Raw genomic sequence first — 288,358 nt, forward strand, 5'->3', positions numbered from 1 at the left:
TTAAAAGCAGCAAGAAAAAAGGAGACAGTTACCTAGAAAGGAGTTCCCATAAGAATATCAGCAGATTTCTCAAAAGAAACCTTGCAGGCAAGAAGGGGCTAGAAAGAGGTATTCAAGGTTATGAAAAGCAAGGACCTACATCTAAGACTACTCTATCCAGCAAAGTTATCATTTAGAATGGAAGATCAGATAAAGTGGTTCCCACCTAAAGTCAAGTTGAAGGAGTTCATCATCACCAAACCCTTATATGAAATGTTAAAGTGACTTATCTAAGAAAAAGAAGATAAAAATATGAGCAGTAAAATGATAACAACTATCAACAACTGAACCTCAAAGAAACAAAAACAAAAACAAACTAAGCAAACCACTAGAACAGGAACAGAACCACAGAAATGGAGATCACATGAAGGGTTGTGAGTGGGGAGGAGGGGAAAGGTACAGGGAATTAAAAGCATAAATGGCTGGCACAAAATAAACAGGGGGAGGTTAAGAATAGTATGGAAAGTGGAGAAGCCAAAGAAGTTAAATGTATGACCCATGGACATGAACTAGGTGGGGTTGGGGGTGCTAGAGGGTACAGGGTGGAGAGGGATAAAGGGGAGACAAAAATGAAACAACTATAATAGCATAGTCAATATAATACACTTAAAGATAAGAAAAATAAATGGTATATATATATATATAAAATGGAATATTAGTCATAAAAATGAATGAAATCTTGCCATTTGTGAAAACATGGATGGACCCAGAAGGTATTATTCTAAGTAAGGTAAGTCAGACAGAGAAAGACAAATAGCATATGAAGAAACAAAACAGAATCAAACTCACAGAAGCAGAGAACATATTGATGGTTGCCAAATGGGAAGGGATTAGGGAGTGGCTGAAAAAGGGGAAGGAATTAAGATATATAAAATGCCAGTTATAAAAACAGTCATAGAGATGTAAAGTACAGCATAAGGGATATGGTGAAATATTGTAATAACTACAATGTCCTATATTCAGCCTCAGATGCATGCTCTAGGACAGCAAAAGGTAAAGGAAATAGTGAGAGGAACCTGGAGCTGTGTACAGTAAGAAAGCAAATATTGCCTGAAACCTTTCACAAACTTTCTTTTACATCTAATTCATCATGAAATACATCACATGGTTATCCCTAACTTCAAGGAACATTGGAAAACATTGATATTTATCTTGGAACATTGTTATGTGGACAAAACTGAATTTCTTTAGTAAAGAAGATGGGAAGAATATATATTACACTAACAGGACTTGTTACATCAGGTACTATATTAATATAGTTTAAAAAATATAAAACCAAGCAGTCACTCACTTGTTATCTTGCTCAGACAAAATACAAAAGCACTATAGACCAAAATGTTAGCAATGTTTACATTTTAGGGGTAGGATTCAGGTGTCTTAATCTTATTTATAATATTCTGTATTCTCCAAGTTCTTTTTACAATGAAAATATACTACTCTCATGACTTGATAAGTAGCATTTTTTAAAGAAAAGTATACAGATATTTCATTTCTGCTGTGGTTATAACAGAAAGCATTGGAAAACAACCTATATCTTCATCAATAGAGAACTGATTTAATAAGATATGGTATATTCATACAATGTGACATTATAAGTGCTTTTAGAAATGAAATACATCTAAATGTACTGTCATAGGTAATGTTTAAGTTATATAAAGTGAAAAAAGTTTCAGAATAGTATGATCCCATTTATTATTTTAAAATGTAGACAATTTTGAACGTAGATATCTTTACATACATTGAAGGTGGTAGGCAAGATTATTCCCTAAGTGTTAACAGTTTTCTTGGGGGAGCAGTATTGAAGGAAGGAGAATGTATTCTTTATTTTTTAAAAAATGAATGCAGTTATTATTTGAACTGTTTTTACAACAAGAATACAATGTTTATCATTCAATGTAAAGATATTAAAATAAACAAAACTCAAATTAGTTCAATAAAGGGTTGTGGACTTTAAGGCTTTAAAGTTCTGGTTTGAAGACAGTAACTTTTGTTCTTTTTGAGTACAGTGGAGCGTTTGCAAGGTATGGTGAACTATGGGATCTTGCACTCTACAATTTCAGAAATGTGCTGTTAAATAAATGAACTGACATAGCACGTGGATATCAGTGAGGAAAGGGACCAGAGACTAACAGAATAGGGAGGGTGATTGCAGACCAAAAGGTGGATTGCATTCAAAAAGGCAATTCCAAGCTTTAAACACCATAAAGACTACACTTCAGGAGTTAACAGTCAAATCCTTTTCCATGCTGGTCTTGGTGGATATCACCTGAATATTTGCTTTAACTCTTGAATGCCAAAAAAAACTCCTATTGTGCTTCTGCAAGCTATCTGCAACCTTTCACAGGCTCTTTCTTTCCTGGGAGATAGAGACAGATGATATGATGGAAGAAAATGCACATGGTTCCTGTTCTCTTTCTGCAATCAGAAGGGCCAAGATTAGCCCTCAGAAATAACTGCAGTGTTAATGTACATGGCATAGAAAAAAGGCTCCTGACAAGAGGAAATGGGACCATGATTTCAAAATGATTTTCCCCATTTCTCTGTTTTAAATATGCCTAAGATGCTGAAGAGTGTTAGACAACATTTTGTGCATAAAACCTACTGTTGGGGTGGTCCTGGAAAAATATTTCAATTAAAAACACTGAACTTTTAGCATTTTTGCCAAAGCAGCCTTAATTGTGTGTGTGTGTGTGTGTGTGTGTGCGCCTTTTGCCTTTTGTAAGGCAACAAAATAAAACAAGCAGCTTCTACACCCAAGACTGCACATTCTTTTTTTTTTTGGCAACTCTATTTACTTATTTGATTTATATGGTTTGTTTAATTGAAAGTATGAAGAACTTTCCTTTTCAAATTCTTTCTCACATTCTGATTCCTGATATCCAGGCCTCAAAGTTTTTTTTCATCTGCTTCTTTTAATCTCCCAGAGAAATCTGGAAAAGGCTCCCTTAACTTCTTTCCCTCTAATGTTAGCCCACAATGGGAATGGCAAGTCTATTATTTCAGTTTCTGTTTTCTTCTCTTGCCACTTCAGAATCAGGTATGAAAATTAATGAATGTGTGTGCAAAGTGCTTGGGAAGTCATTAAAGATAGGGGAAATGAAATGTAAATTCTTATTATATCTGTACATATTCTTTTGGGAATCATCTTGGGCATTCTAAGGCTCTAGTTAATATTAAAATGGCTTCCCTTTGGAATCACTAGTAGGAACAAAAAAATTGACAACTTGACATGGAAATGCCAGCAACAGTCAATGCTTCTCATTCCCTTTTGCAGGGTGTGCAGTAGGACCCACTGTTCTTATATCCCCACCTCAGACAGGTCAGTGGGGTCCTCTGAGTGGAGCTTCTGTAGTATCATTATTAGCACACAGCCACAAATTCTGTTCTCCAGGCCACCATCCAGACTCAGCATGCCCACTTTCTGGAAGAAAAGGCCCTACCACCCTTTTCTTCTTGGGCAACCTTCACCATCTGCAACTTGGCCAAGCCTGTGTGGCTGCTGGCCTGGAAACCACCCACTGGGGCAAGGTTGCAGCATTTTTCGACATTGATGAGAACAATATTTAGAATGGCATCTACTGTTAGGGGACTCCCAGAAAAGGCCCATGCCTGGGGTTCTGATCCTGCACTTCTGAGCTACCCACTTGCACTTTGTCATTTCGTCATCTTTGTCATCTTTGTGAAGCTGAATCTTTGGGGGTGGGGGGATAGCCATCAAAGGGAACCTGAGGCTCCTGCATCTACAAGAGGGTGAGGACTTCATTCACTTCCTCTGGGAGAGGCTCACAGCAGTTTCTTCCAAGCCAGGATTCAGACACTGCTCTGCAGTGTGACCACTTCACCGCCTTGCTGTCTCAATAGGAACTTCTTTGAACTCCCCTTGTGATGTGTCCCTCCACAACATACACCTTTTGAAGAAAGTGCTCCCTGGACCTGGCAGATAAGACAGTGTAATTCTTGCATGTGCAGCCCCTCAGGAGAGGAGCCTTTTTCACCAGGGTGGCTGTGGAGGTTAGAGGTGTCACTATAGGCCCAGGCCAGGCCCAAGGCCCAGACATTGGCTGCATGACTGACTAGTCAAGGGGACTCTGTGCCACTTTTTCACCTAGAATTTTAAACTGCTCATTTATTTCAGTAGGGAGGAAGTTTTAAGGCTTGAATGAAATAAAAATTAATCTACAAAATTTTTAAGAACTAAAAAATACTAATGTATTTAGTAAAGTTTGCTTCTCAACATATTTTTGTTAAATATATTTTGTGCAACTTTTCCTCCCTTGAAAATCAGCAATCTCCTTTTATGTTTCCTGAAAGAACAGCTCTATGAATGTTTTCATGGGTTGTCAAACAAATACAATGAGATCAGTCTATGGCAGCATTCAGGAAACAGGGCAGCCAAGCCATGAAATTGTATCCTGTGACATTTGTTGGTGTGCCTTACTTGCTGAACCAAGCTGCACAAATGTTTTGCTAAGCTCTCTACTGTATTGGCTTTCGCATAACCATTCCCCTCCATGTTCCATGTTGATTTGTGATGTCTTTAAATAATTATCATTTTCAGAGTTTTGGACAAAGGGGAATAATGCTTTGGTTCCAATATCAGTTCTCTTTATAGCACCAAAGATGTAATCACAACTAAAATCTTGTTTTTTTTCTTTTCTCCCTAAGGACATAAGTATTGAAAAGAGCATTGACTCAATCTCATTGGTCTTATCTATCTGATACATGGTTGGTAATATGATATGATTAATAAGACAGTTTGGCTATGATGTTGTGGCAGTATGGCCACAGAATATTGATTTAATCCACAGGCCTTTTTCCTCTTCTATTATTTTCCCCACTCAGGCCCATTTTTCTTTAGTTTATAGTTATATGGCACTACCACATTAACAACTTTGGTTCAATTTTAATTTTTGACTGTCATAAAGTCCAATCTTAAATGCACTGATATGAATAATTTCAAGTTGCTTTCCCCCATACAACAACATAACAGCCAAATCTACAAGCTCCCAGTCTGGTTATTAATGTAATTCAACGAGCCAGACAGAGATCCAGTGCATTGTTCAGCCATAAATTGCAACAAAAAGCTAAATTGGTCAGTTATAGCAATTTTGTCTAAAGGTTTATAATTTGAGTAATGCTCTTTTAAAAGACTAGTTTTTGCAGTGTGCATTTGGAAAGTGTGTCTGGAAAATGGAGATACTATGGAAAATAGAGAAATAAAAGTAGAGAAAAATGATATCATCTTTAGATGCATTCACCATGTTTGCCTCCAGTTCTGTTTTTTAGCATTTGACTGCACACTCTGTTCAAACCCAGATAAATTATTGCTTCCCACAGGTCATCATCATTCTTTCCACTCATCTCAAAGCCATTCATCATCATCTACAAAATGTGTTTTAACTTATGCTAAACTTTGAAAGGGTACACCCAAAGTTGGGGTTGAAATGTTATGAGACACTAGACACAAAAATTAAATGTTTGCCTTTGTTCAGGGAGGCTCCCCAAATTCAATTATGTACATTCATGCTTCTGCCACATGCCATTCTGTTCTTTTCGTATGAAACACCCCTTGATTTTCTTGAAATAGTTAATTCTTCGAAGTCCTTTGAGATTCAAATTGTCACTGCTTTTAAAATATCTTCCTTGACTTCTTCCCATCGGTAATAATTCAACAGTAGCTTTCCATTAGACAGACAATATACTTTGTTAAAGTCATTATCTTTCATGTCTATCCCTAAATCATTATTTAATCCTCACAACTACATTATGAGGTAGATAATAATCCAATCAACCACAGAAGAAACTGCTCCTTACAGAGATTAAGTAACTTTCTTAAGGCTACATAGCTAGTACATGGCAGAGGCAAGATTTGAACCCAAGTTCATGGCCTATATACTAGGCTCCTATAGCATTGTTTCCCAAAAACTGGCACATAAACCACTGCTGCTATGAGAGATGAATTCGAATAATACATGAACATCTTTACATGAATTATTTTCTATCTATTCATTTTTGTGAAATATACAGAGAATAAGGTAACAAATCAGTAATCAGCATTTTGCCAAATTTGCTTCATATTTTTATTTTGAAGGAATAAAACATTATACATAGTTTCAGATCTCTTTGCTGTTCTTCCAGATCTCACTCCTCTCCAACCCTCCTCAGAAGTAATCACAGTCCTAAATTTAGCAATTATCATTTCTTGTAAGTTTAAACTGCTGCAATGTATGCATTTATCAACGTACAAACATTGTTTTGCTTCTCTTCAAACTTTTCATAAATAGGACACCATATATGTTATTTTGTAGCTTGTTTTTATGCTTCATTTTATTATTAATGCCTATTTATTTGATACACATGGCCTTTGTTCCAGCATTTCAGGTGCTACAAATCATTCAATTGCATCCATAAATCAGATTTATTTATACATTCTCTTTACAGACATAAATTACTTCCAATGTTTGATATTACAAATAATGCTGCACTTAGCATTCCTGTGCATGTCTCCTTGTGTACATGTGTTATATTTTTCTCTAGGATACAAACCACAAAGCAGAATGACTAGGATAGAGGTTTTACAAGGTCTGTCTGGAAAGTATCTAGATATATACTATGAAAAATAGAGACATTTATTGAAGAAGATACAAAATACAAGAAACATTGTACATAGAACAATGACAACTCAGTCTCCTTCAAAGTAGGCATGTTGAGACTTCACACAGTTCTCCCAATTTCCATCAGCTATCCCATAATATTTTCCTAAATTTCCATTGACAGTCCAAAATATCTTCCCTTTCAAAGGTGATATTAGGTGGGGGAAACCAGAAGTCACAGAGTGCCAAATCTGGGATTTGGAGGGGCTGAGTCACTTGGGTGATTTGACGTCTTGCAAAAAAACTCTGTAAAAGACCTGATGCATGAGTGGGAACATTGTTGTGAGAAAGCTCCCAATCACCAGTTGCCCATAGCTGTGACCTTCTTAATCATCTGAATAGTTTCCACTGGAAATGGAATATTCAAGTTTAAGGCAAAATTTTTTGTGTGTATTTAAATTATTTGATTGTTGTTCAATTACAGTTGTCTACATTTTTTCCCACCACTCCCCACCCACCACAGCCAAACCCACCTCCCTCCCTTGATTCTTCTCTCCCCCTTGGTTTTGTCCATGTGTTCTTTAAGATAGTTCCTGAAAACTCTTCTGACTGTCCCCTCCCCCCTCCCTTCTGGCTATTGTTAGATTGTTCCTAATTTCTTTTTTTTCTTTTAATTAAGTCAGATTTTTAATGTCATTGTACACAAAAGAGTCCTGAGCTTCACAAAAAAGCCCTGATTTTGAGGGGTCTGGACACCTGGGATGTTTGAGACCTGCCATGGTGGCCTTGTCAAATGTGGAGAAGTCACAGTCCAGTGCTGCGATTGTCTGTGGCCTCCCTTCCTTCTCTGCCCCACCAGATGCTCAGTCCCTGAACCTACACAGTCTTTCAGCTTGGGATTCACGTGGAGGAGAACTGCCAGAACCCAAATGCCCTCTACTTGGGAGGACATGCCAAGCCTTGATATAGCTCTCATCAACTAAAAATAAAAAATGTGAAGCCTATGAAAACTTCTTATGAGATTGTTCCTAATTTCAATGTCTCTGCTTATATTTTGTTTGCTTATTTATTTTGTTGATTAGGTTCCAGTAAAGGTGAAATCATATGGTATTTTTCCCTCACTGCCTGGCTTATTTCACTTAGCATAATGCTCTCTAGTTCTATCCATGTTGTCCCAAAGAGTAGGAGGTCCTTCTTTCTCTCTGCTGCAAAGAATTCCATTGTGTAAATGCACCATAGTTTTTTTGACCCACTCATTTACTGATGGGCAGTTAGGTTGCTTCCAGGACTTGGCTATTGTAAATTTTGCCGCTATGAACATTGGGGTGCATAGGTTCTTTTGTATTGTTGTCTCAAGGTTCTTAGGGTATAATCCCGCAGTGGAATTGCTGGGTTTAAAGGCAGTTCCATTTTTACTTTTCTGAAGAAATTCCATACTGTTTTCCATAGTGACTGAACCAGTCTGCATTTCCACCAACAGTGTGCTAGGGTTTCCTTTTCTCTGAATCCTCTCCAGCACTTGTTGTTTGTTGATTTGTTTATGATGGCCATTCTGACCCATGTGAAATGGTATCTCATTGTGGTTTTAATTTGCATCTCTCTGATGGCTAGTGATGCTGAGCATCTTTGCATATGTCTCTGGGTCCTCTGTATGTTCTCCTTGGAAAAGTGTCTGTTCAATTCCTTTGCTCATTTTTTAATTGAGTTGTTTGTCTTCCTAGAGTGGAATTGTGTGGGTTCTTTATCTATTTTTGGAGATCAAACCCTTGTCTGAGGTGTCATTGGCAAATCTGTTTTCCCATACAGTTGGTTCTTTTTTCATTTTAATGCTGTTTTCTTTAGCCGTGCAGAAGCTTTTTAATTTGATGAGATCCCATTTGTTTATTCTGTCCTTCATGTCCCTTGCTTTAGAGGACATATCAGTGAAGATGTTGCTGCATGGAAAGTCTGAGATTTTCCTTCCTATGTTTTTGTCTAGGACTTTTATCATATAGTGATTTATATCTAAGTCTTTTATTCCCCTTGAATTTATTTTTGTGTATGGTGTAAGTTGGTGATCAAGTTTCATTTTTTTTCAATGTAGCTGTCCAGATCTCCCAACAGTGTTTGTTGAAGAGGATATTTTTACTCCATTTTATGCTTCTTCCCTCTTTGTCAAATACTAGTTGGCTATAGAGACTTGGGTTTATTTCTGGGCTCTCTGTTCTGTTCCATTCATCTATGTGTCTCTTCTTATGCCAGTACCAGGCTATTTTGATTACAGTGGCCTTTTAATACAGCTTGATATCAGGTATTGTGATTCCTCTTGCTTTGTTCTTCTTTCTCAATTTGCTGCAGTTATTTGGGGTTGTTTATGGTTTCATATAAATTTTTGAAGTATTTGTTCTATGTCTTTGAAATATGCCATTGGTACTTTAATAAGCATTGCATTGAATCTGTAAATTGCTTTGGACAGTATGGCCATTTTGAAGATGTTAATTCTTCCAACACTTGAGCATGGTGATGCTTCCATTTGTATCTTCCTTAATTTCTTTCTTCAGTGTTGTATAGTTTTGTGAGTACAGGTCTTTTACCTCCTTGGTTAGGTTTATTCCAAGGTACATTATTTTTCTTGTTGCTATATAAAATGGGATCTTTTCCTGATTTCTATTTCTGATATTTCCTTGTTGGCATACAAAAATGCATGGATTTTTGAGTGTTGACTTTGTATCCCACTGTTTTGCCAAATTCATTTATTAGGTCAAGTAGTTTTTTGGTGGAGTCTGTAGGATTTTCTATGTACACTATCATGTCATCTGCAAACAATGACAGTTTTACTTCCTCCTTTCCAATTGGAATGCCTTTTATTTCTTTTTCTTGTCTGATTGCTGTAGCTAGGACTTCCAGTACTATATTGAATAGGAATGGTGAGAGTGGGCATCCTTGTCTTGTTCCTGATGTTAGTGAAAAATCTCTAAGTTTTTTTCACATTGAGTATGATGTTGGCTGTAGGTCTGTCATATATGGCCTTTATTATGTTCAGGAATGTTCCCTCTATTCCCACTTTGCTAAGTGTTTTTATCATAAATGAGGCTGTACCTTATTAAATGCTTTTTCTACATCTACTGATATGATCATATAATTTTTCTTTGCTTTTGTTAATGTGATGTATTAGATTTATAGATTTGTGAATATTGTACCATCTTTGCATCCCTGGGATGAATCCCACTTGATCTTGGTGCATGATCTTTTTAACATATCACTGGATACAGTTTGCCAATATTTTGTTGAGCATTTTAGCATCTATGTTCATCAGTGATACAGGCCTGAACTTTTCTTTCTTTGTTATGTCTTTATCTGGTTTTGGGATTAGGATGATGCTGGCTTCATAAAAAGAGTTTGGGAGTCTTCCATCTTCTGGAATTTTTTGGAATAATCTGTGCAGGATGGGGGTTAGCTCTTCCTTAAATGCTTTGTAAAATTATCCTGTGCAACCATCTGGTCCAGGGTTTTTGTGTGTTGGAAGCTTTTCCATTACTGTTTCAATTTCATCAGCTGTTTTTGGTCTGTTCAGGCTTTCTGCTTCTTCATTGAGTTTTGGAATATTATTTTTTTTCTAGAAATTTGTCCACTTCACCTAGGTTATCAAATTTCTTGGCATATAGCTCTTCATAGAATTGTATTCTTTGGACCATAAGATGCACCTAGGTTTCAGAGAAGGAAAACATGAAAAAAAATTTAAAGCAAAAAATGTGGTACAATATTTAATAACATAAATAACATAACATTTCACCAACTTAAATGTAAATAGAACTCAACAGCAGCATTAACAACCATTATTCCTCCCATATTTGGGGGGAGGGAAGTGCATTTTATAATCTGAAAAATACAGTAATTCCTTACAACCCTTTGTATTTCGGTGGTATCAGTTGTAACCTCTCCTCTTTCATTTCAGATTGTGTTTATTTGGGTCTGCCCTCTTTTGATGAGCCTGCTTAAAGCCTTGTCAATTTTCTTTATCTTTTCAAAGAACCAGCTCCTAGATTTATCGATCCTTAGAATTGTGCTTTTAGTCTCCATGACATTTAATTCTGCTGTGATCTTGGTTATTTCCTTCCTTCTACTTGCTCTGGGATGTCTTTGTTGTTGTTCTTCCAGTTCTTGTAGGTGTAGGGTTAGGTTGTTTATTTTAAATGTTTCTATCTTTTTTAGGTGGGCCTGTATCACTATGAACTTCCCTCTCAGGACTGCATTTGCTGTGTCCCATAAGTTTTGGATTATTGTGAGTTCATTTTATTTGTCTCCAGAAACTTTTTTATTTCTTCCTCAATCTCATCCTTGGCCCATTCATTGTTTAATAGCATGATATTTTACCTCCTGACTTAGAGTGTTTTTGGCTTTTTTTCCTTGAGATTGGCTTGTAGTTCCAGTCCCTTGTGGTCAGAGAAAATGCTTGATGTGATTTCAGTTTTCTTGAATTTGTTGAGGCTTATTTTGTGTCCTATCATGTAGTCTATCTCTGAAAATGTTCCATATGCATTTGAAAAGAATATGGATTTTGCTTCTTAAGGATGAGAGGCTCTCTATATATATCAGTTAAGTCCATATCATCTATGGCACTGTTCAGTGCCACAGTATCTCTGTTGTGATTTTGTTTGGACTATCTATCCATTTTTGAAAGTGGGAATTTGAAATCCCCTACTATAGTAATGATGCTGTCTATATCTTTCTTTAAGCCCTCCCAGATTTTCCTTATGTATCTGGGTGCTCCTATATTGGTTTCATATATGTTTCTAATGTTTGTGTGTTCTTGATGGATTCTTTTTTTGAGTATTATGAAGTGACCTTCTGGGTCTCTTTTTATGGCATTTCTTTTGAAGTGTTTTGTCTGATAGGAGTATCCCTACCCCAGCTTTTCTTTCCTGTACATTTGCTTGGAATATTTGTTTCCAGGCCTTCACTTTCAGTCTGCGTAGGTCTTTTGTTCTGAGCTTGGTCTCTTGTAGGGAGCATATGTGTGGGTCATGTTTTCCTATTCATTCACCTATTTTGTGTCTTTTGATTGGGACATTTATTCCATTTACATTTAAGGTTATTATTTATAGGTACTTTCATTGCCATTTTTCATACCTGTTTTCCTCTCTCTTTTACTGTTTTTCTTCCTGTTCTTAAAGCAGACTCTTTAGCATCTCTTGCAGAGCTGGTTTGGAGGAGGCATCTTCTTTGAGGCTTCTTTTTTCTGGGAAGCTCCTTATTTTGCCTTCCATTTCAATTAAGAGCCTTGCTGGATAGAGTAGTCTTGGTTACAGGCCTCTAATTCTTATTACTTAAAATATTTCTTGTCATTCTCTTCTGGCTTGGAGCGTTTCCATTGAGAAGTCAGTTGCTAGTCTTATTGGGGTTCCCTTGTATGTTACTTCATGTTTTTCCCTTGCTGCCTTTAAGATCCTCTCTTTGTTTTGGGATTTTGCCATTTTAATTATGATATGTCTTGAAGTGGGCCTGTTTGGGTTCCTCTTCATTGGGACTCTCTGTGTTTCCTGGATTTGTGTGACTTTTTCTCTCATCCAATTAGGGAAGTTTTCTATCATTACTTTTTCAAACAAGTTTTCTATCCCTTGCTCTTCTTCTTCTTCCTCTGGTATCCTTATTATATGAATATTATTACATTTCATATTGTTCTGCATTTCCCTTAACCCCTCTTCATTCTTTCTTAGCTTCTATTCCTTTTCTTGCTCATACTGGGTGTTGTTTTCTACCTTGTCCTCCACAAGCTTAAGGCAAAATTTGATGCAGAATAATTGCTGTACTCAGTCATTTTGAAGGCATTGGCCACATGGTACACATGCTCATTCAGTGGGATCTACTGCCCCACTGACTAATACAGTGAAATCATCATTGTTCACACATACACATTCCAGTCCAACTCTCCTTTATAGCCAGGTCACATCGATGTCACGCAAACCATTCTTGTTATATTAACAATGGCTGGACCTTTTCTGGATAGACTTGCTGTGTATCTTCAACTTACAAAATATTGTGAAGTTGCTCTCCAATTTACATACTCATTAGCAGTTTATAAAAATTTTCCTTTCTCAAAATCCTCAACAAACTTAGTTTTTGCTAACCTTGTGAGTGGAAAATGTTATTTCAGAGGATATTTTTTATTTGCATTTTCTGATATTAGTGAAGTTGAAAATCTTTTCATAAGTTTATTAACCATTAGATATCTTCTTTTGTGAATTGCTCATTTTGTCTTTTGCAAATTATTTATTTTTAAAACTTGCATCCAACCAAATTCAATTTTTGATTAGAGTTTTATGAGTTTTGACAAATGCATAGAGTTGCATAATCACCACCACAAGAACGATATAGGGCTTGATGATCCCATGTCATCAACCCCTCTCAATATTTATGACCCCTGGAAACAAATTTATTTTCCATGCCAATAGTGTCTTAACCTAAATGTCATATAAATGGAACTATACAGGATGTAGGTTTTTGATGTCTGGCTTCTTTCATTTAGTATGTTTTTAAAATTCAACCATGCCATATTTTTCAATAGTTTGTTCTTTTTTGATGCCAAATAGCATTCCATTGTATGAATGTGCTGCAGTGTGTTTATCCACTTACCAGTTGAAACATTGCTTTCTAAATGTTGGCAATTATAAATAAAGCTGCTATAAAAATTAACATATAGGTTTTGGTGAAGTGTATGTCTCATTTCCATTGGGTAAGTAAATAGGAGTGGGATTGCTGGGTCATTTAGTTGGTATATATTTGACTTTATAGGAAATTGCCAAACAGTTTTCCAAAGTGGCTGTTCCATTTTGCATTCCTACCAGCAATGTATATGAGTTGAAATTGTTCAACATCTTCGCTAGTATTATCATGGATTTCATGCTATTGAGTACTCCAATCCATGAACATAAAATATCTCTCCATTTATTTAGAATTGTTTTTATGTCTTTAACCAGTGTTTTGTAGATATCAGTATATATATTCTGCACATATTTTGTTAGGTTTATATCTCACCATTTAATGTTCTTGCTGTTATGCAAATGATACTATTTTTTAAAAAAATTTAAACCCAATTATTCATTGCTGGTATATAGAAAAAATTGTATATTGACCCTATATACTGCAAGTATACCTAATTTCCTTCTTAATTGTAGGAACTTTTTGTAGATTCCTTGGAATTTTCTATGTAACACAATCATGTTTTCTGCGAATTGAGATAATTTTAGTTATTTCTTTCTAATCTGTGTGCTTTTTTCTTACCTCACTGCACTGACTAGGACTATCAGTTTGATGTTAAATCAAATTGGTAAAAGCAGATACTCATTAGTTTTTCCCCAATGTTAGGAGGATATTTTTCACCATTAAGTGTCATGAAAGCTGTAGGTTTTATAAAAAAAATAAATTTCCTTTATCAGATTAATGAAATTCACTTTGAGGTTCTCTATTTTTTAAATTATAAATGTTAGTTGGGTTTTTTCAAATGGATTTTCTTCATCTATTGCAATGATCACATGGTTTTTCTTCTATACTTTATTGATCTGATAAGTTACATTAATTTTTCTCCAAATGTTGAGCCAGCCTTTCATTCCTGAGGTAAACCCCCTTGATCATAATGTGCTATTCACCTGATATGTGGCTGGATTAGATCTGATAATATTTTGTTGAGGATTTAAGTGTCTATGTTTATCAGGGATTTTGGTCTGCATTTTTTTCTTGTGATGTGTTTGGTTTTGGTACTAGGGAAATGCTAGTCTCGTAAAATGAGTTAGGAAGTGTTCCTTTCAATTCTATTTTTTATAAGAGATTTTATAAAATTTCTGGCATTATGTTTCATTAAACCTTTGTTAGAATTTATCATTGATACCATCTAGGCCTGGAGTTTTCATGTCATATTCTTGCTAACTTTTTTAGTTTATTTCATGAATGCCTGTTCTTATTATTTATCCATTTTTCTATTAAGTTCACTGTCTTTATCTTTTTGACTTCCAGATGCTCTTGCGTATTATATATATTAATTTCTTGTTTGTCAGTGTGGTGATAACCAGAGGGAAATGAAAGTGGAGGTTGGTAAAGGTGACCAAAAGGAGGGGAATGGGGATGGAAACAGATTTTGCTTGGGGTGATTGTCACGTGACTATGTGCAGATGATACTTTCTTGAGTTGTACACTTGAAACCTGTATGATTTATTGGGGGTGACCAGTGTCACCCCCAATAAATTCAATAAGAAAGAATTATAATATAATTGTTTTCTAAAAATAGCACATATTAGCAGATGTTACTGCAACAAGTATTTTTACTTATGTGAACAGATTTAATGTATGATTTAGTGTTTCTCAAATGAAAATAAAATGATTAAATTTTAAAAACCTCTTGTTTGTTATTGCAATTTTAAAAATATTTTCACCTTCCATAATTCCACTATTTGGAATTAATCATTTTTCCAGTGATGTCCCTATTTGAACAGAACTTATTAGTTTTTATATTATCAAATTAATCAATGTTTTTTCTTTATCATTTGTGCTTTTCAAGATTTTTGAGAATTGCTTCCCTATTGTGAGGTCACAAAGATATTCTTGTATATTTCTTATTAACATTGTTGTTTTACTGTTCATGTTTAGATCTTAAGTCCACCTAGTATGTCTTTGTGTGTGGGATTAGATAGTATCCCAATCATATTTTTCTTCACATAGTGAGATGATTTCCCCAACACCAGGTATTAAATAATTTATTTTTCCTCCATTGATCTATTTTGTTGTTCTACTCTATTACTCTATTATTCTTGAGGCAACCATTACCATTTCTTTTATAAAGTTGACTTAGCTATTCATAGGCATTTATTTGTCAATATGAGTTGTAGACCAAATTTATTATTTCTCAAATAATTCAATGGAAATTTTGATTGGTATTGCAGAAACTGGAACTTTCATAATTAAGTTGTCCCATACAGAAGTATGGTCTACTTCTCCATGTATTTAAATACTGTTGTATTCTTCTTTGTCTTTTATTGGAGATTTTCTTCATAAAGGTATTAGTAACTTTTATCTTTAAATTACTTATAATTTTTTGCTATTGTGACTAGTCTCACATTTGATTGTCTTTTCTAGCTGGTTATTTCTGCTGTAAAAATAGAAATAATTTTTGTAGGTTGATATTTTTATCTGGCAGCCTTGCTGAATTCTCTTATTAATTCTAATACTTCATTTTGTCTATTGACTGTTGCTTTTTAAAGGTAGATTATCATATTCTCTGGAAATAATGACAATTCAAACTTTTTTCTATCTCATTCTTACATTTTAAATTAATGTTTAAACCATTGATCAGTACTGCAATGATATATTAATGATAGCAGTAATAGATGGAAATTATGATCTTTTTCTGATTTTAATGAATCTAAAGTTACTTTATTAGTTATAATATTTGGTACAGGTTTTAAAATATATATAACCTTTAACGTGTTAAGAGATTTTCCTTCTATTTTTAGTTTGCTAAAGAGTTTCTTTTTTTCTTTCCTTCCTTCTTTCTTTTCTTCCTCACCTTCTTTTATGAAAGACAGAAAGGTTAATAATATCTATCTTTTATTGTGCACTTATACTGCAGGAGCTATGCTATGCACTTTACATGCATTGTTCCTTTTTATTCTCACAGCCACCCCTAAAAAACAAATACTATGGTTAATGTTCATTTTGTCTATGAGGAGACAGAGCCTTGGCAAAGTTAAATTGTAATACATTATCCAAAGAATAATGTAAGTCCTATATTCAAACCTTGGTCAGGCTGACTTCAAAAGCAGAATTTTAATGAAATGCCAACACAAGGCATTATTAAGTGTCTTTTAAATTAAGCTTTAATTATTTGCAGTTACCTCTTCAGGTCTTTATTTGCTTCTTTTTATTAACACTCTATATCTTCAAACTTGAGTATCCTCTCAGGGATGACCATTACTTCTGGTGTACTTAATCAGCTTTATTTCTACTGTCCACTGACCTGTCTTTTCACTCTTCAAATTTCCCATCATTAAGGAATCTCTAACTACCTGCACATTAATTGGCAAGATAGCATGAAATCACCTTCTGAAGAGCAGTTGAGATTTGCTCCCAGGCATTGTTGTCAGTTTGGTTCAAATAAACTCATAAAAATTCTCAAAAAAAATAAAAAAGAAAAAAAATTACCTTATGAGTTAAACTTTCCTCATACTGGGCAGGATCCAGCTTTTTGAGATTACAACCAAAGGATGTCCACAAGTCAGAATTTCTTTTGCTTAAAAAATCTCTCTATTTTAATATTTTCCAGCTTTTTAAATTTTGGAATAATGATACTTTGTGGCAGAAAGTTGTAAAAAGATGTAAAGGGAAGTCCTGTGTGCTTTTCCCCAGTTGCTCCCAGACGTATAATTCTATATAACCATAATATACTATCAAACCAAGAAATTGATCATGATACAATCCACAGAGATTATTGATTTCACCTGTTTTTCATACACTCTTTGGTGTATGCATGTGCATGTATACATGTGTGTAGTCCTATGCAGCTTTATCACATATGCACATTTTCACGACCACCACCACAGTTAAGATACAAAATTTTTGCCAGAGCCCCTTCATGATACCACTTTATAGCCACATCCATCCTCCTTCATTCCTACGCTTACCCCTAGCAATCACTAATTTATTCTCCATTTCTAATTCTGTTAACTCAATAATATTATTTAAATAAAATCATACCATATGTGACTTTTGGACTGACTTTTTCATTCAACATAATTCCCTGGAGATTTATCCAAGTTGTTGCATGTGTTAATATTCATTACTTTTTATTGCTGAGTGACATATCATTGTATGGATGTACAACACTCACCTGCTGAAGGACATCTTGGATTGTTTCCAGTTTTTAACAATTACGAAGAACACTTCTATAAATATTAGTGCACAGGTTTTGTGTGAACATAAATTTTCATTTCTCTTGGAAAAATGATGAGTTCAATTAGGTATGTTTTTATACATAAATATTGAAATTCAGCAAATATTTTTCTGAAATGCTTCAAACAAACACAATTTTTCTCCTTTAGTCTATTAATATAGAGAAATACATTCATATATTTTCTGTTTTCAAAGTATACCAGAAAGATATGTTGCATTCATAATGTGTCATTCAGTAATGAATTTGTGCTTACTTTACAAAACAAGATGAGGCAATAAAAGATTTATTTTAAAAATAATATTTTATATAAATTTTTATATAAATTAATCTGGCCAAAGTGTGTAGGATGGATTGAAGTGGGGAAAGCCAGGTGGAAAAAGGGATAATCATTTTATAGTGAAAAGATTGGGTGTGTGAGAATAAGGAGACTCCTATTCTAATCCTACATTTGTCACTAACCAGTTGTAGATCAACATTCAGCAAGTCATTTAAATTTTCTAGACTTCAGTTACCTCATCCATACAGTGAACTATTTGGTGTGGACCTATACAACCATTATTGCTTTCATATGTGCAATTCTATAATTCTAAACAATGAAGGAATGGTTAGGTTTTTTCCAGTGGGAAGAAAAAATAGGAAATGGATCTGATAAGCACCTTGAAGGTAAGAATCTATTTGGTTAAGCCATTGATTGAACATAGAGCACAAGAAGAGTTATCAAGAAGACTTACAAATTTCAAAGCTGAACTCATCAAGATAAGCTCATTTTGATGGAAGGACTTGGTAAGTTTAATTTTGACTATTTTATTTGTGGACAAGGTAGCTATACTGTATAACCCCAAGAGGCAATATTTACATGGTACTCTATCATACAGTCTTAATAGGTATATGCAAAAGTCTTGATTCTGGGAATCCAGATGGAAATGTCCAAAAGAAAAGTTGATATGAATCTGGTATTTTGGAAGGGGGATATCTGAGAAATGTTAGTTTAGAGTTACAGTGGTTAGAGGTGGATACTATATAGAACTGTACATTGAGAAAAAAATGCATGGTGTGGATAAAACCAAACACTCAGCTGTAATCAAATGTGTGATTTAGTTGGATTTTCAATATACCTATATTCAAACATTACAAATGTTTGTTTTGTAGTAGTTAGGCTATCTGCTATCTCATTATATGCATAATGTTGCTTAAAAATCATTGGTACTGAATCTTTTATAGTTTAACTACAGATTCCTCACTTATCTAACAAATGGTTCTCAAATTAACAAGAAGTAATGTGTCCACAGATCAAGCATTTGGTTAAAAATGAAAAAAGAAATTTATTGCTCAATAAATCCTTTCAAAAGTTTTACTCTTAAAAAAGAGATTAGATTATAAAAATGGGTGAAGATTCACAAGTTCTTGTCTTCTTCAGATAAAATGAGGACCTCCTCCTAAATTGTATTTACTATGTATTCATTCTGCACATTGGGCTCTTAAATCCTTCTGGTTGATGGTTAGCCTGTTTTCTTAGCTTTATCTCTAGGGAGAATGACAGACTGAGACTGAATTATGAGACATAAAATTGAAATTTACTATCAAGAGGGCCAGCTGTGTTTCTTTAGAGTTAATACAGTAGATCTTTGTGAACTTTTGTTAGCAGATATATGGTGTGAATGAGTAACTCAACAATATGAACAAAACATATTTCTCAATCTATAATCTCCAGTTAGTATTGACCTTCAAAGTCAAGGTGTGATTCTCTTGGAAGATTTGTTTACCTATCTACTCATTAATTCATGAAATATTTAGGTATTGATCAAGTGTATGAACCAGGCGGGGAAATAAACTTGTTATATTATAAACATAACTTATTTCTGCTCAAATTGTTTTACCTAGCTTAACCACATTTAAAACCCTAAAATTACTTTCCCTAGTTTCCAAAAATTAATCCATCCTCAAAGAAGTAAAATTTACTACCACTGAGAAGAATCAAAACAATGATCCACAGGCTGTGAAGACATTCTTGAAGTCAAGGCCCATAAAATTTTGTAACAATAAGAATACATGGTTGACCAAAATGTACCTACTGGAGAATTGTTGGTTTCATAAACAAAGTCACATTATTTGATTATGATAGTCTCATGATTTTGTGGAAAGAACATAGAATTTGTATCAGACAGACCTGATTCCAATGATTGATTTTACCTCTTGAACAGATGTATGACCATGGACCACTTGTTTATTTTCTTTCTTTCCCAAAGTTTTAATGTGATAAAATACACATAACATAAAATTTACTAGCTTAATCATTTAAAAATAGTATTGAGTACATTCATATTGTTATGTAACCATCACCACTATCCATCCCCAGAGTTCTTTTAATCTTGCAAAATTGAAATTCTGTACCCATTAAACAATAACTCCTCATGACTCCCTCCCCTAAACTTCTGAACCTCTGGCAACCACTATTTTACATTCTGTTTTTATGTGTCCTGTTTTATTTTTTATTATTTGCAGCAGAATGCCCAACATAGAACATATTAGGCTATGCAAAAGAAGATAGTTCTTAGTACAAACAGGAGACATGATTTCCTTTAAACAAATACACACAGGCTGGTCTTACAGGCACCCAGGCTTCAGGTCTGCATTAGGGGAGCTGCTCTGCCCATGGAACCACGAAGATGTCAAGATTTCCCCTCCCCACCATAATGGATGCATGGAATCAGGGAGCCAGTGGTTGTGATGACAACGAACCCTGTTCTAGAGCCTTCCCCACCCCTTCACACATGATCTGGCTAGACAAGGGCATTGGAATTTCTGAAAGATCAATGGTCCATAATAGTGAAGAATTCTATGTGATTCTGCTGGTCCCTGTTCCTAGGTGGGGTGACGAGCTTAGATAACTTTTCTTCAGGTCATTGAACAGGACTGGCATGAAAGCACCACCCATGCCCCTGAGGACACTGGACCAGGTGACCTTGAAGAAGGCCTTTCCCCTCTCATCCTTGAAGATCTTCTGCCAGTAGTTGATGTTCCTCTTGTACATGCTCAGGCTCCTTTGCACTCTGACTGCATCATTATTTTCTTTCTCATGGAGTCAAAGGGGTAGGAGATCATGCTGGCCACAGCTGTCACCACCTGGGCAATCATCCAGCTCACCATATGTGGACATTCATTGGGACACGGAGCATGCCTTTGGCCTGTGTGGCACACATTGAAACAGGGATTCTGGTAGAGGATGGTGCCCTGCACTGAGACATTGAAACACTGTACAGGCCTCAGGTGTTGTCCGATTTGGTGATCTTCATCAGATAACCTCCCAGGCTTTTGAACTCCTGCTGGGTGCCCATTTTCCCCACATTAGGAGCCAGATGAGTTCTAGCAAAACCCATGGGGTAGACAAAGCAAAGGGAAGAAGGGCGATGGCTCCAGCTGCACTGCCAGAGGCCAGGTTGCTGGCAAAATACCTCCAGAACTGCATGTGCTTGTCCGTGCCCTACAGGAATTCCTGCTTGTACTTATCCTTGATAGAAACTTGAAGGCTTGTGTGGGGAAGTAGCAGATGACACTGACCAGGCTGCTTCTCCAGAAGGACATCATGCCCTGCTCCTTGGGGATACCTACAATGCAACCCACATGACCTTGTACTGCGAAATTTTCAGCGGCAATTTGCTTGCTGGTGTGTTGTACCTGCAGCAGCTGCTTGACCTGTGAGATAGAGGCCACAGCTGTCTTAGAGATGGGAGCAGTAATGCCTCTGGCCAGGAAGTCCTTGGTGAAGGAGATGGCCTGTTGCTACGTTGGTGCAGCCTGAGCAGAACAGAGTGAAAGCAGAGAACTGGAGCTGGGCGCAGCTGGCTAAGCACCACTGCAGGACCGAAAGTTCATTCCACTTTCTTTCTAGTTCCATACCAGTATGGCCAGAGAAGATGCTTGTTATGATTTCAATCCTCTTAAATTTATCCAGATTTGTTTTGTGTCCTTACATGGAGTCTATTCTATAAAATCTCCCATATGCACTTGAAAAGAGTGTATATTCTACTTTGGGGTAAAATGCTCTGAGAATATCAATTAAATACATCTGATCTAGTGTGTCATGTAGGGCTACGATTTCCTTGTGGATTTTCTGTATGAAAGATCTACCCATTGATGGCAATGGGGTGTTAAAATCCCTGACTATAACTGTATTTCTGTTGATCTCTCCTTTTGTATCCATCAAGATTTGCTTTACATATTTAGTTGCTCCTATGTTGGGCGCATGAATGTTTACAAGGGTTACATCTTCTTGTTTCCCTTTATTATTGCATAGTGTCCTTTGTCTCTTACTATAGCCTTGGTTTTAAAGTTTATTTTTGTCTGATGTAAGCATTGCTACCCAACCTTTTTCCCTTTTTATTTGCATGAAATATCTTTTCTCATCTGTTTAGTCTGTGTTTGTCTCTTTTTCTGAAATGGGTCTTTTCTAGACAACATATATATGGGTCTTGTTTTCTTATGCATTCAGCTGCCTTATGTCTTTTGATTGGAACATTTAAGCCATTTATATTTAAAGTGATTATTGATAGGTACATATTTATTGCCATTTTATTCTTTTACCTATGTTCCTCTGTCTTCTTTTTCTTTCCTGCTTTTAGCTTCATTATCAAAATCCTTATCAAATATCCAATACCAACAATGTTGGTACCTTATCTAGAACTCTACAGAGCTCAATCTGGTTCTCCAGAGTTTGCTACAGTCATGATACTGTACATGAGCAGCCAGGTATAGGCCTTGGTCCACTGTGTTCAATCGGGGACTAACTAAACTTGTTTTATTACTATATTAAGCCATAAAAAAATGAAGTCTCTTTCCATTAAAAAATAAATCCTGAAGGCCTAATGCATAGTATAGTGTATATAAACTATAATATTGTATTATATTCATCAAATTTGCTGAGACTACATCATAATTATTCCCACCATGAAAAGGAATGCTAATTATGTGATGTGATAGAGGTGTTAACTATTGTTACAATGACAATCATATTACAATATATAAATATATCAAACCAACATGTATACCTTAAATTTACACAATGTTATATATAAAATATATTTCAATAAAAATAGTATCTTCTGGGTTAATTCAGTCCCTTTGGATAATTCTCAGTGTTTTGAGTTTCAATTCCCCACCTCTACATCCTTCCTCCTCAAGATGGCAAGAGAGAAGGAGCAGCCAGTTGACATGGGTGTCCTTGTGTGGTTCTTCATTGCTCACTAAAGTAATGTTGTTAGCAACTCTTCTCCCCCAACACTGAACACATTGCTGACATCTAATGATGAAATACAGGGCTTGTAAAATGAAGGATCTATGCATTCAGCCCATCTAGGTCCAGGGCTCTTCACCACTCTGCTGACTTGGCCCCACATCTCCCCCTGCCTGCCTTTTAGATCTTCTGAATCTTAGCTACATTCTTTATTCCAGTTCCTGGATGAAGCTGCCATCCTGCAATCTCTGCCATAGAGTTCTCCTTATGGAAGTTGACTCATGACAGGCCTGGTGGCTGTTAACATTCAGCTATTTTCCATGTAATCCACTGGAAACATGAGGAAACTTCCTGGTTAGTCCATTCCAGGTAAGAGCTGAGGGAGATTTAAGTTTCTTTGTCTGCCTCGATATGCCTTGTATTGATTTTTCTTATAATCATTCCTTGTTAGTGAGGGGGCACTGAGAAATGTGGTGTCTGAGAGTTCCAAAGATGAAACTGAGCATAATTCCACACTGTTTTCAATTTTCCCCCTAACCCTGATTGGGAAATGGAAAATGTTTGTCAAATCTTCACTCTCCCCTATAGGTTTCTCCCTTATGATGGTGGAGTGGGCGAACACTGGTATCTGGGGTGGCTTCTTCTTCTTTCTTCTGTCTTCTATCTTCTTCTCTCTTTCTCTCTCTCATTCTCTCAATCTAGTAAAGCTCTATAATGCCAGTCAGCCAGGCCTACTTTTTTTTAAAAAAAAACAGCTTCATTGAGGTATGATATACATACCATAAAACTTATAGACTTTATTTAGTTAAATGTAAAGTTTGATGGTTTTTTAAATTTATGGAATTGTGTAACTATCATTTTCTTTTTAGTTTTAGAACACTTTCAGGATCCCATTTACAGTTTAATCTGCTTTCCCATCCCCAGCTCCAGGCAACTACTACTCTGCTTTCTGTCTCTATAAATTTGCCTATTATGGACATTTCATGTAAATGGACATTTCATGTAAATAGATGAATCATATATATGTAGCATTTTGTGCCTGGTTGCTTTTACTTAGAATATTGTTTTGGAGGTTCACCCACATTGTATGATGAATAAGTAGTTCATCCCTTTTTAAGCCATTGTATGGATAAGCCATATTTTTTCCATTCATCTGTTGATGGAAATTTAGATTGTTTCTAAGCCTGATCCCACCTCAGGGAGTGTTCACTTGTTGTTCTCTCCACCTGAAGCTATCTACCATGGGGTAGTATGTGACTTGTGCGCTCACTTCCTTCATTTTTTCTTTAAATGTCAGCTTTTCATTGTTTCCTTAATCGCCTTATTTAAAGTAGTCTCAAATACTCCTTATTCTGCTTTCTTGCTGGTGTTATTTTCTCCATATCACTTTTTTACAATCTAACATACTGTCAAATGTCAGGCCCATGAGAGCAGAGTTTTTACCTTTATTGTTCAGTTCTATATCCTCAATGTTCAAAACAGTACCTTACATACTGTAAGTGCCTAAAAATATTTCTTAAAAGAATAACTAATTTTATTCAATGTCAGTGAAGTCGAATGCCTAAGATCAATGGTAGGAAGAGAAATGAATATGAAGGGAGGAAGGAGGCAAAGCCTCCCACAGAGCACCTTCCTCTATGTATTATCCTGAATACCAGCTGATAAGGTCCACAGATCAGTAAAAATATGAAAAGGAAAATTGATTTCCAGTTACATGAGGCAAAATCATGGAATCTGGTTCACATTAAAGTTCACTTTTACTTAGGCTTACTCTCAAAGTAGATCAGCAGACCAAAGAATACAAATGAGATACAGACACCAGAGTTAACTTGGCTGTCCATTGCCTCCCGTGGATCTCTAAGAAGCATGACCTAATTCTGTAGACTAGGCATGCCACATGGAGAAAAATACCCACCCAGGTTTGGGGAGGTGTGAATTTGAGCTTGTTATATTTCATACTTTTTCTGCCTTCACATTTGGCACCTAGAGACAGACATCTTATACTGCTATAGAAGGCAAAAAAAAGTCCTCTATTCAGGAAGTCATATAACCCAGCCCCAATTTGTGTGCTAGGGCCTTAAAGTTCTTGATGTGCCAGCACTGGGGCAACATTTGCTTTTTTCCTGCCCATTATTATATGATCTAGGAGTTTTCCTTTTTGGTACACCCTGGGGCCTCTTTTGGTCGTGTCCAGCCATGGCCAGTAACAGCAGTCACATCTGATGTGTGATATTATATTGACAAAAGCAACAGAAGAAAGGCAGTATGAACTCAAAGTATATAAAGAGTAGGCTTAAGGAACAGCAGCCAACATTGCTGAAATGAAGCATAAAGCTATAGCCATGGTGGTTCAAGTGAGTGTCCTTGTGTGAGATAAGAAGGTAGAAGAACAGCCAGTCAGAGTTCTTGACTATTGTTTGTGGGGGGAAATGATGGTAAAAGACTCTGGTTCATGGGGATAAAAACATCAGAAAATGAAAGGACCATCTGGAGTTTGGGGATTTGTTCGCCAAGATATTATAGGACTGATCAAGAAAGTTGTGGTGCCAGTTCCCTGTTCATTACATGGTTCCCTTCACAGTGTTAGGCCTGCCTGTAGGGACCCTGGGCATGACCCTCAAGAATTACAGTCAGAAGTCAGGTTGCCAGCAGAGAAAGGAAGGTTGGACATGATCAGTACAGAATTACTTGACACTTGAGTGTTAGTGTTTCAAGTTTAAGAAAGTAGAAGAGAGTCCACGTAGCAACACAGGCTCAGAAAATACTCCATAAGAATGTTTAAGTCAATGTTATGAGAGAAAATAATAAAGAACAAGTTAATGGCCAAAAGTAGTTTATGGGGTCCTATTACAATGGAGTGAAGTTATCAGGGTCAAAAACAATAAAAAAAACACAATTTGAGGGGTGAAAAGAGATTAGTACACAAATAGGCAACTCACATCTTAGAAAATTGGTAGATGAAGTAGTCAAATGATAACAATGAGTTCTGCAGAGTACTGACTTAATAAATAATTTATAAATACTCCCTATGGGCTTATTATTGGGTTTTCTCATGGAAAATTTATAAATATAAATGTATATAATGAAGAAAAAGACTGTGTGTTTTTCAGTCATAGTTCCAAACAGTGAACAGGAACCAGAGAAATGATTTTAAGCCACTGTTCCAATGAAAGCACTATCAAAGTTGGGAGGTGAAGCTGGTTAAATTAACATTATCCTTTGTTTCCTCCATATCTACTTATGAGTTAGTGGTGCCAAAAGGGATATAAGGGAGCAGTGAGCACAGCAGAACTCCTCCAGACACTTGAACAGGGAATATCTTGTACCTTAGATTAATTTCATATGCAGAACCATTTCCAAATCAGTTAGAAAGTACTAAAGTGTAGAGAAAATTCTTAAATTCTTAAATTCAAGAATAAAAAAAAATCAGAGTTTTTTTTTAAAATACACTGTTCTTAATAACAACAATACGGTGTGCAGAAATATTGGCCTAGGAATCCAAGCCAGTTCTATTCCTAAGTCTGTATAGCAGACAACTAACATATGATGCTCCTCCATGAGCCTATATGGTGATGACAAAATAAAGTTAAGGGAAAACATACAGTCTTATAGAATTCAGGGAAGGGACCAATGCAAACAACAAAGACTGTTTATGACTCTTGCACCCCCATCCTACTTGTTGCTTAGTGATATTATGAATGAAGTGTCCCTATTCCCATTTTATTAGGAATCTTACACTATTATATTTTCTCTCTTTTATCTTTAATTTTCTGTGATCTTCTGGATCATTCCCATCATCATTTAAATAGACTCCAGTTTCTCCCATCTTAATAAACACTGCTGGGACACTATGGGTCTCTTCCATATCACTGGAAAGTTTATTATGGGAGAAAGAAGGTACAGATGTAAGATATATCTAAGACAAATGAGATTAAGGAAAAATCTCATAGCTCTAAGTCTGAATGTTAGAAGGAAAAGTTCTCATTACACAAACGGAAAAACTGAAGAAAAGAAAGACTTTTGGCTCTCCGGGGAGCTGCCCCATGGAGGGGATACAGCTTCACCACAAGGGCTTCAATAGTGGCTTCCTGTCTGCTCCCACACAGGCAGCCTCTCCAAGCAGCAGCCCAGAAGATCTTGGACAGTGCAAACTAGATCTTGCTTCTTTCCATCTCCAAGCTTTCCAAGGTTTTTCATCATCTTTTGAAAAAACTTCTACTTCCGGCAAGATGGAGGAATAGGTGGATACACCGTATCTCCTCGTACAACCAAGATTAGAACAACAATAATTTACAACAATAATTTACAGACAGAATAACACCCAGAACCGATAGAGGATTTATCTGAATGGAAGTCGGACAGCCAAGAAGTTGAAGTAGACCCGTACATCCGGACTGGTAGGAGAAGACGAGCCAGGCGGGTGCGGGGCTGGCGCGGGTCAGCAACACACGGAGGTCGGGGAAAGTTTGGTGCGAAATCAGTGGGACAGCCATCCGGGGCGCTAGAATGCAGCGGTGATCCCTGAGTATGCAAGCTGCGGCTGGCAGACCCAGAGGGGCAGCGATTGTGGACCAGGGCAGAGCTCGCAGCCCAGGAGCCCAGAGAAGGGTCTGAGCCCAGGAGAACGGAACTGCCGCCATTGTTCCCTCCCATCCCTGCTCCCGCCCCCGCCCCCACATATAATGTCACAATCTAGCGACTGGGGTGCCCAGCCCCGGTGAACACTTAAGGCTCCGCCCCCCACCGTAACAAGAGCGACCAGACAGGGGAAAAAAAAAAGGAGAGATAGGGAAAAATATGTTTTCAACAGAGCAGATCAGTCCCCCAGGACTCATCCTTTTGAGCGACCAAAAAATAGCCAATCTATCAGATGTGCAGTTCAAAACACTGGTGATCAGAAAGCTCACAGAATTGGTGATTTTGGGCGCAATTTAGATGAAAGGATGCAGGTTACCATAAAAGAGATGCAGGAAGATACGCGGAGGAGAGCCAATAGTGAAAGGAAGGAATCTGAGTCTCCAAACAATACAGTGGACCAGAAGGAAGATAGAATCAACCAAGTAGGAAAGCATGATGAAATAAGAATTCAAAAAATCGAGGAAAAGCTTAAGAGCATCCAGGACACCTTTAAACGTTCCAATATCCGAATTATAGGGGTACCAGAATGGGAAGGGGAAAAGCAACGAATTGAGCACGTATTTGAACAAATAATAAAGGAGAACTTCCCCAATCTGGCAAAGGGAACAGCCTTCCAAGAAATCCAAGAAGCTCAGAGAGCCCCAACGAAGTTGGACCCAAGAAGAAACACACCAAGGCACATCATAATTACATTAGCCAAGGTAAAAATGAAGGAGAGAATCCTAGAAGCAGCAAGAGATAAGGGGACAGTCACCTACAAAGGAGTTCCCATCAGACTGTCAGCTAATTTCTCAAAAGAGACCTTACAGGCAAGAAGGGGCTGGAAAGAAATATTCCAAGTCATGAAAGACAAGGACCTACATCCCAGATTGCTCTATCCAGCAAAGCTCTCATTTAGAATGGGAGGGCAGATGAAGTGCTTCTCAGATAAGGTCAAGTTAAAGGAGTTCATCATCACCAAGCCCTTATTTTATGAAATGCTAAAGGGACTTATCTAAGAAAAGAAGATAAAGAAATGTATAGTAAAAGGACAGCAAACTCACAAATATTAACAACCACACCTAAAGCAAAACCAAAAGAAACTAAGTAAACAATTAGAACAGGAACAGAACCACAGAAATGGAGGGCACATGGAGGGTTAGCAGCAGGGGGCTGGGAGGAGGAGAGAGGGGGAAAAGGTATAGAGAATAAGTAGCATAGAATGTAGGTTGAAAATAGATAGGGGGAGGGCAAGAATAGTACAGGAAATGTAGAAGCTAAGGAACTCATAAGTATGACACATGGATATGAACTAAAGGGGGAAAACGTGGGTGGGAGGGGGGTACAGGGTGGAGGGGAGAGAAGGGGGGAAATGGGACAACTGTAATAGCATAATCAATAAAATATATTTTAAAAATAAAAGAAAAAAAACAGACTTTTTATTTCTCCCTGGCTTGTGTGGCCCAGCTTGTTGGGCATAGCCCTGCAGAGTAAAGTTCACCTGTTCAATTTCTGATTAGGGCACATGCCTAGGTTGCGGGTTTGGTCCCCAGTCTCTTTCACACTGATGTCTCTCTCATTCCCTTTCACCCTCTCTTCCCCTCTCTCTAAAAAAAAATTTAAAAAAGACTTATTTTTATGTATTTTTTATTTTTCTGAGGTGGAATGGACTCTTGCTAATCATCAGGTATCTTCACCCATGAGGTTATTTCTGGAACATTTTCCAGCTCCTGCCAGTCTTTATGGTGAATTTCTTTGAAAAAAAAATCACTGAAATTCTATAAAATTATTTTAACATTCTAAATTTTCTCCCAGTATTTTCTTGACACCTCCCTCCCTATTTTTCAGGTATGTGGAATCTTTTTTAGGCCATTTTCTATTTTAAAGGGATTTTTCTTTGCAATAATTTTTGGTTGAAGCTGTTTTTTTCTTTTTTGTATATTTGTTTTTTGTTTTTCTCTTTGGTTTAGTTTTCTGTTCCTTCTACTTTTCTATATTTTGCCCATCAAGGTAGAAGATATCTGGTTTTATTTATATATTTTTAAAAGTTTGTCTTTTGGGGCCATGAATACCTGCTGGGTACCCTTTTCCTCCAAACCTCTGGCCCATCAGGGCAATGGATACCTGGTATTTAAAAAAAAAGTTTTTGGCTCACTGGGACCTTGGATACCTGCCTTAATTTTTTTCCTTACCCATTGGGACCATAGATACCTGCTTAGATGTTTTTAATTTCTCAAAAAGTGGTTGTTTTCTGTGATTTTTAAATACTGTCTGGAATGTCTAGAGGTTTTTGCTGCTAATCGTTTGGTGGTATGTGAGTGCACCTATGGCTTTGGCTGGGAGATGCTTCTGCAGTTAGGCCAAGGGGCTAGTTAGGCTGGGACTGCTTTAGGATTGCTGTGTGGCTTGGCTGATGGTTTGTTGGTTGTGCTTAGTATAAACTAGGGAGGCAATATGGAGACTGGGACAGACAGAGGCAGTTATATGTATTGCATGAGCTAAATACTTTGAATGAGCTGATCTGAGGCTTTTTTGGAGCTTAGCGTGAATTGTCTTATATTGAGAAAGAAGACTACGGTTGTCCCTTGTCACATTAGAAGGGGGTAGTTAAAAATGAGAGGAGGAAGACTTAAGGGCAAGGTTTAAAATGGTGACTCGACTTTGCAGTATTGTTCAGCAATGGCTGCCTGCTTTATTAGCATCCAAAATGGCATGTTCAATTTTGCCGCAGTGTTCAACTGGTGGAAAGTCCACATCATGGTGGTGTCTTTGTTCTAGTGCACAGCATGGCATTAGAAATTCTGTGTTACATGTTGTAAAATGGTGGCGCAAATACTTGCTGCAGTGTAAAACATGGCAGGACTTGAGTGTTGCTGCATGCATCTCCTGACAGGTTTTGCCATAGGGACAATACAGCAGTCCTTGTTATGCAGATATAATGGAAGTTTGTCATGTGGATGTCCTGGTGGTTTTTTTTTTTTTTTTTGATGTGTGTGTGTGTGGTACATTCTTGTTGGGCTTTGCTCCAGGTGGGCCTGCAGCATTGTTAAAAATGTTAAAGAAAAGATGGAACATTTCTGTGTTTGCTGCAAAGAGTAAAAGCGAGATGGTCAGTGTTGGATTGTCACATGACCCACCCAATCAGATAGGGTGGTACAATTGGGTACAGCCAATGAATGGAAAAATAGAATTAGACCAATTTAGCATGTCTCCTCAAGGGCCGTCTTTATTCAGCCAATCAGGAGGTAGAAGCAGAGGTGCTACTTTCTTAAGTCTGCTCCCATTAAGTGGTGCCCCAGGTCTTTCCAAGGACATTTGGCTTTCCAGCTCCCTCCCTTCTTACCAGCTCCCTCCCCTCTAGCACTGCCACTTATCATGCTGGATAAATAGTTGCACTGGCTGAACCTAGCCCCATTCCTTTGCATTGGTACTATGGCCTAAGGCTAGTCTACTTCCCCTTGGCCTCTGCTCTTTACACTGCGGCCAGGGGAAGTGCTCCATGCCTGCCACATGTGAACTTGGTGATGAGTCATAGCAAGGACCAAAATGGATCTCAGATGATCATTGGCCAACAGATGGCAGAAAAGGAATTCCTGCTTTCTTCAAGAGGAACACCTACCTCTTGGCTAATGCTGGGATTGGACTTTAATTTCTACTCATTTTTGGATGTCAGTCATAAATAGTTTGATTATGTGGTTTGCTAGGGTTAGATTTAAGCCTCAAATAACTATTGTGGTCTTCTTTATTTGTAGAATTTATTTCAATCACATTTAATGAAAACTTATCTGTTCCTCATCCATTAGACTGTGATGCTCTACCTGCCTTCAGCATTGCCAGTCTTCAGTGCTGACTATCTGAGTCATTATTTTCAATTACTGTAAAGAATCCAATTTGCCCATTGTCCCATGTGAGAACAAGGAGTTTATGCACCATTATGGTAGACAATGTTAATTAATCAAGAGTTTCATATCAGAGAATTGTCCTTAATTCTAGTTACTATTCATCCTCCTAATCCCCTGAACTTTAAGACAGGAGAAACCATTCCTCTGTCATTGCTGCAGTAGTCATAGTACTAATTTTCTTGACAGTGTTCATATACTGTGCTGACCACCTAAACTCTTTACACTGAGTGAAAATCTAATTATCCATAACCCTGCCTATCAGATTATATTCCAGCTCAAAACACTTTTGCATACTACAGTGGATGTAGAAAACCCAAGTCTTTCGTTCAACAGTTAACGTGCTCAGTCCCAATTGCTATAGCCTTGTCTGAAGGCACCCTACCTACCATCTTTGCTCTGCTTCTGGGGAGTCCTGCTGTTCTGAGACAATTAAAGAACCAAACTATAATTCTACATTGTCTAACCTGTAATCAGTGATCCTCCATATCTTTTGCATTGCTACTAAGCAATACTATCTGAGATCATGTTCCATGAATAAGTAATGAGTAGAATTCCAATTGACCATGTCCCTGTTCATTACACATATCCTTTGTAACTTCAGACTATTGCAGAGATGTTAATGCTCAAAGCCCTTTACTTTGGAATATTAATGGACACAATTGTTTATGGCCCTGCCAAACAGGTAAGACTCACTCATGCTCTTTTCATCACTTACAGGCTTTGAGAATATGTAAAATCCTCATTGCTCATAGTCCCTCCCACCCATTAGTCTAGGATACCCCTTATCTCTGTAGCATTGTACCTTCTCTTAAATAGTTTATATGCATAATTACATATGTTCATACTCCTGTGCAATAAAAAATGGAATCCTCCCCCATCATACCATCTAAGATATTGCTAAGGAGGGATTTACTCAAGAAATTAGCTCTTGGACAGTGAATTTGTACAGTTATAGTTGTCCAGAGTACTTTTCATTTGAAAGGCTCACTGTATCCTATTTGGTAGCTATAATGTGGGCCCAACACTCAAGGATCTTTCTCTTAAATTAATAATATTCATCATTGCTTTTGTCCATGTCTGTGAACTAGCCACAGCCACTCCTTTAGAATTCCAGCAGGGGACTTTTAGTACTCAAGAAAAATGCACTAGGACAGTTTACATGCACAATTCTAATTGATTAGTAGTGATGATTGTATCAGGAATGAAGCACCAACTTTACATTTGAAAAGTAATAATTACTTAAGGCACTTATCACAAATTGATTATGTGCAAAATTTCAGTCCCCACTGTCTCCTGTTAACCTGGATCCTCTGCATACCTAACTCTCTTACATTACCACAGACAGTACTTGGGACTGTTAATGTGCTAAAAGGGGCTACTGTCCCTTTGTTAGTCTGGGACCACATTCTCTCCTAACTTTGCTTTAAAACAGAGTGTCTTTGGGATAGTTAATGTGCTCAATTGCCACTACTATACTTAATGTTACTAAAGAACCCACCCATGATGACTTTGTATTAAAACAGAGGGTCCTTGGGGAAGTTAATGTGTATAAATGCCATCGCTGTTCTTTTGTTACTTAGAACTCTAATCCTCATTTTTCATTAAAACCAAGTCCTTGGAACAATAAATGTGCTTAAATGAAAAAAAAAGGCTTATTTCTTTGTTAGATTTCCAAGATCAAGTAGTGAATATAGGAGCATGGATATGGTTTGAAACCAGTGAAAGTAGTATCAAAGTTGGGAGGTGAAGTTAGTTAGATTAGCAGTATTCTTGCTTTCCTTTGTATTCTTCCATGTTTCTTTTGTGGCAGAAGGTATCTTTTTTTTTTTTTTTGGCTCTGCAATTCAGGATTGTGTGGTTCACAGGAACATAAAATTATGATACCCATTTTCCCAATTTGTAAGTATAGTCACTAAGGCATTTACACATTTAGCTTTGAAGTAATATTTGTACTGCAACAACATCAAGAAGAAAAAAACTGGAGTGATTCCCAAAATAGCAATCTGTCAGTCTGTGCCAAATAAGATACCTCAATAAACATAACCAAAGTAATCAAGAAAAGGCAATTTGGAAACCTAAAGTTTCCATACATAAACTACTAGAATTAATAAATAACAGTAAAGTAGCAGGATACAAAATTAATATTCAGGAATCGGTTGCATTTTTATACACCAATGATGAACTATCATAAAAGGAAACTAAGAAAACAATCTTATTTACAATTACATCAAAAACAATAAAATACATAGGAATAAATTTAACCAAGTAGGTAAAAGACCTATACTTAGAAAACTCTAAGTGTAATAAGCCAGTTAGAGAAAGACAAACCCCATTTTATTTCACTCATAGGTGGAATCTAATGAACAAACTGAACTAACAAGCAAAACAGAGACAGACTCATACATGGACAGCAGATGATAGGTAGTGGTGTGGAGCAGGGTAGGGCATGGGGGGATTGAGCAAAAAGTAAAAAGGACTCATGGACACTGACAATAGTGTGGTGATTGTTGGAGGGAGGGAAGTATAAGGGGACTAAATGGTAATGGAAAAATGCAACAAAGATTAAATCAAAAAAGAAAAAATCTTAAGAAGAAAAAGAAATAAAAAAGAAAACTCTAAGATACTGAAGGAAGAAATTGAAAAAAAGTACAAATAAATGGAAATACATATCATGTTCATGGATAGGAAAAATTGACATCATTAAAATGTCTACACTACCTGAAGCAATCTATAGATTTAACTATCATATTACTATCAAAATATGAATAGAATATTTTACAGAACTAGAACAAATAATCCTAAAATTTATACGGAACCACAGAAAACCCTGAATAGACACAGCAATCTTGAGAAAGAAGAACAAATTTGAAAGAATCATGCTATCTGATATCAAACTATACTACAAGACCACAGTAATCAAAACAGCATGGTATTGGCATAAAAACAGACATATAGATCAATGGAACAGAATAAAGAGCCCACAAATAAACTCATGCTGATATGGATAATTAATATTTGATGGAGGCAAAAACATACATTGAGGTAAAAAGAGTCTATTCAATAAATGGTTCTGGGAAAATTGAACAGATGCATGCAAAAAAACTTGAAACTAGACCCCCTTCTTACACCATATATAAGAATAAACTCAAAATGGGTTAAAGACTTAAATGTAAGACTAAAAACTATCAAATGCCTAGAAGAAAACATAGGCAATAAACTCTCTGGCATTTCTCTTAGCAATGTTTTTTTTTCTAATATATGTCCTCAGGCAGGGGAAAAAAAAGAAAAAAAATAAACAAATGGGGCTACAACAAAGGAAAGGAAACCATCAACATTTTTTTTCTTTTAGTGTTGAGCAGCAATTATGGCCCAAAGAAACTCAGTTCTCAACAATTGTACTTCCTAAAGGATAGAACAAGACAAGGAGATTGCACCATCTTGATTTTGAGTTAAAATGAAAGCTATTTGAAGACAGCACAGCAAAGGAAACCATCAACAAAATGAAAAGACAACTTACTGAACTGAACAAGATATTCCCCAATGGTACATCTGATAAGGGCTTAATATCTAAAATGTATAAAGAACTCACACAATTTAGCACCAAAAATCATGCAATCCAATTGAGAAATAAGCAGAGGACCTGAATAGACACTTCTCCAAAGAGGACATACAGGTGGCCAATAGATATATGAAAAGATGCTCAATGTCACTAATCACCAGAGAAATGCAAATTAAAATCACAATGAGATAGCACCTCACACCTGTCAAAATGGCTGTATCATCAATAAATCAAGAAACAAGTGTTGGTGAGGATATGGAGAAAAGGGAACCCTTGTGCACTGTCGGTGGGAATGCAGATTGTTGTAGCAATATGGAGTTACCTCAGAAAATTAAAAATGAAACTGTCTTATGTCTTAGTGATTCTACTTCTGGGAATATATCTGAAGAAACCCAAAACACTAATTCAAAAGGATATGTACACCCCTATGTTTTTGCAGCATTATTTACAATAGCCAAGATATGGAAGCAAAGTGTCTATGAATAAATAAGTGGATAAAAGAAGCTGTGGGATATATATATATATATATATATATATATATATATATATATATAATGGACTATTACTCCACCATAAAAATAATGAAGTCTTACCATTTGCAAGAATATACATGGATCTGGAGGGTATTATGTTAAGTGAAAGAAATCAGAAAAAGATAAATACCATGTGATTTCACTTATATGTGAAATCTAAAGAACAAAATACATGAATAAACAAAATTGAAACACATTCATAGATACAGAGAACAGACTGATAGTTGCCAGAGGGGAGGGAAGTTGGGGGACTGAGTGAAAAGGTGCAGGGATGAAGAAGCACAAATTGGTAGTTACAAAAGATTCACAGGAATATAAAGTGCAGCATAGCGAGTATACTCAATAATACTGTAATAACTATGTGTAGTGTCGGGTGAATATTTGAAATATTCTGGGGATTACCTCGAAAGTATATGATTGCCCAACTATTCTGCTGTACACCTGAAAGTAAAACAAAATAATATTGAATGTAAACTACAATTGAAAAATAAAATAAAATAAAAAACAGAGTCAGTTTCATGGCAGCATATAGGCATTTCCTGTTTTTCGAGAAAGCAAGTGACTGTAAATCCATACTTGGAGGCTTGAACAGTGTGGTTCAGTTGGTTGGACATCATACCACAACGCGAAGGGTGTATGGTTTGATCCTGGTCAGGGCACATTCCTGGGCTGCAGTTTTGGTCCCCAGTAGGGGCATGTATAAAGGACAACCAATCAATGTTTCTCTCTCACATCATTGTTGCTCTCCCTCTCTTGCTCTTTCCCTTCCCTTCTCTCTAAAAATAAACTAATAAATAAAATCTTTTTTAAAACTCCATACTTGGAAATCAAAAGTATGGGCTATGTCTAGATATTTATTTTATTATATCCAAGTTAGTTCTTTAATTTATCAGCAAACACTCTAAATCCTTATGTCATGCTCTCTCCACTCTCCACTCATGTTCATTGTCACTTAATTGCACTAACAAAAGTGCAATGCATATTTTTTCCTAATTAACCACATTTTAAAATCTTGGTATAGCCCTGGCTGGTGTGGTTCAATTCATTGAGTGCTGACCTGCAAACCAAATGGTCACCAGGCCAATTCCCAGTCAGGGCACATGCCAGGGTTGTGGGCCAGGTCCCCAAAATAAATAAATAAATAAAAATTTAAAAAATCTTGGTACAAAGCAGATGAGCTATTTTTTTTCTTGATGAAAGATCAACTTAGGTCATAAATACACATTCTCAGATTTCATCCCAGAAAATACATTAACTCAAAATGGGGAGACATAAATATTTTTTTCAATTGCCTTTGCAAAGGATGTGTAATTTTTGATGAAATGTTGAAATGTAAATCATCCATATTATAATATATAGTTCCATTGTGAAGAAGTAATTCATAGATTCACAAATAAGGATAGCTATCTATCATAGTATAGAATTCAGTATGTGTGAATGAGAATTATTAAAAATACTAAAACTATGTGACTGAATCACTTTGCATACTTCATAAAATTCTGGAACAGTTTTGATTAATCAAAAATGAGCCAAAACCATAAAAAAAAACCCTCAGACACTTGAAACTTAGAATTGTAAAGTCCAAAATGAAACACATTCTTTTGTGCCTTGATGCAGTTACTAAGAATTTTACCTGTACATATTTTTTCCTTTAGTGTTCAGCAGCAATTGTGGCAGAAAGAAACTCAGTTCTTAACACTTGTGCCTCCTAAAGGATAGAACAAGACATAGAGATTGCACCATCTTGGTTTTGAGTTATCATGAAAACTGTTTAAAGATAGTCTTTGAATGTTTATTTTTTTCTATCTTCTTTGCTTGCATGCCTCTCTGTTCATATGATACTAACTCAGTCAGGCTTGGTGAGATTGGCCAAATTAGCAAGGCCTAAGACTAGATCAACCTCAGGAGGATGATTCAGGCAGATAGAGGGTCAAAATCAGGAAGATTACAGAAACTCAGCCAGTCACTAAGGTTAATTAATATGCAACACTCCCTTCCCCAGGAGCACTTTAGTCATGGTAAGACTCTAGTTCTGGAGGAACTGGGTGCCAATCAGAAATTCAGACATAGAAGAAAGTATGTTTGTAGGAATTGTAATGCAATCAAGCAGCTTTATCAATAGCAACTACAGGAGAGTTTATCACCAGAACAAAATGTAAAACTACAGCAGGACCATCAAACAGATTGGTTGTATGAGTGGATAATAGATGAGTTTCTTATATTATCCTTTGTCTGTGGCCTGAATTTCACCAGACCTTGGAGCAATGTTAATTGTATAAGCAGGATACTGTGGCCTGGACTGTGGCGTTGGAGTACTGCTAGGCAAAATTAGGTAGATTGTTGCTCACTAAATAAACCATCTCTTTTAATCCAACAGTTGCAAACTATGGCCTACTGCCTGTCTTTTGTATGGCCAACAAGCTGAGAATGATTTGTCCATTTTTAAATTGAAAAAAAAAATCAAAGGAAGAATAATATTTTGGTGATGCATAAATTCAAATTCCAAGGTCCATAAATGAAAATTTATTGGAGCAAAGCTATACATATTTGTCTACATATTGTTTATGACTGCTTTCATGCTACAATGACAATGTTGAGTACTCATGATAGATACTCTATAGCCTGCAAAGCCTCAAATATTTACTGTCTGGACTTTTACAGAAAGTTTGCCAGAGTTTAGTGTATAAACCCCACTGATATACAGAAATCTCTAGCCCAATTATTAGTGCCTGATCATGTTTAATTCCTTAAGAAGTTGCACTCTGTTCTGGTAGAAGTAAAAGTCATAGAATAGAAAAGTTAGCAGTCAAGGAGTATGATGCTTTTGTGACTATTTAAGCATTGGCAAAAATTGGAGTTGAATGAAACACAGTACATAAAGTGGATGGACTCTCTTAATTCCTGCCTTTCTTTACCCTGGTCTGATAGAAGCTCTTACATCTAGTGAGCCAAATCCTGCCTAAGAAAGCAGGTTATTAGGCATTCCATCCTGTTGTAGGAGTAATATAATAGATATTGTCGGCCCAGGCCCTCTATGTCAAGTGAGTACTTGTAACCAAGCAAAGCAGGGCCCATGCACATGGCACCTTGATGAATGATGCAACAATTAATGTTGGAGGAAACAGGTTTTTATTTACAGGGGTGAGATCTTAGGGGAACCAGGAGCACTTTTGCTCAGAACCCTGTTCTCCCATGAGACCCAGCACTTGCCTTGCTCCCCACCAGGCTATATGCCAAAAACAAGCCAAATACTTCCCTATATCCTTATCTGTTCTTAAGGTGGCTGCACAAACAGTTCTCCATCCTCTCTGGAAAGTACACTGGTGGGTTTCCAAGTCACCACCCTCTCACAGCAACTCTTTCCTTCAGGATTAGGGATACATTGTCCTCAGCCTCCATGTAATAGTCCAGGAGAGCATGTGCTTTGTTGCACAGAATGGTGATGAAGTCTAGGAAGACACAAGTCACAAGAGAGTGGTCTCTTTGTCCTTCAAAGAAGCAAAAGTCTATAGTCTCAGTGTTCTTGGCCATAGTTCAGCATTCCAGTCATCTCCCACTAATCCATGCTTGGTTCATCAGGTTCCCATAATTCCCAGCTCTATAAGCTTTCCTGGCATCTTCTTCAAGCAGGCTTACCAGTGGGTCTCCACTTTCCCACTCCAGCTCCTATGCACTAAAGACTGGCATGCCTGCTTCCTACAGTACAGCCCACATGGCTGCATCTCCTCATAGCTGCCTCTTCCTCACTACACTTGGCTGCATGGAAGAAACATGACTACAAACTGCATATATGCTTGATGCTTTCTCTCTCTGACCTCATGGCCAATCCTTCATGGCTCCTGCCTCATGGCTGCCCATTCAGAGGAGCAGATGTAGCTCCTCCCTCACTATAGGCAGCATGGCTGAAACTCTCTGAAATGGCTGCCCTCTTCACTGCAGACCAACACTGCTGATACCTACTCTCTCAGCCCTCTTTGTAGACTGGTCTCTTTCTCTCTCTGCCTACCCTTAGTTTTAATTCTGACACTGAGCTTCCTACGTGACCTCCTCATCTCCGGCCCCTCCTACAATGAGCTACATTTGCCAGTTTCCCATATTGTTTACATTCTCTTGGCCATATTTAGCCAGGGCAAGAGTCCCTGTGACACAGGCACTTCTTGGGAGGGCATTCATCTCCCTTGGCTATGTTAGGAGCCCCTGAATTCTCTCAGAGTCACATAGACACCTTCCCCCCAGCCCCGGGTGGTAGAACACCTATTAGCTTGCCCTTTGTTATGTAAAATGTCTTAAGCTGTACCATTCACTTCCCCAATATCCCAACCCCTAACCATGGGTTGTGGGGAACTTGAGTAGGGACCCTCACTCTGCATCCCACTTCATGTTCATTGAACTGCTTCCTCTTCCCTGAAGCAAAAGTTTTGGGCTAATGTCAGGAGCATGTGTTCATGATATAGTCTTTCCTGTAAGTCAACTGGGCAACTGCTCCACTAGCTGCCTGCTGATGAACACCAAGGAATAGATAAGAGTCACACATATTCATTCAACTTTTATTGAATGCAGGTTCATTCAAAGTAGAACATCAACATACATTAATATCCTACTCACACTCTAACAATCTAGGAGAAATATAACATACACACAGAGAAATTGATCGGGAATAACAAACATGAGTCTCAGAGTTTCAGTCTGCAGGTCCAGGACACAGCTCCATGGACAAGGGAGTTGTCAGCATCTTGCAAAGAAGGATCTCCAGAGCCAGGAGTTCAGCAGGGCAGACAAAGTCCTCAGTCCAGTGGGGCAGAGCCTCCAGTGGCTGATGTCAAGGGAGGTCAGTGTGGCATGGAGCAGTGCTCTGGTGTGTGGAGCTCAGCTGTCTCAGCAGTGGTCTGAGCAGCCTGCTTCAGTCATACCTTGAAAGTGGTGTACTCCACCCTTCTGGGTCTTTTTGATATATGTCTTGGCACTCCTGATTGCAAGTGAGGACTTTACCCAGGAGCCTATGGGTGGTACATAGCTGTTTTTGCTTGGCACCCATGATGGCAAGTGTAGAATTTTCTCAGGAGCCTATCCATGGATGGTCCTGCTCTGCAGACAGGGCAATTATGATCACATGTGCAGGTATCTTAGGTGTTTCTCCTCGACAAATGTATCTGCTCTGACTTAGTAGCTTCCCTCTTGAACAAAAGTGTCATGGCTGACTAACAGCCATCTTGGTTGACATGAGTGACTCCACTTTGTTTAATGTACTTTATGCTATATTGATCAGACCAATGTCATTTTATTGGTCCTGCTCTCCACAGCTAAATTCTGTGATTGGCTTTTTGTGTTGGTTTTCTGATTAGGGCTATAATTCTCACCTTGATACTAGACCATCCTCAGAGTTCCAAACTGATTAGCTAGAGCCCCGATTCTCTAAAAAATCTTTTTTCCTGCCCTTGTCCCTTGGAGTGGGATCCTGCTCTGTATGGCTTCTTCTTTTTGTTGGCATCCTGCTCTAATTCCAATAGACTATACTGCACCAGATCTTACCATCAAATATTTGGTTTTCAGCTTTCCTCTATCCCAGCTTCAGGACCAGATAAGGACTTGGATAAAGCCCAAGTTTACCTCCTTTGAATTCTGATTTGATGTCCTAACCACAACCTAGAAAGGATAGTTCTACAACTGAATCAGTCCATAAAATTTCAGCCAGGGCCTTTCCAACATTCTTTCCTACCTCTTTCATCTTCTTCAGTCTACTGAGGTCCCAACATGCATCACAGTCCAGTCTATATTAATTATAATAGCCAATATATCATAGTCAATTAGAGCTAAGAGGAATCTTACAAGTTACTTACATATGAGAAGACTGACTAGGCGGCCCACAAAAAGGAATATACATATCAATGAAGTCTAAGAACTAAGCAATAAGTAGTCACATATTCTCAAAGAAGTGCCTTGGAAATAAAAACTGAAATGTAATACACTGTTTTTAAGGAGCCAATTCTGAATTTATATTTTTGGTCATCATAAAAATGTCAAATGAATAAAGGTGAGGAGGAATGACTGTAATAGGACTGTCCAAAAGAAAAAAGGAGAAAGAGGAAGAATAATTTGAGGTCATATGGATATAGAATTAGTTTTGCTATGATGTCCCATGACCTACAACTTCAGTTCCTTTTTTTATTGTTTCATACACTAAATGACTGCCTTTATCCCCAAATCTTTCTAAGGAAAACCTCCAAATAAAATCTCAAATTGTACTTGCTTAGTTACATTCCAATTTAATGACCAGAACAGCAAGGTACTGACAAAATCAGAAAGGATTCCTGATTGTTATCAGTCCTGCTTTTATGTACAGAGTCTAACTGAAAGGAGAACTGAGGCGCTTACAATTGCCCATGGAAAGAAAGGCCAAAACTTCCTGCTATCATAGGCAAGTGGTAGTAGAGATTGAACGGGAGTGGATATTTCTATAGAATCGACCTCCCCTGGCTAATCAGAGCTATTCCCTGTAGGAGTACAGTTCATATCTTGTGTGTGACTGCTGAACCAGACCATAACATAGCTGATCCAATCAGTTAAGCAATCTGAAGGAGCAACCAATGGATGCATTTTCTCTCTGGGTTTATGTTGCTGTGAATGGTCACAAGATCATGAAAAAATGGCTAAATTGATTTGATTAATCACAACTGAAGATTCAGTGTAGCTACCACACATTGATATATACGAGGTCTGTCCAGATGGTATCCAGCCATCTAACACAAAAAATAAAGACATTTATTGAAGGAGGTACAAGATACAAGAAACTTTCATTATATGAAGGAAAATGACACCTCAGTCCCCTTCAAGATAGGCACCTTGGGACCTCACACACTTCTTGCAGTCACCATCAGCTCCCTGTTGTATTTTCCTGAGTCTCATACAGTCTGAAATCTCCTTCCTTTCAAAGGTGATTTTAGTTTTGGGAAAAGCCAGAAGTCTCACAGCACCAAATCTGGGCTGTCAGGGGCTGAGTTACCTGGGTGATTTAATGTTTTGAACAAAACAAAAAACAAAAACACTGTGCACCAGACATGATGCATGAGCAGGCACATTGTTGTGATGAAGCTACCAATCAGCACTTGCCCATAGCTACAACCTTGTGAATCATGGAATAGTTTCTGTGGAGTTATGTTCAAGCTTAATGCAAAATTTGATGCCGGTTACTTGCTCTAAAGAAGAATCTAAAACACCAGATGAATGGGTAACAATATCTATTTGTGGTTCTCTTCTTCCTTCTTTTCAGTACTGAGTTTCCTTGTCCAAAGGCCTATTGCATTTCTGCAACCCCGCCCACCATCTCTGTACCAGTCTTCCACACTTCAATCTGAACATAAGTAAATGAATAAGTGGATTGAGTACAGTATATGAGTTTGGGGTCCCATATCACAATAACTCAACACTGACTCTTTCAAAAATTAGATTATACCATCTGGCTGGGCTCAGTAGAGATGATGCCTTCTTCCCCAACTCGATCCCCTGCTTTGCACAGTCTGTTCTATCGATCAATGCTTCTCAAATGGATACTCCCAGGATACATGAAGACTTTATAGAAATATGTCGGCAGGTTTTGTTTATGTGGCTGTTTTTCACCAACTTCTAGATGTTTAATTTCCATGAGAGTGTATTACTTTAATCATGAGACAGCAAATTGTTTTGTAAAGGAAAGTAGTTCTTAATGCCTTGCTTTCAACAAAATCAGAGCAGGGCCTTACAAGGTGGTCATTTGATGAATCACTACATATGATTTTGATGACAGATCATTATGTAATTTCTTGAGATACTATTCAGGAAGTGCTTGATTGAATGATACTGTTTCAACTAAACTTTGTTCATTCCCACCTACGTATATAAATAGTCCCAAAGGCTTAGAGTCTTACAGTCACAGGAAATAAGCAGTTTTAAAGTATAAGTTTATACATATTTTTGTGGCAGAGATTAGGATATAATGATAAAAGACTTTCAAGCATAAAACATATTTCAATAGATACAATTCTGTGGGGTGACTAGAATGAAAACAAGAGTTGATTTCACGTCTAACTATTAAAAGGAGTTTGTTCGTGTATCTTTCAACTGAATAATGTTGGGTGTCAAACTGTCATGGTATTTGGTTCCACTTAATACATTTAAAAGAGGGAAGCAACAATTTTATTTTTAAATATCAGCATTTGCAACATGCCAGAAGTTACATTATTTGCAATATGTAAACTTTCATAAATTGTTCCAGAACAAGTTGTTAGGTGTCACTTTTAAGCTATGTTATGAGGTATGTGGTTTTAGAGGTTATGCAAGAAAAAAAATGCCTGAAAACTACTGTCATGGGTGGAGAATTAAGTAGGAGCTATTTAAACCTACTTGCAGCTCAGAGGTTCTAATTCCCTAGAGTTGCCAAGGATGGAGCAAATTGGAGCCAAGACTAATGTGTTCCCTTTGAGCCAAGAAGAGGGACTCTTCCCAGGCCAGACATGGGACCATCTTTCCCAGTCACTTTCCCAGTGTCTCTTCCTTGAACCTCCTCTTCCCCACCTACACTTTCACTCCTGTTCAGCCCCCTTTTAGCTACCCCTCCCTCCCCTCTACTAACTGAAACTTCCATTAGGGCTTCTCACCTCCCATTGCCTGAATACAAATACTCCCACAATTAAGGAGAGGATAAACTCAAAAGAGCTATAAATTGATTTGTTCAGAAGAAATAAGGGAGAGGTTTTAATACAAGCAGCTGCTATGAGTGTCATGTGCTGAGGGCTCACAGCTAACCCTAACCCCTCTTCTCTGGAGAATTGCCTTGGGCTGTTAGGCGCTGCCCACCAAGAAGGTTACACCCTAGTCTGGAAGCAGCCCCTGACCAGAGATTGAGTGATAAGAGCTTCAAAAGGCTGGTCCTTTGCCTTAATAGGAAGGAACAATGCAGCGTGGTTTATGCTCAAGAACCTTCCACCAGAGATCAAGTCAGTGTGGGGCTGTCCTTCCCAGCTCTAAAACCAAGCACAGGCAGCTGCTCCTTGTTCTGCTCTATCAGGCATCTTTTTCCCCAAACAGACCAGGTTTAGTACACTGGAAATCTGTTGAATTTCTCCTCCCAACACCAGCCAATTTTTCTTCCCAACGCCAGCCCCTACGATCTCAGATAGTAGCTGATGGCCTGTAGCACTCTGTAGTGACTGTTAACCCTCCACCACCTGATCCCACTTTCATGTAAGTGTACATTCAAAAGGCCTTGAACTCAGGGAACCTAGAGCATAAAGGAAAGGCCATTGCTTGTGAAACAATCATTCACCTATTTATTCATCCAAAGATATGTATTGAGGACTCACTGTATGTCAGATACTGTTCTGGGCTCTTAGGGTAGAGACACCAGTTAACAAAATGAAGATCCTTGCTGTCACGAATCTTTCCCCACTCCTGGATTCTATCAGGGGAGCTCCAAGGTTGGGAGGTGGAAGCAAGGGGCTGCGGTATTAAAATGTGGCCATCAGACTAAATTAGTGCAAAAGAGTAAAAGAGAAAAACATTCCATTCACAACCATTTTGCCAGACTTAGCTTTTGGGCTTTTAGCAAACTTCCATAACTAGACTTTCCTAAGTTAGTATTACACCAAATAAGCACATGACACTGAGGCTACACCCTCAGTTATACATTCAAGAGTTTTCTATTTCCTCAGATGAGTTGCATCTCCTCTCTCTGATTATTGTAGATTGCAAAGGCATGAAGCTTTGCATATCTGAAATCATTTGCTCTTTATTATTCACAATTGTTTGTACCGGAGAAAAACATCCCATCACATACTGGTCATTTTTCACCAATTTCCTTTATTTTTTATTCTCCACACTTATTTTCATTGTGAATATACTGATCTTGTGACACTTGCAGCACTTTCTGTACATTTGCACTCAGTGATGGTATAGGATTAGAGTTGCCGGACTTAGCAAATAGTCTGGGCTGGTGTGGCTCAGTGGATTGAGTGCTGGCTTTGGGAAACAAAGGTTCACTGGTTTGATCCCCAGTCAGGGCACATTCCTGGGATGCAGGCCAGATCCCCAGTTGGGGGCGCATGAGAGGAAACCACACATTGCTGTTTCTCTCCCTCTCTTACTCTTTCCCTTCCCCTCTCTCTAAAAATAAATGAATAAAATCTTTAAGGAAAAAAAAAAAGACTTGCCAGACTTAGCAAATACACTTAAATTTAACTGGGAATTTCACAGAAATTTGTATAAGTATGTCCTATGTGGTATTGAGGACACAGTTGTACTTTGTATTTATATTATATTTATATTGCATATAAACACATATTTATATATAGAATAGTTATACTGTATTTACACTTAAAATGACTTGTTGTTTATGTAAAATTCAAATGTAACTGGCCATCCTATATTTTATCTGGCAATTCTGTGCAAGACTCATTTAAAGCCATCAAGGTTCATTGGCTGTCCATCACGAGCAGTTCTCAAAGTGTGGTCCTGAGCCCGGTCACATCAGTGTTACCTGGGAACTTGTTATGAATGCAAATTCTTAGGTTCACGTCAGACAAACCGAATAAATCAGAAACACTGGACTTGGAGCCAAGCAACCTGTTTCAACAAGTCCACCACGTATACCGACCTTTGGAAACCACTGACACACACAGACCTGCCGGTGTCCAGCCCAGGCCTTGCCAGTTCACCCATGGTGCAGCTCCTACAAAGTTGGCTGCTGCAGCCTCACAGTTGTCCCCATTTCTCTGGGGAATTGCCCTCTGCTGTCAAAGCTGCTTTTCCTGGGCAGTTGTGTCCCAGTTTGTGGGGAGCCCCAAAAGTCTGAACCACTAATAGAGGTACAAAAGGCAGACTTCACGATGAAAATGGGGACAGCACTGCAGTGTGGTTCTGCTCTAGAGCCCTAATTTTATGGATCAGACCAATACTAGACTTTATCTGTGACGTCTTTTCCTGGTTCTTTTTCCTTCTCTGTCCCATTCCTCTCCCTCACTTGCAGGTGTTTCTTAAAGAACATTCCCTTTACACCTCACTTGCAATCAATTCCTGCACCTGCAAACTCCAACACAAGATGGATGGAATTAATAATGTTTGTAAAGTATTCTAAACACAGACAATTCAGCAAGCTGATGGCAGAACAAGACTAAAATGGAACATGTAACCACTGATGCTCTTTGAAGACAAGGAAAATTGGTTGCAATCTTTTAAATATTAGATGTTTTATAACTGTTCAATTACAGTTGTCTCCATTTCCCCCCATTATTCTCTCCTGACCTACCCACACCACCTCCGACATTCAATCCTCCTCCCTACTCCCCATCGTCTTTTTCCATGGGTCCTTTATACATGTTCCTTGACTTGACACTTCCCCTTCTTTCACCCGTTAATACACTCCCCACTTCCCTCTGGTTACTGTCAATTTCTTCTTAATTTCAAGGTCTCGGGTTATATTTTGCTTGCTTGTTTGTTTTGTTGATTAGTTTAACAATAATCAACATTTAACTCTGAAAAGTGAGATCATATGGTATTTGTCCCTCACTGCCTGACTTATTTCACTTAGCATAATGCTCTCCAGTTTCATCCATGCTGTCGCCAAGGTTAGGAGCTCCTTTTTTTCTTTCTGCCATGTAGTATTCCATTGTGTAAATGTACCAAATTTTTTGATCCATTCATTTACTGACAGGCACTTAGGTTGCTTCTAACACTTAGCTATTGGAAATTCTGCTGCTATGAATGTTGGGGTTCATAAGTTCTTTAGAATTGGTGTTTCAGGACTTTTCAGGTATGCTCCCAGCAGTGGAATCACTGGATCAAAATGCACTTTCTTTTTTAGTTTTGTGAGGAAGTTCCATACTGTTTTCCACAATGGCTGCACCAGTCTGCATTCCCACCAACAGTGCACTAGGGTTCCCTTTTCTCCACAACTTGCCAGCACTTATTTTTTGATTTATTGATGATAGCCATTCTGACAGGTGTGTTTAATGTGTGTTTAATAATGGTTTTAATTTGCATTTCTATGCTCAAACTCACCATTAGAAAGGATTTGGTACCCTGGCTGTGGTGGCTTAGTAGACTGAGTGTCAGCCTATGAACCAAAGTATCACCAGTTCAATTCCTGGTCAGGGCAGATGCCTTGGTTGTGGGCCAGGTTCCCAGTTGGGGACATGCGAGAGACACCCACACATCAATGCTTCTCTCCCTCTCTTTCTCCCTCCTTTTCCTTCTCTCTAAAAATAAATTCTTTTCAAAAGTTGGATTATTACTTGGCCATAAAAAATGAAGTCTTACCATTTGCAACAACATGGATGAACGTAGAGGGTATTATGCTGTGTGAAATAAGTCAGTCATAGAAGGACAATTACCATATGATTTTATCATATGATGTGGAATCTGAAGAACAACATAAAAGAACAAACAAAACAGAAACAAACTCCTATATACAAAGAATAGACTGATAGTTACTAGTGGGAGAGGGATTGGAGGACAGGGTGAAAAATAAAAAAAGGATGAAAAAGTACACACTGGTAGTTACAAAACTGTCATGGGAAAGTAAAGTACAGCATGGGAAATATAGTCAACAATATTGTAATAATTATGTACGGTGCCAGGTGAGTACTGGTAATATTGGGGAGAGCACTTTGTAAAGTACATGATTATCTACTCACTATGCTGTATACCTGAAACTAATACAAAATAATATTGAATGTAAATTTTAATTAAAAAATATTTTTTAAAAAGGAGAACTGGCCATGAAGAAAATTAAAATAATATAGGCATAAAAAGGCAATTAAGAAGACAAACTTAGTCTTGGCTCCAGGCTTATCTAGGCAACTATCATTTTCCTGGGTAGGTTTGGAACTTGGGATTTTGTTTGAAGATTTTATGTATTTATTTTAAACAGAGAGGAAAGGTGGGAGAAAAAGAGGGAGAAAAACATCAATGTGTGGGTGACTCTCATGTGCCACCTACTGGGGATCTGACCCACAACCTACGTATGTGCTATAGAGTGGGAATTGAACCAGTGATCCTTTGGTTCACAGGCCGGCACTCAATCCACTGAACCACACCAGCCAGGGCATGGAAGCTGGGGTTTTTCAGTGTTGCTGTCCATGCATTCTTCATGGTGAAGTGTAAAGGTCAGTTCTGATAAGAGTTATTGACGACCAGAAGAAGAGGATCTTTACCTTCTGAGGAATAGTGGTAAGAAACTGATGATAGAAAATGGGGAATATTCTGTCACTTGAATTGTCCTGACATTTTTGGAAAAAGAAAGTGCATTTAAATATAAGTCTCACTCTTCTAGTGAACATCTTCTAACTCTCTGCTCTTCAAAACTGTGATCTCAAGTAGTGTGAAGGGAATAAAAAAAGGATTAAAATAAATTTACTATGCAAAGAAGAGTTTCTTGAAGTAGTCAACGTTCACCCTTAAGAACAACATTTTTTTCCGTTCTTATGTTAGCCACTAATAGCCAATGATACATTATTTTGTCTCAAATGATGTTTTTAAGTGAACCTCAGAGAAATTAGCAAGTATAGCCAATTACTGTTAACAAGCTCAAGGGGACAAAAAGACTGTGTTACTATGGCATACAAAGGAACATTAGTGAAAAACTCAGCCAAACATATTTATTCATCAAGTTATTTTGTGTGTGCTCAAATCCATATTCTATTGTTGTATTGAATATTTCTTGCTTGTTATATATTCATGTTCTCTACTAGCACAATTGTTCATAAGGGAAGACAGTAGATACAATAGTTATGATTATAAACTTTGAAGTTCAGGGTGCAAATCTGGTTTCTGTCACTTTCTGGTTGTGTAATATTGGGCAAGTCTCTGAAAGTCTCTGAATCTCCATGTTCACATAGCACACATTGCTCAGGGTTATAGTGAGAGAGGAATAAGGTCATGCTGTACATGGATTAGCAGGGTGCTGTAGTAAGTGTGCTCCAAATGGCATATGCTGTGATACTGCTATTATTTCACTCTTCTCATTAGTAAGTGATGGAATCAAATAAAAAATATCACTTGTTAAAGCCCTTCAAAGAGCACCATTACTCCCAAGAATACTCTGACACCTGAGCAAGCTAGAGAAAGATTCCCCTAGTATAGCATACTTGTGCCTGAGTCCAGGAAAATACACCTTAGAAGAAAATTAGGCTAAAATTGAACCTTTGGATAAACCAAAGACATGAGAAGGAGCCTTTAGGGAGTAATACCACACAATAATAGGTACCACTGGGAGAAAAAAATCCACATCCAAAGGCCAGAAGATTATGAAATTCAGTATCTTCAGGAAGAGTAAATATTACTGTATTGTAGATGGCTTTCCATGATCATGCTGGCTTTGTGTGAAAGGGAAGAATCACAAGTCAGTGTTTTTCTGGTTCACTCCCATTCACTTTCTAGGAACTTCACTCTCCACCTCAGACCCACAAGTTCCTATATGTTCTCTCCCCTGCCACACCCCTACTCCCTGCTGCAAAGAGGAAAAGTAACCCTGGAAAACCAAGAAGATACCTTACAAGTTCTCTGGGACCTGGGGCTCATGGTCACCACATGTCTCCCATTCCCCTTCTTTTTGGGTAGGGCTTCCCATGGTCAATGGCCATTAGAAGCATGATGTCTACCAGTACTGCCAAGGGTCTGACTGGGGGCCAGAATTACCCATGCACAGGTCATCAGTGGTCAGCAAGAAGGTTCTGTCTTCCAATGCTATTGAAGCCATGGGTGTGATCTCCCAGGGTGCTGCCAAAGCTGTTGGCACTGAGGTTTCTGGCATATTACAGTCAAGTTCTTTTTGTTTTTACTTGTTCTTTTTATTAAAGATCCCCTGTTATAAGGTTCATACATGGGTTAATTTGGGGCCTGGGCTAGATGATATGTATGGCAGACACTGCTGGGCTCATAATCCAGCCAACTGCTTACAATGGCCCAACTATCCTTGAATCAAGTTCTGTGCCACACTTTTAACTTTGGATGGTTTATCTCAGAAGCCTTCTTGATGCCTATGCCTCATCATATCTCCTGAGGTGCTCAGCCCATTGTGCCTGGCTTTTAGTGTAAACAGCACCTAAGTTGATGATGGGGTTCTTTATTGTGATGAGATGGTCAGAAGAAAGGAACAGGGACAGGGAAGTAAGATTCACTGTAGTTCAGTTTATGAGGACTTACTGAATACCCACTGTATGCTCCATAACAATCTTGCATGACTGCCATTAGTATACTCAGTTTACTAGTATTACACTCTATTTTCTTCATACCCAGTTAATTAAAGCAACAGGATCAAGGTAACACAGACAATAAATGACAGAGCCAATGTCTGTCGTTAAAATTTGGAGCCAAGTCTTCCAATTGTCCCTACCTGCAGTACTATTCTGTGATTTTATCATGAAGAGGAGAGGTGTAGAAGAGTATACAAGCCACATATTGGATTCTGTAGTGTTCTATTTTACAACAGACTGTGGCCACTCTCTAATCTGGAGGTCAGCAAACTGTCATCTTGTGGCCCAAACCTGGTTTTGGAAACAAAGTTTTATAGAAACAGAGCCATGCTCTCACTTACATATGCTCTACAACTGCAGACATTAGTAGTTGTCCCTGAAGCCATATATCTGAAAGCCAAAAATATTTATTTTCTGACCCTTTAAGAAGAAGTTTGGCAACTCCTGCTAACCTATGAAAGTGTCCCATTGGCTTCAGGAGATGCCTCTGTTACCAAATTATATTCCCCACCACTACCCCTTCTAGACCCTTAAGGATCCTGAAGAAAATCTAATCCTGTGTTGGGGGGCAAGTTATCAACCAAAAGGAGCTTCAGAGCCCTAGGTCATAAAGAATAGCACCACAGTGCATGGACTGGTACGCATTTGCATAAGTTTCTTTTTCTTAGGTGAAGACTCATAATTTTTATTATATCAAACATAACTAGGAATCACTGATTTCATTACTGTCAGGCAGACATAGGTATAAGTCGCATTCAGGCAATGACCAGCCCTGTGATTTTATCCAATTAGTTCAAGTCTGGGAGATTCTGTTTTCTTATGTGTAAAATGATATACAAGGTCTGTCCAGAAAGTATCCAGTCACGCGCTATGAAAAATGGACATGTTTATTTCTTCTTTTTTTTTGGAATTTCTAAAAATATATTTTATTGATTTAGACTTCCTGGAAGTCTATTTCCTTTGCCAGACTGAGAAAGTTGTCCTTCATTATTTGTTCAAAGAAGTTTTCAATTTCTCATTCTTCCTCTTCTCCTTCTGGCACCCCTAGGATTCAGATGTTGGGATGTGTGAAGTTGTCCCAGAGGTTCCTGAGACTCTTCTCATTTTTTTGAATTCTCATTTCTTTATTCTGTTCTGGCTGAATGTTTATTTCTTCCTTCTGCTCCAAACTGTTGATCTGAGTCCTGGTCTCCTTCCCTTCATTGTTGGTTCCCTTTACTTCACATTCATAGCCTTCAGTTTTTCCTCTCTTTTGTGACCATACTAAACCATTTCTGTGAACATCCTTATTAACAGTGTTTTGAACTCTGCATCTGATAGGTTGGCTATCATTTTATCGCTTAGTTGTATTTTCTCTGGAGCCTTGATCTCTTCTTTCATGGGCCATGTTTTTTGTCTTGGCATGCTTGTGATGTAGTAAAGGGCAGAGCCTTAGGTATTTGCCAGGGTGGGGCAACCCACATGACTGTGTTGTGGTGCTGTATGAGGGGTGGGGGTCTGAGAGGGAACAATGCTGCTTGCTCAGCTCTTGGCTGGCTTTCAGTCACTTCCTCCACTATCCACAAGCAAACTGGGCCCTTCTGGTGCTGATTCCTGGGTGGGTGGTTTTGTGTACATTCTACAATCTTGTGGGTTTCTCCAGTGAACTCTCCTGTGAGGCTGGGAGTTTCTCCCACCACCTCAATCCCCACAGGTTTTTTTAGACAGAGGTTTGAGGCTTTATTTTCCTGCACTGGAACTGTAACAGGGTGCAGACAAGGCGGGTGGTGTCCCAAATAGGGGTTTGCAGTGGAGTCCAGAACTCAGGGTGTTCAGGAAATATTAGAGAAAAATTTATATATGATGTCCTCACCCCCACCAGTCTGAGCTGGGAGGGGTGGGACATATGGAGCAGGGCCATCAAGAGCTGTTTTGTACAGCAACAGCTTTGAGCCAGGGGGGATGGGAGTGACTTCAACCCAGGATATAACTGGGAAGCAACTCCTCCTGGTTACAGTGCCTGTGTGACAACTTGAAGATGGTTGGCTCCACGCCATGGGGCCATGCCTGCCAAAACTTACTATGGCAGCCCAGTAAAGCTGGAAGGATACAGGAATGCTGACAGGTGTAACTGATTGTGGAAGGAGTCAGAAATGGGGCTGCAGAGGAAGATCGGTGTGGGGATTAAAACCCAGGCAGGGCAGCCCTACCAGGTCAAGACCACGAGGCTTTGGAGGAGTTTGGACCATGAGGCTGTGGCAGGAGAGGGAATCACCACACGGTTTGGGCAGAAGTTGGGACCACGTGGCTCTGGGGTGCTCCCTTTTGCCACGTGGCTTAGGCATCAGGAGAGACTTTGACTAGAAGAAAAGGGGTGAAAGAACTCTTGCTGGTGAGCCATGAGAAGGTGCCACATGGCTTTGGATTAACTGGAGATCACAGTGGCACCACAGCTGATGGTGCCAGGAGCCCAAATCATGGACTTCTACTTCTTTTCCTGAGATATGGTACCCCGGACTAGGGAAAGGGGAGAAGGAAGAACTGTATGCATTTGTGGGTATTCTAAAGAAATTTAGTATCTTAATGAAGGCATTAAGTCATTACTTTAAGCCTGTATAACTTTTAAGTAAATAATTCCTTTCCTTTTCACCAGTCTCTGGCATTGAGAGACGTCTTTCCTCTGGTGGCGAGCAAAGTGAACCTAGTATGGTGGGGGAACCCCCAGACAAAACAAAGGAGGGTCCTTTTGGTAATAATATATCATTCACTCCCCCAGGTCTGTTCTGTAACAGAACCCTAGGTTGCGTGGTCTGTCTCACTCCCCAGTTGTTCCTCCCAGTTTATCTGCACACAAATGTGGGACCGCCTGCTGCTACTTGGCCCACCCCAGTCCTCCAGCTGCCACCTCACTGTGTGTCCTCTCTGTCCGGCTGCCTATCTCAGTCCCTCTTACCTGTCTGGATGAATGTTTCTTCTTTACCTTCTTGGTTGTCATACTTCTATACAGTTCAATTTTCTGGTAGTTCTGGTTATTTTTTATTTTTAAATTTGTTGTCCTTCTTTTGGTTGTGTGAGGAGGCAAAGTGTATGTACCTATGCCTCCATCTTGGCCAGAAGTAAAAAAAATTGAGACATTTATTGAAGATACAAGAAACATTGTACATAGGACAATGACACCTCAGTCCCCTTCAAAGTAGGCACCTTGGGACCTCACACAGTTCTCCCAATCACCATCAGCTGTCCTCTCGTAGTTTCCTGAATTTCATCACCAATCTGAAATCTCTTCTGTTTCATAGGTAATTTTAATTTTGGAAAAAGCCAGAAGTCACAGGGCACCAAATCTGGGTTCTAGGGGGGCTGAGTCACCTGGGTGATTTGATGTTTCACCAAAACTCTTCATGAGACATGATGCATGAGCAGGCACATTGTTGTGATGAAGCTGCCAATCACCAGTTGCCCATAGCTGCAGCCTTCTGAATCATCCAAATAGTTAATGCAGAGGAATGTTCAAACTTAACATAAAATTTGATGCAGATTCATTGCTCTACTTGCTCAGTCATTTTGAATGTGATGGTCACAGAGTACACATGCTCACTCAATGGTGTCAGCTGCCCCCACTGACTAGTCCAGTGAAGTCATCATTGATCACACATGTGCATTCCAGTCCACTCTCTTCGGCTGCCAGGTTACACCAATGTCATGCAAACAGTTCTTGTTATACTAACAATGGCTGAACTTTTTCTGGACAGATCTCATATATGGACCATTTGCTAGGATCACGCCATCCTGCAAACAAGTGAGTCAACTTGTAACTTCCAATTACTGACAGATTCCTAGCCTCTCTTTTCTTCCTCTTCTCTTAAACTTAATGTGAGCACTACTCATATTCTTAAACTGCATTTGTGTCTGGACCAGAGGGTCCTGCTCTCATCAGCAGATGAAACAAGCCATTATACATCCATACAATGAAATACTGCTCAACAATAAAAAGGAACTATTTATCTGTGTAACATTGTGGATATATCTCAAAGGCATTCAGCTGAGTAAAAAGAAAGCCAGGTTCAAAGACTAGAAGATTACAAACTGTATGATTCTTTTTACATGACAGTCTGGAAAAAACAAGACTGTAGGGACAAAATTCAACTCAGAAGTTCCCAGAAGCTAGAATGGAGTGAAAGAATTTATACAAAAGTTTTGGGAAGCACAGTGTTGACCCCTATGACCTCAATCTTGGTCTTATGCCCATGAATATGTTATATTATAACCGAAACGAGTCTGCTGATGTAATGAAGGTTATTGATCAGTTAACCTAAATCTAACTAGATATACCTGGATTATCTAAGTAGGTCCAATATAATCAGGGGAGCCCTTAAAAGCAAAAGAGGGAGGCAGAGAGTTTTGAAGTACAAGAAGGATCCAACTTGCTGTCACTGGCTTGAAGATGGGGGTGAGGCCAAGTGTCAAAAAAAGGGAGACCTCGGTACTAGAACTGCACAGATTGAACTATGTCAACTGCCTAAATAGCTTGAAAATAGGTTTTAGGTTTTTTAAAAAATTTATTGTTGTTCAGTTACAGTTGTCCTGCCTTTTACACCATTGCTTACCCCAACCCCATTCCCCACCACTCCCATATTCAATCACCCCCATTGTCCATGCCCATGAGTCATCTATTTGTGTTTTTTTTTGTTTGTCACTTCCCTTCCTTCCCCCTCCCCTCTTGTCACTGTCAGTGTGTTCCATGTTTCCATGCCTCTAGTTCAATTTTGTTTGTTAGTTAATGTTGTTCATTAGATTCCACTTATAGGTGAGATAGTATGGTATTTGTCTTTTACCACCTGGCTTATTTCACTCAGCATAATATTCTCCAGTTCCATCCATGCTGTTGCAAAAGGCAGAAGCTTCTTCTTTCTTTCTGCTGTGTAAGATTCCATTGGGTAAATGTACCATTTTTTTGGTCCACTCATTTACTAATGGGAACTTAGGCTGTTTCCAGCACTTGGTTATTGTAAGTAATGTGGCTATGAACATTGGGGTGCATAGGTTCTTTTGAACTGGTGATTCAGGACTCTTAGGGTATAGTCCCAGCAGTGGGATCACTGGATCAAAAGACAGTTACATCTTTAGTTTTTTGAGGATATCCCATACTGTTTTCCACAGAGGCTGCAGCAGTCTTCATCCCCAACAGTGTACTAGGGTTCCCTTTCCTCCACAACCTCTCCACCACTTATTGTCTGTTGACTTGTTTATGATGGCCATTCTGACTGGTATAAAATGGTTATCTCATTGTGGTTTAAATTTGCATCTCTCTAATGGCTAGTGATGTTGAGCACTTTTCAAAAGTCTATGGGCCCTCTATATGTCCACCTTGGAGAAGTGTCTGTTCAGACTCTTTGCCCATTTTTTAATTGGATTGTTTGTCTTCCTGGTGTAGAGTTGTGTGAGTTCTTTATATATTTTGGAGATCAAACCCTTGTCTGAGTTATCAGTGGCAAATATGTTTTGCCGTATGGATGGTTCCTCTTCCATTTCGTTGGTGGTTTCTTTGGCCATGCAGAAGCTTTTTAGTTTGATGTTGTCCCATTTGTTTATTCTTTACTTTATATCACTTGCCCTGGGGACATATCAGTGAAAATATTGCTGCTTGGGATATCTGAAATTTTCCTGCCTATGTTTTCCTCTAGGATTTTTATGGTACATGCCTGATATTTAAATCTTTTATCTATCTTGAGTTTATTGGATTATCTAAGTGTATGGTGTAAGTTGGTGGTCTAATTTCATATTTTTGCATGTATTTGTCCAGATATTCAAACACCATTAATTGAAGAGGGTATTTTTACTCCATTTTATGTTCCTGCCCCCTTTGTCAAATATTAACTGATGGTATTGACATGGGTTTATTTCTGGGTTCTCTGTTATGTTCCATTGGTCTATGTTTCTATTCTTATGCCAGTGCCAGACTGTTTTGATTACAGTGGCCTTGTGATATAGTTTGATATCAGGTATTGTGATCCCTCCTACTTTGTTCTTTTTTCTCAATATTGCTGAGGCTATTTGTGGTCATTTATGGTTCCACATAAATTTTTGAAATGTTTGTTCTATATGTGTGAAATAAGTCATTGGTGTTTTGATAGGGACTGCATTGAATCTGTAGATTGCTTTTAATACTATGGATATTTTGATGACATTAATTCTTCCAATCCATGAACATGGTATATGCTTTCATTTATTTGTGTCTTCCTTAATTTTTTTCTTCAGTGTTGTGTAGTTTCCAGAGTACAGGTCTTTTACCTCCTTGGTTAAGTTTATTACTAAGTATTTTCTTTTTCTTGTTGCTATAGTAAATGGGATTTTTTCCCTAATTTCTGTTTCTGATATTTCATTGTTTGTGCACAAAAATGCCTTCAATTTCTGACTGTTGACTTTGTATCTTGCCATTTTGCCAAATTCATTTATTAGGTCAAGTAATTGAAAACAGGTTTTTATTGAGACCTTCAAATAGGTATCTGATCTGGGCAACATTTTGATTTCAGCCTTGTGAGACCTTGAGCAAAGAGCCCAGCCATACCCTCCTGGACTTCTGACATACAGAAGTGTGAGATAATTAATGGATGTTGTTTTAAACCAGCAAGTCTGTGTTAATTTGTTTTGGCAGCAATAGAAAAGTAATACAAAAGGGCAATAAGGAACTCTTTGGGTAGAGGAAATATGCTATCTTTTTAAAGACATTTTATTTTTCCAGTTTTATTCAGATATAATTGGCATAAAACATCATGTAAGTTTAAGCTGTGCAATGTGATGATTTGATATATGTATAGGTTACAAAATGATTATCATATTACCTGATGATTAGTGCTATGGAGAAAAATTAAAGCAAGGAAGGAAAATAAGAAATGTGGGTGGGAAAAGCTTAAAATAGAGTATTCAGGGAATATCTCAGTGAGAAAGTGACATTTCAGCAGAGACCTTTAATAGGTGAGCAAGAAAGCCATGCTTTCTATCTGGTATGAAAGTATTCCAATACAGAAAACATCTGTGCAAAAGCCTAGTTTTGTCTAGGAAAATCAAGGAACTCAATGTTGCTGAAGCTCAGTGGGTCTAGTAGGAGAGGAAGTAATGGAGAGGGAGAGGCAAATCCTTCCTATGAGGCCTAATGTGGTAATGTAAGGTCTTTATCTTTTATTACGAGTGCTAGTCATAAAAGTTTCTTTAGTAAAAGAATGACTTTTTAAAAGGGTCACTCTAGCTGCCATGTAGAAGATAGAATGTAAGGGAGCAAGGACAGAAATAACATGAACAGTTTTAAGGCCAAATAAAGAGACTGATGTTTCCTTCTTTGAATTATGGCTAACAGTGGTGAAAATGAGTTTTAACTAAACAGTAAAATGACCATGAGATGCTATGGTCATTTTCTTTCCCCTCCCCTCCCCTGCCCTCCCCTCCCCTCCCTTCCCCTCCCCTCCCCTTCCCTTTCCTTCCTTTCTTCCCTTCCCTTCCCTTCCTTTCCCTTCCCTTCCCTTTCCTTCTTTTCTTTCACTGAAGCAGGAAATAGTTTTGTATAGCAGAGTCCTCATGAGACAGCTAGATGCTAAAGAAGTACGATAATTGCATTGTGTCACAAGGGTATTAAAGCTAATAGTCTATAGATTATATAACTTGTCTAGGCACACATTTTACATTAACCTCTGCCTATCCCAATCCTCCTGCTTCTTTAGAACAGGCTAGAAGTATCTAGTCCTTAGAAAATTCCTGTCACACCTAGTGCCATTCTCCCAACCAAGGCAAATTATCCCTACTTACAATATATTGAATATTTTATCTATTGAGCCTGAATATACCCTCAGATTGCTTTTCAACACCATGCTCTTTTGACAGCCACTACTGATTCATTAGAAAGAACAGTAGAAATTAAACATGTTTAGCATCATTAGTCTCCCAACTGCCACATTACTCACTGAACCAGGGCATCTGCATAAGAGAATGAAATGGGGCTGATATCCAACCCATGTTCTGCTCTTCATGGGGTGTGTCTATGTTCTAAGAATGCCTTTTTCTAAATTAAATGAAAACACTGTATAGACTGGCAGCATCTCTGTCCTAGGGGAATAAGCAGGAGGCTGGTTGGAGTACTGATGCGAGGAGAGGGGGAAGAGAGAGGGAGGAGGGAGGGGGAGAGAGAGAGAGATGGGTGAATGGAAGTGTTCATCTTTGAAGAATAGCTAGGATTTTATGTATGTCTTCCTATTTTAAATAGGAAATGATTGGTAATATGACAAAGTTAGTGTAAAAATGGTCTACCCAAGCTAGATGTTGTAAGTACAAAGCTGTAGAAACAGGATTATAAAGAATTAGGTTTGGTTTTGCCTAATGGAGATGTTTATGTAAAGTGGTTATTTGCCTCTGCCTCTCGGCAACTAACTAAAGCCAACCTTGATTACTGATCAGGTTCAACATTTCATGCCTTTCTGTTTGATAAATTTAAATGTAACATAAAACCAAGAGCAATTCTCTATTTACTGATGCATTTACTTTGTTTAGTTATATTCTGTATTAAAGAAACACACATATAACATTCTGATATTACACAATAGATAATAAGTACTGAATGATTCATAGTGCCACAGTTTCTTGGGTGATTCTGATGTACACAACTTGGTTAGGCATATGGAGCCTAAAAAGTAAGCCAACTGGCCTGGAGAGGGAAACCAAACCAGAACTATCATGAACTGGATTCCAAGTTCAATAAATAAGACTATTCAACTGCCCCTCGCCAGTGTATAAGGACATACCAGAATTTCCCATACTGTAATGAGAAGCTCCCAATAAATGAGGATACGTAGAAGTACAGAAGTTTCAGATGAATGTAAAGAAAATGGAAGGGTAATATTTTAGCTCCAAAGTTGAGGCCATTCAGAGGAGAAACTTTAGCATGCATGCTCTGGCAACATGCCAGTAACAAAGGCTGCCAGTTACAAAGCTCTCTGATGAGGCTTACTCTTAGCCAGTTTCATTTAAAAAGATTTTTGTTTGATGTATAGTCTCATCCCCTGCAACCTGACTTGCTTTCTATAATCCCTTTCATTTGAGTTGTGTTTCTCTACATGTTCTCTAACTCTATTATTCTTGTCTTGTACTGGGACCAGAAAAACAATAACACAGCCCAGGTGAAGACACCTGAAGGATTTATGGAAAAGTAGGATGATCTCTTACTGATTTTTTCTCCTATGTTTAAAATATTAAAGATTTTCCTGAATATTTTAGCCAAAGCAGCACTTGGCCAGATGTCTTCAGGGAACAATCTATAAGGACTTTTGGCTACCTTTCCTAGGATAAAACAGCTCAGAACACATAATTTTAAAACATATTTGAAGAAGTGAGAAAATTGAAGAGGTGGAAATATAGATGTGATTTGAAAAACAAATTTGAATAAAGACAAGTTGTTGAGAACATTCATTTGGGTGGCTATGTGAAGAAAACACTTCATATATACATAATGCTTTATGGTTTAACAGGCTCTTTCATGTATATTTACACTTAACCTCTACAATAATCCTGATGAGAAAGGTGAGTGGACTTTTCCAATACTACACAGTAATTATGTGATAAAGGGGGTATTATAATAGAAGTTGGGATCCTTATTTCATGCTAGACAACTTTATTATTTGTTAGGATCCCCTGGGAAATCTTAACATACTAAAACAAATTGTACAATTTAGAAAAGGTTTTATTTGAAAGAAAAATATATAAATGTATGGGGGGCTCTGCCCCCAGGTCCCCCCCCCCCAGCACCCCCGGCTGCCAAGGATTAGAATAAGTCTACTAAGACACAGTCTGCTTGGGGAGGAAAGGTGGCTGATCTCTCAAAGGAGAAGGGCCAGGAACCTGTTCCTCAATGGGCTTTTATTGGGTTTAATTTGCATAGGAATACAGGGTGTATATGTAAAGCTTATCAATCATTGTCAGGCAGTAATGATCAAACAATAGATAACATTCAAAGAACTCTGAGGGCTTATTTTGAGTCAGGGTCAGATAGCTAAGAGATGTAAAACTTTGGGGAACAAACTCATTTCAACTTGGATCCTTATCATTTAAATTGAGGATATTAGCAAAGTAGGTTTCATAGGATTTTATGCATTCTTTCTTAGGCCTGATAGCCCCAGGGAACCCACCCTTTCCAGCACAGGGCAGCACCCACCTCCAGCATTGTTTCAGGCTTAAGACAGGCAGGGGAAGTAAGGCAGCCAAGAGATTAGGAGACTTCTGCAGATAGAATGAGGACTCAGGCTATGTTAAAGATGAGGGGTGAGGGTCCATCACCCCCTTTTTCTATAGCCCCCTAAGTCCTTCCCTGATGCCCCTTGTGGCCATGCCTGTCTTAGGTCATCCCCCCCCTCGAAGACTCTTACCTGTCATTAGCTAACTGGTCATGCACTGGGGGCCAGGCAGGGTGAAGTAAAGTGGACAGAGGTGGTGCTGCTGCCAGGGAGATAAGCTTTGTCTCCTTAGTGGCTTAGGGTCTCAAGATCTTTCACTCAGCCTTAGCCATGGTGGGTTACAGTTTCTGACACCAGGCAGGGTGGTTCCCAACATCTAAAACTTTGAATGGTAAATTTATAAAAACTTTTATGAGACTTCAGGCAACCAATAGAGTAGGCATGATAAATACCCATCTACTCAAATCTGAGGAAATATAGGACTCTCTTTGTGACTGCCCATATTGTGAGTTTAATCATTTCAGGCTCTAGAACCTTAGTGGTCAAAAATACTACAAGGGGCCAAAGAGGAATTTTATTTCATTAAGCTCTGCAACTGTCAAAAGCAGATACAAATGGAGTAGTTTTATAATTTTACTTCATCTGTGGTGAAAGATATTTTCATTTCATGATGGTACCTGTTCTATCTCCATCAATCAGATTACTTTATGAGCCATTTGCTTTGCAAGTAGGTATTTTTTCTCTTTTAATGGAATGAAATAGTACAAGGTTAAGGCTCATCAAACTGGAATGCAGAAACACTAGTCCATAATTTAAATTTGTCACTGTAGAAACTGTAAAGCAGAAATATATATAATATATAAATATATGTTATACATTTTTAGAAGTTTATTGCCCACTGAAAAACTCTGAAAAGACAATGACTCGTTCAAGGCTATCAATTTTTTAAAAGTATATTTTATTGATTATGTTATTACAGTTGTCCTATTTTTTCTTCCCTTTATCTCCCTTCATCCTGTACCCCTCTTCCCACCAGCATTTCCCCCTCCCCTTTTTCATGTCCATGGGTCGTACATATACATTCTTTGGCTTTTACATTTCCTATGCTATTCTTAACCTCCCCCTGTCTATTTTGTGCCTAACATTTATGCTTCTTATTCCCTGTGTCTTTCCCCGATCTTCCTCCCACCCCTCCCTGCTGATAACCCAGCATGTGATCTCCATTTCTTGATTCTGTTCCTGTTCTAGTTGTTTGCTTAGTTTTTGAAGTTTTTCTTTTTTTTTTTTTTTAGGATCAGTTGTTCATAGTTGTGACCTTGTTGTCATTTTACTGTTCATAGTTTTGATCTTCTTTATCTTAGATAAGTCCCTTTAACATTTCATATAATAAGGGCTTGGTGATGATGAACTCCTTTAACTTGACATTATCTGGGAAGCACTTTATCTGCCCTTCCATTCTAAATGATAGCCCTTCTAGATAGAGTAATCTTGGATGCAGGTTCTTGACTTTCATGACTTGGAATACTTCTTTCCAGCCCCTTCTTGACTGCAAGGTTTCTTTTGAGAAATCAACTGACAGTCTTATGGGAACTCCATTGTAGGTAACTGTCTCCTCTCCTCTTGCTGCTTTTAAGATTCTATCCTTATCTTTAATCTTGGGTAAAATTTTGATGTGCCTTGGTGTGTTCTCCCTTGGGTCCAATTCTTTGGGACTCTCTGAGCTTTCTGGACTTCCTGGAAATCTATTTCCTTCACCAGATTGGGGAAGTTTTCCTTCATTATTTTTTCAAATCAGTTATCAATTTCTCGCTCTTCCTATTCTCCTTCTGGTATCTCTATGATTCAGCTGTTGGAATACATAAAGTTGTCCCAGAGGTTTCTGACACTCTTCTCAGTTTTTTGTTTGTTTGTTTGTTTTTAGTCCTTGTTTCTTCATTCTGTTCTGGATGAATATTTATTTCTTCCTTTTGTTCCAAATTGTTGATTTGAGTCCCACTTTCCTTTTCTTCACTGTTGGTCCCCTGTATATTTTTCTTTATTTCACTTTGCATAGCCTTCACTTCTTCCTCTATTTTGTAACCATACTCAATAATTTCGGTGAGCATCCTGGTTATCAGCGTTTTGAACTGTTCATCTGATAGGTTGGCTATCTCATCACTTAGTTCTTTTTCTGAACTTTTGATCTGCTCTTCCATTGGGGCCATATTTCTTTGTCTCAGCACACCTGTTATGTTGTAAGGAGTGGAGCCTTAGATATTCTCCAGGGTAGGGCCGCCCATATCACTGGGTTGTGGTGTTGTATGTGAGGAAACAGTGCCACTTGCTAGACTCTCACAACTCTTGCCCCACTTTCAGTCACCTGCCCCACTTTCTACAAGCAAATTGGGCCCTTCTGGTACTGATTCCTAGGTGGGTGGTTTTGTGTACATTCTATGACCCTGTAGTTCTTTCCAACAAATTCTCCTGTGAGCCTGGGAGTTTATTCTGCTGTCTCAACCCCCACAGGTTTTTATAGCCAGAGGTTTTGATACTTTAGTTTCCCACTCTGGAACCAAGGTTTGCATAGCCTATCTTGCTCCCCAGTTGTTCCTCCCACTTTATCTGCTCATGAATGTGGGACCTGGTCCTCCAGTCAGCATCTCGTCCACCTGGTCCACCATTTTGCCAGGTCCTATCCCACCTCATTGTCCATTTCTGCCCCTCCTACCAGTCTCGATGAATGTTTCTTATTTAACTCCTTGGTTGTTGGATTTCCATACAGTTTAATTTTCTGGCATTTCTGGTTGTATTTTTTTTTATTTTTAAATTTGTTGTTGTCCTTCTTTTGGTTGTGCAAGGAGGAAAATTGTATCTACTTATGCCTGAATCTTGGCCAGAAGTCTCAAGGCTATTAACTTTAATGACATATTCTAATTCACATGCAAATGAAATAAAGCATTAAAAACATATAAATGAAGTATTTCATACTTCATAGTTCTTGAAATTTTAACTCTCCAAAATGTTTTGAATTCTCAGAATATACATGTAACAATCTATAGATATTTATGAATATGAAATAACTTAAGTAATTTAGCAAACTAACTACATATAAACAAAACTTTATTACTACATATGAGTAAGTGAATAGAACAAATAGACTCATATGAATGAGTGGGAAAAGAGACTTGTGGTAAAGAAAGGAAAGAAGAACAATTCTAATGTTTTTGTTCTGTTTAGAACAGTGCATACTATATCACTTTTTGCTCTTTTGTAAAATATAAAGAAAAAGTAAAAGATGAATGATTTTAGACCATAACATCTGAATATACTAGAGAAACCATGTAGGGTGATAAAAATAACTGTTGGTAAGGCATGTAAACTGACAACTCAGCTACATACTTGGCTTAGTATGAAGGTGTATGTATCCTTAAAACAGGGCCCAAATATTTAGCATAAGAATAAAACTATGAGGACTTTATAAAAATTGCTACTTTAAAAATCTTTGTGGTTATTTTTTGTCGTCTGCCATGTGAAAGTCTAAATCTAAGGACCATAAAAACTTGTTCTTTGATTACTCTTAATCAACTGCTTTGTGAAAATACAAAATTCTGAGGACTTTTTTTTGTATTACTAACAAGTCATGGATAGATCTATAATGCCAATTGATAGCTAATGCAATTATCTGAAATAATTCAGACAAAAAGCTCACACTTGCCTGTATTTATGAAATATTTTACTTTGTTTTCTAATGCTCAAATTGCAGCAGTAATAATAATAAATTTGATGTTAAAGTCTTATATAATAAGTATTAGAAGTGGAACAGTTGTGAGCATCTATTAACCACCTAATTTCATAAGTAAGGAACTTAAGCCCAGAGAGGTGAAATGATTTGCCTGATATTGCAAAACTAAATACTGGCACAATTGGAATACGACTAAGTCTCCAGTTTTTTAGTCTAGTGTACTTTTGACTTAAAGAGACTGTCTCAAGTTTTAATTGGTTAGTGCCCAAAGTATATGACTTCTGTTTTATAAAAATTTCTGACTTTAAAGTGAGTGCCTTAAATTATTTGGGAGAATCGATGTCATGGCAATATTGAATCTTCCAACCAATGAATAAAATATATCTTTCCACTTATTGTTTTGGACAATATTTGGCTTCTTCTGCCAGGTAAGAAAAATCAATTCTCTCTGATTATACTTTTTTTCTTGGCCTCAAGTTATTGCAGTTTTGCAGAACAGTTGCCAGGCCATTCTGCTCTCATTTTTTAAAAAGATTAAATGATAATCAGTAAAATTCAGGGAAAGTACAATGTGTTAATTTAGGGGAGGTCTTTATTCAGCTTCAAACTAACATAAAAATGCCAACCAGACAATTACATCACATTCACTATTAAAACTTTTCAAGAAAAATATAGTAAGCTGATATTTCATTTTTAACAGCTTTATTAGAATATAATTTGATATCCAATAAACTGAGTCATTTAAGTTGCATAATTTGATATGTTTTGATATATGGATAATATCATGACCACAATCAACATAGTGAACCATATTCACTAACACCCAAAAGATTTCCCAGTGCCCCTCTGTAGTTCTTTCCTCAAGTTCAATCCCTGCCTACCACATTCATAGAGAAACACTGATCTGCTTTCAGTCACTATATATTAGTTTTCATGTGCTAATATTTTATATAAAAAGGAATCACACAGTCTGAACTCTTTTGGCTAACTTATGTCACTCAGCATAATTATTTTAAGATACATCCAAATTTTTACATGTAACAATAATTCATTTTTCAGTAGTGAGTAGTATTCCATTATATAGATATATCAGAATTTGTTTATAATTTCATCTGTTGATGAATATTTAGGATGTTTCTTGTTTGGGGATGTTTTACAAATAAAGATGCTATGAACATTTGTCTACAAGTATTTGTATGAACATATGCTTTAATTTTCTTGAATAATTGCTTAGGAGTTGAATGAGTATATCATATGCTATGTGTGTGTTTAACATGTTAAGAAGCTGCCAAACTGGTTTACAAAGTGGTTGTATAATTTTCCATTCCCACAAGCAATATATGAATGTTCCAGTCCCTTCACATTCTTGTCAACACTTGGTATAGGCAATCATTTTCATTTTTCAATTCTAATAGATAATTGAAGTTTTATCTTTCATTTATTCAATGGCTAATGATGAGCATTTTTTCCATGTATCTATTTGCCATTCATATATTTTCTTTAGTGAAGTCTATTCAAATCTTGCCCATATTAAATTGGGTTGTTTTCTTATAATTCAGTTTTGAGATTTCTTTAGGTAATCTGTATGCAAATCTTTATCATATATATGCAAAGTTTATCTCAGTCAGTGGTTTGTCTTCACATTCTTTTAACAATGTCTTTTGAAGAGCAGAATTTTAAAATTTTGATGGTCTATTTTATCAATGTTTGATTTTATGGATTATACTTTTGGTGTCATGTCTAAGAAATCTTCGCTAACCCAGGGATGCAAAAATTTTCTCCTATATTATCTTTTAGAAATGTTACATATTCAAGGTATACATTTAGGTCTATGATCCATTTTGAGTTAATCTTCACATATGATATAAGGTGCAGACCCCTGATCCATTGTTGAAAATCAGCTGTGCAAATATTTGTTGGCTTATTTCTGAACTCTCTGTTCTGTTCCACTGATCTATATGTTTATAAACATAAACACGTGTGAAGAAAATAGTACTATAAAGTTTTGATTAGTGTAGTCTTATGAGATCATATAATGAGTTTTGAAAACAGATAATCCTCCAATTTTGTACTTTTTTCAAAGTTGTTTTAGCTATTCTAGATCCTTTGTATTTCCATATGGATTTGAATAAATATGGATCTATACATCAATTTGGAGGCATTTGACAAAATGACAAAAATGACTCTTCTGATCTATGAATACCATGTATCTCTCTATAATTTCTTTAACTTCTTTCAGTAGTATTTTGTAGTTTTCAGTATACTTCTCTTGAGCATCTGTTAAATTAACACCTACCCATTTCATGTTTTTTATGCTATTGTCAATGGTATTGTTTAACTTAAATATAATTTCCAATTGTTAGTTGCTAGTATATAGAAAGAACTTGGGTAATTCTATTTTTATCTTGTATCCTACAACCGTATTAAACTCACTTGTGTCTAGTAGTTTTCATAGATTTAAGATCTTCTATATAGCCCTGACTGGTGTGGCTCAGTGGGTTGGGCATTGCCAGGCAAACTGAAAGGTTGCCAGTTCAATTCCTGGTCAGTGCACATAATTGGGTTGCAGGTCAGATCCCCAGTTGGGGGCTTGTGAAAGGCAACCAGTCAGTGTTTCTTTCCCTCTCTTTCTCCCTTCCTTCCCCTCTCTCTAAAAAATAAATAAATAAAATCTTAAAAATTTTTTTAAAGACCTACATAGGTAATCACATCATTAATGAATAAAAACAATCTTATTTCTTTCATTTCAATCTGAATGCCTTTAATTTCTTGCCTTAATAAACTTACTAGAACTTCCTGTACAATATTGAATAGAAGTGGAGAGAACAGACCTTCTTATCTTGGTTTCTGATCTTAAGAGCAAAGCATTCAGTTGTTTTCCATTGTGTGATACTATCTACAGCACAGGAGGCAAGCACAAGGCCCGAGGGCTGAATCCAGCCCTCTGCCCTGTTTTATCCAGTCAGCACCTTGTTTCTACCTGGTGGTAGCACTGAACTCCTTGCCCCTAGTTAAGGAATTACATTTATACAGTCCTAAAATTACATTTGGCCCTCTGAAGGCAACCTTGAAGCTGATGTGGCCCATGGTGAAAATGAGTTTGACACCTCTGATCTACAGGAATTTGTAGGTGCCTTTTGTCAAATTGAGAGGGTTTCTTTACAGCAGGGACTTCAATAGCTTAGCTGGCAGAGTAGAAGACTGTGGTGGATGAGAAAATTTCTTACTATTTATAGTATTCTGAGAGATTTACAATGAATGAAACTTTTTGTTGAATCATAAGAGTTCTAAAAATTTCCTTTTTGGAGTGTTCATTGCTAGTGTATAGAAATACAATTAATTTTGGCATGTTGATCTTGTATCCTATAAATTTGCTGAATTCATTTACTAACTTTTTATGGATTTAGGATTTTCTACAGATATACTCTAATAAGCATATACAGAGAGTTTTACCATACCCCTTTCCCTCTGGCTGTCACCACACTATTGTTTGTCTGTTTTATATATATAAACATATATGTATATGTTTTTAATCCCTTCACCTTCTTTTATCCAGCACCCCAACCTCCCTCCCCTCTGACAGCTCTGCTGTCATAGAAGGTTAAAAAAAGAAGAGGACTAATCTTTTGTGATAAGAAGTAATCAATCCTAGAAGCAAACATCAAGGTATTCAAATGTGAAAATGAAGTTTCCTGGCAAAACTGGTAAAGAACTAAATGCAGAATCATCAACTTTTCAGACATTTTTTAACACTCTGATGAAAATATAAATTGAATGTTCACTGAAATGATAAGAAAAGGCAAAGTGTATGAGTTATATTTGGGGAGGTGAGATTCTTTAATTAAAGGAAATTCCCATATGAAGTCTACATTTTGGATCACTATATATTAATTTTGGGTGCTCTCCAAATTCCCATTTTAAATACTTCTACTTTTTGGACTCAGTTCTTAGAGTCCCCCCACTCCCACCCCACCCAACCTCATTTTTGCTGAGGCTTCATGACAAGAACAGTAGAGGGTTGAGGCATTTTATAGTTGAGATACTTGTTTGAATGACTCAAACCAGATCAGCAAGTGAAAAGCAATTGGGACAGGACAAAAAGGGACTAAAAGGAGACTTTTTGTTCATTTCCTTTTTTGCAGAAGGGTGCTGGTATTTAAAATAATTCATTTATGAAATGAATTGTCTTCACAGATCTTTGCTTTCGTTCAAAGAAATCTTGTATACTGAGGAGACATATAGAAATGGAGAAAGATGAAAAACCAGGAACTAAAAGCAAACCTGCCTCCTAAAATTTAACCAGCCGAATGGAAATTATATAATCAAGCAATGCTCTCTAAGGTTAGGTTACAGATGTTGCATGGGTGGTACTTGCACTAAAGAATTATTTGTTATTTACAAATTTGAATCTTGAATTCAAATTCAACTAGGCATCCTATAATTTAATTTGCTATATCTGGCAAGCCTATTAAGGTGTTACTCCATCACATCTGTTCTATTTAAAATTCAGAGCCAGGTTTTATAATTTAACATTCTTTAAAGAACAGTCAGAATTTTTTTACTGCTCTGTGGAGAAAAACATAACTTTCTTCTCAACTGTGAAAAAATTGAAATCTAACTGTTGCATTACTTTTCAAAAGGTTTAGGATGGCAATAATTTCATTAGCAGAATGTGAGTCTAAGTTCCTATTCAGTATCAATACCAATGTAAGAGTAAGTTAAAGGTTGATAAGTTTGGATTCTCTGCCTTCTCAATCAGAGTTCTATGCCTATTACTACCACACTTTCTGTTTCAGTGATCTTGGGGGGAAGGAGTAAATTCAGAAAACACCCCCTTGCTAGTAGTCCTGAAAGTGAGCACAGCATAGGCTCTGTGTCTGCTTCACACTTGCTAAGTGATGGAGGGTTAAAATCTTTTTAAATGTTGCCACTCAAATTGCTGTTTACCATGTAAAGTACAAGGTACAGAGGAAGGAGAAAGGCCACAGGGTCATTATGCCTTACTGGCAAAAGGCCTATCATTATTTTCATTATATTCAATGCCAGCAGACTGTTTGTTAAAGGACAAAATTGGAAATTCTCCACTTCGCTCCTTTTGAGGATTGTTTTATTTATTTCCACAACCTGAGGAAAAGAAAGAAAGCTTTACAGATGGAGCACTGCAATTGACAGGGTCTTTTGGTACCCATAGGCTACCCCTATCCAATGACACTATTCTCATTGGTGAGGCAATTGAATTTCATGTTTTCCTTATATTGAGGTAAAATTTTGAAAAAACACTGTTGCTGAAGCTTGCTTCACAAGACTGACATATAATTTGGTCAGTCACTGAGGGAAACTAATCACATGAGATTTTTTGGCCTGAGGAATCTCCCTTCTCTGAAGATACATTCTTTTACTTGTAACACTCACATGACATTTATCCCTTTATGCTGTGTGTTATATTTGTTTGTGGCTTATCTCCCTTATTCAATGATAAACCCTGTGAGATCTCAGCAGGGTCCCTGTTTATTCATCTTAATCCCCTCATCCATAACTTTACATAGTTTACATACTTCTTGATAACTACTTGTTAAATAAATGAGTATGTGAGCTGTTTTCATTCTGTACTAACTGTAGCACCATATTACCCAGATGTGTGAGGCTTCCAAGCAAATATCTCAGAAAGGAGTTTGTTCCCTTTTGTTAACTCTAAATAAAACACTTTGCAGTTCTGTTATCCAGAACTACTTGAATGCAGAAAGAAAGAAGAGAAAGATATTGCCATTTCCCCATTGTCATAGTCCAAAAAGTAAGTAATGCAGCAAATAGAATAACTTCTTGAGCCCTTTGGGTAAAAAGAGAGGTTTAGCTTAAGTGAGTATTGACTATAAATGCAATATATTGTAGAGTCTTAAAAGAACTCTTTTGTTATACTCTCGAAGCCAGATGCTGAACTACAGCTTGGTTGAGACATTATTAGCTGGATTTTAGGTCAGTATGTTTTTGATTATCTGTGGGGAGACCTGAATGTGACCACAGGAAGATGACAAACACTAAAGAGCAAGACAAGTTATTTTGAAATAAGGGGAGGGAATTTCTTTTAAAAAAAACTTTATACAATAGCAGGATAAATTATGCAAAATAAAGTGTTAAAAGTGGCCACAAACAAGTGGGAGACAAGTTGAAAGAGTTTCATTCCTCTGAGTAGACCAAGAGAATACACTCAGTATTCAAGAAGCTAAGGACAAAAATAATTTATCTAGAGGGAATTGGTCCTAGATTCCAGAACAAAGGAACCTCATTTCCTTAGAAATACAGGTGAGAGGGAGGGAGAAAACATGAAAGAGAAAGAGAACCACAGAGATAGGTCAAGCAAAAAATGTTAAAACTAAGGGAGGAAGAAATATAGATCCCATAAGATCAGAGCTAAAGTAATGAGCTTAGGCACAATATCAGAAAATCAGCTAAGAACAATCGAAATTTGACTGATCAATTTAAAAAGGATACCAAGCACATACTATGTACCAGTCATTGTACCAGGTTTTTTTTACTATTATATCTCACTTAATCCTCAACTAAAAATTATTATCTCCACCTTCCAGATTTAAAAAATGGTGGGTCATACATATCAGGTTTAAGATCACACAGATAGTAATTGAAAAGTAATTCTAACTCAGGAATAATTCAGGTGGTTCTTGACAGACTGAAGTCCATGCTCTTTCCACTATACTTAATAAATAAAGTTGGCATTAGACTGGTTCAAATAACTATGTATATTTATATTTGCTTCTAAGAAGTCTATTTCGTATCCTCTACTATTTAATAACACTGTGATGTATTAACTTTGCAATAAATAAAAGCAACTGAAATTCTATAGAAGGGAGAAGTCAAAGGGAAATTAGATGACTCAGAAGGCATATTTCCCATTTCCTAAGGTTGTGACAACAAAAAAGTATATACTTGGAGTCCTATACCCCTTCAACCCCCATAGCTTTCAGTCCTCTAATTTGATGAGCCAGTTTATAGGTATGAACCTCTTACAGGTATGCCCTTACCTCATACCCTGACCCAACCCTGATTCTAAATAGGGTGGGGGGTGGTAAAAAGCCTCATGAAGGAACTTGGTGGTTGTTATTCACATACTTCAGTAAGGCCAAGGCCATTAAAAGAGCCTTACAACTCTGTTCCTTCTGCCATAGGTCTTCTAATAACTTGTAGTCTTTCTACTATAGCCCTTCAGTTGATGTCCTGCCTTCTCCCTTCCCTTACCCCCAACCTTCTTCAAGTCCAATGACTGGATTGATTTCTAAAAATTTTATTTAATTATTTTTAGAGAGAGGAGAAGGGAGGGAGAAAGAAAGGGAGAGAAACATCAATGTGAGAGAGAAACATTTATTGGTTGCCCCTTGCATGTGCCCCAACTAGGGACAAAATCTGCAACCCAGGCATGTACTCTGACTGGGAATTGAATCGATGACCCTTTGCTTTTTGGGGACGATGCCCAGCCAACTGAGTCATACCAGTCAGGGCCCAAGGACTGGATTTCCTAACCCTAAACTCTAACACTTGTCAACACTCAGTCACTGGTACCCAGTGCCACATTGTCCAGATGCTGACCAGAATTGGCACTTCCTTTGATTCTATTATTGATGATAAAATCTATGAACTTTACAAAGCACCATTGCATTTGTTATTTCATCTGGTCCTCGCAATCCTGTATGTGGTCATGCATCACATAATGACATTTGAGTCAACAACAGACAGCATATATGATGGTGGTCTCATAAGGTTATAATCAAGCTGAGCTTCCAGTAAAAATGGAAGTATATGTAGTTTTGGGGCCATTTTCTTTTCTCTACTGAGAGCAATATCTGTGGGACTTTGAAATATTGACAGATTCCCTCTCACTCACAGCACCTCAGTTGTGAGTGCACAGATCACATCCCCATCAGTCAGCCACAGACCTGTTTCAGCACAAAGGAGCCTGTCCCCCCATCACTACATATTCAGAGGACACTACCACCCTCCCAGATCTAGCTTCATAGTCTTCAATGTACATTGTTGTAAATTCTTTATTGAGGACCTAAGGTGCTACATGCTCATCCACAGGCACTAACTGGATAAGCGTTAAGTGCCACTGACACGTTAGTAAAAACTTTCTATTTTAATGTGGAGCCACCCTGTCCCTGAACTTTGGAAATACTTTCAGATTGTAATGATATAAAACTAAGATAAGTTTTATTACTTCTATCAATTTAATGTGACAGAAAGCCCTTTGTGCCAGATAAGGTCAATGTAACCAGAAACAAGTTTCCAAAGTCAAACTATTAAGTTTTCAGTTCTATATCCTCTCCATGTTAAACACTCTCTTTTGAATGAATACCAAAAAGTTTCTTTTTAAAAAATATTTCTTTCTTTATTTACTTTTAGACAGAGGGGAAGGGAGGGAGAAAGAGAGGGAGAGAAATATCAATGTGTGGTTGTCTCTTGTGTGCCCTCCACTGGGGACCTGGCCTACCTAAGCATGTGTCCTGACTGGAAAATGGAACTGGCAACCCTTTGGTCCACAGGTTGGCACTCAATCCACTGAGCCACACCAACCAGGGCACAATGTTTCTTAATCTGACCATTGTTCCAACATGCAATAGACAAAACCACATTGGCATGAGAACTCCCTATGTTCTCTTATCTATCTTGTTTCTTTCTACTGATCCTCAAGTCACCTTCACTCTCCTCTGACAGTCTGTGTTTGCCTTTGGATCTGAAGTGAGTCTCTTGTAGACAGCATACATAGAGGTCTTCTTTCGTTATCCATTCAGCCACTGCATATCTTTCAATCGAATCATTTAATCCATTTGCATTCAAAATAATTGTTGATACATATGTATTTATTACCATTTATTATTCACATTTTTATCTTTTTCTTCTTCTTTGTAAAGAAGACCCTTTAACATTTCTTATAATAATGGTTTAGTGGTAGTGAACTACTTTAGTTTTTCTTGTCCAGAAAGCTCTTTATCTGTCCTTTGATTCTAAATGATAGCTTTGATGAATAGAATAATCTTGGTTAGGTCCTTGAATAGAGTAGGTCCTTGCTTTTTATCATTTTGAATATTTCTTGCCAATCCCTTTTGACCTCCACAGTTTCCATGGAGAAATCAGCTGACAATCTTATGGAAGCTTCTTGTATGTAAATAACAGCTTTTCTCTTGCTGCTTTTAAGATTCTCTCTTCATCTTTAACTTTCAACATTTTAAAATTGGCCTTGTATAGGTCTCATTGGCTTCACCTTTTTGGTTCTCTCTGCCTTTCCTGGACATGTATGTCTACTTCCTTCACCCGATTAGGAATTTTTTATCATTATTTTTTTACATACATTTACAATGCCTTGCTGTCTCCATCTTCTCCCTCTGGTATGCCCAAAATGCAAATGTTGGTAGGCTTGAAGTTGTCCCTTAGACTCTTTATAATATCATCATTTTTAAAATTCTGTTTGCTTTTTTAAATTTTATCATTGTTCAAGTACAGCTGTCTGCATTTTCCTCCCACCACTTCCCCCATCCAAGCCATCCCCAACTCCCTCCACTGACCCAACCCAGCCTTGGTCCTGTCCATATGTCCTTTACAATTGTCCCTGAAAATCTTTCACCCTTTTCCCCCCATTAGCCCTTCCCAACTCCCCTCTGGTTACTGTGAGTTTGATCTTAATTTCAATGTCTCTAATTATATTCTGCTTGCTTGTTTGTTTTCCCGATTAGGTTCCACTTAAAGGTGAGATCATATGGTGTTTGTGTTTCAGCGCCTGGCTTATTTCACTTAGCATAATGCTCTCCAGTTCCATCCATGCGTTTACAAAGGATAAGAGCTCCTTCTTTCTTTCTGTGTACCATTCCATTGTGTAAATGTACCATAGATTTTTGATCCATTCATATCCTAATGGACACTTAGATTGCTTCCAGCACTTGGCTATTGTAAATTGTGCTGCTATGAACATTGGGGTACATAGGTTATTTTACATTGGTGTTTCAGTGTTTTTAGGATATAAGAAAAGCAGGGGAATTGCTGGTTCAAAGGCAGTTTCATTTTTAGTTTGCTGAGGAAATTCCATACAGGTTTTCACAGGGGTTAGACAGTCTGCATTCCCACCAACAGTGCAATAGGGTTCCCTTTTCTCCACATCCAATCTAACATTTGTTTGTTGATTTGTTTATGATGGCCATTCTCACCAGTATGTAGTGGTATCCCATTGTGGTCTTAATTTGCATCTCTCCAATGGCTAATGACGCTGAGCACCTTTTCATATGGCTCAGGATCCTCTGTATGTACTCCTTGGAGAAGTGTCTGTTCAGGTCTTTTGCCCATTTTTTTCATTGGATTTTTTTTTTCTTGGAGTGGATTCTTGTGAGTTCTTTATATATTTTGGAGATCAAATCCTTGCCTGAGGTATCATTTGCAAATCTATTTTCCCATACAGGTGGTTCCCTTTTCATATTAATGTCATTTTTGTTAGCCTTGCAGAAGCTTTTCATTTTCATGAGATTCCTTTCATTCTTTCCTTTATGTCCCTTGCTCTAGGGGACATATCGTTGAAAGTATTGCTTCAGGGAATATCTGAGATTTCTCTGCTTATGTTTTCCTCTAGGACTTTTATGGTATCATGACCATATTTAAGTTTTTATCCACCTTGAATTTATTTTTGTGTATGGTATAAATTGGTAATCAAGGTTTTTTGTTTGTTTGCATTTAGCTGTCCAGATCTCCCAACACCATTTGTTGAAGAGGCTATTTTTCTCCATTTTATGCTTCTGCCCTCTTTGTCAAATATTAACTGACCATAGAGACTTGGGTTTATTTCTGGGTTGTCTGTTCTGTTTCATTGGTCTATGTGTCTGTTCTTATGCTAGTACCAGGTTGTTTTGATTACAGTAGCCTGTAATACAGTTGATATCAGGTATTGTGATCCCTCATACTTTGTTCTTCTTTCTCAATTTTGTTGCAGCTATTCAGGGTAGTTTATGGTTCCAAATAAATATTTGAAATGTTTGTTCTATATCTGTGAAATATGTCATTGGTCCTTTAATAAGGATTGTGTTGAATATATAAATTGGCTTGGTAGTAGTATGGTCATTTTCATGATGTTAATTCTTCCAATCCATAAACATGGTACATGCTTCCATTTATTTGTGTCTTCCTTCATTTCTTTCATCAATGTTGTATAGATTTCTGAGTACAGGTCTTTTACACCCTTTGTTAGGTTTATTCCTAGGTACTTTATTTTTCTTGTTGCTATATCAAATACGAATTTTTCCTGATTTCTGTTTTGGATATTTCCTTGTTGGTGTACAAAAATGCCTTTGATTTCTGAACACTGACTTTGTATCCCTCTGTTTTGCCAAATTCACTTCTTAGGTCCAGCAGTTTTTTGGTAGAGTCTATAGGATTTTCTAAGTACAGTGTTATGTCATCTGCAAACAATGATAGTTTTGCTTCCTCCTTTCCCATTTAGATACCTTTTATTTCTTTTTCTTGTATGATTGCTGTGGCTAGGACTTCCAATACTGTGTTGACTATGGGTGGTGAAAGTGGGCATCATTATCTTGTACCTGATCTTAGTAAGAAAGCTCTAATTTTTTGCCCATTGAGTATGATGTTGGCTGTAGGACTCTCAGATATGGCCTTTGTTAAGTTGAGGAATGTTCCTTGTATTCCCACTTTGCTGAGTGTTTTTATTACAAATGGGTACTGTACCTTATCAAGTGCTTTTTCTGCATCTATTGATATGACCATGTGATTTTTTTCCTTCATTTTGTTTATGTAAAGTATTAAGTTTATTGATTTGCAAACATTATTCCATTCTTGCATTCCTTGGATGAATCCCACTTGATCATGGTATATGATCTTTCAACGTATTGCTGGATGTGGTATGCCAATATTTTGTTGAGGATTTTAGTATCTATGTTCATCAGCTATATTGGCCTCCAGTTTTCTTTCTTTCTTGTGTCTTTATCTGGTTTTGGGATTAGGATGATGCTGGTTTCATAAAAAGACTTTCAGAGTCTACTGTCTTCTTGGATTCTTTGGAATAGTCTTTGAAGGATAGGGGTTATCTGTTCTTTAAATGCTTTGTAAAATCATCCTGTGAAACTGTCTGGTCCAGGTCTTCTGTGTGTTGGGAGTTTTTTGACTACTGCTTCAATTTCATCAGGTGTTGTTGGTCTGTGCAGGCTTTCTTCTTCTGCATTCAGTTTTGGGTGATTATATTTTTCTAGAAATTTGTCCATTCACCTAAGTTTTCCAATTTCTTGGCATAAGTTCTTTGTAGTAATTTCTTACAATCCTTTGTATTTATGTGGTATCACTTGTGATCTCTTCTCTTTCATTACTGATTGTGGTTATGTGGGTCCTCCATCTTTTTTTCTTGATGAGTCTGCTTAAAGGCTTGTCAATTTTGTTTATCTTTATGAAGAACAAGCTCCTGGTTTTACTGATCCTTAGAATTGTGCTATTAGTCTCTGTGTCATTTAATTCTGCTCTGGTCTTGGTTATTTCCTTCTTTCTACTTGCTCTGGGCTGTCTTTGCTCTTGCTCCTCCAGTTCTTGTAGGTATAGGGTTAGGTTGTTTATTTGACATGCTTCTATCTTTTTTTAGGTAGGCCTATATCACTATGAACTTCCCTCACAGGACTGCCTTCACTGTGTCCCATAAGTTTTGGATTGTTGTGAGTTCACTTTCATTTGTTTCCAGAAACTTTCTGATTTCTTCCCTAATCTCATTCTTGACCCATTCATTGTTTAATAGCATGATATTTTACCTCCATGACTTTGAGTGTTTTGAGGTTTTTTCCTTGGGGTTGGTTTCTAGTTTCAGTCCCTTATGGTCAGACAAAATGCTTGACATAATTTCAATTTTCTTGAATTTGTTGAGGCTTGTTTTGTGTCCTATCATGTGTTCTATCTTTGACAATGTTCCATGTGCATTTAAAAAGAATGTGTAGTTTTCTTCTTTGGGATGAAAGACTCTATATATATCACTTAAGTCCGTTTGATCTAGGACATTGTTCAAGGACACAATATCTTTGTTGATAGTTTGTATAGAAGATATATCCATTTTTGACAGTGGAGTGTTAAAATCCCCTACTATAATTGTGTTGCTGTCAACATCTTTCTTGAAGTCCTCCAAGATTTGCTTCATGTATTTGGGTTCTCCTATGTTAAGTGCATATATATTTACAATATTTATGTCTTCTTGATGGATTCTTCCTTTGAGTATTATGAAAGGACCTTCTGGGTCTCTTTTTATGACTCTTTTTTTGAAGCCTATTTTGTCTGATATGAGTATTGCTACCCCAGCTTTGTTTTTTCCTGTCCAGTTTCTTGGAATATTTGTTTCAACCCTTCACTTTCAGTCTGTGTAGGTCTTTATTTTGAGATTGGTCTCTTATAGGCTGCATATATGTGGGTCATGATTTCTTATCCATTTAGCTATTCTATGTCTTTTGATTGGGGCATTTGATCCATTTTCATTTAAGGTTATTATTGATAGGTATTAATTCATTGCCATTTTTTCGTACCTGTGTTCCTCTCTCTGTCTCACTGTTTTCCTTCCTATTCTTAAGGCAGAGCCTTTAGCATCTCTTGCAGAGCTGGTTTGGAGGAGGTATATTCTTTGAGGCTTCTTTTGTCCGGGAAGCTTCTTATTTGGCCTTCTATTTCAATTGAGAGCCTTGCTGGATACACTAGTCTCGATTGCAGGCCCTTGGTTTTCACTACTTGGAATATTTCTTGCCATTCCCTCCTGGCTTGTGGTATTTACATTGAGAAGTCAGCTGCTAGCCTTATCGGGGCTCCCTTGTGTGTTATTTCCTGTCTCTCCCTTGCTGCTGTTAAGATTCTCTCTTTGCTTGGAATTTTGCCATTTTAATGATGATGTGTCTTGAGGTGGGCCTGTTTGGGTTCCTCTTCAATGGCACTCTCTGTGTTTCCTTCATTTGTGTGACTTTTCTTTCATCAAATTAGGGAAGTTTTCCATCATGACTTTTTGAAACAGGTTTTCTATCCCCTGCTCTTCTTCTCCTTCTGGTATCCTATTATATGGATATTACTATGTTTCATGTTGTCCTGCAGTTCCGTTAACACCTCTTTGTTCTTCCTGAGTCTTTTTTTCCTTTTCTTGCTCTTTCTGTGAGTTTTTTCCTACCTTGTCCTCCAGCTCACTGATCTAATCCTCTACACCATCTATCCTGCTTTTGACTCTTTCTACTGTGTTCTTCAATTCAGAAATTGTGTTCTTCATCTCCTCATGGCTTTTGTTGATAGTTTCTTTTTCCTTTTTCATGTTGGTATAGTCCGCAGTGAGTTCATTGTAGTTTCCCTATAGTTTTTGGTAATTCACAGTGAGCTCATTGAGCTTCCTGATAACCACTGCTTTGAACTCAATATGTGATAGTTGACTTGCCTCTATTTCATTTAGCATTCTTTCTGAGACTTCATCCTTTCCTCTCATTTGGGGTTTGTTTCTTTGTCTTCCCATTGTTTGTGAGACTCTTCTTTTTTAAAATATTTTATTTATTTATTTTTAGAGAGGAAAGGGAGGGAGAAAGAGAGAGAGAGAAACATCAATGTGTGGTTTCTGGGGGTCATGTCCTGCAACACAGGCATGTACCCTGACTAGGAATTGAACCTGCGGCACTTTGGTTCGCAGCCTGCACTCAATCCACTGAGCTACGCCAGCCAGGGCGAGAATCTTCTTGTTAGTCTCTGCTTCTTAAATTGATCTGTTCTAACTCCCTGTGTTTGTGGTGTGAACTTCTATGGTAGGAGACCTGCGATATTTAGTGGTGCAGTCTCCTTGATCTCCTGAACTTGCTGCTCTTGGGCTATTGTTTATGTTGGCTCTCTGGATGTATTTGTGTTTTGATTGTTGTTGGGTGTTCTTTTGGTGGGTCCTTCCCTCCAGCTGCTGGACTGAGGGCCACTCCACCCACCACATCTCATATGCTGTTGTTCAGGTGCGGACAAGTTGTGTCAAAGCTGGTTCTTCGGTCTGTTCGAGATTATCAGACTTCTATCTAGCTATTGTTCTGGATAATTTCTCTACCATTTAGTTGTAATTTCAGATTGATCCTGAGTTGAGGTTATTGTGGCTTTCACACATTCCTCCACTGTCTTCCTTTTTTATCTGTTGGTGGTTCCTTTATTGGTGGGTTCTCTCTTCCAGCAGGTATATTGGTGTTCACAGCTCCCACTGACTGTTTTTCATTGTCTTGTACAATTTTGGCCTCCAACCTTCATATAGCTTGGATTTCATTGGCTGTTCAATCTGTTCCTCAGAAGATCAACTCTAAATTCTCTCTTCTGTTTGGTGATTTCATTGGGTGTTTTCTGCTACCTTGTCTTCCAAATCACTGATTGGATCCTCTGATTTATCTAATTTGCTGTTAATTCCTTCTGGTGTATTGTCTCTCTTTTTTTTTTTTTTTGGATGTTGTATTTTTCATTTTTAACTAGTTCTTTTCTATGGTTTGTATGTCTTTTTTATGCTTACTATCTCTCTGTTTAAGTTGTCATTGAGTTTCTACATTCTTCTCCTATCTCCCTTTAGCCTCCGCATTACCACTGTTTTGAACTCTGTAATGTCATAGACTGCCTCATTCCCTTATTTCTTTTTCTGGGGGTTTCTCCTGTTCTTTCATTTGGGATATTTTGTCTATTCCTTTTGGCTTCCTGTCTTGGTTTGTTTCTGTGTATTAGGTACATTTTTTTATTTGTCTCTGTCTTGGTAGAGTAGCCTTATGTAGTAGGTGTCCTGTGGGGCCCAGTGGTGCAGTCTCCCTGATCACCTGAGCTGGGTAGTCCAGGAATGTCCCTGTTATGAGACCCCTACTGACACAGTTGAATCGTGATTGTTTTTGGCCTGTCTGTGGGTCATGGTGACCCTCAGTATTAATGACTGTTGACTTTGTCAACAGTATATGAGCTCTTATGGGGGGACTGACTTCACAAAGAGTTTTTAGTTCCAGTGGGTTCTGTTGCCTACCAAGATCTCCTTTTTGGTGTGTTGCTTGTGGAGGTAATTGCATAGTGCTCTGATGTGGTCTGAATCCTGCCACTGGGTCTGTTGGTTCTGGGGCCTCTTGGGGGAGGGGGACTCCAGTGCCTATCAATGTCAGACACTGTCTGTGCCTGGTCCTGGGCTACCTGTTTGGAGTTACAGAGTGATTCATGGTTGGTGGGTACCTCTGTTGGGCCTGGGTGTACATGGGGATGTCCAAGCTGTGTACCAAGACTGGCTTCTACCAGCAACAAGCCAGGACCAGGTCAGCAAAAGACCCAAAGAACTCTGACATCCACCTTTGCCTACAAATTTCCTATAGTTCTCAGTCTCCGCAAGATCCTCTTTGGTATGCCAGTTGCATGAGGTAGGTTTGCAGTGAGTCACCAGGTAGGGGTGAATGGTGTTCACCAAGTTGGTACAGATTCAAACTTGACAACAATGCTGGGTCTGAGGTCACTCATCAAGAATCTCAGGGTATACCAAGGCCAGGTGTCACCTCCCTGGGGTCTGCAGACCTTCCTATTGGGGAAATGTCTCAAGGAGTCATCAGAGTGAGGCCATAGAATTCATCTGGCTAAAAGAGATTAAAAGTTGGCAGTGTGGAGAGAGGGCTTTCCACATGAATGTTGGCACTGGTTGGGTCTTGTGGGAAAAATGGCCCTTGCCCTAGAGCCACAAAATTCAGTCTTTCTTTGTATATCACAGACACCCCTTCAGTCTGCCCAGTTCTCCTTGAGGTCCTTGGCAGCTGAGACACTCCTCTGGATTTTCGACTGCTGCACGTGGATGTAGGGCCAGCCCTATTCACATCTCCATCATTCCTACCAGTCTCAGGATGGCTTCTTCTGTACATATTTGGTTGTAAGACTTTTGTTCCACTAATCTTTAGTTAGTTATTCAGGTTGATTGCTCTATTATTAGTTGTAATTCTGATTTACTCCTGGGAGGAGGTAAGTGTAACTTCTATTTACTCCACCACACTTTTTATCCTCATTTTAAGGTTCAGTGGCCTGAGGAATTGTGACTTGCCCTAGGATACAGGATATTAAGTAGAAGAGCCCCTTGTTCTAATTAATATACCAGTGCTCTTCCACATATACCCTGTTGCATTATGACTGCTCCTTCTGCCTATTGGCTGATGCACTATTTTCAGATCTTTCTTTGACAGCAAGTTCTCACATGGTTGTTTATATTGTTTGCCCCCACGGGTCCTCTTCTTAAACTGATGTTCCTTCCTAGCCCAGAGATTCTCAAATGTTAGAATGCAACAGAATCACCTGTGATGCTTATTCAAATAAGGATTCTGAGAACTCAACTCCACACAATTTAATTGATTATGTTTGGGTGGGTGGATGCAGGGATCTCCATTTTATCAAGTAATCTAAGTCATTATGATGTAAGAGGTCCAAAGACCACCCTTTGAGAAATGCTGTTAAACTATTCTGAAATAAAGCTATGATCAGACAACCCTCAAAGTGAAAATTTCTGGGGGATTTTTCAGTACGAGTGTTGTGTTGTCTTGAATTACTGAGCTCTCACACAATGTAATTTGAATAAGGTGGAACATTCAATCAACACAATTGTTCACTGCAATAAAACATCAATATTTCAAGTCTTTTTTCAAAATACTTCTTTTTTTTTAAATTCTGCATAGAGAACTTGTATTTTTTTAATATTTTATTTATTTATTTTTTAGAGAGGGAAGGGAGGGAGATAGAGAGAGAGAGAGAGAGAGAGAGAGAGAGAAACATCAATGTGCGGTTGCTGGGGGTTATGGCCTGCAACCCAGGAGTGTACCCTAGCTGGGAATCGAGCCTGGGACACTTTGGTTCCCAGCCCACGCTCAATCCACTGAGCTACACCAGCCAGGTCAAAATACTTCTTAAGAATCATATATCCACACACGATCACATTTAAAAGACATTATAGCTGCTTCTACTTTCATCACTTATACTTTCAAGTCTGTCTATAAATGGACAAAGTGCAGCTATAGCTGTATTTGTAGTTGTGTAGAACAAATCCATTGCCTTCAAAATTATAAGACTGTGTCAAAAATAAAAAATAATAAGATTGTAAAAACATTATAAGCTTAATTTAAAACTAGCAAAACTCTAGTAAATAAGAACGGATTTTTAAGCATATAAGCAATGGAAGGAATTAAAAGTCAGTGCATTTGGACTACAAAACTTTTTAAATGAAACTTAAAAGCCATTACTAAATAAGAAAACTTAAAAGAAGATACAAACTGGGAAAAAATGCTTGCAGTGAACATTAAAAAAGGTGATAGATTTTAAATATTAAAAAGCTTATAAAAACTTGCCCTGGCTGGTGTGGCTCAGTGGATTTAGTGCTGGCCTGTGAACAGAAAAGTCAGTGGTTTGATTCCCAGTTAGAGCACATGCCTGGGTTGCAGGCCAGGTCCCCATTTGGGGGCATGCAAGAAGCAACCAGTGAATGTATCTCTCATACATCCTTGTTTCTCTCCCTCTTTTTCTCCTTTCTTTCCCCTCTCTCTAAATATAAGTAAACTATTTGTTAAAAGGCTCATAAAAATCTAAAAGGAAAATAAAGAACAAGAATAGACACGAATACACATGAGATAATTTCAAGAACACAATGAATATATTTTTATATGTTCAATATCTTAAAATAACAGTGATACACACTATTTTGTCATTCAAATTAAACACATTTAAGTGATTATCTGGGAGATGGTTCAGTGAAATGGACAGGCACACTCAAACACTGATGGTGGGTGGATAAATTGGTACAAACTTTATGTTTCTCTAAAGATTTTATTTATTTTTAGAGAAAGGGGAAGGGAGGGAGAAAGAGAGGGAGAGAATCATTGATGTGCAAGAGAAGCATTGACTGGGTTGCCTCTTGCATGCCCCAACCTGGGGACCTGGCCCACAACCCAGGCATGTGTCCTGACCAGGAATCAAACTGGTGATCTTGAGTGCAGGATGATGCCCAACCCACTGAGCCACACCACTCAGGGCAGTACAAACTTTAAAAAAAATAATTTAAAAGTTAATATGATAAATTTTTTTTAAAAGATTTTATTCATTTATTTTTAGAGAGGGAAGGGAGGGAGACAGAGAGAAACATCAATGTGCGGCTGCTGGGGGTCCTGGCCCGCAACCCAGGAATGTACCCTGGCTGGGAATCGAACCTGGGACACTTTGGTTCCCAGCCCGCACTCAATCCACTGAGCTACGCCAGCCAGGGCGATAATTTTTTTTAAAAAATCACACACTTAGACACAATTCCTTTGTGGATTGTAGTGTAATGAAATAAGCCAGGAGGTAAGGGACAATACCATATGATTTCACCTTTAACTGGAACATAATCAACAAAAGAAGAAAGCAAACAAAATATAACCAGAGTCATTGATATTAGGAACAATCTTAACAATAGCCAGAGGGGAGGGGGGAGGGGACAGCAGGGAGAAGGGTTTTCAGGAACTACTAGGAAGGACACATGGACAAAACCAAAGGCGGGGGGCGGGGGGTGGAAGCAAGGGAGGTAGGTGGGTTTGGAGGGGGTGAGGGAAGGGTAGGGAGAAAATACACACAACTGTAATTGAAGAACAATAAAATAATTTAAATTAAAAAAAATTAAAAATTTTTTAAAAATCCAAAGATATCTCTGGATTAGGTAGGGGCTTACTTTCCTCTATAAGACTGATTCACCATTAACTGCAGAGAAGCATCTACATATCAACATTTTCTTATTTTATGTAATTATTTTACTTTAACTTAATTAAATTTAACTTAATTTTCACTCTAAAAAACCCAGAAATTCAGACAAAGTTTATGTACAAATTATTTTTAAGATGGAAAAATTGGAATTAAAGTGAATTTCCAACATTAAAAGCATACTATTTTTAATAAACAACCCATGGTATAGTCATATCACAAAATGTTATACAACACTTTAAAATCATGTTTTCAAATACTTAATGGTACCTGAAAATGTTTCAGATGCAAGGGCACTTTGAAAAGCTAAGATCTAGCATGTTATATATAATATCTCAATTTTAAAAATATATTATATGCACATTAAAATCTGTAAATAAATACATCAAAATGCTAGCAGCCATTGTTTTTAAGTGTTGAAAATTTTATTCTTCTGTTAATACATTCCTGTACTATCAATTCTCTATAATGACCATATGTTACTTGTATAATCAAAAAATGTAACAAATCATATTTTCAGAAGTCCCTCTGAATGCATAACATAAAGAAGAATAACTTAATTAATTTATAGTTTGCAAGTGACAGAGAACACTCACCACTTGTTTCTGTAGCAGCCACTGAAATCCATTTGTGGAATGCCAGTGAATTTGTATTCTCAAAACAACTACTTATCTGTCTCCCTAATTGAAGAAGAGGAATATGGAGTAAACACAAGAGTCTCTGAGAACAGATGTCTGAAGGGAGATAGAACAAGTATCAGGATAAAGTAAAATAAACATTTTACCAGCATTCCTTAGTCTAACTATATTCTAATTTAGGATTCTTTGACTATAACGTTTCTCCTTATACAACCCAATACACCAACTGATCAACATAACACCAATATTTTTTTAATGTTTTCTTAACAGAAAAGACTTTCCTTCAAGAATTTTAAATTGTAATCATAAGAGAAATGCCTTTTCCTTTTTGACCATTGTTGGATGGTTGGGAAGGAGTTAATTTTGGTAATTAAAAGGCTGTAAAGAAAGAAGACACATGTTGGGATATTTCATTCACACTATCAAAGACCAACTTGGCTTGAAAAAATACCAAAAATATTAGGCATTCATATTAATTTTACATTGATCATGCCTGATAGACTGATGAGACAGAGATAATTCTAGTACACTGCCTGCTAGTGAAATACACACCTAGAACCCAAATTTCTTCATATTAAAATCAGCATGGAAAATGGTCCCTTCTTGCTAGGTAAATGAAAATAAAGTGGGAGTCACTTCAAGTAATCTGGGAGGGAGGTAGAGCCAGGACTTTTTTTCCAGCTTCGAAGGAGGTCATTACTTGAGCATTCCAAAACTCAAAGGGGTTTAGACTTGGTGAGTTTAATTCTCTGTATTTAAAAGGACAGGTTCAAAACTGAGGGATTTCACAGGTTGATGAGCTGAATCTAACTTGTCATACCAACTAACATACTGGGTGGCCACTGTATACAATATAATTTAAAAGATATTTTAAGGATTATACATCCAAATCGCCCCCCCACTCCTCTCACACAGGCTGTCATGACACCTGATAGACCAATATTTGCCAAGACATTTATAATATTAAGAGGGATAGCAAGGAATTAGTAAATAACCAACTAGCAAAGATGAGTTTATCTTATTCAAACCTATGCTTTGGTACTTAGCAAAAGAAAACAGAGACTGAGAGTGAACATGGGAAAGCAGATATTTTAATGCTTCTTTGAAGTGGGAAGGAGTGTTACTCAAATAAAGGAAAAGAATGGGCAAAAGAGTCCTAAAGACAGATTTTTGCCTACATGAATTCAACAGACATTTATTGATCTAGGCACTGCACTGGCACTGAAAATAGGAGGGAAAGGGACTTCCCTTAAAGATTTCGTAGTCAAATCCTACATTCTAGTAAAAACTGTGGCAGACAGTCTCTTCTTCCTCTTTCATCAAACATTAATTTACTCTATTATACCTATTTCTAACTAAGTACCTGGGATTTAGTTAGAAAAATAGGGAAACAATATCCTGTAAGCTGGAATCGCTGCCCTTATGGAGCTTCCCGTATCTAGTTGGGGAAATTAACTTTTGTCATTGATTTGTCCATTTCCCCAACTAGATATAAGAAGCTTCTTAAGGGCAGTGATTTGACCTTAAACAGTGCTTTGAAAGCTAGGTGTGAAATATTATTAGGGGCTGGAGAAGTGATCTCCAAAGACCTGTCATTTGATATGGGACTTGAAGGATAATTAGGGATTTGTTGGGTTAGAAAGGAACATGAAAGCAGACCTCAGAGAGGAACAAAGGATAAATGATAAGTATTATATATCAATACTATTATATATGCTATATTTAATCCTTTATTCAATCACACTTAATTTACTACATGCTTTATACCTAGCCTATGCTGAAGTGAGAATTCTCTGAATTTTCTAATGAGGATACCAATGCACACAGAGACTTTCCCAAAGCCACACGGATAGTAAGACACACATTCAAACCAAGTCCTGACTCTCTACTAAATACACATATTTTCCATTCCGCCATCCAAACTGGATTATATAGGTATATAGGCATATTTGAGAAATGATGAAATATCTGGTTTGGCTACAATATAATGGAATGTGGGAGGGGGTGAAAAGTGGCAGTAGAAAATCTGTGGAATGTTTCATTAATTTGCATGTTAAGGTTTACATATCTGATTATTTGCATTCAATTTTAAGAAAGGAGAAATGACTTCTATTCTGTGCCATTCCAAGAAGGTATTGGAACAAATACAACAATAACTTTCTAAAGTTTTTAGAAACTTATGACTCCACAACATTGAGGAGGAAAAAAAGAAATTAAAATTAATTCTCAGTGCAACCATTTTTACTTGTAATTACTGCAAATCATGAACATGTATCAACCAGTTTTCCAGATCATAGCCAGAACCCAAGAAATAATAAGAGAACAGTTGCTTGAAGCAAATATGGAGAAGAGTACCAAATAAAACTGACAATCTTCATGCTGCATCTTAAAAATATTGTGTTTATGTTAATTTCTCCGTTTCTTATTCCAAAATACATTGCCCAATCTACATATACCATGAAAATGTATTTCTTATCAAATTAAATCTCATGAAATAATCTAAAAATATGTTTAGTTGTGCTATAAAAATAAAGGGTTTTGCAATAAAGATTGAGTTCTTGAGTAGTGCAAACCAATAGTCATTTTATGAGATTTTTATTAAGCCTTCAGGGCAGTAATTGAAATGAACTATCTTAGTGGTGAGGAAAAAGAATTATAACCTATACTGAGATTTAAGCTATTGGCTTTAAGTTTGTAGATGTTCACGTTTAAGCAAATATTTAGTTTCCATGGAGGACCAAAGCATTATAATTAATTTAATGGCTTTTATACTAAAACTAAAAACAGAAATTAGCTCTGAGCATGGTACTTTCATTTTATATATTTAAAATAATTGAAGAAAACTACTAATGCTTATGCATTTCTTGAATTTGTATAATGCTTTATCCTTTCATATATGTTGTTATAAATTATGAATTCACTTCACTTTTAGAAACTGAATTGTACTTCTAATTATTTATAAAACACTGTGAGACATTTGGAGAACATTGTAGTACTGCTGATACACATTTAATTAGCCCCATTTTCTTACCTGCCTTTTAGAGGATGAGCTGTTCCAAATCTTCAGAAGACTTTCTTTCCACCACAAAAAATTTTGGGTCAATATAAATACTAATGAAGGTACTAATTTATTGTTTTATTTTTTCAAAATATTTTAACAAAACAGAAATGAAAGGAAAATTCCCTAACTTGACAAAGTAGATTAATCTAAGTTCAAAAGTAAATCATGTACCTAGTGTGGAAAGGGTATCTACTAACTCTACTATTTTTAGAATTTTTTTACTGAATTTACTAGGGTGATATTGGTTAATAAAATTATATAGGTTTCAAGAATGCAATTCTATATTACATTTATTCATTTTTGAAAAATTTATATTTAACTCAAAATGGAAAATAAGGTGTAGAAAAGACCTTAATATTCTGAATCATTTCTGGTAAAAAAATGCTACATCTTACAATTTTAAATGTTTCAAAACAAATTTTAAAGAAGGAAGGCTGGACAACTGGTTCTAGTTTTGCACCTTCTGTGCAGCTGGGGAGCTCCAACACATAATCATATGTTGCTGGGAAGTAGGAGAGGCTGGTACTCATATTTGGATTTAAAATAAGTACAGCCAATACTTTGAAATCTGTTATCTATGCCTCTCTCCTTGGTGCATTTTCTGCTCTACTAAAGTTATATAACTTACACTGATACAGAATTATTATGCCATTTTAATGAGCAGTACCTGCTTCAATCAAGATTTTTAAAATTGGAAGGATAAATAAAGCTAGAATTTTTCTCAGACTTGAAGAGAGAGGGCTTAATGAACCTTTAACAGAAAATAAAGAATTTTGTAGACTCAATAATAAGGCAAGGAAGAAAGGAGAATCAAGGAAGCAAACTAGATAAATTCTTTCCATTGTGTGGCAGAATGATCTGACAAGTGACCTCTTTGCAGACACTGAATTGTTACTAATGATGTGAATAATTTACTTCAGCTTTCCAAGGAATAAGTAGTGGCTTTTAAGCTTCTTAGAATCTGAGTAAATGATTAGAGGACAGACTCAAAGAGAAGTCTGAATAAGGGCTCTTTGACTGGTGTTGTTACAGAACACACAAGGGGGGGCTGGGATGATATATTATTATTGAAAGAAGGCCCCGGGTCCGTTATGTCCGCTGCCAGGGGAAAGACATCTCTCAATGCCAGAGATTCGTGAAAAGGAAAGGAAACATTTATTTAATGCTATATTAACTTAAAGTAGTGACCTAATGTCTTTACCAAAATCCCAAAGTCCCTTAAAACACCCACAAACAGACACAGTCTTTCCTTCCTTCCCCCTTTGCCCAGTCCAGAGTACCGTATCTCAGGAAAGGAAATAGAAGTCCATGGCTTAGGCAGTCCTCTGGTTCTTCCCAGTTAGAACTCCATCTCGACTGGGGTTCCCGGCACCCTCCGCTGAGTCACCAGGATCTCTGCTAAAACCAGGTGGTGGTTCCCCCTTCTAAAGCTGTGGGGGTGCCCACTCTGCCAGGCTTGTGGTCCTCTCTCTCTCAGGGCTGCAGGAACGGGGAGTCCCCACTCTGCCCAAACTGCATGGTTCTCTCCTCCAAGGCTGCCGCGTGGTTCTCCCTCTCTCAGGGCTGCGCATAGCTCTCCTCCTCTGGGCTGCGCATGGCTCTCCTTCCTAAAGCAGCACGGTTCTCCTTCTCTCAGGGCTGTGCATAGCTCTCCTCCTCTGGGCTGCACATGGCTCTCCTTCCTAAAGCAGCACGGTTCTCCTTCTCTCAGGGCTGTGCATAGCTCTCCTCCTCTGGGCTGCACATGGCTCTTCTTCTTAAAGCAGCCTGGTTCTCCTCCTCAATGGCTGTACATGGCTCTCTACTCCATCGAGTCTGTGTGGTTCTTCCCGCAATGGCCGCCAAATCTGGGTTTTAAATCCCCGCGGCCAATCTTCCTCTGCAGCCCCATTTCCGACTCCTCCCACACTCGGCTTCACATGCCAGAACTCTTCTTCTTCTAGCTTTACTGGGCTGCCATCATGAGTCTGGGCAGGCGTGGCCCCATGTCCTGGAGCCAATCTTCTCTGAGCTCCCACGCAGGCGCTATAACTCAGGGGACCTGCCCTCCCCAGTCTGGGTGGGGAAGTTACTTCTGTTCCCCTGGCTTAGAGCTGATCACGGCTACTTAACATATCCATGCAACCAGCCAAAGGCCATAGATATGCTAAATGACCAACCCAGAGGTTAGCTGCAAGGCTCTTGCTATGCAAAACAGCTCTCAATGGCCCTGCTCCATTTGTCCCTTCCCCCAACCCACATCCTGGGGTGGGGGATGGAGACATCTTAAAATCTCCTGGACACCTTAAGTTCTGGACCCCATTTCAAATGCCTATTTGGGGCCCCCCTCTTGGCTGCACCCTGTAACAGTGTGATCTGCTGGGAGGCACTGTTTCAAAACTAGCAAATCATCACTCTGCTGAATTTCCGGTTTCCCTTGCCTTCCTTTGTCTCCTTGTCAAGCCCTCATCTTGAATCAAGTCCTAAAAGCTTGGACTTTCCATTTCATTTGGTTGGCCAAGTTCCTGATCTTGGTCAGTCCTGGCCTTACTTTTGCTATACAGATGTGAGACTTTGGAAACTCATTACACCCTACTTGCCATTTGAACTCAGCCAGTACCCTTTTGTTGACTTCCCTTGTCCAGGAAACTGACAGCTGGAAGGGACTCCACCCTACTATATGGCACAAGTTATGGCAATATTGTTACAAGGTGCAGCCAAGAGGGGGGACCCCAAATGGGCATTTAAAATGGGGTCCAGAACTCAAGGTGTCCAGGGGATTTTTGGATGTCCTCACTTCCACTCCCCAGGTGTGGGTTGGGGGAAGGGACAAGTGGAGCAGGGCCATTGAGAGCTGTTTTGCATAGCAACAGCCTTGCAGCTAACCTCTGGTGTGGTCATTTAACATATCTATAGCCTTTGGCTGGTCGCTTAGATATGTTAAATAGCTGTGGCCATTGCTCTGAGCCAGGGGAATGGAAGTAACATCCCCACCAAGATGTGACTGGGGGCAGGTCCCCTGAGTTACAGCACCTGCGTGGGAGCTTGGAGAAGATTGGCTCCAGGACATGGGGCCACACCTGCCCAGACTCATGATGGCAGCCCAGTAAAGCTGGAAGGATATGAGTTCTGGCATGTGAAGCTGAGTGTGGGAAGAGTCGGAAATGGGGCTGCAGAGGAAGATTGGCGTGGGGATTTAAAACCCAGATGCAGCAGCCATTGGAGAGAGAACCATGCGCAGCCCTGAGAGAGATAACCACGCGGCTCTGGAAGTGCAAAGAAGATCACAGCTATTGAGAGAACCACACAGCTTTAGCAGAGTGAAGACTCCCATGGCCCTGAGGGAGAGAACCACGTGGCCTTGACAGAGTGGAGACTCCCGCAGCCCTGAGAGGGAGAACCACGCAGCTCTGGCAGAGTGGGGACTCCCATGGCCCGGGGAGAGAGGACCATGTGCCTTTGCCAGAGTGGGGACCCCCGCAGCTTTAGGAGATACAGTACTCTGGACCGGGCAAAGGGGGAAGGAAGGAAGGACTGTGTCTGTTTGTGGGTGTTTTAAGGGACTTTAGGATTTTTGATAAGGACATTAGGTCACTACTTTAAGTCTGTATAGCATTAAATAAACATTTCCTTTCTTTTTCACAAATCTCTGGCATTGAGAGACCTCTTTCCTCTGGCAGCAGACATAATGGACCTGGGGGCTTTTTTTTCAATAATAGTATATCATCCCAGCCCCCCCTCCTTGTTTGTTCTGTAACAATGTCACTGGAGCATTGTCTAACTTATTTGCAAATCCACACTTAAAATTGAATTACAGCTCTGCCTGGTGTGGCTCAGTGGATTGAGCACTGGCCTGGGAACCAAAGGGGCACTGGTTCATTTCCCAGTCAGGGTTCATGCCTGGGTTTCAAGCCAGGTCCCTGGTAGGGAGCACTTGAGAGGCAACCACACATTGATGTTTCTCTTCCTCTCTTTTTCCCGCCCTTCCCTTCTCTCTAAAAATCAATAAATAAAATAGTTTTTTAAAAATTGAATTACATAGACAGAACATTATAATCCTCCAAATGCCAGGTGATAAAATAAATTTATAGAAGGATTTTAAAAGAACCAAGCATTAGGACAAGTCATTTTACTCCTGCAGGCCTCAGTTTTACTTATCTGTAATGTGAGGGAGATGGTCTATAATGTCCCTTTTAACACAAATCAAATTATTTTAGTTTTAAATTTTATGCTTCAGGAGACTTTATTATTATAAAAAATTAAAATTTCAGCCGTATGTTATGGGTGTTTTTGTTATCAACACATTTATTTTATAATGCATTTGTTTTGCTTAAAACTATCTCCACATAATGATTTATGTGACCCATAATTCAGAGTTCATAGGTAGGACAATTTGTGTTGCATTTTCTGAAAATTTTATAAATTATGTCTCTGTTTACTATGTATATCCTGACAAGAGGATAAACTGAAAATCTGTTGTTTTATATTTGTAACAAATAACTGGTTTGATTAAAATTTTCACTGAAATTATTCTATAATTTAATATCCTATAGAATGAAGCCTGGAGATAAAACACCACATGATTCCAGTCTTCACAGTGCTGAAATAACTATGTTTTTACTCCTGAACATCACTTAAAAATATTACTAAAAATGATAATTATATTCTTCCTGTTGCTATTGGCATGAATTGCTATTGCGTGGATCCATTGACTTACCCTATAGAATTGATAGTGCCATTTGGTTGAAAGAAAACACCATGTGTAAACTTATTGAAATAAATGCATGCTATTATACATAGCTAACATTAAGTTAGGAATGAGTATCATAAACATGCCTGCTTATCTGTGAGATTTATCACCAGTAGGGCTAAGCAATTTTTCATGGAAGTCAGAAATGTGAAATCATCAGCAGTTTTTCCCATTCTTTATTTCTTGGAATAAAATTAGAGTGAACACTTCTTGTAAGATCCTCTGGTTCTAACACCAGGCTGTACAGTCAGACATGAGATGGAATTATCTCCTCTCCAGCTCCCATGTTACAAGCCAAATGACATCGGGCAAAAATTACTTATACCTTAAGCCTTAGTTTTCTCATCTGAAAATGGGGATAATAATGCCACCATCATTGGAATAGTTATTAGCATTAAATGGGATATGGTTTTAAATTATATTTTATTACAGTTGTCCCAAATTTTCCCCCATTGCCACCCTCCACACAGCAATCCCCACTCTCTCAGGCCACTACCACGCCATTGTTCATGTCCATGGGTCATGTGTATAAATCCTTTGGCTACTCCATTTCCCATACTGTACTTTACATCCCCATGGTTTTTCTGCAACCACCTATTTCTACGTCTTAATCCCCTCACCTCTTCACCCATTCCCTCACACCCCTTCTATATGGCAACCATCAAAACACTCTCCATATCCATGATTCTGTGTCTGTTCTGCTTGCTTGCTTGCTTGTTTAGTTTGTTTGTTTTTTTTTTTATTAAATTGTTGATAGATATGTATTTACCTCCATTTTATTGTTCATAGTTTTGATATCCCTCCTTTTCTTAAATAAGCCCCTTTAACATTTCATATTATAATGGTTTGATGATGACGAACTCCTTTAGTTTTCTCTTGTCTGGGAAGCTCTTTACCTACCCTTCCATTCTAAATGATACCTATGCTGGCTAGAGCAATCTTGGCTGCAGGTCCCTGCTTTTCATGACTTTGAATATTTCTTGCTAATCCCTTCTTGCCTGAAAAGTTTCTTTTGAGAAATCAGCTGACAATCTTATGGGAATTCCCTGTAGGCAAGTAACTGCTTTTCTCTTACTGCTTTTAAGATTTTCTCTTTATCTTCAAACTTTGGCACTTTAATTATGATGTATCTTTGAGTGGGCCTCTTTACATCCATCTTGTTTTGTACTCTCTTTCTATTTCCTTCACCAAATTAGGGAAGTTTTCTTTCACTATTTTTTCAAGTAGATTTCCAATTTCTTGCTTTTCCTCTTCTCCTCCTGACACCACTATGATGCAACTGTTGGTAAGCTTGAAGTTGTCCCAGAGGCTCCCTTACAGTATCCTCATTTTTTAAATTCTTTTTTCTTTTTGCTGTTGATTGGTTGCTTTTTGATTCTTTATGTTCCAAATCATTGATTTGATTCTCAGCTTCATCAGTTGTATTGTTGATTCCATCTTTACTGTTCTTTATTTCAATTAGTGTATCCTTCATTTCTGACAATATTTTTTATACTGTTGAGGTCCTCACTAAGTCCCTTGAGCATCCATATACCAGGGTTTTGAACTCTGCATTTGATAGATTGCTTATCTCCATTTTGTTTAGTTCTTTTCTTGGAGTTTTTATCTGTTCTTTCACTTGGGTCATGTTTCTTTGTCTCTTAATTTTGGCAGCTTCCCTGTGTTTGTCTATGTATCAGGTAGAGCTTCTATGACTCCCTGTCTTGGTAGCATGGCTTAATGTAGTAGGTGTCTTGTAGGGTCCATTGGCACAGCCTCCTCTATCACCCAAGCTGGGTACACGAGGTGTGCCCTTAATTGGGCTGAGTACACACTTCTCTTGTAGTTGAGCCTTGATTGCCATTGGCAGGTCAATGGGAGGGATTTAGCCACACCAGTCAGCTGCAAGGACTGGCTGTGACCACTGACCAGCAACCTCTGCCCTCTACGGAGGATCAGCTGTGCAAGGACCCAGTCCACAGAGGAGTGAGAGAAAAGCAGTTAGTTACCTATAGGAAATTCCCATAAGATTGTCAGCTGATTTCTCAAAAGAAGCTCTTCAGGCAAGAAGGGATTGGCAAGAAATATTCAAAGTCATGAAAAGCAGGGACCTGCAGCCAAGATTGCTCTAGCCGGCATAGGTATCATTTAGAATGGAAGGGTAGGTAAAGAGCTTCCCAGACAAGAGAAAACTAAAGGAGTTCGTCATCATCAAACCATTATAATATGAAATGTTAAAGGGGCTTATTTAAGAAAAGGAGGGATATCAAAACTATGAACAATAAAATGGAGGTAAATACATATCTATCAACAATTTAATAAAAAAAAACAAACTAACTAAACAAGCAAGCAAGCAAGCAGAACAGACACAGAATCATGGATATGGAGAGTGTTTTGATGGTTGCCATATAGAAGGGGTGTGAGGGAATGGGTGAAGAGGTGAGGGGATTAAGACGTAGAAATAGATGGTTATGGAAAAACTATGGGGATGTAAAGTACAGTAGAGGAAATGGAGTAGCCATTTCCTAATGGAACATAATGAAGAAACAAGAATTCAAAAATGTAAGAAAGACTTACAAACCTCTGCGACAATCTGAAACATTCCAATATCCAAATTATAGGGCTGCTAGAAGGAGAAGAACAACAGCAAGAAATTGAAAACTTACTTGAACAAATAATGAAAGAAAACTTCCCCAATCTGGCAAAGGAAATAGACTTCCAGCAAGTCCAGGAAGAACAGAGAGTCCCAAAGAAGTTGGACCCAAAGAGAAACACACCAAGGCACATCATCATTAAGTTACCAAAGATTAAAGATCAAGAGAGAATCCTAAAAGAAGCAAGAGGAAAGGAGAGAGTTACCTACAAAGGAGTGCCCATAAGACTATCACCTGATTTCTCAAAAGAAGCCTTACAGGCAAGAAGGGGCTGGAAAGAAGTACTTGAAGTCATGAAAGGCAAGGACCTACATCCAAGATTACTCTATCCAGCAAAGCTTTCATTTAGAATGGAAGGGAAGATAAAGTGCTTCCCAGATAAGGTCAAGTTAAAGGAGTTAATCATCACCTAGCCATTATTATAGAAAATGTTAAAGGGACTTATCTAAAAAAAGAAAGATAAAAAATATGAACAGTAAAATGACAACAAACTCACAACCATCAACAAATGAACCTAAAACAAAAGAAAAATAATGAAAACAAAAACTAACCAAACAACTGGAACAGGAACAGAATCAGAGAAATGGACATCACATGGGGGAAGTTCAGTGGGGATGGGGAAGGGAGGAATAGTGGGGGGAAGGTACAGGGAAGAAGAAGCATAATTAGTAGGCATAAAACAGATGGGGAGAGGTAAAAAGTGGTATTGGAAACAGAGGACTCAAAGAACTTATATGTACAGCCCATGCACATGAATTAAGGGGGGGATGCTGGAGGGTTGGGGGGGCAGGGCAGAGGGGAGATGAAGGGGGGGAAAATGGGAAAACTGTAATAGCATAATCAGTAAAAATACTTAAAAGTAAATAAATAAAGGTAAATTAAAAAAGAAATAGAAAATCTAAACAGACAGATTACTACACCTGGACTTGAAGTGACAATGGAAAAAAACTCCTTGAAAACACAAGTCCTACACCAGGTGGCTACACAGGTAAATTTTACCAAATATTAAAAAAAAATAACATTTATCCTTCTTAAAATATTCCACAAAACTCTAGTGTAGGGAATACTCCCAAGCTCATTTTATGAGGCTAACATTACCCTGATTCCAAAAACAGTATGAAGAAAAAATTTTTAGGACAATATCCATAATGAACATAGATGCAAAAATCCTCAACAAAATATAAGCAAGCAGAATCCAGCAGTACAATAAAAAGACCATATGCCATGATAAAATGGTGTATGATTTATTCCTGGGATGCAAGAAGGCTGGTACAATATCTGCAAATCAACCAATGTGATATATCACATAAACAAAATGAAGGTAAAAACCATATGGTCAGCCCTGACTGGCTTGGATCAGTGGGTTGAGTGTTTTCTCTCAAACTGAAATGTTGTCAGTTTGATTCCTGGTCAGGGCATATGCCTGGGTTGCAGGCTAGATCACTGGTTGGGGGTTGTGTGAGAGGCAATTGATCAATATTTCTCTTGCATATCCATGTTTCTTTCCCTCTTTTTCTCCCTCCCTACCCCTCTCTCTAAAAGTAAATAAATGCAATCTTTTTTTAAAAAAAACATATGATCATGTCACTAGATGCAGAAAAAGCATTTGACAAAATCCAGTACCAATTTATGACAAAAAAAAAAATAAAAACCTCTCAGCAAAGTGGGAATAAAGGCACCATATCTCAACATAATAAAGGCTATACATGACAACCCCACAACTAACATCAGACTGAATGGGGAAAACTAAAAGCATTTCCTTTAGCTTCAGGAACAAAACAGGGCTGTCCACTTTCACTATTCATAGTAAACATAGTTCTGTAAGTACAAACCACAGCAATCAGATAAGAAAAAGAAATAAAAAGCACCCAAAGTGGAAAGGAAGTAGTTAAACTGTCAATCTTTTTAGATTATATGACACTGTATATAAAGAACCATAAAGATTCCACCAAAAATTAACAGAAATTATTAATTAGGCTTAGTAACATAGCTGGATACACAATAAATATCCAGAGAGTGGTTGCATTTTTATTTATACATAATGAATTATCAGAAATGAAAACTAAGAAAACAGTCTCATTTACAATTGCATGAAAAAAATCTAGGAATAGATTTAAACAAGGAGGTAAAAGACCTGTTCTTGGAAAATTAAAAGACACTGAAGAAAGAAACTGAAGAAGATACAAATAAACGTAAGCATATACAATGCTCATGGATAAGAAGAATTAACACTGCTAAAATGTCCATACTACCAAAAACAAGCTTTAGATTCAATGCAATTAATGCAATTCCTATAAAAATTCCAATGGTGTATTTCACAGAACTAAAACAAATAATCCAAAATTTATATGGAACTACAGAAAATGTCAAATAGCTGCAGCAATCTTGAGAAAGAGAGCAAAGTTGGAGATATCATACTACCTGACATCAAATTATACTGTGAAGCTATAGTAATCAAAACAGCGTGGTACTAGCATAAAAACAGACATGGACCAATGTCATGGAACAGAATAGGAGCCTACAAACAAACCCATACCACTAAGGTCATTTAATATTTGTCAAAGGACGCATTAAAATACAGTGGAGTAGAGACAGTCTATTCAATAAATGGTGTTGGGAAATTGGACACATACATGCAAAAAAATGAAACTATACAAACTGCTTATACCATATACAAGAAAAATTTCAAAATACATTAAAGACTTAAAAGTAAGACCCAAAATCATAAAACTCCTAGAAGAAAATGTAGGCAGTAAGTTCTCAGACATTTCTCTTAGTAATATTTTTTCTGGCATATCTCTTCAGGCAAGGGAAACAGAAATAAATATATAAACAAATGGAATTACATCTAACTAAAAAGTTTTGCACAATAGAAAAAAGATTAATAAAACATAAAGACAATCCTCTGAATGGAAGAAGATATTCGCCAATGATACATCTTAAGAAGTGTTAATATCCAAAATTTATAAAGAATTCAGACAAGTCAACAGCAAAAAACAAACAACCCAATTGAAAAATAGGTAGAGGACCTGAACAGACACTTCTCCAAAGAGGACATGCAGATGACCAATACACATATGAAAGGAGGCTCAACATCACTAATCATCAGAGAAATGCAAATTAAAACCACAATGAGTATCACCTCACACCTGTCAGAATGGCTATCATCAATGAATCAATAAACAACAAGTGTTGATGAGAATGTGGAGAAAATGGAAACCTTTTGCACTGTTAATGGGAATGCAGATTGGTGTAGTCATTGTCGGAAATTGTATGGAGGGTCTTCCAAAAATTAAAAATGGAACTGCCTATGACTCAGCAATTCCACTTTCATGTTTATATCTGGAGAAACTCAATTCAAAAGAATTGGGTTTTGAAAAAATTAGAACACTAATTCTAAAGAATATATACTCTCCTATGTTCATTGAAGCACTATTTACAATATACAAGTTATGGAATCAACCTTAGGGCCTATTAATAAATGAGTGGATAAAAAATGTGTTGTACATATATCGAATGGAATATTATTTGGCCACAAACCAAGAATAAAAGCTTTCCATTCGCAACAGCATGAGTGTACTTAGAGGACATTATGCTGCATGAAATAAGGCACAGAAAGACAGTTATCATATGATTTTACTTATATGTATAATCTCATGAACAATATAAATAAACAAACAAAACAGAAGGAGATTCACAGACCCAGAGAACAGACTGACAGTTGCTGGGGGGGAGGGGGTTTAGGAGACTAATTGAAAAAGGTGAAGGGGTTTAGAAGTAGAGATTGGTAATTAGCAAATAATCATGGGGATGTAGAGCATAGCATAGGGAATATAGTCAGTAATATTGTGATAACTATGTGTGGTATCAGATGGAAATAATGGGAAGGGGGAACAGTGTAAATATAATTGTCTAACCACGATGCCGTACACCTGAAACTAATACAACATAATACTGAATGTAAACTGTAATTAAAAAAATAAAAAATGAATAATATTGAAATGATACTCTACAAGCAAAAATATGAATATTTAAATAAAATTGCATTTTAGAGGCGCTGCAAGAAAAAAAAAGACATAGTTGCCACCACTGGGGCATCCTGCAGCTTTGAGACTATGGACCAGCTCAGTTCCTTTAAAGTGACATTTCTTGACACACACACAAAAAACTTGTCGAATTCTGACATCCTCATTGTTAGTGATGAGCAAAGACTTTTGTTTAAGTTTTTATGTAAGCTTGTTTAATAATGAACAAAAAAGCATAAATAGCGTATGCATAGGCTTGTTAATGGTTTGACTTATTCTAAATTCTACAAATTAAAAAATAAACTCAGTAGAATATTTAGTTAAATAATTGAGACAAGTATATTGAAAACTTTACTTACAAAGCTCCTTCATGATAAGTCAGTAAATTTAAATTTAAAAGCAGGTGGAAGCTCTTCCGTGGTGACTTACAAACACCATAAAAGGGTAGAAAACTGAAGTCTCATATTTAGTGTATCTAGAAATGTGTAAAGAATTACAGAAACCATACCATGGGCCAATTATTGAAAACCAGTAATCTCATTTGGGGACCAATTGTAAACGTTCATGGCAATGCACTGCTTAGTTAACCTAACACAATTAGGTTGAAAGTGGTATTGTTGAAATTGTTATTTTTGTGCTGACCCAAATCTGACCCAGCGTAAAATCTGTCACAACAGAAATGTAATGTTTTTGAAAGCATGATTGCCTTCTCATTTATTTTTCACCTTCCTGTGCCTTTCATAAGGTTTTCCAGTTGGTTAATCATTAATTAATATTTAACAATGTTTTTTTCCCCAGTGCCAAGCCCTTCTCTACTTGTCTAGCCTTTAGGCCTTACATGAGCTGCCCCACTCCTCATTTAAGAAGCCCTGGCAGGGACTACGGGTTAATTTATTTTAAGAAATTAGTAACAGTAGGTGAAGCGGGGGTGGGGGGGGGTTACTTTACAAGAGCATTCAATTTTGCAGGCCATTCTTGATTTAACATTTTTCCTATACCACATGTAAAATGAGATGTAATTGAACTAATTTTAAATTCTTTTTTAAAAATTTGAAGCACACATTTTCTGAACAAAATGGTTACTACTCGAAAAGGAAGGTTTTGTTTACGCACTGTCTTCTACAGCTGTCCCACAAGACAATGTCTTGAACTGACCCTGGAGAGTCCCTCTGGCCTTCTGGCCCTGCAGTGAGTCAAGAGATGGGAATGCAGATAAGGGGACACCTCCACATGTTTTAATGAGAGAAGCCAGCTACGAGTTGGAGGCAATCTCATGGGCAAAGAAGAAGAAAAAGTACTCGGGGAACAGGAGCCTGTCTCCAAGTTTTCTGTGGTGAAGGGAGACTGATGAGAATTGATGTCCATTCAATTTCACCTCAGTTTCACCATCCCTGCCGCCTCCACCTTTTTCTGCATGGAATATATACCCGACACGCTATTTTCGTCAACAGTTTACTTGGCATAAAGCCAAAGACTTGAGATTTCCCCATCCTGTCCATAGCCTACTTTCCAGACCTCCTAAGGAAATGGAGGATTGCTGACGTTTTCCCTCTGCGCTGCTCCGCACCAGCGGCTGATTGGAGCTAATGAAACTACTACAGTCCTTTCCATACCAAGATTCACTTCGAGATTTTAGCGAGAAACTGTGTCTTCCATAGATTTAAATAGGGGCCTGGTGGCATTCAAACCATCGTTCCCGACATTCCCATCTTTTCACTTATTCCACAAGATTTTTTTCAACATGTACTCGGAGCCGGGCACTGTGGACTTTTCTAATCTCATCTCAACCAGAAAGAGGGAGAAGCAGGATCTGGGGACTGGTCTCAGATCCTAGCCCCACCGTTCCAGCCCGGGTGCCCATCCCGGTGATTATTCTCCCAACTCCCCACCTAGCTGAAAAAGACAGGCTCGGGACCCAATCCGCTTCCCGGTTCCCAAGCCGCCAGCAAGCAACACTCGAACCAATGGTGGTGGAGGAGGGGCGGAGGGGCGGAGGGGCGGGGAGGAGCAGGGAGGCGGGGAGGAGCAGAGGGGCTTGCGGGAGGGGAGGGAGTACTGGCTTTAGAACTGCAGCCTCAAAGATTCCGAGAGTCAGAAGTTGTTTGAACGTGTGGGTCGAAGGCATTCGGGCCAGATCCGGCAGTCTGTGAGTTTAGGTGAGTGTTTTGTTGGCACGGGAGGACACTAAGGTAGGGGGTGTACCTGGGCGTTGGCTGGAGTGGGTCCTAGAGACAGCATCTCCCTGAACCTCAGTAGAAACGTGCCTCGCTGGGGGTTGGTGGCAGGGACAGCGGGATGGGAATCGGGGCAGGAAAAATCTCTGTCTTAGTCCTTGGGCGCCAAAGCGATCTTTACCATCAGAGATGGGTGGGACTGACAGTGTTCGCCATGAACAGCACCCGCCGAAAGTACGTTTTCTGCTCTTCACTACAGATGATGCTTTCCCAGTAGTTGCTTTTTACTTGTTGCCAACCTTGAGCTGGGTTCCCTTACGCCAACCCTTGCCTTTCCTCCCTTTTGTGGCTCCGGCCCCGAGCGCCTAACTTCCCTTGGTAGTCCTTTTCCAGCTACTGCCACCCCCACCCCCACACCACCCCCTCCCTGGTCGGGATTCAGGAAATCGCGAATCCCGCAGCCTGCGACGCCTCCAGCCCCTGCTCACCCGCCTCAGGTGACCTCTCAGGTCCGCGCCGCCCGGGGGGCTCTGGGGAGTCCCGTATCCCTGGGAGGGAACGAGGCTCGAGTGGCACGCCATCCGCCGCCTCCTCTCGCCCTTAGCTAGAGCGTCCCGTTCGCACCAAGTCTCCTATGAGTAAGCACTTTTTTTCCTTTCAGTAGCCGAACATTTCCCAGGCCAATGGGGCAGTACCTTTCTGTTCTCCTCCCTGACTCCCGCCGGCTTTCCGCTCCCTTCGCAGCTCCTCTGGCTCTGTAGCCCCGAGCGCGCGGCCAGGACCGAGAGAACCTGGGACCTCTCGGGTCGCCCCGGGCAGCCAAGCCCCAGGAGCGGTGGGAGTGGGGGTACAATCCCCATCCCCCCACACAGCTGCACTTGCCGGCATTTACTTTTCTCCACCCGCAGTCCTTCAAGGGCTCTAATGAGAGGCTAAGGGGACGCCGACCACCCCTGCCCTGGCTTCTCGCCAGTCATGAAGTTGGTCCCCGTCGCTTCTGTTGCTGCTCCTCTGGTGTGCAGGCGGCTCCCGATTGCCTCTTCCAGGGCAGGAGATATCCCAGCCTGGAAGGTGAAGTGAGGTTAATGCCGTACTTGCTGCTTCTTGCACCTCACCTGATGTGTACCACATCCCTACTCGTGCAGAAAGTTGAGCTTACAACTAACTAGGTTGCAGAGCGAGGCCACTTAGGATCAGATAAACGGGATGCTTGGGGTGCCTTGCCTACTATGAGGGGTGCAGGACAGAGAAGAGAGCCAGGCTGGCTACACAGTAGGTAGTAGGTGAAGTTAAAATTACTGAGAGGTAAGAACTACTACACTTAACTGGATGTCACAGTGTAATTGGGAGCCTAGGTCTGATCCTGGAGGTGCAATTTACAGTGAATTCCAACGAAGTGGCCGGAGTCGTATACTTGCCTTTGGGTATCATGTGCCTCAAGTCTCTGGCACGCCTAGGGTAATGGTCACATGACTTCTTTTGACTTTAAAATGCCGGAAGCCCCATTTCCAAAAACTACTCCAGCAAAAAAGGGGAGGAGAGTGTGAACTAGTCTTTATTCAAGGGGGTTCTACTTGGATTGGATGAGAGGAACAGAGAAGGAATTTAGTAGTCAGATTTTATAAAAAATAAAAACAGGAATAGTTTTTTAAGGTATATTTTATTGATTATACAGTTTTCCCAATTTTCCCCCTTTATCCTCCCACTGCCCTACACCCTCCTACCCTCCAGCCTCCCCTCCCCCTCGTTCGTGTCCATGGAATTCACATATAAGTTCTTTGACTTCTTTAAAACAGGCATTGTTTTTAAAATAAGAACTTGAAGTATGTTTGTGCTGGGACATATGTCTCCCCTATGGACCTTCAATCTAGTGATGGCTTTTCTAAATCTTAAAATATCGTATTAATTATTTATTAATTATAATTAATAAATAATTATTTTAGGAAAAATATTTCAATTAATTATTAATTTTTTAGGAAAATTGTACTTTTATTCACACCTTATCTCATCCCTAAATGATAGATTTGAAGTGATATCCCTTAAGACAGTGTTAAAAAAATAAGGCTCTGTCCATACTCCTGGGCCTGGCCTATATTCTAATTGTAGTGTTCTCTATATTAGGCATCTGTTTGAAGGTGGTGGATCATCATCTCTTGACTAAAATTAACCATCAGTTGGTTGCCAGAGGGAGAGGTATGAGGAACTGGGTGGAAAAGGCAAAGGGATTGAAAAGTACAGATTGGTAGGTACAAAATTGTCATGTGGACAACATAGGGAATATACACAATAATATTGTAATAACTATGTGTGGTACCAGGTGGGTACTGGAAATAGCAGGGGGGGACACTTTGTAAAGTATATGATTATGTAACCACTATGCTGTACACCTGAAGTTAATACAAAATAATATTGAATGTCAGATGTAATTGCAAAATAAAAAGACAATAAAATAAAATAAGTAATCAGTTATGTGTGGTTTGGAATTAATTGGATCAGAAATCAGGTACAAAAACTGGACACAAAATTTGACAAATTGAGTTGGTTGGGACTTTGCCTGTCAAAAGTTCAGTAGAATAATGACAGGACACTGAAACAACTCCCATCCTGACCAATACCCGCCCTTGTGGCCCAAGTTATGGTTGCTGTAGGAAAAACGTGGCAGTTTTTCTATTCAGATTATATATTGCTGAGTATAGAAATGGGCAGAGGAATATCTGAGGCCATGAGTTCAAAAGTTTTACTTACTCACAAAAATGGATGTAGTTGATACATAAATTCAGCCATCTAGGGTAGCTAAAATTGAAAACTGGGAACATGAAGAGATTTTGGCTTTGTATGCCTTAGCCAGAAACCCTTTGTCTACTGCAGCAACCTCTGACTGATTGCAGCACTCCATTTTCCTGCTGTGCATGGGTTTCTGAGCCTAAAAACTAAAACTACTTGAGAGCACAGTAGTTGTGATCCCAAGGCTAGCCTTGGGGCACACATTAGCTGGAAGTAGAGCTTAAACTGCACCTGAGTTATTAGTTAACTACACTGGTAGATATACCCCCTAGTGGAAATGAGGTGATAATATAATTTCAGATTGAACTTGTAATAAATATTTAACCTCAAAAAAAAAGGAGAGTACAACTATTCAACTAACTTAAAATGGTAGGAAGATAAGCTCTCTAAAATATTATTAACTCATGTCAAAACAGGATCATCACTACACTTTTAGTCCATGGTATTTTATTGTCTTGAGATGGCTACTCATTTAAAACCACTAACTACATAGCTGACTTCATTCTTTAGTGATCTGATCTAATGAACCCAAACTTATGATTAAAATTAGGGGTTTGTTAATCTAATTCCTAATTTCTGTTGTTAGATCTATCAAGTTATCAACCTCTTTCTTTACTTGGGGTGGGAAGCCAAATAAATTATGCTCTGCCTTAACGCAATCAACATTGAAGCCCATGGTATCTAGTCTGATGCCATCATTGAGATTCAGTTGCTAAAACTGTAGGCTTATGGCATTTTGGGTAGAAGGGTTAATTATAACTATGAATATTATTTGTTTGATATTAAGCCTCTTCTACAAATGGTTATGTGCATATTAGATTTGATCATGATTATTTATACTGGCAGAATGTCAGCATCAAGGGCGCTATCAGAAACCAAATAAAATTTTGCTCCTAGGCAAACAGCGTAACTTTTGCTGGAAATAAGAATGTAGTTAGGCCACAGTGCTTGAACCCCAAAGTAATTATTTTTGGTGAAACAGACAAGAAAAGAAGAAAGTTCACTTGCCATCGATTATTCCATATTCTGTTTTAAGCCTTTCTAAGAAACTTACCGACAAATTTACTTTCTACTTGCCTTTCCAAGAAATTTACTGACATAATATTCTTAGCACATATGATAAATTCATGAAGTTGCTATTGTGTTTGATATAGTGTAATCTAGATGGAATATGTATGCCAAACTGTTTTGCTATTTAGTACAGATTCCAAACAGAGCTGGTATAAAATTGCAAACAAACATTTATCTGTACATGACAACTTGGTTATCTGTTTTTAGAATCATTTTGTGCTTGCTCATATGGTAATTTTTCTTTTGGTGGAAAGTAATCCAGAGGGGGAAAACTTTGATCTATGATAATAATACAACTCATTTTAGGAGAAAACAGCTAGATCATGTAAGTCTGTATAAATTATTGTAAAGAGTGATGTAACATGTAACGTATATTAAATTTGTTGGAAGTTTCCAAATCTTTTTAGATACATTACACTATTGGAAGCTCTTTTAGATACCAATGGTCATGATTAACTGTTTTTAGTTATGGGACAGCTTTGGTTAAAGTTATGGCTTAGACATACAAAAAACTGTCTAATCATGAAATGTCAGCTTTAGGAAAAGATCTGATAATACCTGGGCCAACTTGTAGGTAATGGAGGCGAGGCAGTTTCAAAAAATTCAACTGTTTAATATTGAATTTACCTTATTTTTAGTATTTGAAAGATAAATATTAGTGAGAATAAACTGTTTTAATGGTGAAAAGGCATTGTTGGTTAAATGAAAATTAAAATACTAAGGGCAAGTATGTTGGAATTGGCTTCAAAAGAACTAGAGTCTAAACATGGCTCTGCCACTGAATCATAGTTTGACCTTGAGAAAGCCACTTAAAAATTATTTTATTGGTAACTAACACTGAATACATATAGGTGCCAGACACCATGAATTTCCTAATTTGTAAAATGAGGCCTTGGATCAAGGCTTTTGATTTCCTGGGAATTTTATTTTCAAGGAGTTATAGTCTGGCTTATTTCAGTTATATTTATCAGCTGATTTTTCAATTTTTGATGCAACTATATTGAACCAAGCTAAATACCTTGTGGGCAAATTTATGATAACCACTGGCATATTCCAAGACTAATGTTAGTTTAATATACAGATACTGTTTATATCATTCTCTAACAAAGACTTTTGGTGCATTAGACCTACTGATTTTATATTATGAGAAATTAATTTTTCTGACCAGTCTAGAAATTTGTTTGATGGTAAGGAGGTAGTGTTGTTTATTAGAAAAGGCATTGAGTGTGGAGTCCAAGGCCTTTTAGTTCTCTACAGTTTGGATGGATAAGCCATCTTAAGTAAATCATGGAAGTTACTGTTCATATGGATTTCACTTTATTTGTTAGCCATCTGTTTCCAATCTATGTATTTCACAGGCATGCAGAAAGGATAAGTGAGCTATGTAAGCTTTGGATTTTCAGCAGACAGGTGCTGTATAAATTCAAAGTACTGTAGTAGTATATTATAGAAACACTAGAGCTTTAACAAGAGTTTATAAAAATGACAGAGTTCTCATCATTTAAGTCTTGCCACATATTTACTTGTCTATAAATGTTCTCCAACCATCCAATTTCACAAGCAAAGGAAAAATAAAACCAGATATAATATTATGAGAAAATAAGAGAAATGGTCGATAACATGAGAATAAAAACCCATACGTAATACTTTCTTTTATATATATATATGTGTATATACTTTTTATTTATTTTATCTGCTCAACTATGCCAAGTAGCCTGTGAAAGCCATTAATGTGGTGATGGGTTGGGTTGTTTTTTTACCGTTCTCAAGTAACTACTGACCAGTGTGTTGATATTCATTATTAATCATAACAGAATCTGATGGCTTATCATACTTCATTCTTAGTTTTGTGATTATCTGTAATAAGAGGTTTTGTGTAAAATTACTCATGAAAAATCAAGTGTTTCTTTTTATAATTGCACTCTAAGGGGGCAAGCACAAGTGCATAATGAAGGAGATAATCTGTTTATTTAAGTTGCATGCCATCATTAACACAGAAAAGGTGAGAAGTTAATATAAATCTTCAGTTGAAAAACAGTGTTGGGCTATGGGTCACTTTTTAAATTTTTTATTTTTCTAAATTTTACTATTGTTCAAGTACAGTTGTCTGATATTCCATGCAGCAATATTTTCTCCGATACGTCCCCTAGAGCAAGGGACATAAAGGAAAGAATAAGCAAATGGGATCTCATCAAAATAAAAAGCTTCTGCAGGGCTAAAGAAAACAGCATTAAAATGAAAAGAGAACCAACTGCATGGGAAAATATATTTGCCAATGATACCTCTGACAAGGGTTTGATTTCCAAAATATATCAAGAACTCACATTTTTTTCTTTTTTTAGATGGATCATTTTCACACCCCACCCTTAAATCTATTAATTTGGAATTATTTTTTAATGTTTATTTTCATCTTGCCAATTATATGCTGGTTCTTTAACTGTGGTTCTTTTGAATTATGCATTTTTTCCAATTGGTTAAACTTCTGTTTGATGACATTTGTTAAAATATCATTTGTAAAGTGATAGTAGTTAATTAAAATGAGATGATCAGAAAGCCCTGGGTTAAAGGACTTTTAAATAAAATAACCTGGTATCATAGGACTAGTTCTGAAGAGTGGGTTCTTTTTGCTAACAGAAATCTTTTTCTTTTGTAAATTCTGAGTTCTTATCTTTACTATCTCTGGTTTAAAAGACTAATAGCAGGTTATTTTTTGTTATCTTATATATCATTCACTGAAAATATAACTATTCTCTTAAACTGTTTTTTAAATATTTATTTAAAGTTTTTACTTTTATAAAATAAAATTTGTGAGGGTAGTAGCATCATAGCTTTGAATATTGGTATTATTGTCTTTTATATTATATGCTCTGATTACATAGTGTGCACTTAGAATTGACCTGCTGTTGACATTGAGTGATGTCATAGATGAGTAAAATTTTTAAGCTTTTTTCCCTGTATTTCTTAATTTGCTTGTGTATTCCCATTTTGCCATTTCTTATGGTCCTTTTTGGTATTTTGGTGTTTGTATTTCAGGTCAGGGAGAATTACCATCATTGACTGCAAAGTGTTTTCTCAGAGGTGAAAATAACAGGAAATGGTGCCTCGAGTGTATCCTGTTGCTATAAAAGTCCATATGTATGATTTAGTAATCTAAAGGTTACTCCAGTAATCTAAGACACTGGAAAACTGTCTTAAGTAGGACATACTCCAGATGCTTTTAATCACTTTACTTTGGATTAAAGAAATACAAGATCATTCTAAAAATCTTAAAGGAAAATATAAATAGGTTTATGAGAAAGAAAATTAAAATTACTTAAAAGTGTATCACCTACCACTTCTTTCCATGTTTTATCTATTTCCTATATCAAGAGAAAAATAGTTTTATAATTGGGATTAAGCCTGGTTATACAATTTGTATCCCATTCTTTTCATTTGTTACATTCTGAACATGTTTTTATATGATCAGATATTTTTGAAAATGTTCAAAATCACTGTATGATAGTCTGTGTGATGGATATTTCATAATCTATTTTACTGATTCCAGGTTGTTGGAAGTTTATCTTATTTTCATATCATATAGAAAGTGCTTCAGAGAACTTCCTTAGGCAAGAACCCTTTTGTTACTGATTATTTTGTTGAGATGAATACGTAGAAAAAAAGTCAAGGAGTTTTGTTTTTAAAGGTCATTTCCTTTGAAAATTTCTGAAAGTTATACATTGCCAAAAATGAGCCTTGACTGCTCTATATGTAGTGTGTCATATGTGACTAAACTGGAGCTGGTTTAGGTAAAGTATATGTCTTGGAAATATTTTGGTTGCCTCTGATCTAGTTAACAGGTACAAAGCAAGGTGAAGTAGAATCCTGTGCAGTGTACAATCATAGGAAGTTCTATTTTTGAAACTGAACCCTTAGTGGAGGAAAGGAGACAGGTTTGTTTTTAAGTAGCCTGTAAATTTCATGGTGCTATAAAACTCAGTTTAAGTATAGAGAACTTACTTGTGATCATAAACTTTCAGTATCCTATAGAAAGTTTTAATCCTGGAGTTGGTTAAATGGGTGTTTGTTGATAGGTTTGTTTAATCCCAGGCTATTGCTCTCTTAAAGTACCTTGATATCACTCAATAAACTCATTTTTTTTATTTCATTCAGGTTGCTTAAATAATATTACTAATCAGAGATTCAATTGTGGTAAAAAAAATCTGATGCTTCCACTTGCTTTGTGCCTAATATCAGTATATGGTGACTCCCCAAATTACAAACACTTGACTTAAATGTTTTGTATATTTGAATGGCTCCTTGTACACTGCATATGCCTCTCTAAACTTATCTCGTGCTGCTTCACAGACCCTTCCCTGATGTTTTTCTCCTCCCCTCAGTTCACCAGTCTCACTAAGGCCCATGTTGGAAGGTTTATTTGACCTGATATCACCTTTTTTCTTTTCTTCTCAGAAGGATGGTATACATGCTATGTTTCAGAGTCAGAATAGATTTTAGCATAAAATGGCTTTGTCATTTTATATCTTTGTGACATTGGGGAAGTTCTTTTTAAGTCCTCAACCTCATTTTCTCCATCTATAAAATGTGATAATATCCCTTATTTGCATTGTTGGCCTTAGAATTAAATGAGAACATTTGTAAAGAAACTAGCATATGCCCTGACTGGTGTGGCTCAGCTGGTTGGGCTTGTTTCCCAAAGCAAGCGTTCACCTGTTTGATTCCAGTCTGGGCACAGCCTGGGTTGTGGGTTTGGTGCTGGTCAGGGTGTGTGTGAGAGGCAGCCCATCTATGTTTCTCTCTTGCATCGATGTTTTTCTCCCTTCTCCATCCCTTCCCTTCTCCCTAAAATAAATAAATAAATGAAATATTTTTTAAAAAGGAAAAGAAACTAGTGTATAATGGGTACTTAATAAATGTTGCCATTTACAAGTCAGTTACTGTTGCCTCAGATGGTCTTTGTCAGGTATGTACATCTATCTATCTCTTCTTCATTTTTCTCTAATTCAAACCAGTTTTCCTTAAGTATCACCACTCAAGATAAATAGGATCACTTATTTTTGTTTTATTTAATGGCATTATGAAAATATTGCCTTCGATTGCTTTTTATTTTGTGAGGGATTTTTAACAAAGTTCCAGGTTCACTTACCTACTGAAATGTATTTACCATTTAACTTATCCTTTTGTGAGAATATGCCATCTAAGAGTCTAAAGAATTAGCCCTCAAAAAAAACTGGAAATATGGCTCTTTTAATACATTATAGACATTATTATAAATTCATTGCTACTAACAAATAGAGCTTAGATCACGATGAAAGGTAATAAGTGTTGTTGATGCCTGATTTTGGTTGGGAGGAAAAAAGGCTTCAGGTTCTTCAGTGTTTCTACAATAGTAGAAGTAGTAGACATGTGAATGTTGGAAGGTTTATCTTTGAAAAATAGGAGAAAAGAAAAAATAAATAATGAAAACATAAAATGCTGGGGATGGCAGAAGGTTATAAATTAAATTACCATCTTTCTAAGGTGACATGTAGTCTTTAGTAATGGGTGAGTCCAACACATTAATCTTAAATTTATGATGCCTGTTTTTCTTCCAGTGGAAGTTTTCAAAAGGAAAAGCCAGGAAATGATAAAAAACATTGACACATTCAACAAATATTTTGAGCAGTTTGTGGGTCTCCAGTTTAAAGCTACAGTTGAATGATTTTTGCAAGTGCTTATGAATAATTAAATTTTTATATTTTGTCTTATGATAATTAAAAAACAAATGTCAAATTGTCATTAAAAGTAGATCACAAAAAAGTAATAGTGACAGATTTACATATTTCAAAATATAAGCTGATCCATGTATTTGGTGTCTTACCCTAAATCCAAGTGTCCCAGCATTAGTTGGACCTCTGAGAAAAAACAAACTAGAATATATTCACAGGGGCTAGCAGAAGGGGGAAACTTCAACCATAGAAAATTTCTGTAAAGCTAAGGAGAAGATTGATATGTCAAGTCAAGTACCTTGAAATATGTTAAGTATTATGTAAAAGAAGGTTTGTAAGCCATTTAAAAATAGATGTAAAACTCAGGAAAACTTTAAAATGTTCCCAAAGTTCTCAGGTATATATTGAGAACAGTACAAACTACAAAATGGAATAACAGCCAAGGATATTAACAGGGGCAATACCTTAATTAGTCTGTTTTTGAAATGGTTCATCATTCATTCAACTAAAAAAAACATTTAATGAAGATGGTTAAGTGCTAGAGCTACAAAGATGAGTAAGATACTCCTGTGGTCTAGTAAAAGAGAAAAACACAATAGTACTATTTGATTTCATGAAACCTAAACATATTCTCATATGTAGAAAATGGAATTACGTATGGTCTTTTTTCTTAACATAAAGTAATTTCTAAATTTAAACCTTGTGCCAACAAAGATATTCATTTTTAACCCAATATAATCAAATCTAAATTAAGGACAAATCAAATTTAAACATTGTTATGTCTTCACAATTGTTATTGCATCCTAAAAAAGTGCCTGCAATGAGTTAATTTTACTTAAATAGAACATTGCTCAGCCTATAAATGAAGGTCAGCAGACACCAGTGCCTTGGAACAAAATAGCCTTTTGGCAAGAAAATGAGCCACACCCCATTTAGTTTTTACAAAAATAAAATTCTTTCCAGCTTTACTAAATTGTAGATGTTGTGCTCAGCATGTACTTCTGCAGTAGTTGGTTCTGCAGCTGTGGAACTATCCATGTATGCAGAAGCCCTAAAAAACATTGATTCACTTTTAACTTGTACACACAGCTCTCATACTTTCTGTAGTTCAGTATTCTGTTAAGTTTTATCTAACTCAAGGATAGTAGTAAGTAACTATAGGTATAGCTGACTCCTTAATTTCTTGTCTTAAATTTCTTGAATTTCACAGACTTTAAAATGAGCATAAAAACCCAGGATTGCAAATCTGATCATTGTTTCATTTTGGTGGGACAGAATCGAATGAATGTACTATGTCTGCTGTATTGTATGCTTTTCTTCAAAGACAGTAGTGCTATATTCCTTCCATGTACTATAGAGAGAACTGTACTTCTAGGGAAAAAGGAAAATAAATCCTGACAGGGAGGCCCCCTTTTCATAGTTCCTTGCAGTGCACTTGACACACAGCAGGTTTCCATGTATACGTTTAAAAAAGTGAAAAATAAATGGCCAAGAATAGTACTTGCTGAATAATAAGCTTCATTACTTTCTATGGATGAATAATATTTCATTTAATAAAGATTAAATTGTGAAATCCTAATCATAAAATAAGTAATCTATGAGTCATCTTGAATACAATACAAAACAATGCAAACCTATAAGAAAACTAAGCAAGTGGCTTCCTTGGTTTTCTTTCTTTTTTAGTTATTTTAGAAGAATGGTCATGAGTAAATGTTATGGATTGCACTTTCACTATGAGAACTGTTTGACTTTAGAGTTAAAGATGAAATTGGGACATATTAATATTTTTTCACTGAAAATTCTTTTAATTTTTATTTTTCATTTTTTTCTCAATTATAGTGGACAGTCAATATTGCATTAGTGTCAACTGTACAATATGGTAGTTAGACATTTATATAACTTACAAAGTAATTCTATACATCTTGTACCCACCTGATACCATGTATAGTTGGTGCAATATTATTTACTATATTCCCTAAACTGTATTTTACATCCCCATAACTATTTTGTAACTGCCAATTTGTATTTCTTAATCTCTTCACCTTTTTCTTCCAAGCTACCCATCCCCCTTCCTCTCTGGCAACCATCAGCTTTTTCTCTGCATCTATGAGTTTGCTTCTGTCTTGCTTCTTTGTTTAGTTTGTTTTGTAGAATGCACATACAAATGAAATCATATGGTATGTGTCTTTCTCTAATTTCATTTAGTATAATACCCTCTAGGCCCATTTGTACTGTCTGCCACAAATGGTAAGATTCCATTCTTTTTTATGGCCAAGTAATATTCCATTTTATATATGTATCATTTTATCCATTTGTCTTTCAATTGGAGCATTTTAATCCATTTACACTTAAAGTAATTATTGATAGGCATGTAATTATTGCCATTGTTTTCTGTTTTCTGATTGTTTTTGTCGTTCTCTGTTCCTTTACTATTCTCTTACTCTACTCTTATATGTTGTTTGATTCGCTGTAGTGTTGTTTGGACTCCTTTCTCTTTATTTCTTGTATCATCTCTTGTATATTTTTGGTTTGTGGTTACCATGAGCTTCATATATACCAAGCTATGTTTTTAGCAGTCTATTTTAAGTTGATGGTTGGTTAAGTTTGAACACATTCTATAATCACTACTATTTTTACTCAATTCCTCATATTTTTGTCATTATTTGTTTACTTCTTTTGTGGGTATTTGTATGTATCCCTTAATTTCCTGTTGTAATTACACATTATCATCCTACTTTTGCCTTTTAACCTTTGTACTAGCTTTAGTGTTGGTTGATCCACTACTTTTATTATGTATTTGCCTTTGTCATTGAGAATATTTTTCTTTGAGATACTGTATTTTTTAGACTATAAGATGCACTATTTCCCCCCAAATTTGGGAGGGAAATGGGGGTGTGTCTTATAGTCCGAATGTAGTTTACCTGGCTTGCTGTGGCGGGGGGTGGGGCAGCAGTGGAGCGGGGTCACAGTTTATTAAATATTTTACTACATTTTTTGCTTCAAAATTGTTTTCCTAATTTCCTCCTCGAAACCTAGGTGCATCTTATGGTCTGGTGCGTCTTATAGTCCTAAAAATATGGTATTTTCTTATTCATAATTTTTCCTTCTTAAAGAAGTCCCTTTAACATTTCTTGTAATACTGGTTTGGTGCTGATGACCTCCTTTATTTTTTTCTTCTCTGGGAAGCTCTTTATTTCTCCTTTGATTCTAAATGAGAGCCTTACTGGGTAAAGTAATCTTGGTTGTATATCCTTGCTTTTCATCACTGAGTATTTCATGCCAATCCCTTCTGGTGTGCAGTGTTTCTGTTGAGAAATCAGCTGATATCCTTAAGGGAGTTCCCTTATAGATAACTAACTGTTTTTCTCTTGCTGTTTTTAAGATTATCTGCTATTTTAATGTTGATGTGTCTTGGTGTGGGCTTCTTTGTGTTCATCTTTTTGGGGACTCTCTGTGCTTCCTGTGCTTCTATGTCTATTTCCTTCACCAGGTTAGGGAAGTTTTTCAGTCATTATTTCTTTAAGTAGGTTTTCAGTTCTTTGCTGTCTTCTATACTTTGGACACCCCATGATGCAAATGGTGTTATGCTTGATGTTTTCCTGGAGGTCTCTTAAGCTATTCTCATTAAAAAATTTTTTTGTGTTCCAATTGGGTGTTTTCTTCTACCGTATCTTTCAAATCACTGATTTGATCCTCTCCGTCCTCTAATCTGATGATAGTTCTGTCTAATATATTCTTCATGTCTGAATGGTTCTTTTTTATGGTTTCTATTTTCCTTTTTAAATGTTTCCTATCTCTTTGTTTAAGTTCTTACTGAGACAATTCATTCTTCCCCTAAGTTCATTACACATCTTTATAACCAGTGTTTTGAACTCTGCATCTGGTAGATTGCCTGCCTCCATTTTGTTTAGTTTTTTTCTGGAGTTTTGCCCTGTTCTTTAATTTAGGACATATTTTTTGTTCTCTTATTTTGGCAGTGCCCCTGTGTTTTTTTTCCCATGTATTATGTAGATCTTGGCAGAGTAGCCTTATATAGTAGGTGTCCTGTGGGGCCCAGAGGCACAGTCTCTCTGGCTACCTGAGCCTAGTGCTCCAGGGGTGTCCATTGTATGGGTTGTGTATGCCCTCCTATTGTAGTTTAGCCTTGATTGCTGTTAGCATGTCAGGGGGTCGGATTGATCTTCAGTCTGAGTGGCTGTGAGGGCTGGTCATAAGTTCAGCAGAAAAGCTGTTTTGTGGGTCTACTCCACAGAATGGAATTTGCTTTAGGGGGTGCTCAGGTGCTTGCCTAGGTGACCATTTGAGTGTCTTTTGTGGTGCTAATCAGGTAGTACTCTTGTTGTCTGAAGCCAGCCACCTGGTGTGTTGGTTCTGGGACTTCTTGGGAGAGACTTTGGTGCAGACCAAGATCAGCTGCTGCCTGTGTCCAGCCAGGGCCACCTGATAGAAGCTAGAAAGTGATCTTTGGTTGGTGGCTGCCTGTACAGGGTTCAGAGGCATCTGAGAGTGGTTATGCTGTGAACCAAGGCCAAATGCCACTAGTGCCATGCTTGGGACCTCTTAGCAAGAGGTACAGTGCATGCTTCAGCCAGCTGATGTTTGTTTGGGGTTTGTGGACCTTTGATAGATTTTTAGGAATGTCCGCAGCATGGGCCCAGGCTGGCCCCTTGTGTGGTTTAGCCTTCAAAAGAGGTCCTGGCCACTTGCATAATTGGGTGGGCCTGGGTCTCAGAGATCGCTAAGGCAGGGCAACAGCTGTGTTTATCTGGTTAGTGGAGACAGATTTGGCACCAGCCTGCCCCTATAGGATGTGACAATTCAGTTCCCCCCTGTATGTCCCTGGTGCCCTTAGCTGGAGCTTAGGGCCCGTGTTTGTGAGCAAGTGAGTCTGTGCATGGGCCTTTTAAGAGAATGCGTGGGTCTGTGGCAGCCTTCTGTCTCACCCAGACTGAGTCCCTGATCATTCTCACAGTCAGCTATGGTAGGGATTCCTCTTCCCCAATTGGTGGTCTGAGCTTGGGAACCCAGTGTGGGGCTGGACCCCCTTGCTCTTCAGTGGGGACCTCTGGAGCTGAAATATTTCTCCCAATTCTTAACTGTGACATGTGGGCCAGTGACATGTGGACCAATTCAGAACTGTGATGTTGGACCAGCCCATTTCATTTATCTGCCCCTTCTATAGACTTGATGTGGCTTTGCTTCTTCTTTATATCCTTATTTATAAGGTTCTATTCAAGTGGTTCTCAAGAGTGGTTGTTCTTCACTTTAGTTGTAATTTTGGTGTAGACATGGGGTAAGGTGAGCACAGCATTTACCTACTTTTCCATCTTGACTAGAAGCCTCATTTTTCACCTTTTGAAGCAGTTTTATTGAGATATAATCCACATTCCATACCACCCATGTGAAGTATACAGTTCAGTATATTCCCAGACAGGGGAAGCTATCTCCACAATTGTCAAACATTTTCATCACCTCAGAAAGAAATCCCATACTCTTGAGCTATAACCCTTTCCAGCAGCCCTCCACCTTGTCGGCTCAAAATAACCCCTAATCTACTTTGTCTCTATAGATTTCACAAGTCTGAAGTTTCATATGAATGTACCATATAGTATGTGGTCTGTTGTGTTTGGCTTCTTTCACTTAGCATAATGTTTCAAGGTTCATTCATATTAGAGCATGTATCAGTATTTTATTTCTTTTTATGGTGGAATAATATTCCATTATATGGATATACCATGTTTTCTTATCCATTCACCTGTCGATAGACATTTGGGTTGTTTCTATTTTTTGGCTACTATGGATAATGAAACATGTTAATATTAAATAACTAATCACAAGTCAGCTAATGACTTAGAGGTGGAAGTAACAAGATAACATTTCATTTATCACTACTCTGCTATTAAGGTAAATTTTTGGTTTGACTGACTCAAAGCAATACTGATTTCTGCATCAAAGAATAGCTATTTTTTCTTGTTTCCTGATGCTTATTATCTTCAACTTGTTCCCACTACCTTTGTCCTTACTATTATTGTTACTTGAAAATGGAGAGCCTGTAAAAATTGTATAATCACCTTTTTAAAACTTATTGTATAGTAGATGTTTACAAACTTTCTTGTTTAAACACATTTACTGAACACCAACTCTAAGAAGCAAAGGTAAGCAGTATTAAAGTGCAGAAGTAAATGATAAATACTTTTAAACACAATGGTTTTAGTTTATCTAAAGCAGGGGTGTCCAACCTTTTGGCATCTCTGGGCCACACTGGAAGAAGAGTTGTCTTGGGCCACACATTATCTACACAAACACTAATGAAAACTGATGAGCAAAAAAAAAGTTTTGAGTAAATTTATGATTTTGTGTTGGGCTGCTTTCATAGCCATCCTGGGCCACCTACAGCACGCAGGCCATGGGTTGGGCACCCCTGAAACATTAATGACCACATCTAAAATAGTCATTTTTAAATTTTACTTTTGAAATATGAAGTATACTGGAATATATGAAAAAATTGAAAAGATATAAATGAACATAAAAAAGGACAATAAGCCTCCTGCCCTTGACCCCAGTGCTCCATTTCCCTTCCCAGGAGGTGACCATTAGTACTAGTTTCTTATGTATCCATTCAGAAATGATAGTGAGTACATTTAACACTTGACGTTTTCAGAAGAGTTTAGTGTTTGACATTTAGAACTTGTGGCATTAAGTTTGAAGGAACATTTACTTTTTGAATATAAGAGTGAGGAATTATCAAAGGATGGTGAAAAGAATCACCACACTTTCAAACCACAGCTTTTCTCTCAAGTGGCCTTGGCCCTAGATTCACCTGCATAGCATTAGGTCACATCACTAAGATAAATGAAATAATGTCTAATCTAGCCATTAATGCTTTACAGATGCTGCAACAGAGGTCTAATTGATTTTGAGTTGCCTCAGCACATAGTGGCAGAAGACAGTGCTATAGGACAGGGTCTCCTGATGCCTGATCCATCACTCTTCTCAGCATAAATTTAAACACCACATCCAGGGTTCAACTTTGTTCAACTTTGTTTAATGTCTCTCCTTCCCAGAATTATTTTGTATTAACTGGTGTTTTCTTTCAGATGTTAACAAAATGACAGATGACATGTGATTAAAGTTGACATGAACTATAAAATTCACTTCACCTGTAACTTAAGCAGCTTCCAGCTCTTCTGTAGCTAATGCAAATTCATTAGCATTAGCTTTGCAGTGGTCAGTTATTTTTCTAGGTCATATCTTTAATCCAAAGGACTCCTTATGCTAACAAAGCTACAGTCCTAATTATCAATCTTAAAGTTTCTTATATTGTAATACATCCACAAGATTTTGAAAGCTCTTAATTCTAGTACAGTATATTGAGTATACCTTACATGGTTTGTCACTTTCAATTATTTCTAAACTGGATTTTATCTACCTCATGGAGCCAGTATTTGTATTACTTATCACCAAGAGAAACATCCTTCCCATTTCATTCATTTATTCATTCATTTATTCAAATATTTACTGAGTGCCTACTATAGGCCAGGTACTACTCCAGGCAGTCAGAATTACACCTGTGACTAAAAAAACACAAAAATTATCACCTTATGAAGTTTACATATGACTAGGGGGAAATAGAAAGTAAACAGTGATATAATGTATTGGATGGTAATGGTTGTGGAGAAAATTAAAAACAGGATTGAAGGAATAGGGAGTGAAAAGGAGAGCATTGCCATTTCAAATCATGTGGTCCCAGAAGGTTTCACTGACAGGGAGTTATTTGTGTCAAGATATGAAGGAGATCAGGAAGGGAGCCATGTGAATAACTAAGGAGAAGTATCACTTGAACACGTAAAATCTATTTCTAGTAACAAATACTTAAATTGGATTGCATTGATGGGTTTTAGTCCTGAGATTCTTCATTATATTAGCCTTTTATTTTTGTATTGAACAAGAAGAAATATGTTTTACCCAGATTAAATACTATACTGGAGTCATGGAATGATTGTATAGGCTAAGGATGTTATGTCAGGAGTTATGTCTATAATGTTTGGGAGAGATTAATGGAAGTAATGTTTAAAACAGAATATGGAGTTAATGCAAGTAGATTTTATTCCCTTTTACCTATTAATTTACTTGTAGTATATTCTGTATTTAATTCCAAATTGGATTTTTAATTTAAAGTTTTTACTTTGCAATAATCATAGAGATATTACTTATAAGAAATGACACAGAGATCCTGTGTACTTTTTACCCAGTTTCCCCCAATGGTAACTTTGCAAAATAGTAGTATAATATCAATGTCAAGATATTGATAATATTGATACAGTCAAGATGCAGAAGAGTTCCATCACCACTAGAATCCTTTTTGTTACCCTTTTATAACAACAAACAACTGCTTCCTCCCCCTCCCCATCTTTATATCTGGCAACCACTGGTCTGTTCACCATTTGTATAATTCTGTAAGTTCAAAAATGTTATATAAATGGAGTGATAGAATGTGTAACTTTTTCAGATATTTTTTTTTTTTTTACTCAGCATAAATCTTTGGAGATTCATGTAAGTGGCATATATTAATACCTTGTTCCTTTTTTTAAAGATTTTATTTTTAGAGAAAGGGGAAGGGATGGAGAAAGAGGGAGAGAAATATCAATGTGTGGTTGCCTCTCATGTGGCCCCCCTGGGGACCTGACCTGCAACCCAGGCATGTGCCCTGACTGGGAATTGAACTGGCAACTGTTTGGTTCGAAGCCCGTGCTCAATCCACTGAGTTACACCAGCCAGGGTGCCTTGTTCCTTTTTATTGCTGAGTAATATTCCATGCTATAAATATATCATAGTTTATTTAACCATTTATCCATTGAAGGGTATCTAGGCCATTTCCAGTTTTAGCTATTAAGAATAAAGCTACTATAAACATTTGTATACAGGTGTTTGTGCGAATGTGAGTTTTCATTTCTCTAGGATTAATGCCTGAAGAGTATGATTGCTGGGTTGTATGCAAGTTTCATGTTTAGTTTTCTAAGAAACTGCCCAAATGCTTTTCCACAGTGACTGTACCATTTAATCTCCCGCTAGCAAGGTAGGAGTGGTCCAGTTTTTCCACACTCTTGTCAGCATTTGGTATTCATTCTTTTTTCTTTTACTCATTCTGGTGGGTGTGTATGATATCCCATTTTGGTTTCATTTTGCATATCCAATGCTTAATGATGTTGAATATCTTTTCATATGTTTAATTCCCATCTCTTTATCCTCTTCAGTGAAATGTGTTTTTTTAATATTTTGTCTATTTTCTACTTATTTTTATTGGTTTTAGAGAAAGAGAGGAAGGGGGAGAGAAAGAGACAGAGAGAGAGAGAGATCAATTCGTTGTTCCACTTATTTATGCATTCCTCTGTTGCTTCCTGTATGTGCCCTGACTGCTCGGATTGAACCTGCAACCTTGGAGTATCAAGACAACACTGTAACCAAATGAGCTTCCTGGCCAGGGCTATTTGGCCTATTTTCTAATTGGTTTGTTTATTTTTAATGTTGAATTTTGAGAGGTATTTATATATTCTAGATAATAATCCTTTGTCAGATATGAGGTATACAGCTATTTCCTCCTACTCTGAAGCTTGTCTTTCAGTCCTCTGAACAAGGTCTTTTATAGAGCAAAAATTTGTTTTGATGAGGCCAAAGTAGTATTTCCTTTTATGGATTGTCTTTTTTGGTGTCATATCAAAGACTTCTTCACAAAACCTGGTTCCTGAAGAATTTCTCAAACATTTTTCTAGCCCTAGCGGGGTAGCTCAGTTGGCTACAGCATTGTCCCTGTATGCCAAAGTTGTGGGATTCAGTCCCTCCCTGGTCAGGGCACATACAAGAATCAACCAGTGAATGCATGAATAAGTGGAACAACAAATTGATGTTTCTCTCTCTGTCTCTCTCAAATCAATAAAAAGTGAACAATAAAAAAATAACAAAATTTTCTAAAGTTGTATGGTGTTATGTTTCACATTTAGGTACGTGACCTAATTTTGAGTTTATTTGTATGTAAAGGTATGAGGTTTAGGTCAGAGTTAATTTTTTTCTTAATGGTTGTCCAATTACTCCAGCACCATTCCTCCATTAATGTGCTTTCACATCCTTGTCTAAAAGCAGTTGAGCATATTTGTGTAGGTCTACTTCTGGCTTCTGTGATCTGTTCCATTGTTCTGTGCCTATTGCTCTGCCAATACCACATTGTCTTGATTGCTGTAGTTACAAGTGAGGGATTCCACTCGCTTTATTTTTCAATATATTTTACCTGTTCGAGGACCTGTTGTTTTCCACATAAAATTTTTGGAATAAACTGGTCTATGATTAGAAAAAACTGTGCTGGGATGTTGATAGGAATTGTATTATTAAATTAGAATTTTAAGATTGTATATATAATATTAAGTTAAAATGGTAAATTCCATTAAGGGAGACACTTTAATTTCTTCTATAATTTCATGGTAGGTCTTATTTTCTAAAGTCTTGCCTAAATCATAAATATATGATTTTTAAATCACTGAATAAGTATCAAGTGGTTGTTTCTCGTCAGATATAACTTGGATGTCTTCTTTTAATGGCCAAAATGGAAGCATTTCCCTCCAAAGGATGGCACATTCTTGATTTAGGTATATAACTTTCAACTTCTAAATTATTGATCTGTTTCTGAATTTAAAAAATTTTAAAGGGTTATATCTAACAAATTTTTAAGACCACCCATTAGATCTCTATTTACAAGATTCCTAAACTTATTGTTGTGCCTTAATGACAGTATGGTTTATTTCTTCTGTTGCCTCAAACAGATGCATTTCCTCAAATAGCAAAATATAACATGCCACTAGCATTGGGATTTAGGGTATTGGAGTTTGAGATGCAGTTGTTGTTGATGAATAGTAAATAAAAGTTTTAACATTAAAAATGTTTATTCTCATGCTTTGATTATACAAAATAACATTTTTAAATTACAAACATCTTAATTTAAAACAGACTCTTGGAAACTAACTATAAGTGTAAAAAAAATGAAAAAGTAAAAAGAACTATTTAATAACTGTTAAGGCACCCCCCAAAAAAAACCCTTTGGGGTTTTTCCTATTGTTTTTATTATAAATTGGCTTTTATTACTTTAATAAAGTACAAAGTGCAGCAAAAGTAGATTTACAGTTGTTCATATGGAAAATAATATAATTAGTAAATAATACAAGAATAAATTGTTTTGCACACTCACAACTGTCAACCTACTTTTGTCGCACCCTGTATATCAGTGGCAGCCTATAACATGAATATGGTATTAAGTATCTAGACTTAGAAAGCAGGAATTTAAAAAAAATCACAGTCCAGTTATACTACATTAAATACAGTTTGCAGAATTACTTCCCAATAATGAAAACTTATAACCTGTGGTTCATAGTTCAAGTGTAATAATTACAGTGAAATCAACTGTCACTAATATCAGCGATTTGTTATTCTGAAAATGATTTAAAAAATAAACATCCCTGCCTGGTGTTGAGCATGGACCTGCAAACCAAAGGGTCGTGCCACAAACAAGGCATGTGCCCTGACTGGGTTCAGTTCCCAGTCAGGGCACATGCCTGGGTTCTGGGCCAGATCTCCAGTAGAGGACATGCAAGAGGCAACCACACATTGCTGTTTCTCTCTCTCTCTTCCTCTCTTCCCCCTCTCTAAAAATAAATAAATAAAATCTGTAAAAAATAAACAAACAAAAAACAACAAACAAAATATCAGGGATTTGTTTCTTCTCCAGCTACTCCTAACTTTGTTTAGGTAATAGTCACAGCTACAGAAAATGTACAGCTATATATCCTGTGATTGAAAACAGTGTAACTTAAGGGAGAAAGCAGTACAGGGGTTAGTAAAGTAGGTTTACAGTTGTTCATGTGGAAAATAATACAATAATAAATAATAATACAAGAATAAAAGCCCTGGCTGGCGTAGCTCAGTGGATTGAGCACGGACTGGGAACCAAAGTGTCCCAGGTTCGATTCCCAGCCAGGGTACATGCCTGGGTTGCAGGCCATAACCTCCAGCAACCGTACATTGATGTTTCTCTCTCTCTCTGTCTATCTCCCTCCCTTCCTCTCTAAAAATAAACAAATAAAATCTTAAAAAAAAAGAAAGTGAAAAGATAACCTGCAAAATGGAAGAAAATATTTAAAAAAAATAAACTTTCCCATTCTCACAGCTGTAAACTTACTTTTGCCCACCCCTGTATAATGGTACTCATCATAAGCGTGTATCTCAATTTGTTTCTTCACATACGAGTTATCTGTACTTTTATATTTATTTGATCTAATAAATGGCTTTTGCTTCTTTTTCCCCAAGCGTTGTTTAAATATACAATATTATTTTACTTTATTTTTATTGTTGACACTATTGTCCCCAATTTCTCCCAACTTTGCCAGCCTCCACCCAGCCCTTACTCCCCCTACCCCCTCATTATCACCACACTGTTGTCTGTGTCTATGGGTTATGCATATATGTTCTTTGGCTAATGTGTTCACCTTCTTTCACCCAGTCCCCTCTCTCTTCTCCCCTCTGACAGCTATTAGTATGTTCCATTGGCTTATTTCACTTTGCATAATAGTCTCCAGTTCCATCCATGCTGTCACAAAGGGTAAAATTTCCTTATTTTTATGGCTGAGAAGTATTCCATTGTGTAAATGTGTACCAAAGCTTTTTTAACCACTCATCTACTGATGGGCACTTGGGCTGCTTCCAAATCTTGGGTATTGTAAATAATGTTACTCTGAAGATAGGAGTGCATGTATTCTTTTGAATTGGTGTTTCAAGATTTTTAGAATATATTCACATAAGGAGGATCACTGGGTCGAAAGTCAGTTCCATTTTTAATTTTTTGAGTAAACTCCATCCTGTTTTCCACAGTGGCTTTACCAGTCTGCATTCCCACCAACAATGCACTGGGGTTTCCTTTTCTCCACATCCTCGCCAACACTAATTGTTTGTTAATGAGAGACCTTTAAAAGCTCATTTTCTGAAGCAGTAAAATCTTAGAGCCAGTGAGCTAAGGATGACCTACCCCATCAAAAGAACCATGCTAATGGCTTTATGCAGTTTTTGAGATAATATGGTACCAGGAAGAGGGATAAACTGGGAAAGGTAAGGGTAACTTCTTACCTTACTTGCGCGGATGACTTTTGGCTAACAATATGATTTTTAGTAAGTGAAGGCCACAAAAGCCATTTGATTTGAGGTGGAATTAATTATACTGTGGCTTTATTAGCTATACAGTACCCTCCCCATTTGTAGTTTTATTTTTTGTGGTTTCAGTTACCCACTGTCAGTTGAAATATGAAAATATTAAATGGAAAATTCTATAAATAAATAATTCATAAGTGTTAAATTTGCACCATTCTGAGTAACATAATGAAATCTGTCACCATCCACTCGAATCCACCAGGGGATGTGCATCATCCCTTTGTCCATCATACCCACGCAGGATATGCTCCCCACCTGCTAGTCACTTATCATACCAACTATCTCAGGATTATTACAGTGCTTGGGTTCAAGTAACCCTTATACTTAGTAGCCTAACACTATGTCACAATACCTCTGTCATTCACATCACTTCATCTCATCACATAGGCATCACATTATGTTACCACGTGGGCATTGTTGTTTGAATAGAAAGGGGATATGGTACTACATTATTTCTGCTGTCAGTCTTAAGGAGAAATGTTCAGGATTCTGTGTTGGGCCAAACTTAACAATGACCATTATGTGTTGTTGTTGAATTAAACTATCTCTTGAGATTAGATTTTTTTTAAATTAAGCTAATAACACCTTAATGCAACATAACTAAAGATGTTAACATAACCAGAGAAGAATGGGTAAAAGTAGAAAACAGTGCAATTGTTGAATTATTCCTGGCAAAGGAACCCTAAACTATGTAAAGGTAGTGACTGTTTACTTATCTAAAAAGCAATTCCAAAAGTATTCACATACACAAATTTCGGTTTTTCAGCTAGAACTTCAACTTCAAGTGGAGCTGTTCCTGATACGCTCCCAATAAAACAGTATTATTTTATGTTGTGCTTTGAAAGTGTATATATATGCTTGCAAGAATTACATGGAAGAATGAAACTAACAAAGTACTTGATGTTTCTTAAAGTGAATATTGACAATCTTAAAGACATTTTATTGAACAATGAGGCAACAAATTTTCTCTGAGAACATGTTGCCACAATCACAGTGGTGGAAAATATTTCACATGCAAACATATGTGAATGTCTTCATGAATGTGTTTAACACTTTGAAGTGATGGCAACATCTGGTAACAAGTGGAAGTCAGTGTCTTATAAACTGTGGCTTCATGTTACCACTTCATTTGAATTAGTCGTTTAAAGGGATTTTTATGTCTTCCTAAAAACTGACAAGGTTAATTTTGGACTAGGGCAGGCAGGCAGGAAATGCTAAAATGACTTTCTTTTGAAGGTTTGGCTATTCCTTATGAGGTCAAAAAGTAGTCACTTTAAAGTTTAGAAAGGTAAGGTAGTGATGTCTTGACAACTGCTATTTTCCCCTCTTTTCTGTGTAGCAAATTTGATGGAACAATTCAAAGTTCTTTGTACTTTCCACCCCACTTCTTTTCGCAGAAATGCTTTTATTTTCTCAAAGTGAAGGATTTTTGAAAATCATTTTAACTGAAAAATATTATGGATTTGGTGTCACTGGGAAGATATAACATCTCATTTTTTTTGGCCACATAAGCTCTCAGAAATTACCCTATTTTGTAGAGTTATCCAGTGGGACAAGAGTAGATGCCGTTTATGTTTATTTTATTTGCATTAAAAGGGCTAAATGTTTGCACTTGATTATGTAATAAACCACTGTAGCAAACAACGAGTTTAGTTCCTTTAGGAGGCAACATCATTACCATGAATTCATTTAACAAATACTGAGTGTCTACCCTGTGCCAAGCACTCTTCTAAATGCTTGAGATAGATTGCTGAAGACAAATCACTGCCTTTGTAGAACGTAATAAATATAAATAGTAAGACAGAGCAATGTAAAATAATTTAATGCTATCATTCTGCTTTTAATGACCTTCACTGAATGAGTTTTGAGAACTGTTACACATTTTATCTGAAGTCTGAATAGGAAAACATTGACAATTTGTTTGGAATATATGGCAGTAAGCTGAAGCTGATAATTAATTTGATTTTTTAAAAATGTTATGTTTTGATTACAGTTTGACTTTCTGATTCTCAGTCTTATTTTTTTTAATTATCAGTGATCAGAGTTATAATTAGACCTTTTAAGTAACTGAGGAATGTTATGAGACTAATTTGTGGCTTTATTCTTTAGATGGGCTTAATTTGGGGAGAAGATGATGGTAAAAGGATGTAGTAGCCCTGGAAATTGGTATTAAAGTATGGCATATGTAAACTTCGTCTTCTGTCATATGAAGAATTATACAATACTTAATGCATTTAATGTGTAGTGTGGAAAATGAATGTACTGCTCAGTTATTTTTGCCTGTATGAATAGTACAAGAGCTGACTCAAAGGAGATGACAGGATGGTTCCTGTTCTGAAGTGAAATAAGATGATGGGTTGTGGTGAAAAATGATGTGATCATGCCCGTATTTGCTCATATCTCTAATTTGTTTCTTTTTATAGAGGAAAACCAAAGACAGTCTCATTTCTTATTTATTGTTTCCTTTTTGTATTTTCTCTTTTTTCTTTATTTTCTTGTCATGCCATTTTTTCTTTTTCTCTTAAAATTGCATTGTAATGCTTTGTAATTTAGTTGGTTCAAGCCGTGCTTTGCAATAATATTAGTATCCCTTAGGATGGGCATTGTGGAGGCATTATACCCATGTTAGAGAATTGATTACATATATGGAAACATACTCTGAGCACCTTGGGTGTGAAACCTTTATGTTTCCTGATGCCATCTAATACAATGCCTTTTACAGAGTGAACTATAGTCACCACAGGTGTCTTTTTTAAAAATATATTTTACCAATTATATTATTACAGTTGTCCAATCCCCCCCTCCCATTCTCCTTCCCCCCTCCCTGTTTAGTTCATGTGCATGGGCCATACATACAAGTTCTTTGACTTCTACATTTCCCATACTGTTTTTAACCTCCCCCTGTCTATTTTCTACCTACCATCGATGCTACTTACTTTTTGTACCTTCTTCCCCTCTCTCCTCCTCCCACTCCACCACTGATAACCCTCCATATGATCTCCATTTCTGTGGTTCTGTCCCTGTTCTAGTTGTTTGCTTAGTTTGTTTTTGTTTTTAGGTTCAGTTGTTAATAGCTGTGAGTTTGTAGTCATTTTACTGTTTATATTTTTATCTTATTTTCTTAGATAAGTTCCTTTAACATTTCATATAATAAGGGCTGGGTAATGATGAACTCCTTTAACTTGACCTTATCTGGGAAGCACTTTATCTGCCCTTCCATTCTAAATGGTAGCTTTGCTGGATAGCGTAATCTTGGATGTGGGGCCTTGCCTTTCATGATTTTGAATACTTCTTTGCAGCTCCTTCTTGCCTCCAAGGTTTCTTTTGATAAATCAGCTGATAGTCTAATGGGAACTCCTTTGCAGGTAACTCTCTTTCTCTTGCTGCTTTTAAGATTCTCTCCTTATCTTTAATCTTGGCTAATGTAATTATGATATGCCTTGATATGTGCTTCCTTGGGTCCAACTTCTTTGGGACTCTGAGCTTTCTGGGCTTCCTGAAAGCCTGTTTCCTTTACCAGGTTGGGGAAGTTCTCCTTCATTATTTTTTCAGGTAAGTTTTCAATTTCTTGCTCTTCCTCTTCTCCTTCTGGCACCCCTGTGATTTGTGTGTTGGAACATTTAAAGATGTCCTGGAGGTTCCTAAGCCTCTCCTCATTTTTTTGAATTCTAGTTTCTTCATTCTTTTCTGTTTTTCCTTCTGTTACAAATTGTTTCTTTGAGTCCCAGTTTCCTTCCTCTTAACTGTTGGTTCCCTGTACATTTTCCTTTATTTCACTTTTCATATCCTTCATTTTTTCCTCTAAGTTGAGACCAAATTCAACCAATTCTGTGAACATCCTGATTTCCAGTGTTTCAAACTGTGCATCTGATAGGTTGGCTATCTCTTCATTGCTTAGTTGTATTTTTTCTGGAGCTTTGATCTGTTCTTTCATTTAGGCCTTTTTTTTTTTTTTGTCTCAGCATGCCTGTTATGTAGTAAGGGGCAAAGCCTTAGGTGTTCATTAGGGTGGAGCAACACACGTTGGTGCATTGTGATGCTTTGCGTGGGTTAGGAGTCTGAGAGGGAACAGTGCCTCTTGCTCTGCGCTCTGCCAGCTTTCAGTCACTTCCTCCACTACCCACAAGCAAATGGGCTCTTCTGGTGCCGATTCCTGGGTGTGTGGGCTTATGTACATTTTGGGCCCTGTGGGTCTCTCCAAGGAACTCTTCTGTGAGGCTGGGAGTTTCTCCCATTGCCGCCTCAACCCCCATAGGTGTTTTCAGTCAGAAGCTTTGAGGCTTTATTTCCCCATTCTGGAACTGTGGGTTGTGTGGTCTATGTTGCTCCTCAGTTGTTCCTCCTGATTTATCAGCGTGTGAATGTGAGACTGCCCGGTCTGTAAGCCACCACCTTGCCTGCTTGGCTAGCCGCTGCCTGTGGCTAGTCCTCTCCACCTGGCTGTCCATCTCCTTCCCTCCTATCGGTCTCAATGAATGTATCTTCTTTAAGTGCTTGGTTGTTGGACTTCCATACAGTTTGATTTTCTGACAATTCTGGTTGTTTTTTTGTTTTTAAATGTGTTGTTGTCCTTCTTTTTAGTTGTGCGAGGAGACACAGCATGTCTACCTATGCCTCCATCTTGGCCAAAGGTCCACAGGTGTCTTTTAAATAGGTTCCTTGCCTTATGTGTAGGTCAGTTGATAATTTGGACAAGGCTTATAATTTAATATGTAATAAGGCATCCTATTCTAAAATGTTGACAGAGTTCATTACTTTGTTACACAAATACAGAGCTAATGGGGACATATTGGGGACACAGCCCTTGGAATATTAAAATTTGGATATTTTGTGGCTTTTCCCCACACCCAGTATGTAAAAGATGATTACATAAACCAGGTCTACTTGATTATTAATGCTGACACATCAATGCAACAGGAAGTTTCTGTACTTAATACTGTTTCTACTATAAATTTCCTGAACTTTCCAGTATAGTTCAAAATTATACTAGTAATTTCCTGCATGTTAATTTGGTACCTGTTTTATGTTAGATCTCTTTGCTTCAATTTTTTGCTCACTTTGGGTGTTATCTATTAGGTTTTTTTTGTTTTTGTTTTTTGTTGGTTTTTTTTTTTTTTTTGCTTTCTAAATTAGGAAGATGGTTAAAAACCTGTTTCATTAAAGGAAAATAGATGTTATTGAGGTATGTCCTTAAGCCCAGTAAGAGAGGCCTCCACTGTGCTTTTCGCATATGGGAAGACTATACCTGGTACTGGATGTGGTGGAGAGCATGACATTTGAATGAGAGTTGGAAGAGACATTAAAAATACTGTATCTGGATCTTGGTTCTAACTGTATATTACACTGATATGTCTATGAAACTCATGCAGCATAGGTTGTATCTCTTTCCTTTCCACCCTGAGGGCCATGTGTGTCCACAGGTGCATGTGTGTGAACTTTTAACTTCATAGATTTGTTTGGGGAGAGAGAGAGATTGAGAGATTGAGAGCCTTATCTCTACAGATAAAACATAGGTTTGTTTCCGTAAGATTTCCTTGGCATTCATCATGATGAATTTGAAATAAGGTGTAAAAGTTGTTTTCATTTTGTGGCCTATTTATAAAACTGTGAAATGTATTACACAACCCTTGCCATCATCTTCTGTTCCAAAACCAATTTTCATTTCCCATAGTAAAAATTCAAATTCTGTTAATATACATACATGCACATACACAAACACTCCTCCTCCCACCCACCCCACACAGCACATGTTACCTCAGATGATGAGTGAAACATTTAGAAGGTTACAAAATGGTCCAAAGATTAAAACTGGTTGAACTATTGATGTGATAGGACAATCTTTTAGGAAATGTTGTAATGGTTAATAAGGTGAAGCTATGCATTTCCAAAGGGGTATACATTCCTAGAAAAATTTGACCACAATGTTTTTAGTTTAAATGAATTCTGTAATAATATAGTGAATAGATTTTAAAATCAGTGACTTAGTATTGATAGGTTTCACTATGATCAAAGATGAACCTTAGAGTTCAGAAGGCTAGAAAGCATATACATTCCAGATGAATAAGAAAGGGAAAGTCAAGGAAGCCATTTCTAGGTAGCCTTATCATTGAGGAAGTTAATAGCACTTGAGACAGACCCATCTAAGTGGTTTGAAGTGACAAGTGTGGCTGAAGAAAAAGTAAGGCTGGAAACATCCACTGTCTCTGATCTAGCTAATGCTGATACTGTCTTCTTAATTGAGGCAGTTGCCTGTGCCCCAATTTTCTCTGTAAATTGCATGATAATACATACATGTATATCCTTCTGGGTAGCTCAAGTGCTTGAGAGTTACTTGCTATCTCAAATATTCCCTGATAGGCAGAAGTCAGATAGTACTATGCTTATTTTGCAAATGGTGAAATTGAGACTTGGGAAAGTTGAACAGGCTTCATGCAGTGAGTGAGTCAGCAACAAAGATATGGGAAAACATGTCCTCTGGCTCCTGCCACTATATTCCTTCTGTTCTGGATTGTGTTGCCTTTTGATGTTTTATGGGGTTTTTCTGATTGATGAAATAAGTTAAAGTTATTCTACTAAGGAGATAAAATGTAATCCAGTGTCTGTTAATAGTGGTTAGTGATGAGGACATGAGAACACTCTGCCTCCTTAACGTGGACTACCAGATACTTTTCACAAGTGGATGCAGTGTGAGCCATCTCCTTATTCTGGGAAATTCAGTATATTATGATAAAATGTTTCACTGTTTCTTTTATATTATTTATAAAGGACTGGAGTAGCTATTATCTCACTTTCATTCCTAACAGGCAGATAGAGCAGATGATGTTATGCCTGTTGTATCCCAGGTACATTATAAAAGTGGCTGCCACTTACTGAGCACCTTGCTGGAGCCAGATCCTCTTCTATACTTATATTGTCTCATTTAATCATGATAGCAATCTTATAAAGTATATGGAATTAACTCCACATTTATAGATATAAACATGAAGCTCAGAGAAGCTAAGTAATTTGTTCAAGGTCACACAGACTTCAAATTGGTCCGCCTCATAAGACTCTGATGCTCCCATTGCACTCCATTTCTTTCCAAATGATTTTTTTTTTCAGTATTAAACATGGTCTTCTGTGCTGGCTGGTATAGCTCAGTGGATTGAGTGTGGGCTGCAAACCAAAGTGTCGCAGGTTCTATTCCCTGTCAGGGTACATGCCTGGGTTGCAGGCCATGACCCCCAGCAACCGCACACTGATGTTTCTCTCTCTCTCTCTTTCTCCCTCCATTCCCTCTATAAAAATAAATAAAAATAAAATCTTAAAAAAACATGGTCTTCTGAGACTAGTGTGTCATTCCTGTTGATTTTCTATTCTATCCCATAAAGGGCACTCCCCACAAACCAGTTAGTTAATTTAATAATTCACTCATTAGAATTGCTATGCCAGTTAATAAGACAATTTCAATAATAACAGTAGTGATCACCTTGGCTGGTGTGGCTCAGTGGATTGAGCACTGACCTGTGAACCAAAGGGTCACTGGTTCAATTCCCAGTCAGGGCACATGCCTCGATTTTGGGCCAGGTCCCCAGTAGGGGGCACATGAGAGGCAATCACACATTGATGTATCTCTCCCTCTCTTTCTCCTTGCCTTCCCCTCTGTCTGAAAATAAATAAATAAAATCTTTAAAAAAATAATAGCAGTGATCACATATAAAATGCTTACTTTGTGACAGGCTATAATCTAAATTTTGAACAGACATTAAATCACTTAAGCATCACAACAATGTACAAAGTAGTTTACTATCATGTGAAGTAGTTACTGTTGTTCCTGGATGTGAAAACAGTCACAAGAGCTTAAGAAACTTGGCTAAGAACACGCACAGCTAGAAAATTGTCAAACCAGGATTGCACCCAATCTGGCTCTAGAGCCCTTAACTGCTCTGCAGTCTTGCCTCTCAGTAGAAAATTCAGTTGAAGTATTGGTTTAGTTCCTATATGTGACACTGGCAGAAAATAGAGTTTCTACACTTAACAGCTTACATTTCAACAGAATACAGGTGCAGCAGATACTTGCAATAAGTCTGCAACACCTAGCTTACAGAGGGTAAATGTTGTGTGAAAGTATGAATGAGTTTAAATCAAAATGAATACTAGAGAACATAAGCGGTCTGAGAGTTAGCTCTCCTGAGTAATGTACTAGTGACTTGGCACTGGGGAGAGGCTGGTTCCATCCATGTCTTCTAAAATAAGCAGGTTACTTGGCTAATGTTCAAACTCTAAATAGGTATGTGGGTTGTAGCTATTTGACCTGACCAACTTTAAATTCCCTGGTGTTTTTGCAAGGTTTCAGTGGTGCTGGAATGAAAAAAAATAACTTTTCCCTAAATGTTGTGAAGATAGAATACATTAACACTTGGCAAACACACTGTGAGGCAGGCAGGCCGGAAGGGAATTCATAAGTGTTATATCATTCTTTTGTCAGGGTGTTCTCTTTTTCTAGCAGGAAGTGTTATGACTTGCTCTCTGAAGTTGCAATTGTAAGAAGAATGTTGGGTTTCCAGATTGGCATTCTGAGCGTGGGAGATTCTGTCTATTAGTGCTGCAAGAAACAGGTTTGCTCTGGTCTTTGCAGAAGGGTAACTATTTTACTCTTATTTTGTTAGGCTCTAACTTTTAGGTTACTGAATATTTAAGCAGAAATTTACTTCAAAGGTAGTTAAACATTTAGAGACACTTTATTTATTATAGTAGAACCCAATTTAAGATAAATTTTTGAAGTTTAGATCTAACCTGTACTCTATATATTCTGTCTTTTCTTTATTTGGAAGACCATTTTAGGAACTTTGTACTTTTTAAAAATTGGTTTTGAAATCTTAATTATATAGCCATATGTATCAAGTTACATGATCAAAGGTTTAAATAACAGAAACTATTACTCTATATTTTGTGCAGGGGAGGTTGGTGGGGTAGGATTGGGTAGAATTTCAAATGCCTTTGATCCCTGTTAAATGGTTTTTCTATATTCTGTGAAATAGAAGATGAGGTAGTTGTCATTATAACATGTCTTGATTAAATTGGTATTCTACTTTTACAAAATGACCTATGACAAACCATTGTCCTAATATTTAATATACTGTACAAAATAAATGAAAACCATTGGTGATGAGATTTTAGTAGTATTATTTTATAACATAGTGGTGATTAGTGATTTTGATGCTCACAAAATCACATGGTAGTCCTATAAGTTTTATTCCTCCATGTTTTAATATAGCTAGTTTTATAAATCCCAACTCTGAGTTAAGGATAACATCCCAGAGTGGTTGCACTTAGTACACCTGTATGAAGTAAAAAGTGAAGTATGAAACAAAGAATCTAGTTTCCAGTTAACAAGTACTATATTTGAGAACCATATAAGCAGGATATGTAACACTGTGGAGCATACTTTCAGTGACTTTCAAATAAGTCACTCAACCTAGCTCAAAGTCTAAGCTGAAATTGTATCTCTACTGATTTCTGAGTTGTACATCATAATACTTAGTTTGAGTTGAAGCATGTAAACTAGTCTGATCTTGCCTTGTGGGGTGTGTATGTGTATATAGGTAGCTATTAGCTTCAGTGTTAATTTTCTAAGGCAAGGAGAATGGAAATACTGTCAGGTGTGAAGATTAATTTTGTTAGCAGCAGTTACATTTTTCATAAAATATTCTCATATTTTTGTAACATGTCAAGGTTTACTTACAAAATATGGAAGGGACTAGACGTTTCAAAAAGGAGAGTGCACTATTTTAATCCAAGCACTTAATACACCTTAGCTTTGTAAAGAAGGGGGAAGGGATGGTATTATTTTGTTGTCTTTGGGTTTGATATAGTACTCTTTATTACCAGCAAAGGGGCTTTTAGAATGTAATCAAGATGTACATTAAATATCTACAAAATTCTTGTCTGGCAAGAATTTAAAGAATGTCGTCAATCTGATTAAATTGAATTGAATGTTTCTATTATTGGAAAAGTTATTAACTTATTTTTAAATAGCCTTTGCTTTAAGATCTTATCTTTTTAAATGAAGTACAAAAAAAAAAAGGAAACTTTACTTAAAATGGAGGTATTGGATATTCTTCCAGGAAATGACACAGACTTAGGTTCCGTTTGGGATTTCAGTGACTCACAGGTGCTTGGGAAAAAAAAAAAAAAGATCAACTAGAATCTAGCTTATGATAGATTCTAGACTAGAATACATGTATTTCTAGAAAATGAAATCCTGGGGTCTCTGGGGTTTGCATTAAAATACTTCAAGATGGAGAAGAGGGAGGAAGGGAGGAGAAAACAAGAGAAGGAACAGGAAGGAGTGGAGATGAAACAGTTGTGGGAAATTCCTGATAAATGCAGATCCTGGATGGTGGGTTTGTGGGCATTTGGTGTACTATTTTCTCTTACCTTTTTATATATTGAAAATTTTTATAATAAAAATTGAAGTATAGCTTTAGTTTGAAGCAATTTACATTTATTTGTAAATGTTACTTTTATCTTTAAATTGTAGGTTTGTCAAAACGTAATTTGTACGTGATGTGTATTGTAAAGGTGAGACGTGCTGTTTGATTGCCAAAATTGTTGCACATAAAATATATTTCTGAAAACAATCTTTCCATTTGACTTTCAGCTACATTCAAAGGACTGGTTGCAAACATCTTGAAGAGTTTTGTAGTATCTTGAAGTATTAATCAAGAGTAGATAGTTAAAGCATACTAACAGGTCAACTGTATGTGAAGAATGTGGGAACATTATAATCTCTTGACTATTTTGTTCACAGCTTTCTCTAATAGAGTACACATTTTTAAAACTACATGGACAACTGTTTAGCCTGCATTATGTTTAAGTTAGCTTTCTCTACTTGGCTCCATAATGGTTTATTCAACAAACATTTCATAGATGCTTATTGTGAGCCAAGATACAAGGTCAAATAAGGTACCAACCCTGTTTTCAAGGAGCTCACAGACTAGTGGGGGAGATAGAGAAGTAGATGGTCTTCATGCACTGAAAGGGGCTATAGGTATTGGGGAAAGGGAGTTAGTGGTTAGCAACTGTGACTTTATGGTGCATCTCCTTGTAAACAATACAAACAAAATTTGAGGTGACTTAGTTGTAGATATGAGAGAGGTAGAAAGAGGACTAACATAGCTTGATTTAACTCTATACAGTCCCCTACACATGACTTTGCAAATAACAGCCATCTATGCTCCCATGCCCTTCTTACAATAATGACCCTTCATACTTCTCTTACGCGTCCTCTGAGGTTGTTAGAGCAGCATACATGCCGGAGATAGCAATCTCTTCTTCACATTAAATAGTAAGCTAGTGTTTAAGTCTCCTTAAAGTTCTTGGATGACCCCAGGGCAAAATTACAGTTATATTGGCTGCAACTTGTGATTGGACAAAGGGCAGTGTTAGCCTTCACTCAAGCATAGCGCCTTCCAATGTTTATTTCTCAATTGAATGAGAATTTGAAATATATTTTATCATGGAAATAGTACCTAAGGATTTTCAAGTCACTTCACAAATGTCTGTCAAAGGGCATGTTAACTTGAAATGTTACGTTTTGGTGTTTGTATTATTTTAATCTAAATTAATTGTAGAAGAAGCATTGTGTTACATATATCCAGATTTATGTTCTGTCAGCCACTTGCTTTATTCTTTTTTAAAAAGATTTTATGTATCTACGTATTTTTGGAGAGAGGGAAACAAATGTTGATGCACAATAGAAACATCCATCGGTTGCCTCATGCACTCACCTATCTGGGGACCTGGCCCAAAACCTAGGCAATGTGGCCTGACCATGAATCAACCTGGTGACCTTTTGGCTTGAGAGACAATGCTCAACCCACTGAGCAACACCAAGCAGGGCCAGTTGCTTTATTTTTTTTAGTCATGAATACTGTATAACCTAATATATATTAACAGTGCCTCCTGGGAAAATACTGGTAGTTTATTTCAGAGTGTCTAGCAGTGACCCCTGTTTAGTTTTACCAATTTACAGCTGAAATGTCAAGTAGAATTACCAGATCTAGGCTTGAAAAAAAACCTTGCTAAGTAAAATATACTGTACATGTTGAATATTGATTTCATAGAGGTTTGCTGTCCACAATGAGTACAATAAGCAATTTTTAATAATGCTTAGGTAATAAAGTAATAAACAGTAAAATCCTTTACCACTCCTTCCCTCTGCTGTAACCTTTCCTAAACTTTCAGGACAAAGAACCTCTGACACATGTGAAGGCATTTAGAGTTTGACTCACTTTTTTCAACTTGAAGAGTAACAAATCATTAAATTGAGAAAGATACATAACTAATCACTAAAAAGCTATGAGTACCATAGTGATGGTTTATGCATGAAAAAAATGCTAAATTAAAAAGTAAATCACATAGATACCTTAGTGTTTGGTTATGTTTATACTAAGTTATTAGCACTGATACAATGGGAGTGGTTATTCATGGTACTTAGCATGTAAGAGTCTGAAATGAAGCAATATTAAATACAGTGAAGCAGAAGCATGTCATACATAGGAATGAATGCGCCAAGAGAAGGGAAGCATTTGTTTCCTAATTTTTAAGAAGTATGGCCTGTTTTATTGTCAGTACTCATTTAACACCAGTGTTTTTTCCTCTCTTTTTTATTGTTGTTCAAGTACAGTTGTCTCCATTTTCCCCCCCACCAGTCACCTCCACCCCAGATATCCCATCCTCCCACTCTCAATCCTACCCACCTTTGGCTTTGTTGTTGTGTTCTTTATACATGTTCCTGACAACCCTCTCTCCTTCTCTCCCCGTTACTGTCAGTTTGTTCTTTATTTCACTGTCTCTGGTTATATTTTGCTTGCTTTTTTTTATTGATTAGGTTCCACTTAAAGGTGAGATCATATGGTATTTTTCTTCCATGGCTTTGCTTATTTCACTTAGCAAAATGATCTCCAGATTCATCCATGCTGTTGTAAAGGGTAGGAGTTCCTTCTTTCTTTCTGTTACATAGTATTCCATTGTGTAAATGTACCATAGGTTTTTGATCCATTCATTTACTGATGGGCACTTAGATTGCCTCCAGCAATTGGCTATTGTAAATTGTGCTGCTGTGAACATTGGGGTGCATAAGTTCTTTTGCATTCATGTTTCAGGATTCTTAGGGTATAATCCCAGCAGTGGAATTGCTGGGTCAAAAGGGAGTTCCACTTTTAGTTTTCTGAGAAAATTCCATACTATTTTCCACAGTAGCTGCACCAGTCTGCCTTCCCACCAACAGTGCACTAGGGTTCCCTTTTCTCCACAAACTCGCCAGCACTTGTTTGTTGATTGGCTTATGATGGGCATTCTCAGTGGTGTGAAGTGGTATCTCATTGTGGTTTTCTTTTTTTTTTAATTTTTATTTCAATCATTGTTCAAGTACAGTTTTCTCCCCGCTACTCCCATTCCAGCCCATCCACCCAGAATTTTTTTTGCATGTAGCTGTCCAGTTCTCCCAACACCATTTGTTGAAGAGGCTATTTTTATTCCATTTTATGTTGCTGCTTCATTTGTCAAATATTAATTGACCGTAGAGGCTTGGGTTTATTTCTGGGCTCTCTGTTCTCTTGCATTGGTCCATGTGCCTGTTTTTATGCCAGTACCAGGCTGTTTTGATTACAGTGGCCTTGTAGTATAGTTTAGTGTCAGGTATTGTGATTCCTCCTACTTTACTCTTCTTTCTCAAAATTGCAGCAGCTATTCGGGGTCGTTTATGGTTCCATATAAATTGTTGAAGTGTTTGTTCTATGTCTGTGAAATATGCCATTGGTACTTTAATAGGTATTGCATTGAATGTGTAAATTGCTTTTGGTAGTATGGACATTTTAATGATATTAATTCTTCCAATCCATGAACACGGTATATGTTTCCATTTGTTTGTGTCTTCCTTGATTTCTCTCCTCAGTGTTATGTAGTTTTCTGAATACAGGTCTTTTACCTCTTTGGTTAGGTTTATTCCTAGGTATTTTATTTTTCTTTTTGCTATTTCAAATGGGATTTTTTTCTTGATTTCTGCTTCTGCTGTTTCATTGTTGGTGTACAGAAATGCCTTTGATTTCTGGATATTGACTTTGTATCCCGCTGTTTTACCAAATTCATTTATTAGGTCAAGCAGTTTTTTGGTGGAGTCTATAGGATTTTCTATGTACACTATCATGTCATCTGCAAACAGTGACAGATCTGTTTCCTCCTTTCTGATTTGGATTCCTTTTATTTCTTTTTCTTGTCTGATTGCTGTGGCTAGAACTTCCAGTACTATATTGAATAGAAGTGGTGAAAGTGGACATCCTTGTCTTGTTCCTGTTTTTAGTGGAAAAGACTTTAATTTTTGCCCATTGAGTATAATGTTGGCTGTAGGTTTCTCATATATGGCCTTTATTATGTTGAGGAATGCTGCCTCTATTCCCACTTTACTGAGTGTTTTTATCGTAAATGGGTGCTGTACCTTATCAAATGCTTTTTCTGCATCTATTGATATGATCATGTGGTTTTTGTCTTTGCTTTTGTTTATGTGATGTATTACATTTACTGATTTGCGTATGTTGTACAATCCTTGCATACCTGGAATGAATCCCACTTGGTCATGGTGTATGATCTTCTTAATGTACTGTTGGATGCGGTTTGCCAGTATCTTGTTGAGGATTTTAGCATCAATGTTCATCAGTGATATTGGCCTGTAGTTTTCTTTCTTTGTTGTGTCTTTATCTGGTTTTGGAATTAAGATGATGTTGGCCTCATAAAAAGAGTTTGGTAGTCTTCCATCTTTTTGGATTTTTTGAAATAGTCTGTGAAGGATAGTTGTTAGTTTTTCCTTAAATGCTTTGTAGAATTCTCCTGTGAAACCATCTGGTCCAGGGCTTTTGTGTGTTGGGAGTTTTTTGATTACCGCTTCAATTTCTTTTGCTGTTATTGGTTTGTTCAGGCTTTCTGCTTCCATTTTATTGAGTTTTGGAAGGTTATATTTTTCTAGAAATTTGCCCATTTCATCTAGGTTTTCAAATTTCTTGGCATACAGCTCTTTGTAGTAATTTGTTACAATCCTTTGTATTTCTGTGGTATCTGTTGTAATCTCTCCTCTTTGATTTCTGATTGTGTTTATTTGGGTTTTCTCTCTTTTTTTTCTTGATGAGTCTGCTTAAAGGCTTGTCGATTTTGTTTATCTTTTCAAAGAACCAACTCTTGGATTCATTGATCTTTAGAATTGTGCTTTTAGTCTCTATGTCATTTAATTCTGCTCTGATCTTGGTTATTTCCTTCCTTCTGCTTGCTCTGGGCTGTCTTTGTTGTTGTTCCTCGAGTTCTTGTAGACGTAGGGTTAGTTTGTTTGTTTGAAATGTTTCTAACTTTTTTAGGTGGGCCTGTATCGCTATGATCTTCCCTCTCAGAACTGCCTTGGCTGTGTCCCATAAGTTTTGGGTTGTTGTGAATTCGTTTTCATTTGTTTCCAAAAACCGTTTGATTTCTTCCCTAATATCATTCTTGACCCATTCATTGTTTAATAGCATGCTGTTTAATCTCCATGAATTTGAATGTTTTGGGTTTTTTTTCCTTGTGGCTGGTTTCTAGTTTCAGACCCTTGTAATCCGAGAAATTGCTTGGTATGATTTCAATTTTTTTGAAATTGTTGAGGCTTGTTTTGTGTCCTATCATGTGGTCAATCTTTGAAAATGTTCCATGTACATTTGAAAAAAATGTGTATTTAGCTTCTTTGGGATGGAGGGTTTTGTAAATATCAGTGAAGCCCAGTTCGTCTAGGGTATTGTTCAATGCCACAATATCTTTGTTGGTATTCTGTTTGGAAGATCTGTCCATTTTTGATAGAGGGGTGTTAAAATCCCCCACAATAATTGTGTTGCTGTCCATATCTTTCTTGAAGTCCTCTAAGATTTTCTTTATGTATTTGGGTGCTCCTATGTTGGGTGCATATATATTTACAATATTTATGTCTTCTTGGTGAATTCTTCCCTTGAGTATTATGAAATGACCTTCTGGGTCTCTGTTTATGGACCTTCTTTGGAAGTCTATTTTGTCAGATATGAGTATTGCTACCCTGGCTTTTTTTTCCTGTCCATTTGCTTGGAAAATTTGTTTCCAGCCCTTCACTTTCAACCTGTGCAGATCTTTTATCCTGAGGTGGGTCTCTTGTAGACAGCATATGTGTGGGTCATGTTTTCTTATCCAATCATCTATTCTATGTCTTTTGATTGGAGCGTTTAATCCATTTACGTTTAAGGTTATTATTGATAGGTACTTATTCATTGCCTTTTATGTACGTGTGATCCTCTCTCACTCTCTCTTTTCCTTTCTTTCCTTAAAGCAGTCCCTTCAGCATCTCTTGCAGAGCTGGTTTAGTGGAGGTGTATTCTTTTAGACTTCTTTTGTCTGAGAAGCTTCTTATTTGGCCTTCTATCTTAATTGAGAGCCTCGCTGGGTAAAGTAGTCGTGGTTGCAGGCCTCTGGTTCTCATTACTTGGATTATTTCTTGCCATTCTCTTCTGGCTTGGAGTGTTTCCATTGAGAAGTCAGCTGTTAGCCTTATTGGGGCTCCCTTGTATGTTACTTCCTTTTTCTCCCTTGCTGCCTTTAAGATTCTCCCTTTGTCTTGAAATTTTGTCATTTTAATTATGATGTGTCTTGAGGAGGGCCTCCTTGGGTTCCTCTTGATTGGGACTCTCTGTGTTTCCTGTATTTGTGTGACTTTTTGTCTCATCAAATTAGGGAAGTTTTCCATCATCACTTGTTCAACTAGGTTTTCTATCCCTTGTTCTTCTTCTCCTTCTGGTATCCCTATTATACGGATATTATTACGTTTCATATTGTCTTGCATTTCTCTTAATCCCTCTTCATTCTTTCTGAGCCTCTTTTCCCTTTCTTGCTCTTTCTGGGTGTTTTCTTCTATTTTGTCCTCTAGCTCGCTGATCTGATCTTCTGCTTCATCGATCCTGCTTTTCATTCCTTCTACTGTGTTCTTCATTTCAGAGATTGTATTCTTCATTTCCTCTTGGCCCTTGTTGAGAGTTTCTATTTCCTTTTTTATGCTGATGTAGTTTTCATTGAGTTTATTGTAGCTTCCCTGTAGTTTCTCGTAGCTCATTGTGAGCTCATTGAGGTTCCTGACAATCACTGCTTTGAGTTCAATATCTGATGGTTGAATTGCCTCTGTTTCATTTAGCATTCTTTTTGAGGCTTCCTCCTTTCCTTTCATTTGGGGAGTATTTCTTTGTCTTCCCCTTGTTTGTGAGACTCCTCTTGTTCACCTCAGCTTCTTATATTGATCTGTTCTGGCTCCCTGGGTTTATGATGTGAACTTCTTTAGTAGAGTAGCAGCGAGTTTCAGTGGTGCTGTTTCCTTGACCACCCCCCAAGCTCGCTGGTCTTGGGCTGTCGTTTAAGTTGGCTTTGTGTTTGCCTTTGGATTTTGATTGTTGTTGAGTCTTTCTTTGATGGGTCCTTCCCGCCAGCTGGTTAAATGTGGGTCACTCTGTCCCCCACCTTCTGTATTTTGTTGTGCTGGTGAGGGCAGGTTGTGTTGAGGCTGGTTCTTCTGTGTGTACAAGGTTTAAAGAAATCTTGTTCAGTTGTTTGTATTGGGTACTGTCTCTACTGTTTAGTTGTATTTCCAGATAAGTCCTTGATTGAGGTTTGTGTGGTTACTACTCCCTCCTTCACCTTCTTCTGCTGTTATCTGTTAGTGGTTCCTTTGTTTTTGGGTTTCCTCTTCCAGTGGGTATCCTGGTGTTCACCTCCTCCACCTATTCTTTTTTGTCATCAGATGGAGGGGAAGGCAAAATGGTTTAAGACAGCAACCGAGAATGCTATGCTATTTACAGTAGTAGCAAGTAGGGAAGATATAGGAGATCCTTTCACTATGTATAGTGTTAACCGTGGTCTTCCACCCAGCTAGCTGATTTTTAGAAAGGATGGAAAGAAGATAATACTCTTGTTGGGGGAGGAAGGATTGTGAGTTGGATCTATAAGGCAGAGAGGTTGTGGGCGGTCAGATTCTGGGGTAAGGTGAGAGTAAAGGATAGTAAATAGGTGTAGTGTGTGAGAGAATAGAGTTAACCACTACAGTAATAGAGTTCAGGAAACTTTGAAATGGGCTAAGATCTGGAGGGGGTGTTGTGAAGTAATTACAATTGCATGGAACATCAGTTATTTACAATAATATTATGGCAACATTCATATGGCAGAGTCTATGAAATCTAGGTAATAAGGATAGGGAGTACAGAACATTGAGTAGTATGCTGATAGGACACAGGTGAATTAATGGTCAGTAGATTAGTAATACGGTATAGAAAGAGATATCAGGGGAAAGCTGTCAGGTCATACCATAAAACCAGCCTAGCAAAGCAGGCTATACAAAAATAAGAGCGATATAAAAATACTGTTAAAAAAAAAGATGTAGGAACAGTGGAAAAATAATAATAATACAAATATGCAATAACTTGCAGGTTCTCTGTAATAGCAGAGTGACATTTATTTCACTGTCCCAGCTGTTGTGATGCCCCTTCTTTGGGTTCAGCTTTGGTCTTTTCACCGATCCAGGATTTGTCTCACTTGTAGGTGTTTAGGAAAAAATTTAAAAAAGAAAAATATAGAAAAGGCAGACGAAGGCAGGAAGAAGAGATAAAATTGGAGGACAGGAAGGAGGAAGGAATAAAACAAGAAATCAGGTAAGAGAGGAAAAAGAAATCAAAAGAGAATAAAAACAATAAAACTTAAAAAAATAAAAATTGTTAAAAAAAATAGAATCAAATTAAAAAGTCTCTTGATTTCAAAGTGGCCAAACCGGTTTTTCTGCTCTTGCTGGTTGAGGCAGGCTGAAGGATGATTTGTTTGGCTTTTCTTCCTAGGACCCTGGGGTTTGCACTGGCTCCTCAGCTTTGGGTCCTGGGTGTGGGAATCAGGTCTTTCCCCAGGGTTACTGCTGTGGGCTGGTGTGCAGGGATGCTCCCCCCGCAGGCACCGCCCCTGCGCCGGCGCTCCCGCGAGTGGACGTGGCCCGTCCGCCGCCCGCGCTCTCACAGCTGGGGAGCAGACAGGCCAGAGCCACTGATCACTTCAGGAGAATTCCCCAAACAGTGTCTTTGTCCATTCACTCCTTCCTCTTGAGAAATTCCTCCCGATCGAGCCCGCCGCTCTCCACAGTGGCCCGGCTTCTCTCACCGCCAAAGCTCCAGCCAGAACGGTGACCCTGGGAGTCCGGGTCCGCAGCGCGACTCGGCTCTGGTGTTCACCGCCTCCAAAGCTGCTCGCCACCCGGTGTGTTTGCCAGCACCTGGATTCCTCCCAGAGCCGCCCAGACCTTGCTCGGCTGGGGAGGGAGCAGTTGACCTGGCTCTCTCCCAAGAACCCTATGGTAAGCCCAGCCGTGGCCCCTGGGCCTGGGGCCGCAGCCCTGGGACCACATGCCTGTCCTGGGAGCCTACCTTGATGCAGCACTCCCCCTAGGATCCGTTCTTGGTTCTTTCGGTTCTGCCACAATCCTTGGTCCTCTGTTTTCAAAAATGCTGAAATATGTTGTTTGCTTGCCTTTCTACTCCAAAGATCGGTCAGGACTCTCTCCCCTGAGCAGAGGAAAGCCAAATCTGCTCCTTCCTACTCCGACGCCATCTTAGATCCCCTCATTGTGGTTTTCATTTGCATCTCTCTGATTGTTAATGATGGTGAGCATCCTTCCATATGTCTCTGGGCTCTTTGTATGTCCTCCTTGGAGAAGTCTCTGTTCAAGTCCTTTGCCCATTTTTCAATCGAGTTGTTTGTCTTCCTGGAGAGGAGTTATATGAGTTCTTTATATATTTTCGATATTAAACCCTTGTCCTAGGTATCATTGGCAAATATATTTTCCCATACAGTTGGTTCCATTTTCATTTTGCTGATGTTTTCTTTAGCCATGCAGAAACATTTTATTTTAATGAAGTCCCATTTGTTTATTCTTTCCTTTATGTCCCTTCCTCTAGGGGACATATCAGTGAAAATATTGCTGCAAGGAATATCTGAGATTATCCTCCCTATGTTCTACTCTAGGACTTTTATTGTGTCATGACTTATATTTAAGTCTTTTATCTGTCTTGAGTTTGTTTTTGTATATGGTATAAGTTGGTGGTCGAGTTTCATTTGTTTGTATGTAGCTGTCTAGATTTCCCAACATGATTTGTTGAAGAGGCTATTTTTACTCCATTTTATGTTCTGCCTCCTTTATTGAATATTAATTGACCATAGAGACTTGGGTTTATTTCTAGGCTCTCTATTCTGTTTTATTTATCTACGTGCCTCTTCTTATGCCTTTCAGACTGTTTTGATTACTGTGGCCTTGTAATATAGTTTGATGTCAGGTATTGTGGTCCCTTCTACTTTGTTCTTCTTTCTCAAAATTGCTGTGGCTATATGGGGTCATTTATGGTTCCATATAGATATTTGAAATTTTTGTTCTATATCTGTGGAATATGTCATTGGTATTTTAATAGGGATTGCATTGAATCTTTATATATTTCTTTATAAGTTGCTTTGAGTAGTATGGACATTTTGATGATGTTAGTGTTTCCAGTCCATGAACATGGTATATGCTTCCATTGTTTGTGTCTTCCCTAGTTTCTTTCTTCAGTGTTGTAAAGTTTTCTGAGTGCAGGTCATTTACATCCTTGGTTAAGTTTATTCCTAGGCACTTTATTTTTCTTGTTCTAGCAAATGGGATTTTTCCCTGATTTCTGTTTCTAATATTTCACTGTTAGTGTACAAAAATACCTTTGGTTTCTTAATATTGACTTCGTATCCTGCTGTTTTGCCAAATTCACTTATTAGGTCAAGGAGTTTTTTGGTGGAGCCTAAGGGGCTTTCAATGTACACCCTCATGTCTTCAGCAAACAGTCACAGTTTTACTTTATCTTTTCCAGTTTGGATGCCTTTTATTTCTTTCTGTTGTCTGATCACTGTACCCCAGTGTTTTAAAGAAAGAACTTTTGGAATATATAATATAGTCTGTCCAGAAGGTATCCAGCCATGTAATAGGAAAAATAGAGAAATTTATTGAAGAAAATGCAAGATACAAGAAACATTTTACATAGGGCAATGATGCCTCAGTCCCCTTCAAAGTAGGCACCATGGGGCCTCACTCACTTCTCCCAATTACCGTCAGCTGCCCTATTGTATTTTCCTGAATCTCATCAATGGTCTGAAATCTCTTCCCTTTCAAAGGTGATTTTAGTTTTGGGAAAAGCTAGAAGTTGCAGGGCACCAAATTTGAGTTGCAGGGGTGCTGAGTCACCAGGGTCATTGATGTTTCACAAAAATGTCTGCACGAGATATGATGCATAAGTGGGCACATTGTTGTGATGAAACAGCCCATCATCATTTACCCATAGCTGTGCCCTATCTGAACCATTTGAATAGTTTCCATGGAGGAATGTTCAAGCTTAATGCAAAATTTGAGGCAGATTCGTTGCTATACTCAGACCTTTTGAATATGATGGCTACACAGTACACATGCTCACTCAACGGCATCTACTGCCCCACTGATTAGTTCAGTGAAGTCATCATTGTTCACACATGCACATTCCAGTCTACTCTCCTTGGCTGCCAGGTTACATCGATGTCACACAAACCACTCTTGTTTTATTAATAATGGCTGGACTTTTTCCAGACAGATTTTATATATTCTTTACTGAATCTTTTGCCTGCATTCAATGTGTTTTGCACAATTACAGTTTTGGTGATTTCAGTTCGAGGACTAAGTGAATCCCTTACTCTTTAATGAAAACAACTTAATATTAGTTAGAGAGAGGTCACTCTCTATTTTCTGGCAACCACTCATACTTCTAAATAGCATGGTCATGTTTGTTAGGAGTTTTGAAATTATTCCAATAGCTCTAATAGGCATGAGTCTTCTTTCCACAAAGCAATGTGTTATATAGCTTCTTTGATTTTGTTTTTATGGTAACAGTAGTTAGTTGCCTTCTCTCATACACAGTCTTTTAATTTTACATTTGCTGCATTGCTCTGTCCTGGGCAAAGTCTCTTAACTCTTGTTTCTAAAAGTCCCTAGGCTCTTGTTTCTTCCCTAATACAATTTCAATAATCATTGGATATTGGGCATGCTGGGAATTATTCCTACCTTCAAAATGTGGCAGGTAGTTGGAGTAATTTTTGAGCCATGTCTCTGTACCCAGCATCCAGCAATGGATTACTGTGGGAGTACAGGAGAGGAAGATTAAGTTTAGACTCTGTTCTTGAGAAATAATTTTTAAATAAAACTTGCAGATCAAGTGGTTAGACAAATATTTGTGAACTGTTGATAAAAGAATGGTTCTCTTTTATTGGGGAAGATTATTCTTTTACTAAATTTGAGGATCTGTGTGGAGGAGGGAGATGAACTGAATTGAGTAGGATGGTGGGTTTCCCAGCTCCACTGTCCTCATGTCCACATATATAACTATACTCAGGAGTCTATGATTGAATTGCTAAGTTTTGTGGCAAGATTTTAAATGCTGTGAGAACTGAAGAAAAAGAGCAGAGGTGAAGTCATTGAGAAACATGGTTTGGGAGAGGATGAGGCTTCTGCTGAACCTTGAAGATTGAGTAGAATTTGGATAGGAAGAGAAGAAAAGGGGGGGGTCATTATAAATGTGAGAGTTAGATATACAGAGGGGCTTCTTTCTAAGAGAGAGGGAAATAAGGAGGGGCAGGATGAAACAAAAGCTACTGAGTGTTGTTGAAAGGTAAAGTTGGTTAGGTGTGACTAACAGGACCACTCTAGAGGACCTTGGAGTATCAGGCAGAGATTAAACACCTGTTTAAGCATAAGCAATTATAGCTTCCTGAAAGGGAACTGACATGATCTAAATGGTTGTAGGTACTAGTTGTGGGTTATTTTTAATTCAAAAGATATTTATTGAGAATGTACTGTGTCCATGCATTATACCAAGTGCTATGGTGAAAAGAGATGAGTAAGCTGTATTTCTACTCTAATATTAAAGTTTACAGTCTTGTTGATGAAATAAATTCATTCAGTAAGTGTTTGTTGAGGAGACTATATAGTGTTAATGGTTAAGAATACTGACTTTGGTGTTAGGCATACCTGGGTTTGAGACCTGGCTCTACCTCTCTCACTATGTGACTTTATACAAGTTATTCAAATTCTTGAAGCCTGTTGGCTCTTCTGTAAAATTGTAATAACAATATCACCTGGTTCATATAGGATTTCTGAGAAGTAGCAGGCATAATGTATATAAAGCATTTAGTACAGTCCATGTGAAATATAAGCCCTCTATAAATGTTAGCTGCTGTAATACAAACTTACAACAATATGCTATTATATTGCCTTAATAATAATTATTATTACCTACTCCAGAGACATTGTGACAGGGGCTGGAAATATGAGGATGAATGGGATATAGTATCTGCCATAAAAGAACTTTGTATAATAGCATTAAATGCTATCATTGTGGTGACTATATTTTCCCATTCAAAAATCGGTACATATGGTCTGAGAGTAAAACAAAGTATTTTAAATTAGAGCCGTCTGAGAGAATCCAGAACTGACTGTAATAGAAGAAAACACACAGTTCTGTGAGAGTACTGGGAAGAGAGAAGTTTTGGTCTCAGATGGGGACAGTCTGAAGAGACTTCCTTAAAAATGCTCTTGAAGCCCTGATTGGTGTGGCTCAGTTGGTTGGGCATCATCCTGCAAAGCTAAAGAACAATGGTTTGATTCTTGGTCAGGGCATATGCCTGGATTGTGGGTTCAGTCTCAGGTCAAGGCATGTGCAGGAGGCAACCGATCAATGTTTCTCTTTCTTTCTCCCTCCCTTCCTCTCTCTCTAAAAATAAATAAATAAAATCTTTTTAAAAATGCTCTTGAAGAGCACTGGCTGATGTGTGGCTTGGTGGATTGAGTGCCGGCCCGCAAACCAAACGGTTGCCGATTAGATTCCCAGTTAGGGCACATGCCTGGGTTGCAGGCTGGGTACCCAATGGGGCGCATGTGAGAGGCAACCGCACATTGATGTTTCTCTCTCTTTTTGTCCTTCCCATACCCTCTCTCTAAAAAAAATAACAAAATCTTTTTGAAAAATGCTCTTGAAGAATAGATAGGAAGTGGCTGAAGAGCATTATACACAGGAGGACTGGAGGTGAGGAAATACATGGCCTGCTTGGGGAGTGGCGCATCTTTAATGTAGTGTGATTCAAGGGTGTACTGCATGTAATATGCAGTAACATTAGGGAGATAGGCAGGTATCAATGCAGGTTGCAAGCCTTGAATGTCATGCTTCAAAGTTGGGACTTTCTTTTGAATGGAATATATCATAGATCTACTGTTCAGGAAATTAGCAGTATAAAGAATACATTGGAGGGAGACAAGGCTAGATAGATTAGCTACAAAAGGCTTTTGGAGTAGGTCAGACATGAGATGATAAAAGGGTATGATAGAAGAACCCAGAATGCTTAGTGATTGATTTCACCCCTCTGTCTGTTTATTGTGGCCAAATTTATAAAGCTGGAGACTGAGGAAGATGGGGAAGTTGAAAAGGAGACGAGACCTGATTTACCAGGAGAATTACTTGAAAGGGAAGGAAATAATGTAGCAATAAATTCAGTTGTGGACATTCAGACTTTCCTGACTGGAATCCTCCTCACTGAGCTTCCTTCTCCCTTGGCCAGAAGGTCAGGCCTGTATTTGAAAGAATTTTTAAATTTATTTTTAGAGAAAGGGGAAAGGTGAGAGAAAGGGAGTGAGAGAAACATTGATATATGGCAGAATCATTAGTCTCAGTTGCCTCTTGCACGCCCCCAACTGGGAACCTGGCCCGCAAGCAAGGCACGTGCCCTGACTGGGAATCAAACTGGAGACCTTTTGGTTTGTGGATGATGTACAACCCACTGAGCCACACCAGTCAGGTCTCAAGTCCAGATTTTGATTGTAGCCCTTCTGAATCAGACCCTGACCTTCTCCAGTTATATCTGTCACAAACCCTAGATACAATGCTTCGACCACACTGTCTTTCTCCAGCTCCCGAAAATACTCTTGTCTTTATGTGTCTGTGCCTTGAATGCCTTTATCAGTGTTATCTGTCTGAGATAGACCTACTTACATTCTAAGATAAAGTTCAAAAATCACCTGCTCTGGAAAACTTTTGCTGATGCCTACCACTCAGTAAATATGATAGCACTAATGCTATGTCATTTTTTTCCATGTTTCCCCCACTAGACAGTAAGCTCTTTGAGAAAAGGGGACTTTGGCTTCTAATTTTCTATATTTGCAGCACCCAGCACTGCCTGGTACATACTAAGCCTTTAATTAAAGCTTGGCTATAAATAAATAAGTGGGTGAATGAATGCGGTAAATATTCAAGTTGAAATTTTCTAAAGTCATTCAGAAACATGGGATTGGAGCTTGAGTAAGCATAGTAAGAGTAGGTGAGCTATAGCTCACAGACTGTTGCATGCCCTGGAGATTAGTGCTGTTGACTTGCTTAACTAGGGAGGAGGCAAGGTGGCAGTTTCTGTTGATACAGGTAGATATGTGAAGTGTGGGTGTTTCAAAGCCCTGCCTGTTTTGGATGGCGGAAGGGGATAAAGACACACCTGTTTTTGTTAATCACTGTTGAATTTTCACACATAGAAGTGACTCTGGTGGTGTTTCTTTTCATTCATAGTATAAAATAATATATTTTTCCATGTTTTGTCCACTCTTTGTTGCTCTCTTCATGATACTAGCTTAAGTATGTGTTGCCAAATCTCTGATTTAAGTAATCAGCCTTACTTTCCCAGTTCTATTTACTAGGCATACTCGTGGCTGGGATTGTCTATGGTGGTATATCCCCTGCTATTTTCTTTTAGTTGCCTTTCAATTTCAAGAAAAAAAATATATAAAGTTCATTATCACCTCTTCATTACCCACAGATGAGATTCCCAATGTGTGTGCCCTGCCTCAAGGCCCACATGGTACTGAATGACACAGATTAGTAAATAGATTATTCCGTCAGCTCCATTCCTAAAAGTAAAGCATTTTAGGGGATGAAAACAAGCACCCTCCTCATCCCCGACAAATACCTTTGAGAATTTGAGTAATAGTTTCAGGTAGTTATTTGCAGGTATACCTTTCTCAACAAAGATTTGTGTTCAGGGTTAAGCACAGTCAAATGAGGCAGTGGAGTGGTTTCATAATTGCTGTATTGTTAGTCAAACTCCATAATTAGGGATGACTTCATAGGCATAAGATTCCTCTATGGGTGACGCCCTGAATTCAGACCCTGTTGTACACCATATCCTTTTATGAAAAAAACAAACAAGGTTTTGTTTGCTTTTGTTTTATTCCCTTATTTGAAAATCTCTTTTCCTGTGCCTCAGATGGTTAGGGAGAGAGAGAGTTTGCTCTTTCCTTGCTGCTTTTTTCCCTTTGGAGAAGAGGTAGGCTTAGGAGCTAGAGACAGATTAGAGTGCTTTGCAGATGAGAGAATTCAGAAAAATGCAGAGACCCTGGGAGATTTTTACTTTTGATTACTATTTCATTTGGTACATTTAAATGGGGGGAAATATGTTTCTTTCTTTTTTTTTCAGTAACAGTTCTCTCTCTGCGTGTCTCTCTATCCACGTAAATAAAGTTCACTTTTGTAGGAAGACTGAGGGGGAAAAGTCAGGCTTTCTTTTTGCCTGGAAATCACCTACTGTGAATTTGAGCGTGAACTTTACTTTCGGCAAGTAATATTTACTTTTTACCTCTTCACCTTTTACTTTTCGTTGCTTGTGAAAAAATGTGCAAATTACGAGGAATGTGACAATATTGACAAGCCATTAGGTATTTTTCAAAGTGGCCTTAAAATATTTAAAGTAAAATTTGTACATTTTTTACTGTCTCCTGGCTGCTCTTCAAGTTGTGTTTAGAAACCCCTGATGAAGGAGCCAAATAGAGCCATGAGTAAAAAGTAGTAGGCAGGTTTTCTTTAGGCCCATCTTTCTCAAATAACTTTGACTAAAAAGGCTTAGAATTTTTTATATGTGAAGGAGATCTGTTATACTCTGTACTCAATAATCACAGAGCAAATACGGTAACTTTTCATATATTCCATTTTAAACTTTCTTACGTAGAACTTATGACTTATATAGGGTTTGCCAAAAGTAGCTTTAGAGTTGTTTGTATGGCAAATAATACAATAACTAATGAATAATAATACAAGCATAAACTCTGTTTTTTACATATTTACAACTGTAAACCTACTTTTGCCCCACCCTGTATTTAAATAGTCTCTCACAATTACTTAGGCATTCATTTATTCTCCATTTTCATTCCTTAAAGATTTAACGAAAGGTTTGATATCTTTCCTTAAAGTATACTTTATCATTTATACTGTGCCTTCACATTTGCCATCTTTAATCTTCACAAGGACCCTGGGGAAGTAGATATTATTTATGCTCTTTTCAAATGAGCAAATTAAGACTCAGAGAGACTAAACCAATGTGCTCATAGACACATGGATAGGAAATAATGCCAGGGCATTAATTGAGGTCTTCTGGTCTCCCAACCAGTGGTCTTTCTATTAAAACATACTGCAACCTTGGGTGAGGAACAACAGCTTGTTAAGGGGCTTAAGACTGAAAGAAGTGTCTAAAGGGCAATAACCATGTTGAATCATGTCTTGTTTCTAAGCCCCAGTCTAGAGTGTTTTCGCTGCTTTGAGAGGAAAAGGCCCAAAAGTACAATGCCCCATGAAGAACAGTGGAATGTCTATACTTTCTAAGAGTTTAATTTTTTTAATACTTTTTTTAAAACAATGAATTGTATACTTTCTTTTTTTTAAGATTTTATTTATTTATTTTTAGGGAGGGAAGGGGGGGAGAGAGAGAGAGAGAGAGGGAGGGAGGGAGAGAGAGGGAGAGAGGGAGAGAGGGAGAGAGGGAGAGAAACATCAATGTGCGGTTGCTGGGGGTTATGGCCAGCAATCCAGGAGTGTACCCTGGCTGGGAATCGAACCTGGGACACTTTGGTTCCCAGCCCACGCTCAGTCCACTGAGCTACGCCAGCCAGGGCTTTCTAAGAGTTTAATTTTTAAAAATCTATTGATGCTACCTACCTGGCAGTTTCCTAAATTATTGTAATGTGATGCTTTCTCCCAAGATAGTACTAGTTACTCAGTTTCCTTAAAGATACAATCAAATACCTATGAGTAGTCTTAAGGACAAGCCTTTTTAAAAAATTCATAGTGTGGGGGGCCTGAATGAAATAGCTAATTTAAAAGTTGATTTTTGTCAAATAAAGCATATATTGTGAGCCTTTAAATCTGACTTTGGGTAAGATGGCGGTGAGGTAGGTGAGAGCAGAGCCCAGTTCTCCCTGTGCCCAGCTGGAACACCTAGCCGATCTTCTGAGGAACGGAGTGAACAGCCAATGGAACCACAGCTTATATGAAGTTTGGAGGCTAAAAATTGTATAGGACATTGAAAAACAGATGGTTATTATGCTGGGATAGTAAGGTCCCTGGAATCTGTGCAGGGACCTGGGCTGCTATTGCCCCTGGCCCACTGCCTGCTGCAGGATATGGGTTGAAGAGTTAGATCACCAGCTCCCTCCCCTACCAGAGCAGGGAGGGCAGCCTGGCAATAAGAGGGACCTGGATGCTGGAAGTCACTGGGGGGAATAGAGATGAAGTGGTAGACACAGAGAAGAGGTATACATCTGCTGGGACTGTAGACACTGGCACCAGAGGAACTGGGGTGCTGGGGGACACCTAGAGAAGGGAGGAGTTGGGCCGTGTTGGACCCTGACTTGGATAGTCTCTGGACTGGTTGGAAAGTTGGGCTGTGTGAAAAGCCCTGCACTTGTTCAGAACAGTGGGAAGCTGCTTTGTAAGGAATTCTCCAGTAGCTGGCTCACCCCAAGTGTGATTTGAGCTGCATGCACCCAAAGATGGAGTGGCTGATTTGAGCCTGGCAGCTCACAGAGAACCTGGGCTGGAGGCTGGGCAACTGTGAATATTGCAGCCCAGACCTGGTCCCCATCCTCTCAAAATCATAGGAAGGGAGAAAATTGAAGTCCAGCTTCCATCTTCCTGTGCCATCCAGGAAGACCAGCAGAACTCGCTGAACAGGTTTTAGGTCAGCAGGAGACTTATGTTTTTCCTTTCTCTCTCTCTTTTTTCTTTTTCCTCTTCCCCTAAGTGAGACAATAAGACATGGAGTTAGGAAGGGTCCAGAGACAGATCCAAAGGGGGAGCACAAGGCTAACCCCCAAAATTGAGAAACTGAGACAAATGTCATTTTTCTATCACATAGACCTGGCATTTTATTGTTTAAGTGTATTATTATTATTATTTCATTATTTTTACCACTTTTATTAGTATTTTTTTATTTCTCTTCCATATGTTTAGTTTTCCTCATTTTATTTCTGTTGAATTGCATTGTTAGACTGGTTTTCCTTATTCTCTCTTTATTCTATTTTAATTTTCCTTCTTTCACTTCACTCATGTTCCAATAACACACTACTCTTCATCATGTACTTTCTTTTCTGGTTATTCAAATCATATATTTCTTGTCATATTATTGTTGTTCCAGTACTATTGTAAATCATTGTTGTTCCATACAATTGTACATACTACACAGCACCCCTCCCTGATCTTAGCCCACTTCACTTTAATCCTGAGCATTATTATTGTTGTGTTTCACTCTATTCTCTCACACACTACACCTAATTTCCATCCTTTACTCTCACTATATCTTATCATCTAACCTTGCACAAGTGCTCTGTTTTCTGGATTCAGCTCACAATCCTCCTCCCCTCTAACAAGAGTCTTATCTCTCTTTCAACTTACATAAAAAGTGGCTAGTTGGGTGAAATGTCACAGATAACAGTACACTTATGCAAAGAATCTCTTATATCTTCTCTACTTGTTGGTACTTTAAATCCCATAGAATACTCTCCCACTGTCTTAATCCATTTTGCTTACCCCTGCCACTGGTCACATACAAGAATAGGTTGGAGCTGTGAACATCAGTGTACCTGCAGGAGGAGAGAACCCACCAACAAAGGAACCACCAAAAGGTAAAAACCCAAGTACAACAAGAGAGCCCACACAAACAGAAGAAAGGGAAAATCTAGAGCATCTAGACAAGGAGATCAAAGAGACCACACCACTGAATCCCATAGACTTCTTACCATAGAAGTCCACCCTACAAAGACAGCTAGCAAAGCGAATCATCAGGAAGCACAGAAACAAACAAAAACAGTCACCTACAATGGGGAGACAAAAAAAGAACATGCGATAAAAAGGAATGAAAGACTCCGCACTAAAAGAGCTAAATGAAACAGAGGTAAGCAAACTATCAGATATAGAATTCAAAATAATGGTTATAAAGATGCTCAGGGAACTCATAGACAACTACAGGGAGCTGAGTGAGAACTACAACAGTATGAAAAAAGAAATAGAAGCTATAAACAAAATCCAGGAAGAAATGAACAATAAAATATTGGAAATAAAAAAACACTCCAGAAGGAATTACAAGCAGGTTGGATGGAGGAGAGGATTGAATCAGTGAGTGGGATGACAAGGTAGAAAAAACCCCAGAAAGAGCAAGAAGAAAAGGTAAAGAGACTCAGAAAGAATGGAAAGGTGTTAAGGGAACTGCAAGACAACATGAAACACAATCATATTAGTATAATAGGGAACGAGAAGGAAAAGAATAAGAAGAGCAAGGGATAGAAAACTTGTTTGAAAAATTAATGATGGAAAAGTTCCCTAATTTGATGAGAGAAAAATTTATACACATCCTGGAAACAGAGAGAGTTCCAATTAAGAGGAACCCAAAAGGCCTACTTCAAGACACATTATAATTAAAATAGCAATATTCTAAGACAAAGAGTCTTAAAGACAGCAAGGGAGAAACAGGAAGTAACATACAAGGAGGCCCTGATAAGGCTAGCAGCTGACTTCTCAATGGAAACACTCCAAGCCAGAAGAGGATGGCAAGGAATATTCCAAGTAATGAAAACCAGAGGTCTGCAACCAAGACTACTCTATCCAGCAAGGCTATCAATTAAAATGGAAGGTGAAATAAAGAGTTTCACAGACAAAAGAAGGCTGAGAGAATACACGTCCACCAAACCAGCTCTACGAGAGATGCTAATTGGACTGCTTTAAGAAAAGGAAGAAAAGATATAGAACAAACACTTCAAAAATGTATGTGGAACCATAAACAACCCCAAATACCTGCAGCAACTTTGAGAAAGAAGAACAAAGTATGCGGGATCACGATATCTGATATCAAACTGTACTACAAGGCCACTGTAATCAAAACAGCCTGGCACTGGCATAAGAACAGACACTTTGACCAATGGAACAGAACAGAGAGCCCAGAAACAAACCCAAGTCTCTGGGTCAATTAATATTTGACAAAGGGGGCAGCAGCATAAAATTAAGCCAAAATGGCCTCTTCAACACATGGTGTTGGGAGAGCTGGACAGCTACATGCAAAAAAATGAAGCTTGATCACCAACTTACACCATGCACAAAAATAAATTCAAGATGGAAAAAAACTTAAATGTAAGTTGTGACATCATGAAAGTCCTTCAGGAAAACATAGGCAGGAAAATCTCAGATATTCCACACAGCAATATTTTCACTGATATGTCCTCTAGAGCAAGGGACATAAAGGAAAGAACAAACAAATGAGACTTCATTAAAATAAAAAAATCTTCTGCACGGCTAAAGAAAACAACATTAAAAAGAAAAGAGAATCAACTGTATGGGAAAACATATTTGCCAATGAGGCCTCAAACAAGGGTTTGATCTCCAAAATATATAAAGAACTCACAGGACTCCACTCTAAGATGACACGAGTCATCTTGTGTGAGAGATTTCTGCATTGTTCAGTCTTGCTGCCTGCAAAAGCAAGAACTGGAAGAATTTAGTCAGAACCCACTGGTCAGCAGAAATGAAGGGTTGGATAGGTGGGGTTATGTCCAGAACCATCTTTGTCTAATTTTCCTTTTTATGGAAGTGACATGGTAGTATGAGAATAAAATCAAATGTCTTTTTTTAACTCACATACTTTAGCTTATTCCTGACTGACAAACCGCCCAAACTGGAAAGGACCTTTAGAAATAAAGGAGAGGCCACATGTTTGGGATTTTCTGAGGCAGTCTCACTTTCAGACTTTCTGTGCCATTGTTCTTTATGACATAATTCATGGCAATGGGTAGTAATTCTGTATTGAAAACGTGATTCCTTAAAATGTGTGTAAAGGAAATTGGAACAAATCTTATATTGTATTTTTGTAATCAGAAGTGTTGAACATCATATTACTAAAATATAGAATATTTTAAAAAAGTACTATCATTGGGTTGTAGCTTACTTATGAAAAATTGCTTTTTACTCTTAATCTTTAGAATGCCTGACATCAAATCTAGCTGAAGATCTTTCATTACCTTATAGATCTTGAGACCACTCTGAAAAGTGTTATTACCTAATTTACAATCTACAGAGAAATCGTCAGTCTTTTGTATCATATTAACATCATAGGTAAGAAAAATTTATGAACAGGCAAGTTCTGTTTTATGTTCTGTAAAAGCCTGTTTTTATTTAATTTAAAAAAATCAGTCATTATAAATTTATATTGCATTATGGTGGAAACTGAAAGGAATGGAATTTGTGAGGGATAATATTTTACTTTATTGGGGTTCAAAGTTAATGTGCCTTATCATCAAAATTGACTGCAAGTATTTATTTATCTATAAAAATTATACTTGGCCCAGATTGGGCCAAAGGTCATAGTTTGCCAATCCCTGCTCCATTGGCAAAATAGGTTAAATAGAGCCAAATCTGAAAGGGTATAGATTCAAATAATGTTATGTGCATAAAGATATGTTTATTAGCACCACTTGTGTATTTCTATATCATGTAATTTGTTTGGGCAAATGTAACTTGTTTTAATTGATTCTTCCTTTAATGGGAGTGACTGGTAGGTATTAATGTGCTATTTAAAAATAAATGTTTTCTGATATGTCCCCTAAAGCAAGGGACATAAAGGAAGGAATAAACAAATGGGACCTCATCACATTAAAAAAGCTTCTGCATGGCTAATGAAAACAGCGTTAAAATGAAAAGAGAACCAACTGTATGGGACTAAGAGCCCTGAAACACCAATCCAAAAGAACCTGTGCACCCCAATGTTCATAGTAGCACAATTTACAATAGCCAAGTGCTGGAAGCAACCTAGATGCCCATCAGTAAATGAATGGATCAAGAAACTATGGTACATTTACATGATGGAATACTACACAACAGAAAGAAAGAAGGAGCTCTTATCCTTTGCGACAGCATTGAAGGAACTGGAGAGCATTATGCTAAGTGAAATAAGCCAGGCGGTAAGGGACAAATACCATATGATCTCATTTTTAACTGGAACATAATCAACAAAAGAAAAAAAGCAAACAAAATATAACCAGAGACATTGAAATTAAGAACAATCTAACAATAGTCAAAGGGGAGCGGGGAGGGGACAGTGGGGAGAAAGTTTTTTAGGAACTACTGTAAAGGACACATGAACAAAACCTACGGGGAGGGGGAAGCAAGGGAGGGAGGGAGATTTGGCTGGGGGGAAGTGGTTGGGAGAAAATGCAAATAACTAATTGAACAACTATAAAGTAATTAAAAACAAAAAATCAAACAAAAATAAATAAATAAAAATCAGTATTTTCATGGCTAGCTATCTCAGTCTGTTAGAGCATCTCCCCCTCCTGATAAGTCAAGGTTTCAGGTTCAGTCCCTAGTTAGGGCACATACAAGAATCAACCAATGAATGCATAAATAAGTGGAACAACAAATCAACGTTTATCTCTTTCCCTTCTTCTCTCTCTCTAAAATCAGTAAAATTTTTATAAATCTGTGTTTTCACAATGAATGTGAGGTGATCAGGACACGTTAGCTAATCTGACTATGGTAATCTATGCACAATATGTACATATATCAAATCATCAAGTTGTATACCTTAAACTTACATAATATTGCCAATTATATCTCAATAAAGCTGGAAAATGGAAATAAACAGTGGGATAAATTTTAAAAATGAATGGATTGCTAGGAAAGATTCATATTTTACATGAATCTTTGGTCACATGCAACTAAAAATTTCTATTGTGTATCTGTTTACTGTCATTACCAGGTACCTAGACTCTTCCTTATACTCTAAAAATGAGATTCAGGAATATTTTTTCTGAGTAACTTGGTAAATGATGTCTTCTCATTTGTTTATTTTCTTTATTTTGACTGTAGCCACTTATATGGGAACCTATTCAGATGACATTGGTTTTCTGCTTAAATTATTCCTTAGATGAGAATTTCACAGGAATGTTTATAATATATTTATCACAAAAAAGTTTTTAAAGTCTGAAACCTTTGGAGTTTCTCCTCAGATCTTCTTTAAATGGATGAGATGGCTACCACTCAGATTTCCAAAGATGAGCTTGATGAACTCAAAGAGGCCTTTGCAAAAGTTGGTAAGTATCTTTTTGCAGTATAGCTATAGTAAAGCAATCTTTATTTGGCCCTAACCAAAGTTATTTCTCTTAAAAATCGTATGAATGGTTAATTACGAACCTTAGGGCAAGACAGTTAATCATCGATGTGATAAAGTTTTAAAAGCTACACTTAAATTGTATTGTTTCTAATTATATCTAATATCTAATATGATCAAATGTTTTTGGTTCAGGAACTAGTGTTGCTGTGGCTCCTGAAATTTTTAGACAAATTTTATGATGTTGTCATATTTGGTGAATCATTTTTCCATGGAGAAGATTTGGAGCTTTTACCATATTCTCAAAGGGATATGTGACCCCTGAAAATGTTAAGAATTATTAGATACTGTATTGCCTTTCCCTAATTAGCATGGCTTTATTGCTTTTTTTCATGTATATTTGCTACCTTTGCATAATTTAGACTGTTCTACCTTCACGTTAAATTATAGTATCAGTATAAGATGAGAAGTCATAGCATGCCATTTGGTTTATCTTTTAATATAGTATAACAAGTCTTAGAATTTAGCAGCTATGGAAGCAGTTTTTTTGCTAAGGCATTTATATTCCAAATTTCAGTGCCAAATTTCAGGTCAAGTCTGTAAAGAAAATGAGAAAACAATAGGAACTGATTATTGATGTATATACTCACATGAGTCAACATATGCTTATAGACATAAACTATTACTATTTGGTATCTCATTGATTAAAGTATATACAGTTAGATCATAATAGTTTGTCATTTAAACCTGAATCTAGTCTTTGACCTGTGTTGAAAATCCCATTAGTGAAAAGTGAGAACATGTACATCCTTATTCCCCTGTATTTTTAAAAGATTTTATTTATTTATTTTTGGGCAGAGGGTAAGGGAGGGAGAAAGAGAAGGAGAGTAACATTAATGTGTGGTTGCCTCTCATGTGCCCCCTACTGGGGACCCGGTCTGCAACCCTAGGCCGGGTATCACACTGGTGACCCTTTGGTTCACAGGCTGGCACTCAATCCAGTGAACCACACCAGCCAGGAGATTCCCATACATTTTTTATCAACATTTTCTATGAAGGCATCCCTTGGAAAGAGTAATTAGTCCCAGCCAGAATGACTATTCATAATCCCACCAGAATTCTAACGAGAAAAAAATCAAATAGTCTAGAATCTAACATGAGTGTGTGTGTGTGTGTGAGAGAGAGAGAGAGAGAGAGAGAAAGGCAGTCCATAGATGCCACTGACTGTGAGACTACTACCCAGTCTGATACTGGAATGGTTATGAAAAAAGAGCAGCTGAGTTCTTGGCTGTGAGAATTTTAAAGTCTCATTATTCTGTAAAATATCCTTATAATTGTGTAAGGATTACATTTTCTTTGAACCTTCTGTTGTATTTAAATTCATCTTTCAGTGTTGCAGACAGCCTAATTTGTTTCTTTATGAATAGAATTTTGAGGTAGAGACCATGACTTATTACTGGTAGTTTTTAATCTTCAAGGCCTTGCTTCTTCAAATAAATGTTTTTGTTGAATACAGACCCTGTTCTCATGCCGCATCTTGGAAATATTTGTGTGAATAATATTTTTTAAACTTAAAGATAATTCAAATATGTTTACCTGATGGGACTGGAATATCTTTATCAGTAAGAGATTAATTGCTCTTTAAAAGCTTAGTGATATAAAGAGGGCTCCCCAATCAATTACTTCTGTGGAAGAAGCAGGGTTAAATTGCACTAAGTGAGGAGTTGGACCGCAAGAAAGAGTCATTGTTGGAACTGCTATATAGTATTTTAAATCATACATTTTGGAGGATTTAGGATTGGTGAACAGCTTCCCAAAGGCAGTAGATTGGATCATGTGATGTCTTGGAGTCCCTATCAGGCGTATGTTCCTAATGTATGCAAGCCGTTACTCTATATGCTGTACATAGGAATTCTGGAGCCCCAAATTTCTTCCTGTTCTGCATTTTGTTCTTTTGTATTCCTCCCTCAGTATCTAGCTCAGTGCTACACACATGTTAGGTTTTCAATAGAAATTTAATTGATTGAATCCCAAGGAATTATACATAGTCTTTTCATGTACTGGGACTTTGTCATTATCAACTATAAACACAAAAAGGCCTTTCTTATGAAGATTTTCATCATGATGGAGGTGGGTAGGGCAGGGGAAGGTGGTGGTGGGAAAATGGATACAGTTGCATTTGAACATCAATAAAAATTTTTTAAAAAAGAAATGCTAATCCTGACACTACTATGTGACTTTAGGAAGTTATTTAACTGTTCAGTGCTCAATTCTTCCATCTCTAAAATGGGGATCTTAAATAGTACTTCCCCATAGGATTGCTAAAATGTTTAAATGTAGTGCTGCATGCAATCCACTTAGCAGTGATTGCAATATATAGAAGGACCAATAAATGGGAACCTTTGCTGCTAAAAGAAAAGATTTTCATCATGGTAGAATTTTAAAGGTTTTAGCCATTACATTATAGCACATAAAATTTATATATTTTTTCAGCATAACAAAGGCTAATGTGTAGTCTATTAGAAAAGTGTTTAAAGACCCAGCTGAATCTTTTAATTTTCTTTTAAAATATTTGCAGTTTTTAGTTGTTATTAGTTACAGAGACCTCAGGCAACTGTCAAAGGTGTTATGGAAATCCTCTGAATTTTTTTCTTCATTGTGGGAAACTTGATTTTTTTTTAATGATGGTTTTTTTTAAGTTTTTAAAAAGATTTTATTTCTTTATTTTTAGAGAGGGAAGGGAGGGAGATAGAGAGAAACATCAATGTGCGGTTGCTGGGGGTCATGGCCCGCAACCCAGGCATGTACCCTGACTGGGAATCGAACTTGTGACACTTATGGTTCACAGCCCACACTCAATCCACTGAGCTATGCCAGCTAGGGCCGAAACTTGATTTTTAAAACAAGCTCCATAACTTATTTTCCTGTCAAGGACAGTTCTTATTTGGTCAGTAGTGAGGACTATTTGGTCTCAATTCAATTGTGACAAAATACAGAAATCATTATATGATTTTTTCCATCTATTAACAATGATAGCCTTGATTTTTCTCTTTAGAAATTCAGCAAAATCAGTGTGTGGAGAAAAATCTCTGTAATTACCACTAATCACAGGTTTTGATCAATCAATTAACATTTCTTTGAAATTCTTACTAGCAGTAAATCAATATTAGGATTTTAAAGTTCTCCTTTCATTCACTTTCTGCACCTGCTTAGTGTTAAGTTCCAAACAGTCCTTTTTGTTGTTGTTGTTTTATTATTTTAATTTTCTTAACATTTGTTTCCAGTATTTTCCACTGGTGTAACAGAAGCCTTGGCTCTCAATTTTTTGCTACTTCATATTTGTCTTTTAATTTAAATGCTGTAATGCTGCTTGAGTTCTTTCTAAAGAAGAATAAATCAAACTTTTAGAACACTTAAGCAAATATCTACCAACTAGAATATGCCTTTTACATTCTTGTTATGGAAACTACTGATCATTTGGATGATTACTTGTAATAAAGATAAATTCATGTAACATCGGTCTTTTCAGATTGGTCTTTAATCCTCCTAATGCATCTGACTTTTTTCCCTCCTAAGGTATCGAGACTGTACTTTATGCTTTTATTCTCGTTTATTCTCTTACAGTTGTCCTAATTTTTCCCCTTTGCCCTCCTCTGTCCCACCCAATTCCCTGTACCCACAATCAATCCCCACACCATTGTCCATGTCCATGGGTCATTCATATATGTTCTTTGACTACTCCCTTCCCTTTCATTCCACCATTCCCCCCTCATTTTTTAACACAAATTCAGCAGGTTCGAAATAAAAGAATAATGGATTTTTTTAAATGACTAGGAATGGTGTGGATATATTGCTTTGAGGTTGCCTGCCAAACTAAGCCAAAAGATGTTGGTTATGATTGTAGCAGTACCAGATTGTCTCATCTCAAGAAGTTGAGTTGTTTCAAATTACTTGATATTCTGTAGTATATAAAAACTACATCAGGGTGATTCCACAAGAAGCATGGTGGTTTAGTGTGCATTTGTTTAATTATGACTTAAAAATAAAAACTATAGTCCCCCAAAATAAATTGACCAGTGCTCTTTCACTGTGCCATCTGGTTAGTTATGGATGGAATACTAGAAATGGAGGTCTTGCAATAGTCTGAAAACCATGTATTGATGGCATGAGATGGAGTAAAAGTGTGTGGGTGTGTCAGGGGACAAAAGCAAGAGCACACACATGTGTGAGCATGCATTCATGTTAGTGTGTGTGTAGCTGTGTATTTTTAAGGTGGGAAAAACAGCAGCAGGTGGAAAATGATGGTCCAACTGCTGGAAATTTTGAGTTGATGGATTGTTAGACATTTTTGATTGCCTGGTCTCAGCTCTCTAACCTTGTTCAGCCATTAGCCGTACTTGACCTTCACCTCAGGGGATCTATTATTAGTATGAATTCTTAGCAACCTTCATTCTACCTTTATCTGGGACCCATTAAGGTGCATCTTATATTTACTAGAATGAGCTACCTCAAAAGGTATAAACTAGGAAAGGCAAAGCCTATGTTCAGCTAAGCATCTGGAGATGTTTAGCATCTGCCTTTTCTAAAGTTTTAATGTCAATAAAAGCTTGACTTTACTGCTTAGTTCTTAGGATGGAATACAGTCTAAATTCTTCTGCACAAGTCTTTTGGCCAACTGTTTAAAATCAGTATATTGTGTATAGCTTTCGTGAACATTCAAGGTCATGTGTGTATGTATGTAAATCCATTATTGTTAGATTCCTTTTGTCTTTTTTTAAGTGCAAAAATTTAATGAAAGATACTGATTAAATTAAATGGAACTTACAGACCATGTTTTCTGAAAGGAAGTACATCTGCACTTCATTGTTTTTTTTTTTCTGTCAAGTCCTAATGAGCACTGTCCAGAGTGGGTTAGAAAAGAGGTTGCATCTGTGTTCCAGATGAGGACACACATATGCGACCTCTGTATAAAGAGAAATACTAGATTTAGACAGATTCAAGGGTGGTTAAAGCAAAACACACACACACAAACAACCTGAGGAGGGTCGAAGGAAATCCCAGTCTTTCTTACTGTCAGATTTATAAGAGCAAGTAGCACCCCAAAGGATGCATTTGAAGTGATAGATTACTCCACGTGCCACCTGGACATGGACAGTGTAAAACAGCAGCTAAAATCAAAACCACTTGAATTCTGGCTCAGCTTTCTTCGGACAAGTACTTAAAATAGCTTAAATAACAGGATACAAGGGGAGGGAAAACATTTCCTTTTAAGGATATGCATTCTTGGTGTGATTCAACCTTCTGCAGGAACATGGCTGCATAATAAGTTTATTTACTTTAAGGTCATTTGGGGGAGGGTGTTTGGAGAGTTAACTGGCCTTTAAAATAATACTTGGCAGAAGAGTATAATGAGGTTTCTTTTAAAACAAAATGCAGAGAGAGAGAGAGAGAGAGAGAGAGAGAGAGAGAGAGAGAGAGAGAGAGAGAGAGAGAAGAAACACCTGGGAGAGAATGTGTTGTTACAAACAGTTGGTTCCTTCCTGAAATGCAGTAAGCGGTATGAAAGACAGGCCTCTCTGGTACAGTGTTGGGAGCCTCTTAGGGATTGTTCTTTTTTTTAAGTGTAATGATTTTTCTTTAAAAATAAGAGCACGGTCAATTTATTGAAATTTAGCTCTACTCTACTGTGGAAACTTTGTTTAGTGGGTAGGCAGAGTTTCTTTGTCCCTGCCTCCCATTAATGTATACCGGTAGTACCCATACTTTCTGGACCAACAAGTTGGGGTATGTGCTTGCAGAAACATTGAGAATGTTCTAGATAATGCAGGTTGTATGATAATACCTTCTTATCAGGTGGTTGAATGTATATTGCTGGAACAGAAGTCTTCAAAATGCAGAACCTGTCCTACCCCATGCCAATGTATAGTTAATGAAGAATGGTAAATTAGTCAGAAAGAGATTCCAGTATATTTGCACTTTGAGAAAATCAAGGACTGCCTTCCTGCCAGGAGGTTGTGATTTTAGTTTCCAGTTGTTAAAACTATTTTCAATCTAGGTCTTTGTGTTTTGGGTCAGTTTATTATTAAATTCTCAATGTTTATGTCAAACTCAGGAAAGGAAAAGTTCATCATCAAACATACTTTTGAGCTCCTGCTTAATAATGTCACTGATGAGATGGACACTTTCTAAAATGCCACTGTGCTGTCTCATTTTCTGCCCTTTCAAAGCACATCACATTAAATCTCGGATATTGTTTAAGGGTGTCTGTGTGTGTGTGTGTGTGTGTGTGTGTGTGCATGCATTGGCTGGGGATTGGAAATAAAATTAGCATAAAGCTGTCTTTAAAAATAATTGCACCTAATTTTATCTTTCAAGTACTTTACCAGCTGGGAGATTTTGTAGAATTAATTGCAAGCTGCCTTTTAGTCTCCCCCTGCCTTCTTATTGAAAGTGTTTTCTTCAAAAGGTATGATTTAGGAGCTTAAGCACACAATGCAATATATAGATCACATATCATAGAAATGTACACTTGAAACCTATATGATCTTATTAACCAGTGCCACCCCAATAAATTTAATTAAAAATAAAGAAATAAATGAATAAATAAAACAATTTAAAGCCAAAAAAGCTTGATATAATTAACTAGCACTAACATTAAAATGCCTTTGATCCAATGGGTGCACAGTGCAGTGTGCAGATGATGTTTTCTTGAGTTGTACACTTGAAACCTGTATGGTTTTATGAACCAATGTCACCTTAATAAATTCAATAAAAAAGGAAAATATGAACAGAAAAAATACCTTTACAAGAGGTAATAAAAGCTGGATCTGATAAAATAAGGGGAAATAGCAGAATAGGTAAAGCTTTTAAAATCTGTAGAACTAAATGACACATATTCAATGGTTCTTTTCTCATCTCAGCAAAAATATAGGATAGGTATTCCAGGTGACTCAAAAATTTTGGGTTTTAAAGCCACAGTTTCAAGTAAGAACCAGGATGTTCTGCCTGATTAATTTCTGTATCTGGTATTTAGCCCAGTGCCTGCCACAGAGTAGGCATCCTATTTTGCTGTGTACAATGTGCTCCCATGCATAATGCACACCCACAGTTTTGTTCCAAACTGTCAGGGAAAAATCTTTTGTTTTAATTATTTAATTCGATTATTTATTTATATTTAGATATTTGTTTTTGTGTTATAAAGCAATGTCAGCATTTTTGAGCATATTATGGTATAAGAAATTTTATGTAACAAATAATGACAAAACATAAGAACAGATGCAGGGTATTTCAGGAACTACCCATGTATAATGTGCATCCTTATTTTTCCCTGAAAAAAAAATGTGCATTATACAGGAAAAAATACAGCGCTCAATTTATCACAGAGTCTCTCTTAATAAAGCAGAGCAGGTTTCTACATTACAGACATGAAAGAGGTCCTGACCTGACAACCATCACTGGTTGTCTACTTGAGTACTCCTGGGTGGGTGTGTCCACTTAGAAAACCAAATTACAGATTTGAAGGCTGCTGGGTGGGGACAGGATTAGAACAAAGTGAATGAGATTGAATGTTATTTAAGGGATATTTCTGTCATTGTGGTTTCCTGATGGAATTGCCATTTAGTCTTGTGGTCATATTTTTGTATTTTTGTCATTGTTTAATTTTGTTTTCAAAATGCTCATTAGATTAGAACATTCTTTTCCTGGTTAACACCTGAGAATCAATGATACTACAAAATGAATTTTTCCCATTTGCTTATTATATGCAAGGTACTATGTGGACATAATTGGGGGTGGGAGATAAAAAGATTTAGAAGAATCTTCATCAAGGGATTTGCAACCTAATAAGATTGTCATGTAATGACAAATTCTTATTCCACCAACCCTCCCCCCTTAACATGTTTCTGTCAGTTACTAAAAGTATTTGTTATTACTACTCTGATTTCAAAATGTAGTTTCCATATGTGGTTATTTTATGTTAGTTATATTTTAGGTTGGCTACTTCCTAGCATCTTTTAATCATAACAGTGAGCTTCTAATTAATGCATGTGAGAGGCTATTTCAGGGCAGTTCACACAAGTGGTGGTTCTCCCCATTGCCTACACCTCTATTTCGAATAAACTGCCAGATAGACTATACTCTCAGGGCCTTGGTTTTCATGTACCTTTAAATTCATTATAGTTCTCCAATATTTAGTTTTAAACATCCCTACCATCTACTTCTATTATATCACTGAGAATACAAAAAGAACAATGAAGTACCTGTTCTTTGCTAGGTCTAAACTGGAGTCAATAGCAAGGTTAAATTATACTCATATATCATTTCAGAAGTCAGAGTAAAGTAGAACATATTTAAAAATATTTTTCTATAAGAAATTGTTAAAATGGACAAAGTTTTTTCTTATTTTTTAAAAAGATTTTTTAATTTTATTTTTTAGAGAGGGGAAGGGAGAAAGAGAGGGAGAAAAACATCAATGTGTGATTGCCTCTCACGTGCCCCCTAATGGGGACCTGGCCTGCAACTCAGGCATTTGCCGTAGACTGGGAATCCAACCAGCAACCCTTTGATTTGCAGGCCTGCACTCAACCACTGAGCCATACCAGCCAGGGAAAAAATGGACAAAGTTTTGATACTTGCAAGGAATAAGGTATCTCCTTCAATAAAGGTGTCAGAAAAATAAAGGACTATTTATTTAGATAATGAGTTATAGCAATGATCAAAATATTATTCTATATTTGTTTTTAATATATATTAGTATTTTACCTCAGTTTTAAAAAAAAGTATGTGTATGTGTGGTTTGTGAAGTTATGTGTATACTGAATTTAGAATCAGGTTGTGTTAGAGCCAAATTGGTACCTTAGAGATCATTTGATCCAAAGCACTCCTTTTACAGATGAGAAAACTAAGACCTGGAGAGATAAATTGTGCAAATTAGTAGCCAAGATGAAATTCTGTCCTGTATCACATTACTCTCACTGGTGTGTCCTTTAAACTATGCTGTGTATCTTTCACTGTGCCACACTAGCAGTGAGCTCAATGTTAACTGTTTAAAGAAATGGGAGGAACAGATCAGTATATGCATGGGAGAAGGTGTATTGAAACCCAAGAATTTCATTCATCAAAAGTTGCTAAAATCCTTCTGCAGTACCCTGTGGATTACTTTGTTCTTTTTAGTGACTGTGCAGATGTTGCTGGATTGATTTCTACATATAAACACTTTACTAATGTAGTGTTTGATGTATGGCCTTTGTATAAATTCAAATCAATGAAAGTGAAGATGTGCCCTGGGGGAATTAAGTGTTTTACCTTGAAGGAAATGTGAGTGATTTTCAGAGGCTTTGAGTAGTTTGGGATGATGTTTTAAAAGCATAGAGATCTTAACTGATAGATTTAAAATGTAATCATCTATAAGAACATATGTTTGACTCTAAATATATGTCATTAAAATTAAACATAGAATTTTTTCAGCCTTCAAAATGTTGGGGAAATAGTTTCATACAGGATATTTAATATTTTAGTAATTAGCAAAAAATTAGCCAATACGAATTTCACTTAGATAATACTTACAATAAAGTCCAAAGTATGTCTCATGGCCTTTAAGAGCTTTTATGATCACCTCCCTAAACTCATCTCTCACTTTCCCCTTTGCTCACTTTGCTCAAGTCACACTGGATCTTTCTGTTCCCTAAACACACTAGACAGTGTTCTACATCACAGACTTGGCATTTGCTATTTCCTCTACCTGCAATCTTTTCTCCAGATATCTACATGATTTGTTCCCTACCTCAAGTAAGTCTTCATTTAAAAACAACTTCCTCAAAGTGGCAATCAAAAATATCTCCAGAAGTTTCTGAATGTCCCCTGAATGAGGCAGAACAAATTGACCCCTAGTCTAATCCCTTGCTTTGTTTTTCTTCGTAGCACTTATGTCTTATATTCATACTTCATGTTATTTTTGCCTATTAGTTCTCATTAGAATGTGAGCTCTTTGACAGCAAGATTTTCATTGGTTGCAATATCCCCAATCCTAAGAATAGCATCTGGTAGAAGTTTTGTGTTTTTTGTTTTTTTTTTAAGATTTTAGTTTTTATTTTTACACAGAAGGGAAGGGAGGGAGAAAGGGAGAGAAACATCAATGTGTGGTTGCCTCTCACATTCCTCCTACTGGGGATCTGCCCAGTAGGCATGTGCCCTGACTGGGAATCAGACCAACAACTCTTTGGTTCACAGTCTGGTGCTCAATCCACTGAGCTACACCAGCTAGGGCAGAATTTTTAAGTAATGTTAAAATAGATTAGATTAGTAATAGGTTAACTATTCATAAAACATTTTTTTGATAATGCCATGATCATCTTGGGTCATTTCTCTATTCAGATTGTTTCCTTTTATTATAATAATTAAATTTATATATGAAAGTGACTGGGAACATAAGGAATAAAAAGCACTGTTGAACAGTGGGTATTTGAAATTGCTGGTGAAAGTCAAACTTCCTTTATTAAGAAAAAAAACATATGCTCAAGTGATTACAACCCTCAGTATATTAGCTCTCTTTCTCATTAAACTAAACTTTTGTCATTGATCAGTTTTTTTAATTTAACAGTTTCAGATTAAGCATCATCAGTACTGAGATATACATACTCTACTAAAACTCTAGTAGCACACACACACAAAAGGTTATTTATAGAGTCATAATAAACACATTACTCAGAACTCCAGTTATTTTTATGAACTCTATATTTGTCTTGGACTAATGTTTACTTATATTAACTCCTAAGAAATTGGCATTGAAGATGTTAAATTTCAGGTATGCTTTGTAATATAATTAGGATTAATTCATAAAACTATTCTATTAGACTAATGGAGGAATAAGGAACATAAGAGACTGAAATAGCTATATAAGAAATTGTTTTAATACCATGTCATTATTTTATTGGTGTATAATCTATTTTATGTTTTAAGATTTTATTTATTTCTTTAGGGAGGGGGAAGGGAAGGAGAAAGAGGGAGAGAAACATCAATGTGTGTTGCCTCTTGTGCGCCCCCTATTGGGGATCTGGCCTGCCACCCAGGCATATGTCCTTACTGGGAATCGAACCAGTGACCTTTTAGTTAGCAAGCGGGAGCTCAGTCCACTGAGCCACACTAGCCAGGGCCAATCTATTAATAATTCTTTTAATGATTTAATACTGATTTTATGAAATGACTGTGCTTTCTTAATATTTGGGTTGCTATTTTAAGCAAAGCTACTTGTACACTGTTTAACATAAAGGATACCTGATGTAAATAAAACCTTGCTCTTTATGTTAAAATTTGTTTTTCCCTGTCAGACAACCTTAGATACCAAACAATAAGAAGGGCAAAATTGTATTTAGATGAGGTTACAAACAGCCTCAAATGAAGAAAAATAATGTTAATTTATTCCTTTTAAAATTTTTATCCTTTTTTGTTGACTCTTCCTTTTTACAAAGATCTCAACAGCAATGGATTCATTTGTGACTATGAACTTCATGAGCTTTTCAAGGAAGCTAATATGCCATTACCGGGATATAAAGTGAGAGAAATTATTCAGAAACTCATGCTGGATGGTGACAGAAATAAAGATGGAAAGATAAGTTTTGACGAATTTGTTTATGTAAGTATGTGGAAATCCACCATTTTTTAAAGTGATTATTGTTCCTTTGTTTAGTAGTATCATATAGTCATAAGTACCATCTTATTAAGTTCCTAAATATATCATATTAGTACTGTTATAAATAATACAATTTATATCATTGTATCCACTAAATTTAGTTAGTTATTTTAGCCATTACACTATCTTAACCAAAGAATTGAGGAAAAGAGTACTGACCTAAAGATATAACACACTGCTTACTTTATGAGGTGAACAGTCTCCTTTGGGGCTTCATTAAAGGGCATTTTTCAAAATGCTAAATGAAATCCTTGAAGTGCCCTTTCTCCTTCAGTGAACAGTGTGCTCCAAAATTTTAATGATACACCCTGACTTACAGTCTTGGAAGTTTCCTGAGTTGAACATTCTGATTAAAAAGATGTTAGCTACTCTTGTAATAGTATTTAGCAGTACCATTTTCTCTAGGGTGATACTTTTGATGATTAAAAGTTAGAAGCATATCTTGTTAGTTCATTGGAAGAGGCACTTAACAATTCTTCAGTTCTTGCCCAGGCTGGTGTAGCTCAGTGGATTCAGTGCGGGCCTGTGGACCTTTCAAACATGAAGGTTGATTCCCAGTCAGGGCACATGCCTGGGTCGAGGGCCAGGTCTGCAGTTGTGGGAGTGGGAGAGGCAACCACACATCAGTGTTTCTTTCCCTCTCTTTCTCCCTCCCTCCCTCCCCCTCTTTCTAAAAATAAATAAATAAAATATTTTAAAATAAATAAAAATTCTTCTCTTCTTCTCTAGTGTCATAATATAATGTTCTTAAAGGTTAGGGCCTGGTTTCTTAATTTTTTGCCCTCTGAGCACCTGGTTCATTATTCTGTACCCAGTGTTTGGAGGGCATTATGTGTAGCGCTCACTACTTTTATAAAAGATTTTATTTACTTATTTTTAGAGAAATGGGAAGGGAGGGAGAAAGGGAAAGAAACATTGATGTGACAAAGAAACATCCATTGGATTGCCTGTCCTAGGCATACAGGCACCTGCCTTGACCAGGAATCAAACAAGCAAACTTTTGCTTTGCAGGAAAGATGCCCAATTAACTGAGGCAGACCAGTAGATCAGGGTAGCACTCAGTATTGAATCCTAATGATTTTAGGTGCTAGCAGATGAATTCTAGATTTTTGGACATGTGTCATTTTTTAGTCCATATTCACTGACAAAGTATTTGAGATATTGTGTTAAAGAATAGCTGTTGCCTGGGCGGGTACTTGGTTAGAGCATCATCCAGATACACCAAGGTTGCAGGTTGATCCCCAGTCAGGGCACATACAAGACTCAACCAATGAATGCATAAATAAGTGGAATAACAAATCAATGAATGCTTCCATTTCTCTGTCTCTGTCTCTATCTCTGTCTCTCTTTCCTCTCTTTTTCCTCTCACCTCTCTTCCTCTCTCTCTAAAATAGAAAAAAGAATACCTGTTGCCTCTTTCCTTAAATAAGAACATCCTTAAGAATAGTCAATAATATTGTAATAATTATGTATGATGCCAGGTGGGTACTTGAATTATCAGGGGACCACTTTGTCAAGTATATAATTGTCTAACCATTATGCTGTACATCTGAAACTAATACAAAATAATACTGAATGTCAAAAAAGAACACCCTTAGGATTTTGTCTTTATTATTAATTTAAGACTGAGTTTGACTAGATCTAATTGGGCATTCCTTACAATATTTGCAGACAACTAATTAGTGCCTAATATTTATCACAAACTTCCTAGCCTTCCTATCCTTTTTTCATGGTTTATTTTTGCCCCAAGATACCTGAAATGATAACATATACCCTATCAGTAACCACAGCAACTGAAATTCTGATATGCTCTCCTCCAATCAAGATCAACCCCTTTCAAGAGCATCATAAGAGTTCAAGAAGCAAATTGACTATGGAATAATGTCTACTCAGCTGAGAGCATTTTGGGGCAGGGGTGTTGTTACTGTTTTAAAAATACAAATATGTGTCATAAATATAATGATATAGTTCTTGCCATCTTCTTTTGATATACTGATTTCCTCCCCACAGTTTTTCTCTCCAGTTACTGCCAAAGGCTTTTGTTTTGAATTCTGTGTTCAATAGTAAGTTGCAGTTGACTTGCAATATGAGCACTTGCATGTCCTTTGATATATAACTTGCTCACTTTGTAATTGCATGTTTAATTGTGAATTTAGGCAACTTAAAGCAGTAGTTAACTGTGATTAGGTTTTTTAAAATATAATTTGCTGCTTAAAATTTTTGAATCTAGAAAGAACAGACTTAAATCATTAAGCTTTGCAGTGTGCCAGTATTGTTAAAGATAAAATTATGAAAGTAACTTTGAGAACAATAATCTTAGGGAAACAATTTTATACATTTTGAAATGCTGCAAATTCCACACAGCTGTTTGTGGCCTTTAATAGAAGATGTGTGATTACCTTAATACATTGTTAAAAAGTAACATGTGTACTAATTTTGACATCACCAGGGATTTTTAAAGTAAAATATTAATAAGGACATTTTTGTTTGAATATACATTTTAGAATAGGAAGGAACCAATACATTTATAGTCTATTTTGCAAATTAAAAAAAATAACCTGGGTTCCTGAAGAAGGAAGTAACATGCCCAACATTACACAGGGAATTAGTGGCTTTTTCTAATTGCCTTCCTTCTATTCAAGAAATTTGAAATATGAAGGACAATAAAAATAACCTGCCTGAAGTTTCAAAATGATACCATCATGACTGTACTGAAAAAAACATGGGCATTTAACCAAATGTTTGTTCACTCCCATTTGCTTTGTCATCAATGAAACAACTTACAAGTTGTCATATGTGTAGATCTTAGTTATCTGAGAAAGAGGAAACTATTCCTGTCGGGTATTAACATGAGAAAATAGAAATAAACTTGTTGTTGCATGGTAGCATTTTGTTTTTCATTTTAATCACTACTTAAGGGATGTTAATTGCAAACCAGGCTATAAACAATAGCCCTTTGTTACTTGGTAGAATATGTATGAGGCAGAGCTCCCAAATTATATGTAAACCTCAAATGTTAAAATTAAATTTGATGTGCTGATTTGTTTCTTGTAAGTATTTCAAAATTATATTACTGGGTTCTTATACTTAAAATGTTATTTTTAAAAAGATGAGAGTGGGTTTTTTTTTTCTTGCACCTTTAAAAAGACTGGCAAGGCAATAAGTTCTTTCAGCACAGATGTGTGCATTAAATTCTTATTTTCTGTGAGAAGCTTGTTTTTGCTTAATGGTAACAAGTCGTTGACCTGTTGGAGAACTTCTATTAATAGTACCAACATCAAATAAAGTGCTTAGAACAGTGCTGGGAATATATCGAATGCTATATAGATGTTAGTTGTTGGTAGCTCTTTCTTTTTTTAAAGAGCAGTATTCTTTTCATGTTATTGCTAAGTTTAGGTCTACAACAGATTTCCCCCCTCTGCCTCCACCGCTGCCAAAGTACACATTTAAACCTGCTACTTTGAAAACAAGCCTCAAACACTGGAAGCCAGTCAATATATTTTTTGCAATTCTTTCTAAAATACTTCCTATGTCTCTGGATTTTTTTGGTTTGGCCACTAGTTCTGTCCTGAGCTAGAAAGGAGATGGAGCTTTTAAAATGAATAAGAAATATATATAGGGTCCAACAGAAGTAATACCTACTTGAGTGTGGTTTGTGGGGTAATAATATGGGTATCATAACTTATAGTTTCAATTTGAATGTGTCACCTAAAATGCCATATGGTGTGCTTGAATGTGATATTGTTATGTTACAAAAATACATGCTTATGATTTTGTAATAAAAGATTTTGCAATTAAATAGGGACATTATTTGGGCTAGACCCTGTATATTCCATAAAAGAAACTGAAAGAGATGTATAGACCCAGAGTGAGCAGTGTACACCAGGAGTTTGTTCCCACATGATAAAACAAGTTCTTTCTCTTTAGGGAAAATAGCACAAAACAGTGAGCATATTGGAATCATAATGCACAGCTTTGAAAATATTCACTGAGAGGTCTCTAGCACAGTAGTTAGGCCTTATATTATCTCTGATTTCAGAGACTGTTGTTAGCCTAGGCTTATATTCAAATAGCTTTGTCATCTACTCCAGCAATTTCTTTTCTAAAGTAGCAAATAAAATACAGATTCTCATGTAGTGAATCGATTTTCTATGTACATAAATCTTCAATTATCTGTTATCTTTTAATGTTTTAAATCTAAAGAACAAAGGAAATTACTATAAAACTGAAAAGTTGAGCTTAGCTGTAATAATTTGAAAAATATTTAGAAAATGAAGGTCATGTAACTTTCCTAAGACAATTAAAAATTAACTAACATAGGATGGTGGGGAGGGGTGGGGGAAAGGCAGAAACTGTACTTGAACAACAATAAAATTTTTTAAAATAAATATGAATAATTAACTATAGAAAAATATTGACTAATTTAATTAATTGCAAGTTTGAACATCATTCCTGACCATCTGAAGTTTAATTAGACCTGTATTAGTAATTGCATTACAATATTGCACAGCATTCTTTATTATTATTATTATGATTATGATTATTATGACTACTACTACTACTACCACCACCACCACAACCACTACTGTTTATATCATTCCTCTTTTCCATGATGTATATAAATTTAGATTATTTTTCCGCTGAAATCGTGATCATGGAAATATTAGGTTGTTTCCTAATTTTTAAAAGCAAGTGATCCTTGATGCAAAAGTATTTGTAGTAAGAAAAATAACATTTCATATGTTATTCTGAGGCAGTAACATTTCAGACACTTTTTGTCTATCCAATGATTGATGGTATGTTAGTCATGAGGAAATGTACACATTTTAGATTTTAATTTACTGGACATTGTGTTTACTAAATGAAGTAAACTTCAGAATGAGGTAGAATAGTTAATATTTTTTCTTTTAAAAATATTTTTTAATATTTTGCCCTGGCTGGTGTGGCTCAGTGGATTCAGTGCCAGTCTGCGAACCAAAGGGTCACTGATTTGATTTCCAGTCAGTCAGGGCACGTTCCTGGGTTGCAGGCCAGGTTCCCAGTGGGAGGCACACAGGAAACAACTATACATTGATGTTTCTCTCCCTCTCTTTTTCCTTCCCTTCCCTTGTCTTTAAAGGTGGGTAAATAAAATCTTTTGAAAAATGTAAAAAAAAACCCCACAAAAATAAATATTTTAAAGACTTTATTTGTTTATTTTTAGAGAGAGGGGAAGGGAGGGTGAAAAATAGAGAAAAACATTGATTTGATGCATGAGAGAAACATCAATCGGTTGCCTCTTGTCTACCCCTAACCAGGGACTTGCCCCTCAACCCAGGCATGTACCCTGACCAGGAATTGAAATGGGGACTTTGCAGTTCACAGGACGATGCTTTACCCATTGAGCCACACCAGTCAGGGCTGAATATTGTTTTTTCACTGAGCCAAAATAATAGGTGTAAATGGAAGAGTTATAGGAACAAAATGCATCACAATTAAGACTGCTACATTCCCAGGTAACCGTTTTGTTGTATAAACTTGTAAGTTAAGGTAAACTGAATAAAATTAAAGGACTAAAAATATCAGAATATAAGTAAAAATGACTTTAATAATTTGAAAATTACCCAGAGTGTATGCGTCAGCTTCACACTATAGGAATCAAGGAAGCCAGAGAGAAAGGACAGTGGTGTCACCAGCTGTGTGCAGTATTTAGAGCAGTCAGTGTGTATGGGGATGTCTCTAAACATGTATAGATAGATACCGCCCCCCCACACCTCCATCCATTCTAAAATTCTGCCTTTGAAATTATAGGTATAGCACAAAACCCCAGCTATAGAAATTGAGTAAGCTTAATTTTGTAAAACTTACTGCTTACGATTTTTCTATATAAAATTGGGTTTATAAATTCAAGGAAAGTCAGCATATAAGAAAGGTAACAAGAAAAGATGACTTTGTGATAGGGGCACTGATAATGCCAGTAGCAACTTTTCATAACAGAAAAGTTCCTAGGTGGATGAATTACAAAAAAGTGCCCACCCTAGAAAAACTAAATGTGAAAAGGCACTCCTGCTGTCTGCCTTCCACAGCTTAGTGCAAGACATAGGGCAGGCCTGGTTGGTGGAGCACGGGCTGGATTTCAGCTTCTGTTCATGCTTGCATTCCCAGATACAACCTGAAATGACCCTGTTCTGTGTGTATGAGAGAATGTACTTATCAGTAATGCTAAAGACCTTCAAGTTATTTTCTGTGTGTTCAGCAACTTTTTCGTTAGGGCTGTAATTTTTTTTTTTTTTTTGATAAGTGTACTTAAGTGCTCTAAGTATCTTTTAAATAAATTGTTATGGAGATACTACATTGTGCTTTTGTTTTACTGGCAGTGATTAGCCATGCACATTGGTAGATCAGGAACAAATTTAGCATTAGACAAATTCTGGTATTTAAGAAATATATAGACAGTCCTTTAGAAAGTCAGTTCATTCAATCAAGTAAGTGGTTAGAGAGTCGAGTGTGGCATTTGCTTTGATACAACCTGCTCTTGGACAATTAGAATTTGCAAGTTCATTTAGTTAGCCATTTTCCTTATTGTGCAGAGAGGCTAGACTTTATAAATGCACAAACAAGACAATCACTGAAAAGCCTCTTTTCTGTGTTTATTGTCAATAGTCATCTATTATTGCCAATTTAACACACGGTTTTCACCTTATTATTCTATCTGTACATTTTGATTGAACAAACTCTTACTGAGCTACCTCTATCACACTTATAAATTTTTTTTGGTTGAGTAATAAATTTTCATCTTTCTTTGTACTAAGAATTGTGGTTAAAGAAGGGGGATCCTTCAACCTCTTCTCTCCAGAAAAAGAACAAAGCCTCCCTTTTCACAGAAACTTGACAGATTTATCTATGTCTTTGAACCACACTAGTTTTTGGCTTAAAGCAGATTCACTGCATGTGGCACTTAATGTTTTTGACAAGTGTGTGCAATTGACTTTCTGGTGCTTCATTTTCAGTAGCAGTATTGTAGCAATTGTTTACCATTTTAAAAACTGAAGCCCAGTTATCCATATTTTTTAATGCTTATCACATATGGGGGAAATTTTAAGTCATCAGAGTATAAGAGAAGATACACATGCTTATTGTTCTGCCTGATATAAAATTAATTGTGAATCAACAACATATTTTAATTAATAGATTTTCCAAGAGGTGAAAAGCAGTGATATTGCTAAAACCTTCCGCAAAGCAATCAACAGGAAAGAAGGGATTTGTGCTCTGGGAGGAACTTCAGAGCTCTCCAGTGAAGGAACACAGCATTCTTACTCAGGTAAGAGTTTCATGTACATTAAGTTAACACAATGAACTAAGTAGGGTGCATGCTATAATGTCAAGGAGGGTCTATAGAAAAACATTGCCTCTTAATTAAGAACACAAAAGTCCTTTGTGACATATATTTGGACTTGCAACTAATATTTGCCTTAAAGGCATTTGTAAGTATTTATTTTATGGCTTTGTGAGCTTGCAAGAGACATGATACACTATGTGCAATGACAAACTTCATTATAATAGAGTTCTACAGTAATATAAAGATAATTTTAAAAAAACATTTTGTAACTAAATTCTCTAAGAATCAGTTATCTCTCCTAGGTTTTTTTTTTTTTTTTGTAATTGTTGTTAACTTTATGTAGTTAACTATAATTCCTAATAGCCACTAGGTTGTATTCAAGTATCCGGGTTTCCAAAGAGCATAGCTACATGTTTGTAACACATTAATGTTCAGCATTAATAAACAACTATTTTATACTTTAGAGTAATATTTAACCTAGAATATGAACTGATTTCTTATTATTCAACATAATTTTAGAGGAAGAAAAATATGCTTTTGTTAACTGGATAAACAAAGCTTTGGAAAATGATCCTGATTGCCGACATGTTATACCAATGAACCCAAATACTGATGACCTGTTCAAGGCTGTCAGTGATGGAATTGTGCTTTGGTAAGATGTTGCCTTATTTTATATACAAGTTTCTTAAGTTATTTTCCATGTAATTGATGTATTTGATTCTGGATGCTTGACAGCATCATCTTGGGAAATAGTTAGAATTGAAAATTATCTCGATTCTGGCCATTTCATTTCATCTCTAGGTCTGTCTGTGAAAGTACTTTCAAAACATGAATCTAAAATGCAGTCCTTTAGCCTGGAAGCCTCTTTATAGAGGAGCTCTATGCTTCAGATTTCTTCTCATCATTGAGCCAGTAGAGCGTGACAACTCTGTTGAATTTAAGTATGCCAGTATCTTTTTATTCTAAAGTACTGTAGCTTCAAAAAGATAAAATAAAAGCTACTCTTCAATTCTTACTCTCCAGTTACTTATTTCTGAAAAATGTGTTTGTCACTGCTGCTGCCTCTGAGCCAACAGCATCTTGGTAGAAATGACATAAGATTGTCAACACTTTGTCAGATGATGCTCCTATTTATAAAGGCAGTGTAGCACAGGGGTTAAAATCATACCCTATAATCAGTCTACTTGGATTCATATTCAGGCTCTGCCACTCAGTAGCTGTGGAGCTATAGTAAAGATTTTAACCCCTTTGTATTTCATTTTTCATCTATTATGATTTCTATTGTACTTTCCTCACAGGGGTGTTGTGAGCATTAAGTAAATGATTACATACATATAGAGTGCTTAGAACTGTGCAATGGATATGATATTATACAATACATAAAATTCTTTTTTGTAATAAGGTCATTTTGCTTGTTTGAAAAATGATTTTAAAAATGGAAGATATCCCCCATTTAGACTTTTATAAGCGCTAAAAAATAATTCCCCATGTGTTTGAATAGAAAGAAATAGCATCATTTTTCTTATGCTTAAAAAGATGTTTTAAGGCAATGTTATAAACATCGAAAATTTTAGTCTAACTCCAAATTTTGCCACATAAGATTTTTCCTAATATGTTACAAATTCTAGCCTAATTAACATAACCTTTCTTTCTCTCACCACTATATTAGCAGCATCAAATATAGTGTTCTTAGCTCATCATTTAGGTACTCAGTAAATAAATATTTGATGGATGAAAGAATCCCATGCTCAACTAACTTTATCTCTTTGTTGATAAATGGCATTTTTAACTGTGAATTATATAATCTAGGAGAGATTCAATTTCACTCTGGGTTGTATCTGTTTTTAACATTTATTCAATAATGTTTTCAATATCCATGTTCATTTTTATAAAAGTATGTGGAAAATACAAAAATAAAATACAATGAGAAAATACACCCCAGTCCCCAACTCAGAAATTACCCAACTACTGTAAACATTTTGATCTTTTTAAAATTTGCTATATACATATATATGGTGATCAATGTGATAAGAGCCATATATTGGATTTTTCAGACTACATGAGTCATATAATAAGCTTTAAAATATTTGTGAATATTTACAGACTCATCAAAAATAAATCAACTCTATATCATAGAATTGTACACTTGAAACCTATGTTATTTTATTAACCAATGTTACCCCCAATAAATTCAATAAAACAAGAAAAAATAAATCCACTCACTTTAAAATTTTGTTTCAGTAAAATGATCAACCTTTCAGTCCCTGATACAATTGATGAAAGAGCAATCAACAAGAAAAAACTTACACCCTTCATCATTCAGGTACGCATTATTCTCCCCACTGTATTCTATGAAACTACTATTTGAGGACCTGTTCTGTAGACCATAGGCTCTGTACTTATATTTTCTCATGTAATTCTTACAACAACTCTGAGTTCAGGATTGTTATCCAGATTTTACAGAGAATGCAGCTGGGACTCAGAAAGGTTTTTGAGCTTGCCTAAGGTTAATGTTGGAACTGAAGTTCAAATCCAGGTCTAATTCCAAAGCCCTATGTTCTTTTCCTTACATATTATGGCTCAAACATGCAAAAATAGGCAAACATACAGGGTGGGGCAAAAGTAGGTGTACAGTTGTTCTTACGGAAAAATAATACAATTATTACCATATTTTGCTGTGTATAATATGCACTTTTGTTGCCCAAATTTTTTAGGGAAAAATAAAGATGGATGTGCATTATACACGGGTATAATGTGCACAAAAAACGTGGGTGCATATTACACACTGGAGCACATTATGCATGGAAAAATATAGTAAAAATAATACGAGAATAAACTGTAAGCATACTTATAACTGTAAATCTACTTTTGCCCCATCCTGTATTTAAACTCTTAGTATATTTAAGGAATGGAACGTTTGTCTTTTCCATTAAGTGGGTATTAGACTATTAGGTAGCAAAATTTCCTCTGGCAAGGACCCCTCTTAGGATGTGGATATTGAGAACCTCTAGAACTCTTTCAGCTACATGCAATAGACCTCTCATTAGACATTTTTAGACATACGACACTTAACCTACATGGGTATACTTAACCTAGTTACTTAGCCATTTTATTTAGTATTTCTGAAGTGGCCGCATAAATACCAAGGCAATTTCCCATGGAATTCTGGAAAAGGCAATAGTAATAAGGCTGAGATTTGTTTTAGCTATGCTTTTAATACCAATGGCTGGAATTTGTTTTCTGTTGACCACGTGTGGCTGACACTACTGCAGGGTTTTGTTTCTGAGTTGAGTGTTATTTTAAGTGAAAGGAGAAGTAGATGCTTAAAAAATGTAAAGGTCAAGAAGCAAGTATGTAAATTGGCTATCTTTCAGGAAAACTTGAACTTGGCACTGAACTCCGCTTCTGCCATTGGGTGTCATGTTGTGAACATTGGTGCAGAGGATTTGCGGGCTGGAAAACCTCATCTGGTTTTGGGACTGCTTTGGCAGATCATTAAGATCGGTTTGTTCGCTGACATTGAATTAAGCAGAAATGAAGGTAACGGAACATGGTTGTTATTTTGAAAGTGGTTTAATTTTTTTTCTAGTCATGTAGACTGTCATATTCTCACTTAACTGAGGTGATTAAATGACAACTAGGATTAATATAAGGTAATGTGATAGTGTTATTCAGGAAAACAGCCTAATTATAACTTTCTTCTTTAACATTTGGCACATTAAAATTCATTTTGCCATAAAAACACAAAAGCATAGAGAGTTTAAGGAACTTTCATAAGTTCTCCATATCTATTTTCTCCTTTGCCCACACACCCCACCCTTTCACACTCAGCCATTCCACTGTGAACCATCTCCTATCATTTTTAATTCCTTTTTTATTCTATCATAGATTAAACCTCTTAAAAATATTCTACCTGGCTGGCATCGCTCAGTGGATTGAGCGTGGACTGTGAACCAAACTGTCGCAGGTTCGATTCCCAGTCAGGGCACATGCCTGGGTTGCAGGCCATGGACCCCAGCAACCACACATTGATGTTTCTCTCTCTCTTTCTCCCTCCCTTCCTTCTCTAAAAATAAATAAATAAATCTTTTAAAAATATCTTTAAAAAAATACTCTAACCTGGCCTTGATGGTCTCATATTTCCTGAACCAGCAGAAGCATCATTCTTCTTATAGCATAGGTTTTAAAATCACATCATGGATTTGTACAATGAATGTATAAGCATATACAATACAATTGTCATGGGGCCCTAGGAAGTACTACATTGTCCTTTCCCTGTAAGCACCAGTGTAAATATTCATATTTTATTCCAGAAATCACTTCAATCCTCAGTTACTTTTGGGAAAGAATATATATTTGCGGTTCTCAGTATTTCAGTGTTTCATAATGTCTGTCAAGAGTCTTATTTTGGCCCTGGCTGGCGTAGCTCAGTGGATTGAGCGCGGGCTGCGAACCAAAGTGTCGCAGGTTCGATTCCCAGTCAGGGCACATGCCTGGGTTACAGGTCATGACCCCCAGCAACCGCACATTGATGTTTCTCTCTTTCTCCCTCCCTTCCCTCTCTAAAAATAAATACATAAATAAATAAATAAATAAATAAATAAATAAAATCTTTTAAAAAAGAGTCTTATTTTGTACATTTTTAGCTAATAAAAGACTTTTGCATTTCAAGGATTTATTGTATTTACACTTTCAATCCAGTCACAGGTGCCTATATTTGGACAAATACAGTTTTTCTAATTGTTATCCTTCTTCAGTGTGGTGTTTGTCTTGTTAAAGGAGTTGAAGTCCATTGAAAAGGGAAACGGAGACAAGAAAATAAAATTTCATTGGCTCATGTAGTAAACTAAATGATTTATCTTTGACAAGATCTTAGGTGCATAGATGTCAGGCTGTTTGATCCTTTCTAGCCTTTGACTTGGCAGAGATGAGGAACTAAAGGGGTGTTCTGTACAAATGATCATGCCATCTCTCTCCTTGCTTGAATCCCAGTGCCAAAATGACATGGCGTTAGGTGGAGTCTATGAAAGATGAGATTTGCCTAGTATACGTATTATTTATACCTCTTCAGAAATCAGGCACTTTCAGTTTTGTTCAATATAAATCTCCTTTATTTTATGGGAGGTTAATATTGCATAAGGATTGCACAACTTCGTCATAAAACAATGCTTAAATTTAAACAGTCCTCTATGCCAACAGTTTTCAACCAGTGTACAGCAAGAATCTTCAGAACATTCAATACCTATTTAGTCAGGGGCACTGACCTCTTTTCCCTTAGACTGTCAAATAAAAAAATGACCACAGCCAACACAACAGTAGCCATCTGGTGTGAATGAATCAAAATTACACCTCTTTTTTGTCAGATTGGTAAAAAAATTTTTTTTTGGTGTGCCGTAGAATTTTAGTAATTACTTTATATGTGCCATGAGATGTAAAAGGTTGAAAATCGCTGGTCTGTGCAGATATCCAAGTTCTCTTTATTTTCCCCAGGAATATTTACCAAACCACCCCTCTGCCTCTTCCACACATTGAACAACAAAAACTATTGAGCAGCCTTTACATGGTAGATGCTATAGAAAATATAAAGTTGAATTACATTCCATTAAAAACCTTTTTTGAAGGGTTTAACACTTCAAAAGCTAATTAATTACACTTAAATGTAAACACCATAATGTTTCTATGCTCCTTTAAATAAAAAGTTAAGGAAAAGTCTCCACCATTTTAAATATCATCCCCCAAACCTTGATTTTAATATTATTAAACAAAGACAATTTATATAAATATGTGGTATAATGTGAAATACTCACCTTAAAAGCTACAATGTATTTGGTATTTGGAGTGCAAAGAATAATAAAGGGAGAATTAAATTGTATATTTGCTGTGTATTCTTATAAGATAATGTCTTTATCTGTATCATCTTATAATTTTCTACTTATATATTTATCTTTTGTTAGACTGAAAACCTGAAAGTAGGTCATGCTGGGTTTTGGACCTGTATTATTTAACAGAATGAACTTATAATGACCATTATCATATAATATATTGGTCATATGTTCATTTTTTTCTTTCTTACAGCCTTGGCTGCTTTACTTCGAGATGGTGAGACTTTGGAGGAGCTTATGAAATTGTCTCCAGAAGAGCTTCTGCTTAGATGGGCAAACTTTCATTTGGAAAACTCGGGCTGGCAAAAAATCAACAATTTTAGTGCTGACATCAAGGTAATGTGCCAAGAACCATAACACTTTGGGGGGATATAATGACTTGAGAATTTCATCCCAGTTTAACAGAGGGAAAATCCAACCAGTGTATCACCAAGTCTTATTGCATCTTGGCCCCAATGGGAGATTTCAGTAGAGAGGACAAGCCAAGTGAGGAGCATGAGCACCAAGTCTACTTCTCTTTTGTGGAAAAGGATAAAAGTATTATAGTCCTAGTATTTTATATTCTGCTTACTGTTAAACATTGAGCATTTAAAAAATGGGCCATTACTATTCTATTCCGAACTGCCTTTCCCAGGCCTCAGAGTACCAGTTAGTAAAGACCTAGAAGAGAGAGAGGGCCTCAAGATTCCCCTTCCCCTTTCTTGTGTGCCTCCTTTCCTATTTTGTACTCCCACCTTTAGACATTGAGTTCTTGAGTGTACCAATTAGCTCTTACATATGTCTGTGCCTCCTACCTCAGCCCCTGCCCCTGTGCCCTCCCACTAAGTCTACCTCTGACACAACACCTGGCACATAAACAACCTGCAGAGATTCCTTGTTTTGAATAGAATTCTGAAACTCGCTGTTTGCCATAAACAGTAGGGGAAACTATCAAGGGAAGGAGACATTGGTAGCATGGTATCCTTGGCTTCTCAAGGAGAGAGGGTCAAAATTATCATAGCAAAAATCATGCAGTTCTCATTAACTGTCTGGACTCTCTCTCAAATCCAGATGTTGGGACACAGAACAAACTCAAGGATCTTTATCAGGTGTCACTGACCTACAGGGCTATGAAAGCAATAGGCTATGGTCACATCAATTTGTTCAGTGGTAAGAGGAAGTAATGGGCTATTTGCACTAATGATTTCAAAAGTGAAAATTACTGATGGCCCCCAAATTATCAGACTAGTTAGCCCCACTCCTTTTAACTCACACAATGTGTTTGGCCCAGTATATTATGCTTTATGCATTAGATGTATTTCTGATGACCATTTGTAAGTATATTTTATGTCCTAGGACATATTTTAAATGTACAAAAGGAAATCTTATTTAAAACTAAAGCCTGCTTTGAATTTTTAAAAGCAAAGAATTGTTCAGTAATATGAAAAGAAATTTCCAATTTAGCTGTATTCACCTGCAAAGCACTTTTCAGTATAGTAAATACAGACTCTGCTGGGCCTGTTCTTTACCTCTTCTTCTCAAATGCATAGGATTAGATTCTGCATTCTTTCTGCACCCTTAGTAGGTAACTATAAATGACAGCACTATCACGACTGTCACATACTACCAGAAGGAAGAAAATCCTGTGTAGGATCTGGCCTTGCACTTCATGAATTGCTTTGGAATGGCTTCGATTCACCTGATTATCCCCATGCTTAGAATAATTTAGGGAACTGGGTATCATACTCACTTGGGTAGCTTGCTTAGGGTGCAGCTTTTTTGGGTAACTCCCAAGAGTACTCCTATTTTGTAGGTATGGGATTGGATCCAGGAATTGGCTTTTTAAACAACATACCAGGGGATGCCCGTGATCTGCAGAGCTTACTGTGAGGAACAGTCCTTCATAGGCTATCTGGACTGTCAAGGCCCAGGAATAGCAAACTATTGTAGCTGGGAAGGTAGTCTTCTGACATAGCAGGATTAAAGCATCTTGATTCTAGTTCTTGTCCTCTGGTATCCCAGGGAAGCAAAATTTACTTGATATGTGTGTTGAAGACCCCTATTAAGTGTTTGTACTAGTATGTGGTTTTTAAGCTATGTTCTGTGGGATGTCCACACCACCTGAATTCACCCAGCCTACCCCTAATGTGAGCATTGCCACTTTGTTTTAGGAATTAGTATTTCAAGTAAAAATGATCAAGTGCTGAAAGAGTTCAGGAGCTCAAAATAAAAAGAGAGGCTTGTTTTTGGTTAAGTGTATTCCCATCATAAAGGGTTAAATGTTATTTCACCAGCTGAAGTGTTGTTCATTTAATTTTTTTTCATTTAAATTTACAATTACATACATCTTTAAAACAACTAATCTCTTCTCCATAGGGTATAGTATGTATTGTGCTGTGTAATGATATAACCTGTTTGTTTTCTCTTTTCCCTGTGCTTCCTGGATTTCTACTCTCCCACTGATTTTTCTTGTTTGTTTTACCTACCAAGCTTATTGACTTCAGTAATTCAGTGAAGGTACAGAACTAGTTATGTGTTTACTAGCATTATTATATTGATAACTTTAATAAATTGTAAAATTATGACAAAATCCAGTTTCGAGGCAGATATAAGACCAGATAGATGAACTTTTCTGGGGAAAGGATCTGTTAAATTGAAAGATAGAGATTTATGCCATGTATTCTCATAAAATTCACTGCAAATATCCTTCAAAAATGGGACAATAGGATACATTCATTCTTTGTAAGTGTGATCTCACTGACATTTTCAATTCATTTGTAGGATTCCAAAGCCTATTTCCATCTTCTCAATCAAATTGCACCAAAAGGACAAAAGGAGGGTGAACCACGGATAGATATTAACATGTCAGGTTTCAATGTAAGTATAGGTGTTTCTTTTAAATTTTACAGCTTTACAAAATTATTGTCAATTTCTTACAAATACAAGAATCTTCATGATTATATGTAGTAGTATTGACAGTTTCAAGTGTTGCTTTAAAATTATTTTAAAATTGTTATACTTGTCATTCAGAGGCAGAAAGACTAGCTTTCATATATTTTCAGAGTTCATTATTGAGTTACATAATTATGTTGGTATTGGTTTATAATGGATGGCATAAAATATTCAAAGCAGGTATGGGGAAATAAGTACTAGAGACTGACCTTTGAATACTTAGATTATAATCACAGTGATGGATTTAATGACTACATATTTATATATGCATCTGTTACTACTATATTGAGAATAATTTATGTTAACAAACTCATGATATGTGAAATAACAATTTGAGGAATTACTTTCATGGATTATGTAGCCTAGTTACATTATTAATTTGTTCAGTGATCTGGGACTACTTCCTTCCCAAAATTGGATCTGACTTTGTTCATCCACAAAGTAAGGAGTTGGACTAGACCAATCAGCATCAACTTTCTAGGATCCCATCATTCTTTATACCTATTAGATATGGAATGCACTCTACTAACCTTAGTAATTGATATTTCTACCCTATTGAGCAATAGGATTGAGTGGATTACACTAGCTAAACTGTTTATACTGCCCTTACTAGAAATGAATTTGTAACAGACTGGTTTGCTTGCATTTCTGTATGTACATTAAATATGAAACTCTTTGGCTCAGGTTACTCTTGGTACAAATGAGCATCATTCTGTACACTAAGGGAATCAGATGCCTGCGTAAACGGCACCAGTATACCAACTCATTCTGATTCTTTATTTTTTAAAATATATTTTATTGATTACGCTATTACAGTTGTCCCATTTCCTCCTCTTTTCCCCCTCCACCCTGCAAACCCCTCCCACCTGCATTCTCCCACTTTAGTTCACGTCCATGGGTCATACATATAAGTCAGGGGTGACAAACTCATTTTCACCAGGGGCCACATCAGTCTTGTGGTTACCTTCAAAGGGCCGAATGCAATTTAGGACTGTATGAATGTAACTACTCCTTAACAGTTAAGTCAGAACTTGACACTACCACGAGGTAGAAACAAGGTGCTGGACCAGATCAAACAAGATGGAGGGCCAGATTTGGCCCTCGGACCTTGTGTTTGCCACTTGTAATATAAGTTCTTTGGATTCTACATTTCCTATACTATTCTGAACCTCCCCCTATTTTCTACCTACCATTTATGCTGCTTATTCTCTGTACCTTTCCCCCTCTCTCCCCATCCCACTCCACCACTGATAACCCTCCATGTGATTTCCATTTCTGTGATTCTGTTACTGTTTTGTTGTTCGCTTAGTTTGTTTTTGTTTTTAGGTTCAGTTGTTAATAGCTGTGAGTTTGTTGTCATTACTGTTCATGTTTTTTATCTTATTTTCTTAGATAAGTCTTTTAACATTTCATATAATAAGGGCTGGGTGATGATGAACTCCTTTAACTTGACCTTATCTGAGAAGCACTTTATCTGCTACTCCATTCTAAATGAAAGCTTTGCTGGATAGAGTAATCTTGGTTGTAGGCCCTTGTCTTTCATGACTTCAAATACTTCTTTCCAGCCCCTTCTTGCCTGCAAGATTTCTTTTGATAAATCAGCTGATAGTCTAATGGGAACTCCTTTGTAGGTAACTATCTTTCTCTTGCTGCTTTTAAGATTCTCTCCTTATCTTTAATCTTGGCTAATCTAATTGTGATGTGCCTTGATGTGTGCTTCCTTGGGTCCAACTTATTTGGTACTCTCTGAGCTTCCTGGACTTCCTGGAAGTCTATTTCCTTCACCAGATTGGGGAAATTCTCCATTATTTGTTCAAATAATTTTTCAATTTGTTGCTCTTCCTCTTCTCCTTCCGGCACCCCTTTGATTCAGTTGTTGGAAAGTTTAAAGTTGTCCCGGAGGTTCATAATCCTCTCCTCATTTTTTGAATTCTTGTTTCTTCATTCTGTTCTGGTTGAATGTTTCTTCAGCTCCAAACCCTTGATTTGAGTCTTTCCCATCACTGTTGGTTCCCTGTACATTTTTCTTTTTTCACTTTTCATATCCTTCCTTTTTTCCTCTAATTTGCATCCATATTCAACCAATTGTGTGAGCTTCCTGATTACCAGTGTTTTGAACTGTGCATCTGATAGGCTGGCTATCTCTTCATTGCTTATTTGTATTTTTTCTGGAGCTTTGTTCTTCCATTTGGGCCATTTTTGTCTCGGCGTGCCTGTTACATAGTAAGGGGCAGAGCCTTAGTATTCCCCAGGGCAGGACAACCCATGTCAGTGCGTTGTGACACTGTATGTGGGGGAGGGGTCTGACAGGAAACAATGCTGCTTGCTCTGCTCCCTGCCAGTTTTGAGTCACTTCCCCCCCTACCCACAAGCAAATCAGGCCCTTCTGGTGCTGATTCCTGGGTGGGCGGGCTTATGTACATTCTAACCCCCTGTGGGTCTCTCCAACAAACTGTCCTCTGGGGCTGAGAGTTTCTCCTGCTGCCGTCTCAACCCCCACAGGTGTTTTCAGTTGGAGGGTTGAGGCTTTATTCCCCCATGCTGGAACTCTGGGTTTTGTGGTCTGTCTTGCTCCCCAGTTGTTCCTCCCAGTCTATCTATATGTGAATGTGAGACTGCCCAGTCCACAAGTGGCCACCTTGCCATGAGTCTTCTCTGCCCGTCAGCCCATCTCCACCCTTTGTACCAGTTTGGTTGAATATTCTTTAACTTCTTGGTTGTTGGACTTCCACACAGTTTGATTTTCTGTCAGTTATGGTTGTTTTTTGGTTTTAAATGTGTTGTTGTCCTTCTTTTGGTTGTGTTAGGAGGCACAGTGTGTGTACCCATGTCTCCATCTTGGCTGGAAGTCTCTCATTCTATTTCTGATAAAGCTCTTCTGTTAGGCCTCCCTGATTGATCCTCTTAAAACATTCCTTTCTTTCTCTCTTTCCTCCTCAGAATCTTTCTAGGATTCCCACTGACTCTAGAGTTCTGTCTGAAATTTCCTGCTTAGAGCATTTTAAGGCTGCTCTAGCTCTCCTAGCTAATGTTATTTTACAATAGTCTGTACCCTTCAAACACACATTTATCTTGGAGCCTCTGCTCACACTTCCCTCTTGTTTTGCAGTGTTCTTCATCTTTTAGCCTTATACCTTCTTTAGTACCTAATTTAAAAAGTTGAACAGTTCTAGCTTTTACCTGATGGGGTTTAGCATGCCCTTTGAGTTTACTGTACTGCCCTTATAGCTGTGGTTTGGATCCATCTATGGTATTTTCAAGGTACTGCAAATCCAGCACAGCCAACTTTTTTTTTCCCATTCAACACAATTTTAGAGGTGCTGTATGTTGGCTAAGAGAAAGTAGAATTGTATATCTAGCCTATCATTGTAAGGAAACATTTTTATATTTTCAGTATGGTCTCTTTAGAAATATCTTCTTTTACTTCAACAGGAAACAGATGATTTGAAGAGAGCTGAGAGTATGCTACAACAAGCAGACAAATTAGGTTGCAGACAGTTTGTTACTCCTGCTGATGTTGTCAGTGGAAACCCCAAACTGAACTTAGCCTTTGTGGCTAACCTGTTTAATAAGTATCCAGCACTAACTAAGCCAGAGAACCAGGATATTGACTGGACTCTATTAGAAGGTAACTGAAGATTTTTCAAATTCTGATGAGTAGGACTACAGAGAAGAAATATACAGTCCACAACGATTTCATAATCTTGGTTTAGTAAGTTTCCCTATCCACTTTCCTTTAGCAGACATCTGCTAGGAGTAGACTGAAGAACTGAGTGAAAAATGGCAGCTAAAGAAAGGGATGGTACAAGGGAACTTTTAAAGTTTAAAGCTCCTTAGTAAAGCAATGTTTTGTTTTAATATTTTATGTTAGATCACTTTTTAAACCTTTCACTAGAAAAAGGCACATCTGCATAAAATTAGACCTATAAATTTACAGTACTTGTTTCATTATTCCACAGTCAGACTAACTGGAACTAGTCCTCTGTTGCTTTCACACTTATTTACTCAAACAGTAGTAGTAATGTGTGATAATTATTTATTTATGTTTGAGGAAGGCAGTTTACCTTTTCCAGGTTGTGTAAATATATAGTATTTAAAAATTAACAACTATAAATTATAGTTGTTGAATATCCATTGGCATTACTATAAAATTTTTAAATTGTTTACTTTTGAAGTTTCAAGTAATTTATTGCTTTAATATAGGCATATAAAAGAACTCATGTAGTTTAGTGAACATACAATACATTATACAAATGGTATATTGTAGAATTGTATACGTGAAACCTATATAATTTTATTAACTAATGTTACCCCATAAATTAAATAAAAATTAAAAAAATAAAAATGGATAGACAGAAGGCATAATTAATGTAAGTTTGTATGACCAGAGCAAATTGTTCAAAATACAAACCAAACTTGATAACATCAGTTCCTTTGAAGTATGGGGACTTGGGGAGATATTGGAGAAGAATTAGAAGGGGTAAGAGATTATAAAAAGTTACTAAATGTCTAAATTGCTTAACTGGCTATAATAAGGTTATATTCTTTAATTTTAAAATAAATTAACAAATTATACAAAATAAGCATGTGTCTACAGAAGTCTATTTAGAGAGACTGCTTGGAGATCCATAGTGATGAAAACCTCTAGATCTGTAGAGAGGAAATAATCTTATATATTGTTTGATATTATATGTACATATGCAAGGTTTTTAATGTATATAAAAACCAAGGTTTTAAAGAATATATAAAATTTGTGAATATTCTTAACAGGAGAAACTCGTGAAGAAAGAACCTTCCGTAATTGGATGAACTCTCTTGGTGTCAATCCGCATGTAAACCATCTCTATGTGTAAGTCTTCCTACTGCTATTGTAAATAGTAATGAACATCATAGATGGGTGCTACACAAATAATTACAGCTCCAACCATTTTCTAAATGTTACTTTGTAGTGATTATTTATATTGCAAAATGTTGAGTCGTGACTGTGTTATCATTTTCCCAATACACAAAAGCCCAGATTATGTCTTTACACTATCATCAACTATAAGTGATAGGATGCATAAATGTCTTTCTGGGGAGAAGATACCCTAATTTGAGACCAAGATCAGGGAACACTTTAAGCAGACCACCAATGATGCCTGGGGGCCTTTCTGCTCACTCTCCTCTCAGCCTGGAAAGTTCTTTTCCACATCTAATGCTTCACTTCCTTACTATATTCAAACCATGGATTCAGATCAACACTGATTCAGGTGTTGACCACCACCTGCCACTCTCTAACCCCTAACCCTAACTCTTCTTTTCTTCAGAATACTTATATGCACCCAAAATCATATCCAGGTATCCATGCACTTGTTTAATGTCTCTCTCTGACTCTAATGTTAAGCCAGGGATTTTTCTCCTATGTACCCAGTTGCTAAACAGTGCCTTGCAAACAGTAAACTCTCAATAAATACTTTTAAGTGAATCAGATGGTCTTAGCTGCCTTTTCAGCATAGATTGATAGAATATATGTTTTGAGTATTATCTGTGGTTTTATATATGTTGTTTGACAGTCTCATGTTTTTTGTTTTTAAGGAAACAAAAGCCAAGCTGTCTGAAAACACTAATTAAATTATTTTTAAATCATTAGTGACCTGCAAGATGCCTTGGTAATCTTACAGTTGTACGAACGAATTAAAATTCCTGTTGACTGGAGTAAGGTTAATAAACCTCCATACCCGAAACTTGGAGCCAACATGAAAAAGGTAGATAATTACGTTGCCACATATCTTTGCTACAGGCTCTCCTTCTAAATTTGTTTCTTTTCTTTAGAAATCTCTTTACTCTGAGCTTCTTGTGAACAGGAACGCTGTCTTATTTATTATTCTTGTTTGCTGAGCATCTGCAATAATATACATATACATATTAAACAAATAAAAATGTTTTACCATTCACTTTTGTGTGTTTGCAGCTAGAAAACTGCAACTATGCTGTTGAATTAGGGAAGCATCCTGCCAAATTCTCCCTGGTTGGCATTGGAGGGCAAGACCTGAATGATGGAAACCAAACCCTGACTTTAGCTTTAGTCTGGCAGCTGATGCGAAGGTATGATACACAATTTTCCTGTTTAAGCTCCACTCTACTACAGGTCTGTAATATCATTCTTATTATTTTTAAGCAAATATATCAATGACTACATGTTTGAAATTTTTGTACTTAGACTCTGAAATGAGCTTAAGCAATGAATACATGTTGGATGTTCTGTGGGAGATTATGCCTCCTTGAAAGTTAGGCAACAAAACTGAATATTTCCTTTTACCATATGAAACCTGACCCATAGACTTGAGCCTCATTTCGTGTCAGTGAATAAAAAAAAAATCAGCGAAAATTATGAACATCCCATGTATCCATTTGTAAAATATCTCTTAAAACTATCACATGGGAGTTCCAGCCAAAATGGAGGCATAGGCAGAAATGTTTCACTTCCTCATACAAACAAAAGAATGATAACAACCAATATAAAAACAAAGAAAAATAAAAACTGCCAGAAAATCATTTGCATGGAAGTCCAGCAACCAAGGAGTTAAAGAAACATTCATCTAGACTGGTTGGAGCAGTGGAGACAGGCAGCTGGGGCAGAGAGGATATGGCAAGGTGGTGGCTGGCAGACCAGGAGGTAAGGTGGAGGACCCTGTGGGATGTCCCACATTCATGCACAGATAAGCCAGGAGGGACAACTGGTGAGTAAGACAGATCTTGAAACCTGGGATTTCAGCATGTGAAACTAAAGACTCAAAACCTCTGGCTGTAAAAAATATGTGGGGGTTGAAGAGGTGGGAGAAACACCCAGTCTCACAGGAGAGTTCACTGGAGAGGCCCACAAGGCCCTAAAACATACACAAACCCACCTATCTGCAAGTCAGCACCTAAAAGGGCACAATCCACTTGTGAGAAGAGAGGGAAGTGACAGAAAGTGGGATGAGAATAGAGCAAGCAGTATTGTTCCCTCTCAGACCCCTCCTCCACAGGCAGCACCACAATGCAGTGATGTGGGTTACCCTGCCCTAGTGAATAGGCTCTTCCCCTTACCATGTAATGGATGCTCCTAGACAAAGAAATATGGCCCAAATGAAAGAACAGATCAAAACTCCAGAAAAAGAACTAAGCGACGAAGAGATAGTCAACCTATCAGATGCATAGTTCAAAACATGGATAATCAGGATGCTCACAGAATTTATTGAGCTTGGTCCCAAAATGAAGGAAAAAGTGAAGGCTATGCACACTGGAATAAAGGGAAGCAACAGTGAAGGGGAGGAAACTGGGACTCAAACTTTGACCCAATTTGGAACAAAAGGAAGAAATAAACCTCCAACTGGAACAGAATGAAGAAACAAGAATTCAAAAAAATGAGGACAGGCTTAGGGACCTCTGGGACAACTTTAAGCATTCCGACATCTGAAACATGGGGGTGCCAAAAGGAGAAGAGGAAGAGCAACAAATTGAAAAATTATTTGAACAAATAATGAAGAGAACTTCCCCAATCTGGTGAAGGAAATAGACTTCCAGGAAGTCCAGGAAGCTCAGAGAGTACCAAATAAGTTGGACCCAAGGAAGCACACATCAAGGCACATCACAATTAGATTAGCCAAGATTAAAGATACGGAGAGAATCTTAAAAGCAGCAAGAGGAAAGGAGAGAGTTACCTACAAAGGAGTTCCCATTAGACTGTCACCTGATTTCTCAAAAGAAGCCTTACAGGCAAGAAGGGGCTGGAAAGAAGTGTTTGAAGTCATGAAAGGCAAGGACCTACATCCAAGATTACTCTATCCAGCAAAGCTATCATTTAGAATGGAAGGGCAGATAAAGTACTTCCCAGATAAGGTCAAGTTAAAGGAGTTCATCATCACTAAGCCTTTATTATATGAAATGTTGAAGGGACTTACCTAAGAAAAAGAAGATGATCAAAACTATGAACAGTAAAATGACAATAAACACAATTATCAACTGAACCTAAAAAGCAAAAACAAACTAAGCAAACAACTGGAACAGTAACAGAATCACAGAAATGGAGATCACATGGAGGGTTATCAGTGGGGAAGGGGAGAATGGGGGGAAGATACAGGGAATAAGAAGCATAGTGGGTTGGCACAAAATAGACAGGGGCAGTTGTTAAGAATAGTAAGGAGCCCTGGCTGGTGTGGCTCAGTGGACTGAGTACCAGCCTGCAAACCAAAGGGTCACCAGTTCAATTCCCAGTTAGGGCACATGCCTGGGTTGCAGGCCAGGTCAGGTATCCAGTTTGGGGGATGGATGGGAGGAAACCACACATTGATGTTTTTCTCCCTCTCTTTCTCCCTCCCTTCCCCTCTCTCTAAAAATAAATAAATAAAATCTTTAAAAAATAGTATAGGAAATGGAGAAGCCAAAGAATTTACATGTACACCCATGAACAGGAACTAAGTTGGAGATGGAAATGCTAGAGGGTGGGGAGGGTACAGGGAAGAGGGGGATAAAGGGGAGGAAAATGTTAGGACAACTGTAATAGCATAATCAATTAAATATACTTTAGAAAACTCTCATGCTAAAAAGCATTTATTATGACTGGGTACCACCCAAAGCAAAGTTTATTGTAAGACATTACCACTGTTGCAGTAGTACAAAATGTGCCTTCTCTAGACTCTTGGGTTTGCTCATTGAAGCACTGAACATCTTAAATTCCACCACCTGCACCACCATGACTGCATAGTGTAAATCAGTAGCAAGCCACTTCTACTTGAAATATTTTTTTGTATATAGTGTGACTGTCTTTCCATGAAATCTTTAGTTTTTCAAATATAAGGAATAAAAGAAATGGAAGATAAAGCATCTTCCTAATGTTTGCATTTTTGCTCATGAAGTAGATTGGAACCTTTTCTTCTGCTTCTTCTTTTAGATATACCCTCAATGTCCTGGAAGATCTTGGAGATGGTCAGAAAGCTAATGATGACATCATTGTAAGCTGGGTGAACAGAACATTGAGTGAAGCTGGAAAATCAACTTCCATTCAGAGTTTTAAGGTAACAATTTCCACCTGTGTGACTATTAAATGTTATGTTTGCTTGTATCTAGAATTTTGGAAGGACAACATTTGGTTTCTTTGTAAGTGAGAATTATTATTGGGCTAATGGCAAGATTCTCTAAATCTCTGGGCTTTAGTTGTGGCAATTTTATGTAAGTACCTAATAACGTTTTACGTATTGAAATTTGTACATATTAAAATTATCAGATTTGTTCTCCTTTTACTCTAGGACAAGACGATCAGCTCCAGTTTGGCAGTTGTGGATTTAATTGATGCCATCCAGCCAGGCTGCATAAATTATGACCTTGTTAAGAGCAGCAATCTAACAGAAGATGACAAGCACAATAATGCCAAGTAAGGGATAGTGCACAATATCATTCATTCACATTCAGGTTTTTCCACTTAAGAACTGTGTCACCTAGGAGAAACCTCTTTGAGCCTGAGAGTCCTCATCAGTAAAATGGGAACAATAATAATTACCTTAGAGATTTTGAAATCAATAAAATATATAAGAGCCTAGCACTGTGCCTGACCTAGTAGGTGCTTAATCAGTTGTAGTGTTAGTGGGTTACAGATATAATGTAGTGTATGTTTTTTTAAATTAATTTAGTTATTTTTAATTGTTGTTCAAGTACAGTTTTCTGCCTTTCCCCCCCACCCCAGCCCAACCCTCAGGCCTCCCCACCTCCCTCCTATTCCCACCCCCCATTATTGTCCATGTGCCCTTTATAATTGTGTATAGTATATATTTTAATGCAACTCAATGACAAACTTACAATACAGCAAGGGGAAAATGAGCTAAGGATAATCACGCCTTTGATAAGAGTATTCTTCTGGCTCAATTTTTTAAACACATTATTCTCTGATGTCTTTTTTACTGTAGATCACTGTGACTAGATGTGTTGAGCTTATTATCTTGGTCCCTAAATGGGCAGGATGCTTAACCCTCAACTAAAAATATGTTTGGGAAGTATCTTGCATTTCAACAATATTGAGTAGGTCTTTTCCACCCATCTCTTCCCTTCTTCACCAAAGACTTTCACTGTTACCTGGTTTCGTGGGAAACCTACTACACATTGAAAATCTGCCCAGAGAAGGGCTTCATAGGATAGCTAAGAAGCATTACTGAAAAAAAGACTTAATGTTAATAAAACACCTAGAGATGCTTCATGTATTGATTTAGGTGTGCTCCTGCAATTTCCCTAGCTGGACATGTCAGTTCTTTATTTCCTTCCTTTGTCATGTGCCATGTAGGCTCTCTCCCTTCCCTTAAATATTTGGAAGTGTTCATCTCATCTACCAAAGCAACTAGGATTTTGAATCTGACATAATTTTCCACTCCATATCTCTAAGATCATATGAGAGTATCATGTATCTTATTACATGCTCAACAAGAATGTCAACATTGATTGTATAGCCAACCTGAGTGATTGTATATATACATATATACTTCTTTTCATTTTCATATCAAGTCAATGCTCCAAAATGAAATCTCATGTTATATTGGATAAAAGAAGTGAATAAACATTATCACTCCCAAATAGTAGAGCTTGAAAACCTAATGTCACTTAAGAGAAACCTCAAAAACAAAATAAAACAACAAAAAATGACATTGTTTTGATTTGAACTTACAATATGGAAGCTTTACATCCTAGCCAAATGATTATGTAAGAGAAAATAGATGTGTCATATTGTGTACTTGACTGACAAGACTTTCTTCTTTATTTTTGTTTCCTCACAAAATAGGTATGCAGTGTCAATGGCTAGAAGAATTGGAGCCAGGGTGTACGCTCTCCCTGAAGACCTTGTGGAAGTAAAGCCCAAGATGGTCATGACTGTGTTTGCATGCTTGATGGGTAGGGGAATGAAGAGAGTGTAAAGGAACCAATTCAAATAAAAATAGCCTTGCTCCTAGGTGTATGATTAGCAGGTCAGCTATTTCCAGTCAGAGCTCCTCATGGCTTAAGGAACTATTGGTCATTTGAAGGACTTTCAGTTTTAATTAAGAGTAGTCCTCATGAGAACCCTCAGGGGAAAAAGTTTTCATAAAAACAACTGTTTCCCATAGGCATAGTTGGATGTATCAGGTACACCTGAAATGTGCTCATAGCCAAATCATTTACTCTCCTTCTAGATTGCTGCCCATGATATTTCCCATTGCTATATATTATTTCTGTCTATGTATATTTTTCTCTCATAGAATGTCCACCTCTTGGGACTTGCTTAGATGATTGGATATGAATATAATTAGACAATAATTTTACTTTCCATCCAGTATGCTAGTTCTTAATTGAGAACTGTGGTCAGAGGGTATTTGGTTATGAGTATCCTTTGCTTATCTTTCTGGTAGTGAAAATTTGCAGAAGTAACTGGCTGTGCAGAATGTAATAGAAGCTTTTCATATTCTTTTAATCTGAAAATCAATATCTTTTTACATTATTCTTTCTATGTGATCCTTTTTTGTACATTCAAGAATATTTTGATTACATTAAATAAGACTGCTGATTTTGCTACTTTTTAAAAGGGGTCTTCAAGTAAGTTAAAAACTTACATTATAGGTAGAGGAAAATATATCTTAAATTTGCATCTTTCTCCTTACACCCAAGCTGTAAACAGTTAACATATTTTGTCTTCAAACACTTGGTTCAATATATGCTTATTTGTTTTAAAACCTGTATCATCAAACTCTCTCTTTAGATTTAAAGTGCATATGACACTTTCAAAGAGAGAGGGTGCTCAGAACTTAGGTGGGATACAGTAGGCCAATTGCTAAGTATACAATAGATTTTCTAATTTTACACCTAAGACAAGGAAATGAGGTCACTAAACAATAAAAATATGTATGTAGGACTTATGTACTCTTACTTTGTCAAGCTGTTTGCTATAGCTTTCAAGATCATAATATTACTCTAACTCTGAAAAATGATGTAATCTGACAGCAGTGTATTAGTTCAAATAAAGGCTTTTACATGATAATTAGTCTCTTTGTGCTTCTGTCCCTTAGTACTACACCAATAATATTTGCCAGGCTGTTTTTCTTCCAATATTGTGACTTTTCCTAGAGTGTTGTATAAAATAATGTTTGTTAAATTTAAGCTTTTGAAGCTGAATTACAGGGACTGAACTAAGGATAATCCCAATGAGGAAAGATGGTTTTCTCCAGTTTACAAAAACTTATTTATCCACTTCCTCCGTTTTTCTTTCTTTCCCACCTCACTCAACCTGTTCAATGTTCTATGATATTCAGAAGACCAAAACAATGCTGAACAACCAGGAAAGAGAGATGGACTATAGCAATTTTTTTTCAAACTTACCACTACTGACATTTTGAGCCAGATAATTTTTTGTTAGCAGGGGTGGGGGGTTATTCTGTGCACTGCAGGATGTTTAGCTGTAGCCCTGGCCTCTAGACCCACTAGATGTAGGCCACCTCCAGAGTGTAAACCAAATAAGTCTCCTGACATGGCCAAATATCCCATGGTAGGCAAAAGCATCCCTAGTTGACAGCCAGTGGTTTATCGTACCATTTTAAGGCTTTGTATGAATGAGTAATATGAAATGCAGTTCTCTGAGGAACTGCATGGTGATGTTATAAAATATTTTGTATTTATAATCTGAGTAAGAAAGACCTTTCTAAATATGATACAAACCCCAAAGACATAAAAGAATAATAAGTTTGACAATTTTGCTTTCACAAAGGTGCATGTAAATAAATACAATAAATAAAGTAAAAATATATATGACCAAGACAGAAAGTTTAGTCCCATTGTCTAAGTCCATTTGGGCTGCTATAATAAATATCAATTAGGTAGCTTATAAACAAAAATTTATTTCTCACAGTTATGCAGTCTGAGAAGTCTAAGATTAAGGTGCTAGCAGGTTCAGTGTCTCATGAGGGCCTACTTCTTGATTCATAAGTTGCTGTCTTCTAGCTGTAACCCAAAATATCAGAAGGGCAAGGCAACTCCCTGGGGTCTCTTGAATAAGGTCACTAACTCCATTCATGAGGGTGCCATCCTTATGACCTAATCACCTAAAGGCCCCACCTCCTAACACCATCACATGGGAAATTAGGTTTCAACATGGGAATTTGGGGGAAGAGAGAAACATTAGGTCTGTAATACCCATATAATGGACTAATTTTCTTAATGTAGAAACAGTTTATGAATAAATAAAAGACAAGTCTTCTTCAAACATACATGTACCAGGAAAGCTGATGAGAAGAGTACAATCACATCCTATGACCTGTCTTCTATTTTGTATTGCCTATGCTTATGCACATTTGTCTCCTTTCAAGTACAAAGGTTCTTGTCTACAACTAACTATGGCCCTAATGCATTTTTTAAATTTTTAATTAAACTTATTGGAGTGACTTTGGTTGATAAAATTATACAGGTTCCAAGTATATGACTCTATATCACCTGTATATTGCATTGTGCTTACCACCTAAAGTCAAATCTTTCATCACCATATATTTGACCTCCTTTATCCTTTGCTGTCTCTCTCTGTCCCCCTTTCCCTCTGATAACCACCATACTGTTGTCTATGTCCATAAGTTTTTGTTTGTCTTGTTCATTTGTTGCTTCCAGACTAATGCCTTTGAAGCAAGATATGAAAGCTTTATTCTATCTTGCCCTTTCTTCAGAAAGGGACCTGATTTCTGGGGTGGTTCACTGTACAAGGCCTACAGCTTATAGAGCTGTACCTTAAATGTTTGTATAAAGGATAATTAAGTTTATATAAAGCAGTGGGCTGGAATACACCATTTCTCCCTTCCTTCAAATAATGGACTAAAATTGATAATAAGAGGTCTAGCAAATCTATAAAAGACAAAGTTCCAGTATAAAAATGGGCAAAGGAAATAAGTATCTAGTTAAAAAAATTATAATTAAGCAATAAACATAAAATTGGAATGCTGATTGTCAAAAGCAATGAGGATTATGAATTTAAACCAACCAAGAACTGCCTAGCTTTTTAGTAGACTTTATTATATATATATATATATATATATATATATATATATATATATATATAAATTCTCACCTGAGGACATGCTTATTGATTTTACAAGGGAGGGAAGGGAGGGAGAGGAACATTGATCAGTTGTCTCTCACATAATGCTCTGTCAGGGGACCAAACCCACAACCTAGGTATATGCCCTGACCGGAAATCAAATCCCCAACTGAGCCAGGGCAACTAGTTTTTATTTTTAGAGCAGTTTTAGGTTCACAGAAAAACTGAGGTATGGAGATTCCCACATAAATCCTGCCCTCACCTATGCATAGCCTTCCTCACTGTCAACTTCTGAATCCAGAGTGGTACATTTGTTATAATTGATAATCCCATGTTGATAAATCATTATTACCCATAGTCCATAATTTATATTAGGGTTCATCCTTGATGTTGTATATACATTCTAAGTTTTGACAAATGTATCCATCAGAGAGAATAATTTCACTGCCCTGAAAATCCTCTGCTCAAGCCTGTTGATCCCTCTCTATCCTCTAATGCCTGGAAACGACTGATATTTTTAATGTCTTCATACTTTCACCTTTTCTAGATAGTATTGTATAGCATATTTGAAAGTTGCTATAAGAGTAAATCCTAAAAATTCACAAGAAAAAATTGTAACCGCAGTGACTAGTCTTATTGTGGTGATCATTTCACAATATATGCAAATACTGAATCATTGTACATCAGAGACTAATATGTTATATGTCAATTATACCTCAATTTAAAAAAAATAGGAGTTAGAAAAGTGTAAACAGTGAGAAATGTGATTTTAAAAATTCAGAAAATTACAAACAAGTGCTGTTGAGAATGGGGAGAAAAGGGAACCCTCATGCATTGTTGGTGGGAATGCAGACTGGTGCAGACAGTGTGAGAAATAGTATGGAGATTCCTCAAAAAATTAAAAATGGAACTGCCTAATGACTTAGGGACTCCACTGCTGGGAATATATCTGAAGAAACCCAAAACACTAATTCAAATAATATATGCACCCCTATATTCATTGCAGTGTTACATACAATAGCCAAGATATGGAAGCAGCCCAAGTGCCCAATAATAGATAAGTGAATAAATAAGTGGCACATATATACAGTGGCATGTTACTCAGCCATAAAAAATGAAATTCATACCATTCACAACAACATGGATGGTCCTAGAGGATATTATATTAAATGAAATAAGTCAATCAAAGAAAGACAAACACCATATGACTTCAATTATGTGTGGAATCTAAAGAACAATGTAAACAGACTTCTGGCCAAGATGAAGAGGTAGGTAGACACCCTGTGCTTCCTATTGAGTACTTGCTTTGTCCCAGGCTTTTGTTTAAGTCCTGAATAAGATGTATGAGGCATCCTTTTCCTTGAGCTCTATGGTTGTGGATTTCGAAGACGAGCACTCAAAATAATGTGTAACAGTGGAAGTTTGTATCAAGTAGGGGCACAAAGTCAGAAAGGGTAAATTGAACAGTGGTAGGCAGAATGTGTGTTGGTTGGTGGAGCATAGTCAGACAAACCTCCAATGTGAAGTGATGCTTTAGCTGGTAATTAGTTTCTTACAAGTTTGACTGGAGATAAAATGGCCCAGGTAGATATTTCAAAATCTTGCACGTGTCTTCTTGAGGTCCAGATTTGATCTATACTTGCTGTCAGGTTTCTTTTTCAAAACTGTGCTATGTTCACTATATTCCATGGAAGGCACTCCTTGTAAAGCTTGACAGCTCAAACTTAAAATATATGTAAGACATTTGCCTTGGCCTGTGTGGCTTAGTTGGTTGGAGCATCTTCCAGTAACTGAAGAGTTGTGTGGGTGCAGTCCCTGGTCCATATAATCCCCAGTTGAGGTGCATATATGAAGCGACCAATTTATGCTTCTCTCTCACATAAGTGTTTCTCTCCCTTCCTCTCTCTCTCTCTCTCTCTCTCTCTCTCTCTCTCTCTCTCTCTCTAAAAAAAAAAAGGAAAAATTATCCTCGGGTGAGGGGTAAATAAATAAATAAATACTTAAATAAATAAATGTAAGACATTGAAACAGCATCACCAATTTCCCCTCTCACAGTCCAATATTATTGGTGACAAAGGAAAATAGCCCTTGACATGAGAACTGGCCTGGCACTCAGCTAGCTCTAGTTCTGTGATCATAAACAAATTCCCAGAGCACCAACATCCAACAAGGCTCCTCTGTGATAGTTATAAAGTAAGACAAAAACAAGATCACTGCATTGTCTTGTATCAGTACAAACAAAACAAAAATGTTGTCCAAGTCTCAGAAATGAACAAATATCCCCCTCTTCTGGCTAAGATGAGGTATGGCTGTTGCTTTCCACCCACCCCCAAACAGCTTTAGCCTGGGTGTTATCTAGCATGGTTTTGCAGTGTTGATAGAAAATATATTTCATCTTTAGATGCTTAATGACTTATGTGTTGTCTTTTCTAATAACCATTCTTGATTTTGCCTATCCCAAACCCAGACTCCAAATTCAGAATAAAACTATTGGATTGGCCAAAAAGTTTGGTTTTTTTTTTTCTATAAGATAGCTCTAGTAATGCTTAATTGTCCTTAACTTCATTCGAAACAATTTTGTTAGATTGTATTGTGACAGCTGTCATATCAGCGTGTTTTTTAAAAAAACTTATCAAATGGGTGAATTTTTGTGTACCATTTTAATATTGAAGGTGGAAGAAAATAAGCAACACTTTCAGTATATTATGCTTTATTATTTCAAGAAAGATAAAAACACAACTGAAATGCAGAAAAAGATTTCTGCAGCATATGGAGAAGGCTCTATGACTGATCGAAAGTGTCAAGAGTGGTTTGCAAAGTTTCATGCTGGAGATTTCTCACAGCATGATGCTCCACAAATGTGTAGACCAGTTGAAGTTGATAGTGATCAAATTGAAACATTAATTGAAAACAACTAGTATTATACCATTCAGGAGATAGCAGACATATTGAAAATATCCAGTTCAATAAAGTTATTAGTGAAAATGAAAAATGTGTCTTATTTTATGGAAAAAACCATATGGACTTTTGGCCAACCCAATATTAAGGTTTTTTAATGCCTAAACTGCCTTTGGGTTTCCTGAAATGGCCATTAGGGAATACAAAGATTTGCTCCTCAATCCTATAAAAAAAGGACAATAAGAGTAAATTTTTACTACTTTTAATTAAGTTTGATTCAGAAAAAATAAAGGAAATCAATAGAATTATAAAATTACAATTATCAGAGCTCTCAAAATTCCTTGAACTTCCTGGGCCCAAAGTAGTGATATTAGTCCTGATGACAGTAAGATCAAATCTCTTGAGGACCCATAAATTATCTCCTTATATGTTACTAAAAGGTTACCTCATGCATTTGGGAATTTCATTTCCAGTCCTAGAATTTACTTTATTACAGTTTAATGTTACTGAATATTTCAGAAGACTCATAAAATATCTCCAGTTATATGACCATGAAAAACAAAGTACATTTTGAGAATCCGCACCAAAAGATCCTGTCCATGATCTGCCACCTTGAGATTTGGTCTTCTGAACCATGCAACAGAAATAAAACAGCCCTTGAGACTGATTTAAAACATATCTTGTTACTTGGTACCTTTAACAATTTACATATTAGTAAAACTCCAAGGTACTCATACTTAGATTATTTAAGTATATAAAACTTTTTACTTAAAAGATACCGTCACTTCCTCCCACACTGCTGAGCATCCATTTTATCAGAAGATCTTAAACTGAAGATTCTTAGGAATTCCCCAGAAGTCGCTGACAGCACAAGTGGACAGTTTCTGCCCAAGACAGCAAAACAAACTGCTGACTTCGGAAGTGGATAGGTTCCTCTCAAGATGACAGAATGACATTATGTTTTTGAGTTCGAACACTATCTTATGTTTCTTTGCCCTTCTAATGTTACCTAGTACTATACCTTTCCACCTTCCATAACACTAATATGATCCCCTTTATCTTCATCCTATTAGTTTTTTAAACCCCTATGGTCCTCTTCTGCCACTTCAGGGAAAATGAAATCCTCTTGTATGTTTTTCCCCAAGCTATAGCTGCTGCTCTGAATTTCATGGATTGCTAGATCAAACATCCTCCACCAGACCCTGCTGACAATAATTTAGTATCAATTCCTTTAAACATCTCAGAAGGCAGAATCCCTTTCATAGGCCCCTTCTGGTACTTAAACTTCCTTCATATCATTAATCCTGACGATGGAATAGTATTCCATTGTGTAAATGTACCACCACTTTTTGATCCACTCATTTGCTAATGGGCACTTAGGCTGTTTCCAGCACTTGGCTATTGTAAATAATATGGCTATGAACATTAGGTGCATAGGTTCTTTTGAATTGGTGTTTCTAGATTTCTAGGGTATAATCCCAGCAGTGGAATCACTGGGTCAAAAGGCAGTTCCATTTTAGTTTTGGGGGAAATTTTCAAACTATATTAAATAGTCGTTGCAACTTTTGCATTCCCACCAACAGTGTCCTAGGATGCCCTTTTCTCCACATCCTTGGCAGCACTTGTTTGTTGATTTGGCTATCATGGCCACTCTGACTAGTGTGAGGTGGTATCTCATTGTGGTTTTAATTTGTATCTCTGATGGCTAGTGTGTTCAGCATTTTTTCATGTGTCTCTGGGCCCTCTGTGTGTCCTCCTTGGAGAAGTGTCTCTTCAGATCCTTTGCCCATTTTTTAATTTGATTGTTTGTCTTTTTGGTGTCGAGTCATATGAGTTTTCTTTATATATTTTGGAGATCAAACCCTTATCCAACGTGTGACTGGCAAATGTGTTTTCCCATATGGTCAGTTCCCTTTTCATTTTGATGCTGGTTTCTTTAGCTGTGCAGAAGCTTTTTCATGTGATGTAATCCATTTGTTTATTCTTTCCTTTATGGCCCTTGCTCTACGGGATATATCAGTGAAAACATTGCTGCATGGGATATCTCAAATTTTCTTGCCTATGTTCTCCTGTAGGACTTTTATGGTGTCACTGCTTCTATTTAAGTCTTTTACCCATTTTGAGTTTATTTTGATGTATGGTGTAAGTTGGTGGTCTAGTTTCATTTTTTTTGCATGTACCTATCCAGATGTCCCAACACCATGTCTTTTTTTAATTGTTGTTCAAGTACAGTTTTCTGTCTTTTACCCTCATCCCGGCCCACCACCCCCCAGCCCTCCCCAACTCCCGCCAGTTTCCACCCACACCCTTGGTTTTGTCCACGTGTCCTTTATACTTGTTTTTCAAAACCCTTCCCCTTTTCCCCTGAAATTCCCTCCCCTCTCTCCTCTGGTCACTGTCAGCCTGTTCTCTATTTCAGTGTCTTTGGTTGGATTTTGCTTGTTTGTTTGTTTTGCTGATTAGGTTCCTGTTAAAGGTGAAATCATATGGTATTTGTCTTTCACCGCCTGGCTTATTTCACTTTGCATAATGCTTTCCAGTTCCATCCATGCTGTCCCAAAGGGTAGGAGCTCCTTCTTTCTTTCTGCTGCATAGAATTCCACTGTGCAAATGCACCATGGTTTTTTGATCCATTCATTTACTGATGGGCACCTAGGTTGCTTCCAGTACTTGGCTATTGTAAATAGTGCTGCTATGAACATTGGGGTGCATAGGTTCTTTTAGATTGGTGCTTCAGGGTTCTTAGGATATAATCCTATCAGTGGAATTGCTGGGTCAAAAGGCAGATCCATTTTTAGTTTTCTGAGGAAATTCCATACTGTTTTCTACAGTGGTTGTACCAGTCTGCAATCCCACCAACAGTGTGCTAAGGTTCCCTTTCTTCACAGCCTCTCCAACACTTGTTGTTTGTTGCTTTGTTTATGATGGCCATTCTGAACTGTGTGAAGTAGTAACTTATTGTGGTTTTAATTTACATCTCTATGATAGCTAGCAATGCAGAGCATCTTTTCACGTGTCTCTGGAACCTCTGTATGTGCTCCTTGGAGAAGTGTCTGTTCAAGTCCTTTACCCATTTTTTTTTTTGTCTTCCAGGAGTGGAGTTGTATGAGTTCATTATATAGAGAGAGATCAAACCCTTCTTCAAGGTATCATTTGCACATATGTTTTCCTATATAGTTGATTCTTTTATCATTTTAATGCTGTTTTCTTTAGCCATGCAAAAGCTTTTTAATTTCATGAGGTCCCATTTCTTTATTTTTTTCCTTTATGTCCCTTGCTTTAGGAGACATATCAGTGAAAACGTTGCTGCATGGAATGTCTGAGATTTTCCTGCTGATGTCTTCTTCCAGGACTTTTATGGTGTCATGACTTATATTTAAGTCTTTTATTCACCTTAAATTTATTTTTGTATATGGTGTAAGTTGGTGATTGAGTTTCATTTTTTTGCATGTAGCTGTCCAGATCTCCCAACACTATTTATTGAAGATGATATTTTTACTCCATTTTATTCTTCTTCCCTCTTTGTCAAATATTAATTGACCACAGAGACTTGGGTTTATTTCTGGTCTCTCTGTTCTGTTCCATTGGTCTATGTGTCTATTTTTATGCCGGTACCAGGCTGCTTTGATTCCAGTGGCCTTGTAATATAGTTTGACATCAGATATTGTGATCTCTCCTTTGTTCTTCTTTCTCAAAATTGCTGCAGCTATTCAAGTCATTTAGGTTCCATACACATTTCTGAACTGTTCTGTATCTGTGAAAAATGTCATTACTATTTTAATAGGGATTGCATGAATGTATAAATCACTTTGGGTAGTATGGCCATTTTGATAATGTTAATTCTTCCAATCCATGAGCATGGTACATGCTTCCATTTGTTTGTGTCTTCCTTAATTTCTTTCTTCAGTGTTGTGTAGTTTTCTGAGTACAGGTCTTTACCTCCTTGGTTAGGTTTATTCCTAGGTATTTTATTTTATTATTGCTATAGCAAATGGGATTCTTTTCCTGATTTCTATTTCTGATATTTCATTGTTGGTGTACACAAATGCCTTTAATTTCCAAGTATTGACTTTGTATCATGCTGTTTTGCCAATATCATTTATTAGGTCAAGTAGTTTTTTCATGGAGTCTGTAAGATTTTCTCTGTACACTATCATGTCATCTGCAAACAATGACAGTTTTACTTCTTCCTTTCCAATTTGGATGACTTTTATTTCCTTTTCTTCTGTGATTGCTGTGGTTAGGACTTTCAGTACTATGTTGAATAGAAGTGGTGAAAGTGGGCATCCTTGGTTTATTCCTGATCTTAGTGGGAAAGCTCTGAGTTTTTGTCCATTAAGTGTGATGTTGGCTGTAAGTCTCTCATATATGGCCTTTATTATGTTGAGAAATGCTCCCTCTATTACCACTTTGCTAAGTGGTTTTGTCAAAAATGGGTGCTGTACCTTATCAAATGCTTTTTCCACATATATTGATAATGATCATGCAATTTTTGACTTTCGTTTTGTTTGTGTGGAGTATTACATATATCAATTCGCGAGTATTGTACTAGCCTTGCATCCCTGGGCTGAATCCAACTTGATCTTGGTGTATGATCTTTTCAATGTATTGCTGGATGTGGTATGCCAATATTTTGTTGAGGATTTTAGCATCTATGTTCAACAGCAATATTGGCCTGAAGCTTTCTTTCTTTATGTCTTTATCTGATTTTGGGATTAGGATGATGCTGGATTTATAAAGAGTTTGGGAGTGTTCCATCTTCTTGAATTTTTTGGAATAGTCTGTGAAGGACAGGAGTTAGCTCTCCCTAAAATGCTTTGAAAAATTCTCATGTGAAACCCACTGGTCCAGGGCTTTTGTGTGTTGGAAACTTTTTGATTACTGTTTCAATTTCATCAGCAGTTATTGGTCTGTTCAGGCTTTCTGCTTCTTCTTCACTCAGTGTTGGAAGATTATATTCTTCTAGAAATTTGTCCACTTCACCTACGTTTTCCAACTTCTTGGTATATATTTCTTGGTAGTAATTTCTTACAATTCTTTGTATTTCTCTGGTATCAGTTGTAATCCTTCCTCTTTGATTTCTGATTGTGTTTATTTGGGTCCTCTCTCCTTTTGTCTTGATGAGCCTGCTTAATGGCTTGTCAACTTTGTTTATCTGTTCAAAGAACCACCTCCTGGATTTATTGATAATTAGAATTGTGCTTTTAACCTCTATATTATTTAATTTTGCTCTGATCTTGGTTATTTCCTTCCTTCTGCTTGCTCTGGGCTGTCTTTGTTGTCCTTCCTCGAGTTCTTGTAGACGTAGGGTTAGGTTGTTTATTTAAAATGTTTCTATCTTTTTTAGGTAGGCTTGTATCACTATGAACTTCGGTCTCTGGACTGCCTTCACTGTTTCTCATAAGTTTTGGATTGTTGTGATTTCATTTTCATTTGTTTCCAGAAACTTTTTTAATTCTACCTGGATCTCATTGTTGACCTATTCATTGTTTAATAGCATGCTATTCAATCTCCATAAGTTTGAGTGTTTTGAGTTTTTTTCCTTGAAGTTGGAAAAAAAAACAAGAAAAGGAAATAAAGGCATCCAAATCAGAAAGGAGGAAACAAAACTGTCATTGTTTGCAGATGACATGATAGTGTACATAGAAAATCCTATAGACTCTGCTAAAAAACTGCTTGACCAAATAAATGAATTTGGCAAAACTGCGGGATACAAAGTCAATATCCAGAAATCAAAGGCATTTTTGTATACCAACAATGAAACAGAAGAGGCAGAAATCAGGGGAAAAAAATCCCATTTGACATAGCAAAAAGAAAAATAATATACCTAGGAATAAATCTAACCAAGGAAGTAAAAGACCTATATAAGGAAAACTATACAACACTGAAGAAAGAAATTAAGGAAGACACAAACAAATGCAAACATATACCATGTTCATGGATTGGAAGAATTAACATCATCAAAATGTCCATACTACCCAAAGCAATTTACAGATTCAATGCAATACCTATTAAAGTACCAATGTCTATTTCACAGACATAGAACAAACACTTCAAAAATTTATATGGAACCATAAACGACCCTGAATATCTGCTGCAATTTTGAGAAAGAAAAGCAAAGTAGGAGAGATCACAATACCTGATACCAAAATGTATTACAAGGCTACTGTAATCAAAGCAGCCTGGTACTGGCATTAAAACACGCACATGGACCAATGGAACAGAACAGAGAGCCCAGAAATAAGCCCAAGTCTCTACAGTCAATTAATATTTGACAAAGGGGGCAGTAACATAAAATGGAGTAAAAACAGTCTCTTCAACAAATGGTGTTGGGAAAACTGGACGGCTACGTGCAAAAAAATGAAACTCGAGCACCAACTTACACCATACACAGAAATATTCAAGGTGGATAAAAGACTTAAATATAAGCCATGTCACCATTAAATTCCTAGAGGAAAACATAGGAGGGAATATCTCAGATATTTCACACAGCAACATTTTTACTGATACATCCCCCAGAGCAAGGGACATAAAGAAAAGAATAAACAAATGGATTCTCATCAAAATAAAAAGCTTCTGCACAGTTAAATAAAACAGCATTAAAATAAAAAGAGAACCAACTATATGGGAAAACATATTTGCCAATGATACCTCAGACAAGTGATTAATCTCCAAAATATATAAAGAACTTACATGACTCCACTCTAAGAAGACAAGCAACCCAATTAAAAAATGGGCAAAGGACTTGAACAGACACTTTTCCAAGGAGCACATACAGAGGATCCAGAAACACATGAAAAGATTCTCAATATTGCTAGCTATCAGAGAAATGCAAATTAAAACCACAATGAGATACCACTTTACACCCATCAGAATGGCCATCACAAACAAAGCAACAAGCAACAAGTGTTGGAGAGGTTGTGGTGAAAAGGGGACCCTAGTACACTGTTGGTGCAATTGCAGACTGGTACAACCACTATGGGAAACAGTATGGAATTTTCTCAGAAAACTAAAAATGGAACTGCTTTTTGGCCCAGCAGTTCCACTGCTAGGATTATATCCTAAGAACCCTGAAACAGCAATCCAAAAGAACCTATGCACCCCAATGTTCATAGCAGCACAATTTACAATAGCCAAGTGTTGAAAGCAACCTAAATGCCCATCAGTAAATGAAAGGATCAAAAAACTATGGTACATTTACACAATGGAATTCTATGCAGCAGAAAGAAAGAAGGAGCTCCTACCCTTTGCAACAGCATGGATGCAACTGGAAAGTATTATGCTAAGCGAAATAAGCCAGGCAGTGAAAGACAAGTACCATATGGTCTCACCTTTAACAGGAACCTAAACAACAAAACAAAGAAACAAGCAAAATATAACCAAAGACACTGAAATAAAGAAGAGACTGACTGAGTTCAGAGAGGAGAGGAGAGGGAATTTCAGGGGAAAAAGAGAAGGCTTTACAGGAACGAGTATAAAGGACACATGGATAAAAACTAGGGGTGGATGGAAATGAGAGGGAGGAGGGGAGGGCTGGGTGGGTGGATTGGGATGGGAGTAAAAGATAGAAAATTGTACTGAAACAACAATTAAAATAAAATTTAAAAAATGAAGAAGGAAGGAAGAAGAGATGAAAAAAGAAAGAAGGAAAGAATGGAAGGAGTAAAGGAAAAAATATATTTTAAAAAAAGCCTCCTGCTGGCTTCAAACCCGGGGAGCCAGTTCTGCTGGTCTTCCAAGTGGCAGCAGGCTGAGGGGGAATTGGTTTTGCTTTTCTTCCTTCCTGAGTGCACTTGCCCAGCTTCCAGCCCAGTTCCTCAATTCGCTGCTGGTCCCCTAGTGCCTTTCTGCACCTAGCCTATGCTCAGTCCACTAGCTGTGCTGTCCTTGAAGTGCATCAATTAGGGGCAATTCACACACCACCTTCTCGCTCTGCTGTCCTAAATGCTAGGGACAGTCAGAGTCCTTTCAGGCTAGTTCAGCACCCTCACTGAGTTAAGTTTTTCTGGGGATCGTTGGCTCCCTGAGCCCTGCAGTTTTCCTCTGTGGGGGTGTGTCTGCCTTCCTCTTAGAGAGGCAGTTTGCCCCCAAGGCATGGGTGGCCCTCTGGCTGCTGCTGAAGATGCAGGTGCGTGCCTCCTCTGCTGCTTCCCCAGGGGCACAGCGGTTGGGTGTATGGTGCCTCTGGACAGCAGAGTCAGACACGCTTTCTCCCAGTGCTACAGGCATCAGCACTAGGCCTCCACTACTGGGGCAGGATGGGCAGCTGCGGGTCCTGCATGTTTGGGTGGGCATCGTCCCTGGGGATTTGGGTGTGAGTGCAGGGTCTTTCACACTGCCATGGAAGCACTGTGCAGCTGGGCAGGGGTATGGGCACAGGATGCTGGATTGGCTACTGCAGTAGAATTCCCCAAACAGCCCCCAAGTGCCTCTTTTTCACTTGAGAACTCTTTCCCTTTTGAAAAATTCCTCTTGCTCAAGCCTGCCACTCCATACAAGGGCCTGGCCTCTCACACAGCAGAACTCTCCCTAGCTGTCCACAGTCTCAGTGGGTACACACAGTCCCTGTGTGTTTGCCACTTCATCATTAGTCCCCCCACCCCGGCGACTTCAAGCAACCATGTCTCTCCCATTGCTGCTCAAACCTTGTTTGGTAGGGGAGGGTGTTATTGACTCGGCTTTCTCCCAAGAACCCTGTGGTAGACCCAGTGAGCACCAGACCTGAGGCTGCAGCCACCCTGGTCCCCATGCTGGACTCAGGGGACTTACTGTCCTGAAGCACTCTCCTTACCATCTGATTTTTCAGTGTCCTCTACAATTTTTGGTCTCCAATCTTCATATATGCTGGGATATTGTTGGCTGTTCATTCTGTTCCTCAGTAGATCAGCTAGGTGTTTCACCTGTGTGCATGGGGAAGTGGACTCTGTTCCCACCTATCTTGTTGCCATTTTCAGTCTCTCCAATTATACTTCTTAATCCCTGTACCTTTTCCCTTTTTCTTCCCCTTTCCCTCTCCACTGATAACCCTCCAAATGATCTCCATATCTACAATTCTGTTCCTGTTCTAGTTGTATGCTTAGTTTGCTTTTTTTTTTTTTTTAGATTCAGTTGTTGGTAGTTGTGAGTTTGTTGTAATTTTAATGTTCATAGTTTTTATCTTTTTCTTAAATAAGTTCCTTTAATATTTCATATAGCAAAGGCTTGGTGATGAATTCCTTTAGTTTTACCTTCTCTGGGAAGCAATTTATCTGCCCTTCCATTATAAATGATAACTTTGCTGGATAGAGTAGTCTTGGTTGTAGGTCCTTGTTTTTCATAACTTTGAATACCTCTTTCCAGCCCTTCCTTGCCTACAAGGTTTCTTTTGAGAAATTCACCGATAGTCTTATGGGAATGCCTTTGTAGGTAACTGTTTCCTTCCTTTTCTCTTGCTGCTGTTAAGACACTCTCATTATTTTCAATCTTGGCTAATGTAATTATGATGTGCCTTGGTGTGTGCTTCCTTGGGTCCAACTTCTTTGAGACTGTCTGAGCTTCCTGGACTTCCTGGAAGTCTATTTCCTTTGTCAAATTAAGAAAGTTTTCTTTCATTATTTTTTTCAGATAAATTTTCAATTTCTTGCTCTTCCTCTTCTCTTTCTGGCATCCCTATGATTCAGATGTTGGAATGTTTGGAGATGTTCCAGAGAGTTATACTATCCTTGTTTGTTTTGTTTTGTTTTGTTTGGTTTTTTTTTTTTGAGTTCTTGTTTCTTCTTTCTGTTCTGGTTGAATGCTTATTTCTTCCTTATGTTCCATATTGTTGGTTTGAATCCCAGCTTCCTCCCCTCCACTGATGGTTTCCTGTGTATTTTTCTTTATTTCACTTAGTGTAACCTTCACTTCTTCCTTTATGTTGTTGCCTTACTCAATGAGATCTTTGAGCATCCTGATCACCAGTGTTTTGAACTCTGCATCTTATAGGTTGGTTATCTCCATTTCATTTAGTCCCTTTTCTGGGGTTTTGTTCTGTTCTTTCATTTGGGCTGTATTTCTTTGTCTCTTCAATTTGGCAGCCTCCTTGTGTTTGTTTCTGTGTAGTAGGCAGAGCTGCTTTGACTCCCTGTGTTGGTAGTGTGCTTACTGTAGAAAAAAGCACCTATAAATTATGACAGGATAGGCCTTAGATAATCAGCAGGGTGGGGGAACCTGCTTCACCCTTTGTGGCTCTGTGTGGAGGGGTGCCTCAGAGAGGGGACAATGCCATTGTTTGGCTTCTGGAGGTTTGTCAAGCACTTGCTCCCTTTCCAGTCACTTCACCCACTTCCCATATGTGACTGGCACCCTTCCAGCTGTTGCCCTGGTGGTGAATCCCAGAGTGGGTGGGTTTGTGTATGTTCTAAAGGCATGCAGGGTCTTTAAATGGAGTCTCTCAAAAATCTGACAGTTTTTTCTACCACCACATGTCCTACTAGTTTTTGCAGCCAGAAGTCATGGGGATTTATCTTCCCCATGCTGGAACCCTGGGCTATGCAGCCTGGCCTGGGGTTGGGATTGATTGGTCTCAAGGAATCCCTCCCAATTTTTATCTACCATAGGTTGATATGGGAACTTTTGTTCTGCCACTGCCACATCTATCTCTCTGCACCATACCACATCTCTGTGCCTCTCTGCAGGTCTCTGCAACTCTGCCCCTCCTATCTGTCTAGGTGAATGTGGCTTCTTTAAATCCTTGGTTGTCCGACTTCCATAAAGCTTGATTTTCTGACAGTTCTGGGTGTTATTTGTTTTGAGATCTAGTTGTAATTCTCTCTCTGGTTGCACAAGGAGGTGAAGCATGTCTACCTACACCTCCATCTTGACCAGAAGTCTCCTATAGCAGTCTGTTTTAAACTGATAGGCATTTAAGTTCAAGTGAAATCTAAAAACACTTTCATTTTATTTTCTTCTGATTTTTTATGCTTTTGACATCATTTTATATATTTTTATTTATGGTAGTTTATCACCTGTTTATTAAACTTATAGTTAATTTTGCTAGTTTTGTTATTTAACTTTTATATTAACATTTTATTTTTATTTTTTTAATTATATTTTATTGATTATGCTATTACCATTTTCCCAATTTTCCCCCTTTAGCCCCCCAACCTGCACCCCCCAACCCTCCAGTATTTGACCCCCTTAGTTCATGTTCATGGGTTTTACATGTAAGTTCTTTGAGTTCTCTGTTTCCTATACCATTTTTGGCTTCTCCCCATCTATTTAATGCCTACAAATTATGCCTTTTCTTCCCTGTACCTTTCTCCCCCTATTCCTCCCCTTCCCCTTCCCAGTGAAAACCCTCCATGTGATGTCCACTTCTCTGATTCTGTTCCTGTTCTATTTGTTTACTTAGTTATTTTTTCATTTTCTTTATTTTGGGGGGTTCATTTGTTGATAGTTGTGAGTTTGTTGTCATTTTACTGTTTGTGTTTTGATCTTCCTTTTCTTAGATAAGCCCCTTTAACATTTCATATTATAATGACTTGGTGATGATGAACTCCTTTAACTTGACCTTATCTGTGAAGCACTTTATCTACCCTTCCATTCTAAATGATAGCTCTGTTGGGTAGAGTATTCTTGAATGTAGGTCCTTGACTTTCATGACTTCAAATACTTCTTTCCAGCCCCTTCTTGCCTGTAAGATTTATTTTTAACCTTTTGAACCAGCTGATAGCCTTATGGGCATTTCTTTGTAAGTAACCCTTTCCTTCATGCTTGCTGCTTTTAAGATTGTCTCTTTGTCTTTAATCTTGGGTAACATAATGATGATGTGCCTTGGTGTGTGTGTTTTTTTTTTTTTTTTTTTTTTTTTGGATCCAACTTCTTTGGGACTCTCTGGGCTTCCTGGACTTCCTGAAATTCTATTTCCTTGGCCAGGTTGGGGAAGTTTTCCTTCATTATTTGTTTAAATAAGCTTTCAATTTCTTGCTATTTTTTCCTTCTGGCACCTCTATAATTCAGATATTGTAATGTTTCAGGTTGTCTCGGAGATTCCTCAGCCTCTCTTTATTTATTTATTTTTTTTGATTCTTGTTTCTTCATTCTGTTTTGGTTGTATGTTTATTTCTTCCTTTTGTTCCAGATCATTGCTTTGAGTCCTGGTTTTCTTCCTGTCACTGTTGGTTCCCTGAATATGTTGCTTTATTTCATTTTGGGTAGCCTTCATTTGTTCTTTAATTTTTCGACTAAGCTCAATTGGTTCTGTGAGCATTTTGATTACTAGGGCTTTAAATTCTCCATCAGATAGGTTGGTTATATCCTCTTTGCTTAGCTCTGTTTCTGAGGTTTTGCTCTGTTCTTTCATTTTGCCCCTATTTCTTTGCTTGGGGCCCCTGATAAGTTATAAGGGTGTGGGGCCATCAGTATTCACCTGGGCGGGGCAAACCTGCTTGTGGCACTGGGGCACTGCCTGTGGGGGAGGGGCCAGAGAGGAAACAATGCAGCTCACCTACTCATCTCTAGCACACTTTTTTTTAAACATTTTTTATTGTTGTTAGTTACAGTTTTCTTTATTTTCTCCCCACTCCTTCCTCCCACCCCCTCCAAACCCACCTCCCTCTCTTCCTTCCACCCTTTCCCTCGGTTTTGCCCATGTGCCCTTTATGGTAGTTCCTGAAAACCTTTCTCCCACTGTCCCCTCCCTGCTCCCCGCTGGCTATTGTTAGATTGTTCTTAATTTTAATGACTCTAGTTATATTTTGTTTGCTTTTTTCTTTTGTTGATTATGTTCCAGTTAAAGGTGAGATCATATGGTATTTGTCCCTCACCGACTGGCTTATTTCACCTAGCATAATGTTCTCCCGTTCCATCCCTGCAGTCATAAAAGGTATAAGCTCCTTCTTTCTCTCTGCTGCATAGGAATTCCATTGTGTAAATGTACCATAGTACAAGTGTACCCTCTGTATGTCCTCCTTGGAGAAGTGTCTGTTCAAGTGTTTTGCCCATTTTTAAATTGGAATTTTTGTCTTCCTGGAGTGGAGTCATGTGAGTTCTTTATATATTTTGGCAATCAAGTCCTTGTCTGAGGGGTCATTGGAAAATATGTTTTCCATTACAGTTGGCTCTCTTTTCATTTTAATGCTGTTTTCTTTAGCCATGCAGAAGCTTTTTAATTTTGATGAGGTCCTATTTGTTTATTCTTTCTTTTATGCTCCTTGCTTTAGGGGACATCTCCGTGAAGATGTTGCTGCTGGAATGTCTGAGATTTTCCTGCTGATGTCTTCCTCTAGGACTCTTATGGTATTATGACTTATATTTAAGTCTTTTATTCACCTTGAATTTATTTTTGTGCATGGTGTAAGTTAGTGATTGAGTTTCATTTTTTTTTTGCATGTAGCTGTCCAGATCTTCTGACACCATTTGTTGAAGAGAATATTTTTGCTCTATTTTATGGTTCTTCCCCCTTTGTGAAATATTAATTGACCAAAGAGACTTGGGTTTATTTCTGGGCTCTCTGTTCTGTTCCATTGGTGTATGTGCTTGTTTTTATGCCAGTAGCAGGCTGTTTTGACTATAGTGGCCTTGTAATATAGTTTTATATCAGGTATTGTCATACCTCCTGCCTTGCTCTTTTTTCTCACAATTGCTGCAGCTTCAGGGTCCTTTATGGATCCATATAAATTTCTGAACTGTTTTCTCTGTATCTGTGAAATATGTCATGGATACTGTAATAGAAATTTCATTGAATCTGTAAATCACTTTGGGTAGTATGGCTATTTGATGATGTCAATTCTTTTAATCCATGAGCATGATACATGCTTCCATTTGTTTGTGTCTTCCTTAATTTCTTTTTTCAGTGTTGTGTAGTTTTCTGAGTACAGATCTTTTACCTTCTTGGTTGGGTTTATTCTGAGGTACTTTATTTTTCTTGTTGCTATATCAAATAAGATTCCTTTCCTGATTTCTGTTTCTCATGTTTCATTGTTGGTGTACAAAAATGTCTTTCATTTCTGAGTATCAACTTTGTTTCCCCTGTTTTGCCAGATTCATTTATTAGGTCGAGTAGTTTTTTTTTTTTTTTTTTTTCTGGAGTCTATAAGATTTTCTATGTACACTATCATGTCATCTGCAAACAATGACAGTTTTGTTTCCTCTTTTCCAATTGGGATGCCTTTTATTTCTTTTTCTTGTCTGATTGCTGTGGCTAGGACTTCCAGTATTATGTTGAATAGGAGTGGTGAAAGTGGGCATCCTTGTCTTATTCCTGATCTTAGTTGGAAAGCTCTAAGTTTTGTCCAATTGAGTATGATGTTGACTGTCTCTCATATATGTCTCTCATGTATGGCCTTTGTTATGTTGAAGAGTGCTCCCTCCATTCCCACTTTGCTAAGTGTTTTTATTATAATGGGTGCTATACCTTATCAAATGCTTTTTCCACATCTATTGATATAATCATGTGATTTTTGTCTTTTGTTTTGTTTATGTGGTGTATTATGTATATTGATTTGCAAATATTGTACCATCCTTGCATCCCTGGGATGAATCCCACTTGCTCATGTTGTATGATCTTTTTAATATATTGCTGGATGCAGTTTGCCATTATTTTGTTGAGGATTTTAGCATCTATGTTCAGTAGTGATATTAGCCTGAAGTTTTCTTTCTTTGTTGTGTCTTTATCTGGTTTGGGGATTAGGATGATGTTGGCTTCATAAAGAGAGTTTGGGAGTCTTCCATCTTCTTGAATTTTTTGAAATAATCTGTAGAGGATGGGAGTCAGTTCTCCCTTAAATGCTTTGTAAAATTCTCCTGTGAAACCCTGTGGCCCAAGGCTTTTGTGTGTCAGAAGCTTTTTAATTACTGTTTTAATTTCATTAGCAGTTATTGGTCTGTTCAGGCTTTCTGCTTCTTCTTTATTCAGTTTTGGAAGATTGCATTTTTTTAGAAATTTGTCCATTTGATCCAGGTTTTCAAATTTCTTGGCAAATAGTTCTTCATAGCAATTTCTTACAATCCTTTGTGTTTCTGTGGTATCAGTTGTAATCTCTCCTCTTTGATTTCTGATTGTGTTTATTTGCATCCTCTCCCTTTTTTTCTGATGAGCCTGCATAATGCATTGTCGATTTTGTTTATCTTTTCAAAGAACCACCTCCAGGATTCATTGATCCTTAGAATTGTGGTTTTAATCTCTATGTCATTTAATTTTGCTCTGATCTTGGTTATTTCTTTTCTTCTATTTTCTCTGGGGTGTCTTTGTTGTTGTTCCTTGAGTTCTTGTAGGTGTAGGGTTAGATTGTTTATTTGATATATTTCTATCTTTTTTTAGGTAGGCTTGTACCGCTATCAACTTCCCTCTCAGGACTACCTTCACTGTGTCCCATAAGTTTTGGATTGTTGTGAGTCCATTCTCATTTGTTTCCAGAAAGTGTTTGATTTCTTCGCTAATCTCATTCTTGACCCATTCATTGTTTAATAGCATGCTATTCAATCTCCATGATTTTTAGTGTTTTGGGGTTTTTTCCTTGAGGTTTGCTTCTAGTTTCAGTCCCTTGTTTTCAGATAAAATGCTTGGTATGATTTCAATTTCCTAGACTTTGTTGAGGCTTGTTTTGTGTCCTATCATGTGGTCTATATTTGAAAATATTCCATGTGCATTTGAAAAGAATGTGTATTTTGCTTCTTTGGGATGAAAGGCCATATATATATATATATATATATATATATATATATATATATATATATATATATATAATCAGTTAAGTCTATTACCTCTAGGGCATTGCTCAATGACACAATATCTTTGTTGATACTTTGTTTTGAAGGTCTGTCCATTTTTGACAGTGGGGTGTTAAAATCCCCAACTATAATTGTGTTGCTGTCAATGTGTTTTTTGAAGTTCCCCAAGATTTTCTTGATGTATTTGGGTGCTCCTATGTTGGGTGCATGTATATTTACAATGTTTATGTCTTCTTGGTGAATTCTTCCCTTGAGTATTATGAAGTGACCTTCTGAGTCTCTTTTATCGTTCCTTTTTAAAAGTGTAATTTGTCCAATATGAATATTGCTACCCCAGCTTTTTTTGTGTGTTCATTTGCTTGGAGTATTTTTTTCCAACCCTTCCCTCTCAGTCTGTATAGTCCTTTTGTTCTCAGGTGGGTCTCTTGTAGGCAGCATATGTGTGGGTCATGTTTTCTTATCCATTCAACTATTCTGTGTCTTTTGATTGGGGATTTAATCCATTTACGTTTAAGGTTATTATTGATAGAGTTGGGCTGTGTCTGACCCTGACCCAGACAGTCTCCAGACTTGTTAGAAAGTTGGGCCACATGAAAGCTGTGCACTTAAGAATGGCAGGCTTAAACCAGAGGCTTTTACCCCAAAATAAAAAAGAAACAAAAGGTTTTCAGCTCCTTTATAAGGAACTCTCATGCAGTGGCTGAGTTGACAGGAGGGTGATTTGAGCTGTGTACCCATAATTGTCTAGGGCCACTCACCCAACAGTGGATTCTAGCCTTGATTCCACACTTGACTCAGGCAGCTTGCTAGGAAGCTGGTTCACCCTGCTTGCACTGAGGCTTATTCCAGCTCCTAGCCTGCACAGGAATAAGGCTGCTAGCCCAGCAACTGATTGGCACCACTCGCCTGGAGGCTGACTGGTGCTGCTTGCACTGGGGCTAATTCTGGCTGCTCCCCAGCACCACTTGCCCTGAGGGTTATTTGAGGCACTTGCCCACACTTGATTCATGCTGCTCACTCAGAGGCTGAGTGGTGCTGCATGCCTGGAGGCTGACTGGTGCTGCTTGCTCTGTGGTGGGCTCCACCTAAGGTAGGCTCACAAAGAGCAAGGAGGAGGTGTACCACACCGGTGTCAGCATAACTGGTGAATTGAAGGCAAAGACTTGGCACAGATGGATAGTGGGGGCCCAGCAACTCATGGAACATCTAGGCTGGAGGTTAGGCAACTGTGAATATTGTGGCCTAGACCTGGTCCCCATCCTCGCAAAACCATAGGAAAGGAGAAAAGCTCAGCACAGCTCCCCTCTTCCTGTGGCATCCAGGAAGACCAGCAGAACTCACTCAATGGGTTTAAAGTCACTAGGAGTCTTATTTTTTTCTTTCTTCTCTCTTTTTTTTCTTCCCTTAGGTGAGATGAGACAATAAGACATGGAGTTGTGAAAGGTCCAGAGAGAGACCCAAAGGGGGAGCACAAGGATAACCCAAAAACTGAGAAACTGAGATGAATTACACTTTGTTATACCATAGAACTAGCATTTTATTGTTTATTTGTATTATTATTATTGTTATTAATTATTTTTACTTCTTTGGTTTTATTAGTATTTTTTATTTCTCTTCCTTCTATTTAGTTTTTTATTTCTCTGTTTAATTACATTATTTGACTGGTTTTCCTTATTTTCTTTCATAGTGTATTTTAATTTTCCTTCTTTCACTTCACTCCTGTTCCAATAACACATTACTCTTCATCATGTACTTTCTATTCTTGTTATTCAAATCATATATTTCTTGTCATATTATTGTTGTTCCAGTACTATTGTAAATAACTGTTGGTCCTTACAACTGTAAAGACTACAAAGCAACCCTGATCTTAGCCCACTTCACTATATTCTTGAGCATTATTATTGTTGTGTTTCACTCTATTCTCTCACACACTATACCTAATTTCCATCCTTTACTCTCACTATATCTTATCATCTAACCTTGCACAAGTGCTCTGTTTTCTGGATTCAGCTCACAATCCTCCTCCCCTCTAACAAGAATCTTATCTCTCTTTCAGCTTACATAAAAAGTGGCTAGTTGGGTGAAATATTGCAGATAACAGTACACTTATGCAAAGAATCTCTTATATCTTCTCTACTTGTTGGTACTTTAAATCCCATAGAATACTCTCCCATTGTCTTAATCCATTTTGCTTACCCCTGCCACTGATCACATACAAGAATAGGTTGGAGCTGTGAACATCAGTGTACCCGCAGGAGGAGAGAACCCACCAACAAAGGAACCACCAAAGGTAAAAACCCAAGTACAACAAGAGAGCCCACACAAACAGAAGAAAGGGAAAACCTAGAGCATCTAGACAAGGAGATCAAAGAGACCACACCACTGAATCCCATAGACTTCTTACCATAGAAGTCCACCCTACAAAGACAGATAGCGAAGTGAAACATCAGGAAGCTCAGAAACAAACAAAAACAGTCACCTATAATGGGTAGACAAAAAAAGAACATGCAATCAAAAGGAATGGAAGACTCCCCACTAAAAGAGCTAAATGAAACAGAGGTAAGCAAACTATCAGATATAGAATTCAAAATAATGGTTATAAAGTTGCTTAAGGAACTCACAGAATACTTCAAGGAACTGAGTGAAAACTACAACAGTATGAAAAAGGAAATAGAAACTATAAACAAAACCAGGAAGAAATGAAGAATACATTTTTTAAAAACAAAAGTAACAGAAAAAACACACATGCACCAGAAGAAACTGCAAGCAGGCTGTATGAAGCAGAGGACTGCATTAGTTAGCTGGAACAAAAGATGGAAAGAAACACCCAGGTAGAGCAGCTGTATGAAAAAAGACTGAAAAAATATGAAGATAGCTTAAAGGAACTCCAAGATAACATAAAATGCAACAACATTCAAATCACAGGAATACCAGAAGAAGATAAGGAATAAGGGATAGAAACCTCATTTGAAAAAGTGACAGAAAACTTTCTGAACCTGGAGAGGGAAAAAAACATGCAAGTTCAGGAAGCACAGAAAGTCCCATCAAGATTAACCCAAAGAGGCCAACCCCAAGACATATCATAGTTAAAATGCCAACTATAAAAACAAAGAAATAATCTTAAAAACAGCAAGGGAGAAACAAGAAGTAACATACAGAGGGGCTCTGATAAGGCTATCAGCTAATTTCCCAACAGAAACAATCCAATACAGAAGAGATTGACAGGAGATATACTGAAATGAAAAACAAAGGCCTGCAACGAAGACTACTCTACACAGTGAGGCTTTCAATTAAGATGAAAGGCTAAATAAGGAGCTTCTTAGACAAAAGAAGGCTGAAAGAATGCATCTCCCCCAAACAAGCCCTATAAGATTTAATAAAGGGACTAGTATAAGAAAAGAAAGGAAAGGGGTGAGAAAGTAACACAGGTACAAAGGGGAAAAATGAACAAATACATGTCAATAATAACCTGAAATGTTTATGGATTAAATACTCCAATCAAAAGATATACAATAGATGAAAGGATAATAAAACATGACCCACACATATGCTGCCTACAAGAGACCCATCTCAGAACAGAAGACCTACATAGACTGAAAGTGAAGGGTTGGAAAAAAATACTCCAAGCAAATGGACAGGAAAAAAAAAGCCAGGGTAGCAATACTCATATTGGAACAAAATAGACTTCTAAAAAAGGGCCATAAAGAGAGATCCAGAAGGTCACTTCATAATACTCAAGGGAAGAATCCACCAAGAAGACATAAACATTGTAAATACATATGCACCCAACACAGGAGCACCCAAAGAAAATCTTGGAGGACTTCAAGAAACACATTGACAGCAATAAAATTATAGTTGGGGATTTTAACAACCCACTGTCAAAAGTGGACAGACTTTCCAAACAAAATATCAACAAAGATATTGTAGAACTGAACAATGCCCTAAATGAAATGGACTTAACTGTATATATATATATATATATATATATATATATATATATATATATATAAAGTATATATATATATATATACTTAACTGTATATATATATATATATATATATATATATATATATATATATATGGCCTTTCACCCCAAAGAAGCTAAATACATATTCTTTCAAATGCACATGGAACATTTTCAAATATAGACCACATGATAGGACACAAATCAAACAGAGATACATAGTATGCACATAAAGCTCATCAACCAATATCCAAAAAGCTACAGTCTTGAAAAACTGACATCATTTACAGATAATAGTGAAGAAACACAGTGATTGTCTCTGGTCAGGGTCAGCTTTAGCTCAAGTGTCTGTTTCATACTAATAGGCCAGAGTAAACATCAAAGGGAACAATGTGTATTGTTTCTAAGGCCAGATTTGCCCTGGGAACCGCCTGTTCCAGTACAAGGCTGCAGTTGCCTCCAGAATTATTTTCAGGCTGAGTCAGGGGGAAAGAGCAAAGCAGCCAAGAGATTAGGAGACTTTTACAGAAAGGAGGACTTGGGCTATGACAAAGCTGAGGGGTGAGGGTCTTTCTGCTCCTTCTCTGTAGACCCCTAAATCCTTCCCTGATGGCCCATTGTGACTGTGCCTATCTTAGGTTGCCCCTCCCTTGAGGAGTCTTACCTATCATTGGCTAACAGTCATCTGTCCAGGCCAAGCAGGGAGAGATGAGGGAGGCAGGGGCTGTGCTCCTGCCAGAAGGAAATGTTCTGTCACCTAAGTGGCTCATGTCCCCAAGGCCTTTTCACTCAGCCCTAGCTGTGTGACTTTCTCGTCTGTAAATGAGGCTATAGTCCTTGAAACCAAGCAGAATGGCTCCCAACATAAACTTAATCCTAACTTAGCCCTCATACTAACAATAACCCTGGCTCTGTCCCTAACCCTAGCCCTAAACATAGTCCTAGCTCTAGCCCTAGACTTAATCCCACACCTTACCCTACCCCTAGACCCAGCTGTAGCCCTCATCCTAAACCTAACCCTAGCTCTAGCCCTAGCCCTAGCCCTAACACTAACCCTAACCCTATCTCTAATCCTATCCCTAAACCTAACTCTAACTGTAGCCCTGCCCCTAAACCTAACCCTAGACCAAGGGTGTCAAACCCATTTTCACCAGGGGCCACATCAGCCTTGTGATTGCCCTCAAAGGGCCAAAATAATTTTAGGACTGTATAAATGTAACTACTCCTTAACTTTTAAGGAGTTGAAATTACATTCAGCCCTATGAAGAGAGGGTTCAGTGAGGCTGATGTGCCCCCTGGTGAAAATGAGATTGACATCCCTCCTCTAGACTTACCTTGCCCTAACTCTAACCGTAAACCTAACCATAACCATAACACTAACCCTAACCCTAAACCAAAACCTTAACCCTAACCCTATACCTGGCACTAATCCTAAAACTACCATAATCTTAGACCTGCCAATAACTCTAACCCTAACCCTAGCCTGAGCGCTAAGCTTCACCATAGTTTTGATGTTAAATACCTCACAGATGACTCAAAGTATCACTGAAAAAAGTGCACATAAGAACTACTGTGATAAAATTGAACAACCTGAATACAAGAGTGATTTAAACTTAAAAGGATGATAAATTCAAAGCCAGGCTGGATGAAAAAATTAGCCACCTTCAAAGAGGAGAAATGACATTGTCACAAATAGGTATGTTTTCCTCAGTTAACATAATGCTTTGAAGGAAATAGTTAAATAATAAACCCAACTAACTAATCTCAAATTGTAGTTTTCTAAGTCGGATTATTTTTTTTATCTCCAGCCTTCCTGTCCCTCAAAAACTGGACATTTCAGAGTGAGCACCAGATATTGGTCCTTTCAGTGGTGTCTCGTGGTGTTACTTAAGTTCTGTCTTATTTCTCTTAGTGTGGAGAGCACATCAACTTGCTTTGGCTGAGGCTTGCATTTGGATGGACCTTCAGAAAACCTAAAACCAAAGTTTTCTATAGTGTCCATAATACCATCTTCTCATGTAGAACCATTGTTTCCATGACTACCTACCTGTTCACTTCTCTGATATTCAACGCCATCCAAAATATCTTTTTTTGGGAGTTTTTATTTTTTAATATTTTTAATTTTAATTGTTGTTACAGTATATTTTTCTGTATTTTACTCCCATCCCAACCCACCCACCCAGCCCTCCCCTCCTCCCTCCCATTTCCACCCACCTCTAGTTTTCATCCATGTGCCCTTTATACTTCTTCCCATAAACCCTTCCCCTTTTCCCCTGAAATTCCCCTGAAATTCCCTCTCCTCTCCCCGCTGAACACTGTCAGGCTGTTCTCTATTTCAGTGTCTTTGGTTATGTTTTGCTTGTTTCTTTGTTTTGTTCTTTAGGTTCCTGTTAAAGGTGAGATCATATGGTACTTGTCTTTCACTGCCTGGCTTATTTCACTTAGCATAATGCTTTCCAGTTGCATCCATGCTGTTGCAAAGGGTAGGAGCTCCTTCTTTCTTTCTGCTGCATAGAATTCCATTGTGTAAATGTACCATAGTTTTTTGATCCATTCATTTACTGATGGGCATCTAGGTTGCTTACAGCACTTGGCTATTGTAAGTTGTGCTGCTATGAACATTGGGGTGCATAGGTTCTTTTGGATTGCTGTTTCAGGGTTCTTAGGATATAATCCTAGCAGTGGAATTGCTGGGCCAAAAGGCAGATACATTTTTAGTTTTTTGAGAAAATTCCATACTGTTTTTTGATATAGCAAAAAGAAAAATAAAATACCTAGGAATAAATCTAGCCATTCAAAATATCTTATAGAGACTGGTTACTAAGTGAGCATGGTTATGCCCCTCAGCACAAGGAGACACAGCCCACCTCTAGCTTGTCTTTGAAATATCCCCTCATCTCTCTGAGATTCATTTTGATTCTTTAAAAAAGTTGTAGTAATAGATAAACTTGAATAGATTTTGTAAATTTAATTGGATTAGACATGGCAGGTGCTTCTCAGGGCCTCGCACTGTAAAATATACTACTTGACTCACTGTGTCTGTTCATCTTGTGGATTTTCCTTCCCCTATGACAAGCCTTATTTGTCACTGGCCTATGGTCAGTGTGATTTTGGAGAAACTCATGGAAATACACCTGTCCAAAGTTCGTGGTGCCATGTATCTGGTCCAAGTTTAGGATTTTGGTGTGACAGATTAGAAATCTCTGGAAGCAGCAGAGAAACACCAGGCCCACTCAGAGTACTTGGATTGATTTCGGGTGAAATTCATTCAGGTACCTAGTATTTAAAACACCTGTTACCTGTGTTACTTTCTGTACCACATAGCATAATATAATAAAAGATGCAGACGCAAGCCTAAAACTAAATTTCAGTGAGGGGGCCACACAGTCACATTATAAATTATTTGAAGTCACTTTTGTATTTAGTTGCAGATGTTATTTTTACAATCTTCTCTGCATCTGGAAACTTTGTATAAATTTTTGTCAGAATGACAAATCATATGACATTGAAATGTGTGTAATGTTTGTGTCCCCCAGAAAGGCCTCATAATTCCAAAAACTTGCTTGGGGGGAAATGAATTTGAGTTGTTGGTGAGTAGTACCTGGCAGAAACATAAATATAACCCAATCCTGTATTAGATTATGGACTTTCTATCCATTTCCAATAAAAATGACTGCCCTATCCTGGTGCCTTCACCCTCAAATTCATCTTCACCAACCTACGCAATACAGAGGGCATGAGACCAGGCTGTGTGGAAGTTCTACTGCACAAAGTCAGTTGTGAAAACCTGGTGAGAACACATGATAAAAGCTCCCAATTTTTTTCAGCTTTATCTCCCCTCTCATTGAATTTTATTTCTAAACTTCATGAGGATGTGGATTGATAAAGGACAGTTTCAGGTCAAATCTGGAATTGACACAAATAAGTGATGTGACATGAAAGTAGCAAACTTGTCTTTTGAATTTTTTATCACTAATATTGAATGTTACTAAGCAATGATCCTACAGTGTTATTTTTCTAGTTAAATGTGGAAAGCATATTTTTTATTTTAAAATACTGTGTTTTAAAAATTAATAAGAAAATACTGGCCTTAACTGCCATGTAAGAGCATTTTGCCTTGACAGATATTTTTGGAAGTCTTCATTGAAAAACTGCACTTTGACATGTTTCCTAGTGCGCATGGAATATTTTCAAAATGGATAACTTACAAAGTGACAAAACAAGAGTGAAAAATTAAAAACATTTGAACTTATATCAATATTGATTTCTGAACACAGTGGTAACTAAAATTCAAGTATATGTAAAACAAAAATTATGAGAAAATTATACATTATGTTTCTAAACAACCAATACATCAGAGAAGAGAAATATTTTTAAAAACAAAAACATTCCTTGATACAAAGGAAAAGGAAAATGACCTTAGTAAACCGGAGATACATCATAAATTGTTATAAAATAAAAACTTTACATCTGTACAGAACTGTCACAAGAGGAAAGAAAAAATCAAAATCCCAGTGATATAATTTAAGATTGTTAAGAAGAAAAGCAAGCAAAATGAAAAGAAAGAAGAAAACACTAAAAATCAGTGCAGAAAAATAATAAAATTTAAAAGAGAGAAAAACACAATACCTATGAAGGATGGTTGTTTCAAAATATAAATACACTAACAAACACATAGGAAGATTTTTCACACCAAAAGAAGAAGAACACAAATGAACAAAATCAGGAGTTAGAAAGAAAAAACTACAACTAACACCAAAACTAATAGAATAATCATTAATGAATACTATAAACAGGAACAGGAAAAGAAAGCTCACTCTCACCACTATTATTCAACACAGTAGTGTATTTTTCTGGCCATAGCAATCAAACAAGAAAAATAATTTAAAGACAACAAAAATATGGACAAAAACTGTCATTTTTGGCAGATGACATTACATTATAAATAGAAAACCTTTGATAACCCAAAATAATTAATATAATAATTGAAAGAATTCAGTAGCCCTGGCTGGTGTGGCTCAGTGGATTGAGTGCCAGCCTGTGAATCATAGTGTCACAGGTTCAATTACCAGTCAAGGCAGATGCCTGAGTTGCAAGCCTAGTCCCCAGTAGGGGACATGCAAGAGGCAATCACACATGCATGTTTCTCTTCCTCTTTTTCTCCCTTCCTTCCCCTCTAAAAATAAATTAATATAATCTTTAAAAATATAATTTAATAAATTAATAAAATTAAAATGATTATCTACCTGTCTGTCATGTTTGTATACAATAATAACAATCAGAAGAATAAATAAATGAAATAATTCCATTTACAATTGCATGAGAAAGAATTAACTGTTTAGCAATTAATGTATGCAAACAGGTAAAAAACATGTACTACCAAAATTATAACAAGGAAAAAAATTGTAAGACACTGAAAAGTTTATAGACAAGAAAAAATTGTGTGGAGTGATTGATAAATTCAAATTGTTAAAATGATTGTAGTTCCCCAGTCATTTTACAGGTTCACTGCAAGTGTTATTTTTCACAGGACTGGATTGAATAATTTTCAAATGTATATGGAACCAAAAAGACCCCAAATCTTCCAAGCAATTTTGAGAAAAAGAATAAAGCTGAACGTATTGCTCTCTATGGTCTCAAACTATGCTACAAAGTTTTAATGACCAAAATGTTGAAGTTTTTGCACAAAAACAGACACAGAAAACAGTGGATCAGAATCAAGAGCTCATGTTTATATCCACTCATGTACTGATGGGCACTTGGGCTGCTTCCAAATATTGGCTATTGTAAATAACATTGCAATAAACATAGGGGTACATATACATTTTCTAGTTAGTGCTTCAACTTTTATCAGATGGATTTTTAGAAGTGGAACTGCTGGGTCATTGGGCAGCTTAATTTTTAATTCTTTGAAGAAACTACATAGTGTTTTGTCTGGCTGCATTGATCCATATGCTGAACAAGAGTGCAAGAGAATAGGTGCACAATTGAATATTCCTCAGCCATAAATATGAAGAAAAGGTAACTTTTGGAACAATGGGGATGGCCTTAGTGTATATTGTGCAAAGTAAAATAATCAAGTAAGAGGAAGAAAACCACTATATGAATACACTTATATTTATAACCTAATATAACAAATAAACAAACAAACAAACAAACAAAATACAAATAGAGGCATAGATACTGAAGGCAGACTGACAGATGTCAGAGCAGATGGGTTTGGAAAGAGGCTTATAAACTAAATTAAGCAGGGAAAAACTCTTGAACAAAGACAAAAATTATGGTGAACAAATCAGGGAAGAAGAGTGGAGCAAAGTAGAAGAGGGTAAGAATAATTGTTGATAAAAAAAGACTTGACTTTGGATGGTGAACACAATAATATATTCAGATAAATTATAATAAAATTCTACATTTGAAATATATTTAACATTATTACTGAATGTCAACCATACACATTCAATACTAAATAAATAAATAAATAATCCTGTCCATGTTCCTTGGTTCTTAGTCTGGAATTCAATGACAAAATCCTGAGGTACTATATCCCTGAAAATACAGAATCTGGCAGAGGTGACTCCTGCTTGAGTGTGGTTGGTACTATAATAATATGGGTGAAATAATTTATAGTTTCAATTTGAACATTTCACCTATAATGTCATATGGTATGCTTGAATGTGATGTTGTTACAGAATTCCATGCTCATGATTTTGTGATAAAAGCTTTTGTAATAAAAAGGGGTGTTATTGGTGCCAGACCCTGTACTTTGTGTTTTCAAAGAAAAACCCTAAAACTTTTCAGACTCAGTTTTCTCATAGTGAATTGAAATCAGAAATCTCCAAGGTCGAGTCCCATAATACTGCCACCTTTGAGAAGATATGGATTTTTTTTTCTATCTTAAATAGGGATTCTCAGGCCAATCACCTCTGATCAGCCACAGCTGCCCCTAAGTGAGAGTAGCAGCAACAATCCCCTCAGAAACCCCACTCTGTGAGGACTCATGGAAGTCTTCCAATGCCTTGGGCCTTTATTTCCCCTTTTGTGAATAGTGTATATAATATATATTGCAAAAGTGTCTGATGAGAATGTATGCCTATCTATCATTTGGACATATTATGTGGAGTATCTTTAACTTTATGTGATCTAAAACAGATAAAAGGGCAGCCTTTAAAGTGTCATTCACAAAGGAATAACCAGGCAAGAGAGGGAATGGGGAGTGTGGAGCTGACTACCATCCTAATTAAAGGATTATGAATCCATCTGTAGCTAGGTGATCAAGGTTGGCCTTATTTTCACCCAGTTAAAAAAGACCACATAAAAGCTGTATAGAGAAGATTCCTGAAATAAATTTTTCTCTGTCTGGCAGTAGGGGGGTAGGGGTGAAGAATACATAAAGCTAGATGTTTTATTCTTTTGAGGTTAATGTATGTCTGTTTTCTTTCTAGATCTGGTTTCACATCTTTGCCCATGGAAGAATGATTTTAGTATGTCTCTCACTATCAAACTTACCACTGAAGTAATCATATATCAAAAAGATACTTCAGCAGAAGTGCTGGAAATGGGAGTTATGATCTCATACACCTCTTATATTCATCTCGAGTACTTAAATAACTACTTCTATGTGTTGTAAATGCTGCAGATAGATTTCTAAAAAACACATACCATTCAAAATATTCTTATTCAGGAGAGATTTATAGGTGTACAAATACTTCACTACTGTATTATTAGAGTGAAATGCACTTGGATCACAGAAATTGGACTCTTTGGTTCAAATTCACTTAGATATTCACAAACCTGGAGAGTCCAAGTCAGGTACTTCACTGTACATACATGTGTTAGCTGGGCCACACCTTTCTACTAGAAGGAATACATTAGAGAACACTGTTTTATGTAAGCTTACTCTATTTCAAACATGACATAGTCCCATGCATCCATTCACTCATTTGCCTAAGGAACATTGATTTCTGTAGTTCTTTCACTGTCAAATTTACCATTGAAGTGGCCATCTTTCAAAGAGATACCTCAACAGAACTGCTGAAAACAGTACCTATTACCTGAGAAATCTCCCACTTCATCTTCTACTGAAATGACTACACTGAGATGACATTATAAACAATGTATATGGCTCTAGCTGGAAACCCGATTCATAGGAAATATTCTCATTCCCGAGTGATTTGGCAGAGTTCAAACTCCTCACTACTGTATTTTCACTGTGAAATTCACTTGGACCACAGAGAGTGGACTGTTATGCTCATACTCGCTTTGACATTCATAAACCTGTAGAGTTCAATTCAGGTGTAGACAGTATAGGCGTGTTTTACTTGGGCTATGCTTTTCTCCTGGAGGGAATACATTGGAGAAAACTGTGGTAAGGAAGCTTACTCTATTTCGTAGATCACATAGTCCTATGCATATTTCACACATTTCCTTACAGAAAAGAGATTTCAGTGCCCTTTTTGCTATGAAGCTTCCCACAAAAGTGATCATTTTTCAAAAAGATACTTCAACAGAAGTGCTGAAAACAGGGCATATTATCTGAGATGACACTCATTTCAACTTGTACTGAAATGAGTGCATTGACAGGGCATTATAAACACTGCAGTTGGTTTTCGCTTAAAACCAGCTTCATATGAAATATTCTCATTCCTGAATGATTTTGAGGGTTTCAAACAATTGATCACTGTTTCATCAGAGTGAAATGCACTTGGAGTATAGAAAGTGGACTGTCAACTTCACATTCATTTTGAGATTCACAAAAGTTTTGTGTAACACATGTAGTACACTGTACATACATGTCTTAGGATATGCTTTTCTGCTAGAAAGAAAACTTTGGGAAAACTGTACTATAGAAGCTTATTCTCCTTAAAAAACTACATTGTCCTATGCATGCATTAGCTCACTTGATGGTGGAAAATTCATCTTAGTTGCTTTTTTTGCTATCAAACCTACCACAGAAATGATCATATTTCAGAAAGATACTTCAACACAAGTGCTGAAAACAGTACATTATACCTAAGAAACCAGTCATTTCTTCCTCCACTGAAATGAATCCATTAACATGGCGATTAAATCCTGTAGATGGCTTTTGTTTAAAACCTGCTTCATATGATATATTTATATTCCCGAGGATTTGGAAGACAACAAAGACTTCAATACTGTATTATAAAAGTGAAATTGGAGCACAGAGTGGACTGTTAAGCTCATATTCACTTAGACATTCACAAACTTGTAGAGTCCAAGTCAGTAATACACTGTACATGTATGTCTTATCTGGGTTACATATTTCTAATGCAAAGAATATTTTGGAGAGAACCATGGTATAGAGACTTACTCTGTTTTAGAGATGACATAGTCCTGTGCATCCAGTCACCCATTTGCCTGGGAAAAAAAACTATTTCAGTAGTTCTTTCATTCTCATACTTACCTCTGAAATGATTCTGTTTTAGAAAGATACTTCAACACAAGTGCAGAAAATATGTACTTTCTCAGATACCACTTACTTCATCTTCTCCTGCAGTGAGTAGTTTGACAGGTCATTTGAAATGCTGTAGGCAGTTTTTGCTTAAAACTCTCTTCATAGGAACCATTGTAGCTCCAGGCTAATTTGGAGGGGTTCAAACAATTCATTACTGTTTTTCCAAATGAAATGCACTTGGTGCACAGAACATTGACTGTTATGTTCATATTCACTTTGACATTCTCAATGCTGTAGAGTCCAATTCAGGTAGTAGACTGTACATGCATGTCTTAGTTGGGTTATGCTTTTCTCCTAGAATGCATACATTTGAGAAAACTGTGGTATAGAAGCTAACTCTGTTTCAAAGATGGCATAGTCCTATGCATCTATTCACTCTCTGGCTCTTGGAACAGTTGTTTATGTAGCTCTTTTGCTATCACATTTACCATTGTAGTGATCAAGTTTCAGAGGGCAATTTCAAAAGAAGTGCAGAAAACAACAGTTATGATCTCATACACCACTTGAATTCATCACTTACTGAAGTGAGTACCAGTACATGGCATTACAAATGCTGCAGATGGGTTTTCGCAGAAACATGCACCATAAGATATTAACTCATTCCAAATGGTCAGTTGTATTGAAACACTTACAGATTTTTATCATACTGAAAAGCACTTGGAGAACAGCAAGCAGACTGTTAAGTTTATATTCACTTTGACATTATCAAACCTGGATAGACCGTCATATAGTAGACTGAATATGAATGAGCTAGATAGGGTATGCATTAGGGCTTGGAAGAATACATTGCAGAAATCTGTGGTGCTGAAGTTTATTCTACTTCAAAACTCACATCGTCAGCCCTATGTATCCAGTCATTCATTTGCTCACAAAAATGATTTCAGTAGCTCTTTTACTATGAAACTTACCATGGCAGTAATCATATTTCAGAAAGATACTTCAACAGCAGTGCTGAAAACAGTATGCATATTATGAGGAGAGTTTGTATATATGAATGTTAGCCTCTGCTGATAAGTGCTTCTAATTCACACTTGGTATGCATTAAACTTAGACATGTTCAAACACTGGACTGAGATTTCCATAGCGGGTCAAGCAGGCTGAGAATGATCACTAGATTCTTCTACATGTATTTTCCTCCTAAATTTATGCAACTTCCAGATAGCAAGTCATTAGAGAGTTCTTTCACATTTCTCTCCTTGCAACCGTGCATTGCCCAGTAGGGTAGAGGAAAGGCTTCTTTCACAAAAATTGCAATTTATATCAGGCCTTTTTCAAGTATACAGTTGTTATACAGGTTGATTTTTAAGAGCTCAGTAAAGACATTTCTATATCTTCCTTGTTCTAAATGAAAAACAAAACAAGACAAAACAAAACAAAAACAAAAACCCAGCATTTACCCAGCTTGACAACACCATACTTTAGTGACCTGAGATTAACCATATCTGACTTCAAATGAAACCTGTATTTCTGAGCTTCTCACAACTCTACAAGTATCAACATTACCACACAATGGAGAATATATAAGAATATAGGTGATATCTCCACCCAAATGGATGTTTCTATCCTCATTTTCTTCCCAGTGTTATCTACTCAGCACCCTGAATCATATGCTTCAGTGTAACTGCAGTTCAGAAGTCATGAAGAGAAATAACAGTACACCAAGTGAAATCCAGTTATTAATTTTAGCCATGTTCTGAAGTTGAAAAAGAAAACTCACACTGCCAATACCGTTGTCTGTCTATTAATATTCTCAGGTGTAGAAGTGTCCATAATTTTATCTTGCAATCCATTCTCCGTCTTACACTGTTTCATTAAACATAGCTTATGAAAATGTGTTTACAAACACATTGCTCATCTGTTATTGAACTGTCCTTTTTACACCATCAAATGTCTTCTAAAAAAACATGTTTTATCAATAGTACAGGCTGCAGGCTGCAGGCTGTATATTACATGATGAGGAGAATTTCTATTTATGAATGTCAGCCTCTGATGATAAGTGCTCCCAAATCTCACTTCATATGCATCAAATTTAAGTGTTTTCAAACAGTGCAGTTTTGCTTTCTGAGAAGGTAAGCAGGCTGAGTGTGAGCAGTAAATTCTCCTACATACATTTTCCTCATAAACTTAAGCAACTTCCAGATCTCAAGTAATATAAGACAATGCTTTCACATTTCCCCAACCTGGGACCTGGCTTCTAACCTGGACATGCACCCTGACTTTGAAGTGAATCAGTGACCTTTTGGTACTGGGATGACACCCAACCCACTGAGTCACACCAGCCATGGTTCTTCTTTAGAGTTTTTGGTATTTGTGTATATGAATGTGATAAATTTCATCATATTAAGATTGTATTTTGATATCTCAGTAAATCTGTTTAATGAATTCCATCTCCTTTTCTCTTGCTGCTTTTAAGGTTATCTTCTTATCTTTAATCTTGGGTAGTGTAATTATGATGCGTATTGGTGTGTGCTTCCTTGGGTCCAAATTCTTTGGGAATCTCTGAGCTTCCTAGATTTCCTGAAAGTCTATTTCCTTTGCCAGATTGGGGAAGATCTCCTTCATTATTTTTTCAAATAAGTTTTCAATTTCCTCTCCCCTTCCTCTTCATCTTCTGGCACCCTATGATTTGTATGTTAGAATGTTTAAAGTTGTCCTGTACTTTCCTAAGCCTCTCCTAATTTTTTTATGAATTCTTATTTCTTCATTCTATTCTGGTTGATTGTTTATTTCTTCCTTCAGGTACAAACCATTAATTTAAGTCCTGGTTTCTGTCCTTTCACTGTTGGTTCCTTGTGCATTTTCCTTTATTTCCCTTTTCATAGCCTTCACTTTCTCCTCTATTTTGTGACCATACTTAACCAATTCAGTGAGCATCCTTATTACCAGTGTTTTGAACTGTGCTTTGGATAGGTTGGCTGTCTCTTTGTCTCTTGCTTGTTTTTTTTTTTTTCTGCAGGTTTGACTTGTTCTTTAATTTGGGTCATTTTTTTTTTTTTTGGTCTTGACATGCATGTTACATAGTAAAGGGAAGAATCTTAGGTATTCTCCAGGGTGGGACAACCCATGGGGCTGTGTGGTGTCACTGTATGTGGGGGAGGAATGTGAGAGGGACCAATGACACCTATTCAGCTCTCTGTCAGCTTTCAGTCACCTCCACAGTTACCCACAAGCAAATTGGGCCCCTCTGGCGCTGATTCCCCAGTTGGGTGGGTTTGTGTACATTCTAGGACCCTGTGAGTCTCTCCACTGAACTCTCCTATGGGACTGGGAGATTCTTCTGCCACCACAGCCCTCACAGGTTTTTTGAGTCAGAGGTTTTTAGGCTTTATTTCACCACACTGGAACCCTGCGTTACGCAGTCTATCTTACTCCCCAGTTTTTCCTCCCAGGTTATCCACATGCAAATGTGGGAGCACCCAATTTGCTAGCTGCTGCTTTGCCCAGTCTGCCAGCCGCTGTCTTGCCAGGAGTCCTCCTGACCCCAGTTGCCCATCTCTGCCCCTCCTACCAGTCTGGATGAATATTTATTCCTTTAGTACTTGGTTGTTGAACTTCCATACAGTTTGATTTCCTCAGTTCTGGTTGTTTGTTGTTTTTAAATTTGTTGTTGTCCTTTTGGTTATGCAAGGGGGCACAGTGTATCTATGTATGCCTCCATCTTGGCTGGAAGCACATTTTTTTCTTTTTTCTGATCATTAAAAAGCAGCTTCCTTTTTTCCACAATTGAGGATAATAATAGCTGTGGGCTTATCCTATATAGCCATTATCAGGTTGAGAGATTCTCATTGTATATTATTTTTGTTGAGAGTTTCTTTTAAATTAGAAATTGAAGTTGAATTTTGCCAAATGCATTTTCTGCATCTTTTTAAATAGTCACATGACTGTAATTCTTGATTTTGTCAATTTGTAAGTGACCTAATGTTTTAAAAGATGTTGAACCTGTGTGTATATTTGGTATGATTCCTACTGGATTATAATGTATAATTTTTTGAACATACTGATGAATTCAGTTTGTTATTATTCTGTTAAGAATTGTGGCATCTGTGTTTGTTAGGGATATTGGCCTATAAGTCACTTTCTTTGTTGTGCGTTTGTTTGGTTTTGTTATCAGACTAATGCTGGCCTCAGAGTATGAATTTGGAAGTGTTATTCCATGGTTTTTAAAATAGTTTGAAGAGAAAAAGGTACTAATTATTATTTAAATGTTTGGTAGACTTCACCTATAAGCCATCTGGTCCTGGGATTTTGTTTTTCAGGAGTTTTGATTACTGTTTCAATTTCATTGATAGGAATTGATCTATAGAGATTCTCTGTTTCTTTCTAGTTGAGCTTTGAGTAGCTCTATGTTTTTGAAGAAAATCCTTTTTATCTAGATTGTCAAATGTGTTGGTATGTAATTGTTCAAAATATTTTTAATGATTTTTTAAATCTATGGCATCAGTTGAGAGTTTCCTTTACATTTTGATTTTATTCATTTTTGTTCCCTCTTTCTTCCCTTTTTGATGAGTCTGACTATTGGGTTGTCCATTTTATTTGTTTTTCATTGAATCTGACTTTATTTTACTCACTTTGTATCTTGTATTTTTATTTTACTTATTTGTGCTCAGATCTATGTTATCAATTTTTCTTCTACTTGTTTTTGGTTTCTTCAGGGGTAAATTTAACTGATTTTTAAAAAATTTTCCCCTGCTCTCTTGGTAGCCTTATATAGCTATACTGTTTTCTCTTTTAAATGCCTTTTCTTCACACTAGATTTTGATAGGTTGTTTTTCCATTTGTGTGAGTCTCAAGGCAGGATTAGTTTATTTGTTTTCCTTTTTGATCTATTGTTTAGAACAGGGGTGTCAAACTCATTTTCATTGGGGGTCACATCAGCTCTGTGATTGCCTTCAAAGGTCCAAAATAATTTTAGGACTGTATGAATGTAACTACTACTTAACTGTTAAGGAGTTTAAATTACATTCAGACTATTGAAGGCAAGCAAGGGTGAGGCTGCTGTGGGTCCCTGTGAAAATGAGTCTGACATCCATGGTTTTGAAGCATGTTTTTTAATCTCCACATTCATGTTGTTTTTTCTCTTTTATTTTAATCCTTAATTTTAATTATTTTTAACATTGTGGTCAGATAATATGGTAGATATACTTTAAGTTTCTTGACTTTCTTGAGGCTTATTTTGTGGCCTAGTATATGATCTATCTTGGAAAGTGTTCCATTGAACTAGGAGTAAATGTCATGACATGCACTGTTTGCATGATATGTTTTAGAAATGTTGATGAGTAAAACTAATCCACTGTGACAGATAGGGCCACTTTCTCTTATTAATTTTTAAATACATTAATGGTTGTCTCCACCTATAGAACTCTCCCAGGTTGTCGCAGATGAGAATAAAAATGCCCAACATGTGATCTGCTTGGGAAGGAAAGGTGAGCAGTCCCTCAAAGGAGAAAGGTCCTGAAAACCTTTTCCCCTGTATTTTTACTGGGGTCAGCTGAGAGATACATGGTATGCACATAAAGCTCATTAACCAGTGTCTAAAAAGCTGCCATCATGAAAAACTGACATCATTTACAAATAATAGTTGAAGAGACACAGGGGTTGTCTCTGGTCAGGGTTGGTTTTAGCTCAGGTGTCTGTTTCATAGCAACAAGGCAGAGCAAACCTCAAAGGAAACAATATATATTATTTATCTGGCCTAATTTGCCCCTGGGAGCCATCTGATCCAGCACCAGGTCCCAGCTGCCTCTTGGTATAGTTCCCAGGCTGAGTGAGGCAGGGAGAGCAAAGTAGCCAAGAGACTAGGAGTCTTTTGGAGAAAGACTGAGGACTCAGGCTATGACAAAGACAAGGGGTATCTTTCTGCCTTTTCTGTGAAGATCCCTAAGTCCTTCCCGGATGGCCCTCCATGACAGTGCCTGTCATAGGTTGTTCCTCTTCCTTTGAGGGATCTTACCCATCACTGGCTAATCAGTCATGCACCTGATTCAAGTAGGGGAAAATGAGGGAGGCAGGGGCTGTGCTCCTGCCAGGAGTTAATGTTCTGTCTCCTTAGTGGCTCAACAAAGGCCTCATGTCCCCAAGGCCTTTTCACTCAGCCCTAGCCATGGGACGTTTTTGTCCATTAATGAGGCTACAGTTCCTGAAACCAGGCAGGAGTGTTCCCAACAATACATTATTTAAAATAAAATAAGTTTGTTTACATTTATATTCATATTTATTTTATTTTATTTTGTTTTTTAGTCTGATCTTTTTTATTTTGGCAATCAGAAAGGTGTCAAACTGCATCTTTACTTCCCTTTTTCCTTTTTTCTTTTTTTAAGATTTTATTTATTATTTTTAGAGAGGGAAGGGAGGGAGGGGGGAGACAGAGAGAGAGAGAGAGAGAGAGAGAGAGAGAGTCAATGTGCGGTTGCTGGGGGTTCTGGCCTGCAACCCAGGAATGTATCCTGGCTGGGAATCGAACCTGGGACACTTTGGTTCCCAGCCCGAGCTCAACCCACTGAGCTACGCCAGCCAGGGCCCTTTTTCTTTTTATTGTTTTTCAAGTACAGTTGTCTCCATTTTCCCACCAGTACTTTTCCCCATCCCACCCCCAATGCTACCACTTTTGGCTTTGTCCATGGGTCATCTATACATGTTTTGTGATGACCTTTCCATTTCTTTCCACTGTTAACCCCTTCCCCACCCCCTCTGGTTACCATGAGTTTGTTCTTTATTTCAATGTCTCTGGTTATATTTTGCTTGCTTGTTCGTTTTGTTGATAAAATTCCACTTATAGGTGAGAGAATATGGTATTTGTCTTTCACCACCTGGCTAAAATGAATCTTTTTAGACATCTCATACCACAATTCACTTAAACATTAAAGACTGGACTTAAGGTGGTAAAAACACAGTACAATATGCATATTTCTTATAATAAACCTTTACACTTGAAATCTGTATAATTTTAGTAACCAATGTGATACCAATAAATTAAATTACAAAATGAAAATAGTCTTTTAAGGCAAGTGCCTTTTTAAATCACTCTATTACAATGGAGAAAGTAGTGACAGTTGTAAAATTATCCCTGCCACTTTTGAACAGAAAGCTGGAAATAAAAAAGTGGACTGTTTCTAGCAGTAACTCTCACCAGGTTTATACAACTGACTCTGTGGCCTGTCTTCAGATTTTTGCCCTATGTCCTCTGTGTTGCACAGGTTAGTGATGGTGAAGTGAAGGTTGAAGGGCACCAAAGCTAGGCCAGAAGCTGGGGTGGAAATGTCAAAAAAGAGACCATATCTTCAGAAAGACTTGAATCCAGGGTGTGCCAGGCCTTCTTAACCTCAACCCCATGCTGGATTTTCTTACCCATGTTTCATAAAAAAAAAAAAAAAAAAAAAAAAAAAAAAAAAAAAAAAAACAGTAAAAGAAAAAGAATGAAAAAGACCCATTTTTAAAGACTCAAATGTCACTAAAACTTTTACATAATCCTGTCATCAATTATTCCAGTCAGCATCAGGGACATTTCTTCAGGTTTGCAGAAGACTGTCAACACACTGTCTGTGACAGGGGAAGAAATTTCAAATGATGTATAATGTGGCTGACTCTCTGACTAAAGCTAAAGCGCAGGACCAATTATTTCTCTGAGTTATGTTAAATGTCTCAGGAAGTTACAACATGTAGTAATGTATCTTATCCATCATTGCTTAAGGCACTCCATCTAAATGCATCCCAAATATCTGAGTTGGTCTGCAGCTTTTCTGCTACTTCTAGAGGTCTCTAAACTGGCAAGAATAGGTTGCACCTTAAACTCCATGAAGGGTTCCTTTTCCATGTGTTTTTCCAAACTCAGAATGGCAACAAGCCTTGAGAAAAGAGGCAAACAGCTTTCACGTAGGAGTGGAAATTTACAAAATTAAGCAACCACAGCTGGTACAGCAGCATATTCTGAAGAACCAGGCAGTAGGGAAGCTCCTGTCATGGATGACCCAATTAACTTCATAAAATTCATATTGACTCTCACTATTCAGAAAAGAAAACTGAGCCTCATACAGATGAGCAGACATTCCTAAGAGACAACATAGAGTTGGCAGGGTCACTGTTTATCAAGAAGGTGGCCAGTGTTCACCTAGTATTAATTTGGATTGGATGTGTTGGATGCTGTTTAATGCCATATAGGTGACGTGGTACCTAGTTGTGAATGATGCTTCCACATGTGACGGCTAGTACCATAAACACTTTGGGACACTTTACTATTATGATGTCAGGAAAGGCCTCTAAATAAGAGCCTCCTTCTGGGACCATCTGATATCATCTTCACATTAAGTAAAACAAGGAGGAACATACTGTAAGAACCAACACCATAAACCAACAAATGGAGCAATATCTTGACCTCACCTAAGAACTCCTAGCATTTCAAAGATGTATGTGAAAGGTTAGAATGCACAAGCTGAAAATAAATTTTGAGCTTGAAATGTAAAACTGGAGTTTAGTGAGTGGGGGAAAAAGTTTACAGTTATCTTCTTCAAGGACTTTTGTTAGCTGTATGAATACTTTGTCATAACAGCAAAGTGACATTAGGATCAAGTATTTGTACTAAGAATGCAGCCTTCCACTCTGCTGGGCTCTAAGTGCTGAACACTTCAGGTTCTAAACCAAATCTAGAAAGAAAACAGAAAGACATTAATCTTAAAAGAATAAAATGTCTAACTTTATGTGTTCTCCACCCCTTCCCCCCTAATGCTAGCCAGAGAAAGACATATCTCAGGAATGTTCCCTATATAGCTTTTGTGTGGTCCTTTTTAACTGGGTGCAAATTAGACCAATATTGATTGCCTAGCTACAGATGGATTCAACACCCTTTAATTATGATGACAGCCAGCCACGCACTCCCCATTCCCTCTCTTGCCTGGTTATTCCCCTATGATTGATATCTTAAGGGATTCCCCTTTATCTATTTTAGATCACATAAATTAAAGATACTCCACATGATATGTTTAAATGACAGATAGACAGACATTCTCATTAGACACTTTTGCAATATATATTCTTGACTCCATTTACAAAAAGGGGAAATAAAGACCCAGGGCATTGGAAGACCTCCATGAGTCCTCACAGAGTGGGGTTTCTAGGGGTTGGAGCTGTTGTTCTTTCTTAGTGGCAGCTGTGGCTGATCAGACGTGATTGGCCTGAGAATTCCTGTTTGGGATAGAAAAAAAAAACATATCTCCTCAAAGGCAGCAGAATTGTGGGACTTGACCTTGGATATTTCTGATTTCATTCACTGATGAGAAAACTGAGTCTGAAAAGGTTTAGGGTTTTTCTTTGAAAATGAAAAGTACAGGGTCTGGCACAAATAGCAAAATGAACTCACAACAACCAAAAACTTATGGGACACAATGAAGGCACCCTGAGTGGGAAGTTACAGTGATACAGACTTACCCAAAAAAGATAGAAACATTTCAAATAAACAACATAATCCTACACCTACAAGAACTTGAAAAACAACAACAAAGACAGCCCAGAGCAAGAAGAAAGAAGGAAAAAACCAAGATCAGAGCAGAATTAAACCACATAGAAGCGAAAAGCACAATTCTAAGGATCAATAAATCCAGGAGCTGGTTTTCTGAAAAGATAAACAAAGTTGACAAGCCTTCACAGACTATTTTAAAAAAATCCCAGAAGATGAAAGACTCCCAAACTCTTTTTATGAAGCCAGCATCATCCTAATCCCAAAACCAGATAAAGACACAACAAAGAAAGAAAACTTCAGGCCAATATCACTGATGAACATAGACACTAAAATCCTCAATAAAATACTTGCAAACTGCATCCAGCAATACATTAAAAAGATAATACACCATGACCAAGTGGGATTCATCCCAGGGATACAAGGATAATACTCACAAATCAATAAATGTAATACATCACATAAACAACAGAAAAGGCAAAACTCACATGATCATATTAATAGATGCGGAAAAGGCATTTGACAAGGTACAATGCCCATTTATGATAAAAACACTCAGCAAAGTGGGAATAGAAGGAGCATTCCTCAACATAATAAAGGCCATATACGATAGACCTACAGCAAACATCATACTCAATAGGCAAAACCTGAAATCTTTCCCACTAAGATCAGGAACAAGACAAGGTTGTCCAATTTCACCACTTCTATTCTACATAGTATTGGAAATCCTAGCCACAGCAATCAGTAAAAAAAAAAAAAAGGCAATAAAAAGCACCCAAATTGGAAAAGAGGAAACAAAACTGTCATTGTGTGCAGATGACATGATAGTGTACATAGAAAATCCTATAGACTCCAACAAAAAACTGCTTGACCTACTAAATGAATTTGGCACAGCAGAGGGATACAAAGTCAATATTCAGAAATCAAAGGCATTTTTGTATACCATCACTGAAAAATCAGAACCAGAAATGAAAAAAATCCCATTTGATATAGTAACAACAAAAATAAAATGCCTAGGAATAAACCTAACCAAGGAGGTAAAAAACCTGTACTAAGAAAATAACACAATGCTGGAGAAATAAATTAAGGAAGACAAAAATAAATGGAAGCATATAAGATGTTCATGGATCAGAAGAATTATCATCATCAAAATTTCCATAGTACCCAAAGCAATTTATAAGTTGAATGTAATACCTACTAAAGTACCAATGGCATATTTCACAGATATAGAACAAACACCTCAAAAATTTGTATGGAACCCTAAATGACCCTGAAGATCTGCAGAAATTTTGAGAAAAAAGAACAAAGTGGGAGGGATCACAATACCTGATATCAAACTATATTACAAGTCCACTGTAATCAAAACAGCTTGGTACTGGCATAAGAACAGACATAGACCAATGGAACAGAAGAGAGAGCCCAGAAAGAAACCCAACTCTCTATGGTCAAATAATATTTGACAAAGTGGGCAGCAGCATAAAATAGAGTAAAAACATTCTCTTCAACAAATGGTGTTGGGAGAGCTGGACAGTACATGCAAAAAAATGAAACTCGAACACCAACTTACACCATACACAAAAATGAATTCAAGGTGGATAAAGGATTTAAATATAAGTCATGACACCATTAAAGTCATAGAGGAGAATGTAAACTGAAAAATCTCATATATTCCACACAGCAATATTTTCACTGATATGTCCCCTAGAGCAAGGGGTAGAAGGATAAGAATAAACAAATGGGATCTCATCATCTTAAAAAGCTACTGCATAGCCAAAGAAACAGCATTAAAATGAAAAGAGAACCAAACATATGGAAAATCATATTTGCCAATGATACCTCAGACAAGGGTTTGATGTCCAAAATATATAAAGAACTCACATGACTCCACTCTAAGAAGACAAGCAACCCAATTAAAAACATGGGCAAAGGACTTGAACAGACACTTCTCCAAGGAGGACATACAGAGAATCCAGAGACATATCAAAAGATGCTCAGTATCGCTAGCTATCAGAGAGATGCAAATTAAAACCACAATGAGATACCACCTCACACCTTTGAGAAAAAGGGTGAAGGGTTTGCAGGAACAATTATTAAGGACACATGTACAATAACAAGGGGGTGTGCAAACAGGGAAGGCAGGTGGGGAGGGCTGGTGTGGTGGGGAGGCATCAGGGGAAAAGTCAGAAACGTGTGCTTGAACAGCAACAAAAAACAGACTTAGAAAAATTTCAGAGGTGCTGCTAAGGAAGTGAAGGACCCCAAGAGAGAAGGCGGCCAGGTGCCTGACACCCTGTTCCTCCTCCCCTTAATCCTAGGGTCAGTGGTCACCTCTGGAGCAGACTCCAGGCACTAACATCTGCTATTTCCGGGCAGAGTCAACATTTGGTCTCTGGGTCTCTGTGGTCGAAGGGACAGCACAAGCGTGTGCAGGCCAACCTTTTCCAGTGTCCTTGGAGACACAGAGAGCCACTTCTTCAATAGTCCTGCAGGTCCAATCTCTGGAGAACAGGTGAGTGCTGATGTCCCACAACACCTGCAGGATCGCCCCAGGGCCACTGGCTCACTGGAAGTCATTCTCCTCCACCACTACCAAATCACCTCCTTTGTGGTTCCAGAAGAAATAATCATATAAGCAGTCAACAGGTGGCAACCGACAAGAGCCTTAAAGGTCAGTGGGACGGAAGGGACTGCCTTCCTTGCAAGCTGATCTCATCCCCAAACACCTGTGATCCAGTCTCTCAGCCCTTGGTAGGTAAAACAGAGGACCAACCAGGCATTGGGGATTTGAAAGATTTCCCTGAAGTCTGATGCATGCAGGCACAAGCTTCCCAGTGAGACACCAGCCATTCCCAGGCTACTAGGAGGACCCAGGAACATTTTTGTGCCTGGGAGCTCTAAAACCTAAGCGAGGTGAGTATTCACAGGACAACAATGGAAGAACAACTTTCTGGTTTTTCTTTTACTTTTTTTCTCTTAAATATTGCATTTATTTGGAGCACATTGATTAATGAAACCATACAGATCTTTTTTTAAGATTTTTAAAATTTATTTTTAGAGAGGGAAGGGAGGGAGAAAGAGAGAGAGAGAAACATCAATGTGTGGTTGCTGGGGGTCATGGCCTGCAACCCAGGCATGTACCCTGACTGGGAATTGAACCTGTGACATTTTGGTTCACAGCCTGCGCTCAATCCACTGAGCTACACCAGCCAGGGCTGAAACCATACAGATCTTAAAGAAAGTAATAAAGCAAAATAAAGAATCCTTCTATGGAACTCCTGAAAACTAAATACCCCTACACATTTTTATGTCTATATCTCAAAGATATCTGATGCAGCACTCACTGCACAAGTTATAAGGTCTCTTTTCCTCCTGATTTCCCCACATTTTTTTCTTTGTTGTCTTTGGTTTCTCCCACCCCAGCATAAATCTTCCACATCCAGAGCAGGTAGGTGGTCTTTCCAAGGCATACAAACAAAACTGGGAGCCATACAGGCAAAGAATCATAAACCTGGCTACATAAAAGTTCAAGAAAAATCTTCCCTGATTGGTGTGACTCAGTGGATTGGAAGCTGGCTTGCAAACCAAAGGGTAGCTGGTTTGATTCTCAGTCAGGGGACATGCCTGGGTTGCGGGCTAGGTCCCCTGTATGGGGGGTGGGAAAGGCATCCCCACATTGATGTTCCCCTCCCTCTCTCTGTCCCTTTACCTCTCTCTAAAAATAAGTAAATTCTTTTATAAAAAGTTTAAGAGAAATCTGTCTCTGCCTATACCACAACAAAGCCCAAAGACAGCAAGTGGGTGGATGTTGGGAACATTGGTGCAATGTCAGTTGGTTGTGGATTTCAGCATTACTTACCATAACAACAACAATATGAGAGCAATATGTGGATTATTTGTGTTTGAAATAAGATAAATACATGATGAAGTGTTCCATGAAACTTAAAAACAAATTGACCTGGCACAGTCTAGGTAGCTCAGTTGATTACAGTATCATCCCTATAGATTAAGGTTGCAGGTTTCATATGTGCCTTATGCCCACAGTCAGGGTATACAAAAATTGAACAAAGAGTGCTCAAATTAGTGGAACAACAAATTGATGTTTCCCACTGTACTTCCACATTTCTTTCTCAAAATCATTAAATTTATAAAATAAAAAAATTAGAAAATGTATATGTGCAGCAAGGGATCTGCTTAAAAACACACAGGAGCAAAAATGAAGCATATGGCCAATGGCTTAGTCCCACTAGGCCTGGGATGACCAGTTGCTGATGCTTGCTCCTACAACATACTGCCTCCCATGCACTGTGACAGACTGGAGAGAGTGTATGAGGGGATTGTCCCAGTAGCTTTGGGTGTAAAGCAGTGAGAAGGTACTAGAACCACATTTTTGGGGAAACCTTGTATAACTCTTCCTTACCACTGTGCCTGGATTTTCTCATGTTCTGTCTGTCCCCTGGAATCACTTCCTTGCATGGCATGAGTGGTGTGGACCAAGTTAAAAGCCATATGGTGATTTGAATTTATTCTCATCCTGTCTGGGAACTGAATCCACCAAAGATATGGAAACAGGTAGATGTGTAAGGAATCACCAGAGGCTTTGATGAGAAATAATTTAGAGTCTCAGAGAAATGTGATGCCTCTGGGAGAGGTAGGAAGGCCAGCAAGCTTTGCCCTCCCCCACGCTTTATACTCTACTCCTTCAGTGACTGGGTGTCCATGAAGTGACTGGACAGATTGACCCATGGTCACATCAACATGGTTGGGAAAGAAAAGTAATGGAATTTGTCAATATATCTGATAAGGGTTTGATATCCAAAATTTATAAGAACATGGAAAACTCAACACCAAAAATCAAGCAATCCAATTAAAAATTAATAGAAAAAGAACCTGAATGGACACTACCCCAAAGAGGGCATAAAAGGTTAGTAGACATGTAAAAAGATTCTCAATGTCACTAATCATTAGAGCAATGCAAATTAAAAGCTGTTATAATAAAAGTCAAATGCTAGGTGATTTGAAATGTTTTTTCTTTTAGGCAATAAAATTTACACAGTGATTCATGTAGTAAATTGTTAATTAAAACCTTTTTAAAAAGGTGGTTATTTACTCTCAGAGAGAGGGGAAGGGAGGGAGGAAGAAAGGGAGAGCAGCATAAATGTGTGAGAGAAACATTGATCGGTTGCTTCTCAGGTGCTCCACAAAGGGGACCTGGCAGGCAACTCAGGCATGTGCCAGGAACTTTTGGGTCACAGGCAGGCTCTTATCTCAGCTACACCAGCTACAGCAGAAAAATATTTTGTAAATATCTATGATGTCAAGTGTTTTAAAGTGATAGTTAAGGTCATTGCTTATAATTAATTTATTAACATACACTATTATAAATTAAAATTACTGCTTTTAAAAATTTCACTCCACATTTATTATCACAAGGACATTTTGAGTCAAATTTATTTTATCTCAGTATTTCAGAGAAAGAAACAAAAGGTATGTTTGTACATGAAAATGACCACCTATCTCTGGAAGTTCCAAAATTTTAAACTTGGGACTATGTATGCTTTTAGCCCTTCATATCCTCTATAAGTGTAGAAAAAAACCTCAAAGAGAGTTTGGACTAACCTGTAAAAATAAATGGGTTTTCTTGCTAGTGGTTCTAATGATGTTTGTACAAGTGACTCTGTGGAACTTCACTTCACAGGGTTTGGTCACATGTCATTTTATGGCATAAAACAATGATGGGGAAGGCAATGGTGATGGACACCAGAGCAGGGCCAGCACCTGCAGTGAGAACAAATAGAAGAAGACACAAATTAAGACGGTCTTGGAGCAAATCCAGGATTCTGCCAGGCCTTCCTAACCCACAAACTAATGCTATCCAGTTAAACTTATGTCCTGTAGAAACATGAGGTTTTTCTTCTGGACACAAAAAGAATTGCCTTTGTATATGGTCCCGTGATCCATCATAAACCATCTTTCTAGTCACCATTTGAAAAGTGCCACCAGGTGCAACAAAGGCTATGAAAATGACATAAGTAACCTATGGAAAAGTGATTTGAAGTAATGTCTTCCATGACTGTCTGGTGCTCTTACTAAAACAGGAATTAAGGAATTTTGGTCTGTATCCTTCACTAGTGTTGCAAGTTGTCTCAGAATGTATCTTCATTAGCAGGTGTATAAAGCATAGTTTTATGAATTAAGTGTATTCAAAATCATATGAAAAATCTCAGTGCACCTTGGTATTTTTGCTGCCTGCCTAAATGTTTAATCTGGGTACACAAAAGCACACCAGAACTCCATAAATAGCATCAGAAACTCTTTGAAAATTGCTTGCCATGTACTTTTTAAGGCTCATAATGGCCACAGGTCAGTGAGGAATATGGTAAGTGATTTTTATGGAAAGCTGAAATTCTTGAAATACAACCACCACAGCTAGGCCAGCTGCATATTCTGGAGGAGGAAGCATCAGGAAGAAATCTGCCATGACTGATCCATTTAATCCATCTAAAATTACACAAGGTTTATTTTATACCATCCACTTTTCAGATATGCAGACTGAGTCTCATGCAGATGAGGGGATACTCCCATGACACAAGCTAGATGTTGTCAGAATCAGCTTGAGCCAAGGGGATTACCAGTGCTCACTTTCTGAAAAACAAGTCCAAAATGTGTTGTTTGGTGTTATGTCAGATAAGTGAGCAGGTAGATTGTCATGTAAATGAAGGTTGTGCAAAGGAAGGCTAGTATCATATAACACTTTGTCTCAGTAGATTCACTCAGAAGTGGGGCTGTGGATAGAAAGATAGGCATATGAAATATTTATATATATATTATAGTTATAGCTTGATTCCAAACTGAATAGGCTATAGCTATCACATCATCATTGTCTCTCTGATTTTAGCTACTTTCTTACAAACAGCAAGACTGTGAATTCATGATTCTTTTAAGTGGAAACCATCCATGTGTTCTAGTCTCCAAATGTTTTTCCATTGGTCATTGATGAGCACTTGTTTTAATGGTAGTTTGAGGCACCTGTAAAATGGTTTACCAGCAAAATCGATTTCTTCCATTCTGAGTTGTCATACAGACTCTTTGCTGTACTGTGCTATTTGTCTTCCTGAAATCATTAAGTATTTGCCACTTTTAGATATTTGGGATCTTAATAATAGGAATATCACAATTCAATTCAAAGTAAACCTAAAAAGAATCAGCATCTTCATTTGAAATCAAGCAGGTTCTCATTGTGTGTGTTGTTCCTGAACACTGTCTCCAGATTGTGAAGACGGGCATTTTGCAGATATTTTCTTCTATTTCACAGGCAGATGAAGGTTCAGAGCTTAAACAAAATGTGGTTTATACAGACTTTAGGGGGTTTGAAGTTCTGGCCTGTAAGCCTTTGAGGGACAATTTGAAATCTTTACAACTCTCTTTTCTTTTTTTTTAATAATCTCTAAACCTTCATTTTTTATTATTGTACTCTTCATTTTTAATTTTGTTTTTTTTCCATCTTTTATTGTTATTCAAGTACAGTTATCTCCTGTTCTTATTTATATAATCAGGTTGTTGGTTTCAGACACTGAGACAATGCTTTTAATATAGACTACCCATAAATGGGGGCCAGTTGTTCCTCAGCTAATAAAATGCCTTGAAAACAATAACTGAATAATTTTCCTCACCATTAAACTCAAATTATACATGTATAGCTTATAGTTTTTCATCTTGTGCACACCTCTCCCTGAAAAAACATCTCTCAATTGCTGAGGTGTGGTGAACAGCGTGGAGTGGAGGTCCCTGAGGGGGGTGATGGGAGATTAAGAAAGACACAACACAGACGGTTTAAGGAAAAGTGGGGGCTAGGTGGGACATTGTCCTCTGATGGACAGACAATGACCCAGAACATGGTCTCAGAGTTTATTTTATAGGGGTTGGGTATCTAAAGCTTAAGGAATTTTGCATACTTAGGGAGACACTGTGGGCAAAGACTGTTCTGTTCCCAGGCTATCTACATGATAAATATGTCTTTCGTAAAAGTACAGTCACATTCAGCTGAAGCTTGCAGTTACCTATTTCATTCTCAACCACCACCAGTTCTGGCTGCTGTCACTGCCAGCTTGGACCCACTTTGAAGATGCAAGCAGTCAAGTGCGGCTTTGCCAAGCACTCAACCTTAGCTTTGATGCCAACCTTCAAAGTCCTCTACACTGAGTGTTCCTGGGTGACCTCTGGATTTTTATTCTTCTGCTTGCTAAATGTAATGAGGCTGACATTATGTCCCTTTTTGTATCATTTATTGTGAGGATGACATCAGTTTGTCTCTGGATGAGGCTTGCACACTGAGGGATCTTCAGAAGGCATAATGCTTGAAGTACCCATAGTGTCCATGGTACTAAACTTCACATGAAGGACCATCATTTACATGACTATCTCCCTTTTTTCCTTTCTGACATACAACAGCACCCATAATATCCTGGACCAGTTTCACTAGGTGAACACTGACCAATTCAATGTCACATGGTGACTCTGACCATTTCTAGGTTGTGTTTTGGGACTAACCCTTAATCTCTCTGAGCCTCAGTTTGCTTCTGTGAAAATTGTTGTTAGAAAATATATTGTATATAAATTTGGATGAATATATTGGATCAGCCATGGCTGGTGTTTACCTGGTACTTGGTTTAGCAGAATATATTGCTGGACCTATTGTGCTTGTTGATCTTTATAAATTTCTACTCACTAATATAGGCTTTCTGCCTCCATCTTCACTTTCCCATTGCCACCCAAAGTTAGAAAAAACACCTGGAAAGCAAATTGCCAAGATGTTTCAGATGCCATTTATCCAGTCCAGGTTTTTGCTTTTAGTGTGGCCTGTTTAGGGTTTTCTGGGAGCAGCTGAAAATCCCCAGGCCCACTCAGATATTTGGTATCATTTTGGATGCAGTTCACTCATTTATCTCTGTATCTTATATACCTCATTCAAACAGGCCCACCCTGAAACACTTATCATGACTCAGAATAAAAAATGCAGACAAAACAATTGATCTTCAGTTTTGTTCAGAGGATCAGGCAGCCAAACTACACATCACTTCATGTCTCCTCCATATATGCCGTATGTGGTTCTTTCTTAGCATTCTTTGTATCTGGAAGCATTTCTCAAATGTGGACTTGAGTGTAGGATCACAAGACAATCAATAGAGATTAATGAACTTTGAGTCCAGAGAAAGCACCTCCCATTTTTATAGTATATGTTCTGGGGAGGAGAGAATGGCATTATTGGTGAGAAGGGTCTGAGAGTACACTGCATTTTGTCCAACCCTTTTCTAAACTTGTTGCCACTCTGTTAGTTTTTTACATTCAATTGCTGGCCTTTTTCTTATGCCTTTGCATGATCAACGGTATCATCTTTCTCCTGTGCTATACAGACAACCTGTGGCTAGACTGTGTACTTCAGACCCACAGAGTCACTAATACAAATACTACTAAAAATCATTTGCTACAGCTATCTAATTCTCTTTTCTATCCACCTTACTCATCTATTTAAACTTCCTTACTGTATTATTACATGATATGGATGGCTGGGGAAACAGACAATTCCTGGATGAAAAGTTGGAAATGCTATTAATGGTGTTCTGAATTTAAAGTAGCTAAAAGGCCTTTTACTTTCTTCGTTTGTAATGCTGAGGTAAAAAAGCATTTATTTCAAGGGTTCCTTTTGAGAATTAAATGTGGTATGAAATGATTAAAGAAAAATAATCTTATTTTAAAACATTGTGTTTTAGACAATTAAAAACATAAAATTAGACTAACTGCAAAATAGGTATTCTTGATAGATACTTATAGACCAGTGCCTTTACTATAAAACTTCAGGGAACAATTTTTGCTCTGCTTCCCATGGAAAACTTTCCAAGACAGATCTTGTACTAGGAGAAAAAACAACCATCAATTAATTTAACATTTTAAAGTTATATTAATTATATTTTCCTGTGCTTTTTAAAAAATATTTTATTCATTTATTTTTAGAGAGAATACAAAGAAAGGAGACAATGAGGTAGAGAAATTTCACTGTGTTGTTGCCTCTCATGCACCCACAACTGGGTACCTGGCCTGCCACCCAGGCATGTGCCCTGACAGGGTATCGAACTGGTGACCCTTTCATTTGCAAGCCAATACTCAATCTATGGAGCCATACCACACAGGGATATGGTAACCATATTTTCTAATCAAGATAGTAAGAAACTGGAAATCAAATAGAGGAAAGAAAACAAAAACAAGCAATACATTGGGAAATTAATCAACACACTACCAAACATTCAATGAATCAAAAATTAAAACAAATGGCCCTGGCTGGTGTGGCTCAGAGGCTTTAATGTTGGCCTGTGAACCAAAGTGTTAAAGGCCTGGTCCCCAGTAGGGGATGTGTGACAGGAGAACAGCCATTGATGCTTCTCTCCCTATCTTTCTCCCTAAATTCCCCAGTCTAAAAATAAATAAATAAATAAAATCTTAAAAAAGTAAAAGAAGCAGAAAACCCACAACTACACTGGGACAAATATGAATTCAAATATGGCCTTAGAAAATCTGCATTTATCAAAAGCTCATAGAAGAGGAGGCTATTATAGGAGACCATTCTGTGTGGTGTGGGCCCAGCTCCCACTCGGAGATGCACAAGACCCACACCCAAGGATAGGTTCTCCTGTGGGGAATCAGGCTTTCATTATACCAAGGCCGCTTTGAGATTTGCTTTTGCTAAAACTCCCTCACCCTGAATTGAGGCAGCAAGTGCTTACTGTAACTTCCTAATGTCTGTGCTAAACCTTCCAAGGATGAGTGTAACCAGTTCAACCACTTTTCCCTTTGCATGCAAATATCCTTCTTCTGTGATGTGATTAGCAGCATCCTCTCCTTTGTTTTTCTGTAAAGAGTAACCACCTAAAGCAAACCTGTGCATAGTAAATGGGTACCATCATGTAATATGCCCAGAAAAGCAATAAAAGCTTGTCAAGGCAAGGGCTGAGGCTTTTTCTCCTATTGAGAGGGAAACCATGCTGTCCCTTTTCCTCCACAGGACTTGGTAGTCCATGTGAATTTGTCATGCCTCATCCACAATGTTGTGGACCCCATGAGCCGAGGTCTGCATCAGACTATAACTATACAGTTCTAACTAAAGAGCAGAAAAAATTCAATAAAATCATTTGGATTTCTAAATACATTAAAAAAGAATTAACAAGAAAAAGTAAGTTGAAATAAAACAAAGGTCAGTGCCATAATAAAGTACAGAAACAATGTAAAGACTAAGAAAACTAATGGCCACTTCTTTGAAATGGTAACTAATTTTTAAAAGCCTCTACCAAGACCCACCAAGCAGTAAATAGAGAAAAAAAAAATAAAACTAGAAAAAAAGAGAAACAGCAATCAACAATACAAAACACAAAGAATTTTTTTAAAATACCAACATTTATATACAACAAATTTGACCACCTAATTAAATAGAAAATTTAAAAATCATACTCCATTTGAAAGCTAAATCATGACAAATCACACTATCTGAACAAACCAATCACTAGCCATACATTTGAAACAGTAACTGAAACACTCAAAAAGAAAAGCCCAGGCCCACAGAGATTTATGGGGGAATTCTAAGAAATATGAAAACAATGATTAGTACATATGCTTCACAAATTTATCTTATGAGGCCAGCATTGCTTTGATACACAAACTCATGCAAGAAACTGGAAAAAATGAGAGTGATGTATAGGCCTATATTCTCGATGAATATACACACTGAAATTCTCAACAAAATTGTACCAAACCAAATTGAATGATTTAGTGAAAAGAGTACACACCCTGATCAAGTGTGAATGTACTAGTGTGAAAGAATGCCTCAACATCTAGAAACCAATTGATGTGATTCACCACTTCAAAACAAAATCATATGAATATTCAAGAGATACAGAAAATGAAAGAGAATATTATAGGCATTACTGATAAAAATATTACAAAGAAGGCCTCTAGAAGGAACCAATCTCAGCTTGATAAAGAGTATATGTGACCTCCTCATGACTAACAATATACTCAATTGTGAAATAATGAAAGTGATCCCTTAAAAATCAAAAACAAGTGATGAATGTCCACTTTTATTACTATTATTTGAAATAGTATTGGAATAATTAAACTAGAAATCAGAGGGGAAAATAAATATATATCATATAACTAAAAAAATTAAAACTGTTACTATTTGCAGATGATATGGTACTCTATGTAGAAATTCTTAAAAAATTCAATGAAATTAATTAAATTAATAAAATGATTCATTAAGAAACAAAATACAAAATGTGCAAAATCTGAAACATTGATATACAATAATAAACACAGGAAGAAGATGTAAAGAAAGTAATCCCACTGACAAATCCCATTGCATGAAGACGAGATAATTGCCTCTGAACTGACATCAACAAAGAGGTGAAAGACCTGTACTCTCAAGATTATAGGACATTGAAGAAAGAAATTGAAATTAACACAAAACATGGAAGGATAAAGAATTCTTATATATTGGAAAGATTATATTTTTATAATTATGATATCTTCCAAAGCAATTAATTGGTTCGACTGAAATCCTATCAAACTACTACTTACATTCTTCTCAGAAATGAAAATCTTAAAACATACATGGAACAACAAATACCTTAATAAGCAAATACATTTTGAGAAGAAAGAATAAAGTTATAGATGTCACTCTCCATGTTCTCAAACAATACTATAAAGCTATAATAATCAAAACAGAAAGGTATTGACACAAAACAGACCCTTAAAACAATGGAATAGTATAGAGTGTCCAGGATTAAAGCCTCTTATAGGAATGACTAATGTATGACAGAGAAGGTAAAGATATACACTGCAGAGTTGACAGACTTTTCAACAGCTCATCCTGGAAATGCAAAATATACATACTCAACAGAAACTGGACATTCACATCATATTGAAAAATAAACTTAAACTGATACCAACCTCGCATGCCTCTTCCATATTTTAAACTGATGCCAGCCCTCCTTCTCTCTTCCCCACATCTCCCTGCCTTCCAATAGAAGTTAGCACCCTGCCATTCCCTGCTTCACAGGTAATTCTAGATCTGCCCACCATGTTTTGCCTTCCAATTGACTCCTTTCTTGGCCATGTTCCCTGCTTTCCAACTGATGTCAGGCATGGATAAGTCCCCCTGTGTTTTAACTTATCCCAGATGTAGAAAAAATGGAAGCAGTCTGGCTTCCTCAACCAGGTGTCTGGGCCATTAAGGGGAGCAGTTTCTATAACCTTGAGAACAGTCCTCTTAAGTGCTGTTTTCATAGCACTGGGAATATACCTGAAAAACTGTTCCCATAGCCTTGATTGGACTCACATGCATAGTATGAAGCTCTGTTGCATAATTCTGTTAGCACCTTGCTAGCTTTGTCTATAATCTAGTATTTAAGGATACAGAGGATCCCACTGGCTGTCAGGATGGATGACGAGAGACATGCAGTGGACCACAGTGGATGTCATCCTGGGGTGCTGTGATAAGGGGACAGGTGATGTGCAGGGGCATGCAGGTGTACACACAGCTTGCAGCATGTGTGGATTGCCCACCCTTGAATAAAGGCATGCCAGACATCCCAATGACTCCATGAACTTTCTTTTGTCTGCCTGAATCTCATGAACCTGTCTGGTCTTGAATGGTCACAACACACCATATGTATCATATACTTGAGTGAGTGAACTTCATCCAAAATAGTACCAGTTATCTCAGTGGGCATTGTATTTATCTACTGCCCAGTTAGATATTTAATCTGGCCACAGAAAGGATGAAAATTCAGACCAGGTGGAAACCATCTCAAATTCCTTGAAAAATTGCCTTCTACATCTTTTTCAAACTCACAAGTTCTACAAGCCAGTGAAGAAGAAGGCAGAAAGCTTTTCATGGGTGAGTGAAATTTATTTAGATGAAAACTCACAGCATGTCCAGCAGTATATACTTCAATACCAGGTACTAGGTAAGCACTTGCCATAGCTGATCCAATTGATCTTACCAAAATAATAAAAGGTTTGGTTTCTAACAAGCACTTTGCATACAAGCAAACTGAACCTCAGAGAGATAAGGGATATTCCCATGACACAACCTGGTATTGGGAAGAGTCTCCTGGTACTAAGGACTTCATGTAGTAAAACGCTGGTCTAGGATATGTTATGCTGTACTAAAAACCAGAGAAATGAACAGGTGGGTAGTCATTTTGAAAATGTTGTGACAGGTGTTGGCTGCTACCATGGGCATTATGAAAATACTCTGTATTATGCCCTCTAAATGGCCCTCAATGTGACAAGCAGATGTCACCATCATATTTAAACAAAAAGGGACACAATATAAACAATGTCACCAATAGCCACAGGAAGAATGATAATGTGGAGCTCCCGGAGGAACTCAGAGTTCTTCAGGGACACATATCAAGACAGAGTGCTCTGACTGAAACAATTTCTGACCTTTAAATGTGTTATCATGAGATAGTTGATCAAGAAGAATTATATGATCATTCTTTTCAAGGCATTTTTTTTAGCTGAGGAGCAAGAGAGCTCCCTGTATGAATAGTCAGTATTAAAACATTTTCCAAATGACTCCACAAAAAATAACCCAAATGCAGGGATGGGAAAACACAGACTTAAATATGTCAAATGATTCTCAAGTTCCTTTAGGCCAGCACTGATAACCGCCAAAAGTCTGGCAACATCACATTCCCTCTGAGCTACTGAGCCTTGGCCTCCCCTGACATGAAAGGACAATTTCTGGAGAATTTTATGCCTCCACAATTAAAAGACATTGTAGAGAAAACACACTCATGAAAGGAATCCACTTGATTTTTTTTAAAGGCACTGATTGTTTTTTTTTAATTTAAACAAGTTTTGAATCCTTCATTGTAGAGGCTACAGAATTAGTAAAGAGGCAACTACCTGGAGATTTAAGGAAGAAATATAGCCCTCCCCAGGGACAATATCTGATCCCATGAGATGGAAAAAAATCCACACCTGGGGTAAACAGCTGACATCTGACACATAATATTGGTAAAAGTAATAGTGCACAAAATGACAACTGTGATAGCATCGGACTATTTGACACTATGAAGATTGGGTTTGAAACAATTATAAATTTCAAGTGAGGTTTGATTCAAAAAGCAACCACCATTAGAGACTGCTGGTAGCAATGTCATTGGGAAAGAATTTTTAGTTCATATTTGGCTGTACCTATGACACACATGAATATATTACATATGGATATCTTTCTACCTGCAGCCTCATTTCTGTGTCTCTTCAGCCAAGCAGAAGCATGCGTTAAGAGCTCAAATGTGTTTTCCAAATTTACAATTTGAAGTCTAGAGGTCCATTATTTCCCAGTGTGCCTGTATTTAGATAGACAGTTTTTAGGAGGATAATGTTAAGTGCAGTGAGTCAATTTGGGTGGATCCTAATCTAATAAAAGTGGAGCCTTTACGAAATACTCAGGTCACAGAGAAGCATAAAGGAAAAAAAAACACCTGGGAACAAGAAGTTTAAACACACTCACCTGCAAGACAAGGAAAGGGTCCTCAGGAAAAATCAATCCAGCCCACAACCTCATCTCAAAATTCAAGCTTCCAGAACTGTAAATAAAAAAGTATGGTGCTTACACCCACCAACATAGCACTGCATTTTGACAGCACAAACAAATATTACTTATCAGGAGACATTTTAGATGTTTTTGGCAGAATGCTGACATGGCAACTCAATGGAATCAAGTAGTGGTCTAGTGGCATTGCAAGACTGTGACCCTGTGAAAAATGGTCTCCCATGTGGGAATTCATGAAAAAAAGTGAGGTTGCAACTTCTGACATTGGTGGTCTAGGTTTGTTAAGTGACAAGCACAAAAACAGATGGAGTATCTTAATCACATCTGCCATTTTGTGTACAAATGATGCTATTAAGTATCATAGTGGGTGATGGGGGTGTTTGCCAGCAGAGCTCCCGTGGGTCATCACGGATGAGAAAAAAATGCCCAATGTGTGATCTGCTTGGGGAGGAAACATGACCATTTCCTCATAGGAGAATGGTCCTGAACACCTCTTTCTTGCATTTTTATTGAGGTCAGCTCACACAGATACATAGTATGCAGGCAAAGCTCATCAACAAATGTCCAAAACGCTGCAGTCATGAGAAACTGACATCATTTACAGATAATAGTTGGAGAAACACAGGGATTGTCTCAGGTCAGGGTTGGCTTTAGCTCAAGTGCCTTTTTCATAGCAACAGGGCAGAGCAAGTCTCAAAGGAGACAATGTATATTCTTTCTCTGGCCTGAATTGGCCCTGGGAGCCATCTGTTCCAGTACAAGGATGCAGCTGCCTCTGGCACTGTTCCCAGGTGAGTGATGTGGGGAGAGCACAGCAACCAAGAGACTAGGAGATTTTACAGGAAGACTAAAGACTCAGGCTATGACAAAGCCAAGGGGTGAGGGACTTTCTGCCCCTTCTCTGAAGACCCCCAAGTGTTGGGAACCACCCTGCCTGGTGTCAGAAGCTGGAACCCCCGCCTAGGCTAAGCCTAAGGGAATGCCTTTGGAACCGTAAGCCAGCAAGGAGATAAGCTTATCTCCCTGACAGGAGCACCACTTCTGCTCCTTCATACCTCACCCTGCCAGGACCCCAATGCTTGGTTGGTGAGCCAATGATGGGTAAGATTCCCCAAGGGGGGAATGACCTAAGACAGGCACGATCACGTGGGAGGACCCCAAAAGAAGGACTTTGGGGGCTATGGCAAAAGGGGGTGATGGACTCTCGCCCTTTGGCTTTGACAAAGCCCAAGTCCTCCTGCTCTGCAAGAAAATCTCTCAATCTCTTGGCTGCCTTACTTCCCTTGCTCAACCTAAGCCTGAAACAATGACAGGGTGGTGCCTCCCTGTGCTGGAAAGGGCGGATTCCCTAGGTGATCAGGCCTAAGAAAGAACATGTAAATTCCTGTGAAACTTTCTTTGTTTAGAATGCTCTCAGTTGAATGAGAAAGGCCTAAGGAGGAAGTTAGTTTGTTCCTTAAAGTCTTACAGCTCTTTGACCCTGACTCAAAATAGACCCTCAGAGTTCCTTGTTATCTATCGTTTGATCCTTACTTCCTCGCAATGAGTAATGTGCTTTACCTGAATTCTTATGCAAAATGAACCCAATAAAAGATGGTTTGGACGGTAAATCAGTGCGCTCCCCACTAGAGGGGGTGGCCGTTCCCTCCCTACTTCTCCACAGAAACTGGTCTGTCTCTGTGCATGTTTTTTCTCACATTTCAATGATCCATCTGCAGCGTTCTGTGATCACTGCTGGCCGGTGACCCACGCATCACCCAAGCCCTTCCCTGATGGCCCATCATGACTGTGCCTGTCTTAGTTCTCCCCTCCCTTGAGGGATCTTATCCATCATTGGCTAACCTGTCATGCACCCTAGCCAAGCAGAAGGAAGTGAGGCAGACAGGGGCTGCATTCCTACCAGGAGGAAATTTTCCATCTCCTCAGTGGCTCATGTCACCAGCTCTAGCCATGGGACATTTATTGTCTGTTAATGAGGCTACAGTACCTCAATCCAGGCAGGAAGGCTCCCAACAAGTGAGTAACTGCCTGAGAAGGTCTGAAAGGACAATGGAGCTGACTGCTATACAAAACCTAAGGAGCAAAGTTCCATGAAAACTGTAGCCAAATGCAAGATACTTGTAGCTTGCTCTGAAGTTGAACAACATACCGTTTTCTCTAATATGTTTTCCCACAAATATGTGAGCACTGACTTTGTACACCTTCAATTAGTTGCTGGTGGTGGAGAGAATAGACACTCAGATTCCACTGGGAGTGGGACAGAGTGAGATCTAGTGTGACTCTGGGACTGTCCCAAGGATTCCATAGACTGGAGTCTGGGATATGGGCTCACCCTTGTCATCTTAAGATTTGGGCTATGCAGACTTTCAGTGCCCACTCTTGCATCTGACAGGTTTTGACTTGTTGTTTTGGTGTGCCTGCCACCTGCTTAAGGCTATAGAAAATTTGTACCTGTCTGTCTGCTCCCCCATTCATTTCTGTATGAAGCTTTGTAAAGATGTTGTCTGGTATTCTATCGGGTAACATTAGGAGGCTGCCTGGGCATCACCACGGAGTGGAACACCACCATACCACTGTAATTTTTAAAATTTATTCTGATCAGGTACAGAGGAAAAACTACATATACCTTAAACATTAAGAAAAACCAAAGGACACCTCAGTAGCTCGGGATTATAAGAATGTAGAGTAGCTGACTTTCCAGCACTCCCTACTTATTCTGTAAGCCATGACCAGAGGTACACAACAGACAGACTTAACAAACTTCTTCTGACCAGGAAAACCACCCACTTCTCCTGACATTTTCCCCACAAGACAACATAAAAAATGGCAATGGCTGCAATGCTGCCCACATGGGATCAAAGTAATGGCCTAAATTAACTGAGCATACTCACAGCTGAATGAACAAAGTTGTTAGAGGGGAAGCCAGATTCACTGTTTATAGTGAGGGAAAACATTTTACTATGACCTTTCCAAAAAGACACATCCTGAGAATGTGTCCAGACAGCTGGCAAACATTTTGAACTCTCAGCCTTCTTCAGTAAAGTCAACTTGTTAGGGACCTGTCTCTAGAATGTGGGCAAGTATTAGATTTCTTCTGTTTTGTTCTCTCATTGAGGAAGGGAGATAACTTTAAAAGTTGCATTACTTGGGTGCTTTTTTTCTAATTAGACTTCTCTGAAAGGTCCTCAGGCCTCTTGAGTGCTCAACCATGACACCTCCATTAATATACAAATGCATCAGGCACAGATTTTCCCGCAGATTCCTAGGAAGGTAAAAGGGGTCCCAAGTTTCAGAAGGAACAGGTGAGTTCAAACACTTGCTTTGTGATCACTTTAGTGTCCTTGAGTTTCTTTGGACTCTCCAGTGATCCAACTGGCTCACAGAGGGTGAGGACTGGAACTACTCTCTAGAGACATTGTCACAGTTGTATGACATACAAACAAAAACACTGTGGACTAGTGTTACATGTGTTTGGTAGAAAACCTCAGACATGGCAAAATTACCAAAAAGAAAAAAAAAGTAAAATGTCCCTAGAAATACTAATAAAATCAGGTCTGAGAATCATAAATATGATTTTGGAAAAGTCATACTACTCAGAATAACATTTTTTGGTACTCATCTTTATGAGTTTAATATTAAGAATACAACTAAATGTAATTATTTGTGCCATATAATTTTCCATGGATTCCTGTTATATTTGGGATCAGACCTTGTGCTCATATTGGCCTACGTGGTAAGCAGCCTCCATAATGGTTTCTCATGGATGCTGTCTGCTGATATGAATATTTTGGGTCACCACAAGCTGTTTTTGAACTTGCTGCTCCACAATAAAGCCAAAGTGATGTGAAGTCACATACATGTTCCAAGTAAAAATAATGTCATCCTGGTCAGGTGGCTCAGTTAGCTGAATCATCATCTCATTCACCAAAATGTTGCTGGTTAAGTCCCCACTCAAGGGACCTACCTAGGTTGTGGGTTCAATCCCTGATAAGGCAGGGTATAGAAAAAGAAAAGTGATTAATGTTTCTCACATTGATGTTTTCTGTCTCTCTGTTTTTTCTCTCTTCCTCCATCTCTGAAAAATAAACAAAATATACTTTTGTGTGAATATTTTTAAAAATTATTTTTTAAAATGTCACATTTCACTCATTTACTTCTTTGAATAGTATATTTCTCTACATTTGTATTAACCTCTTTTTCTTTTTCTAACTCTCTCCCTCTCTGTCTTTAATTCTCTCTTTTTTATATATATTTAGGGGGTTGGTGTATTATAAGCATGTATCTTGTTGTGGACAAATGTTACTAAATGCCCTACCATGCAGAAGGCATCACCCAAAACACAAGTGATCTGGCCCAAAATGTCAATGGTTAACCCATGAGAAGAGCCCAAACAGTGATGCACATCAAGTACTTACTGTTAGTTTTCAGATTCTTTATATGCGGTGTGAGGTTGGAAACACTGAGGGCTGTGGATGTGGCCTCTCTTGTTGGATCAGATGTGTATTCTTTATGACTTATATGGTGAAAAACTGATGTGTTTAATTTTGTCATGTTTCTTTCAGTCAATATTGCATGAGGAAGATATGAGATTCAGAAGAATAGAAATGTTCAGAGCAGGGCCTAGGAGCCAATAACCTGAGACAGTGGCTGTCCCAGTTGCAAAGCTGCAAAATTATCTAAGGAGTTGTCACCTGAGCAAGGTCAGTCTTCAGCCACAATGAAAGTGTGCAAACACAGGTGTTTTTACACACTCCTGTTCTCATGAATTGAGCTGTTGAAGGAAAGGAGCTGAGTAAAAGGTAATTATAGGGAAAGGGTCAGCAATGAAAATGAGGAGCAAAACTATCATAAATTAAAAAACAAGGAGACTTAACTATGCCTGACATCAGTCAGAAAGCAGGAATGAAGTCAGTCCGAAGGCAAAGAGAGATGGGTGGTCTAGAAGTTTCTGTGACACAGAGATTGGTGAGGTACTGACTTCAATGGGAAGGCAGGGAGAGGTGGGTAAGAAGGAAGCATGGCTGGTGTCAGGTGGAAAAATGGAAGAGGTGGGCAATGTTGTTGTCAGTTCAAATTTATTTTTGTATGATATAAGAATGTACACTTCTTTAAAATTTTATTTTATTTTAGTTGTTGTTCAAGTACAGTTTTCTATCTTTTACTACAATTCCAGCCCACCTACCCAGCCCTCCCCACCTGCCTTCCATTTCCATGCCCCCTTGATTTCGTCCATGTGTCCTTTATACTTGTTCTTGTAAACCCTTCCCTTTTCCCCCCTGAAATTCCCTCCTCTCTCCCCTCTAATCATTGTCAGCCTGTTCCCCATATCATTGTCTTTGGATACATTTTGCTTTTTTGATTGCTTTGTTTAGGTTCCTGTTAAAGGAGAGATCATATAGTATTTGTCTTTCACTGCCTGGCTTATTTTGCTTAGCATAATGCTTTCCAGTTCCATCCATGCTGTCCCAAAGGGTAGGAGCTCCTTCTTTCCTTCGGCTGCATAGAATTCCACTGTGCAAATGCACCATAGTTTTTTGATCCATTAATCTGCTGATGGTCACCTATGTTGTTTCCGACACTTGGCTATTGTAAATTGTGCTGCTATGAACATTGGGGTGCATAAGTTCTTTTGGATTGGTGTTTGAGGGTTCTTAGGATATAATCCTAGCAGTGATATTGCTGGGTCAAAAGGCAGAACCATTTTTCATTTTCTGAGAAAATTCTATATTGTTTTCCATAGTGGTTGTACCAGTCTGCAATCCCACCAACAGTGCACTAGGGTTCCATTTTCTCCAGACCTTTCCAACACTTGTTGTTTGTTGCTTTATTTATGATGGCCATTCTGACCAGTGTGAAGTGGTATCTCATTGTGGTTTTAATTTGCATCTCTCTAATGTCTAGTGATACTGAGCATCTTTTCATGTGTCTCTGAATACTCTGTATGTCCTCCTTGGAGAAGTGTTTGTTCAAATCCTTTGCCCATTTTTTAGTTGGGTTGCTTGTCTTCTTAGAGTGGAGTCATATAAGTTCTTTATACATTTTGGAGATTAAACCCTTGTCTGAGGTATCATTGGCAAATATGTTTTCCCATACAGTTGGTTCTCTTTTTATTTTAATACAGTTTTCTTTAGTCATGCAGAAGCTTCTTATTTTGATGAGATCCCTTTTTTTTATTCTTTACTTTATGCTCCTTGCTAGGGGACAGATTAGTAAAAATGTTGCTGTGTGAAATATCTGAGATTTTCCTGCCTATGTTCTCCTCTAGGACTTCAATAATGTCACAGCTTATATTCAAATCTTTTATCTACCTGGAATTTATTTTTGTATATTGTGTAAGTTGGTGCACGAGTTTCATTTTTGCAAGTAGCTGTCTAGTTCTCCCAACATTTGTTGAAGTGCCTATTTTTACTCCATTTTATTTTGCTGCCCATTTGGTTGAATATTAAGTGACCATAGAGACTTGGGTTTATTTCTGGGCTCTCTACTCTTTTCCATTGGTCCATGTTTCTGTTTTTATGCCAGTACCAGGCTGTTTTGATTACAGTGGCCTTGTAATACAGTGTGGTATCAGGGCAGCTATTTGAGGTCATTTATGGTTCCATATAAATTTTTGAAGTGGTTGTTCCATGTCTGTGAAATATGCCATTGGTACTTTCATAGGTATTGCATTGAATCTGTAAATTTCTCTGGGTAGTATGGACATTTTGATAATGTTAATTCTTCCTATCCATGAACACGGCATATGTTTCCATTTGTTTGTGTCTTCCTTGATTTCTTTCTTTAGTGTTGTGTAGTTTTCTGCATACAGGTCTTTTACCTCCTTGGTTAGGTTTATTCCTAGGTGTTTTATTTTTCCTTTTGCTATATCGAATGAGATTTTTTCTTCATTTCTGCTTCTGCTGTTTCATTGTTGGTATACAAAAATGCCTTTGATTTTTGGATATTGACTTTGTATCCCGCTGTTTTGCCAAATTCACTTATGAGGTTGAAGTTTTTTGTTGGAGTCTATAGGATAGTCTATGTACACTATCATGTCATCTGCAAACAATGGCAGTTTTATTTCCTCCTTTCCAATTTGGATGCCTTTTATTTACTTTTCTTGTCTGATTACTGTGGCTAAAACCTCCAATACTCATTTGAATAGATGTAGTGAAAGTGGAGAACCTTGTCTTGTTCCTCATCTTAGTGGAAAAGATCTCAGTTTTTGCTGATTGACTATGAGGTGGGCTGTAGGTCTCTAATATATGGCCTTTACTATGTTGAGGAATGCTCCCTGTGTTCCCACATTGCTGAGTGTTTTTTAAAAAATGGGCTTTTTTGCATCTATTGATATGATTATGTGATTTTTGTCTTTGCTTTTGTTTATATGATGTATTACATTTACTGATTTGCAAATATTGTACCATCCTTGAATCCTTGGGATGAATCCCACTTGGTCATGGTGTATAACCTTTTTAATGTATTGTTGGATGCAGTTTGCCAGTATTTTATTGAGGATTTTAGCATCTATGTTCATCAGTGATATTGGTCTGAAGTTTTCTTTCTTTGTTGTATCTTTATCCAGTTTTGAGATTAGGACAATGCTGGCTTCATAAAAAGAGTTTGGGAGTCTTCTATCATTTTGGATTTTTTGGAATAGTCTGTGAAGGATAGGGGTTAGCACTTCCTTTAATGCTTTGTAGAATTCTCCTGTGAAACCATCGGGTCCAGGGCTTTTGTGTGTTGGGTCATTTTTGATTACTGCTTCAATTTCATCTGCTGTTATTGGTCTGTTCAGGCTTTCTGCTTCTTCATCGAGTTTTGGATGATTATATTCTTCTAGAAATTTGTCCATTTCACCTAGGTTTTCAAATTTATTGGCATATAGTTCTTGGTAGTAATTTCTTACAATTCTTTGTATTTCTGTGGTGTCAGTTGTAATGTCTCCTTTTTCATTTCTGATTGTGTTTATGTGTGTCCTCTCTCTTTTTTTCTTGATGAGTCTGCTTAAAAGCTTGTCAATTTTGTTTATCTTTTCAAAGAACCAGCTCCTGTATTCATTGATCCTTAGAATTATGCTTTTAGTTTCTATGTCATTTAAATCTGCTCTGATTTTGGTTATTTCCTTCCTTCTGCTTGCTGCAGGATGTCTTTGTTGTTGTTCCTTGAGTTGTTGTAGGCATAGGGTTAGGCTGTTTGTTTGAAATGTTTCTATCTTTTTTAGGTAGGCCCATATCACTATGAATTCCCCTCTCAAGACTGCCTTCATTGTGTCCCATAAGTTTTGAGTTGTTGTGAGCTCATCTTTGTTTGTTTCCAGAAACTTTTTGATTTCTTCACTAATCTCATTCTTGACCCATTAATTGTTTAGTAGCATGCTATTTAATCTTCATGATTTTGAGTGTTTTGAGTTTTTTTTCCTTGGGATTGGTTTCTAGTTTCAGTCTCTTGGTATCTGAGAAGATGCTTGGTATGATTCTAATTTTCTTGGATTTTGAGGTTTGTTTTGTGTCCTATCATGTGGTCTATCTTTGAAAATGTTACATGTGCATTTGAAAAGAATGTGTATTTAGCTTCCTTGCATTGGAGGGCTCTATATATATCAGTGAAGTCCATTTCCTCTAGGGCATTGTTCAATGCCACAATATCTTTGTTGGTATTTTGGAAGATCTGTCCATTTTTGACACTGGGATGTTAAAATGCCCTACTATAATTGTGTTGCTTTCAATATCTTTCTTGAAGTCCTCTAAGATTTTCTTGATGTATTTGGGTGCCCCTATGTTGGTTGTATATATATTGACAATGTTTATGTCTTCTTGGTGTATTCTTTCCTTGAGCATTTTGAAGTGACCTGGGTTTCTCTTTATGGCCCTTTTTTGGAAGTCTATTTTGTCTGATATGAGTATTGCTACCCTAGTTTTTTTTTTTCCTGTCTATTTTCTTGGAAAATTTGTTTCTAGCCCTTCACTTGCAGTCTGTGTAGGTCTTTTGTCTGGAGGTGGGTCTCTTGTGGGCAGCATATGTGTGTGGGTCATGCTTTCTTATCCATTCAGCTATTCTATGTCTTTTGACTGGAACATTTAATAGATTTACATTTAAGGTTATTATTGATTGTTATTCATTGCCATTTTTGTACCTGTGTTCCGTTCTCTATCTCTGTTTCCCCCCCTGTCCCTAATCATCTCTTGCAGAGATGGTTTGGTGGGAGTGTATTCTTTTAGACATCTTTTGTCTGCAAGCTCCTTATTTGGCCTTCTATCTTGATTGAGAGCCTTGCTTGGTAAAGTAGCCTTGGTTGTAGGCCTCTGGTTCTCATTACTTGGCATATTTCTTGCCATTCTCTTTTGGCTTGGGGAGTTTCCATTGAGAAGTCAGCTGTTAACTTTATCGGGGTTCCCTTGTGTGTTATGTTGTGTTTCTCCCTTGCTGCCTTTAAGATTCTCACTTTGTCTTGGAATTTTGCCATTTTAATGATGATGTGTCTTTAAGTGGGCCTCTTTGGGTTCCTCTTGATTGGGACTCTGTGTTTCCTGGATTTGTATGACATTGTCTCTCATCAAATTAGGAAAGTTTTCCTTCATTTCTTTTTCAAATGGGTTTTCTATCCCTTGCTCTTCTTCTTTTCCTTCTGGTATCCCTATTATATGGATATTATTATGTTTTATTTTGTCCTGCATTTGTCTTAATCCTTCTTCATTCTTTCTGAATCTCTTTTCCTTTTCTTGCTCTTCTGCCTGTTTTTTTTCTACTTTGTCCTCCAGCTTGCTGATCCATTCATCTGCTTCATCAGTCCTGCTTTTGATTCCTTCTACTGTGTTCTTCCGTTCAGAAATTTTATTCTTCATTTCATCTTGTCCCTTGTTGATAGTTTCTACCTCCTTTTTCACATTGATATAGTTTTCAGTGAGTTCATTGTGGTTTCTCTGTAGTTTCTGGTAATTCACTGTGAGTTCATTGAGCTTCCTGATCATTATTGCTTTGAACTCAATATCTGATAGTTGAGTTGCCTTAAGTTTATTTCACATTCTTTCTGAGGCTCCCTCCTTTCCTTTCATTTGGGGATTGTTTCTTTGTCTTCCCATTGTTTGTGAGTCTCTTCTTGTTTGCCTCAGCTTCTCGAATTGATCTGTTCTGGCTCCCCGGGTTTATAGTGTGAACTTCTGTGGTAGAATACTTGTGAGATTCTGTGGTGCAGTCTCCTTGATCTCCCGAGCTCACTTGTCTTGGGCTGTTGTTTATGTTGGCTCTGTGTATGTCTTTGGGTTTTTATTGTTTTTGAGTCTTTCTTTGGTGGGTCCTTTCCATCAGCTGGTTAACTGAGGGTCACTCTGTCCACCACCTCTTGTATTCTGTTGTGCAGGTGCGGGCAGGTTGTGTTGAAGCTGGTTCTTCCATGTGTACAAGGTTTTGAGGATTCTATTTTGCTTTTGTTCAGTTGTTTGTTCTGTGTAATTTCTTCACTATTTAGTTGTATTTCCAGATAGGTCCTAGACTGAGGTTAGTGTGGTTTCCACTCCCTCCTTCACTTTCTTCAGTTGTTATCTGTTGGTGGTTCTTTTGTTGTTGGGTTTCCTCCTCCAGTGGGTATCCTGGTGTTCACAGATTCCACCTACTCTTTTTGTGATCATTTGGAGGGGGAATGCAAAATGGTTTAAGACAGCAAGAGAGTATTTTATGGTATTTACAGTAGCAGCTATAGGGAACAAATAGGAGATCCTTTGTCTATACATAGTGTTAACCATGATCTTCCACCAAAGTAGCTGCTTTTTAGAAAGGATGGAAAGAAGATGAGACTCTTGTTGGGGAGGGAGGGTTGTGATTTGGATCTAGAAGGCAGTGAGGTTGTGAGAGCTCAGATTCTGATCTAAGTTGAGAGGAAAGCATAGTAAATAGGTGTAGTGTGTGAGAGAATAGAATTTACCAATACAGTAATAGAGTTCATGAAACCGTGAAGTAGGGTGAGATCTGGGAGGTATGTTGTGTAGTATTTATAATTGTATGGAACAGAAATTATTTAGAAAATATTAGAGCAACAATCATATGACAGAATCTATGTGATCTGGATAACAAGAATAGGGAGTATAGGGCCTTGAGTAGTGTGCTAATGGAACATATGTGAAGTGAAGGACCATAATTTAGCACTACACTGTGAAAGAGAGAACAGGGGAAACCTGTCAAATGATACAATATAATCAGCCAAGCAAAGAAGAGTAAACAAAAAGAAGAGGAATGCAAAAATACTATTTAAATAAAAGATGTATGAATAATGAACACAATAATGATACAAATATGCAATAACTTGCAGGTTCTCTGTAATAGAAAAATGAGATTTGTCTCACTGTCTCAGTTGTTGGGGTGCCCCCTTTTTGGGTTCAACTCTGGTCTTTTCACAGTTCCAGTTTTCTTTGTCTCACTTATGGGTATTTAAAAAAAAAAAGCAGAAGAAGGAAGGATGAAGAGATGGGAAAGAAAGGAACAAGGAATAATTCAAGAAAGAAGGAGAGAGTGGAAAAAGAAATTGAGAGATAAAAAATAATAAAAATTAAAAAATTAAAAATTACCTTTAAAAAATCTTCTTGCTTGTTTCAAACTGGCCAGGCTGTTTTTTCTGGTCTTGCTGGCTTTAGCAGGCTGAGGGGCTTTTCTCCCTTCCCAACCCACATTCAGACAGCCTCACATGCACTCTCCTCAGGGCTAGCCTGGCACATCTCTGCAGGGTCTTGGGTATGGAATCCAGGCCTTCCACAGAATGCATCCTCCCTGGGTTGTGGGTGTGCGCACTTGGCCAGGCTGCCTTCAGCTCTGTGGGTTTAGGTGTGCACCCTTCCCAGGACTATGGGTGCACAGCGGGCTTCCTTCGCTACCTCGGGATTGCTGCCCAGCTGAGTGGGATGGAGGCTGGAGTGATTGTTGCAGGAGAATTCTACAAATAGCATCTCTTTTCACTTTTTGTTTTTGAGAAATCCCTCCTACTTAAATCTGCTGCTCTGTACAGAGGCCTGGCCTCTCGCACAGCCCAATTCTCCAGCCAGACTGGTGACTATTGAGATCAGGGTCCCCCACAGTGCGACTATCAACTCTCCCAAGCTGGCATCCACAGACTCCGTCGGTGCTCATAGTCCCTGTGTATTTGCCACTTAGTCCTTATTCCTCTCTCTGGAACTTCAAGCAACCAGGCCTCTCCTGGTGCTGCTCAAACCTTGTTTGGCAAGGGAGGGAGCAATTGACCCAGATCTCTCCCAAGAACCCTGTGGCTGTCCCGGCAGGCACTGGGCCTGGTGATGCAGCCGCCCTAGTCCCTGTGTTGGTCCCTAAGACCTTATTGTTCTGAAGCACTCTCCTTACCGTCTGGTTTTTCAGTGTCTGCTACAAGTTTTGGTCTCCTATTTTCATATATGCTGGAGTACTATTGACTATTTACTCTGTTCCTCTGTAGATCAGTAGGTTTTTCTCCCATGTGTAGGGGGAAGTGGAATCTGCTCCCTCCTACCTTGCCACCATCTTCCTGTCTCTCTGTACACAAGTTTTATTGCATGCATAAATTTAGTTTTTCCAAGACCAGGTTTTGAAAAATCTGTCAACTCTTCAGTGTATACTTTTACTTTCTCTCTCATAGATTACTTGTTCATATAAGAGGGTTTAATTCTAAATTGTCTATACTGTTCCATTGATTTAGGTGTCAGTTTTGTGGTGATACCTTTCTGTTTTGATACTTTAATATAGTATTAAGTTTTTTTTAAGATTTTATTTATTTATTTTTAGAGAGAGAAGGGAGGGAGATAGAGAGAGAGAGAGAGATCAATGTGTGGTTGCTGGAGGTCATGGCCTGCAACCCAGGCATGTACCCTGACTGGGAATCGAACCTGTGACACTTTGGTTCACAGCCCATACTCAATCCACTGAGCTACGCCAGCCAGGGCCATAGTATTAAAGTGTTATTATACTTTTATATATTTTACTACATATAATTATACATATATAAATTATATATGATTTATATTATGTATTTATTAAGGTATTACTATACTTTTATAGAACAGTTGGAGACCACAGAGTGTGATATCTCCAACATTGTTTTAAAATAATTTAATCTTCTCATTGTATAGGAATGATTTTTTTCCTTCCATTACTTGTGTTCTTTTCACTTTGTCTCTTCCATGTCCTTTAATTTTTAGAGTACAGGTGCTTCACCTCTTTGTTTATTCCAATTCATAGGCATTTATTTGTTTCCCACACAATTGTAAATATAATTACCTTCTTTACTTCTTTCATTGTTTATTAATTCTATGAATGTGACAGATTTCTATACATTCAGTTTGCATTTCATTCTTAATAAATTGTTTCACTAATTCTATTAATTTTGTACAATTTTTAAAGAAATTCTGAATGGGTGGAAAGATGTTGGAAGAGTAAGTGAAAGCTCCACTAACCTCCTCCCAGGACCAATCTGGAATTACGACTAAATTTTGGAGATATTACCCAAAACAAACAACTGAACTGTAGTGAGAGAGAAGACTTAAAACCCCAGACAGATAGAAGAATGACCTTTGGCACAAACTGCTGAGAGGGTTGTCTGGGTGCCCACAGGCAGAAGCATGTGAGGGATAATTAAGCAGCATATTAGACACCCCTGAGAAAAATAGGGTATAAACCATAAGCTGAATCCCCAGTTTAGAACACCAGAGCCAAAAGTTTTACAGATAACAGCCAGCAGTGAAAAGTGGATGGGTTGGCTCTGACAGAGATGGATGGCTGAAGATGGCAAAAGCCACTTAAAGGGCCAAAGCATACATTTTCATTTTCTGTCACTTACCTGGGTTTACAGCAAAAAGGGGGAGCAGATTGGCCCAGAGATGCCTGAGGAGAGACAGGTGATGGAAACTTTGGGAAGAGTGCAGAGAGAGTAGACACAGGCAACCTGGTGCTGAATCGGCTCCAAAACCCCAGCAGCCAATGTGCTCAGGCAGACCACTTCCTTCTGAGCATCAACAGCCTGGGGGGAATCAACAGCTCAGCCCCCCCACTGAGACTCTGCTCTACCTCTGTGTTGCTTGAGCCTGACAGAAGAGTGCAGAGAGACTAAATGAATAATTAAAGGAGATAGTCACAGATGTAAATCCCTGGCAAAAGGTGGGGCAGAGTGGAGTAGAGATGCTTGAAGCAAGATTGAGGATGGAAGCCTGGAGAAAAAAGCTGAGAGAACAGCTACCAGGATCCCAGTGCTGAGTCATCTCCCATACTGCAGCAGCCTTCCTATTCAGGCAGACCACTCCCCTCTGAGCAGCAGCAACCTGAGAGGAAACAATAGCTCCAACTCCTGGAGGAATTCTGCCCAGCCCTATGGGGTTTATGCGTCACTGCTGAGTGCAAATTAACTAAGTAACAACTGAAACAGACAACTATAGTCAGCAGATCTCTGGCAGATTCAGAGCAGCCTACCTAAAGTCAGACAGGGTTAACATCTGACACCACTAGAGGCAGATCCAGAAAGAAAAAAAGCAGTGCTAAACACCGAAGGCTACCAAGATGAAATGCCTCTGGTCTTCTCCAGGATTAGTGATATTTTTTTTTCCAGCACAGATCTTCAACTTTCATTTCTTGTCCAGCAAGTGTGTGTATAATAAGTCACTAGAATTTACACTCTAGTTTATTTCTCTCTCCTTTCTTCTAATAGTCTTAATCTCATCACATTCTTATTAATACTTGTTCATTTGCCATAGGTATTGAGATTGCAGAGGGAAATATTTTTGTGGAGGTGTGTTTGTTCTCTGGGCCAAAGCAATTTATAGATTCAACACAATCCTTATTAAAGTACCAATGAAATATTTCACAGATGTACACCAAACATTTCAAAAATTTTTATGGAACCATAAACAACCCCAGATAGCTTCACCAATATTGAGACAGAAGAACAAAATAGGAGGGGTCACTTCTTAACACTGTAACACAGTATTGATATCAATACTTGATTATACTTGATATCAATACTTTATTACAAGGCCACTGTAATTAAAACACTCTGGTATGGGAATAAGACCAGACACATAGACCAATGGGACAAATTATACAGCCTAGAAATAAACCCAAGTGTCTATGGTCAATTAATATTTGACAAAGTGGGCAGAAGCATAAAATGGAGTAAAAATAGTGTCTTTGACAAATGGTGTTGAGAGAGCTGGAAAGCTACATGCATAAAAATGAAACTGGATCACGAACCTACACCATACACAAAAATAAGTTGAAGGTGAAAAAAAGACTTAAATATAAGTTATGACACCATGAAAGTCCTAAGGAGAATATAGGCTGGAAATTCTCAGATATTCCATGTAGCCATATTTTCATCCATATGTCCCCTAGAGCAAGGGAAATATACAGAAATGTGATCTCATCAAAGTAAAAAGCTTCGCCATGGCTAAAGAAAACAGTGTCAAAATGAAAAGAGAACCAACCACATGGGAAAACTTATTAGCCAATGATACCTCAGACAAGGATTTAATCTCCAAAATAAATAAAGAACTTACACGACTCAATGCCAGGAAGGCATACAATCCAATTAAAAATGGACAATGGTCTTGAACAGGCAATTCTCCAAGGAGGACATACAGAGGACACAGAGACATTTGAAAAGAGACTCAGCAACACTAGCTATTAGAGAGATGCAAATTTAAACCACAATGAAATATCACTTCATACCAGATAAAATGGCATCATAAATAAATCAACAAACAACAAGTGTTGAAGAGGATGTGGAGAGAAGGAAACTCTAGTGCACTTTTGGTGGGAATGCAGACTGGTACAACCACTATGGAAAACAGTATGGAATTTCCTCAGAAAAATAAAAATGAAACTGCCATTTGACTTGGCAAGTCCACTGTTGGGATTATATCCTATGAAATTTGAAACATCAATTCAAAAACACCTATGCACCCCAATGTTCATAGCAGCACAATTTATAATAGCCAAGTTCTGGAAGCAACCTAAGTGCCCATCAGTAAATGAATGGGTCAAAAACTAAGGTACATTTACATGATGGAATACTACACATCAGGAAGAAAGAAGGAGCTCCTACACTTTGTGACAGCACGCATGGTACTGGAGAACATAATGCTAAGTGAAATAAGTCAGGCAGTGAAAGGCAAATACCATATGACCTCACCTATGAGTGGAATTGAATCAACAAAGCAAACAAGCCAGCAAAATATAGCCAGACACATTGAAATTATGAACAAACTGACAGTAACCAGTGGGGAGGTGGGAGGGGATAATGAGGGGAAAGGATGAAGGGTTTTCAGGAATATTTATAAAGGACACATGGAGAAAATGGAAGGGAAGTAGGATCAAGAGTGGGAGGTGTAGATGGCTGGTCTGAGGGAGAACTGTCGGGGTAAAATGGAAGTCAGTGTACTTGAACAAAAGAAGAAGGAGAAGAAGAAGGAAAAGAAAAGAAAAAAGAAATTTTCTATGGAGTATCATGTCATCTACAAATATTCATATTTATCTTTTTTATTTAGGTACATTTTATTTATGTTTTGAGTGCTATGTCTAAAGATTTCATTATTTTTAGTAATAGTTATGAGAGTAGACATGCTTGACATGTTTTGATCTTTAAAAATGTTTTCATTATTCCACAATTGAGTATTATGTTAGCTGTGAGGTTGTCATTCATATATAGCCTTTTGAAGCTGAGATCTTTCCTTCTATTAGCATTCCTTTGAAATGTTTTTTATCAATAATGCATATGTAGTTCTTCAAAAGCTTTTACTGTATCTCTCAAATAATCACATGATTCTTCTTTTTGGTTTTTGATGTGATGAATGTCAGTGATTGTTTTTTGGATGTTGAGCCATCCTTGCACCTGTGGTAAAATTCACACTTGATCAGGGTCTATAATCATTTAAAATATTATTAAATTTGTCCCTGGCTGGTGGATTGCTCAGTGGATTGAGCATGGGCTGTGAACCAAAGGGTCACTGGTTCGATTCCCAGTCAGGGCACATGCCTGGGTTGCAGGCCAGGTCCCCAGTGAGGGTCACATAAGAGGCAACTACATATTGATGTTCCTCTCCCTCTGTTTCCCCCTCCCTTCCCCTCTCTCTAAAAATAAATAAATAACATAAAAAAATAGTAAATTTGGTTTGCTACTGTTTTGTTGAGAATTTTGGGAAGAACATTTTTCATGAATATAAGCCTGTAAGTTGGTCTCTCTCTTTCACTCTCTCTCTCTCTGTCTCTCTCCTTCTCTGTCCAGTGTCTTTGTGCAGTTTTGGTATCAGAGTAATGCTGTACTTGTAAATTAAATTTGGAAGTGTAGTTCTTCAATGTATTAATTATTTAAAAATAAGTGTAAGAATTGTCCTGTAAATCTACCTAGACCGGGGCTTTTTTCTTTGGGCCTTGTGATTACTGCTTCAAATTTGTTGCTGGTATTAGTCTTGTTAAGCTTTTGTAAATCTTACTGGTTTAGCTTTCAAAGAGTGAGTTTTTTAAAACTTTCCCATTTCATTAAATTGTGAAATTATTTGTATGTAAGTTTTGATCATATTTCTCAACAATTCTTTGTGCTTTTTTGCTGTCGATTGTAGTCTGTCCCTTTTTCTCATTTTATTTCTTTATGTTTTCTCTATTTACTGCTGGATGAGTCTTACAAGAGGATTTTCAAATTTATATATCATTTCAAAGAAGTAGCCATCCATTTTATTAGCCTTTTCTATTATATTTCTACTTTATTTGTTATGGCAGTGATCTTTGTTTTATATTATTTCAATTTACTTTTTGCTTTGTTACTTCATTTTCTAATTTCTTTAGAAATAAATTCAAATGACTTTATTGAAATTTTTCTCCTGCTTCATTAGAGTTGTATTGTTATAATGTTTCCCGTTATAAAACCTTGTGCTAAATCCAGGTTTTCTACGACTCTGTTTGCATTTTTATTTCTTTCACTATTGTTGTTTTTCTGTTTTCATTTTTTATTTATTGGGTGTTTCATTGCCTGATGTGTAATCTCCAAATATTTGTGTGGTTTTTCCTATATTTGATTTCTAGCATATTACCACTGTGGTCAGAAAATATGGCTACTATAACATTATATAGTTAAAATTTAGTGAGGATTTTTTTTCTCCTAGTACAAGAGCTATCTTAGGAAATTTTGCATGTAAAGTAGAGAAAAATGTGTAACTTGCAGTTTTAAATGTAATGCTCTATAAACAGCTATCAAGTAAACCTGGTGTGATTTTGCAGTTGAGTTTCTTTTTATTTATTTAATTTATTAAAACACTTTTTTAATAAGACTACTTTTCCTTAACCATCTCATACCACAATAATTTTTAAAAGAACCCTTTGAGATAAAAGATTTTTTATCTCAGCATTACATATAGGAGAGCAAAAGTCATTACATCTACTTTAAAGCAACAACATTTTTCTGAGTCATTTCCAGGTTTTCAACCTGGAACAATCTATTTTCCCAGCCATCCCTCTAAGGGTACAGAAAGGAAATTGAAAAATGTGAAGGAGGAAGCTGGAAAAAATAAGGGGCTCTCAACAAGGGGCTCTCTCTAGTGTCTGTACAATCAACTCTGTGTGTCAGAACTTTACAAAGTCTAGCTCCATGTTTTTTGTAGGCACAGGATGAAGATAGTACAGTTTATGGTGAACACGCACAAGCAAAACCATCAGTTAAGGGAAATAAAGAGGCAACAGTTTTAGAAAGTCTCTTTAATAAGTAGTCTTCAAAAATCAAAAATAATACATGCCAAAAGTAAATCTGAGCAACTCCATAAAAACGTTAACATGAAAAATATTAAACTAATGTCAGGCCTGCCTCCTCTCCTAGAATTGCAATAGATTGAAATTCCATACCCCCTACATGTATTTTTGACTCTTTCTAGCCCTGTCCAACTTCCATTTCTTCAAACTGACAGCAGCACCATACCTCTCCCTTTCTTCCTAGTGATACTATTCCTGTCCACCTCTCTTTGCCTTTAAATTGACACCAAGTCCACACACCTTTTGCAGGGGTGCAACTACTCCAGCCCTGCATACTTCTCCTTGTCTTCCAACTGAATCCAGTCTCACCCATGTCTCCCTAGCTTCCAACTTGTGACAGTCCCCCCTGTGTATGCTTAACTTCCAACTAACAAGAACCCTGCTCATTTTATCCTTACCAGCCCTGTTTCTTTATTTTTTTTCACTCAACTCCTTTTTCATCAAAAGCACAGAATCTGAAAACACCAGTGGGCAAGAACACCAGTATTGGCTCCCCTTTATTCTGTGAGAAGACTGAGTTTCCTCAGGTGAGACATCCAAAGAAGATGCCCAAACAATACACATCAGAGACTCTCACTCCCAGTTCTCTAAAACTGGGCCTATTTATAAATTTCAGGTCTTTCCAGCTCTTCACCTGGGATGTATCCCTCTTTACAAATCCCAATGCTTCCTTCTGAATGCTTCTAAGCTTCAGTGCCTAACATATCACATGCACTATTTCTTTCATAGAGAAGGACAAAATGTAGCAAATCAAACCATTTTCACCAAGTATCTCATAAAGGACACAACTTTGATACATTGCAAAGGCCACATCCTCACCTTACAGCATCTCAAAACCTACACCACATATAAATATTTTGAAAAGTAATTTCCAACATACACACAGTATGTACTCACACAGGGGTCCTTGATATGCATAAATTATTGACATTTTAAGTTAAATACTTTATTCTTAGCTTCTTTCCACATCATAAAATATTTGGCAGACCTTGGTCCCTATAGAATAAATGCCTCTAGAAACTGAACTCCACAAAGAGATAGGGAAGAGAAAGACACACTAATTGACAGTGTAAGAAGATGAGGAAGATGAAACCAAGCAGAGCCATGGTTGATGTGGCCCAATGGTTTGGGCATTATCCTGTGAACCTAAACATCATTGGTTCGATTCCAGCCATTGCTCATGCCTGGATTGTAAGCCTGGCCCCTGTTTGGAGAATGTCAGGGGGCTCAGATAGATATTTATCTCCATTTTTCCCTACCTTCCCTTCTCTCTGAAAATAAATAAAATGTATTTTAAAAAGATGAAAATATTTAAGTGGAACCTAATAAAAACAAATAAAGCAAAATATAATCAGAGACATTGAAATTAAGAACAATCTGACACTAACCAGAGGGGAGGTAGGAGGAGATAAGGGGGGGAAGGTGGAAGCGAATTCAGTAACAACTCTAAAGGACACATGTACAAAACCAAAAGGGGTGGGATCAGTGAAGGGAGGTGAGGATGGCTGTGGTGGGAGTGACTGGTGGGCAGTAAATACAGACAACTGTGCTTGAATAACCATAAAGTAATGAAATAAAAATGGAAATATATTTTGGAGATTAATACCTTGTCTGAGGTGTCATGGGCAAATATGTTTTCCCATACAGTTGGTTCCCTTTTCACATTGCTGATGCTTTGTTTATCCATGCAGATGTTTTTGTTCTGATGAAGTGCCATTAGTTTATTCTTTCCTTTATGGACATTGCTCAAGGGGACATATTGGTGAAAATATTGCTGTGTGGAATATCTGAGATTTTTCTCCCTGTGTTCTCCTCTAGGACTTTTATGGTGTTGTAACTTATTTAAGTCTTTAATCCATTTTTGTGTATGGTGTAAGTTGGTCAAATTTCAATTTTTTGCTTGTAGTGGTGCAGATCTCACAACACCTTTTATTGAAGAGGTTATTTTCACTCTATTTTATGACTCTATGCCCTTTGGTGAACACTAATTTATCATACAGACTTGGGCTTATTTCTGGACCCTATTCTGTTCCTTTGATCTATGTGTCTGTTCTTGTAACAGTACTAGACTGTTTTGATTACCATTGCCTTGTAATATAGTTTGACGCCAAGGATTGTGATCCCTCCTATTTTTTTCTTTCTCAAAATTGCTGCAGGCTTTCAGGGTCATGCCATATCTACTAAATTCAAAATGACAAAATGTAACAACTCAGAAATTTGTACCAAAGTCCTCATACAGGACATAGATTTGATCCATTACAGAGCCACATCCACAGCCTACTGTGCCTTCAAATGCACACCACATATAAATATTTTTGAAGAATAAAGAAGAGCAAACACTTCATATTCATCTGCATTGGGCTTTCCAAGTATAGTAACTATTGACATTCTAGGTCAAGTAAGCTTGTTCTGGATGGCTGTCTTCTGAATCAAAGAATGTTCATCAGCACCCTATCCTCTACCTCTCTGAAAATGCTTGTAGTACCACAACATATTACATAGATATAAATAAAGTGAAAGAGGGATACAGACAATAAGAGACAAAACAAGAGGTTGAAACAAAATAAAATGAGAAAAAAACTACTCAAAGAGTAAATAAAGTTGGCATTACCTTTAAATTTATGTTGTGTGTGAATTCTCACCAACTTAGCTGTTGTCTATCGTGCAGGATCTGGTTGGTAATCACTTAGTGGTGACACAAAAGTGTACATATCAGGAGGCAGGGCCTACTGAAAGCCAAATAGGAGTCTGCCCACCATGTAGGCCTATATGATGCACAAGGCCTGATGATAAGTATAACAGGATAATATAGAATGTTGTATGAAATAAATGATATCTTTGTCTTCTTACTTTCAACCTCTTTAAGGGAAAGAGTTAAAAATGTGGCCCAGTACAGCATGCCTCTCTCAGGATAACATTGCTGAAATTCAAGCCTAATCCCTTCTTGTAATTTTGCCATCTCTGAGTTTTTGCATCAAACACATGTAATAGTGGCCCACAGGTATTACAGGTTTTTTGTTATATGCACCTGACAAAGTCTCTAGGAATTAGTTTCTTTCATCATCTCAACTGTGTAGCTATGGTCACTTGAGAGGGTTAGGAAGACACGTTGATTATGCAGGAAACCAAATGAATGCAAGTTAGACCAATCACAGGTCTAACTGCTGTTCTCTCTCCTGAAAACTAGGATGCTGGCTTCACTATTGAGAAGCCATGGGGAGCACTGTGTTGGAAATCTTTGTATATTTATGGAAGTGTTGTAAGTGAGCAGGTAAAAGCCCTGAGTGGTTTACAGGTAAGTCTTTTAAAGGAAAAACCTCATGGAATAGAGTGTTGAAGAAGTTACTTCACTTCTTTGGTGATGGAACAATACTGATGTTAGAACTCTGGTAACCAGGCACCCACATTTCTGAGACTGGCCCCTATTACCTTACTTGACTACAGGTTGTTGAGAGAGCAGAATGTTTTCCCATTATCTCCAGAATTTCTTAGCCTTTGGCATTTGGAAATCCTATACTAAAAGTGTTTCACTCACTATAGACAGTGGCTCTCACCTCTTCTTTAAGGCCTGAGGTCAGTTAGCAGTGTGGAGCTTTGTGTCAGTTATGGCAGCCCAGGGCAGGCCAACCGAGGTAACACCATGACTGTGATCCCATGTGGGAATCTTTCCCATCCCTGCCATTTCTCCTGCTCCTGTGTGTGTTGGAGTGCATGAAACTGCAAGTAATTGTACACAGCTTTCTTTAATGATTCCTATCTGTGGTGTCAGTTAAAAACATTTTTATGAAGTTTTGTTTATTTGTCTTTTCCTGCTTGACAAGTTACAAGAAGCTTATAAATTTTAAACATTTTTCAAAGAATAAGCACTTAGTTGTATTAGCCTTTTCTTTGTATTCCAATTGTATTTATTTGTGCTCTGATATGTTATATTTTCTTTTATATGAATTGTTTGTTATTTTGTCTGGTTTCTTCAAGAACAAATTGAAATGTGTTTTTCATATTTTCTTGTATTGAGGTAGCCCTGAAAACTATAAATTTTCTTCTATAAATGCTTTTGCTGTGTCTCAGATTTAGTTAAGTTGTTTTTCTATTTTGATATGTCTCAAAGTAGATTCTGTGTTGTGATTTTTGTTAGTATCTTTATTAGTTGTTTTAAAAAAGTGCTGGTTAATCTTCAATTACTTGTGATGTTTCTGTTTGTTATTCTTCATATTTGATTTTAAGTTTCTAATAATTAGAATCAGGTAGTATGGTAGATATAATTTCATACTTTTAAAATTTATTGGAACTTGACTTGTTGCCTAGTACCAGATTTCTCTTAGAAAATGTTCCATGTACACCAAGATAAGCATAAAACATAGTTTTTCTTTAAATGGTCTATAAAAGTCTTCAATAACAATCTGGTTGCAGATAAGGTCATTAGTATCATTTTAAATATTTTTTAGTCCCAACTGAAAGTATAATTTTCATTGATTTTACAGAGAAATGAAGGGAAACAGAGGAACTTGGAGAGAGAGAAGGAGAGAGGGAGAGAGGGGGAGAGAGAGAGATGAAGACAAACATTAATCAGTTGTCTTTCCTGTGTACCTTGAGGGGGGATCAAACCTGCAAAATAGGTATGTATCCTGACCAATTGATCTCACAATCTTTTGGTGCAACATTTAAACCATTTGGGCCACCTGGCCAAAGGGAGTTCTTAAATGGCTAAAAACACAGTATTTTAAAAATAAGAACTGTACTTGAATGACGAAAAAGGTAAAAATAAAATAACATTACTTTAAAATAGTAATTCATATCACATTTAATTTTGATAGGAAACATTAGGTGACTTTGTGTGATGGGCACAATACAATATACATATGCCTTATTATAGCATTATATACTTGAAATATTTATAATTTTAATAACAAATGCCACATCAACACACTTAATTAAAAATGTTTAAAAAATGGCCTATTGTGGTAAGTGTTTTTAACTCATGTTCTTACAAATGAGAATACAAACAACAAGTTCTGCACTTTAAGTTTTCATCCCTTATCAGGGGCAGTTCAAGTTTGAATGTGAAATTTTCTGCCTTCCCAGTGCTTCATATTTCCCAATGGTGTATCAGTTAAGCTCAGACAGAGTAAAAAAATACCCTGATAATAGGAAATGGAGTGTTCTCATCAGGGTGCTCTCATCACTCTTTGTACAAGTAACTGTGTAGAGCTCACCTCATAAATTCTGGCCATAAGTTCTCTGTATGACACAGGTTAGTGATAGTAAATTTGAGGGTGAAGGGCAGCAGGGCTAGGCCAACTGCTTCAGTGGGAAAGAAAAGAAGAGATCACATCTTCAGAATGTCTCAGACCAAGTGCAAGGTTATGCCAGGCCCTTATCATGTACATTTATACACTCTTTCCAAAGCCATCTTTTGTAGACATATAAAGAGCTTATTATGGATACAAAATCAATTAATTTTGTACATGGCCTTCTGACCCATCTTTTGGATCAGCATTTGGAAATTCATCCAGATGCACAGAAGGCAATGAGGATATCATTTATGACATATAAAAAAGAGACCTCAGTGATGTCTAAGGTGACTGACACTTTGACTAAAACTAAAGCCCAGGGTTGTGTCCACTTGTTTCATTGAGTTATGCTAAATGAGTCTGAAATGAGTCCAAACCTGCCTGGAGGTAGCAGGTGTATCATATGTAATCCTGCAAGGGGAATTAACCCAAATTTATCCCCAAAATATGACTTGGCCTAGAGCTTCTTTGCCACTTTCAGAGATCCCTAATTTGGCCACAGACAGGACAAGAAACAATACTTTATGGATGAAATTTCAGAATACATGACAGGTTGCTTTCAATGTGCATTTCCAGATCAGAATGTCATCAGGCCTGTGAAGAAATAGACAGATGCCTTTTCAAGTATGAGTAGAAATTAATGGACCTGTACAGTGACAACAGGTTCAATCATATCTTCTGGAGAACTAGATTCCAGAGAAGTAACCTGTCATGGCAAGTGTTATACTAGATTTATTTATATCTCCTTTTCATATAAGCCAATTAAAGCCCATGGCGATGAGAGGATATTCCCAACACACAATCTGGAGGTAAGCAGAGTCAGTTTTTCTTGAGAAGTTGCCCGGTGTTCACCTAGTAAAACATTGCACTAGGATATGTTGAATGGAACTGAATGCCATATAGGTGATTAGATAGCTAGTCATGTAAATAGTTCCACATGGAAACTCAGTACCATAGACAATATGGAACACTTCTGGTCGACCCGGGAGGTGGCAATCCTCCTTAGGGACAAGCAATTGTTATTTTCACACTCAGTGAAACAGGGAGGGATCTATTGTAAGCAACATCACCATAAACCACCAACGAATTAGCATCTTGAACTTACCCCAAAACTGGCAGGCTTTCAGAACCTGTGTGGGGGGCTGGTTGGACACAGGGTTTAAAAAGGTTGACTTTTAAATGTATGGTTTGAGTTTAGTGGGTGGGGGAGAATTATCCAATTAGGAATGTCAAGGAATTTTTTAGATGTATTAATAGTTTGTAATAAAAGCTTTGCCCCAAAAGTCCACAACAAAACCAGCATTTTCTAAGCTGTTCTTATTTCCTTGCTTTGTCTATGGTCCTGGAAATTGCCTAGCAACACAATCATTGCTAACAGCATGAAGAATTCATGTTTGTCATGAGAAATCTATTTGTTTTGTTATTCAGAACTTAGAGAGGGCATCTATTGTTTGGGGCTTATAGTGCTATCAGAAAACTTGTGTGCCTTGGAGCTTGGTAACAATTATTGAGGAAATAAGAGGAAACATATCACATAAGATGAAAAACTTCTGGTGAAAAATTGTTCATGTGATGGCTATACCTATCAGCTTTGATCTTCCTTTAACACAAGATGTGTATTCCAGGATTCTAAAGCTTTACCCTCACTATGGACTTGCATATCCTCCCCCATCACACAAACTCAACTACATGTAGGTGGAAATAAGGATGCCTTTCTCATTTTAAATTTCAGGTTTCTGTAACTTTACATCATGGACACTAAGCCTAATTATTTTTTTCTTATTGATGGATACTATTTGTAGTGTTAAAGTATCATTTCCCTTTGTGTATTTTTTTAGAAATACTTTTCTCTGGTCCTATAGCAAGTTGGATGAGAAGAATTTTTCTAGGATCATCACATAATGCCCCAGTGTGGGAAGGTGGCAGAATTGTCTGTTACCAAGTGTTCACATTGACAGCTTGTAGGCTCTTGTAGCACCATTGCATACAGAACACAAAGCCTTGTAAATCCAGAACTGTGGTGCCAGAGTGCTGGATCTGTACAAGGGTGTGCTTTTTTTTTCTTTGTCAGAAAACACTGTAAGTTATCAGCTTCTTCAAATGCCTCTCCAGTTGACAAATGGTTCAAATGATTTATCATCTCACTGCATAGCCTGTGAGTTCTGGACAGAATTCTTGCCCATGTCATTTCCTAAAGCACCCCCAAAACAATAACAATAAAGAAGAGAAAAGGATCTGTTGCAGCTAAAAGTGAGTGAATCCCATAGGAAAAATAAAAGGGAGAAAAATGATGAAAGCTGCTGAGAACCATCATTTTTTAAATTTATTTTTTTAACAGAAATGACGAAAGGATCCAAAACTTGTGCCAAAACCCTCTGGGTTGGCCCTTCTGCTCTGCTCTGAATCTTGGGTGCTGTCCTTCTGCAATCATATGTGAAATAAACACCAAAAGACACAAATATCAGAAGTAATAGAACCCATATCTATATCCTTTACCCCATGCTGTCAGACAGAAGGAAATATATCAAAAATCTTATCTAGAGATTTTTCGATATACAGCTTTTACATGATCTTTTCAACTGGTAGCAAACTAGAGCAAATGCAATTAACTGGCTACAAGTAGATTCAACATTGTTTAATTTGAATGATAGCCAGTCACATTCCCCAGTTTCTCTCTTGCACAGGTCTTCCCTCCTAATTGTTGTTTTAAAGGCATCTCCTTTATTTATTCTATGGCACGTAATTAAAGATAGTTTTTCTTTTATATCTCAAATATTTTAAGTCAATATATGGGCAGATATCCACAGATTTTCTCTGTCTGCCAATGGCTGTTCCTAAATACAAAAAATTAACTACTGTGGCACAGATTCTGTTTCTAATTCAGAAATTTGATAGACTGAACTTTGCTCTCTATGGGTTTATTTAATTACCTATAAGAATATCACACATAGTGGAAATTATACTCACATTCAGTTAAGGAGTACAGAGAAGAAACATATAGATTAAAAATGTCCCCTCTATATGTGATGGTGAAAGAGGAGAAGAGGTCTTGATCCTGTTGATGTTGCCCTTACTTCTTAAATATGGAGAACACAAAGAGCAATGATAGTAGTTCACCTTCCAAATAAAGCACTGTTTAGGCTTCGGACCCAAATGAGAGATCTCAGAGAAACTGCCGCAATATAAGTAAAACTAATTTCATAATTGTTGGGAACTGCCCTGACTGGTTTCAGGAGCTGTAACCCCTGCCCCCACAATGGCTAAGGCTGAGTGAGTGACCTTCAGACCATAAGCCACTAAGGAGACAAAGCTCATCTCCCTGGCAGGGGCACCACCTCTGCTTCTTTTACTTCACCCTACCTGGCCCCCAATGCTTGATAGGTTAGCCAATGATGGGCAAAATTCCTCCAGGGAGGGATGATCTAAGACAGGCATGATCATAGGGGCCCCCAGGGAAGGACTTGAGGGGCTATAGCAAAAGGGGTGATGGACACTCACTCCTCAGCTTTGACATAGCCTGAGTCCTCATTCTGTCTGCGAGAAGTCTCCTAATCTCTTGGCTGCCTTACTTCCTCTTCCTGACTTAAGCCTGAAACAATGCCTTAAGCCTGAAACAATGACAGTGGTGGGTACAGCCCTGAGCTGGAAAGGGCGGGTTCCCTAGGATGATCAGGCCTGAGAAAGAATATGTAAAATCCTGTGAAGCCTGCTTGGTTTAGAATGCTCTCAACTAAATGATAAGGGTCCAAGCAGGAAGTGAGTTTGTTCCCTAAAGTTTTATGGTCATTTAGCTATCAGACCCTGACTCAAAATAGGCCCTCAGAGTTTTTGTATGTTATCTATTGTTTGATCCTTACTGCCTGGTAATGATTAATGAGCTTTATGTATACACCCTGTATTCCTATGCAAACTGAATCCAATAAAAGCTTCTCAAGGCATGTGTGGGGGCACTCTCCTCTTGAGAGGGTGGCCAAGATGCTCCGAGGCTTGCTCTCCCCTTGAGAGAGAAGTCGTGCTTTCCCTTTTCCTCCACAGGACTCGGTAGTCTGTGTGAATTTATTTCGTCTCATCCATAATGCCGTGGACACTGCTGGCCGGTGTCCCTGTCACATAATAATTAAACATAAATCACAATATATATAACAATTAAAAATAAATGTTTTTTAAACTGGGGGCATTTTTCCACTACAAATGCAAAATATGGCCAAAAAATGAGGTAATGAGGTTAACCAAAGGTACAATGTGGAGCGGTAAATTCAGGGCAGTGTCTATACTAGACTGAGGATGAGTCCTAATTTGTTGATAAGCACATGCCCAAACATTGGACAGTGCCCCAGTATACTACAGACTTCTAAGTCCAAGTGGCAGATAAGCAAATATTCTCAACACACACTTGAGGAACAGAAATGCATGTTACTATTGGAGGAAATATTTCTATTTCTTCCAAAAGAGGAAATAAACTCCCAGGGCCTGGAGGACATTCATGAGTCAACAATATCTGGGTTCCTGAGAGGACTGGCGCTTCTCTCACTCAGAGGAGGCTGTGGCTGATCAGAACTAATTAGCTGGAGAAGCACAGTGTGGGATACAAGGGAAACACCTCCACTTCTCAAAGGTAACAAAACTGTAGGAATTGACATAGGAGTTTTCAGACTTCAATTCACTGGTGATGACACTTATTTTCAAGAAATCCAAAGTTGTTTTTTTTTTTTTTTTTTGAAAGAAGATATAGATTTGGGGATAGCTATTTTACCTCAGGTTTTGCTTTTTGAATTCCAGAAGAAGAACCAAAGAAACATGTGGAAGGGTTTTTATTAATTTATTGTGCATTGAATTTATAGTAGTGATATGGCATAATAAATCAATAAAGTTTTCAAGTATACAATGTTGTTAGACATTATTGTGTTTTCATTATCCAAAGTCAAGTCTTTCTTTATCAATACTTATTTTCCCCATTCTACTCCCTTCCCTTCATTGGGCAACATACATTTCTCCTTCTCCATGAGGTTTTTGTCTTTCTATTTTTTTCATTATTTATGAAGAGATTTCAAACCCATCTCTTCTGACATCTGTCTGTCTCTATTTAGTTTCTATGACTCTGCATTTTGCTTGTTTGTCTATACTGTTCATTACATTATACTTATAAATGAATCCATGTGGTGTTTTTCTTTCTCTGTCTTATTTCAATTAGCATAATATACCCTATGTCCATTTATGCCACTACAAAATATTTCTTTTTTATGGTTGAGGAGTATTGAATTGTGTAATTTTTCATGTACTGCCTTTAAAAACTATTTTTAGTTACTTATTTTTAGAGAGGGAGCAGGGAGAGAGAAAGAGAAGTAGAGAAACATCAATGTGTGGCTGCCTGTCATGCATCCACCACCAGGGTCGTGGTTGGCAACCCAGACATGTGCCGATACTGGGAATTGAAACAGCAACCATTTGGTTCACAGGCTGGTGCTCAATCCACTGAGCCTCACCAGCCAAGGCCTCATGCACTATGTTGAGAATGTAAATTACTTCAGAAAACCCTAGGTAATTTCTTCAAAGTATTAAAAATTAAATTGCCTAATGACCCAGCCTTCCCACTTCTGAAATTGTATCTGAAGAAAGTCGAACACTAATTAGAGAAAATGTATGCACACCTGAAACAAAAGATCTGATTAAGATAAGTCAGATAGCTGGGGAAGTAAAGAGGGGCTATAAGAGGAGTTTGCCTAGACAATGATGGGAAGTCTAGGATGGGATTGTCCAAGAAGCTGAAAGCTTCCAGAGCCAGTTAGAGAGAGAGAGAGAAAAAGAAAAGCACGCTGGCTCTCTCTAACTGAGATGCTCTGGGACTCACTGGAATTCTCTGGCTCCTGAGGTGGGGCTCTCTGTCTTGTGATTTCAGGCTGTTCTTCCAGAAGGAGGCCTGGACGATTGTGCTGCAGCTGCCTGAATTTTCCAATGAATCACGTTTTCTATGGGTAGGAACTCTGGACAAAGCCTAGGATTAGGCTGTCCTAGTAAAGGGGGCAGGTTTAATTTTTCAGTGTTTTGCAGGGAAAGGCTCTGAGGCAGAAGCCTGCCATTCTTCCAGAATTGCGTAGTTTTTGTATATTATCTTTTTATTTTGCAAGCAACCCTATAGAAACAGGATAACTATTGAAACAGGGAAAACTCAGGTGTTAGAATTTAGCCTTAATTGGTGGGCTTAAGTGATTAAAGCTGTGACATGATAGATTTTGGTATCTGCTTTTGAAAAGAGGCCTTCGCCTCTGAAATTTTTGCCTCTGGAGAGTGGCAGTGGGCAGCAGCACCCAAAGTGCTGTTTGGTAACACCCCTATTTATTGCAATGTGATTTACATTAGCCAAGATTTGTAGGCAGTCTTAGAGCCCATCACTATATGAATGTGAAAAAAGCCTGAGAAATTCTTTTTAAGTTATGATCCTTCACTTATTTTGTTTAAAATTTTGGCATTTCCCAGAACACACAGTTTGTGGTAATAACAATTATGTTTGAATTTTCCTTT

At 37.5% G+C, this 288,358-nt stretch overlaps 1 protein-coding gene and 1 pseudogene across 4 annotated transcripts; one reads left to right on the forward strand and one right to left on the reverse strand.

Annotated features, from left to right (window-relative positions):
• Positions 1-20,386: 20,386 nt before the first annotated feature.
• Positions 20,387-102,101, reverse strand: LOC114505561 (annotated as a pseudogene).
• PLS3 (plastin 3) lies at positions 101,377-198,682 on the forward strand. 4 transcript variants are annotated; one of them, XM_036016789.1, is made up of 18 exons: positions 101,377-101,502; positions 156,779-156,865; positions 158,758-158,841; positions 170,324-170,487; positions 177,715-177,844; positions 178,382-178,514; positions 180,104-180,185; positions 181,237-181,402; positions 183,938-184,080; positions 186,214-186,240; positions 186,505-186,600; positions 190,108-190,303; positions 191,446-191,524; positions 192,305-192,419; positions 192,626-192,759; positions 195,587-195,710; positions 195,942-196,066; positions 197,459-198,682. In XM_036016789.1, exons 3-18 carry the CDS (start codon positions 158,769-158,771, stop codon positions 197,589-197,591), a joined length of 1,920 nt encoding a protein of 639 aa, XP_035872682.1. In that variant the 5' UTR covers positions 101,377-101,502; positions 156,779-156,865; positions 158,758-158,768; the 3' UTR covers positions 197,592-198,682. The 4 variants fall into 4 exon arrangements, with proteins under 4 accessions (XP_035872682.1, XP_035872679.1, XP_035872680.1 ...); XM_036016786.1 differs by lacking the exon at positions 186,214-186,240; XM_036016787.1 differs by lacking the exons at positions 101,377-101,502; positions 186,214-186,240 and adding an exon at positions 132,842-132,943.
• Positions 198,683-288,358: the final 89,676 nt, after the last annotated feature.

Source organism: Phyllostomus discolor, chromosome X, assembly GCF_004126475.2.
Source record: "Phyllostomus discolor isolate MPI-MPIP mPhyDis1 chromosome X, mPhyDis1.pri.v3, whole genome shotgun sequence".
Classification (NCBI taxonomy): Eukaryota; Metazoa; Chordata; class Mammalia; order Chiroptera; family Phyllostomidae; genus Phyllostomus; species Phyllostomus discolor.

Bases quoted from the DNA above. Each gene is read 5' to 3' on its own strand.
- PLS3 (XM_036016789.1), top strand. From the start codon at position 158,769: ATGGATGAGATGGCTACCACTCAGATTTCCAAAGATGAGCTTGATGAA. The intron at 178,515-180,103 runs GTAAGATGTTGC...ATTTTGTTTCAG, and splicing joins AGTGATGGAATTGTGCTTTG to TAAAATGATCAACCTTTCAG. The intron at 192,760-195,586 runs GTATGATACACA...TTCTTCTTTTAG, and splicing joins GTCTGGCAGCTGATGCGAAG to ATATACCCTCAATGTCCTGG.